Raw genomic sequence first — 246,484 nt, 5'->3', positions numbered from 1 at the left:
ATCACCAGGTATGACCCATGAACAAAAAATGCTACAAAGTCATATAATGACATGACTTACAAAGCCAAAAATAGGGCCAGAACCATAGTCTAGTAGGGAGGGCATTTGCCTTGCACATGGCTAACCTAGGTTGGATCACTGGTATTTCATCTGGTCCCCCAAGCACTGCAAGGAGTAATTCCTGAGTGCAGAACCAGGAATAACCTCTGTGCATTGCCAGGTGTGACCCAAAAGCCAAAGAGAGAAAGAGAAAGCCAAAAGTATATACTAAGTAAAGCATAATCTATGTTGCATATAATGAAACCAAGTAAAGGGGCAAAGCCAAATGAAAAACAGACCCTTGGACCATGGACCTCAGAACTGGGAATTCTAGAGAGATAGGAGCAGGACATCAATGGACTGGTAGATACTGATACTTTGGTAATGAGCAGGATCAGAATGAGCTTTTTTTTTTTTTTTTTTTGCTTTCTTGGGGTCACACCCGACGATGCACAGGGGTTACTCCTAGCAGTGCTCAGAGGAACATATGGGATGCTGGGAATCGAACCCGGGTTGGCTGCGTGCAAGGCAAATGCCCTACCCACTGTGCTATTGCTCCAGCCCCAGAATGAGCATTTTAAAGAGGTGAATTTGTACCCCGAGAAAGAAAAAAAGTGCCTGCCATAGACAGGCTGGGCGTGGTGGCAGGCAGAAAACTAGAGACATAGGTGGTGGGAGATGTGCACTGATGAAGGGATGGGTGTTTTAAACTCATGACTGAAACCCAATCAAACAACTTTGTGATTGTGTATCTCACGGTGATTTAATTTAAAAAATATTATATATATATATATATATATGTATATATGCAGCCTTGTAAACCAGTGTTACCTCAGTTATTTAGAGAAAATAGATGGGAGACATCTCATTCCCTGATTTTATATACTTTAAAGCTATAGTAATCGGACTGGGGTGATAGCACAGCAGGGAGGGTGTTTGCCTTGCACACGCCCATCCCAGGTTTGATTCCCAGCATCCCACATGGTCCCCCGAGCACCACCAGGAGTGATTCTTGAGTGTATGAACCAGGAGTAACTCCTGTGCATCGCCGGGTGTGACCCAAAAAAAGCAAAAAAAATAAAGCTATAGTAATCAAAATAGTGTCATATTGGAATAACTAGATATTAAAAGAATGGAATAGGATTGAAAACCTTTATCTTAGAAATAAACCATCATGTTTGTGGATAACTTATGATGGACTGGGAGCATTAAGTGGAGAAAGAGGAGTCTTGAAAAAAATAGGGAAAAGTGGTTAGCTACATGCGAAAGAATGAAATTGAAACACTCCCATACCATGCACAAAAGTTAAAATAGATTAAAGAATTAGATGTTATACTCAAATCCATGAAATACATTAAAATAAAACATGCTCAAAACATGCTATAGTTGGAACCAGAGCAGTAGTATAGTGGGTAAGGTGTTTGCCTTATACATGACCAACCTATGTTCAATTTTTGGAACTCCATATATTCCCTTGAAAATTCAGGGTCTGATCCCTGAGTGCAGACCCTGAAGTAAGCCCTGAGCTCGCTCAGGTGTGATTTTAAAAAAAAATTTAAAAAATATATATATACATGTATAACACTGTAGCACTGTCCTCCCATTGTTCATCGATTTGCTTGAGCGGGCACCAGCAACATCTCACAACAAATTGCTAGACGTCTTGTTACTGTTTATGGCATACCAAATACGCCATGGGAGTTTGCCAGGCTTTGCCATGCAGGCAAGATACTCTCAGTAGCTTGCCTGGCTCTCCAAGAGGGGCGGAGGAATCAGACCCATGAAAGGCAAACCCCCTACCTGCTGTGCTATCTCTCCAGCCCATATACATATATATACATGCATATATGTATATATGCATACATATATAATATATATGTATATACGCACACATATATACATATATATACACTCAATAATGGTTTTAGTGATCCTCATTGTCTTTGGTAATTTGACTCCATTGACAAGGATAGGAGTAGGCTAAATAAATGGGATTTCATCAAACTAAGAAGTTTGCAGTGGGAAGAAACTTATCAAAATAAAAAAAAAATAAAGGACATCCAAATGATAGGGAAAACATATTCAAATACCATCTGACAAAGGACTAATCAGGAAATGTTAAAAAAAAATAAACACAAAATTATGGGAGAAGACCTGAGCAGACTCATTTTCAACGATGATATGCAGACGGCTTACAATCACAGGGAAATGCTCTGATTACTGGGAAGTGCAAAATTATATGACAGATACTACTTAACACAGAATGACTTAAAAAAAAAAAAGAAAGAAAGAAAAATCCAGAAGCAACAAGTACTAGTTGCAATATGAAGCCAAAGGATCCATCATACAAATACAAACAGGGACTACAAACTGGTTTATCCTCTGTGGAACAGTATGAAGATTTTTCCAAAAATTTACAATTAAAGCATTTCATCCAGGGATTTTTACATCCAGCCTATCCCAAGAGCACAAAATTACTAATTCAAAAGAACATATACACATTTTTATTATGTTCATTGTGTGATATTTTCACACTAGCCAAGATAAGGAAGCAATCTAAGTACCCAAATGACAGATGGATAGGTAAAGAAGTCATAGCACAACATGAGGAGATAGCTCAAAGCTTTAATTCTTGGCACTGCATGGTTTGTTGACTACTGCTGGAAGTAAGCACCAAACAGGAGTAACTCCTGAGCACTGCCAGGTGTGTTCCAAAACAACAGGGGCCAGGAATACAGCTGAGGTCTCTGAGGACATGCCTAGCATGCACAGAGTTCTATCCCTGGCACCCTATCATTCTTTGAGCACCGATGGATGTAGCTCTGGGGACCACCAAGTACCGTCCCTTCAGGACCATGTCACTGGGTGTGGCCCTGAGTATCCTAAGTTCTGCTGGAGGAGGCCCCTATTTTGAAAGTTTGAGATAGATAGATAGATAGATAGATAGAGATATACATGCACAAGGAAATATTACTCACCACCAAGGGAAAATGAGGTCTTGCCTTTCACTGCAAAAAGGATTGAACATGCTTCATGGCATGCTAAATGCAGTCAGTCAGTCAAAGGGAGTCAGAAACACGAGATGATCTCACACAAAAGTGGCATACAAAGAAGAAACAAGAGAAAAAAATAGTTCTATTATAAACCAGATTTTGACAACAGACCCAAGATTATGAATGGTGGAGAAAGGTGCCTTTGAGAGGTATGGCTACCTTGGTATGGTGGATGTGGTGTGATAACATTGTACCCAAAACAAATATTTAACTAATATCTACTTTGCTTTTAATTATTTCCCCCTGCAAGACTAGGGCTTGAACCCAAGGCTTCACACGTAAGACAAGTGCTCTGCTGATGAACCGCACCCCTGGCCTAAATATTTATACTGTTGAACAAATGTTACATCAATAAGTAAATGAATAAATATCTGAGCCTGAATAAAAGGAAAAGTTTGCCAATCTCTAACATGAATTCTTTCTGGCTTTATGCCATTTTTTCTCTGAAATAAATGAAAATATAGAAAGAGAATCAGAAGAAATAACAAATGTAGGGGGTGCAATGCCACCAGCAGGTCAACCTGTACCCATGGGACAAGTGCATTAGCAGCCTGATGGTGCCTCAGGTTTACTGATATGCCAAAATTGCTGCTGTGCCTCTGGCTGAGCCCCAAAAATTCCAGACAAAGTTTCCCAAGAAATTAAAAGACCAAAAGTTAGTTATGTGGGAGTCATAACCACAAACCACCTCTGGCTCAGCTATACAAGCTCCTTTATTGGCCTTGCTTCAGAGACCCATAAATAAATCTTGAAAGAGATCAAAAATCGCAGTTAATCTTGGAACCACACAAGTCTGAGCAGACTGAGGTAAATTGAAGTGGAAGTAGTTTAGCCTGTTGCTCATCCGAGCAGAGCCCCTGGCAGCCACTTGCTTCCACAATCCAAAATTGCCACCATGCCCCCAGCTGGATTCCACCATCTCAGGATAGACTTCACTGGGATATTAATCTACTGAAACTTCAGGTGTGTGAGTTTTCTGACTGAAATCTCCAGACTTTCTCAGAGTTGGAATGGACTACCTCCCCTCACTTCCCTAAACTTCTGGAAGCTCCATCGGTCACCACCACAAACCAACTCCAGCGCCACCAGCCTAGCTTCAGAGACCCATACATAAGTCTTGAAAGAGACAAAAGGGGCAGTTAATTTTGGACACACGCATGGCTGAACAGACTGTGATAAATTGGAGGGGGGCAATTTAGCCTGGTGCCTGCCCAAGCAGAGCCCTCAACAGTCGCTTGTTTCCACAATTTGCCATGCCCCCAACCAGACTGCACCATCTCTGGATGAAACTCAATAAGATATAATCTGCTGAGAATTCTGTTATGTGGGTTTTGTTACTGAAATCTCCAAGTTTCTTGGGATCGGGTGGGCTTCCGTCTCTATCTCCAAAGGCTTGGTAGTCATGTCCACACCCCAAAACTGCCACCCACGTTAAAAAACTACTCCAACAACCTTACCTTTCCAATGAAAATACTAAAGACCTGAACAAACAGGATACTCTCTTAGTACTTGTACTGCAAACTATAATGCACAAAAGGAAAAGGAGAGAGAAAGAAAGAAGAAAAGTGCCTGTCGTAGAGGCAGACTGGTGGTGGGGGTGAGGAGTGTTGGGGGATGGTGGGAGGGATACGGAAGACATTTGTGGTGGAAAATGTACACTGTTGGAGGTGTGGGTTTTGGATCATTGTATGACTGAAACCCATTCAAGAACAGCTTTGTAATGGTCTATCTAACAGATACACGATTTTAAGAAAATTGTTTAAAAAAAGTAATGTGAGGGGGTATGGTGCTGCCAGCAGGTCAATCTATACCTGTGAGGCGAGTGCATCAGCAGTCTGATGGCACCTTCAGACTTCCAGATACCCCAAAATTGCTGCTGTGACTTTGGCCAGACCCCAAAAACTTGGGGCAAAGTTTACCAAGAAAGTAAATGGCCAAAAGTTAGTTATGTGGGAGACACACCCACAAACCACCTCGGGCTCAGCTATATAATTGGAGGCATGGCCTCTCTGGTTCCTGATCGAACTGCTTAACGTCCGTGATCCCAGAGACTCAGAAACAAATCTCTGAACGCAGTGGCTTTTGGCAGAAATACATCCTGTCCCTGCAGTAGATTACCGGTGCTGGACCAACCCAGGTGGGAATAGGTTTCATGCCTTGGCCTGTTCCCCTTGGCAGCCCGGTGGCCACCATCCTCCAGAGGCTACTGGACAGTCAGGTTTGGACCCTCAGTGACGAGACACACAGGGCCTCATGGGATGGGGATGGAGCCGGCCCTTTCCTCTCCACCCCGAGACCCTGAGTCGCCACCAATGAATGGCCTTTCTGGCTCCTGATCAAGCTGCTTAACGGCCATGATCCTAGAGACTCAGAAACAAATCTCAAAACCCAGAAGCTTTTGGCAGAAATGCATCCGGACCGAGCACTGGGTTACTGTTGCTGAGCCACCCCAGGGGGGAAAGGGTGCTGTCCCTCTGCCTACTCCCCCTTGGCAGCTCGGTGGCCTCCATCTTTCAGAGGCCATTAGACAGTCAGATTTGGGCCCTCAGTGACAGGACACGTGGCACCTCACGGGATGGCGGTGGAGCCGGCCCTTTCCTCCCCACCCCAACTAGACCCCGACTCTCTGCCCATGAACGGCGTTTCTGGATCGATCCTCATCAAGCTGCTTAACAGCCATGATCCCAGAGACTCGGAGCCCAGCAGGTTTTGGCAGAAATCCCTCCAGATTTAAGTGTTAAAATTTCGGAACTTCAAAATTGTGCGGTCACTACTGCAGCCATGTGACATCATATGTTATTCATAATCAGCAATAGAAACAAATTGTCTACTGTTGCCTTTTTGGCAGATCTGAATGTTGGGGTAAAATCCCAAATAATAATGTTGGGTCTGGTGTCAAAATATTGAATGTGATCAAAGTACAGAAAGAGTAATGTGGAAATCATCTGCCCCACAGGTAGGGGGAGGGTGTGGGATATGGGTATACTGGGGGTTTTGGTGGTGGAGAATGGGCACTGGTGAAGGTACAGGTGTTTCATTGTATGACCGAGACTTAAACTCGAAAGCTTTGTAACTGCTCTCACGGTGATTCAATAAATAAAATTATAAAAAATGAAAAAAAAAGTAAGGTGGAGTTCATTCCTGCTTTAGTCAGCTTGACCAGTGGCTGAACTCCTACATTTGGAAAGACAGAAAAACAGACGGACAGAAAGAAAGACAGACAGGAAGGAAGGAAGGAAGGAAGGAAGGAAGGAAGGAAGGAAGGGAGGAAGGAAGATTAAAAGTAATCAGAGATGAATTCTTAATTTTTTTTCTCCATCTCTTCCTTTTTGTTGATGCTATTTGGTCTGGGGTTTCTACACTTGGCTGTGGAGCGCTGGATGTGCCCTGGATCACAGCGGCAGAAGGGCAGGGGGGTGGGCTCCAGGCCTCATACAAGCACTGCAAGCACTGACATGCACTACTTTAAAAGATAAGTAGCTACTAATTCAATATTATCCAAGAGGAAATTTGCCAGGTGGAAACATGGCAGCAGATGAGCACTGTCATCCCACCGGGCTGAGGCAGGAAAGATGGTTTATTTCTCCAAGTTTCAGGAAAGAAGCACTTGAGTTGGTCCACTTGAGCTGGACCACCGTGGCAGTATCCAAGAGATCTCAAGATGACGATCTGGCAACAGACATTTAGTTTCCTGGTTCCAGGGACAGGGTTGGTCTGTGACAGAGGTTCAGTTAGCACTTGTCCCTACAAGGTAAACTGGGGGAGGAACAGGTTCAGATACAAAGTCTCTCATTTTCCCACTCTCTGGTGGGAATTCGAGTTTGAAATTTTTTGTTAGTTTTTCCTCCCTGAGACTTGACCAGACTCTGTGACTACAGGACAAGTTTGGCCCAACCAGACAAGGGCTTTTGCACTGGCTCTCAAAAAAATTGCAGTGGCACAGAGGCAGGATGGGATGGGGGAGGGGGGTTAGGAGGGATACTGGGAATTTTGGGGGTGGAGAATGGGCACTGGTGGTGGGATGGGTACTCAATCATTGTATAACTGAAACCCAAGCACAACAACTTGTAAGTCTACAACCGTACCTCATGGTGTTTCACTAATTAAAAAAAAAAAATGCAGTGGCAGACGGTATTAAAAAACAACAATCCTATGCAAGCCTGGCAACAGTATTTAATGGTGGCTATAGGAGTGATGGATATGAACCTGACACAATTCGGAAGGTGTTTGAGAGCCACAAAGTGATCAGGGCACTTTCTATTTCACATAGAAAGTTCTGCAAGTTCTCTTCAGGATTCCTTACACATTTAGGGTCATCCGCATTGGAGGAGACAGAGTTCCAGTCACAAATTCCAAGATTTTTTGAGTAGGAAAAGGATTTGGGTTTCATATCATTATCGTGATCAAGAAACAGCATATAGAAGTTACCTAGTCTTTGCTGAATACTTCCAGGCATAAGACTTCTTACTATCCAGGAGGAATCAATGAGAAATAATTAATTCCCCCTGACATTTTGGTAGATGGTTTCCTAACCACTATCTCAATACTTCCAGAGATAGGACTGCTTCCAAATTGCTCGATACTCTAAAGCACTTGATGGTTGAGCAACACTGCTTGCTGACAGGTCCTTTAATATTGGGCCAATTTCTGCCTCCCTGTAGCTTCACGTTTCTTGTATTTGTCCTAGAATGCTCCGGTTATCATAGTTTTCAGTTTCACTTAAGGACATTAATTGTATTTCTTTACTGTTTCATTTATCCTGAATTTTTTGGGTTTCCCCCAGTCTTTTAATTTTTTGTTGTTGTTGTTGTTGTTTTACTTGCTTTTAATGTTATCCTGGTCTTTTTTCCAATAGAAACAAACATTTTATATAAATTTTCCCTTTACATTTCCTTCTTTGTTGTCTTCTCTTGATGGCTGGTCTGGGAGTGGGATGCAGTCCACACACATGCCTGGCAGTGGGGTTCACACACAGAGCCACGATACTCACTGAGGGTCACGCTGTTTTAGCTGTCATGCTCAAACAAATTCTGTTACAGTGCTTACAGCAGTGCTTCTTGCACATATTTTCAGGGGGTCACACTTCCTGGTCCTGGTGCCTACACATTTGAAGGAGATTCCTAATTAGTGTTCAGGTGGCCTAAGGGCTCCAAAGGCAATTCTTGGACAGCAAGAACATGATGCTGCTTGAGTCTTGCAGTTCCAGGGATACATAAGCCCCCCAGTGGCACTGGTGGTCTCCAGGGCCATATCTGACCGTGTTTGGAGACTTCCAGGCCTGCACATGTTAATATTTGGGAGACATGTGGTACCAGGAATTGAGACCAGGTTGGGCACATGCCAGACATGTACCACCCTACCCCTGTCCTATCTCTCAGCCCTCATGCATCTTTCTTTGCAGTGCCTCTAGGGAATAGCCCTGTAAGAGGGTTGTTTACACATACCTGACAGCGACATGGCTGATAATCGTAGTACTGGGGATCATAAGAACAGAGCAGCCAGGATTATGCTCAAAGCATGTGGCAGCTCTGGGGAGTGGGTCCCTCGCCTCCTGGTTGCAATGCAAGAGCTCTGAGCCACTGACCTAGCGCCAGGCCCTGTGTTCACTTTTCAATTTACTAATAATTTTACTTAGAAAAAAAATAAAACAAGGACTGGAAAGATAATATAGCAGGCAAGGCGCTTGCCTTGCATGCGGCCAACACAGATTCAACCTCAGACACCACATTCCAGCACTACCAAACACCCAGAAAAGAAAACAAAGAGAACAAATACATTTTGTTATCACTCTCTCCTCCCTCCCTGTTTTATTCATTTATTTATCTTGACTCATTTGCAAGTTGTAGACATGACCTCTCAGTATGTATCAGGAAATATTGGTATACAATACCTGGTTTCTTAATTCTGTTAAATGTCCATGTTTGTCCTTTTAGTATTTCGTGTTTTGGGGTCACACCCTAGTGATGCTCAGAGATTACTGCTGGCTCTGTACTCTCCTGAGAGTCCAGGCAGTGTTCAGGGGATCGTATGGGGTTTCAGGGATGAAACCCAGATCTGCTGCATGCAAGGCAAGCGTTCTACCCTCTGTACTATCTCTCCAACACCCCAATTAAATCCTTTACTCTTATTTTTCCTCTGGTTCCAGAATCATGCATTCCTTTTCATTGACAGCTCTGTTTAATCTCAACACTAAAATAGTTCTTCAGCATGCTGCCTCTGACTTTGATAGCAGCATTTTTTTAATTTGAAAAAATGTTACTATAGTTTAGGTAATATGGTTACTATAATACTTATATTTATAGTACTGGGGTACAAAGTTACTGCACCACATCACCAACTTACTCATGACTCTACACCCCACACAAATGTCACCTCTGGCCCCTTTTGTTTTTTCAGCCCTGGTGGCCCGGAGGCCCCCTTTCCAGGCCCCTTCTTTATTCCCTCACCCTACCCCCATTGTTAATAAATTTAATAAACCAAGGCCAAAGTTTTGTCTTTGTTCAAGATTATGTTTCCCCGGAGTTTATCTCTCTATATCCCATAGATGAATGAGATTATCCAGAACTATTTCTTCTCCTGCTGACTATATTACTTAACATGATACTCTATACCCATTCGCTTTGTGGTAAACTCCATTATTGCATATTTTCTTATGCGGTAAAGTATTTCAGTGTGTGTGTGTGTGTGTGTGTGTGTGTGTGTATGAAAGTATTTCAGTATACACACACACACACACACACACACACATACACACACACACTGAAATACTTTAATATTTGGGAGACATGTGGTACCAGGAATTGAGCCCAGGTCAGGCATGTGCCAGACATGTACCGCCTGATACTCTCTACATCCATTCACTTTGTGGCAAACTCCATGATTGCATATTTTCTTATGCGGTAAAGTATTTATATATATATATATATATATATTACAATTTCTTTATTCACATATTGTTGGAATTTGGGTTGTTTTATATCCTGGCTATTATAATAAGCACTACATTTAACACAGGTGTGCTCATATATTTTTGAATTAATGTTTTTGTGCTTTGGAGGTAGATGCCAAAAATTGGAATTGCTAGGTATATGGGTGTTCTATTCTTAGTTTTTGGAGAAGTCCCATACTCTTTTCTATAGACTCTGAACAAAATGACCTTCTCACCAATAGTGAGTTAGGGTTTCTGTTTTCACCATATCCCTGGACACTGGAATTTTTTAAGTCTAGTAATTTAATTTATAGTCCCAAACTTTTCTAATGCATTTCCATAATTACATAATGCCTTCGTTTGTTTGAGACCACCCCTGGAAATGCTAGGAGCGACTCCAAATATACACCTGGGGGTCTCTCCTACCAGTACTTGGGGGACCATATAGGTTCTGGGCCTCCCACATACAAAACATGAGTTCAGTATATTTTGCTTTCTCTCCAGTCATGAGGACATATTTATCTTATAGAGCAGTACAAAATTTTTACCCTTCCCTTCAGTGCTGCAATGTGATGTTTCAGTGACTGGGAGTTACATGTGTTTGGTTGTGGTATTCACACACCTGTGAGTGGGTGGCACAAATTAACTATGATGCTTGCACACAGGCTCAGAAGAGGTCATGCTCCTGGCAGCAGTGCTCAGAACATCTTTAGTTCTGATCTTTGTCCACATCAGTGCCTGTGCCATAGAGTGTATGTTACATTTTGCTAGTGTATTGTGTCACATTTGTTTAGTGCATTGCATCAGAACATACTTGATATTTACTAGTCCCATTAATGTTAATTTTATTTGGGACTATAGCAATAGTCCAATGGGTAGCACTCTTGCCTTGCACATGGCCCACCCAGATTCGATCCCCAGCATCCCATACGTTGCCCTTGAGCCTACCAGGGAGTCACTCCTGAGTACAGAGCCAGGAGTAAGCCCTGAGCACCACTACGTAAGCCCGCCAAAAACAAAAACAAAAGGTTAACTTTATTTACTTTCTCTAGTGGCAATGTAATTTTGGTGGGGTGAGGGCAGAGGCTGGGAGTTGGACTAGGGGGCATAGTTAGTGGAATGTGAGCTACTCCTATCCTCCTGTCTCTATGCTTAGGGATCACTCCTGGCAGTGGTCAAGAGACCATATGTGGTGCGATGGATAAAATGGGAGTCATCCACATGCATGGTAAGCACTTTAACACTTATATTATATCTCTAGTCCCATTATTGTCCCCATTGCAACTAAGAATAGGAGGATACTTTGAAACTATAAATATGTTTCTCATGAAGTTTACCCCTCTTATTTCAAGGAACATCTATGTTCCTTGAGATAATTATTTACTATGATATTTGCCAAAATGCTTTTTTCTTTCCCTTTTTCCCTTTTTCCCTTTTTTAATTTCTAATTTTATTATTTCTTTTTTTCTATATTAACAAGTTGATATTCTACTGTAAGGAAGAACATTCTCTTTTAAACTATTTTTGTCAGTATGTGGATTCTTATTTTAAACATAGTTGTAATCTGTAACTAATTTTTTGATGTTTAAGTTGTTCCAGATCTGGCCAGTAGGAGCTCTTTCAAGCTGGCCCCCGTGTTCTTCTTTGAAGTCTAACAGTGCTCAAGTAGTTCCTACAACTTGACAAAATGTTCCAAATCTAGCCTGTACTTTCCCTGCCCCATCGCTGGGATCAGCCAGTTCTCCAAGAATCCCTGGTTCCAGACTAGACAGATAATGCCATGAACTGGAGCACATACAGGAGCATTCCTGGAGTCAGGGTTGATTTCTGGCACCACATAATCTCTAGCACTGCAGGAAGTGACCCCTGAGTACAGGAGCAGGAGAAGCTCCCAAACACTGCTCGGATGTGGTACCAAAACCAAATTGGAGAAAAAAACTTAACATTGTTTTCATTTCCTTTTTGTGAGCAATACCTTTTAGAAACCAAAATCTGACCGCAATACCACAATGTACATTTATTACTCCTTTGGCACCAATACCTCTAGGCCCTCTCCAATGACAGAGATAAAAATAAATAAATAAATAAAACTGTATATATGAGCCCCGGGTATGGGAGGATGTACCCAGCTGGAGAATAAGAAGGGGGGGGGGGGGTAAAGAATGTATATATGTACACACATCCGTATCTATATATCTACCTTCATAAATATATTTAAAATCATGAATTTATACCAATATCTCCCAGCCATAGATCATAATACAATACATATAGGATCCAGAATAAAAACATACGTAGGGGATTAGCGCACTAGTACAGAGAATAAAGCACTTGTCTTGCACATGGCCAACCCAATAAGGAACTTGCCTTGACACATACCACATTTGTTGCCTGACAACCACCAAGTGTAAAATGAAACAAAACAAAACAAAAAATTCGTGAAACTAAACAAGAAAAACTCACTGACTTAGAGACACTTCTTTTCAGAACATGAGATTCAGCATCCAGAAAGATCCCTAAAGAATGGCAAAAGGTGCTGAGGTGGCTCATAGGAGACCCAATAAATGACAGCTGACTCTCAGAAAAGTGGGATTGCCTAAGTCACCCTGGAAGACAGAAGTTAAAGGAGAAATATAAAGGCAGAGAGAAACGGGCGTTCTAGAAAGTATGATGTGAAACTAGAGGCCCTCTTCCTTTCACAGAAGAACACACAGACACAGACAGACACACACAAACACACACACACACAAACATACACACACATATGCATTCCTTCCATGAAGCTCTCTAGGACTTCTAAATTTGTGGGGGTGGTTAACAGAACCTGTGCTGGTGCTTTTAAGGGCAAAATAAACAAATAAATAAATAAAACAGAATTCTGCAATGACTCCCCTTCATAATATAGTTCAAAATTACCTGAATTACCCTTGGCATAATGACCCAACAAGGATGGGATGTCTTAGTCTCCTTTTTAAGTGAATAAACTAACTTTCGAGCAGGTTTTATGTTATCAAAGAAATTGAATAAGTATGCTTTTGTAGCATTATAATTAAAAAAACAAAGATAGTAAAGCAGAAACCTACAGGCGATTGCCCTAATAACAAGTAACAATCTTTGTTCACTTCTCAGATCTATGAATCTAGTTGACTGAAGAAGTAGCTGCATCTCTAAGGAGGGATCTAGCAATACCGTGGCAAATTGCATGCCCTGGGAATTCCCTAGTTCTCCCCAAAGAGAGTATAAATATTTACTTGAGTTATTGTGCACTGTAAAGAGAATGTTAGCCAGATAGTTTTAAGCTATTGATAAAGGATATAAGTTACATTGGCCAAAAGCGCCATCCCTGTGCCTCAATTAGAGGAGGGGTCTATGAGGACTAATTAATTCAAGGAATCCTGGCTAAAATCTGCCTCAGAATATTTCCAGTCAGGTCTCTCAACCGAATGTTCTATAAATGGCGTAGTAGTTTATCACGAAAATTGATATACTTGGGATTGATATACTTAGAATTCTCTTTTATTGAATAAAAACAATTTATAAAAGGAACATAAACATTATAGAAGGAAAGTCATATGAAAGCCACGAAAACTTCCTGCTAGACACAGGTAGTAAATAAAACTGTGCAGTGGGCCAGAGAGATAGTACAGGAGTTAAGGCACTTGACTTGCATCCTGCCTACCCTGGTTTGAATCCCCAAATCACACACGGCCTCCTGAGCACTCCCTGGTGCCAGCCCAGAAGAAAGAACCAGGAATCATCCTGGGTACCACCAAGTATACCCCAAACTTCCCTTCAATCCTTTGCCCCAAATGGTGTCATATGCCAAAAAGAATAGCAGAGATTAGTGCCACCATTAAAGACCTAAAGGGCTCAGGGACAGTGAATCCCATCAGAGCTCTATTAAATTTACTAGTATAGTTTTTGCAAAAATCAAATGGATCCAAGTAAGAAGATTTGGTATCATATGTTAACACCTATTGCAAACAAGGCATTAATACAACCATTTGACTAATTAAAGTTGGACAGAGTTTATGTGATGACCTGAAATGGTCAAAATGTCAGAGACAGGAACTCACTATAGGCTCAACAATGGGCATTCCCTCTTATCAAGACTCAACTGCTTATTGCAACCTCTGAACACTTATATTTTAGCAAGAGCCTAGCACTGAACCCATGACAAAGCACAATCCTTGGGGCAAACTAACTGGACACAGTTGGTAATTTGACTATCTCGGGCCAACACTTCATCCTCAGATAAGGATTTGCCTTTCCTGCCCCAATCATTACCTCTTATTGAGGCTTGTGGACACCTGCCTAGCAGCCCTGAAAAACCACATAATATCTGTTGAGTTAAATTCCCGGTTTATTTTTTCAGTAATATGTTCTAAACCAGGCAGAGTCTCCTGCCCCCACGCCTGGCTGTCCTCACCGGGGCCCCTTGGAGGGGAGCAGGTTGAGTTTCCCTCCCCGCCCCGACCAGGGCTCCGGCAGCCAAAGACCTCCAGAACCAGCCACCACCATGCTGAGACCACTCTCCACACGCATGAAGGTACCAGCAGAGGAACACAGGCATGCGGGTCCCGGGGCTGAGATCTCCAAGCCTGCTCGGATCGGGGCTGAGCATCCTCCACCCAGATTCTCCATATTCCAGTAGGCAGGGGTCACACCCACCAACTGGCCCCCTGGCGCTGTGTAATCCCATCAACAGCCAAGACCCAGACTATAAAACCCAGCTACCGGAAGTGACATCTTATTATCTCATTATTACTTTGGACAAACTGGCAGGCTACAGAATGTAACCTGCTCACACGGCAGATTCTGGCAAACTCCCTGTGGCATACCCAATATGACAAATACCAGTAACAATGATGGGTCTCATTCTCCTAATGCTGAAAGAGCCTTGAATATGGCACTTTTTAAAAAATCTCAGGGCTAGGATGAAGGAGACGTTACTGGGGCCTGCTCGAGGCAATCAGCGAACAACAGGATGGTCCTGATCGTGATCGTGATCGTTCTAGACCAGGGAGATTGTTCAAGTGAGTGGCTACTTAGCACTGAACTAGGGGTAGCCCTTGAGAACTGTTAGGTGGGATCCCCTCCTTTAATATTTCTACTGAAAGTGTATAAGGTTATGAATTTTCTCTTGGTTCTCCCTTTGCAGTAGTTCACAATTTGGGGAGAGTTTTGTATCTTTCACTGATTTTTCTTTGGAGGGGACATTGTTTTCTTGTGAATCACAGTTGGCTTGGTGCTCGGTGGTCACTCTTTTGTTTTGTTTTGGAGGCCACTCCTGGCAGTGTTCAGGACTTACTCCTGGCTCCTAGATCAGTCTCAGGGTACCACATAAGGTTAGAACTTGGGTCTGCTCATGCAAGACAAATGGCCTACCTGCTGTATTACTTCTTTGGTCCCCTTTGTGGTCACTCTTGTTTGAACTTGGTACAACCAAGTACAAAGGACTAAACCATTGCCTCCCGCATGCAAAGCATGCATACTTTGAGTTGTCTACAGCCTTGTTTAGTTTTCCCCCATTTACAATAGTATATGAATTAGCTTACACAGGGATATGCTGCTGGGCCTACTCTTCTCACCAGATAGGAAAAAACTAAAATTTGTTCTCATCTCTTACAGAATCAAGAATTACATTCAGGGGATGGAGTGATAGCACAGTGGGTAGGGCATTTGCCTCACATACAGCTGACCCGGGTTCAATTCCCAGTATCCCATATGGTCCCCTGAGCATGAGCCAGGAGTAACCCCTGTGTATCGCTGGGTGTGACCCAAAAACCAAAAAAATAAAAAATAAGACATGCAAAAATCTTATATAAATTTAAAGTGAGAATGAATTTGTATTTGTAAATGCAAACTGTTATTCAACTCAAGACAAATGTCAGTCCAAAGCATTTCAAGAAAACACCAGGTAAGAAAATAAACTGAATTTATAAGACTCATCAGACATAAATGAATTCTTGCCAGGGCTAGAGAGATAGTAAAGCAGGTAAGGTACTTGCATTGTATGCAACTGATTTAGGATAGATCCCTGGTACCCAATATGGCCGCCGAGCACAGTGATCCTGGAGTGGTCCTGAGCACAGAGCCAGGAGTAAGTACTGAGCACTGCTGGGTGTGGCCCAAAGTCAAAACAGGAAGAGGTCTTGCCAGCTTCAAAAAAAAAAAAATCCTGGCAAGGTCAGCTCTTCCACACTCATAACACACAAACCAAGAAATTGGTGGTCTCAGGGCCAGAGCAGTTAGGGTGTTTGCCTTGCATGCAGCCTGCCCAGGCTCGATCCCTGGCATCCCATATGGTCCCCCAAGTACCATCGGGAGTAATTTCTGAGGGCAGAGCCAGAAATAAACCCTGAGAATTTCTGGGGGTGCCCCCGCCTCAAAAAAAAATTGTTGGTTTTTCAGATACTCATCAAGCCCAAGGATTTCTTTTCCTTATATGTGTTATCTTACCTCCTGTCAGGAAGAGCTCAAGATACATATACTAAGTCAGGAACTCATTCTGATTATTTATTTGTCAGTACTGGGGATCAGATTCAGAACTTCACACATGTCAAACAATCATTCTACTCATGAGCTGTAATAACCCCATCCTCATTTTGACGTACATGATCTGAAAAGGGCAGAGAGAGAGAGAGAGAGAGAGAGAGAGAGAGAGAGAGAGAGAGAGAGAGAGAAGAGTAAGGCATCAAGATACATTCCTTGCAGGCTTGCCAGTAACTGACCTCAGTTTGGTCCTCAACACCGCATGCTCTCCTAAGCACCCTGGGTGTGGCCCTTGAGGCCCACGAATGGGTTTGCCCCAGGGGCCCCCAGCACTGCATCCTTAGACTTTAGTACTGAGCATTAAACTATCTGCACTATGGTGTGTTTTCAAAAGGCCAGTGGTGCTCTATCTTTATCTCTCTAGCCGACTGCCTTCGGTGGTCTCGGTGGTCTCGGGCGACTTCCCCCACCGGGGGGTGGGGGGAGTGGGGGGGGAGGTCAATGGCGATGGGTAGGCAAAGGAAGGAAACGAGGGCCAGGCTGTCGGTATCAATTGGAGTTTATTCCAATTTCCATTCCCCTTCTGCTTCTCTCTCTCGAACCCCTCTCACTTCTGACTGCCCCCTCCATTCTTACAGTCTTAGTTTATATAGCAATAGGGTGGTGATACAAAGTTGGGTTGAACATTAACAAATCAAAAAGGAGAGGTAAAACCATTCTTCCAGGAAATTAACTCAAGGATAAAATCTCATCTAAAGAGATTACTCCAGATTACTAGGAGATCCACTCAAGGGTGGGATCCCAATGAGGGTGTGTTCTTTCTTCTTTCCTCAGCTAGTAATCCACTTAAATAGCTGTATTAAATCTACTTCTAATGTTTCTAGTAATGTCATTCTGTATGAGCACAGTAAGAGATATAAACTTACAGTTTGGTTCTTCCTGAGGACATCTTACTATATATTCTGCAGTCCTCAAGCCAGGTTAGTCTTCCTAACCCTAGCAGGGTCCTAGTCTTATCTTTTGGATCATGACAGCATTTGTCCATGATCATGCACTCAACTTATAGTTGAGTATTGCAGTGCTTTGGCCTGGTCCATTTCGATGCCAGGGTAGCTCACAGCTTACCCTGGGTCCATTCAGCCCCTCATCGGGACCCTGCTTTTCAGGTGCTTGGAGCTAAGGGCAATTGAGTCAAGAAAGCAGGTGCCCAGGAGTAAATATTATTTGGAGTCAATCAACTCCCAAGTTACAAAGCATAATATTAACTGTCTTCCTGTGTCCATACAGAAAGGACTTTGCTTTAAGGTAAACTATGCAAAAGACCGTGAAAAGCAATATTTAACTTACAATACAAGTTCAATGTCCTAAAAGGATCTGATCTTACAGAATCTGATTAGGGGAAAAGGTGATTAACTGGCTGGGGAGGAGAGCACAGAGAAGAGTCTACAGATAAAGAGAGGAATGGGGGTGACTTGGAAGCACTGTGATGGGTGTAAACCGAAAAACTTAAGCTCCCTGTGACAAGGGAGAAAATACAAACCAATGTTATCCTACACACTATTGGCTAATAATCTCCAGATGGGGCCCAGAACCACCCCTCAGCATCGTACAATGTTCCACACCAATCCTTTCGCCAGTATCCACTTCCCTTCACATTGTCCCCAGTTTCCCTCTCACTCACCATGCACTTTTTATATAAAATTTTGGCACTGTGGTCCACAATTCTGCTACTGATAGGTTTTCATGCAGACTACTTTCAGCCTATTGACTTTGGCCATTTGTTGTTCCAATACTTTTCTTCCAAGCAAAGCTCTGCTTAGTCACAGTTCAACTTCATTTGTATGGGTAGTGACATTTTTAAAGAATTCTACTTTAGATAATTTTCTATGTACATCTATACATTTTTTTGTGGGGGATCTCAAGTGATACATGATGAAACTTCATATTTACCTACCTGTAGGATAACACTCTTTTGTCCTTCCTCAGGTAGCTTAGGTTTGTCAGGTCACACCCATCTAAGGACACTGAACTTGTATTGTAAGCAATGTCCTTTCTGTGTGGACACAGGAAGACAGTTAATATTCTGCTACTGATAGGTTTTCATGCAGACTACTTTCAGCCTATTGACTTTGGCCATTTGTTGTTCCAATACTTTTCTTTTCAACTTGGGAGTTGATTGACTCCGAATAATATTTACTCCTGGGCATCTGATTTCTTGACTCAGTTGCCCTTAGTTCCTAGCACCCCAAAAGCAGGGTCCCGACGAGGGACTGAATGGACCCAGGGCAAGCAGTGAGCTACCCTGGCATCGAAATGGGCCAGGTCAAAGAGCCACGATACTCAACTATAAGTTGAGGGCATGATCGTGGACAAATGCTGTCATGATCCAAAAGTAAGTAACTAGGACCCTGCTGGAGCTAGGAAGATTAACCTGGCCTGAGGACTGTGGAATGTATAGTGAGATGTTCTCAGGAAGAACCAAACTAAATTTTTATCTCTTACTGTGCTCATACAGAATGACATTGCTAGAAATATTAGAAGTAGATTTATTACAACTTTTTAAGTAGATTACTAACTGAGGGAAGAACACACCCTTGTTGGGATCCCACCCTTGAGCGGATCTCCTAGTAATCTGAAGTAATCTCTGTAGATGAGATTTTATCCTTGAGTTAATCTCCTGGAGGAGTGGTCTTACCTCTCTTTGTTGATTCATCAGTATTCAACCCACCTTTATGTCACCGCGTTATGTGACTGCTATATAAACTACGACGAAAGCTCAGAGAGGGGAGTCAGAAGCTAGAGAGCTCGGGCTCCGGAGATCCAGAGTCAGATCCAGGAGAGAGGTTCCAAGATCGGGGCCCAGGAGAGAAGGAGGCAGAGAAAGACAGGAGTGAAGAGGATTGGAATAAACTACTATTGATATAGACCGGCCTGGCCCTCGTTTCTTCTCCCATCTACCCTTGGCCAACAGCCGTTCCGATCCAGGCCACACACACAGAGCGGCTCAAGAGCACCGAACGCAGGCAGTGAGACAGTGCCATCCAATGAGCCCGTGAACACACAACCTTTGGCAAGATAAGATTTTACACCTACCCTCCTTAAAAAAAATATTCCAAACCATTATTCCATGTATCAAACAAAAACACCTTCTTCTCTTAGTGAATGCTTTTTAGATTATTAATCACTTATTTGCTAATTAGAAATCTGAAAGTGCCTCTCTATTCTGCTGTCCCCTAAATTTACACTAAGGGTTTAAACATGCTTGATGCAGACCAAACCCTCTTTATGTTACTTTACCATCCCTGGGGCATTCTAATCTATAGTCTGACTATTGGTTCTAGCAAAATCTAGGTAACCAAAATAATATGATCTAGGGTCAAAGTAATAGTACAGCAGGTAGGGCATTTTCCTTGCATGTGGCCAACCCAGGCTTGATAACAGGAATACCTTATGGTCCCCAGAGCACAGAACCAGGAGTAATCCCTGAGCATACTGGGTGTGGTGAAGAAAGGAAGGAAGGAAGGAAGGAAGGAAGGAGGGAGGGAGGGAGGGAGGGAGGGAGGAAAAAAAGAACCTGAGCTAGTCTTCATTTCTGCTGAGCTGAGTAACTAGAGCACTAACTTTGGAAGAGAGTTGAAGAAGGTCTGATTTCCAAGACTAAAACTATCACTTTTTTTCCTCCCAGTTACTGGGGTGAAGAAAATAAAAGAAACCCAAGATTAATTTCTTGTACAGAGAAAGTGTGAAAAAAAAAACTCCCTTTGCATTGAGCAGAGATACACCACTGGACTTTCTCTGGGTGATGTAGTCGAATTATATATATTCACATTTAAAATAAATTATTTTAGGCATGTGATTTACAATGCTGTTAATGATAGAGTTCCATGCTTAAAACATTCCAACACCACACACTGAAATAGAGTTTATCTGTTTTCCTGTCACCTTCCCCCACCCCATTTTATTTCACTCACCCGCCCTTCCCTCCAGCCTATGATAATCATCTTACTAGAGACAAATTCTCAGTTTCTGTTGCCTTTGGGAATTTGTTACTCCCCTACTATGTTTCTTTATATCCTACACAGGAGAGAGATCACTCTGTCTGTCCCTCTCTTTCTAACTTCTCTTAGTATGATACTCTCCAGATCCACCCATGTGCAACAAATTGCATGGTTTCATCTTTTTTTATTGCCAGTCATATTACACTGTATGTACTTTCTTTATCCAATTATCTGTTCTTTGACACTTGAATTGTTTTCTTATTTTGGTTATTGTGAATAGTACACAATAAAATACGTATGTGTGTGTTCAGGGGTCACTCCTGGCAATGCTCAGGGGTTACTCCTGGCTCTGCACTCACCCTTAGTGGTGCTCGGAGATCCTATGGGATGCCAGGGATTGAACCCATGTTGGCTGCAAGCAAGGCAAACACCCTACCCATCTACTATTGATCAGGCTCCCTAGGACTAAATTTTGATCAGTTCCATCAATGATGATTCTGAAAGTGGCATCTTCAAATTTGCTGAGGCCTTAACAAGTTGATCTAACACATAATCCCACACAGAAAACAAATCACAAAATATTTTACAGGTCTACCCTCTAAAACCTGGTATCTATCTCCATTGCCCCCGGTTAGATTTTCTCATACCAGAGTCCATATATGAGTGGATAAAAAATCTGGAACTACTTAGCTATGTGACAAGACCAAGTTTCATGATATCTAGTACCAGATTACAGATATCCTATATCAGTTAATCTGTGAAAGCTTTCACAGATTGAAAAAGTATAAAAAGTGGCATGATTACAAACATAAAATGTCCTGGAATAATCCAAACCCTCTAAATGACAGATTCTAATTTGATTTGTCTGCAAACCATATGGCCTTTTCCATCTATGTGGTAACAAAGACTTCCCACCTATAGGATCAGGATCAAGTAGACTGGCATATCTGGCTCCTTCTGTCACAAAACCATACCACCCTAAATGCCAGACAAGTGATAAGTTTGGGCTATTTTTTCCATCCAGTTCTACCACATAAATAGGCCAGGAAAGAAGTTAGGAAGAAATTTGTGATACAATCCATTCATATCACAACTCTGAATTCTTTTAATTGTTGATGATTGTATTAGGGGTATGGGAGACTTTGAGTTGGACAAGGCTATTCTAAATCTCTTCATGAAACACTGAACAAGAGTTCAATACCCCTAAGCAGAATTTGGAAACACTTCAAACAGAAGTGGATAGCTGAGTCTCTATGCTACTTCAGAATCAGTGGTTCTGGATTATATAGCAAGGAGGAGCTTCATAATAAGTGATATAAAAAAGCTGCCTGGCTGTACTCAAAACTTACTCCTGGTTCTGTACTCAGAGATCACTCTGGGAAGGACTCAGAAGACTAAGTGGCATGCCAGGGACTGAACCCCCGTTGGCTGCAATCAAGACCAGCACCTTAATCCTTGCACTTTATTTCCAGCCCTCTATAATTATTTTCTTTCCCTTCACTCCCTTTGGCATGGTTGTGGCCATGGGCCGGGGTTCACATATTTGGTATCAGTGCTTGCACACTTGGCTGTCATCAGCAGAGGTCATATTTAAAGTGATGCCAGGGGTCACCCCAGCATTGCTGGGGATTGGACTCCATATCACAGATGTGTATGGCACTCCTGGTATATAAACTTGTAGCCTGATGCATATGAGGCATTTACTCAACCAAAGAATCATATCTTCAGGCCTGAAATTTACTTAAAATTTTACTCCTTTGGAACTGGTGAAATAACTCAATATGCTGAAGCATGTGCTTTGTATGTGCTTTACATACAAAGGTTTATCCCTGGCACCACATGGTTCGGTTACCCACCACTTCCAGGTGTGCTCCCAAATAAAACAAAATAAAACTTTTATTTAGTTATTTGTTGTTGTTGTTGTTGTTGTTTTATTTGGAACACCCAAACTATGTTTGGGGATATTCTTGGCTTTGTCCTCATGGTTAACTCTGGTGGTACTCAGGGGACCATATGTAGTGCTGAAGATTTGACCCCTGGTTACAGCTCCTAGCTGCATCCAGTCAAATGCTCTTTCTCCCATACTATCACTCTGGCCCAAAATTTATTCAATTTTTAATTGCTTGATCTCTCATAAACTGAGAAACATAAAGGTCAAGTAATTTGAACAAGTTCTCAATGTTAAGTGGCAAAGTTTTTCAGTGAATACCAAAACTAAATTCAGGTTGTCTGACGAGAACCTCAACTCTTAGCATTTCTCCCAGGCTAGTGTTCCTGGATGTTCGCCATGTAATATCTCTCAAGTATCAAGCCAGTTCATAAGAGGAAGAGAGAACTCCCAGAGGAATGGTAGTTAAAGAAAAATTTCAAAAGGATTGTGAAGACTCAAGAGTTTGTGATGCAATTTAGCAAGGTATCCAGCACCAAAGAAACAGGCCCCAAACAGAGTCAAGCCCTATCAAGACATAAAATCTAGGAGCCAGAGAAGTATACAGTGCATAAGGTGCTTGCCACCGACCGTAGTTCAATCCCAGGCCCTGCATCTAGCACCAAGCACTGCCAGCACCAAACATTGCCAGAAGCAATTCCTGAGCACATCCTTGTGTCGCCCACTCCCCTTGCCCCAAATAAATACATACATACATACATACATACATACATCACTTGATCACTTGACTTCCAATTAATCATCGATTTGCTCTAGCAGGCGCCAGTAACATCTCCATTTGTCCCTGTTGCGTGCTAGTGTAGCCCAATGGCATCTGTTCGTTCTAGGAACACGAAGAGACTCAAACCGATCGTTCATGATCTTGATGAAGAAGTCTGACCATCTGGTAGGTGGGCGGACACGCGGTCTTTTGACATTCCGTGGAATCCAGTTGGTAACGGCTCTAGTCCAGCGGTCGTCTCTAAATCTCATTACGTGACCAACCCATCTGATTTTTGACGTCTTGGCAAACAAGACAGCTGATTCTTGATCGTCCACGGAGGTCTAAACTCCAGATTCTTTCTCTCATTTAAGTGAAACGTGATACTCCAAGCATAGCTCTTTCAATTCCTCTTTTTGAGACCTGAATAGCGTTCTTAACCTGTTTGCATAGGGCCCAGGTCTCTGAGGCATATGTTAATACAGGAAGAACAGTGGAATCAAAGAGATGTGCCTAGAGCCGGAGGTTCTTCGTCCTCTTAGCTATTTCTTCAACACTCTTAAAGGCGTTCCAAGCCACTCTCTTCCTCCTGCGAAGCTCGGGTGCCAGGTCATTTGTCATGTTGACTTCTCGACCTAGGTACACATAGCTGTTGCATTCGGAGATGGTCATTCCGTTGAGAGCGAATGGAGCGTCCATCAGGAACGAGGCTGTTTCTCATAAACATTGTCTTCATAAGATTCAGCTGTAGTTCGACCTTCCTACACTCACGGTCGAAGTCGGCCAGCATTTGTGCTTCCTGGCTAATGTTTGGTGTTATTAAAACAATGTCAGCAGCAAAGCGGGGTGGTATAGTTGCTGACCATGTATCTTCACTCCCATTCCTTCTCATTCCATTCGTCGCATGATGTTCTCAAGGGTGGCACTAAAGAGTTTCGGTGAAATGGTATCACCCTGCCGAACCCCTCTCTTGACATCAATGACTACTTCTTTGTAGAAGTAATACATACATACATACATACATACATTCATACATTTTAAAAGCCTTTAGTACCTAACCTAAGTGAAATTTCTTCCTCTTCTCAAAGTGAAATTTTAAACCAATGTACCTGGAATTTCTTGGTCTGTACTAGTGAGATAATCTATATGATAAGATCTTCTGTTTTCCACTAAGAGTAGGCAGTCTTCCCTGAAACAGTTTTTTTTTTCTTGTACTAGTAACTTTGCCCTGCCCTTTTTCTGACTATACAAATGATCCATTTCATAAAACTCCTATGGTGCCTTTCTATTTGTTACATGGAAGTCTCCCTGACTAGTGAGTCCTTTAATAAAGGCAATTTTATTAATGCCCTTAATAAAGCCAATTAGGTATCTGAAATTATTTGGGTGGATTCTCTGAGGAGTTGAAGCCAGGTGATTCTCCGAGGAGTTGAAGAATTGTGCAAAATAATGACCAAAGCATGACTAGAGCACAAAAAATTGTAAACTACATTGTGAGAGTGGCCAGTCTCAGTGGTGTGGGTAGGGAGTGCAACACAACAGGCAGGGAGAGTGGGGTTAGGGTTGGTGTGAGAAAGCGTTACTATTAAGCAACTGACTGACTGGCAGATGAATTCCACCAACATCCAGAAGAGGGCTGTGATAGTGAATAGCTTATCCCGTTGCAGACTGTCCCATGTCTAGCCAGTCTCAAGATAATAGCTCTGAAGTAGAAGACACCATCCGCTAGACAAGTGCATAGTTAAGATACAAGTGGAGAAGACCCCAAAGTTAGTTGTTCACCCGGGAAAGGAAAATGGTGGTTCCATAGCCATGAGTGAGCAATAAGACCTCAAAGAGCAGACGGGCAACTCTTGAGAGGTCAAAGAAGTCAGTGCTAAAGAAGCTAGTGTGTTCACTAGTAGAAATGAGTCTTTAACTTAGGGAAATCTTTGGGTGTTCTGTTTCTATGAGGATTCATATTAGATCATTGATATCAGATCTATGCAAGCCTTAAACTTCTCTTTCTTCCCTCCGCCTCTCTCTCTCTCTCTCTCTTTCTCTCTCTCGCTCTCTCTGTCTCTCTCGCTCTTGCTCTCTCTAATTTTGCAGGGAGGAGAGGAGGCACATCTGGAGGTGCTAAAGCTTTACTTCGGGCTCTCATTCAGGGAGAAGGTGAGCTGCATGCAAGTAACTTACTCACTGTGCTATCTCTCTAGCCTTTGATCTTGAACTTTGAATCAGACTTCATCGCATCTCTAACTGCTGCCTTGAGTCCTCTAGGTAAAATTAGACAGACTGACTCAGCTATGTAGGGAAAATGAAAAATAAAAGAATGGCTGGGGAGATAGTATAGAGATTAAGGCATTAGTCTTGCATGGGGCTGACCCTGGGTTCAATCCTTGGCATTGCATGTGCTCCCTGAGCACTGCCAGGAGTCATCCCTGGGCATAGAAGCAGGAGAACGCTATAGAGACACATATTATAACCTTATGTCTGCAGACTTTTGCCCATCAGTCACAGTCACAGTCACAGTCTTCCCGTTGTTCATCGATTTTCTCGAGCGGGCCCAGTAACGTCTCCATTGTGACACTTGTTACTGTGTGTGGCATATCGAATACGTCACGGGGAGCTTGCCAGGCTCTGCTGTGCGGGCGAGATACTCTCGGTAGCTTGCCGGGCTCTCCGAAAGGGGCGGAGTAATCGAACTCGGGTTGGCCATGTTGGCTGCGTGCAAGGCAAACGCCCTACTGCTGTGCTATTGCTCCAGCCCCACGTGTCATATTCAATATGCCAAATATCAGTGACAATGATGGGTCTCATTCTCCTAATCCTGAAATGGCTCTTTTAAAATCTCAGGGCTAGGAAGAAGGAGACGTTACTGGTGCCTGCTCGAGGCAATCGACGAACAACAGGATGATCATGATCGTGACAGTATTACTGAGAAAATATCTTTCACATGTTGATTTTCATAACTCTACCTAAAATTTTTCTAGTAACACCTTCGGCATAACTATACCAGTTTGGCTCAAATGGATTACTCACTATCCTGCAAGAGTTTTCCGTATTTATAAAATTCATAATAAAGAAGCAAGTTCATCAGTTATGGGCATATAAACGGACATAATACAATACTTATCCCTAGTTTTAGAACAAGTGGCCTAATTCTAAATGGCTTCCTTTCCTGATTCTTTATTAGTGTCTATTTTGGAGAGAAAGCTTAAGGGGCTGGTAACATGTTTTGCATGTGGGAGTTCCAGGTTTGAAGTCTGGCATTTATGATATTCCTGAGCACAGAGCCAGAAGTAACCCCCAAGCATCTCTCATTATGGCCTCAAATCTAAAAATAAGTAAGTACAAGTCCCCTATGGCCTGATTCTAATGATCCACACTTTGGACCTGCCCTTAAATGGGCACCAAGATGAGAATTTTTATTTTTTTAATAAATGCTCTAATGATCATATTATAGTCTGATTATTTTGCAGTTGATTGAAGAGGGGCTTGGGTGGAATTACTCTTCAGCCTCAAAAGTAGAAAACTTCTATCTCTATAAACCAGAAAACTATTTAGTTGCTGAGGTTCTGAAGAAAAGTTTCATATATACTTTGTTCACAAAGATGGAGAGTACTAAACCCCAGAGCCAAGGCCAGAGTGATAGCACTGCAGGTAAGGCACTTGCCTCGCAACTGACCACCAGGGTTTGATCCCTAGCACCCCATATGATTCTCCAAGCCCCACTGGGAGTGAGTGCAGAGTACACCTTCAGTGCAGAGCCAGGACTAAGTCCTGAGTACTGCCAGGTGTGTCCCCCAAATAAAAACAAACAAAACTGGTTAGTGCTTTGGCTAACTGAGTGTCATGGGAAAGTCTTGGCTTGTAGCTTTCAGGGACTACTGCACATGGAAATTATGTCTTGGGTACAGGTAGGAGGTTGCTCTAAAACTACTGAAATATCTAAGGTGAGTCTTTCCTGTAACACCAAAAGGTGTTCACAGACCTGCAAGCATGCTATTCTGTGAGAAGACTTAGGTCCATGCAGAGAGAGCAGCAAAATCATATTGAGTGTATGATATCTTGTACTTTCCATAACTGTTGCTATTGGCTTTAAACTAGAACATCTGTGGGATTTTGGCTTTGACTGACTCCTCTTCTTCTAGGCTAGCTAAGTTGGAGTCAGTACATATTTAGTGTAACTTTGCTTTATTCTGAAAAAGCAACAGGGGCAGATAAATTTAGCTTTACAAAATTAAGGCAAAAGCAACTACTAGTTCTAGGTTGAGAGCCCATGAATATAAAAATCTAAAATATTCAGTAGACCCCCGTAAAATAGTATGTGTGCATGTAGAGTGTGTGTGTGTGTGTGTGCGTGCGCGCGCTCGCGTGTGTGTGCGTGCACATGTGCTTGAAGTGTTTTTCTGTTTTTCTGAGAAACTTCTGTAGACTTATACCACCGGAACAAGAGTGGAGACACACCCAACAGCTGTAGAAGCAGGAAACATCTACCATAAGAATGAATAACAAAAAACTGAAAGTTGAAAGTATCTGTGTGTGTGTTTTGATCTAACAAACTTACTTGAAAAGGTCTACACAATTTCATGTATGTATGATTAGGTACCAAGGGACTTGGTTCTCTTTATGCAACATATCCAGCATGATTTATGTAGCTTTATCTCTGCAAACTTATTTCCTTTGGAGAATATGGTAATTCAATGCATAATCAATGTTGATTTTTTTTTTCACTTGGGGGCTTCCCCTGGAGGTGCTCAGGGCTTACTCGTGGCTCTGCACTCAGGGATCACTAGTGGCAGTACGGAGGGACCATATAAGGTACCGGGAATTGAATCTGCGTCTGCTACAAGCTAGGTATATACTGTATGTGCTATACTATCATTCCACCCCAACTACACACACACACACACACACACACTACACACACGCACATACACACAAACATATACATACATAACATATATTACTATACATATATATGTACATAGTGGTTTTTAAGTCACAGTCAGAGGCGTTCAGGACTTACCCTGGCTCTGCACTCAGAATAAACTCCTGGCAGCCCTTGGGGGGACTCTATGGGGAATTTAGGGATCTAACGCTGGTAGGCTATGCTATGTGCAAGACAGGAGCTCTACCTGCTGTATTTTCTCTCCAGCTCTTCAGTGCAGTTTTTGTGCCTTTTTTCTTGCAAAAAGTATGTGGCAACCATTATATGTAGCTTTAAAAAATTATATCAACATTACACCGTGTAATCCCATCAACAGCCAAGACCCAGAGACTATAAAACCCAGCTCCTGGAAGAGAACAGGGCAGAGTCTCCTGCCTCTGGCTGTCCTCACTGGGGCCCCTTGGAGGAGGGTGGATTGAGTTTCCCTCCCCATCCCAAGCAGAGCCCCAGCAGTTGAAGACCTCCGGTTCCAGCCACAGCCACAGCTTAAGACCACTCTCCACGCGTTCAGACGAGACTTAAGCATGAAGGAACCGGCAGAGGAACCCAGATGTGCGGGACCCGGGGCGTAGATCTTTAAGCCTCCTCAGATTGGGACTGGGGCCGCCTCCACCCAGATCCCCCATCTTCCAGTATGTAGGCGTTACACCCACCAACTTCCCCCCGACCCTCATCAATGGCCAAGACCCAAGGAATATAAAACCCTGCTCCTGGAAGCGCGACATCTTATTATCTAGTTCTTACTCTGGAGAACCTGGCAGGCTACCAAAAGTTTCCTGCCCACAGGGCAGAGTCTGGCAAACTCCCCGTGATGTATTCAATATGCCAAAAACCAGTAACAATGATGGGTCTCATTCTCCTGACCCTGAAAGAGCCTTGAATGTGGCACTTTTTAAAATCTCAGGGCTAGGATGAAGGAGACATTACTGGTGCCTGCTTGAGGCAATCGATGAACAACAGGATGACAGTGATACAGTGATGATCAATATTACTTAAAATTATTTCTTATTTAATTTTCTACAGTCACAAAAATAAAAAGTTTATGAGCCAATTTTTGTTCGGGGGTCACAAATGGTGGCACTGTGGAGCTACCCCCAGCTCTATGCTTTGTGTCTCAGTCCTGTTGGTCACTGGGGGACCATGAAGTGCCAGAGATCAGACACAGGCTTCTTGCCCTGCATGTACTAGTTCACTGAGCCGTTTTTTATAGCACCCAAACCAGTTTTTGGACTGAGGAGTGTGTAAGTATAATGTAATGGTTTATGAGGTATTATCTTGCTCATATTCTAGAAATGTTACATGCTAAGTTCCACAGAGATTAAGAAGGAGCTTATAGAAGTACTGTTTATCTTAAACTGGGTAAGGTCTCTGAAGAGGAATTGAATTCAACTTAGCAAAGGTCAGCTTAAACTATTGAAACTACTGATGGGACTACTTAGAACTAAAAAAATACAGAGATAAAAATATAAACTTTGGGGTATTTAGAGAGATAGCACAGTGCTAATTTGCTTTGCACACAGCCAACCCAGGTTTAATCATCACACCCTATATGATCCCTGATCCCCACAGGAATAATCCCTGAACGTAGAGCCAAGATAAGCACCCCCTGGGTATGACCTTAAAACCAAAACAAACCAAAAAACCTACCAAACAAAAATCCAGAGTTTAGGGTTGGAGAGTTAATTGAACAGGTTGAGCACATACTGGGGGCCTGGGTTCTACCCGGGTACCACTGTCTCCCCGACACTAAGGTGAGTACCTCGGGAGTGACCCCCTCCCCCACTCAAAACTGGGAGAAGCCTCCAGTACCACTGGAGATGCCCAACCCCAAAGTGTAAAATACGTACAATTTAAGAAAGAGAGTCTAAGGGATGCAAAATAACAAGCTGCCCTTGTTCTTTATAATTTATATGGCTATGTAAAAGTAAATGAGCAACACATTATACCTGTATATTTTACATATAAGAGTATATCTCTGTGACTCTTGTAGCTGCACTCTAACTCTCTAATAGCCAACTACCCTTCCTGGCAAAGGATGATGAGTAACATTTCTAATTTGGGGGAAAAGCTAGTTCCCGTTCAAGAAATCGAAACTTAAAGAGAAAATCAAAACTTAAGTGATGGGCAATCTGTGTTTCTTTCTGGAACTTGAGACTATATTTGAAATAGAGTATGTTTAATGAACCACTGAGAGAGGGGAAATTCTGCTCTTTTGAAGGCAAGAGTATAAGCTGCAAACAAGTTAGCTTTATTTTGTAAAACAGATTGCTTATTTATTATTTTCTGTTCCATTTGTGGGGTCACCTAGTGAAGCTTGGGGTCATAGGTGGCAGTGCTCAGGGCTTACTTCTGTCTCTGAGATCAGGGATCAGGCCCAGAGGTGTGACCACCCCCACCCCCGCAAACAAAAACAATTAAGAAGCCCAAGAAGAAATTCCAAAGGGCAAATTTGGGGGCCCAGAGAGAAAGTACAGTGGGTAAGGCACTTGCCTTGCATGTGGCTGATCCAGGTTTAATCTCCCGCACCCTATATTGTTCCCTGAAGTTTACCAGGAGTGACACCTGAGTGCAGAGCCAAAAGAAAGCCCCGTGCACCTGCTGATGTAGCTCAAAACAAACCAGAAAAAGAGTGAAAATCTGGAAAAGCATATGAATTTTATATAGTTTTACTCATCTTAGAGTTTTATGTTGTTTGTGTTTTTATTTTATTATAAAGTAGGAAACAAGCATATTTTTAGAGTTTGAAGACTTTTAAAGATGTGGTGGGTTAGGGCTATGAGAGATAACATAGGGCAGGAAATTCCTACTTGAGGAACAAGTTCTTTAAGTTAAAGTAAGGGTAGGGAGGTGGGTGGTACAGGTGGAAAGAGCTGGCTAAGAAGCCTGAAGTAAAGGGAGAGAGACATCTATTGGATAGAGGAGTGGCACTGAGGCTACTTACTCCTCAGGAGTGAGGCATGGGACTGATTTTTGTCTCCTAAGCTCCAGTGCTGGGTAAACAACATAATAGGCATATGATTAATATGGATGGATGGAATAATGAATAAAGAAATGAGTACTTCTATTAATCACACTTATTTCTACTTCAGGACTTGTTTTTTCCATCTCCATCTCACTGATTTTTGGTTTTGTATTTGAAAAAATTGCCTTCGATAGATAAAGATTAGGTTTGACACTTGTAATCGCATATTCTCACCCTTGGTCAGTTTTCTTGTCTCTAACACTCTGAGACTTCTTTGATGTTGTATGAATTAAAATGCTGCAAGATGCTTTTCCTCTAAGCATATCTCAGCAGCACACAAACCACAATTTTCCCCTTTATAATCAGTTTCATTTCTTTTTTAGCTACACCTCTTACTAGTATTCCAATTTCTTGTGGTTTTTTTGTTTGCTTGTTTATTTTTTGTTTTTATTTATTTATTTATTTATTTATTTATTTATTTGGCAGCCATGCTGGTTGTGCTCAGGGCTTACTTTTGGCTCTGAGCTCAGAGATTATTCCTAGCAAGCTCAGGGGACCATACAGGATTCTGGAAGTCAAACCTAGGTCAACTGGGTGCAAGGCAAGCACCCTATCTGCTATACTAGCTCTCTAGCCCACTAGTTCACCTTGGTCTAGGGGGTGGGAGTGTCTTCTGTTTATTTGTTTGTATTTGTTGGCCACACCCAGTAGTGCTCAGGAAGTACTCCTGGCTTTGTGCTCAGGAAACCATATGGGGTGCTGGGGATTGAGCCTGGGTTGGCTCTGTACAAGGTAAACATCCTGCCTGCTAAACTACCTCTCTGGCCCTAACATTTCTTCTTCTTCTTCTTCTTTTTTTTTTGGGGGGGTCACACCCAGTGATGCACAGGGGTTACTCCTGGTTCTGCACTCAAGAATTTCTCCTGGCAGCTCTCAGGGACCATATGGAATTCTGGGGATCGAACCTGGGTCGGCTGAGTGCAAGGCAAACGCTCTACCCACTGTGCTATCGCTCCAGCCCCAACATTTCTTTTTTAAGGAGTGAACTTTCATATATTCAAATGCTTCTCTCTGTATTTTAGATAACTATAAATGTTTTATCTAATTTATTTGAAAGAGAACAGAAAGTATGTACTTCAGAACCTATTAATGCACTAATGGCAACAAATGCTCTCTGGTGGAGTTGCCAGTAGTTCATTTGCTTTCAACTTCTTTTCCCAGTAGTTTAAAATTTTTATTGTGGTGACATCAAGGAACTGACAGAGTTATTCGGAACTAGGTACAGTACAGAAGTGATTACAAGAAAAAATGAAGACAATCTGAAGAACACTAGAGTTTTCTTACAACATTGGTTTTTTTTTGTAAATATCATGCTGTCCTGGTATACTGATTCTATGGTTCAACAAAATTTCCTCATTGACGGAAATGAAGCAATGGCTATTCTCTTTGTATTATTCATTTTAACGTGTTTTTGTTTGCTTGGTTGTTTTTCCTTAATTTATTGAAATACTATAATTTGCAATATTATTAGTGATGGTTTTCCATGTACATAATTCCAACACCATAGCCATCACAGTGTACCCACCTCCTTGCTTTCAAAAAATATTTTTTATTTTTTTTGCTTTTTGGGTCACACCTGGCGATGCACAGGGGTTACTCCTGGCTCTGCACTCAGGATTTATTCCTGGCAGTGCTCAGGGGACCATATGGGATACTGGGAATCAAACCCAGGTTGGTTGCGTGCAAGGCAAATACCCTAACTGCTGTGCTATCTCTCCAGCCCCCCAAAAAATATTTTTTAATTTTAATTTTTTTAATTTATTTATTGTTTTGCTTTTTGGGTCACACCCAGTGATGCTCAGGGGTTATTTCTGACTCTGTTCTCAAGAATTACTCCTGGCAGTGCTCGGGGGACCATATGGGATGCCAGGGTTCAAGCTTAGGTCAGCCCTACCTGCTGTACTATTGCTCTGGCCCTGCTTCCATCTTTTTTTTTTTAATTAGCAAAACAACAGGCTGTAGCGATAGCACAGCAGTAGGGTGTTTGCCTTGCATGCAGCCGCAGCCAACATGGCCGATCCGAGTTCCATTCCTCCGCCCCTCTTGGAGAGCCCAGCAAGCTACTGAGAGTATCTCGCTCACACGGCAAAACCTGGCAAGCTACCTGTGCATATTCAATATGCCAAACACAGTAACAAGTCTCACAATGTAACTGGGCCCGCTCGATAAAATCGATGAACAATGGGAGGATGTTGACAAGTGCAGTGAAACACCATGAGGTACAGTTGTAGACTTACAAATTTTTGTGCTTGGGTTTCAGTTATACAATGATTGAGTACCTATCCCTCCATCAGTGCCCATTCTCCAACCCCAGTGCTCCCAGTATCCCTCCCACTCCCCCTCCTCCCCATCCCACCCCACCCTTGTGGCAGGGCATTCCCTTTTGTTCTCTCTCTCCTTTTGGGTGCTGTGGTTTGCAAAAGAGGCATTGAGTGGCAATCATGTTCCGTCTACAGTCTACTTTCAGCATGCATCTCTCATCCTGGGAGAATCCTCCCAACATCCTTTGTTTGGAGTTCTCTTCTCTATCTGAGCTGCCTTTTCCCCTAGCATGTGTGGCCTCACACATGAAGGAACCAGCAGAGGAACCCAGGTGTGCGGGACCCGGGACGTAGATATCCAAGCCTGCTCAGATTGGAACTGGGGCCTCCTCCACCCAGATCCCCCATCTTCCAGTATGTAGGCGTTACACCCACTAACTGCCCCTGGCGCCGTGTAATCCCATCAACAGCCAAGACCCAGAGACTATAAAACCCTGCTCCTGGAAGCGACGTCTTATTATCTAGTTCTTACCCTGGAGAACCTGGCAGGCTACCAGAAGTATCCTGCCCACACAGTGGAGTCTGGCAAACTCCCCGTGATGTATTCAGTATGCCAAAAACCAGTAACAATAATGGGTCTCATTCTCCTGACCCTGATAGAGCCTCAAATGTGGCACTTTTTAAAATCTCAGGGCTAGGATGAAAGAGACAGTACTGGGGCCTGCTCCAGACAATTGACGAACAACAGGATGACAGTGATACAGTGATAAAGTGATGTGCGGCTGGCCTCCAAGCCATGGAGTGAACCTCCTGGTACTTATCTCGGCTATTCTTGGGAGTTAGTCTCTTATTTTGTTACTTTATATTCCCCAGATGAATGCAATCTTTCTATGTCTGGCCCCTCTTTTTTTGACTCATTTCACTTAACATGATACTTTCCATTTAGTAAGTACCACTTGTATGTGAGTTTCATGACTTCATCTTTTCTAACAGCTGCATAGTACTCCATTGTGTAGATGTACCAAAGTTTCTTTAACCAGTAATCTGTTCTCGGGCACTCAGGTTTTTTCCAGATTTTGGCTATTGTGAATAGTGTTGCAATGAACATAGAAGTGCAAATGTCATTTCGACTGTACTTTTTTGCCTCTCCGTGATATATTCCCAGGAGAGGTATTGCTGGGTCAAATGAGAGCACAATTTCTAATTTTTTGAGAATCGTCCATACTGTTTTCCAAAGGGGCTGAACCAGTCGGCATCCCCACCAACAGTGAAGAAGGGTCCCTTTCTCGCCACATCCGCGCCAACACCAGTTGTATTTGTTCTTTTGGATGTGGGCCAGTCTCTGTGGTGTGAGATGATATCTCATTGTTTTGATCTGCATCCCCCTGATAATTAGTGATGTAGACCATTTTCTCATGTGTCTTTTAACTGCTTTCATCTTTTAAGTGATGGAAAGTATAATAAAATTGAACCAAAAAAAATAAAACTACTAAATTTACCCAAATTTTAAACATTACAAGTACTCAAATTTGTTTCAAATTAGCTTCATGGTTCATTCCAGATTATAGAAAGTTTTCAAAAGAATGACATACAGTATTTATGCATGAGTTTATTATTTTTATACTCTTGCAAAGAAATTTGACACTTGTGAAAATATATAGAAGTTATGTAAAGCACTGAGTTAATACAAAAACAGCTCAGTTCATAATATTATTTGGATCCTAAATGAGCTTATCTATGGAATATAAGTGTTCCAGTTTTATTATTTTTATATTAATCTATTTTTAATTAATTAATTAATTTTTATTAGTGAAACACCAAGAGGTATAGTTGTAGACCTACAAACCTTCATGCTTGGGTTTCAGTTATACAATGATCGAATACCCATCCTTCCACTAGTGCCCATTCTCCACGACCAATGAACCCAGTAGTGTTCCAGTTTTAGAGTTTAATAAATTTAGATTTTAGTCTCAACTCTATCAATTTCTAGCCATGTAAACATGGACAAGTGAGAAGTTAATTATTTCTGTTTCCTCACTTCTAATATAAATAAATATATGTACATAGCAGAATTAATCAAAATTATTAGCCCCTCAATGAATGGCAGATATCATTCCAACAGCTTTAGAAATAACAACCCATAATGTATCAATCAGGATTAGACACAGGAAAATAAGCTACTTCTAGATTTTTCTTAAAGCAGATAAGTATTTTAGACTAGAAAACAGTATCATCTGCAAATTTTCCAGAAGTTTGGTGAAGCTGACTTGGAAGCTACAAAGCCAAAAACTGCTAAAATCAGGGACTGGTTCCACCACTGCCAAGTATCCCTTACATAGCAGGCACAGCTCCCCCCTGGCAAAGGACACTTTGTGTGTCCTATGTGTCTCTGTTGGTTTCCTGCCTCACTATCAGGAGGCCTGAAACAGAGTGTCAGACTTGGGCAGCTGAGAGAAGCTCTGTGTGACCAAGGGTTAGATGAGGGGAAATTTTCCAAGCAGAGGAAGGACTTGAGAGTCTGTGGTAGCCACAAACATGGAAGTATGCACTCTGGGGGCAGGGAGAGACATGTTTTGATGTTTTGTGTTTGTCCCTCTCCTTCTGACTAACTTCCTTCAGCATGATACTCTCCAGACCCATTCATGAAGCAGTAAACTTCATGATTTCAGCTTTCTTATAGCTGAGTAGTATTCCATTGTATATATATACAATGTCTTCTGTTTCCTCATTCTTGGATACTTATTTTTATTGTTTTTGTTTTTTTGTTTTTGGGTCACACCTGGTGCTGCACAGGGGTTACTCTTGGTTCATGCACTCAGGAATTACTCCTGGTGGTGTTCGGGGAACCATATGGGATGCTGAGAATTGAACCCAGGTTGGCCGTGTGTAAGACAAATGCCCTACCCACTGTGCTATCGCTCCAGCCCCCCTGTTCTTGGATACTTGGGTTATATCCAGGTTTTGGTTACTGCGAACAGTGCTGCAATGAACATAAGACATGCAAATGCAAATGTCTTTTCTCAATTAATTTTTTTTTTTACAGTGAAGTAGATGCCAAGAAGTTGATATGCTGGTTCATGGTGGTAGTTCAATTCCTAGTTTTTGTGAGGCATGTCCATATTGTTTTCCATAAAGGCCTGACCAGTCAACATTCCTGCCAGAAGTGAATGAGGGTATCTTTTCCCCAAATCCACACCCACACTGGTTGTTTTTGTCCATTGTGACGCGTGCCAGTCTCACCTGTGTAAGATACTAACTTATTGTTGTTATGATTTGCATTTCCCTGATGATAAGTCATATACAGCATTTTTTTCAGTTATTTTTCTGTCCAGTAGTACTAGTTGTAAATATTCTTCCTTTTTTGGGGAGCGGGTGTATCATACCCAGAGATGCACAGGGGATACTCCTGGCTCTACACTCAGGAATTACTCCTGGCAGTGCTCAGGGGACCATATGGGATCCTGGGGATTGAACTCAGGTCGGTTGCATGCAAGGCAAATGCCCTACCCACTGTGCTATCACTCCAGCCCCAATACAGCATTTAAAAATTCTTATTATTTGTTTGAATTCACTGTTTTAATATACAGCATTTTTCCCCCTATGCCTTTGACCATTTTATGTCTACTTTGAGGAAGTTTCTGTTCATCTCTCCCACCTCTACCACCCCAGTTTTCCTCAAATGTTTCTCATGTGGAAAAAAAACACTGAGTAAAAAGAGAAGAAAATTACTGTTCTTGGAAGTGACTTTTAATAACAATGATATTCTTTAAAGAATAATAAAATAATTTGGCTTGCTTAAAACATAATAAAGCAAGAGTGATTAAAGAAGTACATACTATATTGGAGTTAGAGAGATAGTACAGTGGGTAGGGCATTTGCCTTGCAAGTGGCCCACTCGGGTTCGATCCCTGGCATCCTATGTGGTCCCCTGAGCACCACTGGGAGTAATTCTTAAATGCAGAGACAGCAGGAACCCCTGATCATCACTGGGTGTGGCTCCTTCCCAAAAAAGGAAGTACAATATTAGCAGGGGCTGGGATGAGGGAGGATCAGATGAGAAAGTCAGTGGGTCAGACTAGAAAACCCAGAGACTGAAATTATGAATTTATAGAAATGATGTGGCAAAAGTTGCACAGATTATATTAGGGAAAAGATGGCTGTCTTTAATAAATGTTGCTCAGACAATTATTCATTTAAAATGAACTTTGTCCTTTCAAATCAGAATTTACTGCTGCTCTATGCTCAGGAATCACTCCTGGAAGTGCTCAGGGAACAGAATCAGGGTCAATAACATGCAAGGTCAATGCCTTAACTATTGCACTATCTCTCTGGTCCAACATTTGGGTTTTTTAAAATGAAAACAAAGAGATAACTAAAAATACTAGAAAGAATTAAAATATCATTGACCAGAGAATAGAAAATTTGCAGTGTATTCCTATAAAGAAATACTGTATTGTATAGGGAAAAAGAAACACAGCTACTTACATTGACACAAGTAAATGTTACAAATACATTGAGACAAAAATATTTGCAGAAGAATGTGTAATGTCATCATATTGTGATTTCTGTTTTTTTGTTTTTGATTTTTATTTGTGTGTGAGGAAGTGTGTGTGTGTGTGTGTGTGTGTGTGTGTGTGTGTGTGTGTGTGTGATTTCTATTTTGAAAAATGTATTTGGTCTTTGTCTCTTTGTTTTCTTGGTTTTTGGGTCACACTAGGCATTGCTCTGCATCCAGGGATTACTTTTGGCAGGCTCCAGGACCCTATGGCATGTAGAGAATCAAACCTAAGTCAGCCACTTGCAAGGCAAGTGCACTGCCCTCCGTACTAAAGCTCTGGCCCCACCTTTAAGATTTCTTAAACTTGAGTGGAAACGGAGTCTTCTGTTATTCATAACAAGCACCTATGAGCTACATTCATGTTTGTTAATGAAGGGATTTTCTGAAAGCCCCTCAGGATGAGAACTGGTTACCAAGAAACCAATTTATCGTATTGCTTAGGGTGGGAGAGAAGCTAGAAGTTGAATCAATCACTGTATCACTGTATCACTGTCATCCTGTTGTTCATCAATTGCCTCGAGCAGGCACCAGTAACGTCTCCTTCATCCTAGCCCTGAGATTTTAGAAAGTGTCACATTCGAGGTTCTTTCAGGGTTAGGAGAATGAGACCCATCATTGTTACTGGTTTTTGGCATATTGAATACGCCATGGGGAATTTGCCAGACTCTGTCATGTGGGCAAGATACTTTTGGTAGCCTGCCAGGTTCTCCAGAGTAAGAACTAGATAATAAGATGTCGCGCTTCCAGGAGCAGGGTTTTATATTCTTTGGGTCTTGGTCATTGATGGGATTACACGGCGCGGGGGTGGGGGTGTGGGGTGGGGGGGTGTGGGGGGCATTTGGTGGCTATAACGCCTACATACTGGAAGATGGGGGATCTGGGTGGAGGAGGTCCCAGTCCCAATCCGAGCAGGCTTGGAGATCTACGTCCCGGGTCCCACACACCTGGGTTCCTCTGCTGGTTCCTTCATGCGCGAGGCTCGTCCAAATGTGTGGAGAGTGGTCTTAAGCACGGCTGTGGCTGGAACCAGAGGTCTTCAGCTGCCGGAACTCTGCTCGGGGTGGGGAGGGAAACTCAATCCACCCTCTTCCAAGGGACCCCGGTGAGGACAGCCAGGAGTGGAGGCAGGAGACTCTGTGCTGTTCTCTTCCAGGAGCTGGGTTTTATAGTCTCTAGGTCTTGGCCTTTGATGGGATTACACGGCACGGGGTGGGGGGGGGGGGGGAGTGGGGCAGTTGGTGGTGGGTGTAACACTTACATACTGGAAGATGGGTGACCTGGGTGGAGGAGGCCCAGTCCCAATCTGAGCTGGCTTTGAGATCTATGCCCCGGGTCCCACACACCTGGGTTCCTCTGCCAGTTCCTTCATGCATGAGGCTTGTCCTAAAGTTGAATCAATCATTAAACTTTTATTCTTTAATTTGGGAGGGGGGCTTTTTGGGTCACACCCGGCGATGCTCAGGGGTTACTCTTGGCTCTGCACTCAAGAATCACTCCTGGGGCTGGAGCAATAGCACAGAGGGTAGGGCATTTGCTTTGCACGCAGTGGACCTGGGTTTGATTCCCAGCATTCCATATGGTCCCCTAAGCAACGCCAGGAGTAATTCCTAAGTGAAGAGCCAGGAGTAACCCCTGTGCATTGGTGTGACCGCCGGGTGTGACCCAAAAAGCAAAAAAAAAAGAGTCACTCCTGGTGGTGCTCAAGGATGCTCGGGAGTGCTATGGGATGCCAGAGATAGAGCCCTGGGTTGACTGCCTGCAAGGCAAACACTCTGCCCACTGTACTATCACCCCAGCCCCAAATCATCAAACTTTTTGTTTGTTTGTTTGTTTGGGGGTAACACACCTGGCATGCTCAGGGATTACTCCTGGCTCCGCACTCAGAGATTGCTCCTGGCAGTGCTCAGGGGACCATATGGGATGCTGGGGCTTGAATCTGGCAAGCATCTTGCCCAATGTATTATTTCTTTGGCCATCAATCACCAAATTTAATGATTAATTCCTTTTTCCATAATGTGAAAAATAGGAAAAAAAGGACAGGCTCAGAGAACTTCCACCGATTGGTGATGATAACGTGCTTGCTGGAAGGCACATTGATACCCTGCATCTGCTGAACTGTCTCTTGGGCTGTTGGCTCCCTGTCCTGTGTGGCTCCCTGTCTGGTTGATTGTTGCATCCCCGCCTCTGATCAGAAATTTATGAATAAGCTGGTACTGTAGCAAACTGGTTTTTATTTTTTTTCCTTTTGGGTCACACCCGGCGATGAACAGGCCTTACTCCTGGCTCTGCACTCAGGAATTACTCTTGACTGTGCTCAGGGGACCATACGGAATGCTGGGAGTTGAACCCAGGTCAACTGTGTGCAAGGCAAACGCCCTACCCACTGTGCTGTCACTCCAGCCCCTCTAGTAAGCTGTTTTAATGAGCTCTTGTAACTTGTTCTCCTAGCAAGTTGGTGTGGGGGTGAGAAGGGAGTCACCCAACCTCTGATTAACAGCACAAGCAGCAAACCAACGGAAGATTGGCAGCTGAAGTTGTGGTTGTCCTGATAGTTTTACAGGACTGAGCTTTAACCTGTGAAATCTGACACCATCTCGAAGTAGAGCATCAGAATCTAATTAAACTGTAGAATTCCCAGGGGTATGGTAGAATTGCTTGATGTGTGGATTGTGGAAAATCCACACATTTAGGATCAGAAGTGAAGTCGTACTTTAGTTAAAAATTGAGAGTAGTGAAGATACCCAGCAAAAGTGTGCTTTTTTAAAATAAAAACTAGAAAAAATTGGAACTTTTTCGAATATTAAATAATCAAGTTGTAAATAGAAAGGGAAAAATACCTACACATTTAAGAACACAGCTATGCCATTCTGGGAGGGGCATACCAAGGCCTCCAAAAATATTAATAGCATTCTTTATCTAGCCATTTAAATCATGGCCTCAATTGCATATGTGAACTATTTAAGATAAAAATATAAGAATAAAAACAGATTGGACCAAAAAATGTCTTCACACAGGTGTTAGCAATTTTAAAGTAATAAAAACTATCATTTCTAATATAAAGAAAAAAGTTCAACTACTTGGATTTTGAAGAAAAAATAATCAGTTTTATAGCCAAAAAGAGGTAACACAAATAAATCATTTTTAGGGCCAGAGAAACAATACAGAAATGAAGGCACTGACCCTGCATGTAACCAACATTGTTTCTATCCCATCACATGTGATCCCCCAATATAGAGCCAGCAGCAGCTCCTTAGCACTGCTTGGGTGTGACCCAAAACCCCAAACCCAGATTAGAACAACAAAAGCAAAAATAAATACCGTAAGGAGTCAGAGAGGTAGCATAGAGGCTACAGTGTTACTTGCATGTGGCCACCATCTGGCATACCTCCTCCCCTGAGCATCAATGGGGTACAGTCTTAGAGGGCCTGAGCATTGCCAGATGTGGTCATAGAGGTGTCCCAGATAATCCCTGCACTGCAGTGTTTGAAGACCACATCTTTGGACTCTCACATTGAGTCAGAAGCCCAGATAGCTGAGAATAGTGGCTTCTCTGGTCTACCAAGCACTGCTTGGGAGACCCCAACAAAAATAACAGAAAAAAAATTAAGAGCTAGATCCATAGTACAGGGGTGTGCATCCACCTTGGGTTCGAGTCTCAGCACTTTGTGGTCCCCTAGGCACTACAGAAGTGACTCCTGAGAACAGAGCCAGTGGCAGCCCCTGGCATCACTTGGTGGGCCCAACACCCTCCCTCAAGAGTCCAAAGCAAAATCATTTTAAGATGCTGTATTCAAAATTGTGATATGGATCTTAAAACTAGTGTATCAGTAACAAGTGGGTAAAGATATATATATACATAACTAAAGATATAGTATGATATTAACAGAATAACACTTCAACTTTCCCCCCTTCTTTGATTTTACTTTAACCAAATCCTATCAACTGCCTATCCGAACTCAGTAGGCAAGGGAGATATGTAGTGGGTAAGGCTCTTGCCTTGTACAGGGCTCACTCCGGTTTGGCTCAATCCCTTGTACCATATATGGTCCCCTGAACCTTGCCAAGATTAAGCCCTGAAGGCAGAACCAGGGGTAAGTCAATAGGAACTCCAAATGTGGCCACAAATGTGGCAGAATCTCATGCCCCTGCATCTGGCTGTCCTCACAGGGGCCCCTTGGAGGGGGTGGGGGAGCGGGTTGAGTTCCCTCCCCACCCAGAGCAGAGCCAGGGCAGCTGAAGACCTCTGAAATCCAGCCACAGCCATGCTTAAGACCACTCTCCACATGTTTGGACGAGCCTCACGCATGAAGGAACTGGCAGAGAAACCCAGGTGTGAGGGACCCTGGGCTAAGATCTCAAAGCCTGCTCAGATCAGGACAGGGCTCCTGCATCCAGATCTGCATTCGCGGCCACAGGACCTCTTATTGTCTACTTCTCGCTCTCTCGGAGAACTCAGCAGGCTACCGAGAATATCTTGCCTGCGTGGCAGAGTCTGGCAAGCTCCCCGTGGCATATTCAATATGCCAAAACCAAGTAACAATGAAGGGTATCATTCCCCTGATGCTGAAGGAGCCTTCAATGTGGAACTTGCTAAAATCTCCGGGCAAGGAGGAAATCGATGAACAACCGGATGACAGTGATAGAGTGATAAAGTGATGAGAACTTTGTCAAAGATTATTATTATTTTGAACTATAGTAAAAATTATCATAATTTTTTTGAGTGCTGTAGTCACTCACTCCTGGGATGGTCCAAATCTATTTGGACCAGTCATGTGTGGAAGAAGTAACACTTCATTATCAGGTTCAAACCCTTAAGAAGAAATGCAGACCACCCAGACCACCCTCTCTGTGAAGATGCAAACCTAGTGAAGAGGAAAGAGAGTTTGATAGGCACTTACTCTTTGGAGAGCTTTCTTTTTAAAATTCTGTTACAGTAAAGAAATCAAGCTACACCTTAGAGATGCCTAATACAATAGAAATGAGCTTCATCTCCCACTAACCTCAACTGCTAGTCATATAAAGGAGACAGCCATGGATCATCCAACCGTAAATTCAAGCTGCCAGGTAATTGTTTCTGTTTATATAATCTCAAATGAGACCAGCAGAACTGCCCAGGTAAACTCAGTCCAAATTAAAAAACCATAATCAAATAAAAGTTTCTGTTTGAAGCAACTAAGTTTTTTAAAATAAGCAATGTATAATTAGATAGCATTCTTATTACTATGAAGTCGCTTTCCTTCTTCTCCCCCAGTTATGCTGAACCAGTAACACTAATATTGAATAAACTTTGAGCTATGGGTTAAATAAAGATGTAGATCTCTAGTTAAGGTTGCCAGATTGCTCACCCAAATATGCTCATAGGTCCTAAATAGCAACACTTCTAATCATCTTATTAATTCCATGACCAAAGACATTCCATGAACCATATATTTTATTAACATAACACAAGCATTTCAAGTTGTATTCAAATGGATCTCTAGAAGCAACTCTAAATGCCTATTAAACTAAGCCTTGCTTAGTTTCATCATCTGCATGGAGAGGTTGTTGATAGTGATAAAATTTTTTTGTTCAGGAAGTTTTGCGAATAAATAGCTGCCTTTACATGATTATGGAGAGGAATTGTGGTAAGACTACTTGAAATTGTCCAATTTTAGTTAGTGACAATATTTAAATTATTTGACTTAAATTTGGTCTTAATTTCAATAGTCACAGATGATTTCAAAAAATTTTCAATTTAAAGTAAATTACTTCTTGGGTTGCTGAGAATAATGGCATCAGAGACTCAAAATAGATTCTCTCATGGCTGTGAGATGCATTTTAGGTGAATATTAAAAAAAAACAGGAGCACTGTTTACATATGTTTGTGTATACACACACACACACACACACAAACACCACTCAAAGTGGTATTCAAGCATTATAGATTAAACTAAATTCTCATTAATGAATTTGTAAATTTTGAAAGGATTTTCCTTAATGCAGATGAAATAATATACCATGATTTTAAAAAAGCTCTCTGTTGGTAAATGATTTTACTATAGCAAATTTTATTTGCTTAATGTAACAATGCTATCGATGCAAAACCCACCAGAATTCACAATTCCCCAATACTACTGAACACAAATATATGAAACATCTTCTGAACAAGAATGCTAAGTTTATCTCTGTTCAGAAAAAGCAGCTATCGCTTGAGGATGCTTCCAGGTTGCTTCTTTTGCCGGTACCAAAATGATTTCATTGGCTTCTTTTCAGTTGGTGAGAAACACTGATTTTCCACTACTATGTGATACAAATTAAGGTCAAGACTTTTAGTTGAGTTTCTTGTTCTGTCATCTTTATTTCACTTTATTTACTATCATCAGATTTCACTAGGGACAGTTTTTTTTGTGTTTTATTTATTTAAAAATAATTTTTTAATAAAGGAAGTATTTCAGTGGAATAAACAGGTAGAACAATAACATAAGGACTGTAGCAGTGGGTCTTGGGCGCTTTGGTGGTGGTGGTGGGTGTTAGGGACTTTGTACATCAAAATCATGAAAATTAACACCGTTGTAAATAATCATGTTACCTAAACTATAACAATAATAAAAATTGGGACGCAAAAATAAATCTCAGAGTTTGTCAATCCTTTATTTTTTTTCCTTTGGCAGGGCTCTGAGAACCAAAAGGGATGCCAGGGATTAAACCTGGCTCAGGTGATGAGCAAGGCCAGTGCCCTGCCCATGGTGACATCTCTCTTCAATCCCCAGAATTTACTAGTCTTAAAGCTCAAAGCCCTAGAAGACCCGAGTTTCTACTAAAGAAGCTTGTGGTTTGTTGTAATGATGCCTTAAATCATGTTACAATAAATATATGTTTCTGGCTTTAAAAAAAATAAGTGCTTTAGGTTTGTTCTCCCAAGCCTGTGTTACCTCTTGAACATGCATCAAGGCTTGAGCTTTCAAACTTGTGTTCTCCCTTGACACGAATCTCTTTCTGCTTTTATGCTCTGGAGAAGCTCCTGCTCTTTCTTGAACACATATTTCGCAGCCCAGCCCCCATCACCCTGCACGTCCTTCTGAATAAATTTTGTTCAATAAAAACTATCTGAACTTCACATTAAAAAAAAAAGTACTTCACTTAACCCTGAAAAATCTAAATTTTCTTCAGAGTTTGAAGTATTTAGTATCTCTTTCACATCTGGAAACACTCTAACTTCCTATTTATTCCACAAAGCTCTCCTATTTTTTTTTCCACTATTATTACAACTTCGCTATTTTTTTTTTTTTGGTTATATCCTGCAGTGCCCAGGTGTTAGCCCCTCCCAATGCTTGGGGAACCATTGCATGTGTGGGATCATCTGCCCCACACATGCCAAATGTGTGCTCCAGCCTTTTGAGTTTAAGTCTCCAGTCCTTAAGTTCTAGACTTAAAGACTGTGTATTAATTCACTCCAAGAGAATTCAGTCTGGCATCTCAGGCCAAGGGACCAGATCCCAAGGGGCTCAAGAGGTGATTAACGTTTGGGGCGGCTACGCAGCAAAATATAAACACTTAAGGGGCACTTTAATATTTATACTCATGATAAGATGGCTAGTAAGAGTAAAAACTGAGGTCACTTAAAGAGAATTCAAGGGCTGGGTCATTTGAACTTATTCGTTTGTGATTGAAGTGGAATCAGGAACAAATTTATCATCTCCCTTTGGTGAAAACATTGTGAGTTTCTGAGAACAGAGGTTACTGGTAAATGGTTTTGGAGTTATTTTAGATTGCCATATTGCCACAGAAGACATTGACTCAAAGGCTGGAGAGACAGAAGACTGGAAGTGTTGCTTTGTATATGGGAAACCCAGGTTGAATCAGATTCTTAAGATCCCTGAGATCACCTCTGGGTGTAGCTCACCACTTACTCCAAACAAGCAAACAAACAAACGACACTGACCCTGACTTGATGACAAAACAATACTCAACATCTAGCAATAGCTGCTCAGAGTACTCTAGTACATTCTCTGGCAAAATTTTGGATTCCTTTTGGTAATTATGCTGAATTTTCTTCTAAAACCACGAGAGGAGGAACCCTTGTCTTGCATGTGTAAGCTCCTGCTTTCAATTCTCAATACTTTCAATTCACGAAAATACATAAAAACAAAATTTTTGTATGGATGTATTTATGTAATTTGAGTTACAGAGAAATAAAAAATCTCCTTAATGATGAATCTTTGTTCCTAGTCCCAATTTGACCAATAGAAGAGCAATAGTTCACCTGCAGTTAAAAGGCAAAACATGCCAAAGAAATATTTTAAGAGGCTGGTGCAATTCTACAACAGGTAGGATGCCTGCCTTGTACGTGGGTGACCCAGGCTTGATTTCCTCTTCACTTATGGTCCCCCACCAGGAGTCATACCTAAGCGCACTATCTGGTGGTGGCGTCAGGGGGGAGTGGGGAGGTGGTAGATCCGTAGGAAATGGAGTTTATTTGCCTTCTACCTTCCCCAACTTCTGCAGAAACTTAAATGACTTTTGACTAAAACTTGCCTCTTTCCAGTCTTATCTTCCACCACTTAACTGCTCTGTTCTCTCCAGTTCCAGTCCCTTTACACTCCCCTTAGGTTTCAGTGGCAATATTCTAGTCTAAGTATCTAGCCAAATTGCATGCACACGCCTTACAATTTTAGAACATCTTCATGTGTGAAAGTCAAGGTCCCAAACATACTCAGAATGTGAGTCTACTCATATAATTATGAAGATTTTGGCAACCCAACAAAATCTACCAATTTCTACCCAAAGATTTTGAGAATTGAAAAAATTCTCCACTCTACTACCATGTGTAGCGATTTTCACGCCTTCACTTTCAACTTTCAACGACAAAACTGCCACTTTAGGAGGGGGAGAAGCCGTGAGATCTGGGATCTTCATGGGATCCCCTACCTCCACAAGCAAGGCTTGCGTTCCAGCACTTCGAACTGTCTTCTAGGAGATCCCATTTCTGTTTTGTTTTTGGCTCAGCGGAACTCAGGGGTTACACCTGGCTCTGGACTCGGGGCTCTCTCCCGGGGGAACATGTCGGGGTCCACATGTCGCAAATTCACCCTGGTTGGCTGCGTGCAAGCAAGAGCCCCACCCGCTGCACTATCGCTGCGGCCCGCATGTATTTTATTTAACAGATCTCTGGGATTCCATTTCCAGTTTCGAGGGGGCGTGGGCCGATGGGGTGATGGGGTGATGGGCCCTCCCCGGGGAGCTCCGGACGCCCGCCTGCAGTCCCCGGGAGCAGGGCGCCATAACGTCTCGGGGCTCGGTTCAGACGTCGGCAGCACCCCCACACCCGCTTTGTTTTCACGATCCAAAGAGAAACACGAGCGACGGAACGGGGTGGGGGGGCGCCCAGCCTCGGGCCGCCCGCGGTCTCCCCGCGAGCACCCACGTGTTCGCAGAGGGGCTGCTGCAGCTTCGACCGGCATCCCCACCCGGCGCCCCGGCAGGTGCGCGGGGCCGCACGCCGGACCCTTGGCGCAGGTCGGCGGGTCCCCGCCCCTCCCAGCCCCCGCCGCCCCCCACCCCGCGCCTCTCTCCCGGCGCGGCGGGCGGAGGGGCGGCCCCGAGCGCGCCCAAGCCCCGCCCGGCCGTGCGCGGCCTGCAGGTCTCGCTCCGCCCCTCGACGCCGGGGCTGCCTCTTCCTCCTGCGCCAGGGGCTCCGGCGGCTGCTCGCGCCGCGCTCCGCGCTTGCGAGGCTGCTGCAGGCGCTGGCAGCGCGGCCTGGGGGTGGGGGCCCGGGCGCCGCGGGCCGCGGAAGTGACGCGCGGCTGCTGCGGGAGCACGTAGGACTCGGGGTCCGGGCCCGGGAACGGCTGCAGCGCCGGCTCGAGGCCTCGCGCGCCGTCCTCGCGCGTCCCGGGCTCCCAGCCGGCTGCTTCCCCCTCCCTCCCCTCCAACATGGCAGCGGCGGGCGGCGGGCCCGCGGCCGAGCCTGGCGAAGGCGGTGGCGGCGGCGACGGCAGCAGGACCGTGTACTTGTTCGACCGGCGCGAGGAGGAGGCCGAGCTCGGGGACCGGCCGCTGCAGGTCGGGGAGCGCCAGGACTTCGCCGGCTTCCGCGCCGCCGTGTGTCAGGTAGGGCGCCGAGACTGGGCGCGGGGCGGCGGCGGCGGCGGCGGCGGGGGGTGGGGGGCAGTAAACCTGTCAGCCGGGCCCGGGACCGCTCGTGGGGGGTCCCCCGCCGCGGCCCGGTCTCGGGGCGCAGGGTGGGGGTGGGGGTGGGGGCGCCCGCCCGGCGGGGCAGAGGCGGCCGAGGGTCGGGTTGGCCTCCCGCGACCTCAGCGCTCTCCGGGCGCTGCAGCAGCTCCCCGAGTTGGGGAAACCGCTCGGGTCCTGCGGGCGCCGCTCTGAGGAATTCTCTGGAGAAAAGAGCGGGCTGAGCACACCCCCCCCCCCGCCCCCCCATCCCCGGTGCCTCTGGTGGCGCGAGTCGCGCTGGTCGTTGGAAGTGGTGGAATTCCTGGAGGCGGTTTGCAATTGTGTTCTGGAAACGTTGCGTTGATTTCTGGGGCTTTCTGTCAAGGTTGGCGCTGCCCGCCCCGGTGGGCTCGCGCGTGGCTGCGAACCCCCCGCAAACTGCCCCCCAGCCCCGAGCGTGGCGGGCGGGGCGCTGCCCCAGAGCTGACGGTACCGAGGGGGTCCACGGGTATAGCGGGGGGGGGGGGGGGCGGACATCGAAAGAGGTTTCTGCCCCATTCTTGTTAGTTGGCTTTAAAAATGAACGACCAGAGCAGAGAATCTACTTCGAAGCGGGAAGTATTTTGTAGAGAAGTGATGCTACGGAAAGACTTGTCGTGCTTAATCGCTGGTTCTCTTTAAACGCCAACGAACGCTTATAGCGTCAAAGAAAAAAAAAGAAACTTCTGAAGCAGTTTTTAACTTCTGATTCAGCTGCTGGTGAGGCTGATGCTTTAATGCCCACGGAGAGGCAGAACTGGAGTCGCGGCGCTAATTGAAAGCCCGGAATAATTAATAAAAAGCCTTTTGAGAACGAGGATTATTCACAGCTGTCTTCCCAGTGTCCAGCACTGTGCCCTCCACGTATGCCTGCCCAGATTCGAAGGAATATTTGCACGAAAACCGAAATTTATAACTTTGGAAGTTTTTCGGTGTGGGGATCCAGCTCACGCACTTGGGAAGTGAATGGAATGAAAGCGCCTCTCTTTTGGTTCTAGTTCAGAAGCATCCCACAAAAAGGAAACGCTTCACGTTTATCATTTTTTATTGTAAAATATCAGCATACTAGGAAAAACAGGGAACCTGGGGGAGGAAATAAACCTTTGCTCGTGGTAAATGTTTGAGCTACTTTAAGTGCTTGAAGTAGTTTCTTTAGCCTTGCTTCCTCTCAGGTCCTACTAACTATAATATGTTCTCTATCATTCTCACTTAACAATAGTTAGGTGTTATTTTTTTAATGAAATTTTCATAATCAGAGTTTGAAATGGTAGGTTCTGTAGGACTGGCCACATACCTGCTTTTATGGGTGCTTATATTGTTTTCAGTTTTTGTCATTTAAGGAATGCCACGATAAACAACACCTTGAAATTTCATCCCCCCCCCCCCCCCCCCCGCATTAGTATAGAAATTTAAAAATGCAATTACAGGAACAGATGTCAGGAAAATTTTAAAAATCCATGGCATGTATTTTAAAATCGCTTTCCAGAAAGGTAGTGCTCCTTCATTCTCCTTTGAGAAGTTTTCTCCCTGTGGTGATGTGGAAAGACTTGTGTGTGTGGGTGTGTGTGTATGTAGGGGGGAGGTGTGTGTGTGTGCGGGGGCTGGACTGCTGTATGCATGAAACCTTAAAATACTCTTCCTTATCAGTCTCTGGATCTCTCTTCTATGAGTAGGATAGAGGAAGTGTTGTTGGTTTTTTGTTGTTTGTTTTTGGTCCGCACTCAGCGATGCTCCAAGCTTATTATTGACTCTGCACTCAAGGATGACTCCTGGCCAGGCTCAGAGGACCTCATAGGCTCCCCCCCATCCCCCATCGAACCTACAGGCAAATCCTACCTGCTGTACTATCACTCTGACCCCAAACTTATTACAGAAGTGGAAACTCTTGCCTATGGTGACCCATGGCTTACTATTGACTGTCATTAGATCTGTGGGAAATCCACATTTTATATACATAAATTTTTTTTGTTTTGTTTTTGTGTCACACCCAGGAGTGCCCTGGGAGTTCTCAGGACATCATATGGAGTGCCAGGGATGAAGCCCTGGTAGGCTGCATGCAAGGCTAGCACCCTCCATACTGTACTGTCCTTCTGGCGCCTCACTTTTTAAATATTGCAACACTATAAGCATAACAAAATAAGATGCTAAAGTAAAAGTAAAGGCCCTCCCGTTGATCATCGATTTGCTCGAGGTGGCCCAGTAACGTCTCCATTGGAGACTTTGTTGTTACTGTGTCTGGCATATCGAATACGTCACGGGGAGCTTGCCAGGCCCTGCCGTGCGGGCGACATACTCTTGGTAGCTTGCCGGGCTCTCCAAGAGGGGCGGAGGAATCGAACTTGGGTCGGCCATGTTGGCTGCGTGCAAGGCAAACGCCCTACCGCTGTGCTATAGCACAGCGGCAGGGAATAAGATAGTAATATAGAAAATTAACTCAGTTCACCGAGACAACAATCTACAGCAAATCTAGCAACAGAAATGGTTATTATCGATTCAATTTCACATCACACTTTTTGTTGGGTGCTGTTGGACAATGGACAAAGTAGAGCATAATCAGTGAAGCAACCAGAGGGAGAGAAACAGAAATTGAAGCACAAACTTCAGTGTGTTAAGCAGTTCATTCAAATTAGGATTTGAACCCAAGACCCTATGAAGCATCCACTTTTTTTTTAAAGTGGAGAAGGCTCTTTTTGTTTGAAAATTTACCTTTTAAAGCATAGACTATGCTTTAAAGATAGAATGCCACCTAATTTCATAGCTTTGTGACCATTACATGCATGAAAGACAATTAAATTACTAAAATAAGTCCAACATATATATATAATATAATTGGAAATGAGACTGGATTAGAAACTGATTCTAAAAATTTTCTTGGTGTTGCTAATTTTTTTTTTTTAAAGAAAACAGTGTCCACATTGTGCACTAAAACTTAATTTTCCTAGTTAGGAGATGAGAAAAAATAATGTATTAAAATTTTTCATTAAAGCTTAAACCAGTGTTTATAGTGTCAGAAAAGTATGAATCCAAGGAAAGCTTAGCTTGTTGGGGAAAGGGAGCAATGCAGAGGAAGGGGTGGATCAGAAGCTCTTAGACCTTTGATAAGCAGTTAAAGTGCTTTGATAACTCACCTGAGCTTTCATGGCTTTACAGGATTGAAGATTAGAAAAATGACTCACTTCACTAGTTGTTAATGTCCAGTCATTAAATCCTAGTTATGCAAACCCTTCTCAGGTCCAATTTTGAGGAAATGTCTACTTTTTCTTGGTAGGCCTATGAATTTTTGTTACACTAGTGTAACTATAATTATCCCATCATATTGTTATGAAAGGAGCGTAACCTCTTTATAAACCTAAAGATAATTTGTAGTTAGTGTATCCTTTTTTTTCCTTCCTTCCTTCCTTCCTTCCTTCCTTCCTTCCTTCCTTCCTTCCTTCCTTCTTTCTTTCAAAGAACTTTTGTACATAGCATGCAGCTATTTTGAAAAGAAGGTAGGGTGTAATGAAATGTGTGAGACTTGTAGCTGCCTACGAGGTAGTTAAATGAGACTGTGTTTGATAAACCTTGCACCACTTACAGCAATGAAATCGATTTAGCGTTTCCTAACCTTACTCAGGATGCAAGGGTAATTGATAAAAACTCCATGATGTATATAAAATCAAACAGTCCAACTTTTAGGGAAGCAAAATTTTTTCTCACCTTCCTTCCCCTCCCCCTTCCTTTTTTTTCCTTTTCTCCCTTTTCTCCTTCTCCTTTTTTCCCCCTCCCTTTTTCTTTCCCCTCATCTTCCCCACAAAGCTTTGATTTGAGAAAAACTTCTCCCACATCTCACAAATTGCAGCTGCTTAGGGAAGCAAGAATTTTATTCCTTCCTCCTGCCTTCCTCCCTCCTTCCTCACTACATTTCTCATAAAACCCAAATGATAAAATGACAGTATCTTTACAGTAGGAAGAACTGCTCCTGGTATTGCCCTGTACTGTTAGGCTGTATGTTATTTGAGATAATGCGGACTGCTTTAATCTGTATTCACTCAAGTCCAACATGAGTGTTCTTTGTTGTGTTCACTTAGGGATAAAGTCGTTGACTATAGCGCCAAAGACCAAATCATTAAAGGCTGTTTTGCGGGCTCCTTGTGTGTTTTTGACTTGATTGGGTTGTTGGATGGGTTGCAGATAATTTGAGGATTGGGCCTGGAGAGTATAGTGTGTAGGACACTTGTCTCGCATGCGCTCTTATTGCCTCCTGAACCCTCCTGAGCAGTGATTCCTGAGTATAGAGCCAGAAGTAACCCCTAAGCCTCCCCAGGTGTGACCCCCCTCAAAAAAATTGTTTTTAGAATTTTCTGGACTGCCAAACTGTTAGCCATTCCTAAATATTTTGTAAAATTGACTAGAGAAGAATTGTGCAGCAGGGAGTTTGAAGATAGCTAAGAATGTGATGAAGGGGAGGTTCTCAGTGTGACCCATTCGAGGCAGAGACATGTTTGGTTAACCCAGGAAAAAGGTTGGTTTAATGCCCTCTTACTGGGGGTGAGGGTGGAGTGGGAGAGCTCTCCTAAGGAGTGCCCAGGGTTGCAAAGCTGCTCTGGCCCTAGAGTTGTGGACTACCCGGGTCACCCCAGCTTTAATGGGGTGGGGGTGGGGGTGCTTCCAGGCTGCACCTGATGATGCTGGGTATGAAATAGGTCACATGTAAAGCATGTACCTTAACCCCTGTACTGTCTTTCTGGCCCCTGAAATGCACTTATAAAAATGAAAAAAAAACTAAGTGAAACACTTGTTCCAATAGAATGTTACAGGAAGAATGAATAACTTTTATCAAGATTCAGGGCCTGGCTAGTTTGTCTAATAAGTTGATTTCAGATTAAAAAAAATATTCAGAGCTAGGGACTGGAGCCATTGTTCAGAAGGTAGGGCTCTTATCTTTCATGTGGTCAACTTAGGTTTGATCTCTGGCATCTCATATGGTCCCCTGGGCCCCTCCAAGGAGTGATTCCCTCAGCGCAAATCCTGAAGTAAGCCTTGAGCACTACTGGGTTTGACCACAAAAACAAAACAGAACAAAAAAAAAAACAAATTCTCTAAAATCAATATATTATAGAGCTATGATAAAGGATGACTTCTGTAACAGGTAATAGACTAAACTGAAGACAGTGAAAACTAGATCAATGATTAAAGAGTTTTTAATAAAAATCCTTATTGGTTAATCCTAAAGGAAGCACCAACTCCCACTCTGAATACTGAATTTGTGCTAAAGAAAAATGCTAAAGCCTTTATCCAACTTCTTATATTAACTATATTTCCAGATAACCAGGGAGCTCTATTAAATGAGGCAAAGCAGCTCTTTAAAAAATTATAGCTAATTTTACAGAAATAGAGTCATCAGAATACCACCATCAATGGATGAACTTTATCAGATAAAAATTTTATTATGGAGGGATTCCAGCTGAAGGTACTTAATTCTCTAACTTGATGTTAACATTGTTCTAAGTAATGCTATATCCATATATTTATTATTTGCCACCTCCTGAGGCATATACTGTGTACCAGGATCATTTTTGGAGTACTTTTTGTCCTAAAGAAATTGAACCTAAGGCTTAATTACAACCCCTTAAAAAAAAACCTTTCAAGACCAGGGAGATAGTACGGCAGGTAGGGTGCTTGCCTTGCACACACCTGCCAGGATTCGATCCCCTCCAGGAGTGATCCTCAAACACTGCTGGACACTGCTGAACACTGCCCCAAAACAAACCAAAAATTTTAAAATAAAGCATTAGCACAGCAGTAGGGCATTTGCCTTGCGAGCTGCCGGCCCAGCTGAGCCGGGTTCGATTCCTCCACCCCTCTTGGAGATCCCGGCAAGCTACAGAGAGTATCTCGCCTGCATGGCAGAGCCTGGCAAGCTCCCCGTGACGTATTCAGTATGCCAAATACAGTAACAAGTCTCACAACGGAGACGTTACTGGGCCCGCTCAAGCAACTCTATGAACAACGGGAGGACAGTGCTACAGCTAAACAAATACAAAAATAATTTCAATATTGTTTTTATTATATTTTATTATTAATATATTTTATTATAGGCTATGGGCTGGAGTGATAGCACAGCGGGTAGGGTGTTTGCCTTGCACACGACTGACCCGGGTTCAATTCCTCCGTCCCTCTTGGAGAGCCTGGCAAGCTACTGAGAGTATCCCGCTCGCATGGCAGAACCTGGCAAGCTCCATGTGGTGTATTTGATATGCCAAAAACAGTAACATATGTGCCAAAAACAGTAACAAGTCTCACAATGGAGACATTACTGTTGCCCGCTTGCGCAACTAGATGAACAGCGGGGCGACAGTGCTATTATATATAGGCTATAACATACAGAGCAAGAAGCAGCCAAACTCTATCACCAAGGAAACCAGGCAGGGGTCAGAGCAATAGCTCAAGGGACAGAGTGTAAGTTTTGCACATGGGATACCCAAGTTCAAGTCCTAGCACAGCATGGCTAAAAACACAAAGCAAAGAACAAGGGAGTACAGGTAAACACAGAATAGGGAGCATTAAAGAAAAACCTCCATCTGGTCCTGTGATCCCTGCCAGGAATAAACTCTGAACACAGCCAGGTGTGGCCCCAAGTACTAAACAATAGTAATAGATAAATTCAGTGGTTCAGGGAATCATAGGGGGTGCCAGGATTGAACCCTGCTTGGCTGCATGCAAGACTAGTGCTTTACCTGCTGTATTGTCTCTCCAGCCCTTGGATGCCTTAATTTAAAAGATATTTAATTAACATGTAACTTTTTTTTTTAAATCCTGGGATGCCAGGGATAGAACCCTGGTCAGCACCCTACCTGTTATACTATTGGCCTTGCCTGTGTAACTCTTTTTAAGAATTTTTTTTTTTGTGGTTTGAAATTGTTCTTTTTCCGTGTTTGTTGTTCATTTATTTGAATTTTTTGGTTTGATTTATGTATTATCTTTTTTGCTTTTTCTTGATTTTCATCTTGATTTGTGAAGACTATCTCCCAACGATACATTTGTCTGTTGTAATTATCTACATGATTTAGATAAATATAGATTCAAATATAGATTCTTTACTGTAGGATATTCTGTGGTGCCTAACTATCCCTACTCATAGTTGCATAATGACCTTTGTTTTCTTCAAGTACCTTACATTTAAAAAAAGGCTTGATCCCCAGCATCCCATAAGGGTCCCCGGAGCACCGCCAGAAGTAATTCCTGAGTGCAGAGCCAAGAGTAACCCTTGTGCATTGTGGGGTGTGACCCCAAAAGGCCCCCCCCAATTTTATTTTTTTGGTTGGCCTCTGCAAAGGTGTTCTACCCAGTGATGCCAGATGCAGTGCTGGGAATTGAACCTGGGCCCTGTAAACATCAGGCATTGCTGCAGCCTGAGCATAAATGTTGTATTAGTGCTTTGTACCAAGTGCATTTTCTTATTTATTGATGTGAAATAGTGTCTTTGTCTGGAAGGATCCTGCTGATTTTTTTTTTTAAAAAAACCCTTTGAAAATGTGTGTTCCTAGGTGGTAATAGAAAAAATAACTTTTGTTTAGCAATAGCTAATTTTTAGTTAGATTTGTGTTAAAAGGGAAAAAACAGGATTAAAAATTTTTGAATACTTAAACGTTACTTAAATGTAATTGCTAAATAATTATAATGTACACAGTATTTTCATATCCTAGTAAGCTTGAGAAGTATGCTTCTTTCCATTTTGTAATTATTGTACCTTCTTTTTTTTTTTTTTGGACAGACACTTGGCATTTCACCGGAAGAGAAATTTGTTATTACAACAACCAGTAGAAAAGAAATTACATGTGATAATTTTGGTAAGCAGTGTAAATTTATGTTATATTTACCGTGTTATAATGCATGGTAGGATTCTATTATTCCATATATGAACATCTATACAACTGCTGATGATTTTGGTTACTTTGCTGCTGGGGATGAGGGGTACGGAAAGAAACTGACTATAAATACAGTTTGTCCAGTGATTGTATTTTAAGCAAGATTAGGAAAAAGTCATTGATGACAGATAAGATCTCTCCCAAAACCTGGTCAGGAATGTCCTGTGTGGATTCACAAGAAGTTATATTCCCTTCTAACTTAGATGATCCTTCTCCTCTACCTCGTTCCCAGCTCCCCTGTATGCTCAGGGATCACTTCTGTTTGGGCTGGGGGAACTTTTCTGGGTTCTGGGATGACCTGGTTGGCCACGTGTAAGGCAAGCGCTGTGCTATCCGCTCCAGCCCCCAATTTGATTCATTTTTGTTTTTAAAAGAAATCTGGTTCATTTGCAATATCTACTTCGTTTTATAATTTCTGATGCCTTTTGAAAATAACCATTTGTTATGTAATTCCTCTTCTGATTTCCTACGATAGCGTAACTTAAGAAATGTTTTAGATGACTGAAATATTTGTTCCCCTTCCACTGACAGCTGTCAGAAAACAGCTGAATTTGTGGATTGATACTTTTTTTGCTTTTTCCATCTTTAAAGATAATTTTATAGCTATCATGTACATATTTAGAAGCATAAGTCCACTAGCATTCCTTGCTAACCTAACACTTCAAATACTCCCTTTTGATGACAGATGAAACTATTAAGGATGGAGTCACTTTATACCTGCTGCAGTCAGTCAACCAGTTGCTGCTCACGGCTACAAAAGAGCGAATTGACTTCCTACCTCACTATGACACTCTGGTTAAAAGTGGCATGTATGAATATTATGCAAGCGAAGGACAAAACCCTTTGCGTAAGTATTCACTATGCTAATCTGATAAGCTGCTAATCTCCTTTATCACTCACTTCATTCCTTCACTTAAAAAAATTCTCTCCTCTACAGTATAGACTATGACTAGTCATTGTGAATTTTCTTCAACTTTTTCATTGTATGTTTTTTTACACCAGTTATTTGAATTTAGAGTAAAGATACTTCTCCTTTAAAACTGATCTGGTATTAAAATTTATTCCTCATCGGAGACCCTGTATACAGATTTGTTGTTATTGTTTGGTTTTGGAGTCATATCTGGCAGTGCTCATGTTGTACTCTGGCTTTGTGCTCAGGGATCACTCCTGCCAGGCTTAGTCACCATATGTGGTGCCAAGGATCTAACTGGGTCCTGCCTTGCTGTACTGTCACTCAAATCACCCCTGTATATAAATTTTTATCTCCTGTATACTCTTCTACTCTTATGTCCCTGAATTGTACAAGTAAGTTATATATGTCCTGCTTTTCATTTCTCATGACTGCTTTCTACCATTATGGCTTTTTGGTTTTTATCCTATCTTTGAATTCTTTGATAATTATCTTTATGTATAGGTTGATTTAGAGAATCCCAATTGACTAAACACCACAGTGTTCAGGAATCCTGTGGGCTTCCCACAAGAAAACAGTCACTCATTCTAGCTGTTTCTCTGACCCCTCAACAGTCATTTCTCTCTGGATCCTGCCAAAGTGTGTACTACTAAGATTTTCTTCTAAATATTCTTTTATTTGTTTTTCTCATTACTGCTACACAATAATTTGTAGAAAATTAGAAAACATGGATAAACAAAAGGAATGTAACACCATGTCTCTTAACACCAGAAAGAATTACCACTCACATTTTGGCTTACTTCAGGCTCTGCTCAGGAATCATTTATGGTGGACCATATTGGGGTGCCAGGGATCAAAACCTGGTTGGCTTGGTGCAAAGCAAAGGCTCTACTCACTACATTATCTCTCTGACTTGAGCCCCTCCCCCCCGTTATCCCCCTTCAGCATTTTGATGTTTATAATTTTTTTCTTTTTTAATTGGTTTTATATGGTGTATACTACTTTTCTTACATATTTTAAAATAGGACTGGAGGAACTGGAGAGATAGTACAGTGGGTAAGCATGTACCTTGCATGTGGCTGACCTGGGTTTGATCAAATCTTGGTACCACATAAGGTCTCCTGAGCACTGTTAGGCATGATTCTTGAACATAGAGTCAGGAATAAGCCCTGAGCACAGCCAGGTGTGACGCCCCCCCCCCGCCCCCCCAAACTAAAATTGTCATGGTCACGGTCCTCCCGTTGTTCATCGATTTGCTCAAGTGGGCCCAGTAACGTCTCCATCATGAGACTTGTTACTGTGTTTGGCATATTGAATACATCACGGGTAGCTTGCCAGGCTTTGCCGTGAGGGCGAGATACTCTCGGTAGCTTGCCGGGCTCTCCGAGAGGGGCCAAGGAATCAAACTTGGGTTGGCCATGTTGGCTATGTGCAAGGCAAATGCCCTGCCTCTGTGCTATCGCTTCAGCCCGAATAAAAATGTAATAAAATTAAAAGAGGGCTGTAGAGATAGCTCAGTGGGCTGGAACACATGCTTTGTATGTAGAAGGTCCAGGTTTAATCCCCACCAATGCATGGTCACTGGCCCCAAACACTGAACTGCAAGTGGCTCTAAAACAAAGTAGTGGACTTCCTAGTAGATATGGCAATACATATTTGTTTTTGCTTGTTACACAGCATGTAATAGTTTATTTGAAGCATTCATTCTATTATTATGTCTTTGTTTTCATTTGTTAAAAGTTACTAAGTATTTCAGTAACAAAATTTTTGTGTCATTGCCTTGTATACTCTTAGTGTTGTTAGTTGCTGATTTTAGCCGCAGGTGCAAAGTACTCTGCCAAGTACTTTGTAAGCATTATTTCATTTAATTCTTAATCCTTTGTGCTAGCTGTGGTAGGTAAAGATCCTACCTTACAGGGTAGAAACAGAAGAAATGGAAGCTAAGATGTTAAAGGTAACTTGCCAAAGGCAGTTAATGTTGGAGGCACACTTTGAATCTAGCAGTGACCTCAGAGTTCAAACTCTTTTCTGTTTTACTTTTCTTGATTTGGGAGCCACTCCCAGCAGTGCTCAGTGGTTACTCCTAGCTCTGTGCTTAGGGATTTCTCTTGGCCATGATGGGAAAGCAAACATGCTACTGGGGATCGAGCCAGGGTGGCTATGTTCAAGACAAGTGCCCTACCTGCTGTACTATCTCTCATGTCCATAATTTGAATGTTAAAAGATACTACCTTAGACATGGTGTTTCTTTTCTTTCCCCCACACCTAGTACTAGGAACTAGTGCTGCTAACTCAGCACCTGTGGGACTCTTGGTGGTGCTCTGGGGAGCCGGTGCTGGGGATGAATGGACATCCATGCAGAGCGTGAGATCTAGCCCTTTGCCTTATTTCCCTGCCCCCGACATTGTGCTCTTCATCCAGAAAAGGTTATACTTGCCCCATTTTTAAAGCATCAGTCTTTTACCAGCTACTACTTAATTTTATTTGCTCCTGTTTACAAGATAACTCAAAAGTTAACTGTGTTCTCTGTTTACAGTGCTCCTCCTCCTCAGTCTCTTCTATTTCTTTTTATGTACATAATTTTTTTAAGTTTCAATTTCATAATTTTTTACTTTAGATACTGTTAATAGGAGGGTTTCATGCATAAAACAGTCCAGCATCACACTTTTTTTTTTTAAGGTCACACCTGATGATGCTCAGAGGTTATTCCTGACTCTGCACTCAGAAATTACTTCTGACGGGGCTTGGGAGGCCATCTGGGGTGCTGGGGATCTAACTCAGGCTGGTGGCATGTAAGGCAAACATCCTACCTTCTGTGCTCTGGCCCAGCACCACACTTTTTAAGTGACTTAGTCTAGTGAATAATGTTTATTTCCAGTTTTCTGTCCCAACTGTCCAAGATGCAACTTCATAGCTTATTAAGATAGAAATCCCGGTCTGTTCACTCAATTAACCCTCCTTTTAAAAATATTAAGCTTTATTCAGTATTCCCAGATACCTCAAAAAAAATCTGATTATTCTTTGTTTCATACCTTTCATTCACTTTATAAGAAGACCCTCCTGATATTATCTTCAGTTTTTATCCAGTAGTGACCATTCCTTTCCACTTTTTCCTAGCATCTGGTCTCAGGCATCATGTGATCTAGATTATGCAGTGTTCTTTCAATTTTCTCTTTTTCATGCCCATTCACATTGTTGTAAGTTTTTCAGAGTATGATGATGTTGCTCTTCTACTGAAAATATCCATGACGGTTGGACTTTAAGAGTAGTAGAAAAGCAGCATTACTAGCTGTCTGGTAATGCTGTTTTCTCCTATTGTTTGCATCTCTTCCCCCTGTCAACACCACTCGTTATGGGCTGTTTTCTCAGCTTACAGTCCTTTCTCCCTGATAGGCTCTTTCCTGATACCCCTGTTTCATTCCCACACTTCAAATCTTGTTTATCCATAATTGTCACAACCAAATTTACTTTGATCCCCCTCTTTAAAATGGCAATAGTGGGACTGGAGATAGCTCAGCTGGCTGAAGCATGTGCTTTGCATGTGGGCAGTCTGATCTCTCACCTGGCATGGTCTCCTGAGCACTTATGGATAACATTCTGTTCTCTACTCCTGCCAAAAATTACAAGAGTTTTGTATGTATCTTCAGGTTTTTTTTTTTGTTTTAAATATTTTTCTTTCTCTGTTCTCCTTTTTACCATCATGCACATCATCTTCCAACGTAATTAAAAACTTTCTTTGACTTGGTTTAGGCAGTGGGTCAGGGAAGCCATTGTTGGTTTTTTGGACTCACCCAACTATGCTTAGGGCTTACTCCTCTTGGCTTTTGTGCACAGGGACGGGTCCTGGTCGAGTTCTGCTAACCCTCTCTTTTAAACTGAGCTCAGTATAGTAAATGGGTAAGCATTTCTCTAATTTTTTTTGTTTTTATTTTTTTGTGTGTTTCCTGGGATCAAACCCAGAATCTCACATATGCAAGGCAAGTGATCTACTGCTGAGCTATATCCCAAGCCCTAATATTTCCCCTTTTGGAAAATAAGATCATATATTCAATTTTACATAGTTAGAGGCTTAAATTCATCTAGGATTTCCTTTATCCTTTTATTATCAAATATTTCAAATTTTATTCAGTTTTTCACCTTCAGACTTAAATCTTTTATCCCCATTGTATTCTCTGACAGTGACGGTGACAGTATTCTGTGTAATATTTTTTAAATTTTTTGTAGACATTATCCTTAGCCAAGTCCTTACACAAATCTATAATTTGTGGTATCCTCTTTCTAAAATCATCCTGTATAAATGTTTTATAGTGTGTAAATGTTTGTTGGAAAGTAGAACCCTTTAATAACAGATTTTGTTTGATTAAATTTCAGTGGGGGCAGGACAGAAGTTTTGTTGGTTAACAATGCAAAGTTGGTTTTGTATTAGGAAATCAGTATAGTTAAGTGAGCATGTTTTTCTATTTGACAAGTTACTAGTCATAAGAGCTCTATATAAAAATTAACTATCAGTAGACATGTTTATAGTTTCTTTGTATTTGCCCTTGGATCTCTAAATGTGATTACTTTTTACTTGTGCATACTGAAATTGGATACCACAGACTATTATTTGATTTTATGGTTATGGTCTTTTTTTGGTCTCTTATGTCTGTATGTCTGTCTTTAGATTGTAAACTTCAAGCCAGGAGTCATGACTGGCTTGACTTATAGTGCAAATACTGGTTGATGACTGCTTGTTTATGCTGGTGGTGATTGGTGATGATACCTTTTGTGTATTGTATCATTAGGATCAGGATAATACTTTAATTATAGCTCTTTGGGAGGAAAAAGTGGTGGCTTAAGGTACTTAAGAGTTTTTTCTATTTTGAACTTTTATATGACGTCTGGGAGGGAAGAGTTAAGCAATAATGATTTTTTTATTCTCTTTTAGCCTTTGCTCTTGCAGAATTAATTGACAATTCATTGTCTGCTACTTCTCGCAACACCGGTATTAGACGAATACAGATTAAGCTGGTAAGAAAGTATGTTATTAAGCCTTCATTTCCTCCTCTGCAAAATGGGGACAATCACCACCCCTCTAGTTCAGGGCAGCTATCAGATTTAATGTGATGATGCTTATGGTGGGACAGGGGTGAAACTTACTGGAAACTTATTGGAAACACTGAGCAAAAGTGAGTGCTCAGTAAGTTTCCAATAAATTTGATAAAAAAAAACCCATGTTGAATGCCCTGCCACAGAGGCAGGGTGGAATAAGGGGTATGGGGGGAGGGAGGGATACTGGGATCCGCGGTGGTGGGAAATGGGCACTGGTGGAGGGATGGGTATTCGAGATAATAACTAACTAAATAAATAAATAACCCATGTTTCTGCTTCCTTTCCAAAAAAAAGAAAGTATGTTAAAGCAGTTAGCATTAAAGAACAGTTTTAAAATGATAATAAGTTAAAAGTGAGTTACCTGATGTTGTCTTTTGTTGTTGTTTTTGGGCCACACTCAGCTCTTCTCAGGGCCTAATTGTGACTCTGTACTCAGGGATCACTTCCTTGCAGCGGCGGATTGAACCCAAATTGGCTGTGTGCATCCTTAGCCACTGTACCATCTCTCCTCTATCAAAAAAATTTTATGTATCTTCTTTCCATGCATGTGTATTTACATATTTTTGTGATCATATTTTAAGTTTTAAGTCTACTTTCCCTTATTTTCCCTTAACCAGTTACTTTGTAATCCTATCATGAATGTTCTAAGTATAATATTCCGCTGTTACAGTTAAATTGACTATCTTATAAATTATGTTATCAACCTACCATTGATCACTTAAGACTCCCCGTACACCTGCCCCCCCCCCCCCCCGCCCCCATGGCTCCTTCTATACTTTTACAATTGTATGCAATACTGGTACAATGAACATCCTGTTAGGTCTTTGGACCACACTAGTGATGCTTAGGTACTTACAGCTCAGTGCTTATGGGACACTCCAAGTAGGAAGGGCGTGTGGTGATAAGGATCAAATCCTGGGTTCTCACATGCGAAGCATATGTCCCAGCCCCTTACACTGTGTCCTTGACTCCCTTTTAGTTCCTTAAGCTAAATTCAGAAGTGAAGAATTTGTGAGTTAAAGGTTATGAAGATTTCTTGTCCTTTTGAGTCGCACCCAGCAATACTCGGGTCACTCCTGGCTCTGCACCCAGGAGTTACTCCTGGCAGTGGTCGTGAGACCATGTAGGATGCTAATGACTGAATCAGGTTCAGCTGCATGCAAGGCAAATGTCCTATTCATAGTACTGTTGCTGCGGGCCCCTGTTTTGAAGATTTCTAAGACCTTGATTTCTCCGAGTGCATTTTAGAAACTCCTAATAGCACGGGAAATTGGCTCAGTTGGTAACAGGACCTCGAGTTCCGTCTGTTACCTCATGTTCTATACTGACAACATAACTAGATTTAGTTCTGGAGACTTCTCAGCACTGTTAGGGTGGCCTTAGTGTCTCCAAGCACTGTGGCACCTGTGCATCTCTGTAGTCCTGGGCCCTGGTGTGACCCAGGAGTAGCCTGGCAGGAGTAGCCCCAGGCCCACTCAGACTACTTGGGAGATTCCCTGGCTTCGACTCCCTTGCCTCAAAAAAGAAAGTTGTGGGGATGGAGCCATAGTACAATGGGGAGGGCACTTACCTTTCATGTGGCCACCCTGGTTTCATCCCTGGCACCACATGGGTCCCTCAGTGTGAGGTGAGTCCTGAGCACAGAGCCAAAAGTACCATCAGGTTGGCCCCAAAACAAAAAACAACAAAACAAAAGTCGTAATGATTTATACTACTACTACCAATGTGTACAGGAGCCCATTGAATTACAGTTTTGAAATAGTACCTTTTCATGAATTTTAATGTTGACTCAACTTTTCTTTTTGAACTTATTTTATAGCTTTTTGATGAAACACAAGGAAAACCTGCTGTTGCAGTGATAGATAATGGAAGAGGAATGACCTCTAAACAACTTAACAACTGGGCTGTGTATAGGTTGTCAAAATTCACAAGGCAAGGTGACTTTGAAAGGTTAGTAAACCTAGTCTGTTTTATATGCTGCTGGGTACTTTAATAAGGTAGGAATTCTGATTATTTTTTTGTTATGATATTTTGATGTTATTAGCACATGATATGTTGATGTTATTAGGCTTTATATAGAATTTTTATGGCCAATATGTAAAAATAAGAAAACTACAGAGTATACCCTTTTATTGAAAATTTCTTATTTTTTTTTTTATTTCATTGACTTACTGATTTCCATGGGATTGTAGTTCAGTTTTCTGCCTCTGTATATGTGTATGTAATTGTCTCTACTCTGTGACCAAATATTAGTGCCGTCTCCAAAAAGGATCCTCTGTTCATTTTCTCACCCGTTCCCCTCCCCTTTCCTTCTAGTAACCACCTTAGTTTTCACTGAATCTCAGAAGTGACTGTTGATTCCCGAAGGTTTGTTTGTGTCACCATATAGATAATTATCTTTTACTTTTTTAGTGTAGTGTAATCACTCAAGTTTTATCATAATTTGTCCTAAAATGAACAGTCTTATAATTTTTAATGGTAAATAAGTATGACCTTGAGTACACACACACAGGCACACACACACACATGCGCGCGCACCCTTCTTTATTTTGTGATCTTTGGTAGACATTTTTGTTGATTCCATGTTTTGATTGCTGTGAATAATTCTGCTATGAATACAGGGGTACATATCTCCTTTGAAATGAGTGTTTTCATGTTTCTCAGATAAATTGCTGGGTAATAGAGAATTTTATATTTCTTTATGGGACTTTTATGTCATTTTCTATAGATGCTGCTGTTCTGTTTCCCAACTACAGAGTTCCCTTTTCTCACCTGATAGTCTGCTGCTCTGTCCCATTATTGCTCACTACATGCTAGTGGTTTTGGGGGTGGGGGTAGGCCAGTTCAAGGGCTTGAACTCTGGTATCATACAGGCTCTACCAACTTAGCTATTATAACTGTTTATTGTTCTAGTAATGTCATAGTTTGCCATATCTAGGTCTTTTGCCTCCTTTGTTATTTTTGCTAACAGACATTCATCTTTTTGATGAAATTGTAAATAGGATTATTTTCTTAACTTCCCCTTTCCCAAACTCATTGTATTTCATATTTGTTACATTGAAATGCACATTAAATATGTATTATGTGTTTCAATGCATATGGAATTTGCATGCATTAATTTTGTATCCTTCCAATTAATTGATCACTTGATCACTTGACTTCCCGTTAATCGTCGAATTGCTCGAGCAGGCGCCAGTAATGTCTCCATTTGTCCCTGTCGCATGCTAGTGTAGCCCAATGGCGTCTGTTCGCTCTAGGAACATGAACAGCCTCAAACTGATCGTTCATGATCTTGATGAAGAAGTCTGACCATTGGTCGGTGGGTGGCCACATGGTCTTTTGACATCCCGTGGAATCCAGTTGGTAACAGCTCTAGTCCAGCAGTCGTCTTTAAATCTCATTACATGACCAGCCCATCTGATTTTTGACACCTTGGCAAACGAGACAGCATCCCTGATTCTTGATCGTTGATGGAGGTCGAAACTCCGGATTCTTTCTCTCATTTGAGTGAAACGTGATATTCCAAGCATAGCTCTTTCAATTCCTCTTTGGGAGACCCGAATAGCGTTCTCATCCTGTTTGCGTAGGGCCCAGGTCTCTGAGGCATATGTTAATGCAGGAAGAACAGTGGAATCAAAGAGATGTGCCCAGAGCCGGAGGTTCTTCGTCCTCTTAGCTATTTCTTTGACACTCTTGAAGGCGTTCCAAGCCACTCTCTTCCTCCTGCGCAGCTTGGGTGCCAGGTCATTTGTCATGTTGACTTCTCGACCTAGGTACACATAGCTGTTGCATTCAGAGATGGTCGTTCCATTGAGAGTGAATGGAGCGTCCATCAGGAACGAGACTGTTTCTCATAAACATTGTCTTCGTAAGATTCAGCTGTAGTCCTACCTTTCCACACTCACGGTCAAAGTCGGCCAGCATTTGTGCCACTTGGCTGATGTTTGGTGTTATTAAAACAATGTCCTCAGCAAAGCGGAGGTGGTGTAGTTGCCGACCATCTATCTTCACTCCCATTCCTTCCCATTCCAGTCGTCGCATGATGTTCTCGAGGGTGGCACTGAAGAGTTTCGGTGAAATGGTATCACCCTGCCGAACCCCTCTCTTGACATCGATGATTATTTCTTTGTAGAATGGTGAGATCCTGGTAGTGAATCCGCAATACAGCTCACGGAGTATCTTGATGTATTGAGCTTGAATGCCCTGATTGGCTAGGGCTTCAATGACTGCGTCCGTCTCAACAGAATCAAAGGCCTTCTTTAAATCAGTGAACGTTAAACAGAGCGGCATCTTGAACTCCCGAGAAACCTCAATGAGCTTGGTTATCATGTGGATATGGTTAATGGTCCTGAATCCTTTCCGGAACCCGGCTTGCTCGCATGGTTGTCCTTCATCTAGTGTTCTGCCAATCCTATTCAGGATGACTCGAGTGAACAACTTGTAGATGACAGACAATAGGCAGATCAGGCGATAGTTGCCAATATCATGGATGTCTCCCTTCTTGAACAGTATTACAGTCCTGCTGGTTTTCCATTGGGACGGAATCTTGCATTCAGACAGGTAGTGTGTGAATAGCCGAGCCAGTGTATTGATGAGTACTGACGGCAGGTTCTTCAGGTGTTCAGGTCTGACCTTGTCTGGGCCGGGTGCTGTCCATTTCTTCACTGATGAAATGGCGTGTCAGATTTCGGAAGGGAGAACATTGGGAACGACATATCCATCCTGTGGAATTTGGTATGTCGGCAAGTGGACATGGCTATCGAAGAGATTTGAGTAGAAGTCATGGATAATCTTCTCCATTGCCATTCTGGAGGATGTGATAGATCCATCAGGACGTCAGAGGGCAGTCATCTTGGTCTTGTAGTTGGTGAAGGACAGGCGGGCGTTACGAATACTTTTCCCAGCTTTTGCCGCATCTACCAGCGCTTCTGCTCTTCTCTCTTTGAGGTCTTCCTTGATCGCATCTCTATACTGCTTTGCGAGCTCGGACGTTCGCTTGAGGTTGCCTGAGGCATGCGCCAAACCACGTTGGCGAATAAGCTCAAGAGTTTTCGAAGACAGGCGTTTTTTTTGTGGCTATCTCTCTCTTGGCGTTCTTCTCACAATCATGGAGGTGCTGAACCAGTCAGTCATATTCCTCGTCAATGTTGTCAACAATGGCATCTTCCCATATTGCCGCAATAGTGCCAAAGAGCTCCCAGTTGGCGGTCGTTCTGGGAGTTCTCTTTTTAAACTTTGCAGCCCTTTCTCCCTGTTCTGTGAAGTAGAATTTTGCACGAAGGAGATGGTGGTCCGATCCCGTTTGGAATTTTGGGACAACAGCAACATTGGTCAGGCAAAACCGTCAATTGAATATGATGTGGTCTATTTCATTGTGGAATCGTCCACCGGGAGACTCCCATGTCCAATGTTTAGATTCAGCCTTCTGAAACTGTGAGTTACCATGAATGGTCTTGGTCGACATGATGAACTCAGACAGTCTCTCACCCTGTTCGTTCCATTCTAGGCCATGGGTCCCGATGTGAAGTTCTTCAGCTGATCTTCTCGGTCCTATCTTGGCATTAAAATCACCCACAATGATCTTGTAGAAGGTGTGGTCTTCTTTATAGAACTTCTCTAGCTCCATGTAGAACTTCTCAATTTCTCCTTTATCATAATTAGATGTTGGGTGCGTAGACAACGAAGATAGAAACTGCCGGCAGTGAGCCACATCTATTCAAATGTAAACGTCCGATTCGGGTTGTTAGGCATTCGAATGAATCAATGCTCATGGCCAAGTTTGTGTTGACAAGGACACCGATGCCTCCAACACCTCTTTTATAACATGTTCTGAGGAACAGTTCTCCAGTGTCGAAAACGGCATGATGAGATTGGTGCCTTCTTGTCTTGGTCAGACCAATGATGTCGTACTTGATCTTTCTCGCTTGTACCATCAGGTCCTCGATGGATGCATCTGATGCTAGCGTACGTGCATTGAAAGTACAGATGATCATTTTTGTCTTCCTTTGTTGTGGCAGCCTAGTTCGGCCTTGAGATTTTATCGGCCTCTCCTTTCTTCTCCTTCTCAGTGCTGCCACGTTGTTGAAGCCTTCAGGGTCAGGTGAATGAGACCCACTGGAATTACTGGTTTTGGCATATCGAATACACAACGGATAGCTTGCCAGGCTCTGCCGTGCGGGCTGAATACTCTTGGTAGCTTGCCAGTCTTTCCGAGTGGGATAGAGGCTTTTGGGGCGACCTCTAATTGCCCTCTAGGTGTTACCATATTTGAACCCTATCAAATATGGTCCAATTAATTGAACTCATTTATTCCAGTCTTTTTAGGTGGGGTCTTTTTTTTTTCTTTTTGGGTCACACCCGGCAATGCATAGGGGTTACTCCTGGATCTGCACTCAGGAAATACTCCTGGTGGTGCTCGGGGGACCACATGGGATGCTGGGAATCGAACCCGGGTTGGCTGCGTGCAAGGCAAACGCCCTACCTGCTGTGCTATCGCTCTAGCTCCCAAGGTAGAGTATTTTTAGGATTTTCTTGCCCTTGCTGGTGCTGTTCTTGTCGTGTGACTAATTGGATCATCCAAGTATGACTTTTTAGAAATTCCATGGTACATAAACACTTATTTTGTATTGGGGGTGTCCAGCCGGGCAGTGCACATTATTTACTCATGACTCTGGATTGTTCCTTGTGGGGCCTTATGGGATGCCGGGGACCGAAACTGAGTGGGCTGCATGCAAGGCCAGCATCCTACCCACTCTGCTATTTCTGCAGTCCCAGTGTTTCCACCCTACACCTAGCAGTGCTCAGGGACTACTCCTGGCTCGGTGCACAGGAATCTCTCACAGTGGTGCCAGGGATTGAATGTGGGCTTCCTTTATGTAAATGTGCTCTAGCCCTTTGAGCTTTCTCCATGGCCCTTCATGCTATTTCTACAACACTTTGTTTTCTTTTTGTTTTGGGAGCTACATAGAGCTGTGCTCACAACTAAACTCTTGAGAATGCTTAGGGGATTATAGCAGTGTCAGAGATCAAATGAGAACTGACCACTTACCAGACAAGTGCCATACTATCTCTCTGCCCACCCCAGCACATTTTGTGAGGTTTGTTTTGGGGCCAAACCCAGCAGTGCTCAAGGATTATTCCTGTCTCTGCACTTAGGATTTACTCTTCGCAGTGCGAAGGGAGAGTACAGGATGCTGAGAGTCACACCTGGGTCTGCTACGTGCATGGCAAACACCCGACCTACTGTACTAACGCTCTGGCTCCTCAATATCACATCAAAAACATTTTAGAAACATATTCAGTGCATATCATGATGATATGGAGCTGATGATATGATATGGAGCTGATGATATGGGCTGGAGCGATAGCACAGCGGGTAGGGCGTTCGCCTTACACGCGGCCAACATTGCCGCCCCGAGTTCGATTCCTCCGCCCCTCTCGGAGAGCCCGGCAAGCTACCGAGAGTATTCGATATGCCAGACACAGTAACAACAAAGTCTCCAATGGAGACGTTACTGGGCCCGCTCGAGCAAATCGACGATCAACGGGAGGGCCTTTACCTTACCTTTTATCATGATGATAGAAGCATCTCTTTTCTGGGGGGAGGATGGAAGCGCACCTGGTTGATTGGTGTGGGGGAGCAGGCAGGCACTCCCACCCGGGAACATTCCTTAAAGGAAATTTCTTGGAGATAAATTTGCTTTTTAAAAAATAACTGGTTTATTTGTAAGTATTGGTGATGCTCAGGGGCTACTTCAGGCTTGATGCTTGAGGTTCCATCCCTGGAAGTACTGGTCTAGTCCCAGGGTGGAACCTTATCCCTGGGTTGGGAAGTCTGCACTCCAGCCTTAGCAGTAAGCCTTTTATTTAGCTGCAACTCACAGTTGTGGGCTGACAGATTTTTCTCTGTGCATTTTCTGGGGTTATACTCTTCTGTCTTTCACTGTTGCTATCAAAGCCTGCTGATAAACTGTTTTATCAGGAGTAAATTTTCGACCTGTTTTCTACATCTGTCTTACTTTTGGTGTTTACTGCATTGTAGATTTCCTTCCCTTCATCTTGTTTGAGCTCTTTTGGTTTGGATCTGGTGGGATCCTATCTTATGTTTGATCAATAAAAATTGTAGCTGTTATTCTTTCCTCCTCTTTCTAGAACATTTTAAACTTGTGTGAAGTATTTTTCTTTAGTTGTTCATGTCTTTTTACCCATTTTGATATTTTCTGATCCTTTCTTCAGTTATTGTGGGTAAGTTCTTTGAGTATAATTTGTATTCTTAAATTCTTCCATCTCTTCCAAACCTCTTTACCCTTTCCACTAAGTATAACACTAGTTCCAGCCTCATCCCAATGATTTATTTATGATGTTGGAAAATGGTGTCTCTGGAGACTTGAGAGACTACGGTGTGCCTGTTCTCTGTGTTGTTATGGCACAGTTGGAGATTCATTTGTTAATAATGCCTAGAAAAAGAAATTGGTTTCAATTATTATTATTCCGACACTATTTAAAATATTCAGGAGCATTAAATAATTTGGAAAGCTGGTTCTATCTAGGTGCTGAAGGATACATACGGATATATTTATTTAATCGAGAAAGCTCATTTCAAAATGTAGTGGGATGGGCCCACAAACCGTGCTTTCCTCCAGTTTCCAGGGAATGTTGATGTAGCTGGTTCTGGTAAACACTTTGAGGACCACTAGACTGGATGATATCTTGACTTTGGGTTCTGCCTTTTTAACATTTGAGTAACTTTTTGGGGTCCTTTTGTTTCATTATTGTAACTGAGGTAGCATTGTTAGAATATAGAATATTTTTTGTGTTTTTATTTGATGTATAAAATAATGTGTGGTATGCAAAATATGATACAGAAATATTGTTTTTATTCATGGAGTTAGAAAAAAATACTCTCTCTTCAGCACTAAGTGAGTCCAAGACTGTGCCCCAGTGTTTTTCATCTTTTCTGCCTTCTTTTCCCCCAGCCTGCTTTTGGTACAAAACACTCCCTTGAACTCTGAATACAGAATTGAGGTTGAGTTCTGTGTCCAAAGTTCAATGGAGTGTTTTCATCAGATACTATTCATTCTTGTACTTTCTATTTTTTTTTTAAATGTAATATATGAGTGGTATAATACAGTATTTTTCCTTCTCCATTGACTCACTTAACAAGACCCCTGGTAAAACATCTCCCCCCCACCCCCTGCCCGCTCAGCACCAAACAAGTTGTAGCAAAAGACCAGATCTAATTTTTTCCTGTATCTGAGTAGTATTCCACTGTGTCTGTATATATCACAACTTCGTTGTCTTCTCATGGTACTGGATAGTTGAATTGTTCCTGCATCTTTGCTTATGTAAGTAGACTGTGAAGGACATGGTATGTGAAAAGATGCCACAATACCAATGGTTACAGTCACACTGGGCTATACAGGAGTTTTCAGGGTTTTTTTTTTTTTAATGAAAAAAGTTCTATTTAGGGACCTATCAGTAAAAATAAAAGAAAGATGAATTTCAGAAAAGGTAGGCTTCTTCATACGAGATAGAGTCTGCGAGAGTTCTGCATGAAGTAATAGAAAGGAATTACACATCTCTGTTTAAAGATATGGGCTACTTTTGGAATGAGGATTGTGCCTATTTTTGATCTTTTGAGAGAGGGGTATCATTTTAGTAACACTTTTAAGTGCTATGCCAGTTTCTCTAGACAGCTAAATATTTTTGCAATGTTTTATTTCAGTGATCATTCAGGATATGTCCGTCCGGTACCAGTGCCACGCAGTTTAAATAGTGACATTTCCTATTTTGGTGTTGGGGGAAAGCAGGCAGTGTTTTTCGTTGGACAATCAGCCAGAGTAAGTAAAAAGTTTTCTTACAGATGAAAGCTCATCAGTTAATTTTAGGTTAATTCCATCTAATGTGTTAATAGTGTCTCTTAAGAACTTTTAAGAATCTTCTTTTTTAATATTTAATAGATGATAAGCAAACCTGCTGATTCTCAAGATGTTCATGAGCTTATGCTTTCTAAAGAAGATTTTGAGAAGAAGGAGAAAAATAAAGAGGCAATATACAGTGGATATATTAGGAACAGAAAGGTACAATGCATTTTATGTCATTAATGTGCATTTATTACAATCATTACTTTGGATAGAGAATAGAACCAGAATATCTTTCTATTTCTGTATGATATATTAAGATTGCAAACATTTTTTCTTGTTCAATTTGTAAATCTTGTTGTATAATAATCACACTGCTAGAATCAAAACTAGTGATACGAAATGACTTTGTAGAAAAATGACTGATTTATTAAAATTTCCTCTCAAATTCTAATTTCAATAAACTAGAATATAGCTTTGATTGCCTGGAAGCACATCTGGCCTGCTGAGCAGATCTGGGGTCTCTCCTGGATTCCGAACACTGAGAGTATGGGTCAAAATCTGGAATAACCACCAAAACCATTTAGAAAGTTTATCTAAATCTTGGTAGTGAGAATATGGCAGTACTTTGCTCTTCAGCTTTTCTTTCTTTGTTTCTCTCTCTCTTTTTTTTTTTTTTGCCGGGGGGGGGGAGGATGGGGGGGGTCACACCCGACAATGCTCAGGGGCTACTCCTGGCTAAGCACTCAGGAATTACTCCTAGAGGTGCTTGGGGAACCATATGGGATGCCACGGATTGAATCTGGGTCGGCCACATGCAAGGCAAATGCCCTACCTGCTGTACTATTGTTCCGGCCCCTGCTGTTCAGTTTTTTGTTATTTGAAACAACTTAGAACTTTTAAGTTTTACCCGCTGATTGTTAAAATTATTATTACTGTGTTGCTGGGGATTGAACCCAGGGTTCTCACATAGGCACAGAGAGCACCTTACCTTTGCTGTCTCTCTGGCCTGGCCCATTGCTGGCAGTTGAATGGATGATAGTAACATTTTCTTAAATTACTGGTAGACTTAGTAGCCAAAAGTTTTCCCATGCTTATCTTTCCATCTGCAAGCTGGGTTTTATAGTCCCTGGGTCTTGGCCGTTGGTGGGTGTAACGCCTAGCTACTGGAGGATGGGGGAATCTTCCCGGAAGAGAACAGCGCAGAGTCTCCCCCGTGCCTGGCTGTTCCTTGGAGGGGAGTGGGTTGAGTTTCCCTTCCCACCCCGAGCAGAGCCCCGGCAGCTGAAGACCTCCAGAACCAGCCACAGCCATGCTTAAGACCACTCTCCACACGTTCAGACGAGCCTCACGTATGAAGGAACCAGCAGAGGAACCCAGGTGTGCGGGACCCGGCGCTGAGATCTTCAAGCCTGCTCAGATTGGGACTGGGCCTCCTCCACCCAGATCCCCCATCTTCCAGTATATAGGTGTTACACCCTCCAGTTGCCCCCAGCGCCGTGTTATCCCATCAACAGCCAGATTACTATCTTTTGTCAGTAATTTTAAGACTTTAGACTTTAGACTTCTAACTTTAGACAAGTTAGACTTTATTGTTTAAAAAAAATAGACAAACCAGTATAGGCACTTTATTTATTGGTGGTGGTAGTGACTAAACCAAGAATGTTTGAGGAGAGGTCTTATGTTTTTTATTATTTATTTATTTATTTTATTTTGGGGTCGCACCCAGCGATGCTCAGGGGTTACTCCTGGCTCTGAACTCAGGAATTACTTTTGGTGGTGCTTGGGGGTCCATATGGGATGCTGGGGATCAAATCCAGGTCAGCCGCATTCAAGGCAAACGCCCTACCCCGCTGTACTATTGCTCCAGCCCTCGGTTTTTTGTTTTTGTTTTTTATTAAGAATTTAAATAGTATATGTTTATTATTATTTTTTTTAAAAAACTGGTGTTCTGCGACCAGTCCCATCACCTGTGTCAGCTTTCCTCCACCAGTGTCCCTCGTTTCCCTTCCAGTCTGGGGCATTTCTGAGTTTGGTCACTGTAGTTTGGATCTCCTGCTGTCAGTTTTATTGGCTCTGTGGTCCAGACACATAGGTGGACCACAGCTCTGTGTCACCATTATGTCACGGTCTTTGCCCCTGTTGCGTCTTGTCTACCTCTGTTTACTTCCCCCCTCAGTTCCCTGTCCTCAGTTCTTTAATCTAGGGACCAAGGTAATCTAAGTGTTCCCTCTTTGATACCTTGGGTACCCTTGTCCTGTTATTCTGTGCGTGTGTGTTTTAATTGAATCAGACACCTCACCCCCCACTTCCCTTTTGCAAGGTATGAACAGTCTCTGAAAAAGACCTGGAACCTAAAAAAATTTTTTTAACTGCCTTCTGAGCACTGTTTTGGGAGCAGCCAGCAGTGTTCAGGCTGTGTCCTCCTATTTTTCTTATGCACATAGGACTGGTTGTTGGTTAAGTGGTAGCTATCCAAACAAGGTTTCATCCCATTGTAGGGTGCTAAGTATCCTCATTTTTTTCCCTGGGATTTTCAGCTCAGTATTTTTCTTTTCCTAGCACAGCGGTAGGGCGTTTGCCTTGCACGCAGCCAACATGGCCGACCCAAGTTCAATTTCTCTGCCCCTCTCGGAGAGCCCGGCAAGCTACCGAGAGTATCTCGCCCGCACGGCAGAGCCTGGCAAGCTACCCATGACTTATTCAATATGCCAGACACAGTAACAACAAAGTCTCCAATGGAGACATTACTGGGCCCGCTCGAGCAAATCGATGATCAACGGGAGGGCCTTTACTTTTACTTTTTTATTCTAAAATCACTTGCAATTATGGTTAGGGTATCATTTATAATCACAGTCCAATAATCTATATAGAGTTCCCTTGTTGTCAGCATTGCCATATATTCATCTGACTTATATTTAGTCTCTTTCCACAAAAAGGTTTTTTTTAAAGCCTCTGATACTGTCTATCCAAGTGAATCATGAGAGGCAGAAGTAAATGTTATTTGCATATTTACAGAGCGTCTAATCTGTTGTGTCTGTATTCACTCTTGTAGCCTTCTGATTCTGTTCACATTACAAATGATGATGAGAGATTTCTGCATCATCTTATCTCAGAGGAGAAGGATAAAGAGAGCTTTACTGCTGTGATCATCACAGGGGTGCAGCCAGATCACATACTATACTTGAAAAATCATTTCCATCTTTGGACAAGACAGTTAACGTAAGTAATTCTATTTGATTCAGAGCATGTTATGTTTCTTAAGACAACATTCTGTAAATACATCACAGCCATGTTTGTCTGCTTTGCTCCTATAGTAACTGGTACCCTGATGGTTCCCTGGACACTGCCAGGAGTGACCTCCCAAGTGCACAGAACTGGGAGTAGCTCTTGAATACTGCTGGATATGGCTAAAAACAAAACATTGTCATAGAGGGGAGGAGAGATGCGAGTTACAGAATGATTTGCTGGTGTTAAGATAAGCATTTCTATACAGTTCTGGACATTTCAGTTCTTGTTAAATACCCTTGAAAGATAGAATTAAAATTTTGCCTTCCAGTTGGTTTTGTTGAAATTTTTTTTAACGTAAGAGTACTGCTATTTATTCAGCCACTGATTAGCTGATTGAATTGTGCATGACCTCCACCTTACTTTTTTTTTTTCCATTTTTTAATTTTATTTATTGAATCACTGTGAGAGCAGTTACAAAGCTTTGGTCAGACACTGAAACACCCGTACCTTCACCAGTGCCCATTCTCCACCCCCAACAACCCCAGTATACCCCCATCCCACACCCTCCCCTTACCTGTGGGGCAGATGATTGCCACATTACTCTCTACTTTGATCACATTCAATATTTTGACACCAGGCCCACCATTATTATTTGAGATTTTACCCCAACACTCAGATCTGCTGAAAAGGCAACAGTAGACAATTTGTTTTCTATTGCTGGTTATGAATAATACATGATGTCGCGTGGCTGCAGTAGTAGCTGCGCAATTTTGAAATTCAGAAATTTTAACTATTAAATCTGGAGGGATTTCTGCCCAAACCTGCTGGGTTCCGAGTCTCTGGGATCATGGCCATTAAGCAACTTGAGCAGGAGCCAGAAAGGCCATTCGTGGGCGATTACTTGGGGTCTTGTTGGGACGGGGAAGACAGGACTGGCTCCACCCCCATCCCGTGAGGCCCAACATGTCTCATCACTGCGGGCCCAAGCCTGACTGTCCAATGTCCTCTGGAGGATGGTAGCCACCGAGCCACCAAGGGGGAGCAGGTAGAGGGACAGCACCCTTTCCCCCCTGGGGTGGCCCGGCAACAGTAACGTACTGCGGGGTCGGACACATTTCTGCCAAAAGCCACTGGGTTTCAAGATTTGTTTCCGAGTCTCTGGGATCATGGCCGTTAAGCAGCTTGATCGGGAGCCAGAGAGGCCATTCGTGGGCAATAACTGCGGGGTCTCGTTGGGACAGCGAGGACAGGACCGGCCATCCCGTGAGGCCCTGCGTGTCTTGTCACTGTGGTTCCAAACCTGACTGTCCAGTTGCCTCTGGAGGATGGCGGCCACCGGGCCGCCAGGGGGAACAGACCAAGGCACGAAACCTATTCCCACCTGGGTTGGCCCAGCACCGGTAACCTACCGCAGGGACTGGACGCATTTCTGCCAAAGGCTGCTGGGTTTTGAGATTTGTTTCTGAGTCTCTGGGATCATGGCCATTAAGCAGTTCAATCAGGAACCATAGAGGCCATGCCTCCAATTATATAGCTGAGCCGGAGGTGGTTTGTGGGTGTGTTTCCCACATACCTAACTTTTTGCTGTTTTCTTTCTCGGTAAACTTTGCCCCAAGTTTTTGTGGTCTGACCAAAGTCACAGCAATTTTGGGGTATCTGGAAGTCTGAAGGCACCATCAGGCTGCTGATGCACTCACCTTACAGGTATAGATTGACCTGCTGGCTGCACCATTCCCCCTTGTTGATTTTTTTTTTTTTTTTTTTTTTGCTTTTTGGGTCACACCCAGCGATGCTCAGGGGTTACTCCTGGTTCATGCACTCAGGAATTACTCCTGGCGGTGCTCAGGGGACCATATGGGATGCTAGGAATCAAACCTGGGTTGGTCATGTTGGCTGCGTGCAAGGCAAACGCCCTACCCGCTGTGCTATTACTCCAGCCCCTTGTTGAATTTTTTGAGGTGCAAAGTTTGTGGACTTTGAATTTGGAAAGCCTTGAATTGAAGGCCACCTTTCTCAACTCTAGTTGAGAAAAAAGGAAAACTTAGTGTTTCAGGTTTTTTTTTCCTTTTTGGGAAAACTTAATGTTTCAGTTTTTTTTTTTTTTTCCTTTTTGGGTCATACCTGAAGATGCTCAGGACTTACTTCTGGGTCTGTATTTAAGAATTACTCCTGGCAGTGCTTGGGGGACCATGTGAAATGCCAGGAATTGAACCTGGATCAGCAGCTTGCAAAGCAAATTCCATACCCACTGTACTATAGCTCCAGTCCCCAAAACTTAAGGAAGTTTTTTAAGAAAGTGAAAAAACCTTAAGAAAACTGTGTAAACTACTTGCATCTAATTTCTCTATAAAATGAGGATTATCAATACCTGCATCTCAGAATTGTTCTTACCCATTAAATGAAATGCTGTGCTTCAAAAAGTTTAATAATAGACTGCCTTAGCATCTTTTTGATAATGCTAACACAAGCTTTTGATCGAAGAGTTTCTATATGGTAATTTTATGTGGATTAAATTTATAAAATATTCTGTGTTTAAGGCATATTTATCATTACTATATTCATGGCCCAAAAGGAAATGAAAAACGAACATCCCAAGAAGCCGGACCTTTCAACAATATTGAGATTGAAGTAAGATTTTATTATTCTCGTTCTAGTTTTTTGGTGACCAATTTAAAAAAAAAATGTTTAAAGAGAACATATATTTCTATGTGTTGTAATGTTTTTCTGGCAATATTTTTTATTGTAGTACTTTATCTTCCTTTTCTACAAAAGCTATTAGTTGTTGCTGAACATCATATTTCAAAGCAGGGAGGAAAAGAAACAAATAGCTTCTGTTTTGTTCATAGCAGCCTTACGATGCTGAAGCAAGATTTGGATGCATAAAACATTTGAGTGTTTGATTCTCAGTATCTTTGTCCATATATTAGTATTTCACATACATTATTTTTCTGCTTACCTCTACCAAAAAAGTTTGAATTAAATGTACTCATGACTTGCCAGCCTTTCATTTCTACTTTGCTCTTTCTTGCTTTCTATTTTTTAATATATTAACATGCTACTTAACTTTAAACCCGTAAATAAATATGTACATTTAATATCCTAAATGCTTCTATATATAAAAGTAGATTTTTATTTGTTGTTGGATCATAGCTGAGAAAGAAAGTAGTCATCACAGAATTTAATTATTTTTGTTCTATTTCTATTTTAGATTTCTCTGTTTGAAAAAGGGAAGACACCTAAAATTGTCAACTTAAGGGAAATACAAGATGACATGCAGACACTGTATATAAACACAGCATCTGATAGTTTTGAGTTCAAGGCTCATGTTGAAGGAGATGGTGTAGTAGAAGGGATTATTCGATATCACCCATTTTTATATGATAGAGAAACTTACCCTGATGATCCATGCTTTCCATCAAGTATGTTTATTTTATTTTTTTAAACTGTAAAGGTGTAATTTAGACTAGTGACTTATTTTTTGGGGGTGGGGGGGGAGGTTTCACACCGGTGATGCACAGGGGTCACTCCTGGTTCATGCACTCAGGTATTACTCCTGGCGGTGCTCAGGGGACTATATGGGATGCCGGGAATTGAACCCAGGTTGGCCGTGTGTAAGGCAAATGCCCTTCCCACCGTGCTATCAGTCCAGCTCCTAGACTAGTGACTTCTTTTGTTTGTTTTAAACTTATGATTTTTAGCTGGCCTGTTAGGATTAGGTGAATAATAATTTTTTTCCATATGTAAATCTTAAGATACAGAGGAATAAAGCACTGACTCTATGAAGTACTCTGTATTTTCTCATTTATCTATTAACTTTTTTTGCTGTGTACTAAGTATTAACCTATTATATATTCTTCATATTTTTCTTCCCATTTTCTTTGTAGATATCATGAAGTTTTTTGGTTTTGTTTATTTGGGGGCCCCAACTGGCAGTGACCAGAGGTCACTGCTGTTCTGGCTCTGTGCTCAGGGATTATTCCTAGTAGCGCTCGGGGGACGATCTGTGGTGCTGGGGATGGAGCCTGGGTCATCCACATACAAGGAAGTTGCCCTACCCCTCTATGCTATTGCTCTGGCCCCACGTTCATGTTTTTTTTTTTTTTTTTCTTTTTGGGTCACACCTGGCATTGCACAGGAGTTACTCCTGGCTCATGCACTCAGGAATTACTCCTGGCGGTGCTCGGGGGACCATATGGGATGCTGGGAATCGAACCCTGGTTGACCGTGTGCAAGGCAAATGCCCTACCCGCTGTGCTATTGCTCCAGCCCCTATGTTCATGATTTTTAACGTGTAGATTTTTTTTTTAGAACAAATTATGAAGAGGTTTTTTTGTTTTTTAAAGCATTTCTATGAAGCAGAATTTAACAGAAATTGACTTCGCAGTGATAGAAATTGTGTAAACTTTATATTAGCCATCTTATTCCACTTCCTCCTTTGTTCTAGAATTAAAGGATGAAGATGACGATGACGATTTTCTCGTACTTGATAAAGCAGCAAGAGGTAAAAGGCCTATTTTTGAATGTTTTTGGAATGGACGACTGATACCATATACATCTGTTGAAGAGTAAGTTTTCAGTTTCACTAAGATTATATATTCTAATAACCTGACCTTTCTATATACTAATGGATGTTTTGTTTTGTTCAAGCTTTGACTGGTGTACACCTCCTAAGAAGAGAGGGCTTGCACCCATTGAGTGCTATAATAGAATATCTGGCGCATTATTCACTAATGACAAATTCCAGGTCAGCACAAATAAGCTGACTTTTATGGATCTTGAACTAAAATTGAAAGATAAGAACACCCTTTTTACACGGATTTTAAATGGACAGGTAGGATTTTAAATATTACATTTCCAAGATATTTTCTAATCATGTATTTTAAGTAAAGAAAAATAATAATATAGATTTATGCTGACTTTTCCCTGTCTTAGTGAAAAACACGGTTTTTTCTTTAAGAACATTTATGGATTCCTGTCCTCCCGTTGTTCATCGATTTGCTCGAGCGGGCCCAGTAACATCTCCATTTTGAGACTTGTTGTTACTGTGTTTGGCATATTGAATACGTCATGGGTAGCTTGCCAGGCTTTGCCGCGCAGGCGAGATACTTTTGGTAGCTTACCGGGCGCTCCGAGAGGGGCGGAGCAATCAAACCCAGCTCGACTGGGCTGGCTGCACACAAGGCCCTACCGCTGTGGTATCACTCCAGTCCTTATGAATTCTTATAGGTGTCAAATGAAACCACTTAATTTCAAACTAATTGGGCCATGTTTGAGTAAAATTGATAGATCTTTGTTAAATCTGAATCTCAAGACCAGGATATAGGTATGGGAGCTATAGAAACATGCCCATTTTAGGGCTTTCTCTGATACTTGTTTGCATATTAGTGACCTAAGTCTAATTAATCCAATCTTGATTGTGAAATTGAGGTAAAAATAAAATGCTTTGAGAGTAAAAGGTGGTCTGTATAAAATACATGAGTTAATAGAAGAAAAATATTTTTAGATTGGATAGTGTATCAGAGCAGGCATCTTAGGCTTTGACTCTCTGTGAACCCTTTGTGTCCATGAAACGCTCAGGCAAGGACTGCCAGGAGCACCTTGGATTCTCATTACACATTTGATTTTGAATTTTTGTATGTTGTATGCTAAGAAACCCTTCTACTGTTTCAGTGTTTGGTTGTTGCCAAATTTTTTGCAGCCTCATGTGGAGTCTAACCCCACATTTTAATTTGGTTTTTGGTCAAGCCCAGCAGAAGTAGGGGATGGCGTAAACATTAGTGGTAAGAGTTAAATCTGATCCTCATGCTTATGAAGTATATTCTTAAGTATATTCTTAACCCATTGAATGATTTCTCCATCCTTGAGTCACAATTCTTCTCCTGTCGGGTGGGGGATATGCTCAGGAATCACTCCTGGCAGGGTTCAGAGGACATATGGGATTCCAGATTAGCCATACACAAGACAAGCAAACACCCCACCCGCTGAATTATCTTTTGGTTCTTTTATGATGCTCTTATTCAAAGTCATTATTTTAATGATCCTCTAATTGAATGTTGCAAAAAATTAACCTGAAGTCATTATTAATGTCTAAATTTCCTTTGGAAAGTGGCATATAATGGAATTAGGTGTGTTGGAAGAAATGAACTTGTGTAACTTTATACATGTTGTCTATTCTTTGAAAACACATACTATAGAGTTTTCAAAGAATAGACAACATGTATACTGTTGTCTTCCCTATTCAGTATCCCTAAATCGGGTATTAAACATAAAATATAGCCACTTGCAATTCTGTATAATTCAATGGGATGAAGAATGATAAGCAATCACACATTTTATTGTGAATCTTAGAAATCACATGCATTAAAAAAGTTCCAATTTTATGATTTAATTCCTCTGAATTTGTGAAAGGGAGTCAAGAGGTATTTTAGGTTGGTTTTTCCCTCTTCCCATTTTTTCTTTAGCATCTTAGCATCTTAGCTTTATTTTATTTTATTATTTTACTCCTCCCATAGCCCCTAGCGACATTTTAATATTATAAGTATACTATATGTTTATTCTGTGCATATATATCAATGCTTGTAAACTTTGCTACCCTGTTGAGAATGTTATTAGTTCATAGTGAGATGGCATCCACTTAACTTCTCTAGCACCAGCTAATTCTTCTTTTATAGGCAGTCACTGGTCTTTTTTTTTTTTTTTCCTTATGGGTCATGCCCGGCAATACACAGGGTTTACTCCTGGCTCTGCACTCAGGAATTACTCCTGGCAGTGCTCAGGGGACCATATGGGATACTGGGAATCGAACCCAGGTTGGCCGCATGCAAGGCAAACGCCCTACCCACTATGCTATCTATCTAACCCCGACAGTGGTCTTTTTTTTAAAATGCTTTTTGTTGTTGTTTTTAAGTGTATCCTAAGGTTTAAAGGGTGGGAAAATTTTGAGGTTCTCATTGTAGTTTGAGACCTTGATTTCAAAGATAATGATAGCAATGGTTTCTTTTTCTTTTAGCATTACTTTTGTTAGAAATATGAATTTCTAAGATAAAAAAATTCAGCAAAGTATTTTTGTTTTTAGGTATGTTGAACATAATAACAAGTTATCGATTGTTTTACTATTTCCTAGTTGCTATATTTCATAAACTTTTAAAATTTTTACAGGAACAGAGAATGAAAATTGACAGAGAATTTGCTTTATGGCTAAAGGATTGCCATGAAAAATACGACAAACAAATAAAATTTACACTTTTCAAAGGAATAATTACGCGTCCTGATCTACCTTCTAAAAAACAGGGTCCCTGGGCAACGTACTCTGCAATAGAGTGGGATGGAAAAATATACAAAGCAGGACAACTGGTAGGTTTAACGTCAGATCTGTTTTAGTAGCATTTGAAACTAAGTCAGATATGTTGGAATTTAATAGCGGCCAAAAATAATGTATATCGTTGACCCCTCAGGAGCCAGGAGAGAAAAGATCAAACTGATTGTTAGCATACATGATTTTAAATGGCTTTATATATATATATATTTAAAAATTTTTAAAAGTTTACTCATTGTGAAAATAAAGTTATTCATGATTGGGTTTCAGGCATACAGTGTTTAACACTTCCCTTCCCCAGTGACAACTTCCCTCCACCAGTGACGGCACTATAGTAAGCCTTGAGTACCACCAAATGTGACACCCCCCTCCCCTTTTTATAATGTAGTAATGAACATGTATATTTTTATTCAATATCTGCTGAATATTGAAATCTGGGAGTTGTACTTGTCCTTAGGGATGTTACAGTTGTCAAATGAGACAACCTAAAAACAAATAATAGAAGGGGAAAAGTGCAATGAAAAGAAGATGAATAATGCTGTAGCACTTTAAGAAAAGAAAGTATTATACTTTTAATGTTGGGAGAAGAGAGTAAATAGTATAATTTTTTAAATTAAAATTTAAATCACGAAATTCCACAAAAGGAGGTGGCATTTATATGTAACTTGGAAGAGGCCGAGACCTGACTTTACACACATAGTCACAAAGATAGTAGCCCATTTTTCTCAGAATGTCATAAATTTGAAGCCTTGGAATTAGAGTGGATCACCTAGAAGTTATGACATTAGCTATAGTTTGACTTTCTAAGGAAGAGTTAGTGAAGGAGATTGAAGGCTGTAAGCTAGTGAGGCAGAGGGAACCTAGGAAAATATGGTGTCCCTGAACTCAGAAAAAGAGTTATAAGAAGTAGGAAGTAATTGGTCTTTCAAATAAATACTATTTGATACTTTCTCAGAGAAGATCATCTAAATTACAAAGATCCAAGGCTGTAGAGGGAAATGGGAGGCAGCAGAGTCCGCTTCTCCTGCCAGGTAGAGTGTACATGTGAGGAGAAATTGTTTAGGATCAAAACCAGTAAGGTAAGTTGGATATAAACTCTGGAATTCTCAGGAATTTGAGTGTAATGAAAGGGAATTATGGTAGGTTTTTTCAAGTCAAGTACAGGAAATTATCTTAGGGAAAAATTAGTCTGTTTGAAAGAAATAAGCTGAACAGAACTTATGTTACTCTAGTCTGAAAGCAGAACTTTATGGGGACAAAAACGATTGAGGAGCTTGAGCATTCCTAATGTATTTTGATGGTGCTGTGTATCTAAATTTGTCCACCACCATGACATTTTTGTATGAAGACTTAGCTGTCTTTACGAAGATTGAGTTGCACTTGAGGAAGACATAGGCAGAACTTTCTGGGATATGGACTTTATAATAGTGTCATCAATGTTTTTCTCCATTGGCAAAAACAAATGGGCTATATCAAACTAAAGCAGTTTTGCCTGACATGGAAAAAAAACCCAGGCTAAAATGAAAAGACACCCCACTGAACGGGATCAAACTCTTTTGCACATCATTCATCTGATAAGGGGCAATATCCATGATAAAAAGAAAAAAAAAGTTTAGCAACAATAAAACAAGTACCCTTATTAAAAGACAGGGAAAGGAAATGATCAAATACTTCTCCAAAAAGGGCTTACAAATAGTCAGTAGGCATATGAGACAATCTTTATACCTTGATATCTGGGCACTGAAGATCAAAATGATGAGATAGAATTTCATGCAAGTGAAAATTGGCATCTGTCAACAAGTTCAAGATCATAAAATTTGAGTGTTGGGGGGCGGGAGCAATAGCAGTGGGTAGGACGTTTGCCTTGTACGCAGCCGACCTGGGTTCGATTCCCAGCATCCCATATGGTTCCCCGAGTATCACCAGGAGTAATTCCTGAGTGTATGAGCCAGGAGTAACCCCTGTGCGTCGCCAGGTGTGATCCAAAAAGTGTGGGGGGATGAGTGTTGGCAGGGATCAGGTGAAAAAGGAACCTATACCTACTGTTGGTCTGCTTCAGCCTTTATGGAAAACAGTGTGCAGCCTTCTCAAAAAAAATGTAGGAATAGTGCTTCTATACAACCAGTGATTTTATGTTTTGATCTGCTTCAAAAACAAAAACATAATTCAGAGTCTGGAGAGGTGGCACAGTGGGTAAGGTGCTTCCTTGCATGAATCCAACCCCTGTTTAATCCCTGACATCTGTATGGTCTCCGGTGCAATGCAATTAATAGACATTTTTTTAAATTACTGGACTTTGCACACTTAACTATTAGAATATACTAGGATGCTATCTTCAGTAATTTTTTTAATACAGAAATAGTTCTGTGATTATGATAATATCAGGTGTTTCTTTTGGTAAATATTGACTCTAAGGTCTTTTTAAAAACTAAATACTAGGTCAAGACAATCAAGACACTTCCTCTTTTTTATGGGAGCATAGTCAAATTTTTTCTTTATGGTGACCACGATGGTGAAGTGTATGCTACAGGAGGAGAAGTTCAAATTGCAATGGTAAGGCAGAAATTTTTTTTTTACATATTGAGAGTCTCATGGTACAACTTTTGCTTAAGTGTTGAAATATGAAGTGTTTTATGTTTTGGTTCCACTGGACTTTTCTATTGGATAAAGTTGTCTTAGAATTAGTCTTTTGTTTCATATATGTTAATAATCTATAGACTATCATCAGTGGCCAGAATTTTACATACATACATTATTCCAAATTATCACAGTAATTTTGTAAAGTGCATATTTTCTTCTAGGGCCATAATGTAGCTAGACCCTTATCTTTAGAAAAAATTAACCCCAAAGCCATTTTTTTATCCTTATGCTGTGCTTTTGTTAATATTTACATGTTCTTGAATTAGTCTTTAAAAGGTTACATGAAAATAGAAATATTGCAGTTAATAGCTATTAGAATTTATATGCTCGGGTAATATGTATTGGAATAAGTGGATGCTTCCTTTACAGCTAAATTTGAGTAGTTTTGAAATGTTCTTATAAATTTATTCAGGAGCCTCAGGCACTATATGATGAAATAAAAACTATTCCAATTGCAAAGCTGGATAGAACAGTTGCTGAGAAAACTGTGAAAAAATATGTAGAAGATGAAATGGCAAGGTAAGTCACATTTTCAAGATGCAGGACAGAAATAAGAAATCAAAAGAAATCTTCATGCTTTCAACTTCTTTAGCACACCATTACTCTTCTCATAAGGAATTTGTATCCTAGAGTATGAATTGTAACAAATTTCGTGTTATTAATAAAATAGACAGTTCTAGTTAGGAAATCCTGTATTAGAATGAAAAATTTATTATTATTATTTTTGGGGGGGCCTACACCCAGTAATGTTCAAGGGTACGTCCTGGCTCTGCACTCGGGAATTACTCCTGGTTGTGCTTGGGAGACCATACAGGGTGCTTGAAATTACACCCAGTTGGCTGTGTATAGGGGCAAGGTCCCTCACCACTGTACTATCTCTCCGACCCTGAAAATTATCGATTCTTAAATGTAACTGTTTCAGGAACTAAATTTCAGAAAGATTTAAAAATAGTTCTTTGTCCTGTAAAAGAAAATTGGAGAAACTTCCTAAGAGGTAGATTAGTACTTAAAGACACAAAAAGAAAGCAGAACAACAACACTTTGGTTTATATTGCTAGTAATGCACTTACTTTAATTGTCACCAAATCTCACTGAAGGTATTTCTTTTGTTTTTGTTTTGTTTTGGGGCCACACCCTACAGTACTCAAGGGTTACTCCTGGCTCTGCAGTCAGGAATTACACCTGGAAGGGTTTAGGGACCATATAGGATGCCATGGATTGAACCCAGGTCATCCACATTCAAGGCAGATGCCCTATCAATTGAATTATCTTCAGCCTCACATCTGTTCTTGAACAACAATCCTGTTTCTTAACATATTACTTGTGCTTTTTTTATTGTTGGTTTGTTTTTGGTTTTGGATTTTGGCCATACCCTGCAGTACTCAGGGCTTACTCCTGGCTCTGCACTCAGGGATCACTCCTAGTGAGCTTGGCCAACCACAGGTAGTGCCAGGAATTGAACCCAGGTTGACTGTGTGCATGGCACTCACCCTATCTTCTACTGTCTTTCTGGCCCCACTTGTGCTATTCATAGAAAAATCACACAAACTTGGATAATTCATGGTTCATAATATCAAAGGTCTTGTTTGACTTTCTGAAGAGTTATGACAGTCATTATGTAGGAAACCTTTTTATGTTACTACATAGAATTTCAGGTTTCATTAAAAATACATAAAATACTAAAGTTTCTTGTATGTTGTAACATGCGTTGAAGAGACATGAAAGTATACTCTCAAATATGTAAGCTAATGTTAACTCAGTTTTTAAAAGTTCTCATAACTTTTGTTTTTAATTAAGTTTGTAATTAATACAGTTTGTGAAACATTAATGTGGTGTCATAATAGGCTCCCTGATAGATTGTCTGTAACTTGGCCTGAGGGAGATGAATTACTGCCAAATGAAACAAGACCTGCTGGAACCCCTATTGGTATGTTTTTTTCCTTAATTCCAAAAAGAAACATTTTCCTTTGTCTTACATTTTCACACTTAAGACTGTGAGAAATTAAAATGCAATGTGAAAACCCAGCAGATTCCTCATATTCTTTGTAACTAAGAGACTTTTAAATTCTGACATAATAGGTGCATTAAGAATTGAAATACTGAATAAAAAAGGGGAAACAATGCAAAAGCTTCCAGGAACAAGTCATGGAGGGTCAAAGAAACTCCTTGTTGAGCTTAAAGTTATATTACACTGTAAGTATACAAACTAATTTGGAATTTTCATGTTGTTCTTTACTCCTGTAATTATTGGTGACCAATCTTGTAGACACAATGGATTTGATTAGTGAGAATTTCAAGAGTATTTTACAATTGGGCCTTTTGTGGGCTCCCTCCAAGTGGGGCTCAGAAGACTTAGGCCTGAGGAAGTGATATGGATCAGGCCTTTGGTTCTGGGTCTCCTTGGGCCACACCTGGTGCTTTGGAGCCTCACAAGCAGCAGTGGTGATACTCAGGAAAACATGTGTACTTGGAATCTTACTGAGTTTGGCTGAGTGCAAGGCATGAGCCTAGTCTGATCTCTCTGAACCCAGATTTTTCAAATAAATTTTTAATTAAAAAAATTTAAATACTTGAATGAAATTCAAAATTTTCCCATAATGTAAGTAGGTAAGTGGGTGGGCGAAAATCAATTACATACCTATGTATAGGATTTTGTGCTAGATAGAAATTTAGATTACTTGATATTTGAGATTTCAAAATATATTGTGGTTTTGAGCCTTTGGGCTTAGAAGTACTTGGTTAAAGTAATAAACCTAGCATCCTTTTTTTTTTTTAAATGGAGGGACAACTGTATATTAGTGTTAACTCTGTATTTCTTGAACTTAAAATTTTAGCTTTGTTAGCTTTCCCTGGTCATTATCTTTGCCTTAACTACCTAAAAGTCAAAAGGTTTTTGGGTTTTTTGTTTTGTTTGTTTTTTGGGTCACACCAGTGATGCTCAGGGGTTACTTCTAGTTCTGCACTCAGGAATTACTCCTGGTGGTGCTCAGGGGACCATATGGGATGCTGGTTCAAGGCACATGCCCTGCCTGTTGTACTATCTTTCCAGCACCTCATTCTACATTTTTAATAAAGCTATTTCACTGTGTACTTCTGATTCAAGGATTTTAGTCATTATATGCCTATTTCCAGCATTTTAACAACATTAATTGTATAGTTTGTGACAGTTTATACTTTTTTCCCCATGAATGAAATTAATGGACTCTTAAGTAGCATTAAACTGTTTGTTTTATGAAAATGTCCTTATTTCTTGATATGACTGTTTGTGTGTGTGAGAGAGAGTGTGACAGTTTATAATTTCCATGAATGAAATTAATGAACTCTAAGTAGCATTAAGCTGTTTGTTTTATTAAAATGTCCTTTTTTTGATATGGGTGTGTCTGTGTGTGTGTGTGTGTGTGTTGTTTCTCCAGCTATTTTGGTGCCTTAAAACCAAGTTCATTATTTTAGACTTTTCTGGGGAGATATCCTAGATGTTCACTGGCAGGGTTGGCTTTCTTTAGAGGGCATCTTTTCCAATTCTAGAAGCTGTCCACCTTGGCTTTCAGCTTCTTCTTAATCATCAAAGCCATTCATGACATCTTCCAGTCTTTGACTCTGCATTTCCTTGCCTGCCTTTCACTTGAAATATATGTATATGACCAGGCTCCTTTTCAGAGGGGGAAAAAAAGGCTCATCAAGTCTTGGCAGTCTACCTTCTTTAAGTCTCAATGTCATCTTCATTCAAGCCTACTAGTTATGCCTTCACCCTCATTCCAGCATTGTTCTTCCCCTTCTCGTATCCCTCTTGGGGGAAAACACTGCTTTAGATGATAGAAATTCAGTGGAAGGAAAAATATTTTTTGTGTTCTTCACTTTTTTATGACACATAGTATATTTATCAGGTAATCTATAAACATATTGCAAATTATAATTGGAACTTTTTATAAAAGACACTAAGATAATTGCTTAACATGTCTCAGTGTATATCAACTAACCTATTTCATTACCTAATACACTTGCTTCCTGTCTCTTTACTTGTGATTGTTGAATCTCAAGTTTATCTATCTCTAAAATACATACTTATTTTCAATTAATTAAGTTACTTTAGTTGATTGTACTGTATGTGTCAGTTGCACAGTCTCACACCTTCCTTGACAAAATTCCACCAGAGGTCTTGTTACCATCTACCAGTCTCTGCCGGCTTTATTCATCATTTGCATTCTCTTTCCTCCCAGACTGATAACCACAAGCCTGTGGTCAAAGTAAAAGAATATGTTTTGTTTTGTCTGGAAAGTTCTTTAAAAATGTATGCTCTTACGTTTGTGCCAGCTTTGCTTATGGACACACGAATCTTTAAATAAGTAAAATAAGGAGTTTTTATGAGCCTAGTGAGGGGCCGGAGCAGTAGTACAGCATCTGGGAACTTTGTCTTTCACATGTCCTACCCAAACTCAGTCCTCAGCATCCCGTCTGCTCCCCTGAGCATCTGGGAGTGATCCTTGACCTTAGATTGAGGAGTAAGCCCTGAGCACCACCACGTGTGACCCCAAAAAGGACAGAATTATGAGTCCAACAAGTTTATTTTTTATCATGCTGTTCACTTGTATAGAATAACATTAGTGTTTTAAAAATTTTTTCATAGTGATCAGTCTCAGAAACATCTAGGGCCATACCTGGTTGTACTCAGTAGGCCATGTGGTCAAGAATTGAACATAGGCCCTCAGACATGCTAATAAGCATTTGTTTTACAATTTCCCTGGCATTGACTTTAGATTTTTGGAAGTGTCTAAACATTTTAAAAATATACAGGAAGTGCTTATTTGATGCTGGTGTGACGTTTCATACATATGATATATAATTAGTTTCTCAAGATATGTTTCTTGTTTCTTAAGCTCCAAATGGAAATAAAGAAATAATTTCACATATTAGTCAGCATGGAGGAAAATGGCCATACTGGTTTAAAAAAATGGGTAAGTCATCACTATCCTGTTAAAATTATTAAGTTGTATCAGTGTTTTGTAGACTGGCTTTTTAATTTCTTTTTTAATTTTTCTAGAAAATATTCAAAAGTTGGGGAACTATACATTGAAATTACAAGTTGTATTGAATGAAAGTAATGCAGACACTTACGCAGGAAGACCATTACCTTCTAAAGCAATTAAGTTTTCTGTTAAAGGTAAGCAAATTACTAATGTACAACTGTGCTAAGGAGGTGTTTTAAGTGAAGAAAGTAGATAGTATAGTGGTGTAATGTCCAGCAGTGTAACCATCTTGATCTTAAAATGGCTTTTTAATTTTTTTATCTTTATCTCTAATTTAAATATCCCTACAGAATCGATGATAAAAACATGCTTGCTTGTTTCTTTAATTGATGCAGCACTGGGTGTAAGAGGGGAAATGTCCATGTGTTTTAAGGGTCCAGTATTCCCTCACTATGCCCTCCATTAAAATGCCAGTGTCCTTCCATCTCTGATCATAGGATTCTTCCTGTTGCTTTCCCCTTTTGACTTTTTAGATATTTCTCTTCCTCAGTCCCTGCCCCAGTTAGTAACATTAGTTCTCTGGTCAGTGTCCAAGGGTGTCCTGTTGTGTATATTCTGTATCTTGGCTATATAGGAAATAGTACCACAGTTAACATAAGTTTGTAAATACATGCGTTTTTGGATTTGTGTTTTTGTATAGTGGGAAATATATATCTAGGAGTGGAAATGCTGGGTTATTTGCAAATTCTACTTTTAATTTTTGTTTTGGGGCCATACCTGGCAGTGCTTGGGGCTTTTTTTCCCTTGCTTTGCACCAGGAATCACTTTAGCGGGCTTGGGGGACCATATGAGGTATTGTGGATCAAACTTATGTTGGCCGTGTACAAGAAAAGTAGTACACTCTACTAACTCTAGCCTGTATTTTTAATTTTTTGAGAAGTCTCTATATACTGTATTCCATAGAGATGGAACTCAGTATACATTTCCATGTGAGTGCGAGGGTTCCTTTGTTTCCATATTCTGAACATTTTTATTATTTCTTGCCGTTTTGATAGGGGCCATTCTCACAGGCACGAGATAATATCATATTGTTTTGATTTACATTTCTTTGATAATCAGTGATTATGAGCAGTTTTTATGTACTTGCTGGCCATATATATATTTTCTTTGGGAAGTATCTATTCAGCTCTTTTCCTCATTTTTAAAATGAGTTTTGTGATTACTGAATTTTGTGAGTTCTTTATATATCTTAAAAATTAGGTGTGTGTAGTGTGCAAATGCTCTACCGCTGTGCTATTGCTCCAGCCCAAAGGTAAAGGCCCTCCCGTTGATCGTCGATTTGCTCGAGCGGTCCCAGTAACGTCTCCATTGGAGACTTTGTTGTTACTGTGTCTGGCATATGGAACGATAGCACAGCGGGTAGGGCGTTCGCCTTACAAGCGGCCAACATGGCCGACCCGAGTTCGATTCCTCCGTCCCTCTCGGAGAGCCTGGCAAGCTACCGAGAGTATTCGATATGCCAGACACAGTAACAACAAAGTCTCCAATGGAGACGTTACTGGGCCCGCTCGAGCAAATCGACGATCAACGGGAGGGCCTTTACTTTACTTACTAGTGTGCAAATATTCTCTCCTATTTCATATGATTTATTCATTTAATGTTGGAAAACGTTGTACTTAGGATTAGCCAGCTTTGATTGTCTAGATGATCCCCATTTTACTAGCAACATCCAAAATATCAGTCAGGAGCCACCTGAGCATATGCCTCGTTCTCCCATCTGGGCTAGACTGTGGCTAGAACTTCAGTGTTCGAGAGCTTCTTCATGGCCTGTTTTATCTGGTGCCTGATGGCCTTGAGAGTTGCTACCTCCTGTCTTCTCCATGTCTGACTCAGTGGTCAAGCTTGTTTCTTCTGAGGGTTCTTTTGAGGGTATTTGTGCTGCCTTCTCAGCCGCAGCGTTTTGGGTCTTTGGAAGGTGGGTGATGTGCGGATCTTCTGTGGCTGTGGACACCTTTCAGCATTGCTTTCTTGGCCTTCAGGGCTTTGGCTTCAGCTTTGAGGGGACCAGGAACTTCCATTCTTTCTGACTTTTGGTGCCATCTTCATAAAAAGCCGATTTCATTATTTTTTTAATTAGTTTCTTTGATGGTGCAGACGCCCTATAGCTTGGTGTAGTTCCATTTATTTAGTTTTGCTTTTGTTTCTTTATAGCTGATGGTGTAAAAAATCACTGAACACATCTCTGTAGCGAGAATTTGCTGGTATTTTCTACTTTATATTTTAACATTTCCAGTCTGTCATTTTGAGTGAACTTTTGTGTATGATGTGAGAAAGTGACCCAGTTTCAGACTTTTTCGAGTGACTTCCGTATCACTCTTTCCAGCGTAGTTTCTTGAAGAGGCTTTCCTTTCTTTATGCTCCTAGCTCTATTGTTTTAGTTAACTGTTACAGTTGGTTCTGGGCGGTTCATACTATTTCAACTTTTTTTCTAGTGTCTCACTGGCTTTGAGGATTTCAGCTTTATAATTCCTAAAGTTGGGAATGTGATGCCAATCCTTTCCTTTTTCCTTTTTTTTTTTAAATTTTTTTTTCTCATGAAGCAAGATAGTTTTTATTGAATGAATTCTCTTTAGAAAGATGTGGAGAGAGAAGATACATGTTCAAGAAAGGACACAGACAAAGGAGCAATCCCAGCAACATAAAGGCAAGCAAGATACTTGCATGTTCAAGGTAGAACATGGGCACGAGGAGAAAGCCCCATTTTTTTTTCAAAGGATTATTTTGTCTTTTGGGGGGTATTTCATGATTTTACAAATTTTGGTAGTACTTGTTTTCTGTCAGATGAAAAATTCCATTGGACTTTTGATTTGAGATTACATTGAATCTGTATAAATGAATAGAATATTTATTTTAATGCTAAATCTCTGATCCATGAATTTAGGATATTTTTCCATTTCTGTGTGTCTTCTTTCAGTAATGACAGAATTTTCTGTGTATGCCTTTTCCACCTCCTGTGTTGATTTCTAGGTACTTTGGGGTTTTTATTTTTTCCATGAAATTGTACTTGAAATTTTATATTTTCTGGTGAATTATTTACATATAGAAATGGCAGCAGAATTTCATATTTTGATACCGTAGCCTACCACTTGTAGTTGCTTTATTCTTTATAATTAGCTTACAATTAGGCTTTTCTATGTGTATCATCTGCAAAGAGGTGATAGTTTATTTTCCAGTTTGAGTCCCTTCATTTTTGGCTTTCTTACGCAAACTATGACTTCCAGTAGTTCGTTAAATGGTAGTGGCGAGCTTCCCATCCTCCTCAGTTTTTAAGACATGTTCTCTGGTTCCTATTGTTGGTGAGTCTGCAGCTGCTCTGACTCCGTGGTCTGCATCTCTGCCCTCTTCCAAGTTTTCCCTCTTTCCTTGGTAGTATCCAGTTGTTTGAAATAAATTTTTTGCCTAGCTTCTGGTACTTCCAGTTTATTTTCTCTAATGTTCTATACAAAATTTTATTGAAGTTCTCCATTTTGTGGTCATTGTTTTAGTTTTCAGTGCTTTTTTTTTTTATTCTCCAGTTATCAGCCTTGTTTTTAATGATCTGAGTCTTTTTTAATGGTTATGTTTTTTATCTTTTTTAGCTTCATTCAGATGGTTTTCTCTATCCTTTTTTGCCCCCATTTATTTCCTATTAAATACTTTGACATGAGGAGTGATTTGTTTAGTTAATAGTACCACTTTCCTCCCATTGTTGATCAGTTTGCTCGAGTGGACACCAGTAATGCGGTAATGTCTCCATTGTGAGACTTGTTACTGTTTTTGGCACATCGAATGTGCCACGGGGGATCTTGCCAGACTCTGCCATGGGGGTGGGATTCTCTGGTAGCTTGCCTGGCTCTCCAAGAGGAACGGAGGAATCAAACCCGGGTTGGCTGCATGCAAGGCAAATGCCCTACCCACTGTGCTATCGCTCCAGCCCAGTTAATAGTACATTTGAAAACTTTTCTTTTACTTGGTGAGATTATGATAAAACAATTTGCTATTAAGATTCCCTGGATTGGAAGCTTCCTGTCTCCTGAGTAGTAGGGTAATTTATCTGGCTGCCAGGATTCAGGGATCCAAGTTGAACAAACAAATATTCATAGATAGTCTTGCCCCAGGATATCCCCTTCTTACCAACCATGTCACTGTGTGCTGCTTGTTCCCTACTCCTCACACCTGCTCCTTTACTATTCCCAGAGAGTAGAACTGAAATCTGTTTGCTGTGGTGAGGAAGGCAATTGTTAGGCTCTGTGTGTTGAATTGAGGAATCTTGGAAACTGTTTCTTAAACAAATCTTACCAGTTTTTTTTTTCTTCCAACTGACTCCAGTTTCATCTATTTATTCTTAAGACTTTAGAATATTAGTAATGTTAATTAGATTGTTCTCTGCTCTGATGGTGAGATTTAAGATTCTTGTTATCATTCTTTCCTTCACATATTTTATTCCATAATTCAAATTCTGTTACTATTCTACTATTGTTGTCCTTTATTCTTTTAACATTTTAAATCTATTTGTTATCAAATCATCCTCCAAGAGATATGACAAGTACACACTCACCAGCATATTAGAGTAGTTTGAGTTTCATGTTCAATCCATTATGTTTATTTAGCCTTATTGGAAATTAAATTATGCTTTTAATTATTAGGTTGTTCAAAATTTATTGGACATTGTATGCCGTCTGTGAAAACCTGTTCACTTACCATGCCCATTTTAATAGTTCTCAATAGCTTGTATCTGAGTCACCTTGAAGCCTTAGTGTGGGCCTTTCAGTATTGACTCTCTAGGTTTAAGGTGAGCCATAGTTAATATTTCCATTTTTTTTAAGTTTCCTAAGGATTTTTGAAGCTATTAGGCTAAAGACTGTGCTTTGAGAAAAGATGCTGTATAAAAAAATTTTTTTAGTAGTCTTAACTTTAATCTTTTGTCCCATATGTTTCAGATTTTTCTCACCTATACCTTCTCTTTTGATTTTGTTCACTGAATTTCATAAATCTTTTTTGTTGTTTTGGGGTGCACCCAATACTCAGGGGCTATACCCAGCTCAGCGTTTAGGGGCTGCTCTGGGCAGTGCTGGGGGATCATGTGGTGTCCGAGTATTTGAGCCAGGATTCCCCTGCACAAGACATGCTCTACAGCCCTTTGAGCTATCGCTCCAGCCTCTTAAAAATTAAACATATCGTTTTATACATACTGGATGTTGTATTTTACTGGAGTTTTATTTTTCTCTGAGAGTATAAGCATACTACTTATGTTCTAATAATAATCATTGTTTAACACGTTGATGCCGTTTCTGCAATTTGTTTCAATTATACCACATTCAAGAGTGAGCCACTGGTGGTACATACTGGCATCAGCGTGCTAAAAGCACAGGTATCTCAACCTTTGAAATTTTATAAACGTCGTGAGATAAAAATAAATTTAATTATTTTCCCAAGTGAATTATAGACTTTTTGCATACATTTTAAAATGCTACCTTTATTGTAGTCAAGTGTCCCATATATATATATAACCTACAGTGGAAAAATTTTTTTTTTTTTTTTTAAAGAGGGTAAGCCAGAGAAATTTTCATTTGGTCTTCTGGATTCTCCTTTTCGTGTTGGAGTCCCATTCAATATCCCTCTGGAGTTTCAGGATGAATTTGGTCATACTAGTCAACTAGTAAATGATATTCAGCCAATTCTTGAAGCAAGGTAATTTGAAGGATTAACTTGTATTTTACTTTTCTTATTTACTAAGCATTTATTCTTTTCTTTTTCTCGCTTAAATTATTTAATCAGTATTTTAGAATGTTTTGTGGATTTTATTGTATACCTAGGGTTTATTTAGCCTTATGCTGTTCTGTGATTAAAGTCATAAATCACTTAATTCAAGTTTATGTTTTGACAGAAATTGTTGTCAATTTATTTAGGTTAGACTGAGAGTTCTAAATTCCATATTTGTCTATAAATATTACATGTTTCCAAGAAGTTCTGTTAGTAATAATGTTTGTTTTATTGTTTGCTTATAAGATTGTATAAACTTTGTGATACTGTCTACTAGTAGGTTTAAACCTGCTAATACATTGTGTTTTGTTTAAAAACTGTGAGAATTGAAGGTCTGTTTTCCATTAACATTTGGATTCTTCCTTAGAATTTTGCCTTTATTGAATACCTCTTAGAGAAGTGTTTGACTGATTTTAAGAAGTAACTTTCAGGAGCTGTCTTTTAGTCCCTAAAGAAATGGTACAGCAGGTAGGGCATTTGCCTTGCACACTGCCAACTGGCACTACATATGGACCCCTGAGCATCACCATGTGTACCCCCCCAAAAAAAAAATTCTAGCATTTAGGAATGTAACAGTATGTCCAGTGATAATAGTCACTGTTGCTTAACAATGCTTTGGATAATAGCATTATTATCTACACTAATTGTGTATGCAGTTGTGATCCCAATGGCCTGTAGCAAATATTTCGCTTCTGTAGCAGACTATACCATGTAGATTTGTATGATCACGTGAACTCATGATGTTTATGTGATGAGAGACATCTCCTAAGATATCTTGCTGAATATAGGATATTCCTGTTGTTACGTGAGTATATGCTATAAACGAGGATGTTTTATACACACACACACACACACACACGTATATTTATTTATTTGCCTTTTGGGTTATACCCGGTGATGCTCATGCTGGGGATAGAACATGCAAGGCAAAAGCCCAACCTTCTGTACTATTACTCCGATTCCAAGAAAGTTACTTTTTTTTTTTTAAACATCTTTTGCAGGTTCCTATAGAGGATTTTTGATTGGTGTATAGCATATAGTAAAGACTGTTTTGCACTGGTTGTCTAATTTGTCTTTATGAACCCATTTCACTCAACATGTACTTTAGTCAAGGAATAGTAATAGAAGAGTTGAATACTTCAAACATATTCATTAAAAAAACACTAAACAGGGGGCTGGAGCAATAGCACAGCGGGTAGGGCGTTGGCCTTGCTTGTGGTCAACCCGGGTTTGATTCCCAGCATCCCATATGGTCCTCCGAGCACCGCCAGGAGTAATTCCTGAGTGCAGAGCCAGGAGTAACCCCTGAGCATTGCTGGGTGTGACCCAAAAAGCAAAAAAAAAAAAAAAAGCCACTAAACAGTTGCTCATTTGTCACATATTTGTCATAAATTAATTCCTAACATTAATGATAACCTCCATCTCATCATTATATAGGAATTGTTACACTCTGCGTTTTCTGTCACATAAACATTAATAGTCTTAAGTTTTTTTTATTAAAACAGTTTGTTTTAGCAGATCAATTTTTTACTATCTAAAAATTTGCTTAGGAAGAATCCATGATACCAGTTTTGTTTTGCTTTGTTTTTTATTTCAAGAGCAATTCCTTCCCTCTGTTGGCTTCATCAAACTCATAGTCCAAATCACTTTCATGTTTATTCTTGGATCTTTTGTTGACTATTGTCATATTTCTAAGTAGTTTTTATATTGCTTCTTCTTGATTTTTCAGTTTTAGGCATTGGTTCTTGATGTGCAAGATGAGTAGGATAGGCTGGAGCAATAGCACAGCAGGTAGGGCATTTGCCTTGCATGTGTCCGACCCAGGTTCAATTCCCAGCATCCCATATGGTTCTCTGAGCACCGCCGTGGGTAATTCCTGAGTGCAGAGCCAAGAGTAGGCCCTGTGCATTGCAGGTGTGATCCAAAAAGAAAAAAAAAAGATGAGTAGGATATATTCTCTCATTCTTTAATAAAGTTGGAATTTGATTCTTTAGGCTTGATCAGTCTTTAGTACCTTTTCTTCATTAGCACAGCGGTAGGGCGTTTGCCTTGTGCAGCCAGCCTGGCCGAGCCAGGTTCAATTCCTCTGCACCTCTCAGAGAGCCCAGCAAGCTACCAAGAGTATCTCGCCTGCACGGCAAAGCCTGGCATGCTACCTGTGACATATTCAATATGCCAAACACAGTAACAAGTTTCAAAATGGAGACATTACTGGGCCTGCTCAAGCAAATTGATGAACAACGGGAGGACAGTGAGAGTGACAGTGACTTCATTATAATGGGCTGGAGCAATAGCACAGCGGGTAAGGCATTTGCCTTGCACGCGGGCAACCCAGGTTCGACTCCGTCACCGCTCTCGGAGAGCCTGGCAAGCTACGAAGAGTATCTTGCCCGCATGGCAAAGCCTGGCTAGCTACCCGTGATGTGTTAAATATGCCAAAACTGGTGCGTGCTCGAGGAAATCGATGAACGGGAGGACAGTGCTACAGTGCTACTTCATTATAATTATATAATTCTAGTCACTTGATTACACAACTTTGTGGTTACTATACTTTTTTCCTTTGGAAATTATTACAAATTAGATCCTAAGCTCTGCCGGTTGTTCTGATATCTAGATATTTAAATTATAATCTGTCAGGGTTTTTTTTGTTTGTTTGTTTTGTTTTGTTTTTTGGGTCACACCTGGCGATGCACAGGGGTTACTCCTGGCTCTGCACTCAGGAGTTACTCCTGGCGGTGCTCAGGGGACCATAGAGGATGCTGGTAATCGAACCCGGGTCGGCCGTGTGCAAGGCAAACGTCCTACTCGCTGTGCTATCTCTCCAGCCCCTGTCAGGTTTTTTTTTTTTTTTTTTTTTGGTTTGAGAGCTCCTGGAAGCATAGGATATATTCTAATATGGGCTAATTATATGTATTAACAATTGGTCTGTGACTATTCTTCATTCATCCTTGGAATTTCTACTGTTAACTGTGTTAGCAAAATATTATTAAGAACAGGATTATTTCCAGCCTTGAAGTTTTCTTTACGAAGATAGAATGAAAGAAAATAATTTAGAGAAATCTTACTCTTTCTTATGTTAAGTGGATATAACCTTTGACATGCATTTTTTTTTTAAATTGTTAAGTATCTTCATGTTTGGAAGTATGGTCTGTGAATTGGGCACAATTAACTATTAAATAGGCTCAGGAAACTGCAAGACCGATTTTTGCCTTTTTCAGTGATTCTTCAGAAGATAACTCTCAGGTCCCTGACAATTCCTGAATTGTGAAACTTATTTCCTTTAGCATCAATTTTTCATGCTTCTCCAGTTTTTTCCCCCCAAACTCAAGAGGGGATCCCAGATTGTGTTTGGCTCAGGCTCATCTGAGGACATTCAGCAGCACTATTGAGCCTATGACCTCACCATTGCCCGAAGTGCTTTTTTAAACACCATTGAACTATCTTCCTGATCCTTTTTTTATTTTAATCCTTCCTGACCTTTTCTTGTTGTAATACTAGGTAGTGGAGCAGGTGCCAGTTGTCTGGGTTTGAGATTAAACCTGCTTAGGTCTCTCAGCTATCTTCTGGACCCCTGTTGTATTTTTTTATATTTAAGATATCTCATGCCCCCCTCCTTTTGCTGAAACACATCCTTCAGTGGTTTCTTAAGATGCAGTGTAAGGGGAAAAATTATTACTGTGAAAAATATCTCTGTTTGAATAGTTTTTGCCTTTTGGTTCACACCCGGTGATGCTCAGGGGTTACCCCTGGCCTCACTCAGGAATTAGTCCTGGTGGTGCTCCAGGGACCATATGTGATGCTGGGAATGAACCCGGCTTAGCCGCGTGCAAGGCAAACTCTCTACCCCTGTTCTATCCCTCCAGCCCATAATACTAATTCTTGACTGAATGAATTGGAAGTTGAACACTATTTTCTGTCAGATTTCTACAAGTTAATAAATTAGAACTCACATTGGTTAGTTTCCCATTTTATATTTTATAGGTTTTGTCTCAGAGGTATATAGAATCTACTTTCTTGTTCTTAACAGCATAGTATCATGGTTATAGATTTATTTTTATTTTTTGAGATACACAGTTACAAGGATTTTGTATGGAATCTCAATAATTTGAATTTTTTTATTTTATGCCTGTCATTGTCTTCTCATCTAGGGACTCTTACTGAACCTTCTGGACAGGGTTTCTAATTTCAATAATTTTTTATTCTTATTTTTTTCTGCTTTAATTTTGGCACATTTTTCTCTACCTTTACTTATTAATCAGTTTTTCCTTTTTGCTGTATTTTTGAGTTTTAAGAATTATTTTTTTCTCTATGCTTTTAGAGAGCTACTTTGTTTTATGAATGTGATACTTTTAAAATTTGTTTATCAGATAAATGTCACTTTAAAAAACAACTTTATATATTCACAATCTGTTGTCCCACGTGAGTTGCATTTGGTGTGTTTTTGACCTATTTGATTCCTACTATTATTGGTCATCAGCTTGTACCTGACTGGAGAACTAAAATGGCTAAGAGGAGATTGACAATGTGAGCAAAGCCGTTGACTATGAAATTCTCTCTAGAATACGTTTTTGTGCTTTCTAGGAGGATATCCTGTTGCACGTATCTTTATATCCTTTCTCTTACAGAAAATTCTTGGCTCTCCTGTTCCTAGTCAGTCCTGAAACAGGCTGGAATGGAACTATCTCAGCATCTGTATGCCTTCATTCAGGGCCGCTTTGTACTCCTCGTAGATTTTGGAAGACTGGTGCCAGGGTCCCTCAGTTGCTAAGGAACCATGTTATACTGAGGTTTGAGCCCTTTGGGTCATTTCCCCAGCCCCCTACTTTTAGTATTTTGTCCTTTCAGCATATCTTCTGTCCTCTGGTTTAGGGAACCTCTGATTTAACCATTCCAAGAATAATAATCTAGTCATCCAATAAAGCATTTTCTTCTGCCTCCATTTTGCCCTCACTTCCAGAGCACTTAGTACTACCAGTTTCTGGAGAGTGTATGGTTCATTTGGTTCTCAGCTTTTTGTTCTTGTAGAGTTCAGGTATTGTTCAGACTGCTAAATGATTTTGGAGCTTATCTCTCTTCTTGTAACAGATGAATTTCGTTACCTTGTCTTTTCCTTGTTTCCCTTTTCTTGTCTTTTTGTAGCAAACAAAGAAAATTCCTGGTCAACTTTATGACTTAAAAGAGAGAAAGAAGATAAGTAGATACTTTTTGAGGGGGTATATTTATGTCGCTCTCCCCTTTTTGGGAGGGGGCAGGATAGTTTGTGGGCCACACCTGAGTATACTCAGAGGGCACATGTGTTGTGCCATTGGTCCAACCCACATCAGCTGCAGGCAAGGCAAGCAAGCAGCTGCAGGCAAACAAGCACTTTACCCACTACACACGTCAACAGTCTTCTATTTTGTCTAAAATACAACTTTACAGCCTGTCTAAACCAGAAATGTTCTTTTAAATTTTAAATTTATTAGATAATACTTGTAAATATTTAAATTTGTCTTTTTAGAAAAATTAGGTTTGATATGTGTTTGCCTCTTTTTTCCCTTTTAAAGTTTGTATTCTTTTTTTTTTTTTAATTTTTAATTTATTGAATCACCGTGAGAACAGTCACAAAGCCTTTCAGTTTAAGTCTCTGTCGGTCATACAATGATCGAACACCCATCCCTTCACCAGTGCACATTTTCCACCACCAAGAACCCTGGTATTCCACCGCCCACCCCCTACACACACACCTCCCCCTGCCTGTGTGGCTGAGTTCCACTTAACTCTCTATGTTGATCACATTCAGTATTACAACATAAGATGTACCATTATTATTTGGAATTTTCCCCAACAATCAGACCTACCAAAAAGACATTATTAGATAATTTGTTTTCTATTGCTGGTTATGAAGAGCATATGATGTCGCACAGCCACTATTGCAGCCACGCAATTTTGGATTTCTGATATTCTAGTAATAATTCTGGAGGGATTACTGCCAAAAGCTGCTGGGTTCTGAGATGGATTTGTGTGCCTCTAGGATCATGGTCGTTCAGGAGCCAGAGGAGAGGTGTTCGTGGGTGGCAGCTCGGGGCCTTGTCAGGTGGGGAGAAGGCCCATTCCACCCCCCATCCCATGAGGTCCCGCGTGCCTCGTCACTGCAGTTTTATACCTGGCTGTCATTAGGCTTTGAAAGGTGGCAGCCACCATACCACCACCACCAGGGGAAAATGGCGGAGGGACAAGTACCCTTCCCCTCCTGGGATGTTATGGCACCGCAGTTTAATGCACAGTCTAGATGCATTTCTGTTGGGCATTATATTTTGCTTGAGTTTTCCTAAAACCATTCAAGCCTGCCTTCCAGGGACAGACACTAGATCATTTATTGCTTTCACTGCTCACTTTGCATATCAGGAAAGGTCGCATGGCCACTTATGTGGCTGCCTGGTTTAGAAAATAGTCCTAGTGCCTATGTACCGAAGCCTTGATTGTAGAAGCTCATGGTCGCCAGAATTCCATCTAGAGAAGGCGGGGAGACTGTACCTGCCCCATCTGGGACCTCCCAGCAATATCGCTTGGTATGGGGCCCGGAGAATTCTCCGGGTGTTGTGGTGCCCACCAGCCAGGTTTCTTCACTGCTGTCTGTGGCAAGATGACACTGGCCATGGGTTGAGGGCATAACTTCCAGGATCAGGGGCTGACTGGGAGCTGGGATGGAACTGCCTGGTCCAGCGCCCCCATGCAGTTCGGAAGAATAGTCCTACATACCAGAGCCAGGCTTGTAGAAGCTCATGGTCCCCGGGATTCCATCTGGAGAAAGCAGGGAGACTACACCTGCCCCATCTGGGACCTCCCGGCGATATCGGCTTGGTATGGGGCCTGAAGAATTCTCCAGGTGTTGTGGTGCCTACCAGCCAGGTTTCTTCACTTTTGTGTTTTATGTATACATTCTGACAAGGTTTTATCTCAAGATTATACCTGGTTACTTACATTTAATATAAAATGACCAATTTAATAGATATTCAGAGTTCTCTACTAAGTTGAAGATTTGAAAGTTTCTCTATGACAAGTTAGAAAATATCCTTTAGACTGTTCTATTTGAACAAGTATTTTCCTTTTTATACTTATATATCTGATTATTTTTTACCATTTATCTTTAGTGATTCAGTATAGGAATTTCCACTTATATTTAATGATTGTCCCACCATTATCATTTAACAATATTTGTTGGACCATTTTTCTTTGTAAATGAAATGCATCAGGATTTGCTTCTGTTCCATTATTTTTTATTTCAGTTATCTGAATGGCATAACAAAATTCATTTACAGCTTTTGTTTGTGGTTAATGAAAGGGAATTTTAAATATAATTTTTTTTTTTTAGTGGTCTATCTTTACATTATGAAGAGATAACCAAAGGACCAAATTGTATGATTCGAGGCGTTACAGCTAAAGGCCCTGTAAACTCCTGTCAAGGCAAGGTAAACATCATACATAGGCATTTATTTTTTATATGGCAAAATAATGATAGAAATTCAGAATAATTTTGTAGCAAGATGACAGTGTTGAGTTCTTAGGAATCAATTAGGATCATGTCACCCATTTACATTTTTTAAGGACAATCAGGGCTGATGTTGTACAGTGGATAGTGCATTTGCCTTATACACTGACAAATTGGTTTAACTCCTGGCACTACATATGGACCCTTGAGCCCTGACCCCCCACCCTTCTGGAATGATCCCTGAGCACAGAGCCAGGAGTAAGCCCTGAGCATTGCTGGGTATGTCCTAAAAACCAAGAGAATGAAGAGAAAAATCAACATTAAGTGTTTATTAAATATTTTTCAATTGTAGTCCATTCTAAATTTAATTTTTCACCTTCAGTGTTACTTACTTTTTCAACAGTTATTCAGCACTATACTGTTCTTTAAATCCAATTTTTAATTAATTTTTTTTTTAGGTGGGACCAGCGAGGTAAAACAGCAGGGTAGAGCAAATTGCCTTGCATGCCAGCTGACTGGAGTTTGATTTTGCCAGGAGTAAACTCTGAGAACAGCTGGTTATGACACCAAGACAAAGTTTTTCAGAAGGAAAATGAAAATTTGAGCTTCCTGTCACTTTATGAATATTCTATTTGAGTAAAGTGTTTTGGGAAGTATTTTAAGTGTAGGGAACATAAAGATGTAAACTCTAATTTTTTCCCCCTTCCTTTCCCTTTCCTTTCTTTTTTTCCTTTTCCTTCCCCTTCTCTTCTGCTCCCCCTTCTTTTTAACTTCTCCTTTCTTTCTCTCCTCTCTCTTTCCCTCCCCCTTCCTGCCTTTCTTCCTCTGTACCTTTCTTCCTTTTGAGGGCTACACCCAGCTGTGCTCAGGATTGTTTCTGGCTCCAGAGACGTACATGGCTCTCCTTTTTTTTTTTTTTTTTGACATACGTGGTTCTGAGTATCAGTCAGGGTTGGTTTTGTGCAAGGCAAGTGCATTAATCCTTGTATTGTCTCTCTCTGGCCACATAAACTCCATTTTTTAATTAGATGATGTAAGAAGCACGTAATTGATATTGAGTGTTGGGGAAAGTCCCCTTAGCCAGATCACCCTTACGAGATAGTCAGCTAGGCCAGGTAGTTCAATGCTAGGGCCCGAAACTGCATTACTTCTGGGCCCTGTAGTGCTCGGAACATCTCAGGCCTCCATAGCTGTCTACCAAGTGATGTTCTAGGGCCCATGCTGTACTGGGGATCAAAACATGTATAAAATATATGCCATCTCATTCCTCTCCAGCCCAGCAAATACATGTTATGGCTAAATACAATCTTAGAGCTAATAGGTAAATATGTTACTAGCCTTTTTGTTTCATTAGGCTTCCATATATTTTTCCTATCCTATCAAGGTGTTTATTTCCTAATCAAGGTATTTTTAAAGTCACATATGAATTTCTCTAGGTGCTGCACACTATGTAATTAATAAAATAATAAGTGTACGTATCAGAATTCATATTTTCCTGGAAAAAAGACTTAAAATTCATGGCAAATTAAACTTTAGAAGATTTCTTAGTTTTCTTAATTTTAGAATAACTTTACATTTGATTTGTGAACAACTCTGAACTGTGTGGGTCCACTTACGTTTGAATTTTGTTATAGACCTTGTAAACTTAAGGTGTTGATAATAGAGTACTGTAAGTATGTTTTCTTTCCCTTTTTTTGTATTAGGGTCAGTTGAACTCTTAAATCATCACATACTTTTTTATTGTTTCAGGAGGACAGTTGTGAAGCCAGTACACTCCCCACCCCCTTCCTTTCATTTTGGGTGGTATATTGGAGTATTGGGAATCAGACACTTGGTTGAGGATTGCCAAGGATTACATTCTTTTCTTTTTTTTTTTTTTTTTTTTTTTTTTTTACTTTTTGGGTCACACCCAGCGATGCTCAGGGGTTACTCCTAGCTCATGCACCCAGGAATTGCTCCTGCTCCTGGCAGTGCTCGGGGATGCTGGGAATCGAATCTGTGTCGGCCATGTTGGCTGCGTGCAAGGCAAACACCCTACCTGCTGTGCTATCGCACCAGTCCCATGGGATTACATTCTTAATAGTGCACCAGGGGTAGCATGTTGGTTGTGGTATTGAGAATCACATGAGAGTCAGGGACTGCATTCATTGTTGTGTTTGGGTGGTGTTGGGTATCAAACTTGAAAACTCATGCATGCAAGATGGGTGTTCTGCCACCGAGTCACAGCCTCTGACCCTTCTTTATGACTATTTTTACCAAAATTTTCTTCACGTCTTTCCCTCTCTTTATTGTAAGAAAGATTATAGTATAGATGATCCTTGAACAAAGCAGGAATTAAAGACACCAGCCTCCTGTATAGTACAAAAAGTTCTTATAATTTACGAGTTGGGTACATGTCTGTGTACATGTTGGTACGGGATCTATGGTTGGTTGAGCCTGTGAATACAGAATAACTGGGGTTAGAACAAAATCTATATATAAACAGAGTGGCACCCTTCAGACTCATGTTCAAGTGTCAACTGTACATAATGCATATGTCATTAAATAAATTGCTATTGATAAGGCTCCAGTAAAGCAGGTTATTGGTAAAGTTTTGGGGAATCAAAAGCTACAAAGAGTTCAACAGTTTTCAGGGACACCAGATCTCCTAAGTCCTGTGGTCAATTATATATTTATGGAAGAGCTTAAGAGACAGTTTAGCTCAAATATAACTCTTTATCTATTTTCTCTCATAACATCTATAATGTTTATCTAAGCTAAGAAATTAATATTGGTACAATATTACTACAAAAACTATTGACTTAATTTTTTATGTTTCCCATTAAGGTTAGTTTTCCATTCTCATTCAGAATTATTTAGAGGTTTTTAGATTTTTAGGTTTATTTTTTAACTTCACTACATTTTCACATTTTTTTTAATAATGTCCTTATTCCAACCATTATTTGGGTTATAGCATTTAATTTTGAGAGGTTGTCTTTATTTGAAAGCAAAAAATTAGATCAGTATTTGATTTGCATCTTTTAAATACATGCGATAGTTTTTATCAGTGAAACGTGCTGAATACATTTCTCTAACATGAAAAGGAGAAAAATTAGAATTAAGGTGGTAAATTGCTTAAGTATTTTGGTCTTGAGTTAAACTTTCAAAACTTTTTCAACAGAATTTTAATCTGAAGGTTACTCTGCCAGGGTTAAAAGAAGACTCGCAGATTTTGAAAATTAAGTTGTTACCAGGTAATAACATTTTGTATATCCCTAATATTTATCTTTTAAATAATTTACTTGTGATGTAATGGTACTTAAAAGGGTCAGGTAAATTTTGGTTTGATTATGGTATAAGCCCTGAATGTTTGAATGTCAAACATAAAACATGACACTGGTAGAAATGACCAAAAACATTGAAAAACAGAAAACAAGTGAATTTTTTTCTTTTTGGGTCACACCTAGTGATAGCAGAGGTTACTTCTAGCGCTGCACTCAGGAGTTACTCCTGGCGGTGCTCAAGGAACCATATGGGATACTGGGAATCAAACCCGGGTCGGCTGCGTACAAGGCAGATGCCGTACCAGCTGTGCTATCTCTCCAGCCCCAACAAGTGAAATTTAAAGTAGTATTTTGGGAGAAAAAATAAATACTGAAAATATATGAAGAAATTTTTTAGGGATATAATTAATTAGACTTAGAACTGGATCAATCATGTACATTTTCTGGGAGTTTTTCTGTTTATATTGTCAATTTGATAGTGCTTTATCAATTTTAAAGTTATTTGGAGTTATATATGATAGAAAAACTGGCTATTTTGAGAGGCAGTATGTTATAGAGATTTAAAGAACATGCAGCATAGGTATCACGGATGTTTAATTATGACAGATACTTGTTGCTGTCATATATATAAGTATGTAAAATGTAAAAAGCCAAGCTTAAGTAAAAGATTTATTTTTTTTTTATGGGTTACTTTTGTTAGTCTGATCCCAGGACCCTGAGACATCTCCCTGGCCCAGAATTTTTCTAAAGACAAATTAGCCCCCCAAATGTTTAATGATGACATTTTTCATATGCTTCTATGTTAAGCTCTAAAGATACAAATGTGAATGCAGTAATCTTTATGAAAGTTCAAAATATTGAGAGATTTCAGTCATATAAAATAATAAAACATTTACTTTTCCAAATGGGAAAATAAAATATTTTCTCTTTTCAGCCCTTTTGGGTTTGAATCTAACCTCTGGCACTAAGAAATCTAAGTAAACATATTTTGTGCCTTAGTTTCCTCATGTTTTAAAAAGATACTTTGGGGACCATAGAAATTGTACACTGAATAAGGTGCTTGACTTAAATTCAATCCCCAGCACAACATACTGACCCCTGAGCCCTGCCAGGAGTAATCTCTGAGCACAGAGCCAGGCATAAGCCCTGAACACAAGCATGTGTGGCCCAAAACCTCAAAATAGAATGAATAGAGAAGTAAAAATATATTTCCTTTCACAGGATTGTTTTGAGGCTTAAATGAGTTTGTGTAGCACTCCTCACTTTGAAGTTCTGTGGCAACTGAATTCAAAGACACAGTCTGGATAGTAAATAAATTATCACTAACAGATACATATGATGTTACCTTTAATGAGTAAGGTGAGAACAGTTGTAAAACTTAGAATTGTGTTTAGGGCCAGAGAGAGAAAAAGAGAGAATATAGTGTGTAAGGCACTTAACCATGAGCACTGCTAGAAATGATTCCTGAGTAACCCCTAAGCATATCCAGCTGTGGCCCAAAAGCAGAAAACAAAAACAAAACAAAACCCTCACAAAAAAATTCAAGTGGTTTGAGATTTTTCCTAAAACTTAACATGACTTAACATGTTTTTATTTTAGAACTTTGCTACAAGTATGAATTTGAGTAGTGAAACATCTAGTAACCAGTGATTTTGGACATCAGGGCTTAGGGGGCAGTAATGTAGCTCATGAGGCCTTGAGCACCTGGCTTGCATGGGCAGGCCTTGGGCATAAGCTCTGGCCACACTGAAAACTAAACATAAAACAATTTGAGAGAGAGAATGTAGGAAGTAACTCAGTGTAATTTATAATCGTTAAGAGGTTTCAAGTTGAAAACTAGAACTTGGAGCCAGAGATAGTACAAGGGATAAGACTCTTCCCTTCCATGTGGCTAATTTGGGATGATCCCCAGCATTCCTTATGCAAGTCCCTCCAGGAGTGATCCCTGAGAGAAGAGCCAGGAGCAAGCCTGGGTACACTAGTTTGTAGCCCCCCCCATCCCCAACTCTCCCCTCCTCCTCCTCCTAAAAAAAGGTAAAACTAGAATCTAAGCTGTTTGCTACTTAATAATCATGTGACTAGGACAAGATACTTTATTTCCCTCCTTTCCTCTCTCCCTTGCCCCACAACTGGAGTGATCTGGCAAAAACAGTCCCTTCCTTGTTCAATCCCTGTTCTTCTAATTCCATCCATTTCATTATTCATCCTTCAGATACTGAAGAATCAGGCCATTCAAGGAGTAAATTTCAGAGGCTGGGCATTTGCCTTGCATGCAGCCAACCTAAGTTCGGTACCTGGCACCACACATGGGCCCCTGAGCTCACCAGGAGTGACTTGGAGTGCCCAGCCAGGAGTAGTACACCCTGAGCATGCCAATGGAGCCCCCAAACACCTCCCCCCAAAAAAGGAATTTCTGGCTATGTCTCATCCCTTGAGAATTACTTCTCTTGGGGTATGGTGCCGCCAGCAGGTCAATCTGTACCTGTGAGGAGAGTGCATCAGCAGCCTGATGGCGCCTTCAGACTTCCAGATACTCCAAAATTGCTGCTATGCTTTTGGCCAGACCCAAAAAACTTGGGGCAAAGTTTACCAAGAAAGTAAACGGCCAAAAGTTAGGTATGTGGGAGACACACCCACAAACCACCTCCTACTTAGCTATGTAGTTGGAGGCATGGCCTTTCTGGTTCCTGATCGAACTGCTTAATGGCCATGATCCCAGAGACTCAACACAAATCTCGAAACCCAACGGCTTTTGGCAGAAATGCGTCCGGTCTCTACAGTAAGCTACTGATGCTGGGCCACCCCAGTTGGGAATGGGTTTTGTGCCTTGGCCTTTTCCCGCTGGTGGCCCGGTGGCCATCATCCTCCAGAGGCCACTGGACAGTCAGTTTTGAGCCCGCAGTGACAGGACACGTGGGACCTCACGGGATGGGGGTGGAGCCGGCCCTTTCCTCCACGTCTCAACAATAACCCGAGTTGCCGCCCACGAACAGCCTCTCTGACTTCTGATCAAGTTGCTTAATGGCCATTATCCCAGAGACCCAGGAACAAATCTTGGGACACAGCAGGTTTTAGCAAGAAATCCCTCCAGATTTAATTGTTAAAATTTCAGAATTTCAAAATCATGCGGCCACTACTGCAGTCACGCGACATCATATGTTATTCATAACCAGCAATAGAAAACAAATTGTCTACTGTCGCCTTTTCGGCAGATCTGAGTGTTGGGGTAAAATCCCAAATAATAATAATGGTAGGTTTGGTGTCGAAATATTGAATGTAATCAAAGTAGAGAGAGTGATTTAGAAATCATCTTTCCCACAGGTAAGGGGAGGGTGTGGGGTAGGGGTATACTGGGGACTTTGGTGATGGATAATGGGCACTGGTGTTTCATTGTATGACCGAGACTTCAACCTGAAAGCATTGTAACTGCTCTCATGGTGATTCAATAAATAAAATTATTTTTAAAAAATTATTTCTTAGAATAGGTAAGAAGTTCTGTGTCACTGTCACTGTCCTCCCATTGATCATCGATTTTATCGAGTGGGCCCAGTAATGTCTCCATCATGAGACTTTGTTGTTACTGTGTTTGGAATATCGAATATGTCACGGGTAGCTTGTCAGGCTTTGCCATGCGGGCGAGATACTCTCGGTAGCTTGCCGGGCTCTCCGAGAGGGGCGGAGAAATTGAACTTGGGTTGGCCATGTTGGCTGCGTGCAAGGCAAGAGCCTTACCCGCTGTGCTATCGCTCCAGCCCAAGGACATTTGTGTAAAGTTAAAGTTAGTAAATACATCATTAGTTTAGTCAAGTTTTGCCTTCTTGAATACCTTTTTTTTAGGATTTTCTTAAAGCCCATGTAGCTGTGCTTTAGCAGGAGCTGTTGTTGTAGGGAAGCAGTCCTGTGAAAGGCATAAAGCATTTGAAGCAACTCTGGCTATGTATAGATTCTGCATTTGGAGAATATAAATGATTAAAATATTTTCTTGTACTTAGTTGTTAGCTTGAAGTGTTAAAATTTCTTTTGCTATTTCACTATTTGTCTCTGAAACTTAAATCCAAAATTTTTATAGGTCTCCCTCATCGACTGAAAGTGAAACCTGATTCTGAAATTTTAGTTATAGAAAATGGAACCGCTTTCCCATTTCAGGTTGAAGTGTTGGATGAATCAGACAATATAACATCACAACCAAAACTGATTGTTCATTGTAAGGTAAGCTTATTTTGTTATTAGAAGTACAGAAATCTCTGAGATTAGAGATGGACTTATGAAGATGAAGAAAAAATGCAAAATGGAAAGGAAAACCTAACTAGGTAAAGTTTAAAAAAAAGTGCTTGAAGACTATTCTTTTGAGATAAGAATCACACAAAATTACTCTCCATACAGAAATTCTCTAAGATAGCAGGGAATTATTTTCAGTATTTCCCAATTTATAGCCAAAAATAATAGCTATCATGACATATTTGAAGTTCTTTGTAAAATCAAATACTAGTGACCAATTACATATGTGTGTTTGTAATAGTTTTCAGGTGCTCCAAATCTGCCCATCTACGTTGTGGATTGCAGTAGTTCTGGAACCAGTATTTTATCAGGATCTGCAATTCAGGTTCAGAATATTAAGAAAGACCAGATGCTTAAAGCAAAAATCGAAATACCTGTAAGTAATTCATTGATACTATTTTTAGTCATCATGTAAATAATCTTTGGCAGTTTCATGGTTTTTAAGCATTATACAACTTAGTTTTTAAAATGAAGTGTTTGGAGTTCATTTAGCCAGATGAGAAACAACATAAATGTGAAAATTTTTTCTTTTTGGGTCACACCTGGCGATGCACAGGGGTTACTCCTGGCAGTGCTCAGAGAAACATATGGGATGCTGGGACTCAAACCTGGTCAGCCCCATGCAAGGCAAATGCCCTACCCACTGTGCTATCACTCCGGCCCCATGTTAGTAATTTTCTTGATCACACTTTCTACTGTAGCTTAGATATTTATTTACATATTTTTAAAATTTATTTTTCTTATATTAAAACGGTTCCACAATGAAATTGACAACATCATATTCAGTCGATGGTTTTGCTTGACCGATGTTGCTGTTATCCCAAAATTCCAAATGGGATCGGACCACCATCTCCTTCGTGCAAAATTCTACTTCACAGAGCAGGGAGAAAGGATTGCAGAGTTTCACAATGACCACCAACTGGAAGCTGTTTGGCTCTGTTGAGGCAACATGGGAAGATGCCGTCATTGACAGCATTGATAAGGAATGCGATCGACTGGTTCAGCACCTCCACGATTGTGTGAGGAACGCCAAGAAAGAGATAACTAAAAAAAAAAACGCCTGTCGGTAAAGAAACAAAGAGCACTTGGCCCAGACAAGGTCAGACCCGAACACCTGAAGAACCTGCCGTCAGTACTCATCAATACACTGGCTCGGCTCTTCACAAGCTACCTGTCTGAATGCAAGGTTCCGTCCCAATGGAAAACCAGCAAGACTGTACTACTATACCAGAAGGGAGACATCCACGACATTGGCAACTATCGCCCAATCTGCCTATTGTCTTTCATCTACAAACTGTTCACTCGAGTCATCCTGAATAGGATTGGCAGAACACTAGATGAAGGACAACCATGCGAGCAAGCCGGGTTCTGAAAAGGATTCAGCACGATTGACCATTTCCACTCAATAACCAAGCTCATTGAGGTTTCTCGGGAGTTCAAGATGCCGCTCTGTCTAACGTTTATTGATTTAAAGAAGGTCTTTGATTCTTTTGAGACGTAAGCAGTCATCGAAGCCCTAGCCAATCAGGGCATTCAAACTCAATACATCAGGATCCTCCGTGAGCTGTATTATGGATTCACTACCAGAATTTCACCATTCTACAAAGAAGTGATCATCGATGTTAGGAGAAGGGTTTGGCAGGGTGATAGTATTTCACTGAAACTCTTCAGTACCACCCTCGAGAACGTCATGCGATGACTGGAATGGGAAGAAATGGGAGTGAAGATAGATGGTCAGGAAGTACACCACCTCCGCTTTGCTGGTGACATCGTTCTAATAACACCAAACATCAGCTAAGCAGCACAACTGCTGACCGACTTCAACCGTGAGTGTGGAAAGGTCAGATTACAGTTGAATCTCACAAAGACAATGTTCATGAGAAACAGTCTTGTTCCTGATGTTCCATTCACTCTCAACGGAACGATCATCTCCGAATGCAACAGTTACATGTACCTAGGTCGAGAAGTCAGCATGACAAATGACCTGGCACCTGAATTGCGCAGGAGGAAAAGAGCAGCTTGGAATGCCTTCAAGAGCGTCGAAGAAATAACTAAGAGGACGAAGAACCTTCAGCTGCGAGCACATCTCTTCGATTCCACTGTTCTTCCTGCATTAACATACGCCTCAGAGACCTGGGCCCTACAAAAACAGAATGAGAACGCTATTCGGGTTTCTCAAAGAGGAATTGAAAGAGCTATGCTTTGAGTATCACGCTTCACTCACATGAGAGAAAGAATCCAGAGTTCCGACCTCTGTCATCGCTCAAGAATCAGGGACGCTGTCTCGTTTGCCAAGCCATCGAAAATCAGATGGGCTGGACACGTAATGAGATTTGGAGATGACTGCTGGACTAGAGCCATTACTTACTGGATTCCACGGGACGTCAAAAGATCACATAGCCGCCCACCTACGAGATGGTCAGACTTCTTCATCAAGACCCTGAATGATTGTTTGAGGCTCTTTGTGTTCCTAGAACAAGCAGATGCCATTGGGCTACCCTAGCACGCAACAGGGATGAATGGAGACGTTACTGGTGCCCGCTCGAGCAAATCGATGAGTAATGGGATATCAAGTGATCAAGTGATATTAAAATATGGCATTTGACCTTCAAGCCGGTGTGCTCCCTTGAGTATATTTATGTCTTTGCTTTTTATTCTCTGGAGAATCCAGTGTTCTCTCTCGAACATTTTCTCTCTTTCTTTCATTTCATCTTTTTACATAAATTTTGTTCTATAAAAACTGTCTTGCTGCACAAAACAAAAATAATGATAAAACGAAATGTGACATTTATATTTACTTTCCATTGATCACTTTGCATACAAGGAAAGGTCGCGCGGCCTTGTAAGCGGCTGCGTAGTTCGGAAAAAGTGTCCTGGTAGCCGCATGCCAGAGCCATGCTTGTAGAAACACATGGTCACCAGGATTCCATCTGGAGAAGGTGGGACGGCAGCACCTACCCCATCTGGGACCTCCCAGTGATATCGGCTCTGTTTGGGGCCCGGAGCATTCTCCGGGAGCTGTGGGGCCCTCCAGCTGGTTTTCTTCCTTGTTGCTGTGTGCTGTAAGATGGCCCTGGGTGGGCGAGTTGTGGGCGTGACTTCCGGAATCAGAGGTTGCCTGGGAGCCGGGGTGGCCCCATTGCAGTTCGGAAAAAATGTTCTGGTACCCGAATGCCAGAGCCATGCTTGTAGAAGCTCATGGTCACCGGGATTCCATCTGGAGAAGGTGGGACGGCGGTACCTACCCCATCTGGGACCTCCTGGTGATAATCGGCTCTGTTTGGGGCCCAGAGCATTCTTCGGGAGCTGTGGGGCCCTCCAGCCGGTTTTCTTCGTTTGTATTTCTAATTCTTAATATGTGATTTGTTTTTAGTTTGACTTTAGGCCACACCCCAGCTATGCTCAGGACTTACTCCTAACTCTGCACTCAGAGATTACTCCTTGTGGGCTTGGGGAACCATATGTGGTGCCAGAGATCAAACTCAAATTCGCCACATACAAGGCAAGAGCACTACCTGCTGTACTATCCTTCTGGCTCCAGTACATTATTTTTTAATTAATACTTTTATATGAGTTGAATTTTGTAGGTACTTGTATTGAATATACATCATAATTAAGAGTGAGGAGGGCATGAATTTTATATAAGCAATTAATTCATCTAAGATGACTATTGAATAACAAGTACTTAATGAAATACTTAAATGTGATTTCTTCATAATTAACAATAGATTGTGAGTAGCTTTATCAGCTGCTTAATGAATGCTCTTCTAGGAATTTTATGTCCGTTATATTGGACCTCCGAAGACAGGCTGTAATTTTAGTTAGAAAGAGATGATGCTTGACTTCATTATAGAATTTTTCTTTCACACCAGTTATATTTGGTAATTTCATTTTTTTTGGACATGTTTCATTTAAGAATTTGGGTAATATTTATGAGCATGCTACCTTGCAAGAAGATCAGGAAGATTGAGAACAAATACTGGGAGTTAAGGAGGAATCTAGACTCGGAAGAAAGAGTAACTTGCAAGATCAAATACTATTAAACCAAACAGGCAGAAGATAAAATCAAAGCTAGTTCAGACAGAGATCAAGGTGTATACTATAATATACATCTACAAAATCCAAAAACAGTGTATCTTGAGTTAGACTTGGACAGATAGCATATACCTATTATAGTGGATGGGTTATTTCCCTAATATTTTGTAGAGAGGCACTTAAAACCTATCGTTATTCATGTGGAGGGGCTTCAGTTGAAGGATTACAACTGAGTAAAGAAAAAGATGAGGTCTGGAAAAAGTGCAGTAGGTAGAGCGCTGGCCTTATGTGTGGCCAAGACAGGTTCAATCCTTGGCATCCCATATGCTTGCGAGGAGCAGTTCCTAAGTGTGGAGCTGGGTGGAGTATTGCTGGGTGTGGCCTAAAAACAAACAAACAAAACACATATACTAGCATTTTGGTTTTAAGAATCTGGTCATTGTGGGATTTTTTCCCCTATTAACTTGATATTAGTATGCATATATGGAATTGTTAATAGTACAATATCTTTATGGCAAGACACATGCATGCTAATAATGTGTAAGCTTATCTTCAGTAATATTGGAAATAAATTTTTAGCAGTGCAGAGTATCTCTATTAAAATAAAAAATGTATGTTTTCAGTCCAAATGTTATTCAGAGTGTATTTGTGTTTTCCCTCTCCATAGAGTTGTAAAAATGTGGCACCTGTTGAAAAGACTATTAAATTGCTTCCTAGTAGCCATGTTGCAAGATTGCAAATATTCAGTGTGGAAGGGCAGAAGGCTATTCAAATCAAACACCAGGATGAGATTAATTGGATAGCAGGTGATGTTATGCATAATCTTATTTTTCAAATGTATGATGAAGGAGAGAGAGAAATCCATATAACATCAGCTTTGGCAGAGAAAATTAAGGTGAGTATTTTAAGCAAGGTTGTTGTTTGTTTGTTTTTGGCAAGAGTTTTGTTAATTTTCTGCTTAGATGACTAAGGAAGTTTCATGGCATAGTTTCTAATAAAAAGTCTATCATTGGGGGGGCTGGAGCAATAGCACAGCGGGTAGGTCATTTGTCATGCACGCGGCCGACCCAGGTTCAATTCCCCGCATCCCATATGGTTCCCTGAGCACTGCCAGGGGTAATTCCTGAGCGCAGAGCCAGGAGTAACCCCTGTGCATTGCCGGGTGTGACCCAAAAAGGAAAAAAAACAACAACAAAAAAAGTCTATCATCCGGGCCTTCGAGATAGCACAGGGATTAAGATTTGCACAGGCTGTCCCTGCTTTGATCTCTGCCGCCATTGATGGTCCCATGAGCACAGCATCAGGAGTGACCCCTGAGCACAGAACAGCGAATGAGCTCAATGCACTGCCAGGTGTTTCTCCCCTCTTCTAAAAAAAAGAAAAAGATAGCTTACCATAGAAAAATAATAGTATTTGAAATTACAGACTAAACAATTTGGGGTGTTTTTTTTTTTGCACTAGATAAAGATGCATAGGATTTGTGCATGATAAACTTGTACTTAGAAAAATACTTTTATACTGAAACAATTTCCCAGTCTTTAGCATTTTGTTTACTTCTGCACTTGAGACCACTGTATGTCTGTGGTCTCAGTCATTCTGATGAAATTAAATAAAAGCTCTAATTAAAGACAAGTAATGAAACATTGTTATATTAACTACAGAGCTCTGACTTGGCCATTTGAAATTGGTATACCACTTTTTAGTATGAATAAAATACTGTCTATCATTAATAGTATTGTAAATCATGGCCCTTCAAATAAAAAAACAAAATATATTTTTTTAGTAATTATTGCTCCAGTGAATTAATTTTCTTCATTGTGAGAGAAGGGAGGTCCAGAGAGAAATGATCCTTAGCTTTGTAGGAATTGAGAGAAGTCAATTTTGTCTGTACTAGCAGTCTTGAAAATGAGTGGTACATAGTGGTGCTAGGAATCTGATTTCTGAAGATCTTCTGTGCCTTAAAGTTTATTCTGTTTGTTTATAAAGGCACAGAAGAAATACTGAGAGCCTCTGCATGTGTGGAACCTCTTTGCCCTTCTCCATATCTGCATTTAAGGCATTTTACCTCAGTTCTAGTAATGTGTGAGTGTTAGGTTCCCAAGATTTTAAATTGTACACCTCTGTTGGCTACAAACTATATTAAATACTATGGTGGTATTTAATATAGGTGGTAGTGTCAGTATTACAAGTTTAAAATGATAATACAGGAAATTTGGTAAACCGCATTGCCTCAGTTAAAAAACAAAACTTGGGGACACAAGGGCAACAAAGCAAAACCTATATTCTTTTTTCAAATATTGAATATTGCCTATAAGAACTGCTCACATGATTTGGTATGTGTTACTGTTAAACTGTAAGGATTAGGGTGATAATTTTGTGGCCTACCTCTAAAGAAATTACTTAATTTTTATTTTACTCTGTTGAATGAAATACATAGTTTTAATAGTATTTTAAAATTTCCATGGAGATGAGAATGATGAATTACAATTTAATCAAGCATCTTCAGTAAGATAAGTTTGCGGTAGACTTTACTTACAATGACCTTTATTTTATTCTTAAATATATACTTTTTCTGGGGTATGGTGCCGCCAGCAGGTCAATCTGTACCTGTGAGGCGAGTGCATCAGCAGCCTCATGGCGCCTTCAGACTTCCAGATACCCCAAAATTGCTGCTGTGCCTTTGGCCAGACCCCAAAAACTTGGGGCAAAGTTTACCAAAGTAAACGGCCAAAAGTTAGGTATGTGGGAAACACACCCACAAACCACCTCCGGCTCAGCTATATAATTGGAGGCAAGGCCTCTTTGGTTCCTGATTGAACTGCTTAATGGACATGTTCCCAGAGACTCAGAAATGAATCTCAGAACCCAGTGGTTTTAGGTAGAAATGCGTCTGGTCTCTGCAGTAGGCTACCGGTGCTGGGCCAACCCAGGTGGGAATAGGTTTTGTGCCTTGGCCTGTTCCCCCTGGTGGCCCAGTGGCCACCATCCGTCTGAGGCCACTGGATAGTCACATTTGGGCCCCCAGTGACGGTGCACACAGGGCCTCACGGGATGGGGGTGGAGCCGGGCTTGTCCTCCCCACCCCAACGAGACCCCAAGTCATCGCCCACGAATGGCCTCTCTGGCTCCTGATCAAGCTGATTAACGACCATGATCCCAGAGACTCAGGAGCAGATCTCTTAACCCAGTGGCTTTTGGCAGAAATCCCTCCAGATTTAAGTGTTAAAATTTCGGAATTTCAAAACCACATGGCCCTACTGCAGCCACACGATATCATATGCTATTCATAACCAAAATAGAACACAAATTGTCTATTGTTGCCTTTTCAGCAGATCTGAGTGTTGGGGTAAAATCTCAAATAATGGTGGGTCTGGTGTAGAAATAGTGAATGTGATCAAAGTAGAGAAAGAGAGTAATGTGGAAATCATCTGCCCCACAGGTAGGGGGAGGGTGTGGGATGGGGGTCTACTGGGGTTTTTGGTGGTGAAGAATGGGCACTGGTGAAGGTACGGGTGTTTCATTGTATGACTGAGACTTAGACCCAAAAGCTTTGTAACTGCTCTCACTGTGATTCAATAAATAAAATTATAAAAAATGAAAAAATATATATATATATATACTTTTTCTCCTAGGTTAATTGGACTCCTGAGATTAATAAAGAACACTTGCTACAGGGTCTGCTTCCTGATGTCCAAGTCCCAGCATCAGTCAAAGATATGCGCTACTGCCAGGTTTCATTCCAAGATGACCATGTGTCTTTGGAAAGTGCATTTACAGTAAGGTTTGTGTGGTCATACTGTATTTTGAGGTATTTTGAAATTAGCATTTGGCAATAGAAATACTTTGCTCTATGGCACATATATGAAAGTTCTTATTTTTTATATTAAAAAAAATTACAAGCCCACAACTCTTAAAAAATTGCTTTGGCTGGAGGGGGTGGAGGGAGGTTGAGCCACACCTGTCAGTGCTCAGGAGTCAGTTCCATTAGTGCTTGGGGGATTAAATTTGAGTCAGCACATGTAAGACAAATTTCTTACCCCCTGCACTCTCTTTCTCCAACCTTCTTATGAGTTTTTTATGTAGAAACTGTTATTTTCATGACAAATTTTAGGGTTGTTGTTTTTTGTTTTGGGGGAGTTTTGTTTTTTCTTTCCCCTAGGGATAATGAGTAATTTTTTATAAAAAGAATGAGAACTGAGGCCAGAGTGGGAGTACAGTGGGTAGGACATTTGCCTTGCACGCATCCAGTCGGGGATCAGTCCCCAGCACCCCATGTGGTCTCTCAAGACTTGCAGGAGTACATCCTGAGCACAGCTGAGTATGGTCCCAAAGCAATTTCCTCCCCCCCCCCTCCCCCCCCCCGCCCAACATCTTTTTTTTTCTTTTTGGGTCACACCCAGCAATGCACAGGGGTTATTCCTGACTCGTGCACTCAGGATTTACTCCTGATGGTGCTCAGGGGACTGTGTGGGATGCTGGGAATTGAATCTGGGTCAGCCATGTGCAAGGCAAACGCCCTACCCACTGTGCTATTGCTCCAGCCCCATGATGAGCTTTTTATATTAATATAATGCTACACTAATTAACTGTATAAGAATTAGAACTTTCATTTCAAGTAACAATGAAAACACCCAATGACCCAGATATGAAAAATGCAAGGCATAGAGTGATCAGTATGTTGTTTAGAAAGAAAAATTTTTCTTGTTTAGTACTGATTTTCAAAACTGAGGATCCTACTAGACCATATACATACAGTTTGTACTATGATTTAACTCGTCTATACATTTTGGAGGGCAATATTCTTTACTGTCTTTGCAAGATGTCTTTTCTCTATTCCTTTTGTGTTAATATCTGTTCTATGAATTTTAAGTTATTTGAAGAGGGATGTTATTAAAGTTGTAGGAAGTTTTGTATATGTGGATATGAAGGTTATTCTTTTAACATACTAATTTAGGGGGGTGGTTTTTTTTTTAACAAGAAATAGTGTAATCAGCACCTCTTGTTAATCAATTCCAGACCACTTCCTGATGAACCTAAACATCTAAAATGTGAGTTAAAAGGTGGAAAAACGGTACGGATGGGTCAGGAGCTTGAAGGTGAAATCGGTTAGTATGGCCTGCTTTCTGTCTTTAAAACTAAACTATAATATATTCTTGTATTCATGTTTTGACATGATCTGATAAGGGAAGCTTTGTTTGTATTTAGATATGAGTAGTTTTTAATCCATTATCAGATGAAATTGAGGTATTTTTGCTTTATTTTCCTAGGTTGTCCTAAACTATGAAATTAGTTTGGCAAAAATAGTTCATTGGAAAATGTTGGCTTTGCTAAAAGTAGTAATAGTTAAGACTGTAAAATAACTCAGTAAATTCTTGATGGTATACAGTGAGTCCTAACAACATTTTTTATAATAAAAGTTCATAATAAAAAAAATCACTGTCTGTTATAAATGTAACAAACTAAAACTTTCCCTTTCTTTTCTAGTTGTAATAGTTACTGATCAGTATGGGAATCAGATCCAAGCATTTTCAGAGAGTTCTTTATCTGCCTTGACGATAGCTGGGGTTGGACTTGATAGCTCATATTTGAAAACTACTTTTCAGGTATGTCTGCATTTTGTAATAGTTGGTTTTACCATTAGTTTACATGTAACAATATTTCAAATAAGAGAAGTGTGATTGTAGTGTTTCTATGAAGACTTATAAAAGACATTAAAAACATGAATAATATTATAATGAAAAAAATTGTATACACATAAATGTGGCTGGAGCGATAACACAGCGGTAGGGCGTTTGCCTTGCACGCAGCCAACATGGCCGACCCGAGTTCGATTCCTCCTCCCCTCTCGGAGAGCCTGGCATGCTACCGAGAGTATCTCGCCTGCACCGCATAGCCTGGCAAGCTACCCATGACATATATTCGATAAGCCAAACACAGTAACAATAAAGTCTCCAATGGAGACGTTACTGGGCCCGCTCGAGCAAATTGATGAACAATGGGAGGACAGTGACAGTGACACATAAAAAAATCTAGTATGTCATTCCTTGTTCCCTGCACAACCTGAACCATCATCACATTTCCTCCTTACTATATAATCTGGAAAGAAGTTTTTCGTGTCTTATTCTTTCGTTCATGCATATAAAGGTACTTTTTTTTTTCTCTTCTTCTCCCCCTTTCCTTCCATGTACTTTGTAACTGGGCATGCACACAAGCGTGTCAGGTTCAGTTGGGATGCTCCCAGACACTGCCAGAGTGCTCACAGGAATTAGCACTGCTGTAGCATTGGTGCTTGTTCCTGTGCTCGCAGGAGCAGGGAGAGATCAAAGTGATACTCCTGTTCTTTAGTTCAGCGCTGCAATTAGTGGCTGTAGTGCTTGCTGGGGGTCACATTTCCTTGCTCTGACACTCTTAAGTTTGGTGACCCATCTTTTACGTTGCAGTGCCCTCAGGTGTTTGCACACTTTACACCCACAAAATCAAAGTTCAGGAACTCTCCAGTCCATGAGGGTGCTTTTTATTTTCTTAACAGAAAATACCTAAATAATTGCTTCAGAATATAGGACATGAAACTTTATCTCTGCTATTAAAAATACAGTGCAGCATTTCCCAGAGTGGGTGATGGCTTTCTACCCCACTGGCAGAGAAGTGCTGGAAACAGCAGGTTGTAATCTCAGGTGCATTGGGGGCACTTTCTTTTGGTTCAAGAAGGCAGATTTTGAGGGGATGCTGGGTGAGGTTTTTTTTTTAAAAGTGGAAAGTAGACCGATTCCACTATCCACGAGAGGGGATAGCAAGAACAAAGTTTAGGAACGTCTGCTTTAATATAAGATAGTTTTGTACATCAAATATTTTATTTGAATTCTACGGGTCACTATTAAAATGCAAATGCTGCTGTATTCATGCCTTTCTAGAATTATTGCTTTTTCTTTTTTACTTTAATTAAAGTGCCATGATATACAAAGCTACTGATTGTTGAGTTTCAGGCATACAGTAATTCAACACCAAACCCTCTACCATTGTTCTAGAATTAATTTCTGGTGTTCAGTATCATGAATTTATAGATTATAGGCATAATTTTATAGATACGCTTAACATAGTGTTAGGCATCCTATGTACCAGATATGGAAATAATACCTGCCATCTCTTGGGAATGACCCTTTAATGATTGAATATGGACTAGATTAGGAAAACATGGTAATAGAGTAGTAGTAGATAGGTGACAAGTTGACAGGAACTCTTGAACTACGGAAGCCTAAAGAAAAGTGTGGCGATAACCTGGTAAATAGTGTTGCATCCTGAGAGAAAAGGAATTGCAGAATATTCTGATCCTCGGCTATTCAGGAAGTAGAAGCAGTGTAAAGTTAGATAAAAAGATAATTAGGAATGGTGAGGTAAAAAGACAGCCAATACTTTTTAGATCTCTCCCTTGAAAAGGCTTTCTTATGTGAGAAAATGAAGTGTAGCAGTAAGCCAGTGTTGGCATGTGTGCATGACACTAGACCTGACTTCATCTCAAAGCATCTGTATGCGCATGGAAACATGTTTTTTTCTTTCATTTTCCCAAAAATCTAAACATTGTCTCATCTTTTCTCACTGACTTTTCTTCACCAGGAAAACACACAAAGTATAAGTGTCAGAGGCATCAAGTTTATTCCAGGTCCTCCTGGAAATAAGGATCTTTGTTTCACTTGGCGTGAATTTTCAGACTTTATTCGAGTACAGCTAGTTTCTGGACCACCCTCTAAACTTCTCCTTGTAGACTGGCCAGAATTAAAGGAGGTAAGAAACTTCCTACCTTAATTGAAAATTTTATGATCACATGGCTTTCCGCTTTCAAATTGTCTTTTAACCAAACTGATAGATTTTGTGAAAGTAACAAGAGCTATTGTTAACTATTAACCAGTTAGCGAACTGTTGTTAGTAACAATAACAAAAAGGACAATAACATTATTCTAATATTTCTTTTTCTTCATTATTTAGTCCATGTGTGTAATTTATTAAAAAAAAACTCAGTATAGTAACATGAACCCTAAAATACATTATTTATGGAAACTTTCAAACTTGTGTAAAGACTTCCCTCCACCCCAGTTTTAGTAGTTACCTACTTTGCGTATTTGTTCCATTGTTTATGTCATTGATTTTTTTTTTTTAAGGTTTTTGCTTAGTGGAGGCACACCTAGCAGTGCATGGAGAGCTGTTGTCACCTCCATGCTTCATGGTTACTCCCAGAAGTGCTTTAGGGGACCATGTGGTACCAGGAATTGAACATGTGGCTCCATGTTAGCAGGCAGGATGTTTACCTTGTATAGAACTAACCCAGGCTCAATCCCCAGCACCCCATATGGTTTCCCGAGCACAAAGCCAGGAATTTTCCTGAGCACTACTGGGTGTAGCCACCAAACACAGATAAACAGAAGACACCCTCACCCCCTCGACCAAGGTGAACTAGTGGGGCTAGAGAGCTAGTACAGCAGGTAGGGTGCTTGCCTTGGACCCAGTTGACCTAAGTTTGACTTCCAGAACCCTGTATGGTCCCCTGAGCTTGCTAGGAATAATCTCTGAGCTCAGAGCCAAAAGTAAGCCCTGAGCACAGCCAGCATGGCTGCCAAAAAAAAAAACAAAACAAAACAAAACAAAAAAAAACAAACAAGCAAAAAAAACCACAAGAAATTGGAATACTAGTAAGAGGTGTAGCTAAAAAAGAAATGAAACTGATTATAAAGGGGAAAATTGTGGTTTGTGTGCTGCTGAGATATGCTTAGAGGAAAAGCATCTTGCAGCATTTTAATTCGTACAACATTAAAGTCTCACAGTGTTAGAAAAACTGACCAAGAGTGAGAACATGTGATTTCAAGTGTCAAACCTAATCTTTATCTATTGAAGGCATTGTGAAACCAGAACAAAAACTCAAGAGCTACATTAAATGATTTAGTATCACGGTACTATAACATGCCCTCCAAGGTAATATCAAATATTATGGCCGACCCGAGTTCGATTCCTCCACCCCTCTCAGAGAGCCCGGCAAGCTGCCGAGAGTATCTCACCCACACGGCAAAGCCTGGCAAGATACCCGTGACGTATTCGATATACCAAACACCATAACAATAAGTCTCACAATGGAGACGTTACTGGGCCCGCTCGAGCAAATTGGTCAACAACGGGAGGACAGTGACAATGACCTAATTTATAATTCATGAGTTGTTTTTGCCCTGAAGATTGGGTAGAAAAGAGCTCAGTTAACACCTAAGCATGATAAATAGATGGTAAATAGAAATACCTACATTTAAATCATCAACATTATGATTATTATTATATTCCTACTATTATTAATTAGGGCTGGAGTGATAGCACAGCGGGTAGGGCGTTCGCCTTACAAGCGGCCAACATGGCCGACCCGAGTTCAATTCCTCCGCCCCTCTCGGAGAGCCCGGCAAGCTACCAAGAGTATTCGATATGCCAGACACAGTAACAACAAAGTCTCCAATGGAGACGTTACTGGGCCCGCTCGAGCAAATCAACGATCAACGGGAGGGCCTTTAAAATTTAAATTTTTAAAAAAATTATTAATTAGGAGATAAATCTGAAAATGTTAAATCAGAAGTATTAGGGGCATCTTTTTACTCATGAACATTTGATTCAGAATTTTTTTTTTAATTCTATTTGTCAGAAAAATGTTTTTTTAATTTCTCACTTATCACTGGAGCAATAGCACAACAGGTAGGGTGTTTGCCTTGCACGCAGCCAATCCGGGTTCGATTTCTCTGTCTCTCTCGCAGAGCCTGGCAAGCCTCCCTACCGAGAGAGTATCCTGCCCACACAGCAGAGCCTGGCAAGCACCCAATGGCATATTTGATATGCCAAAAACAGTATCAGTAAGTCTCACAATGAAGACTACTGGTGCTGGCTCTAGCAAATGGGTGAACAGTGGGAGAACAGTGCTACAGTGCAGTGCTCTCATCCTTACCAGAAAAGTTTTGAGTTCTTTGCAGTGCCATTTAGGAAAGAATGACCTTTAAAAGTGGCTGTGTAGTAATTATACAACACAATATATCTACATTTGCAAACTACTTGTGGGGGGGAGGAGAAGAGTATGGTCACACCCAATGGAGTGTTCCCTAGCAATGCTCAAGGGACCATATGGTTAGGGACCAGGGTCGGCAGGATGCAAGGCAAACTTTAACCCCTGTACTATCTCTACAGTCCTGAAACTGTCTTCAAAATAACCTTTGAGAAATAGTAGTATCAACTACAGCCATATAAATTTCTTATTAAGCATTTTACCTATACCCTGAGGTTTTTTTCTTGTTTTGAGCCACACCATGCACTGCCCAGGGGTCAGTGCCACAACCTTGATCAGTGCCAGGGTTGCAGCTGTGGTGGTGGGAACCATGCAGTGCTGGGAATCGAATCAAGCCTCCTGTGTGTTAAGCATGTGTTCAGCCCACTGAGCCATCCAGGCCAAGAGCATCTTGGAGGTAAAAACTTTCATCTGTATGCAGTATTTTGGCTGTATACTATTCAGTTCTGTAGTACAGTATATTTTAGCCACTCTTAGTGACCTATAATGATTTGGTAGCTTCAGAGTAGGAAGCAGAATAGTTAGGGGGGGTAGTAGGAGAGAGGTAATAAAATTTTTCATCTTGGTTCTCATGCATTTTGTTAAACTTTTAAAATTTGACATTGAGGATTAAACTTTTATCAACATTCTTGCTTGATTTTTTGTATTTTTTGTATATTTGTTACTATACCAGTATAATTTGTTATTTTGGTGACTACATCGGTTATATTCTGAAAGTTACACAGAGCTGCATGAAGTAGGAAAAAATCTAGAAGCATTTTAATTAATGGATTACTTTTGGCTTTGGGACCACATCTGGCAATGCTCAGGATTTACTTCTGCACTTAGATATTAATCCTGGCGGTGCTTGGGGGACAATATGGGATGCTGGGGATCAAACCAAGGTTAGCCTCATTAAACAGCCCCATTAAGAAACATTTTAGACCAATCAGAAGACAGTGTGGTGTGTATTTTCAAAAGGCCGGCAGTACTCTATCTCTCCTGCCGCCTGTATTCGGTAGTATCACGCCACTTCCCTCACTCCTAGGAGGTCGATGGCAATGGGCAGGTGAAGGAAGGAACAAGGGCCAGGCTGGTCGGTATCAATTGTAGTTTATTCCAATCTTCACTCCCCTTCTGCTTCTCTGTCTCATGCCTGAGCCCCTCTCACTTCTGACTCTGCCCTCTGGAGCCCGAACCCAGCCAGAGCCCGCAGTCTTAGTTTATATAGCAATCATGTAGGGTGGTAACACAAAGGTGGGTTGAACATTAACAAATCAACAAAGAGAGGTAAGACCACTTCTGGAGGAAATTAACTCAAGGATAAAATCTCATCTAAAGAAGTCATTCCAGATTACTAGAAGATCCACTCAAGGGTGGGATCCCAACAAGGGTGTGTTCTTTCCTCAGCTAGTAATCTGCTTAAATAGTTGTAGTAAATCTACTAACAATATTTCTAGTGATGTCATTCTGTCTGAGCACAGTAAGAGAGATAACCTTAGTTTGGTTCTTCCTGAGGACTTCTCACTATATATTCCGCAGTCCTCAGGCCGGGTTAGTCTTCCTAGCCCCAGCAGGGTCCTAGTCTCATCCTTACTTACTTTTGGATCATGATAGCCTTTGTCCATGGTCATGACCTTAACTTATAGTTGAGTATCGTGACACTTTGGCCTGGCCCATTTCAATGCCAGGGTAACTCACAGCTTGTCCTGGGTCCATTCAGTTCCTCGTTGGGATCCTGATTTGGGGGTACTAGGAACTAAGAGCAACAGAGTCAAGAAAGCAGATGCCCAGGAGTAAATATTATTCGGAGTCAATCAACTCCCAAGTTACAAAGCATAATATTAATTGTCTTTCTGTGTCCATACAGAAAGGACATTGCTTTAAGGGAAACTATGCAATTTTCCACAATTCTCTACCCAAGACCAGTAAGTGTGGCCTGATAGCTCCTGAGACTACCAGGTTTGGGCCCTATAAAAATAAGCTTCAAAGACATTGTTGACTGTCAGAGACTAATTCTGTTTATTCATTGACTGGATGTGTTTCATGTGGAGTGGTAAGAATGCTAAAACTCCGATGACATAGCTAGTTCTAAATCTGAAACCTAAGATCAACTTGTTTCCTTTGAAATTATTTTATTATGTCAAATTTAAGAATCTGTTAGAAACTAGGTATGTCAAAATCTCTTTCTCTTTAGCATATTTTTAATCATTTCTATAAGAAGTGGTCATTTGTGACAATATAACTTCCAAGTTCCTTGATAAAAGCCCACTTGTGAATAGACAAGACAAATTTGTTTCATAACCGTGCAGCTGGTAATTATATTGTTTGACTAATGTTTTAGTGTTTTCTAAGATATTTTCATCTGTTTTAGTCCATTCCAGTTATTAACGGAAGAGAACTACAGAATCCTCTCATTGTTCAACTTTGTGATCAGTGGGATAACCCAGCACCTGTACCTCAGGTTAAAATAAGCCTCACAAAAGATAGCTGTTTAAAGGTAGGTTTTAAACAAGTAAATTTTTCCTAAAATTCTGGCTTTCATTTTCATGATAATGTCTAAGTATTATATTTCTCCTTAATAATATTTATTTCTTAATTATTGCCTAATTTAAATTGTTCTAAGATTTAAAATTTTTTTTTTGTTTTTCATTTTTTTGTGGAAGTAAAGTGTATATTTTGAAATCATGTTAACACAGAACAACATTGTACAATTTGGCTATTTTGAGTGTGTTCTAATATTTGCTACAGAAGATTATTTTCTATCCCCCAAAAAGTATCTAATTCCAATTTATAGAGAAACATCTACAAAAGGCTGAGTTTTGAAGCAGAGGTGTAAACACATGAGTAAATACAAAGAGAAAATTGAAATATAACAATAGACACAGTAACATAATTTCAGTGTATATTTTTTTACTTTTCCTCTGTCATTACACCCCACTTATCTCCTCCCACATCAGTTTTGAAATAATACCGTCAGTCTTTGTATAACCAAAACTTTGCTTGATACATCAGTGTTGGCAAATAGTGAAGCCGCTAAATCGATGTACACTAAATTCTAGTTTAATTTATCAAGATGAATGATGGTTATCCTTTGTATAGTGTGATTACATTTACTCCCGTAGTTCAAATTAGAAAATTTTAGGTTTTAGATGTGTACAAATGAATGTTTAGTACTAGAGGAAAAGAACATTGTAATAGAGGAAAGGAATTTGATTGCTAGAGTTTTCTTTTTTTTTGTTTGTTTTATTTTCTAAGTTAGTTCCCGGTATTTGATTATATTCAAACACCAATCCCACCACCATTACACCTTCCCACCACCAAATTCGGGATGTTTCCATCCCAAGCCCTGTCCCAAAACACAACCAAAAGAATATATTTTGTATTGTGTGTTATGAAGAACTGCTGAACATGCTTACAAAAAAAGTGTTCATATAGGAAACAGTGAAGATTGTTCGGTTTTGGCAGGAGGCATTAAGACATTCTATAGGATATCACTAACATGTCGTTGTTTGGGTGATGTGAGCTTTGGCATATATGTCTGAAAATACGTATATATGCATATATATACATATATATATTTCCCTCTATGATTTGTTGCCTACTGTCTGAACTCCATCAAATATGGTATGATGATTATGGTAATTATGAAGAATGGGTAGGAAGTGTCTTATGATATGTCCAGGAATATGTTCATTCATAGGTGAGTCTCGGCCCAAGTGTGTGGGGACCAGCGTGGAGCATGGGGGTGGTTGGAGTGTGGAGGTCGACTGCCAGGACTGGGTCTTTTGGGTCGGGAAGGGCTCTTACCAGCCCCCCTCTGGGGCGCCTTGAGTGAAAACAGCCTGGCGCGGTGTCCAGTGGCATGGCTATGGGGGCCTCATGTTATGCTCCTTTCCGGGAGAAGCAGCCATGTGATCTGGAGGGTGGCCGATGACGAGATTATCTGGTGCCTGCAGGAGGTGGCTTATGGGAGTGACCCTTGGGTTGCCAGAGATTGTGGAAACTGCAGTGGATCTCTGATTGCTAGAGTTTTCTGATTATTTTGTTTTGTTTTGTTTCTAGCTCACTCCTTCAAATCAACAGCATAAAACAGATGAAAAGGGCAGGGCTAATTTGGGAGTATTCAGTGTTTGTGCCCCTAGGTAAGAGCCAAAAAGTCTGAAAGCTGTTGGTGTCATAGATAATGATTTTTCTATCACTTTAAAAGTGTAAAGACTAGTGTTCTATTTACTGTTACATAGAAGTTAAAACTTAATGGGAAGAGGGTTCTTAAATGAGTTGATCTTTGTATAAATCATCTCAGAATATTTAGCTTACAACTTAACGTGTCTCCTTCCCCACCCCAACCCCCCCTTTTTAAATTTTATTTCTGTCAGAGGAGAACATACACTGCAGGTGAAAGCCATCTATAACAAGATTACCATAGATGGACCAAAAATTAAGTTAATGATCCTTCCAGATCCTGAAAAACCTATCCGCATCAATGTGAAATATGATAAAGATGCTTCCTTTTTAGCAGGAGGTATTTTCACTGGTGAGTAATTCACATTTAAAAATTAAATTTGTGGGGCAGGAGTGATAGCACAGCAGGTAGGGTGTTTGCCTTGCATGCAGCCAACCCAGGTTCGATTCCAGCATATGGTCCCTCACGGGGGACCATATGCTCCCCTGAGCACCACCAGGAGTAATTCCTGAGTGCAAAGCCAGGAGTAACCCCTGAGCATAGCCGGGTGTGACCTAAAAAACAAAAAAAAAATTTAAAAAAAGAGTAAAAAATAAAAATTAAATGTTATTTATATTTAACACGACTAAAAAGCAAACATGCCTTTAAAATGGCAGTGAAAGTACATTTGACTTACTTATGTTCTCTCACTGCTATATCCTACCTTCCTTGGTGAAGAATGAAATGAAAGTTCATGTGTAATTTTGATAGTTCAGTTTATGTGTATAGACCGATTATTCGAAGATGCTGAATAAAGAGCAGTTATGTTTTCCTCATCAGAATTTTTTTAGCTTTTAAACAAGATAACTTGTTTTAAGACATAAAATTATTCAGCCAAATCCACCATTGAATTTAGGAGACAATAACTTTTTCATTGTTCGCCTGACAGATTTTATAATTACTGTCATTTCTGAAGATGAAAGTACCATTAAGAATATTAATCCTGCACGTATTTCTATGAAATTGTGGAAGCTATCTAACAGTGGAAGCCGACCTCCACCAAATGTGAGTCATTGAGAGTATTTCTGCAGTTAAAAATAGCTCATATTTTAATCAAACGTAATAGAAAAGTGCAGGGTGCAGATGGGCAAGGGGGGCGGTGGGGGGGAGTTGCAGAAGAGAGATCAGTGGCTAGCGCACATTGCTTTGCATGCAGGAGTATAGGGCTTTATCCTTGTAAATGACACTTGATGTTTGGGGTTTTTTTTTCTTTTCGGATCATACCCAGCAATGCTCAGGGGTTATTCCTAGCTCTGCACACAGAAATTATTCCTGGCGGTGCTCAGGGGACCATATGGGATGTTGTAATTGAATCCAGTGTACTATTGCTCAGTCCCCTATCAGTTGACACTTGAGAACAAAGTCAGTAGTAGCCCCTGAACACTGATTGGTATACACACACACACACACACACACACACACACACACACACACACGGTCAGAGAGAGAGTACATGGATGAGGTACTTGGCTTTAGTCCCCAGCACCACATACATATGGTCCCTGAAGCACCTCCAGGAGTAATCCCTGAGCTCAGCCACACAAAAACCCCTACTTTAAAAGAATCATTATGTATGTGGGAGGCCAAAGAGGGAAGTGGACATTGAGGGGATTGGTATAGAAACATTTTATGCCTGAAACCCAATCATGAGTAACTTTGTAATTTCATGGTGACTAAATTTTTTAAAAAATCATCATATGTTTGAAAAGTATTCATACTACTGAAAAGAGCATAACTGTGTACATACATTGTAACTTTCTTTAAACATTTTAAGGTACACTTGAGAATTATTTTGCCCAAAGAGATGAGTAACAAAGCAAAAGACATTGACAGTCCCTAATGAAACAGAAAATAAGATGGTGAAATGGGATCTGAAGCAGTGCAGTTCAGTGAAAGACCCAAGTTCTGTGTGATCTTTAAATTTTTTAGTATCCACATTAAAAATGTAAATATAAAGGCTCTATCTGGATGTGACTTGGTAGTAATAAAACACGTGCCTTACATGTATTTGGCCTTAAGTTCATTTGACCTTAACCTCTAACTGCAAACAAACTACTTTAATGTTTAATAAGTTGACCTAATATTTAATTAGGCTAATAGTTTTAACCTAACATTTCAGAAATTACCATTTCATCAAACGTTGCATCAATATTCCTTTATTACAGTGTTTTGCATTCTTTTCAAAATTCTTTGAAAATTGGCCTTTATTTGTCCTAGACTACATCTCACTTTGTATTTTCTGCTGTTTTGCTTTTTAAGTGTTGGTGGCCACAGGTTTTTTGACTTCCCTACCAAATTGTGCAAAACTAAAATCACCGTCAATTCAGAAAATAAACCTTAAACTTCATCCGTGGATTTCCATTTAATAATGTCTTCATTGCTTAGGGCTCACTTTAATCATCTGGGCTTTTTTATATGTATCTTTGTTTTCTGGCCACACGAGCTTATTAGCACAGGGATTATTCCTGGTGGTACTTGCTACCAGGAATTGAACCTGGGGTTCCTGTGTGCAGAGCATGCTCTGGGGAATATTTCTTCAGTCCATTATGTTTTTAAAAAAAACACCTTAAATTATAACATCAGTTTCATCTCAATCTTACTGTAAAATTATGTCACCCCATTAAGTGCCCTTTGATTGTCTACCTGTTAATATAATGGCATGTCTTTCTCCTGTAATCTCACTGTTCTGTCATATATGCATTGTAAGGACACAGACATACAGTTGAGTGGTTTGTGTTTATGAATCTATATGTTATCTGAATTTACATTTAATGAGAACATTACTTTTTTTTTTCTACAAACATGCTATGTTGAATGTAACTTCTTCTTCCCTCCTTTTTTCCTACTCCTTTTGTAGGCAGAAACATTTAGTTGTAATAAAATAAAAGACGACAAGGAAGATGGTTGCTTTTACTTCAGGTATTGTGCATATTTTGTTACAAAGTGAATCATTCTTGAGCCAAGTAATCTTGGTAATAAGAAAAGCTAAAAAAAATAAATTATTGATTGAATAAAAAATGTTGGCACCTTAATTATTTTGTCAGAAATTTTGAGAAAGTGTGTTTTGTTTAATTGTAAGTTTTGTGAAATGGAAAACTCATTATACTGGTTTTCAAAATTGTTGAAGCCAAGATGATTATGTAACATAATCAGCCATTTTATAATAATATATAGGAAACTTCAATCATTCTAAATTTTCATATCTTATAAAGTTTATTTTAAAGGCTGAATTACTTTTTTACAGTTTAACTTTATATAATGTTGCATTTAGAACTTTTGTATTTACTTTTGTTAATCCTTTTTATTCTCTGAGTAATTCTGAGTTACTTGTCTGCTGTTATCTTTTGTTGTTGTTGTTGAACTCTGAAATATTTCTTCTAGGTAAGGTCTTAACTTTTGTTTATCTATGAATGTCTTAATTTTTTCCTTCTGCCTGGTGGAAGCTTTTTGCTGGATACAAGATTCTTGGTTGACTGTATTTTGGTTTTGTTTTGGGGAGGCTGGGCACACCCAGTAGTGCTCAGGGCTTCTTTCTACCTGGTTATGTGCTTAGGGGTCACTCTTGATGATGCTCAGAGAATCCTTTTTATTTTTATTTCAATTTCTAATACTTGGATTACAATGGTCCACTGCCCCTTAGAAACTTGTCTTCTTTTGGTTCACTTCTACTCATAGCATGTGTTCCCAGGGATATCTTAGATGAGATACTTATCTGCTAAGGATCTCCATTCCCATGTTCTTCTGACATTCCTTCTTCTTATCAGTCAGACATATTCAAAGACTTGTCTTTTTAATATCACTGTCTTTGTCATTGTTAACTATAACTTTTTGAAGACTTACCCTATTGAAATGCGGATGTGGCTCAGTGTTAAAATCCCTACATTGCCTGTATCAGATTGGGGATTGAATTCCTTGCACCACACACACACACACACACACACACACACACACACACACACACCATTATCTAATTGGAAAACAGATAGTTTAGAGAAAGTTTAGATCATTGTTTCCAGAGTTGTATATATGTTACAGTACTGGAATGTCAGTTTAGTTACATATTCAAAGATATGCACTTTAATATCTTTCTGCCAATATTTTGCACCAGTATTTTGATGCCCCCTTTAGCAATTACAACCCATTTTGCACATATCGGATGTAAAGGGGCAAAGTGCAAACATTATTGTGTACGGACTCATCAGCAATTGAGTCAGCAAATGCCTGTATCTATATAATATTGAAAGGTAAGCAAAACAATATCAGTATAATCCTGTTTACTATGAAATATAAAACTCAATTTTCCAACCAAATTTGTAATTTGAGTTGGAAATTTATAATGTAGAAATGAAGCAACATTCACTGACCTGTATTCTGGGGTTTAGTTGTTGTTGTTGTTCACTATTTTGTCACCTCTATGTTCCTCTAAAAACTTTTGCCATATTCAGAACCTGGTTTTATGAAAGAATATCCATATAAGAGGGACCTGGGATTAAGCCTAATATTAATATTTCAGAAACATTTGTTGAGTGAAGATGAAGGTTAATAATAGTAATTCTCATATTTACTATATCTGGAAGGAATCAAGTTGTTGGTTATTTGACTTTCTTCTTTATTTAAAAATTTTCAGTAACCTTTTATGTCTTTTAGGGATAAAGCCATGCCTAATAAAGTGGGAACCTATTGTATCCAGTTTAGTTTTATGATGGATAAAGCCAATATTCTTAACAGTGAACAGGTTTGCTTATTTTACTCTCTTATAACAACTTACCTCTATCTTATTTGGTTTGGAAATCAAATGTTTTGTTTAAAAGTGAATTAGTTATTGGGTGCCAAGTATAAACTATAATTTTTAGCAATGCTAGAAAATATTTAAGTTAGGCTAATGACCTGATACTGAAGTTACTTTTTCATCTTTTTTTGTCAAACTTGCAACCAGAATTTTAGTGTAAATCATGGTGAGATTGTTCCTGTTACCCATACATACGTACATACATACATACATGAAAATTTTCAGTAGCATAGAAGGTAGTAGAATTCTACATAATAAAATTGAAAGTTTTAACATATATCACCTCCATTTATTATTGTTTATGTGCAAAATTACTATTTCATGGGTGGAGGGGGCCAGACTGACTGAAGGTATTCAGAGGTTACTGCTGGCTCTACATTCAGAAATAGCATCTGGTGGACTGGGGGAACCATCTGGGGCACCAGGGGTTAACCTAGGTCAGCCATGTGCAAGGCAAGCGCCCTGCTCTCTTTCCTATCTCTCCAGCTCTCTACTGTTTTTTTTATTTTTTACTTTTTTTCATAATTTTTTTATTACTTTTTATTATATTTATTTATTGAATCACTGTGGGAAAAGTTACTAAGCTTTCAGGTTTAAGTCTCAGTCACACAATGATCAAACACCTTTCCCTTCACCAGTACTCATTTTTCACCACCAAGAACCCCAGTATACTCCCCCTACCACCCCTCCAAATGCCTGTGAGGCAGATGATTTCTACTTAACTCTTCTCTACATTGATTACATTCTTCATTTCGACAAAAGATGCACCATTATTGTTTAGAATTTCCCCCCAAACAATCAGAATTGCTGAAAAGGCATTGTGAAATACTTTGTTTTCTATAGCTGGTTATGAGAATCATATAATCTCGCGTGGCCGCAATAGCAGCCTCGTGATTTTGGATTTCTGCAATGAGCCAGATAATTACAAGGTTGGTTTCTGTGTGTCTGGTGTTATGGCTATGCTGGAGAGCCACTCATGAGGGGCAACTCATGACCTCGGTAGGGAATAAAGGAGGAGCTGGTACCGCCCCCCTTCCCATGAGACTGCAGTTACCCCATCACTTCCGGCTCATACCTGGCTTTCCTATAAGCTCTGAGGCGGCGGCCACCTTGCTGGCAGGGGGGGAAAAGGCAGAAGGGAGCAACACCCTTTCCCTCCCAGGGAGGCATGGCACCATAGTTTAACGCATGGTCCATTTGCTTTTCTGCCGCAAGCTGCCGGGCTCTGGATTAAGTTATTTTGCCTCTGGAGCCATGGCCGTGCCAGAGAGCCACTTGTGGGAGGCAACTCGTGACCTTGGTAGGTTGTGAAGGACGAGCCAGTACCGTCCCCCGTCCCATAAGACTGCAGTTGCCCCGTCACTTCCGTCTCATACCTAGCTTTCCAGTATGCTCCAAGGCGGCGGCCACCTTGCTGCCAGGGGGGAAAAGGTGTAAGGGAGTGACACCCTTTCCCTCCGGGGAGGCATGGCACCGTAGTTTAACGCATGGTCCATTCACTTTTCTGCCGCAAGCTGCCGGACTCTGGATTAAGTCCTTTTGCCTCTGGAGCCATGACCGTGCTGGAGAGCCACTCGTGGGGGGCAACTCATGACCTCGGGCATGAAGGACGAGCTAGTACCGCCCCCCTTCACATGAGACTATAGTTGTCTTGTCGCTGCCAGCTCATACCTGGCTTTCCAATAAGCTCTGAGGCGGCGGCCACCTTGTATGTGGTCCAGATGCATTTCTGCCAAAAGCTGCTGGGTTTTGAGATTTGTTTCTGACTGGGATCATGGCCATTAATTAGTTTGACCAGGAGCCAAAGAGGCCGTTTGTAGGCGGCAACTCAGGGTCTTGCTGGGGTGGTGAGGAAAGGGCTGGTTCCACCCCCATCTGGTGAGGCCCTGTGTGTCTCATCACTGCAGGTCAAGACCTGACTGTCCAGTGTTCTCTGGAGGATGGTGGTCACCAGGCCGCCAAGGGGAATAGACCAAGACACGGAACCTATTCCCACCTGGAGTGGCCCAGCACCAGTAACCTACTGCAGGAACAGAATGCATTTCTGCCAAAAGCCTTTGGGTTCCGAGACTCGTTTCTGAGTCTCTGGGATCATGGCTGTTAAGCCATTCAATCAGGAACCAGAGAGGCCATGCCTCCAATTATATAGCTGAGCTCATGGTGGTTTGTGGGTATGTGTCCCATATACCTAACTTTTGGCTGTTTACTTTCTTGGTAAACTTTGCCCCAAGTTTTTCGGGTCTGGCCAAAGGCACAGCAATAATTTTGGGATATCTGAAAGCCTGATGGTGCCATCAGGCTGCTGATACACTAGCCTCACAGGTACAAATTGACCTGCTGGCGGCACCATACCCCCTCTCTACTGTTTTTTAAAGCCTTAAATTTGTTTTCAGATTAAAGTAGATTTTATGAAATTAATTTCATAGCTTTTACCCTGAATTTTGTAAAATTAGTTGTTTGGTTTTGAGAGTATTGAAATATATTTTCTCATTTCTTCATACTCTTAAATACTAAACCTTAATTATTAATCAGCATGCCCCTTTTATTTTATAAGGTTATAGTTGATGTTCTCCCTAATCAGCCTGTGAAGTTAGTTCCTGAAATACAGCCAGCTACACCTGCTGTTTCAAATGTTCGCTCTGTTGCCAGCAGAACCTTGGTCCGAGACTTACACCTTAATATCACGGTATGTTTAGTCACTTAAAATGACAAAGGGAGAAAGATTGTTTCTAGTTATAGAATGCAAAGTAGTTACTATGAAATCAAATCTTGATTATTCAGTTTGACATTCTCGAGAAATACATGCATGTGAAATATTTATAAATACTTGAATACAAAGATCTATGAGGTCATACTATACTTAAAATCAAATATTCTAAGTAGGTTGCCCCAGATATCTGCTTACATTTTCTAATACCTTTAATCCCCTTTCTCATGTGTTACTAATTTTTTTTTTAATTTTTGTGGGGGGTGGGGGGCGGCACACCTGGTGGTGCTTAGGGCATACTCCTGGCTCTGTATTGAGGAATCACTTCGGGAACCACATGTGGTGCCAGGTATGGGGATCCGTTTGGACTCAGCTGTGTGCAAGGCAGCAAGCATTCTGTCCCCTATACTATCCTTCAGTCCCAGTACATTTTTTAATATCTGTTTCACTGAGGGACAGAAGGAAGTAATAAAATATTGGGAGTGGTGATGCCCACACCCAGTGGTGCTCAGGGATCACTCCTGGTGAGCTTGAGGTACTATATGGAGATGCCTGAGATTGAATCCATTCGGCCATTGCAAGTGAGCATCTTGCCCTCTGTGCTGTTTCTCTACCCTTAATTATTTTTGAGAGGGAGCCATTCATTCTTCTCTCCATAAGTCAATATGTGCTAAATGTATAAGAAGGTGAAAACTTGGGGGCTCGAGAAATAGTACAGCAGGTAGGGCACTTGCCTTGCGTGTTCAATCCCTGCATCCCATAGGATCACTCAGGCACAGCCAGGGGTAAATCCTGATCATTGCTGTCCCACCTCACTCCCCAAGAAAGGGTGGAAATTTTAACCTGGGAGTCTTTTTAATAAAGTTTGAAACTACCATGTTAGATGAAAGGAAGTTTCTGGTTCTTTTATTACCCTGGCATGTTTGTGCAGCACTTGCTGTGAGAACTGAGTTAATGTGCTTTGAGAAGGAAGGACTGGATATTTTCTTTACTTTTTTTTTTTTTTTTAAATTTTTACTAGTGAACACCATGAGGTACAGTTGTCGACTTACAAAGTTTTGTGCTTGGGTTTCAGTTATACAACGATCAAGTACCCATCCCTCCACCAGTGCCCATTATCCACCACCAATGATCCCAGTATCCCTTCACCCCCCCATCCCACTGCTCCTCTTTGACAGGGCTTTCTCTTTTGTTCTCTCTCTCCTCTTGGGTGCTGAGGTTTGCAAAAGAGACATTGAGTGGCAATCATGTTTGGTCTATGGTTTACTTTCAGCATGCATCTTCCATCCAGGGAGGATCCTCCCAATACCCTTTACTTGGTGCTCCCTTCGCTATCTGAGGTGCCTTTTCCCCTACCATGTGTGGCTGTCCTCCAAGCCATGGGGTAAACCTCCTGGGCCCTTATTTTGGGTATTCTTGGGTGTTAAGTCTTCTATTTTGTTACTTTAAACAATGCTGCAATGAACAAACAAGTGCAGATGTCACTTCGACTATACTTTTTTGCTTCTCTGGAATATATTCCCAGGAGTGGTATTGCTGGGTCAAATGGGAGCTCAATTTCTAATTTTTTGAGAATCATCCATACTGTTTTCCAAAAGGGTTGAACCAGTCGGCATTCCCACCATTAGTGAAGGAGGGTCCCTTTCTCGCCACATCTGCGCCAGCACCAGTTGCTTTTGTTCTTTTGGATGTGGGCCAGTCTGTGTGGTGTGAGATGATATCTCATGGTTTTGATCTGCATCTCCCGGACTGAATATTTTAATAGTTGGGGCTTTATAAATACATTTGTATTTTTCAGGATTTATATGCTCCTAGGTTCAGTCATCTTACTCATTCTTCTAATTACTTTCTGTTGTTTAAGGATGACTACAATAATCGAACTGGAATGAATTTAGTTGGCACCATCATAGCTACCATCAGGGGTTCTAACGCAGAAGATATTGACACACCACTCTTCAATGGCAAAGTTAGGACGCTTGAATTTCCCTTTGTGAAAGGTTCAGCAGAAATCACGGTAATTTTTTTTTTTTTTGGTGGAAAAGATTTCTTTAATAGAATCACTGTCACTTTCACTGTCCTCTGATTGTTCACCGATTTGCTCAAGATATGCACAGTGCAACGACTTTCAGAAATACTGTCTCACATTCGTGATTATCCATTTAGTGATAATATCCTAAGCCCTTTGTTTTCAGGCCACATCCTGTAGTTTTCTGGGACTGTTCCCAGCTTTCCGCTATACAGTCGTTCCAGCAGGTGAGACTTGGGTCTCCTCCATTTAGAGCATGTGCCCAGTCCCACTGAGCCATGTCTTAGGCCCCCCCAATCTTGTTTTTGGTAGTGCTCAGGGTGGACCCCAGAGCCTGACATGAGAAGTTCTGCTAAACTGCATCCCCTGTCCCCAGACTTCTCTGATCACACTATTTGGCTACTCTGGGAGTATCTGATTCACATTCAGAGCAGTGTTGAGGGGAGGGAGGAGTGTCAAATTTCGTGTATTTCCTTGAATTCTGCCTTTGTAAAAACAGCATTTTAGGGCCAGGGATTTGATTCTGTGGGGGAATACATGTCTTACATGGGGTATACCTGGGCTCGATCCCCAGAACCACAAGAAAAGAAAGTATTTTTAAATTTTGAGACAGTTCTAATGCATTTCCTCCTCAGTAAGTATAAACCTACATCATATTTAAGGTTGTAATTGATTGGCTCAATCCTAAAAGAAAATTGTGTTTCTTTCCAAAACTTGTTTTCATCATCTGTACTCCCCTTGTCCTTTTTCTGTGTATATTCCTTTCAGTATAGCTGATTATTTCCTTAAGACAAGGATAGACATAACAGTCTTTTAAAGCTGCCAGACTTTCTGTTCTGCTGTGTCCTTATCTCTTTTCAATTCTTGGCATTTAGGGGAAATGTTACTTGCCACTTAAATTCACACTTTTAATTTTTATTATAGTGAAAGGTAAAGTGAAACATTTTGTCGTAATAAAATTTGATAATGAAAGTCGCATGTTGGAAAACAAAGGCTTAGCATGTTGAACATCAGAGTGTAAAATAAACCCCTAGCTCACTTTATCCTTTTCCTGTTTACCTGTGTCCTATTTGCCTGTCTCCCCACTTCCTGGGCATTTGAGGATTCTAGTGCTCTACACTGTTCCGAGGTTAAGACAGGAACTTAATTTGTTTCTCTAAAACTCCAAATAGTTCCTAAACTTCATGTCTTGCATTTGAATTTAAACTGGCAGTTTCTAATACAACTGAATAAGCAGAGAACTCGAAAGTCGTACCTGATTATCTCCATAAAATCCTGAAACAACAAGGGAGGCTCTGGAATCTGATTAGTAGCAAGAAGACATTTTTGTCACGGAAGTTGTTAAACAAATATACAACCTGTAATTTTAAATGTTCAACGTTAGCTTTATAGTAACATGAATATTTTAAATTATGTTTACAACAGGTTAAATATATTGTTAAAATTCTCTGTTGGTTTGACAGTTTCTGAAAGAAGTATCTAAATTTCATTCTGATGTTCATTTCTCATATTACAGATTCCTGTTTATATTTGGGTTTTATTTTTAGACTTCATTTTCTTCATTTCTCGTATTCTGTGTTTTTGTTTTGTTTTGTTTTGTGCTATACATTAGACATTACAAATTCTAAAACTTAATTTAGGAATGTCTGACTTAAGTGACAAAAAGGAAAATATTTTATATTTAACTAGACAAGAAATACAAACTACATACTGTAAGTGCACATAAGCAGAATTTTAAGAAGTTGATAATTAATGATGAGTATTAGGAAAAGAATCTTAAAAGAAAATTTGAGTAGAGACATTATGGTATATATCATTATGGATATGGATATGCACACATAGTGAAAGAATTTTTATAACCTAAAGAACGTTCTTAAAATTGATAAATAATAATCTAGAAGAAAAATTAACAGTCAGAAAATTTGTGAAGGCAATTAATGGAAGTGAGAGCATAAATGTCCAATAATAAGAAATATGACCTCAGTACTAATAAAGGAAATGCTAGTTAAAATAATAATCATTGTTTGTTTTTAATCCATCATCTAGGAAAAGAAATATTAAGTGTTGGCCAGTACCAAGGGAGCTGGATCTACGTACACTAATGGGAGAAGGATAAATTGATACAGCTGTGTGAAGGGAAATTTGATACTGCCTATTAAACTGTTTTAACTAGAATCTATTCTATGAGAGATAGAATGACTAGTTTAGAGAACAACAAATAAGTACTAAAAGATATTTTATTTGCTGAAATACAGTAGCTGTAAATTGTTGAAAATAAGTGGTCATCACTAGGAGGGGTTCTAGATAGCACATCTACACTTCGTGTAAATTTAAAAAACTGGTATCTCTGCATTCACCTGCATTGATCAAGACTGTCAAGAGCAAATTGCTAAAGTTTTAAGGTTTTCTTTTTCTTCCTTCTTAATACAGAAAGTACTTTATTTTTGTATGTTTATATTTATGTAACAGCTTTCAGAAATTTAATTGGAATTGGGGGGGCGTTTACCTGATAGTTTGTTGATTTTTGGGGAGGAAGAACTGTCAGCTGTAATTTATATATTGGGGGTGGGAGAAGGGGTGGTTTTTGGTGGAGTTGGTTATGGTATTCTATTTTAGACTTTAAAATTTGATTTCTCCAGCTGAAAGTCAAAACAGGTAGCAACTACTTCCTGCAAGATTCTTTTTAAAAATTCAGGTTATAAATTTATTTGCATTCTTAGTTAATTAAATGGTTTGATTTCAAATCAGAAGTTCTATCTGTGCTGAAAAAAGAAAATACAACTTAAGTACACAAATCTTTAGAGCTTTTGAAGACCTTTTGTTCTGTCACCTGGGAGAAGTGGGTCTAATCCCATGGTAACGGCTGTAACATAAACGCAGCATTGGGCTTTGGGTATTTCTGCCCGATTGTTTTTATAAGTTTGACACCATCCTTTTCATACTGCTTCAACTTAGAATGTTGGGATCAAGGTGATATCTCAGGTCAAGAGCAGTGGCCATTGGTGATTTCTGATTTGAAGAAGTGACTTGTAATTTTCTAGGTAAAAATTTTCTGTCTCTGGTAATGGTGGTGCTCTCTCGAGTGTCTAATGAATCTTAAGGTTAATCAGTACCTTTAACTTTAAATTTTACTAACTTATTTGAGAACAGTGCAATGAGATATATAACATTTATGCTTTGACAAATAACATCTCCTCTTTTTCTGTTTCTTAATGTCTTTTTCTTTATTTTAGAGTCTAGTTCTATCAGAAAACAGTCCCGGGAAAGACAGTACTGAATACTTTATTGTATTTGAGCCACAAATACCAGCTTTATCAAGAACATTAGAATCGTATATACTACCATTTATGTTTTACAATGGTAAGTTTCTGGGAAAGTAGAACATTTAGCTCGTTTGTGTATGTTAGGAGGCTTTGTGTTGCTCCTCATTAACTTGGTGCTTGTTAGTTTCTGATACAACTTTTTACTGAAGTGATAATTTTATTTTTGAAGTGATAATTTTTAACGCAATAAATTATCTGACTTTTTCTCCTAGACGTTAAGAAACAGCAGCAAATGGCAGCACTTACAAAAGAGAAGGACCAATTATCTAAATCTATTGTTATGTATAGAAGTTTATTTGAAGCCAGCAAACAGCTTGTTGATGAAATGAAGTGTAAGTCATTTTTTATTTAAAGGAAATTAAAAACTGTGCTTTGGACAGTGGTGAGGCAGAAGGTTGAAATGAGGTACAGACATTGGACTGCAGCTGAACGGTGACACTGCTGAAAAGGAATGGTGGTTTATATTCTTTATTTAATCTGAAGATGAAGTATACCTTCATTTTTCAATAAGTTGATATGCTTTTTCCCTATCAAAATTTGAGGCTTGGTTAAAAATCTGAATCTGAAGTGCATTTTTAACATAGCCTATCTAACTCCAGCTTCTGAAAGATAATAGATGACAGTGTCAGTGAGTGATGTGTAATTTAATTTTTAATTTGGATTGTGTTGCTCACATGCATGTTTGAATTTATTTAGAATATCTGCTATATGTCACATCTTTGAAATAAATAACATGTACTAATCCTGAAGCAAGTGCAAAATGCTGCAATTTTTAATAATGTTTGCATACTTCAAGATATTTATTAATTCTTTATCATCTCTTCATTTGTCACTTTTTGCTGTAGCTTTTAGCATAGTTACTAATTTGATCTATTATCAGTAAATATGTTCTGCCAGCATCCAAATGCTCTCTTGTGTGTATCCAAGGCCAAGAATATTTAATAGGTGATAGAAGCTAAAAGCAATGAGATAATACATCATTTGTAAACTAAAAACTTTCTATAAAGTTATGTATAAGTGTTATACGAATTGGGTTAAGAAAATTACCCAGGATAATTTGCAGTTTGAAATCCAGTATTTTTTCTCTCTCTACTTTACTTTTCTTTTTTTTGTATATTAAATATGAACCTTAGATATTTTTAGTTTGGTTGTACGTCTTTAAAGGCCAGTAATTTTAGCAGCAATTGTTTAAACGGAGGTATGGTGAAAATAGTTTAAAAAAACTATTTTGGGAACTGTCACAAATTAAGGCAGTTGACTTTTGTTCATGATTTCAGGCCAAGTTGAAGAAGCAAAATTAAAAGAGGCTCAATTGCGAGGTGAATTGAAAACACATAATATTGACATTCCTGCAACACAACAGGTACCATTTCCAAGTATATGCTGAAGGACTTTTTTCTTTTTAATATAGATCATGCTTTTATCTTTAATAATTTAGTAGGAATGTTACAAGTACTCTTGTTTCAGAGTACATAAGACATGATTTCAATGCCTCGTTGAATAGTAGTAGGCATTGAAAGGAGCTAACAGAATCATAGTGCTCCTTATAAAGGAATTAACTTGTATTTCTGTTACTATATTAGTAAATGCCACTAATAATACTCTGATTTGAGAATTAGGTTGAAGAGGTCATGTAAAAATGTATGTGATCACAAAGAAAATGATGTAAAATAATAAGAAAATAGATTTGTTGTTGTTGTTGTTATATTTATTGAACCACTGTGGTAAAAGTTACAAAGCTTTCAGGTTTAAGTCTCAGTCATACAACGGTCAAACACCTTTCCCTTCGCCAGTACTTATTCTTCACCACCAAGAACCCTAATATACCCCCCACCCCTCCCAATGCCTGTGAGGCAGATGATTTCTACTTATCTCTCTCTCTACTTTGATTACATTATTTCGACAAAAGATGCACCATTATTGTTGAGAGTTTCTGCCCAACAATCAGAACTGCTGAAAAGGGAAAACAATAAATTTTTATGACTAAATTCTCTTGTGTGTATCTAGTTTTAAAGAGAAGTTGTCTTACGAGTTGGATATTAATGAAGTTATGTAAAAGTAGTGCTTTGTATTCCTATAGCCATATTCTTAAAGTTACATTATTCTAACTTTATGCCTTGAGTTACCTAAATGGTGTTTTTTTTTTTTTTCCCCTGTGATCATGACCAGCTGTCGGGTTATGAGAGTACTTTCTCTTTATAAATTACAGGTGCCACACATTGAAGCACTTTTGAAGAGAAAACTGTCAGAACAGGAAGAACTAAAGAAGAGACCTAGAAGATCATGCACTCTCCCGAACTATACTAAAGGCAGTGGAGATGTTTTGGGAAAGGTTTGTCAGACTTTTAAGGGGCAATAGTTTTATTACCTTGTTTCCTTTGCAGTGTACTTTAAAATGATACTGTAATAGAAGTGTCCATTTCTTTGCTACTTTTTCACTTCTACCAAAACTTACTATAAAGTAAAGTAAAGGCCCTCCCGTTGATCATCGATTTGGGCCCAGTAACGTCTCCATTGGAGACTTTGTTGTTACTGTGTCTGGCATATCGAATACTCTTGGTAGCTTGCCAGGCTCTCCGAGAGGGGCGGAGGAATCGAACTCGGGTCGGCCATGTTGGCTGCGTGCAAGGCAGACGCCCTACCCACTGTGCTATTGCTCCAGCCCAAACTTACAATAATAACTTACTATATAACTATAATAACTATAATAACTTACTATAATAGGCAGAATTTAAATTGGAAGCACTGTCCTCCCATTGTTCATCGATTTGCTCTCGCGGGGCCCAGTAACGTCTCCGTTGTGAGACTTGTTGTTACTGTGTTTGGCATATGGGATACATCACGGGGAGCTTGCAAAGCAGGAGCTTGCCAGGCTTTGCCGTGTGGGCAAGATCCTATCAGTAGCTGGCCGGGCTCTTCGAGAGATGTGGAGGAATCGAACCCGGCTTGGTAAGGCTGACTGCGCACAAGGCAAACACCCTACCACTGTGCTATCGCTCCAGCCCTTAAATTGGAAATGTCTAATAAATTTCCTTGGGTTGTGGCAGAAACTTTTAGATATTTCAGTTCAAATCTTACTGTCTCCTTAGAGGTGCTTTCAATGTCAGATAACTCTATTAGGCATCCAAGACCCTTACAGATTTCAGATTTCAGGGAGAGAGTAAAGTGTTAACGATCAGATTTCTCTGTGTTAGGAGTTAGGTGGATATTGTGAGAGCAGTCTCTGGATGCAGCCAAAATTTTAAGTTGGTGTGGGAGTTAGGGAGAGGGAACCAGTTAAAAAGGGCAATTTTTTGCCAAGATAAAGAGTCCTATTCTTCTTTTTCTTATATTTTCTCCCTATTTGGTTTTGCTTCATATCTGATAATTAAATTTTCATTGTTATCCTTTCTGAACATTTTTAACCTTACTTTTTTTCTGGATCAGAAATTGTGTACCATTCCCTTATTTTTCAGTCAACACCATCAGGTTTTAATGGTGCTAAGGTCTGTGGTACATGTATGTGTGTTTTAATTCTTAAAGGTTTCTATTTATCATGCTTATCTACCTTTGTTTTAAATTGTTGTCTACCTTTGTTTTAAATTGAGGAAACTACCAAGGTTGTGTTGCAAGCAAGTAGCACCATTCCTTAGCAACAGGGGTATTGGACTCCAGCTTTGTTCATCATTCCTCACTGCCTGGGTGTAGCATTCTGCTTTCACAAATACTGTTAACTTTATGTAGTATTTTGATCTTCACATTTTAGCACAGTCCTCCCGTTGTTCATTGATTTGCTTGAGTGGGCAAAGTCTCCATCATGAGATTTGTTGCTACTGTGTTTGGCATATTGAATATGTCACGGGCAGCTTCCCAGCTTTGCCGTGTGGGCAAGATACTCTCAGCAGCTTGCCAGACTCTGAGAGGGGCAAAGGAATCAGACCTGGCTCTGCCGAGCCAGCTGCGTGCAAGGCAAACACCATACTGCTGTGCTATTGCTCCAGCATTTACCTTGCACGAGGCTGACCTAGATTTGATCCCCAGCATCTCATATGGTCCCCCGAGCATGACCAGGAGTAACCCCAGGGCATCACTGAGTGTGACCCAAAAAGCCAAAAATTAATTCTTTTTTAAAAAAAGAAATTGAAGTTAATGGGCTGGAGAGATAGAACTGCAGTGACCTTGCATGTGGCTGACTCAGATATGGTTCCAGGCACCACATAGGGTACACACACCCTGCCAAGGAGTGATCCCTGAGTGCAGAGTCAGGAGTGAGTCCTGAGCATTGCTGGGTATGGTCCCAAAACAAGCAGCCAGACAAAAAATTTAAAATTAGGGGCTGGAGCCATAGAGTTAGTACAGTGCGTCGGGCAACTTGCTTTGCTCGTAGCTGATCCCAGCACCTATCATGGTCCCCTAGGCCTGCCAGGAGGAAGCCCTGCGCCATGCTGGTTGAGGCTCAAAAAACAAAAATAAATAAAATTTAGGGTCAGAAGATTAGAGGACATGTTGTGCACATAGGAGCTCCGGATTGGGATTCTATGCCACACCTGCAATGCTCAGGGCTACTTCTGGCTCTGTGCTTGAGGGTGGTGAGGAGACTGCGCATTGGCAGTTACTAGTGTGTAGCAGCAATGCAAGCACCTTACTTAACCTCTGTGCTATCTCTCTGGCCTGAGCCTCAGATTCAACCCCCAGCAGAAATGGACCATGTGTTTTAAGTACTATTCATCTCCCTTTCATGAGGAAGAGTTAGTAATCTCTGAGAATGCCTAAAGTAAACTCGAGAAAAAAGCTGGAAAAGTAAGTCAAACTCAATATGGCGTAGTATATGTGGAAAAAATACCTGCGCTGCATGGTGTCTCGGGCACTGGAGGTGTGGCTCAAAAAGGGAGTGAAGAAATTAAAGTTATAAAAACAACTTGTTGATAAATCAGGAGCCAGAAGTTAGATGCAAGTCAAGGTTTCTGACTTCTGTAGTAGTTTCTTTAGAAGATGCTACCTAACATAGCAGGCAAGCTGTTCCTGGGCGCAGGGAGTGAGTAATGGCACCTCGCACCTCTGAACATTAAACAAGTGTGGCCATGTTTCCGCCGAGCCACATTGCATTATGATCTATATCCGAAATATGAACATTGAAAAATTTATTACAAACTACATTGATGTATTCAAATTTATATATTGGACAACAGTGCTAATATTTTTTAGAAATTCATTCCTTAAGACCAGTTCATAGATGTAGTCGTGATTCTGAGTTTCTGGATATCTACAGTTATCCTGGTTTCAGGAGCTATTACATTTTCAGTTTTTCACTTGATAATAAATTCTTGCTCAATAAATACTGTAATTAGAGATAAAATATATCAGTCTTCTATTCAGTTGTTCTTTATTCTATAACTTTGAAAATCTATAGGGATTTTCTGGTCTCATTTTATAGTTTCTTTTCTGTCCTCGCAAAGTCTTAAATCTTCACAGGAAGAAGATTCACTCTTTCCAAATCTGATTAATCTAATCTGTGTTTATTTCTTAAGTCTTCATACTTACCTATAAAAACAAAATAATCAATGTTGTAGAGGATGAGGGGGATTTTCTTTCAACCTCTATGGTGTGTTTATTTTTAATAACAAAGCTACCTCAATTTCTTTGTCTTTTTAATACTAGGTATCTTGAAATAACATGTATAGTTCTTATGTTTATATATGTTCAGCTCCCTTCCCTGAGGAAGAATAATATCTATGAAAGTGCCTTAATCAAAAAAAAAAAAACCTGAAAAAGTAGGTAAAACTTAATATGATGTAGTACATGCAGAAAAAATAAGGCTATATATGTCTTAGAAATAGTAGATTTGGGGGAGAAAACAAGCCGGTACCATATACTATCAAAAGTTTTAACAAAGTATGATATTAATTTGCCAAGTAGAGATTCTAGTCATGTCTTCACTTAAGTTATTGCCAGGGTAAGGGTGGTAGTACAGCGTGTAGGGCACTTGCCTTGCAAACAGCCAATCCGGGCTCAATCCCTGTCAGCTCATGTGGTCTCCTAAGTCCTCCAAGAGTGATTTCTGAACACAGAACCTGGGTGAAACCTACTGAGCATATGTGATGCCAAAACAAAATCTCACAACAGAACAGATAATTTCCTGTATTCAAGCCAGTGAGTTTTTGTTTTGAGGATATTTGTTTATTCATGTGTTTTTGAGAAAATTAATTTGCTTGGACTCTTTAAATAATTGGTGTCAGGCTGGGGCTGGGACTCTGGTAGAGTGCTTACCTTGCATGGGGGAGACCCTGGGTTTGATCCCTGGCACTGCCCTTCACCCCCAATTTATATGTATATGTATGTATCCATGTCTTGTGTAAATACAAGTATTTGTCTTGATTTTTGTTTTTTTAAACTGGGTTGTAGATTGCACACCTTGCACAAATTGAGGATGATAGAGCTGCAGTGGTCATTTCTTGGCATCTGGCAAGTGACATGGACTGCGTGGTCACCCTGACCACCGATGCTGCACGCCGCATCTACAATGAGACCCAGGGTCGCCAGCAGGTGCTGCCCCTTGATTCTATCTATAAGAAGAATCTTCCAGATTGGAAAAGGTCAGGAAAATAGATGTTTTTTCCTAAAATGTTTTCTTTTTTTTTTTTTCTAATCTGTGTGCTTAATTTAAATTTGAGTGTTTTCTCTAAAAGTTACATAAACTTTAAAGTAACTGAGAGTACATGTTATTTTTTGCTTAACAGAAATGTGCTTTTTTTTTTTTTCATTAAGTTCAGTATTACAATATATTTGATTGTGTGTGCTTGCCACCATGTGTGTCTGTTAAATGTTTATATATGTGCACACTCGAACCCAAAGCAAATGTTTGTCCTTTGTAGTAGGAAAGATGTCATTATCATTAGCAGGGTGTGGAACTTTATTTGCAGAAAGGGTATATTTGACTTTAATTTTTCTTATGCCCCGTGGAAATGGATCAGGCATCAGTAGGTAGAGAAAGTCCCTATTGAAACTGTCATTGACAAAGTCGAAATGTAAGGAACTTCCATTTTAACTTCAATGCAAAGCCTGGCAAGCTACCCGTGACATATTCGATATGCCAAACACAGTAACAACAAGTCTCACAATGGAGACATTACTGGGCCCGCTCGAGCAAATAGGTGAACAACGGGAGGGCAGTGATAGTAAATCTGATCTCATTCAGAATTGTTTTCTCATTTACTTTTTAAAAGGATTTTAGGGATTAACCGTGGAAACAGGCATTTTTCGTCTAAATTTTAAACTGGTATAAGTAGTTTAAAATATTTTGCTCTCTCATTTTCAAATTCTGAAAGAAAGCTTTGCACTGCCATCATTTGTCAAGAAAGGGGACTCTTATTAACGACTAGGCTAGAGGGATAGTACAGCAGATAGAAGGGCTGTGCTATTGATCCCCAGTGTTCCCACTAGGAGCGATCCCTGAGCACATAGCCAGGAGTAAGCCCTGAGCACCTCTGGGAATAACCCCCCAAGAAATTTAAGAAAAAATAAAAAAGGGCTAGAAAGGGCTAGTGCCTCAATAATCTTACATTTCCTTCTTTGTTTTCTGGACTATATACTGCAGGGATTGAGCCTGGGCTGTCTGCATGTAGAGAATTGCTCTGTAGCCCGCAGAACCATCTCCCTGGCCCCTAACATTTCATTTTGTAGTTTAAAAATAGATTGAGGTAATAGCTAAAATTTTAACTCAAGATTTGTTTCTAGTGGAGTTCATGCCCAATTCAATCAGCCTAATCAATGGCTGAATAAATAGTCATACTCCTACACTAAAATTAAAAAATTCTAAAATCTCTTATCAGCTGCAAGGACAAAATCTATTTTAAATAACCTTGGAACTCTTATTAGATAATAATTATTGTGATGATACGGGTAATACATTCCGTGAGAAGAATTTTTCTTTCCAGAGGGCCTTTCTTACCTCCACACCACCTGAAGACCAACTTAAGAGTTGCTGGTTTAAGGAGAGTGTGAGGTTTCCTTTTTGAGCTTCTGTTTGCTCTAGTATCCAGTGTCCTCTCTCTGTTTCTGGCATTGCTACCTGGATCCCAGAGCTCTAACCCCACCCCAGCACCCTTCCTTTGAGATTCAGGAAAACCACTCACAGGAAAAGCCTTTGGCACCTCCGTCCACTTTCATTTCTTGAAACCCTGTTACTCCATTTGCCCCCTGTGCTAAGGACAGGCAGACAGAGTGCTGAGTTTACCTGTTGCTTATGTCAGTCTTGTATGTAACATGTAATCCACCCTTTTCCTCTTCCATTCTAGGCCCACCTCCACATCAGTTAGCACCCTTGATTAGGACCAGCCCTAAAAAAATGCTTTTCTCCTTCTTTGGCAAACAAAGCAGCAGTTAGTGTATATTTTACAAAGTAATTGAAGAAAAAGCAGATATTTTTATGTGCTGAACATTGGTTTCTAAGGACATAAAAGTTGATCACTTAATAGCATCATTTGTGGGCCAGAGAGAGCCCCGAAAGGGCTAGTGCACACGCTTTGCATGTGCAAGTTTCCCACCCATCAGCCCCATTGGCGTCTGAGTGCTGCCAGATGTGGCCAAAAACAAAATATAAAATGATCACTTGGTTAGGAAGTTGATTAGTAATATGTTGTATATTTGTGCTTCTTATATCTTAAAAGGTATTTCTTATAATTTTTGTTTTAAATCTTACATGTTTTGCTTGAAGACCGCTACCTCATTATCGAAACGGAAAATTACATTTTAAACCCATCGGAGATCCAGTCTTTGCCCGAACTTTGTTAACGTTTCCAGATAATGTAGAGCATTGTGAAACAGGTAAAGGAACTTTATGGTTTTATTTTATATAGCTGTTAGGTTTAAGATATTGATAGCTTATTGTTACAGAAGCTTATGTGCTTATTTAGGTTGTGATGGCTCAATACAAATTTTTCCTGTTAGATAAAAAATTTGGAGATAAAATATTCAGTAAAATTTTAATGTTAGCATTATTTCTAAGACATCTTTGCAGTGTACAATAATTTTTTTAATTATTTATTGAATTTTTCAGTATTTGGTATGCTGTTAGGAGACACCATTCTTTTGGATAATTTGGATGCTGCCAATCATTATAGAAAAGAGGTATGTGTTTGAATGAACTTTTTTTTTAATGTTATGTAAGAAACCGGCCCAGAAATGATATCAGAGCCAGGGAGATGACTTGAGATCTGGATGCATGCAGGCATCCCAGGTTCAACCCGTCATCACGGCACCCCCAAACACTGCCAAGCAACACAGCTACCAGCTACTCACTAGCCTTAACAGAATCAGTTTAATTCCTATGAATTGATAAGCAGCATAAAATTGGGCAAAGTATATGACTGACATGGCCAAAATGCAAATTTAAATGAGATCTGTTATGAGCTATGAAAGTATCTGACTCACAACTGATAATTATTGGTGACAGTACAGGGAGAAACGTACATAATCTCTAGATATTATGTTACATGAGATAAGTGTAATTTGCTGTGGTCTTCTTTAGTTGCTAGAGCTGCTGTGTGACACACTAGCATAGATTGGATCATTTGGCAGAGGGGAGGAGGGCAGGAGGCGGGGGAGGGAGATTTGGGCCACACCCAGCAGTGCTCAGGGCTTACTCCTGGCTCTGCACTCACAGTTCACCCTTTGGGATGCCGGAGGTCAAACCCAAGTTGGTCATGTGCACGGCAAGCATCCTACCTGCTTTGCTATCAGTCCCGTCCCCAGTCGAGTAATTTAAACAGTAGAAATTGTCATCAGTTGTCACCTAGAAACTGTCATAGTTGCAGAAGTTTGAAATCGAAAAGTGAAGGTGTGTGCCGGGTAGGTTTCTCTATGAAGCCTATGTTAGAGGGTCTATTTGTAACTTTTCCCCAGGCTTTATCTTCCTGCATTTGTTCATGTCTGTATCTCCCAAATTTCACCATAAGAAGGTGACAACATTCTGGATAAGAACCCATTTGATCCTCAAAATGAGATCCCATTTGAGTAACAAATTTGAACTTCAGTATATGAATTTAGAGGATCGTAGACTTGAACTCAAACTATTTAAAGGAGGACAGTTTGGCCACTTTAGTTTCATCTGCTATTGCCGTGTAATAACATTCAATGAGAACATTCAGTGAGAATGTTGTCTCTTTGAAATTGCTTTTTGTTTTTGTTTTGACTTTTTTGGGTCACACACGGTGATGTTCAGGGGTTTTTCCTGGTTCTGCACTCAGAAATTACTACTGGCAGTACTTGGGGGACCATATGGAATGCCAGGGATTTAACCCAGGTCAGCTGCATGCAAGGTAAACGCTCTGCTTGCTGTACTACTTTTACTGACATGGTAGTGAACTTGATCAGACAGTACAATTAGGGGAAACGCCAGTGCACTTGAACGGAAAGATTAATTCATGGGCCTGAGTGATAGTACAATGGGTAAGGTGTGGGCATCCCCTGTGGTTCCCCGAGCACCGCCAGGAGTAATTACTGGGATCAGAGCCGGGAGTAACCCCTGAGCATTGCGGAGGGGGGGAGGGGAGAGGGACATGCCAGGAGTAACCCCTCAGCATTGCCAAGTGTGACCCAACGAAGGAAAAATATGTATGTGTGTTACGGGTGCTGGGTTGGCTCCAGCCTCCTTCCGGCCTGTGCCCCATACCGGGGCCCTATCCCCAGAGCTGATACGCTCATCTTTAAGGTAGTAACCCAAGACTGAGCACTAAACATGTTGTCGTGAGAACATTTGTCAAGTTTATTGATCTTCAGTATCAGTTTCCATTCCCCCGAACAGATCAGGTCAGGAGATGGACTCAGGCCCTTTCCTGGGAGCCTGCCGCACCCCGACACAGTGGCTCGGTCAGTGTCAGAGGCGCTCCTTGCCGCCTGCAGTCACCTATGTGAGCTGTCATATGTAGGAGTCATTACTAGCTGGGTAGAATTCTTAAGTTCTGGCCAGGGTATTATTATATATAAATTCAGCTCGTGGCTTAGAAAACAGAAGTCTAGAGCAAATCTGTGAAAGATGAGATTATTTTACTAAGAAAACAGCTTACTAAGTAAACTACAGACTTTCTTCAAAGAGTATCTTAGCATGTTTTACAGTTTAGGTAGCCAGTATGTTGGTGGGCGAGAGGGGGAGGAAGTCTGTCAAGTTTAATTCCTAGTATTTTACATTTTATGGACTGGACTCTGCACCAGGCTGAGGGGCAGGTGAGAGCCCTTCCCACCCCAAGGGACCCAATGCCGGCAGCTGACCTCCACTACCCAGCCACTACTACGCTCCAGACCGCTTTGTGGACCGCTCGACCGCTTCCTACCCATTTTTCACAGTTACTACAATATATCTGATGGGGTACAGACAGTAGGCAACAAATCATAGAGAGAAATATATAAATATATGCCTCTCAGAGAGCCTGGCAAGATACCACAAGTATCAACGCCTGCACGGGCAGAGCCTGGCAAGCTCCCTGTGGCATATTTGATATGCCAAATACAGTAAACGCAACAGGTGTCATTCCCCTGACCCTGATAAAGCCTCCAATCGTTGGGGAAAATCGAGTAAGAAGAGGCTGCTAAAATCTCGGGGCTGGGAGGAATAGAGTCGTTACTGGCGCCTGCTCGAGTAATTCGACGAACAATGGGATGACAGTGATACTCTTTCTTTGAAAGGTTGAAGTACATTTTAATGACAGTAATTACTATTCTTTTACTTGTAACAGGTTGTTAAAATCACACACTGTCCTACACTGTTAACCAGAGATGGAGATCGCATTCGAAGTAATGGGAAGTTTGGGGGCCTTCAGAATAAAGCTCCTCCAATGGATAAACTTCGAGGGATGGTATTTGGAGCTCCAGTACCCAAACAGTGCCTCGTCTTAGGGGACCAAATAGGTATGTTATTTACATACATAATAATCTCTAATTTGGTTTTAATTCTTTACATGGGACTTGTGAATTGAAATTCTACATAAAAACTAACCAAGAATGGGTCGGAGTAGGTAGAGCGTTGGTTGGCCTTGATTGTAACTGACCTGGTTCAGTTCCCGGAATCCCATGTGGCCACCTCAAGCACTGCTGGGTGTGGTCCAAACAAAGGAAAAAAGCAAAGTACTTATCCAGTACTTTATTTTTATCTTGTATTTCAGCTTTCTTATATTAGGTAGTTCAACTTATATAAAAGTAGGGGTTTCACTCTCTTTGTCCTTGAAATAAAATACTATCATTGTTGAATAAATGATATTTTGTCAAACAGTTATACTGCTCTTTTATATGAGGATTGGTAACTGGAATACATAGTTTTTTTTTTTTTTAAAAAAAGTCTTGCTCTGAACAATAGCACAGCAGGTAGGGTGCTTGCCTTACACGCAGCTGACCCAGTTCAGTTGTGTGTGATCCCCCAGACATTGCCAGGAGTGATCCCTGAGCACCACCCAGTTGGCCCCCAAACCACCAATCAGCCAGATCTTGCCTGCGCTGTCCTTCCATCTTCCCTTCACCAGCCATGCCCCCAGTCTCGTTAGTTAGCCATTATCACATCTCTCTGTGCTCTGACATATTTTAGACCATTACCTTAGAATCTATTTGCCCTCAATTTTAGAGTTCCAGTATACTTGCATATTGACTTTTCCGGCAAAAAAATAGTTTGTTGTCAGCCTTTGTTTAAAAGAAAAAAAAAAACTAGTGATAAAATACATAGTTTGCACACTTCAGCATTTTTAAGTGTGCAAGGCTTATGATCTTAAATTACATTGTTAGTGGTTTCCCACACACAGTTTCAACACCACACCCATCACCACCACACCCTTCTCAGGTAGGTTTTCTGCTTTGTCTGGGTCTTCACAGAGCTTCTCCGGCAGTACCGCACTGCTGTGTGCAGATTGGGCACCGTGAACAAGGATCTTAGTGGCCAGCTTGAGTACCTTCACACTCCGGATATGAAGAAGAAAAAGCAGGAACTGGATGAACAGGAGAAAAGTCTGAAACTTATAGAACAAAAGCTAGGTATGTGCTTGCTTTTTGTTAATGTCTACTTTCATTGCCTGAAGAAAAATGAAAGAAACCAGCCACAAGAAGAAAGGATATAAGTGTTCCAGGTCTTTGTCAGTTGAAAGATAACTCTTGATCTCAGGTCATCTAGTAATTGTTTAATATTCTCAGCAGAATATTCTCAGTAAGAAGCATTCTCATAGAAAGAAGCATTCTTACTTTTCTTGAAGTTGACATATTTTTCTTGTAATAACCTTGGTCTTCTAAGTTAGCTTTATATATCTTCTGTATTTATAGGTATGACTCCCACAAATAAAAGTAATGATACACGTCATCAAACAAAAGTTGAAATGACTGAATGTCTGATTCCTCCTAAGAGAATGAGAAGAGAATCTACAAGACAAAGTAGGTGAGTCTGTGTGTTCTGAGAGTTACTGGCTAGTTCATCAACTTAGCTTTGTAATAGTGTGTGTGTCTGGTTGCCCTCTGGTGAGAATTAGTTTGAAAAAAAAAGATACTGTAGATAAGACCTAATTATTTTCTCCTACATTTTTTCTTTCGGATTTTTTTTCCACACCTGGCTATGCGCTCAGGGTTCACTCCTGGCAGGCTTGGGACCATATGGGATCAAACAGGGGATCAAACCCAGGTTGGCTGCGTGCAAGGCAAGTGCCCTACCCACTTATTATTGCTCCAGCCCCAATTCTCTAAATAATTTTTCCTAATTTTTTAGAAATATTGGTAGTTGACTTTTAGATTATTAAAAGATTGGGTGGTAAGATTTAAATTGCTTTGATATTTGTCTTTCAAGTACAGTGCATTTTCTTAGACTCAGCATCTTGTAGGCATCAGACTGCCAAGCTATTTGTTTATTGCTTATTTAAAAATGACTTGCTGTGGGGTTAATTTGGGAAAATTATACCACTGAGATCCATGTTCTGCAGCCACTGGTCTGAGCGGCTATGCAAAGCAGACACTGGTCCATAGGTATAAAAAAGTTCAATGATGCTGACTTAGGTAGGTCACCAAACAAAGAGAAAACTGCCGTTTTTAGTCTTAAGACCATTTCATAGACATGAAATCAAAGCTTATTTTGGACTGTGGTGTTTGATCTTATTTTGCGTCTATTCCATACCTATTAAAATGCTCATTTTGTGTGTGGAAATAAAAGTGGCATAGTAGGAGCTGGAGATAGTGCAGTAAGGGAAGGTGCTTGCCTTGTACGGTCAGCCCAGGTTCAATACCAAGCACTTCATATGGTTTCCTGACCATAGCCAGGTGTAGTCCACCCCAAATCCCCTCCAAAAACAGAAAAGAAAAAAAAGTGACACTTAATCCTCAAAAAATTCTACAGTCTTTTGCAGAAGAAGAGTTTAAAAGTAACTGTATATAAATATACAGGATAATGTTAAGGTCTATGAAAAAAAAGACTGCATTGATCTAAAATAATAGGAAACATTTTATTGGTCATCAGGAAAGATGCACTTGAGAAAAAGTCTGACGGATGAAGTCAGCCATCTAGAGATTGGTTTCAGTAGAGGGGGATGGAGAGCAGTGAAAGAATGAGTGTGGTGTGTTTGAAAACCTGTGCTGTATAGCTAGAGTGGGCAGGAGGGAGAAGTTCTAAGGAGTGGTCACAGAGGGTAGGCAGTGACAGCACCAAGTCATGTGTCACAAAATATTGAGATGAAATTCTTTATATTCTCAATAAATTGAGTACTTGTGCTAGTAGGATTTAAAAAAAATGGTATCTTAGATTAATTGACTTTAAGGTAAATGAGGAAAAAGAATTAATGAAATAGGGTTTTTTGTTTTTAACAATTTGGTTATTCATCTATATGAGACAAATTTCTACACAACAGGTTGTGAATGAAATGTTTTATCATATGCCTGTTAAGAAAAACCAAAACTGATCACAGAAAGTATATTTGTTGATAAACATTTAAAAAAGATCAACAAAGGATGTAGACAATTTTTATAAATCATGGATTCAAATTATGGCAAAATCCCCTATTTACAATGAAAATTAATCGATACTTATGGAAGACATGAACATTATTATGGAAATAAATCTGTTTTATGGAAAAGACGTGTTAGCTATCTTTCATGGTAATTGCATAATTGGAGAAATTTCCTTTACATGAAAATTAAGCATAGAAACACAAAAACACATTTTTTTGGTCATAGCTGGTGATGCTCAGAGGTTATTCCTGCTTCTACACTTAGGAGTAACTCCTGGCAGTAGTCAGGTGACCACATCGGTGCCTGGAATTGAATCCTGATAATCAGCTGCATGCAAGGCAAATACCCTACCTACTATCTGTCCAACTCAGATCTTTGGATTTTTATTTGCTCAGGACTTACTTTTGACTCTATGCTTAGGGATCAAACCTGGGTTAACCTTGTACAAAGCAAATGCCCTACCTGCTGTACTATCTTTCCAATCCCTGGTGATACGTTTAAAACCATGGAAAAATAAACAGATTGTTCACCTCAGCTATTAATATAAAATATCTAGGAAATGAGAATCAGTAGTCAAATGAATAAGTGAAAAATTGGAGGTACTAGAGAAAGGTAAAATTGACAAACCTCTGGTCTTGGCAGCACCTCAAGGACATTTGCTGTTTGTGGTGGAGTAGGGATAATTTCTATTTCATGAAACCTCTAACTGAGCTTTCTTTTTGAACAAGGAGTATTATATTTATTTATTTATTTATTTATTGGGGGAAATTAGGGGGTGTTGGATCTGTACGGAATAGATGCAAAATAAGATCAAACACCACAGTCTGAAAGAAACTTAGATTTCATTTCTACAAAATGGTATTAGTCCAAGGGGGGGTTGTTAAGCCACACCTGGCAGTACTCCAGGCTTCCTTATGGCTCTGCTCAGAAATCACTCCTTGTGGGCTTGTTCCCCACAGAAAGTGAACAAAGAAATGTGGAAGGAGGAGGTTTAGTTGATTACATATGGTAGAAGCCTTAAAGGCGTTTAGAATTAATTTCTCAACAAATCAAAGAAGGCTCAGTTTTTGCAAGTATACATGAAATAAGGAGGAGTTGGAAACAATTAATGTCACCAGGAAATAAGCCTACATCTTTGAGGCTGTGCAAATAATGATAACTGGTTCCAGAGAATGAACTTAGAGCAGCCAGCCAGTGGTTTAAGACATGGGTTTATTGTTTACTTGAAAAGCAGACCAGACTAGACCAGTTGCCTGCAGGTTTGTCAGGAAAGATTATATGATACGAATCAAAGGCAAAAATCAGACAGCTGTGTGCAGCAGCATCTTAAAAGGATGGTAGCCAGGGGAGGTTAGAGTCATAGGACAGTGAATGGGTTGGGCATTTGCCTTGCACGCGGTCATCCCAGGTTCAATCCCCAGCATCCCATATGGTCCCCTGTGCCCTGCCAGGACTAGTTCCTGAGGGCAGAGCCAGGAGTAAACCCTAAGCATTGCCGGGTATGACCCAAAAAGTAAAAAATAAAAGGGGTGAGGGAGTAGGAGGGATAAATATGCTATCCTATGTCTAAACATTTATGGAAACTCCTGTACATAAAGCTGCCTTTTCCGTAGAATGTAACTCTCCAGGGTATGACCCAGGGATATTCTCAGCTCCATGCCCAAAAGGCTGTAAGTGGAAAGGGTGTCTCCTGGACCATGGTGCAGAATGTATGGTATTGTTACCTCATTGATGCAAGAGGGTAGAAGAAGGAACTACTGGATATAAAAATAAAGTGAAAGAAAACACCGAATGCAACATGTTGATCAAATGCAAGTTGTATGTCTATAAATCAAATAATATACATTTAGTATTATACTCCATAATGTCATATATATACTTTACATTTGGGGGGGGGGGGCTGGGGAGAGAGAAAAGTGGGTAGCACAGGGGTAGCTTGTGTTACATGCAGTCGACCTGGATATGATCACCATCATCCCATATGGTCTCCCAAGCCAACCAGGAGTAACCCGAGGACTACCAGGTGTGGCCGCCCCCCAAAAATTAAATTTTGTTGGAGTTTTTAAAAGAAATGGGGTTTGTTTTAGGGATGAATTTTATTGAAACTGGTATGGGAAATATTGCAACATATAAGCAGTATTTTTATTTTTGTTTTATTTTATTGAATCACCATGAGATAGTTGCAAGCTTTCATGTTTGGGTTACAATCACACAATGATCAAACACCCATCTCTCCACCAGTTCTCCACCAATGCACATTCCCCACCACCAATATCCCCTTTTCCATCCTCTTTCTGCCTCCATGGCAGACAATATTCCCCATTATCTGCTTTTGGGCATTATGGTTTGCAATACAGACACTGAGAAGTTACTATGTTTTGTCCTTTATCTGTTTTCTGCACACATCTCCCATCCCAACCAATTCCTCCAGCCATCTTTTTCTGAGAGATCCCTTCTCTATACCAGCTGTCCTCTCCAGCTGTCTTCTCCCTTTTTCTCATGAGGCAGGCTTCCAGCTATGGAGCAATTTTCCTGTCCCGTGTGTCTACTGTCCTTAGGTGTCAGCCTCATGTTATGTTGTTTTATACTCCAAAAATGAGTCCTTCTATGTCTGTCCCTCTCTTTCTGACTCATTTCACTCAGCATGATACTTTCCATGTCTATCCATTTATAAGCAAAGTTCACGACTTTATCTCTTCTGACAACTGCATAGTATTCCATTGTGTAGATGTACCAAGGTTTCTTTAACCAGTCATCTGTTCTAGGGCACTTTCGCTGTTTCCAGATTTTGGCTATTGTGAACAGTGCTGCAATGAACATATAGGTACAGATGTCGTTTCTACTGTGCTTTTTTGGGATATATTCCCAGAAATGGTATTGTGGGGTCATATGGAAGCTCAATTTCTAGTTTTTGAAGGACTATCCATATTGTTTTCCAGAAAGGCTGGACTAGTGGGCATTCCCACCAGCAGTGAAAGAGCATCCCTTTTTCCCCACATCCACGCCAGCACTGGTTCTTTTGTTCTTTTGAATGTGTGCCAGTCTCTGTGGTGTGAGATGATATCTTTTGATTTGCATCTCCCTGATGGCTAGTGATGTGGAACATTTTTTCATGTGCCTTTTGACCATTTGTATTTCTTTTTTGGGGAAACTTCTCTTCATTTCTTCTCCCCATTTTTTGATGGCATTGGAGGTTTTTTTCCTTGAACAATTCTACTAGTGTCTTGTATATCCTGGATATTAATCCCTTATCAGATGGGTATTGGGTAAATATTCTTTCCCATTCTGTGGGCTTTCTGTATTTTGGTCACTGTTTCTTTTGAAGTGCAGAAGCTTCTTAGTTTCATGTAGTCCCATTTGTTTTTGTTTGCTTCCACTTACATGGTCAGTATATGCAGTAGTTTTAAAGGGGGATCTGGACTTGGTCAGTCCTGAGTGGTGCTTGGGACTGCTCCTAGCTCTGTGCTCATTGATTGCTCCCAGAGTGCTCAGGTGTCAGATTGAGCTGGGCTCAGCATCATGCAAGCCTCAATCTTTGTACTGTCTCCAGCCCTCCAAATTTTAATATTTAAAAAATTCTTTTTTCCATACAAAATCTTCAAAATTTAGAACACAGCAAACCTCAGTCATAACTAGCTACAGTGCAAGTGCTTTGGAACCATACGTCAGTAGTGGCTACTGTTTTAAAAAAGAACTTAGGATAGAAATCTATCCTGTGCATCCTTACCTCATCTTATTTCCCAGAGGCAGTTTTTGTGTAACTGTTTATCCTGTTGTCCCTTTTCTTTCTTTGGCCATGAAGCACCTTTCAGGAAGAACAGTGCAGCCAGGCTGCTGAGCTGAGTGCTGTTATGTGCTGGCCAACCTGACTTTTGGACTGAATTGTTCTGCATCATTTTAGATTTTTCCAATCATGATTTGTTATATTCTGAATATAGTGGCCAAATAATCTAGATATGTGGGAGACAGTCAACCCCATGGAACCCCTAAGAGTCTGTGGGGGGGGCAGGTGGAGATGGGGGGATCCACACCTGACATTTCTCCAGGATTACTCCTTGCTCCATGCTCACGGACCACTCCTAGCTGGGCGCAGGGGACCCATATGGGGTACCAGGCATCCAACCCAGTGTCAGCTGTGTGCAAGGCAAACTCCCTACCTGCTTTCTGGTCCCCTCCTGTTAATACTTCAAATTGTTTCATTTAAGGAATAAAGAAGTAATCCTTAGAATGTGGGGCTGAGGTGACCCTTCATGACACAGATCCTTGCCTTTTGATGTGGATGGCACCCTTTGTTTTTTGAGCTCCCCCAGTGCCTTGCACTAGGGTTGGTCCTAATAGTGCTCAAGGCACCTTGTCGCCTGGGTCCCCCAGGGAGAGAGCATATGTACTCCAGTCCTTGGAACCGCCTACTTTGGAGGCTTTGGGGTGTTTTTGTGTACCTCTGAGTTACTGTATTCAAGGGTTCAATGAATCTAAGAATTCTCATAGCTCCATTGAATACTTTAACATCTGGGTCAGGAAAGGAAAACTTTGATACTTAAAATGTTTCTCTTTTTCTCCACTTTGAGCAGGATTATAACCAAAGCGGATGTGTGAAAGTCTCTGAGGAGAGTGGCCCTTGAGTCTCACTGAGAGCACTGACTTCTGCAAGTGATTTTTGGAAGACCACGAGTGCAATTTATCAGACTGGATAATCTGGGGACAATGCAAGAATCTGGGCACACAGTGCCATGTCAGGCCAGCTGAGAAGAATCAGGCATCTCTTCAGTTCCACAGCTCATGGGACAGTACGAATTTACTGGGATTGTTCCAGGCACTGGTGCCCTTGCTTTTCATTTCTTGCAGTGTGTCAGAGGAAATGCACAAGTATGGCAGTGGCTAAAATTGACATGTAGCATTTATAATTCTGAAAGAAAGTTAACGTACTTTTTTTCCAGTATGATGATCATGGGTATGCTAGAACTGTTTATTGGAAGCAAACTTTTTTAATTCCTTTTTTAGTGGATTTATTTAACAAAACTTTTGTTGTGTCAGAAGAACACTTTAAAGGTTAGATATTTAAGTGTAAATATGCGAAGAAACTCTTAATGAAGAATTTAGAATAAAAAAATAGAAAAAAGTACAGAGAATCAGGTGCTGATACTTCAAAAATATTGATGTGCTTGCGATATTAGCATTATGACTTTCTAAAGACACCTGTGTATATATGCAGCTCCATCCGTTTTTATAAGTACTGTTTAACTTTACTAATCCTAGATTATATACTGTAGGCCTTAATTCTACATTTACATTATTTTATAATTTTTTATTACTATTTTTAACAGCTTAAAGTTGGTCAGACTCGTTACTGCAATAAGGATATGTTAGAAACTGCTGCAAAAATACTTGAGTTGGTGTATTCAAGCTAACATGTCAATATTCATGTCTGTGTAAGTCCAGGACTGTATGTCTGTGAAATTGTTTTGTAAGAAGATACTTTTGGTATACAGTTTTGTGTCCCAGGAAATGTGTATTTTTTAATCCTTTCTAAATATACAGTGAGGTGAATATAAGAGTGTTCCTTCGCCCGTTTCTTTCTTTAAAATAAAAACTCTATAAAAGTCACATTGATTAAAAACAGTCATCATGTTGACCTGTCTCTGTAATGGAAGGCACTTGCTGTATTGAAGAATGGCTCTCTCGCCTCCCCCGTGCTCTCCTGCTTAGCTGACAACAGTGCTCTGCAGCAGCTCTGTGTTGATCAGGCCTGCATGTGCCCACTGCATGTCACCATTGCCTCAGGGGTCTGACTTTCTTTTCAGATGTGATGCTCTTAACATTTAGTAGGCTGCAGTATGGTGTAAACCTGGCTTTTGTATCAACTAAACACAAAATTGGATGACTCAATTGCAAGAGTTGTAGCAGTGCTGCAGTTACCTAAAGAAAATCCTGAAATCCTTCTGGGGCTGTAACGTCTACACCTCACTGTATATGTTAGCTTGAATACACCAGCTAGAGGGGCTGAGCCTCCTGAGACTGACACCCCCACATACAAAGTGAGGATTTCAGCTTGCTGGTGATCTCCCCTTGTGTAAACCCCTTTTACCCTGGTGACGCTAGGAGTGATCACACATTAACTGATGTTCATGGGCTCTCCGGACAGCTCTCTCACGCCACTCAGTGCTCTTAAACTGCTTCCCCACTTGGGATGGGCATTGCCTTGGGCCAATGAGGGAGGATTGAGGGCCAAGCTGGTTGGTGATTGGTTGCCGTTTATTCCATTCTCATCTCTCCCAAACTCTCCACACCTCTCTCCACCTCTGGCCACAACTCTCTCCCCACCTCGCAACTCTCGCAGCTCTCTCCAACCCTCACTAAACATACTCCACAATGCGCTCTCCAACTCTCACTATCTCTGTCTCTTGCTCTGCCCACAGCTCCCACTCTGCCTCTCTCCAACTCTTTGCCTTCTTTTACTCTGTTCCCCTAGTCTCCTCAGGCACCACTTTTACCACCTCTTCCCTAACTATGCCTCCCAAACCACGCCTTCCCCTGGGAAGCGCAAACAACATGTTTTTCAAGCCTTCCTGACCACCTGCAACCCACGAGGGCAAGACAGCTCTTAAGGTGTGTTTCTCCTCTCCTTAGATCAGAAACTTAATTAACATCTTAATTCTACTTCCTAATATTTGCCATTCTCTATGTTATCCTACATCCCCTGCCCTTATTTTAATTTTCATTGCCCAGCCATCTTTTTATGCATGTTTTTCACCCGTGAATGCAGAGGGGCAGGATTCCAGCAGCTAAGACTTCACTGAGATTCAGAAAGCTTACTGTTCTACACGGAGCAGGTGGGCCAAATTGCCTCTGCTTTTGAGACCCCTTAAAGAAGTTAAACTGTGACCACCACTACTTGGTAGGGCTTTATAACAAAAATAGTAGTATATCCCACCCATGGTTAAAGCGTTGACACCAAATGGTCCCCAGATTATCCCCAACACCGCCACCATGTAACTTCAATGTCCTTGGGCTCGCATTTGGGGAAAGAACATGGAGCAGAAAACACTGGAGTGGGCTAGAGTGCATGCTCTGTATGCATGGCCCTGGTCAGCGCATGGTTTCCCCAAGAATCATCAGGAGTAGCCCCTGAGTACAGCTGGTGTGGCCTGAGCACGCAAAATAGAGCTTGATATGACATGAGGTCCATAGGTCCCACTCGGCTGAAACTGGGCCACCGTGGTTGTGGCACACTGAACACAGAAACCCGGAAGCAGCACAGAGGATGTCAAGCCACAGCCTGCTGTTCAGAACTAGCTCCTAAGTGTGCTGTCACCCCCAGATCCAGCACCCTGGCTTGGGCAGGGCAGGGAGGAGGGCGTGCAGTTTTCTGACGGTAATAGACGGAATATATGTACCTATCACAAAAATGGATTTATATAGGAGAAACAGTTTTACATTACTGAATGAAACTACTATGAATCTGTTGCCAGTTGATATTTATACAGAAAATTGAGCAACCATTTTAGTTTTCAAGTCAGCCTGGCAGGGCTCAGGGACTATCCAGGCTCAGCTGGGGATCACTTCTGTCAGTGCTCGGGGACCATTTGTGATGCTGGAAATTGAATCTTAAACACATACTCAGCCTTTTGAACCATGTGTCCAGCCCAGTCATTTTAAAACCTGAGGTCAGGGGTTGGAGTTACAGCAACCCAGTTCTAGTCAAACCAGCTTTGATCCCTAGCATCTCATATAGCCCCCTGAGCCCAGTCAGGAGTGATTCCTAAGCACGGAGCCAGGAGTAATCCCTTAGCATTGCCAAGTGTGGCTCAAAAACCAAAAAGTTCAACAATGTCAATCTATAAAATCCCTTTCCCAGCATTTAACACATTAACACTTAACTGATTTTATTCTTCTAGTATCAGTGATCCTCTTGAAATTTAAGAAATTTCTATATATTATGCCTTGAATTTTTTTTTCCCTTTGGCTTTTTTACCCCCTTAGGCTCAAGAATTAATCGTGGCTATGCTCGGGGACCATATGGGATGCCTGGAATCAAATCTGGTTAACCATGTACAAGGCAAACGCCCTACCCACTGTACTGCCCCATTTGTTGAATTTTTTGTTGTTGTTGTTTGGAATGCACTGTAGCACTGTCTGTAGCACTGTCCTCCCATTGTTCATCAATTTGCTCGAGCGGGCCCAGTAACGTCTCTTTTGTGAGACTTACTACTGTGCTTGTCAGATCGAATACGTCATGGGTAGCTTGCCAGGCTTTGCCATACGGGTGAGATACTCTCGGTAGCTTGCCAGGCTCTTCGAGAGGGATGGAGGAATTGAACCTGGTTAGACTGGGCCGGCTGCACGCAAGACAGACACCCTACCGCTGTGCTATAGCTCTGGCATGCTCTGTGTATTTAATTTTATTGTGTTATTATAGAACCTTACATTTTTAATGAAATAAAATCATACAGAAAATTAGCAGGCCAGGCACTGGCCTCTGAGCAATACCAACAAATGCCTCCACACAACTCCTATATATATGATTAAAATATTAGGGCACTGACTATGCATCTACCATCATAATCATATGGGGTCCCCAAGTACCACGAGGGTACTGTCAGGTGTGGCCCCAGAACAAAAAGAGGAGAACCCAGAGTGATGGTACAGCAAGTGGGGTATTTGCACTGTACTATCTCTTCCACCCATGGTGTGTTTGTGTGTTGGGGGGGGGGGTGAGTTTTTTTATAAAGGTAGGAGAATCAAACCAGCACGAAGATATAGCAGTTATACACAAATAGGTACCAAATAATATCCCAGAATATATGAAACAAAAACTGACAGTTGAACTAACAGCAACAATAATTGGAGATGACCCTACTTTTAATAATGGGTAGGACTATACATTATACATTACTATTCTATGCTAAAATAGAATACTCAACAATACAAACTTCGTGGACTTAACAGACATAGAACGTTCCACTCAATAATCATTGTAAGTGCACTTCTCAGGATAAACCAGGAACTAAGAAACCTTGGCAAATTTCAGTGAACCTCGTCTCCTTGGCCGCAGTGTCCCCAAGGGCTTGCACAGTGCAGTTTTGGATCCTGCACACACATGGTTGCTGTGCAACAAGAGATGTCAAACAACAGGGTCACTGTGGTCTCAAACATGAGGGTAGGAGGAATCTGTAGCAAATCCACCATCTTACTCATGCAAGGATAGGCCTTGACCACTAAGACATCCCTGGGCCTCCAACCTCAGCAGTTGTAAAAGGACAAACAGTATGAAGAAAATTCTTCGACCATAATACCATTGATTTTTGCAATAAACTCCGGAATATATAGAAATGAACGACACGCTCAGGTTGCCTTGACACCACAGGACCCAAATGGCACTGCACATGTGGGTGCAGTTGGCCAGATATCTCCGGGAGTAGCATTGGAGCCCACTAGAATCCTTGGAAGCTCCCTCCCCACCAAAATGAAACAATCCAGGAATATATAAAAAAAAATTATAGGCCCTGACCAAGTAGGATTTATTTCAGGAATGTAAGCTTGGGTTACATCTGAAAATTGATTCATGGAATAAATTTATCAATGGATTTAACACAATCTAATCCCATGTCTATAGGTGCAGGGGGAAAAAAAAATATACAACACCCAAACACCTAATAGGAGGGCACTCTGCCAGATAAAGTTCATCTAGAGAAAGCTAGATCATTGTACTTTGTGGTAGGACTAGATGCTTCTAGATGCTATTCTTCAGTCAGGAGTAAGATCAGGATAGCCTGTGCTTGCAATTCCTAGTCAATATTATATAAGGATTTCTATCGAGAACAGTGAAGAAAAAATCAAGGGGACCAAGATTGGAAAAGGGAAAAAATACAAAATTTTTTAAAGACTGGAAAAAGTGCCACTGTCTTTTATATATATCACATGCTTTTGTGGAAAACTAAGCCACCTAAGCTTAAGAACAACGGAGTTTACAAGAGTTGTGGGATACAAAACCAGTATGCAAAAATTAGTCTATTTGCAATGAACAATGCAAAAATGAAATTAGACAATTCTGTCCAGAATAGCATTAAAAATATGACACAAAGGAAATTTGTAGAGGCTGTAGAAATCCACAGATACTCCCTATGATTAACTGTGTCTTTTGGTCCCCCAGTTTTCTTCTGCCTACAAAGTAGGCTCAAAAAAATACAAAACAAGTTTTCTTCTGCCTACTTCTCCCCCAGTTTTCTTCTGCCTACTAAGTAGGCTTAAAAAATACAAAACAAAAGAACAACAAAAAGATTTCTCCTGAAGTATAGAATACAGAACGTGCATTCTGGGCTTCAGATGGAATACAAATATTTTTTCCCCATGACAAAGTAATTAGAAATACTTTAAATCCTGGGACCAGCGAGATAGTGCAGTGGACAGGTTGCTTGCTTTGCACATAATAAGCCAGGTTCTATCCCCTGTACTACATATGGTCCTTGAGTTCCACCAGGAGAGATGCCTGAGCACAAAACCAGGAGTAAGCATTGAGCAATGAAGATATCACTACAGGATGAACCTCTCAAGCCCATGCTATCTTTTCATCTCCTATGTTCTTTCAAGCTCCTGTTCTGTCTTGAACATGCATTCCTTCCTTCACCCCCCTACTTTCCTACTTTTGTCCTATCTTTCTAAGTTTTGTTTATAATAAAAACTGTCTTGTTCCACAATTATCACTATAGTTTTAGGATTTCCAGCTCACTGAATTCCAGTTCATAATGATTGCTACTAATGATTATACTGCTTTTTGTATTTTATCCTTCACTTCTAAAAAGGTGTTTTTCTAGATCGTTATCCCTTTTGGTCTTCTAATACCATTTTTTTCTCTTTTGTCCTGGTCTTCATATTTTCCCTACTGTTCTGCATCTTCCCTCCCGTAAAACCAAGATTCATGAGCTAAAAAAAAAAATATGTTAAAATTAAGTTCAGCAGCTGAAATGACACTTCTTGCTGAAGGCCAGGTGACCAGCACCCCTTGGTTTCTTAAGTACCCACGGTAGTGACTCATGAGAACAGAGCCAGGAATAGCCCTAAGCACTGCCAGATGTAACCCCCCAGCCAAAAATAAAATACCAAAAGAAGTGGGGGGGGGGGCACTAGAGAATACAGTGGGTATGGTGCTTGCCTTGCACCTGGCAGATCTGGGTTCAGTCCCTGAGCACAGCCAGGAGTGATCCCTGAACACAAAGCCAGAATTAAGCCTCGGGTGTGACCCAAAATATAACAACAACAACAGAAAGGTCAAAAAGATGAAAAAGCTCTTCTTTCATTATGTTGTCATGCGCTGGCTTCGGTGGACGGTGTGCCCACTGGACTCGTGGCTATCACAGCTCAGGTTGGTCTATCTGCTGAGTAGAATGACCACAAAGGCAAGTAGTTCTACTCTGGACAGTTCCTCATCTCTGCCTTGTACACCCCCTTCCTCTGTTGTGCACCCCCAGAGCGCAAAGACCTGGTTTATATATACTCCGGCTCCCTGCCCCTTGTTCTTGTTTCTGCTCTCTGATTGGTTGACCACGGTCACTTACTGCCCAATCGGATTGTGTACATATGTAATGGGCTAACGGAAATTCCTAACGGCTGTAACTGTCACTTTTCCTCCGCAGTGGCCTGGGATCTGCACTCTCTAATTATTTATATATTATTGGTTTATAGGACAGGTCAGTTAAATCACGTCTGAGGAACTGAGACGGGTTATCCGGCCTGTCCCTCTTTTTGTCTTTATTTGGAAATTTTGTATTTTTACGCCATTCCAGCTGTGCCCAGAACTTAACTCCTGACTCTACGTTTATGAACCACTGCTAGCAGGACCCAAGGGACCATATGCGGTGCCGGGTTGTCGAACCCGTGTCAGTAACACGTGACCCAGCAGAGCCACTGTACTTACTGTTCCCACCACTAAATTGCAATAATTTAGTGTAATAAAATAGGGGACTGGAACCATAGTCCAGCGAATAAGGTGTTTGCCTTGCACGTATCTTCCCCCAGATCCTCCAGATTCGATCACATATGGTCCCTATCAGGCCCACCAGAAGTTACCCCTAAGCTTTGTAGGGTGTGACCCAAATACCAAAAGAAAAAGGTTTATAAAGAAATTAGAACTAGTAAATTATCCAAGAAAAAAAATAGAGCAAAATGAAATGGCAACCTACTAAATGGAAGAAAATATGTCTTAAATTCATGCAACTTAATAGCAAAATATTTCAGGTGAGCAAAGATTTTGAATAGACATTTTCCCAAAGAAGATATGCAGAGGACTGGGGGGCACAGGAGAAAGTAAAACATAATCAATCTTCAGGGAAATACAAATCTAAACCACAATGAGATATCACTTCATGGTTGCTATTATTGTTAACCTTTTTTTGTTTGTTTTGGGCCATACTCAGCAATGCTGAGGGCACCTGCACTCAGTTGTCTATCACTCTAGTCAGTTATCAAGGAAGCATATGGGATGCTGGGGATAGAACCCAGGTGCAAGGCAAGTGCCTTACCCACTGTACTATCCAGTCCATTATCAATTTGTTTTAGAAACAGTGGTTTAGAGAGAAACTGCTAGTGAGGCTGTGGATAAAAAGAAAGTCTGCATTATTGCTGGTAGTATAAATTGGTGCATTCACTGTGAAAAACAAGATGAATATTCCTAAAAAATTAAATAAAAACTATGATGTAAACCAACATTTCCCTGTTAGGTATTTATCATTTTGTTTGCTTGTTTGAGGGCCACACCCAGCGATACTCAGGGCTTACTCCTGGCTCTGCACACTAGGATCATTTCTGAGCAACCTGCGGACCATATGGGATGCTGGGAATTGATCCCTAGTCAGCCATGTCCAAGGCAAGTGCCCTGTTCACTGTCACTCCACTCCCCAGGTATTTGGAATTGCAGATAGAAATGAGTGTGCGTACAGTAAACTGCAGAGACAGAGTTGCTGGCTGACAGGACTTCCTAACAAAGGGACTTAGGCATCTCAAGGAGACACTTCTGAGCTGAAAGCCTAAATACCATCCTCACCCCACCCTGCCCCACAAAGTTGATTGAATCTGGTATCTAGGGAACCACCCATGGACTACACCTGGCAGTGATCAGGGGGCTACTCTGAACTCAGTATTGGGGGAGGGGTATCTCTGGTAGAACTCAAAGACCATATGGTGCTGGGGATAGACCCTGGATCTCATGCATGCAAAGCTTGGGCTCAGCCTTTGAGCTTCCATTTACTTGTTTCCCATATTTTATGTTGGAATCAATGAAGCTAAAATATTTTATGTAAATCTTCCAGTGCCTATGTGCAAGACTTTCTAGGGGTTATGGATCTAGGGACATCTTTGATGTGCTCAGGGCAGGATATTTGATGGCTCAAATATAAAAAGGAATGCAGAATTGCTTCCGAAAGCATTTGCACTAGTTTGTCCTCTCCCAACAGTGTAAGCGAGTTTCTCTCTGCATCCATAAACATAGCATTGTCGGTTTTTTAATGTTGGTTGGTTATAGTATGTGGAGGTATATGTCTTATAGATTAATTAGGTATTAATCAGATTTTTCAATGTCATCTGTAATATATGAAGGTATCTATTTCATACATAATAGGTATTAAAATGCACTCACATAATTATTAATAAAGTAGAGTATATTTTATTTTATTTACTCTTTTGTGGGGTTTGGACCACACCTAGCAGTGCTCAGGCTTCTCTGGGCTCTGTCAGGGATCACTTCTGGGGGTGCTTTGGCATCATATGCAGTACCAGAGATTGCACTGAGCTCAGCATGTGCAGGCAAGTGCCTTACTGCACTATCTCTCCTGTCCCAGGTTTTAATTTTTCTATTGATTTTTTTCTTTTTTCTTTTACCTTTTTGTAGCTGTGGTGATGAGATTGCACAGGTGTTTGGCTCGGGTGCTTACTGGGGTTGCAGACTTTCCCGTTGGTGCTCACCTATGTCCTCTCCAGGGACTGCTTGGCCAAGGTGCTCACACATTTTCAGTCATGGTGCTCACTTAGGTCAGGGTTGCACCTTTTGTTGAGGAGCCGGCACACACATGGCTGTGGTATGTCAGGGATCCCACTCCTGTTGCAAGAGCAGAACCTGTAGGCCCTTACTTGGCACATGTGGTGGGAGCAAGGCCAGAATTCATTGCTTTGAGCTTGCATGGGTGTCGCCTGTTGCTGCGCTATTCCAATGCCCCTACTTCTCTCTTTCTTATGAATTTAAGATTGTTTTTCATTAAGGCCTCTCTCAATTTCTAAACTCTTATATGTGAAAGGATCTGAAGTTAAAAAAAAAAATAAACACACGTCCTTTTCATGCCCTACCGAGGTCATGAGTTGACCCCCACAAGCGGCTCTCTGGCATGGCCATGGCTCCAGAGGCAAAAGGACTTAATCCAGAAACCGGCCGCTTGCGGTAGAGAAGTGAATGGACCATGCGTTAAACTACAGTGCCATGCCTCCCTGGGAGGGAAAGGGTGTTGCTCCTTTCTCCCTTTTTCTCTCCTGGCAGCAAGGTGGCCGCCGCCTCAGAGCTTATAGGAAAGCCAGGTATGAGCCGGTGGTGATGGAGCAACTGCAGCCTAATGGGAAGGGGGATGGTACCGGCTCATCCTTCACGCCCTACCGAGGTCATGAGTTGCCCCCCACAAGCAGTTCTCTGGCACGGCCATGGCTCCAGAGGCAAAAGGGCTTAGTCCAGAGCCCAGCAGCTTGCAGAAGAAAAGTGAATGAACCATGCGTTAAACTACGTCACCATGCCTCCCCAGGAGGGAAAGGGTGTTGCTCCCTTCTGCCTTTTTCCCCCCTGGCAGCAAGGTGGCCGCTGCCTCAGAGCTTATAGGAAAGATAGGTACTAGCTGGTGGTGACAGGGCAACTGCAGTCTCATGGGAAGGGGGGGGCGGTACCGGCACGTCCTTCATTCCCTACCGAGGTCACGAGTTACTCCCCCTGAGCGGCTCTCTGGCATGGCCATAACACCAGACACACAGAAACCAACCTTGTAATTATCTGGCTCTTTGCAGAAATCCAAAATCATGGCCGCACAACATTACATGATTCTCAAAACCAGCTATAGAAAACAAAATATTTCACAATGCCATTTCAGCAATTCTGATTGTTTGGGGGGAAATTCTAAACAATAATGGTGCATCTTTTGTCGAAATGAAGAATGTAATCAATGTAGAGAAGAGTTAAGTAGAAATCATCTGCCTCACAGTCATTTGATGGGGTGGGAGGGGGGATATACTGGGGTTCTTGGTAGTGAAAAATGAGTACTGGTGAAGGGAAAGGTGTTTGATCATTGTATGACCGAGACTTAAACCTGAAAGCCTAGTAACTTCCCACAGTGATTCAAAAAATAAATACCAAAACAAAAAAAATTTTTTTTTACTTTTAAGGTGGAATTCATGCCCAATTCAATCAGCTAATCAGTGGCTGAATAAATAGCAGTACTCCTACAAAAAAAATAATAAACAAACTTCAGAAAATGAACAAAGACTGCTGGGTCCTATAGGTGGAGTTGGAGTTCTCCTGGTTTGGAAGTAAAAATGCATACAGAGAGAGCAATTAGTGGAAAGATTAGAATTGCTGTAGGCCCTCAGATCAACTCTAATAAGAAGAAAGATCAAAAGGAAACATTTTCCCTCTCTAACCCTTGTCATGCAAATTAGATTTATTTCTAGATTTACTATTCCTAATTTTTGAAGACAGAGTTTTTTTGAGTTATATTATTTTTATTTAAACCTCATATTTTTCTCTATCCATGTAGTCTTTTTTTTCTTTTTGGGTCAGACCCAGCGATGCTCAGAGGTTACTCCTGGCACTTGCACTCAGAAATTACTCCTGGCGGTGCTTGGGGAACCATATGGGATGCTGGGAATCAAACCCAGGCTGGCCACGTGCAAAGCAAATGCCCTACCTGCTGTTCTATTGCTCTAGCCCCTATCCATGTAGTTCTTAATCTCTCTTTTTTCGACATTCTTAGTTTGTTTCGTTATGTCCTGGGAAGGGAGTTTCACTTGCACATTGACCAAACCAGACGTGAGGATGCAAATGCAAGACCCATTTATCGCTAGCTTGAGCTAGGGTCCAAGTCTCATCCAATGCAGTGGAGTCTTGACAAGGACTCTGACTCTAAATTCTAAGCAGCTTATATAGGATTTGATTACATAATAGCATTTTTTTCTAGGAACTGGCAATATGCTTCCAATTCTGGTCCCTGTCTGTCCCATTACTTCAGGGACCAACATTATGTTTCCAATTCTTGGTCCCTGTCCAGTCCATGACTCCACTCCCTAGACCTTCTCTACTAGGCTGGGTGCCACTGCCCATGCCCCCCTACTCTGATAGGCTGTTGCTATGGGGTGGTTTATTTGCCCAGGGTGATACTGTTTTCTGAGAAGGAGGAACTTCCTGATGGGGGAAATCGAGACAGGCCTGCTGAGTTTCAGTCTTAAAGTGGAGCCTGTCATGGCTCCACTTCAGCCTCACAGTTCTCGTTTGTTGTTTGGGGGATGGTTTGGGAACCACACTTGGCAAAGCTCAGGGGCTACTCCTGACTGAGCTCAAGGTCACTTCAGACAGTGTTCAGGGGATCGTGTGGTCCCAGGAAGCAAATTAGGGTCTGCCCAACATGCAAGGTAAGTGCTTTGACCCATACTATCTCTCCAGCTCCTTGAAGAGTAGTTGTAATCTGAGGGGATGAATTTGTGTTTTCACAGTTTGTGTTAACTATGCACTCTGCCTTTGAAGACTCATCTCTGATAAAACACAACATATTTAGGCAAGGAGGAGGAAGCCATTCTTTCAATAAACAGTCCTCATTCTCAAAGCTCTCTCCGATTAAAATATTGAAGTATCTTAAAGAAGTATTCAAAACCCCGATCTAATGACCTTATTTTATCATGAATATGTCTTTTAGAAGACATGATTTATTTGTATTTCTCTTGGAATCATTTAGAGACAGCACTTCAAAGCTTGAAATGGGTTTTACTTATATTTGTTATCTCTAGAGTTGACAGATCTTTCTGGCCAAGCAGTGTTTTGGCAATATTTGGTTCTAAATGCCAACTTTTTGAAAGTACAGTCAGGGAAAACCATCATCATTCTGAGGCGACATTTATCAGCCTCACTTGGCCCCTATTACCTCATTTCTGAGGGTGGGAAGCGTTCTGGCTGGAGATCACATGCTTTGGCCTAGGGAGAGGGTGACTTATTTTGTTCTTCAGCTGACCTGGCTTCAGAGTCTGGTGGAGAAGGGCTGAGAATACTCATTTCTTGGCAGTATGGCCAGGGGGCAGCACTCTCTGAGTTGTGCCCATTTACAAATGGCGGGGGGGGGGGAAATAGAGTCACTGGAAGTTTGTCTCACAGGAGCAGTGGCTGTGATGTGAGCAGAGTTGGTAGAGGCCCGAGGAAAACTTCATAGGGTTTGAGATTTATTCAAGTTGTTTACATTTGTTAAAAGATAAAAACTGAAGTGTACTCTTCTTCAAAGTTTGGTTTTCAACTTGCTTCCAAGGGAGCACCCCAAGATACCCGTTCTCACCCAGATTTAATGTCTCCCCTGTTTGCTGTTTATGTTCATTGTCTTAGAAAAATCTAATACCTGTCTGCTTTCTTTCACTCGTCCACCAACTGTTGGATAACATTGTCCTTGCTTCCCCCATGCCCCCCCGCCCACCACCCATTGCCCCACCCGCCGAAGAAGCTTAGGTTTATTGAAATATTCCCACAACAGTGCCCCTGAGTCACACCAAATTTCATAAAGCACTAATAATCCTTTTAATAATAATAATGCTTTTCTGTTTTCTTTATGTCACTTGCATTGTCCTTTTTGTAAAGACACAGGAATACAGTTGACACTATGCTTTTGTAACATGGGAGTTAATTGACTCCAAATAATATTTACTCCTGAGCATCAATCTTTACTCAACTTAAGCCTCATTACCCTTAGCTAGCACTCCAAAAGCAGGGTCCCAATGAAGGAACTGGATGAACCCAGGTCAAGCTACCCTGGCATCAAAAGGAGACAAGTTAAGTGCCATAAGTATAATAGGTTAAGAGCATGGTCATGGAACAAGCTGTCATGACCCAAAAAGAAGTAACTGAATAAGGACCCTCCTGGGGTTAGGAAAGAGTAAACTGGCCTGAGAACTGTAGTCTGGGATATATAGCAAGATGTCCCTAGGAAGAGCCAACTTTTAAGTTTATTATATCTCTTACTGTATTCATACTAAATGACTAGAAAGATGATAAGTAAATTTTCTATGATTTGTTAAATGGATTACTAGCTGAGGAAAGAAGAAAGCAATATACCCTAGATGGAATCCCGCCCTTGAGTGAATCTCCTAGTAATCTAGTGCTAACCCCTCAGATGAGATTTTGTCCTTGAATTAATCTCCTAGAAATTCCCCTGAAGAAGTGGCTTTACATCTATTTGTTATTATGACAATGTTTAACCCCACCTATGTGTACCCCCACCCTTCATGATTTCTGTATAACTATACTGTAAGGGGAAAGAGAAGACTAGAAAGGAGAGGACTTTGAGGTCTCTGAGGAGAGTAGGATGATGGAACTATGATGTCAGGGACTACAACCAAAACTACAACTCTGGCTGTGCTGTAAGGGGAGAGATCAGACTATGCTGGGGAGGAGAGAAATAAACTGACTACTGACCAGCATGGGGCCCAGGCCCTGTTTCTCTGTTCCCCTTGTCCTTTGTCTGTCCATCGCCATGGGCTGGCCAGGGAATGGTTCTTGGCCACCAAACGCTCAAGTCCCGAGGGTGCCCCCACATCTCCTTTGGTAACTCACAACCAACCTTACTAATACTATGTGTTGGGCACTGCTCCAAGTTGAGGGATAAAATATAGATGAGTAGTTTTCACTCATCAAAACTATACCCAGAGTTGACAGCACAACAGGTCAAAATAAATGTGACTTTGGGGGAAAATTAATGATTGGAGGAAAACAAGACAAACATAGGGGTATTAATCTTGTTTTGCTTCACAATCTGGGTGCCGCTTATAGGCCTGTATACACTTTGTGAAAATCCATTGAGGTGATTATTGATGACTTAGATGGGCTCAAAATGTTAATAATCATAATACACAATAAAATTTAGCTCAGAGAACTACAACCTGTAATTAAAAGAAAAATATTATGAAACTGGAATCCACAGTAATCAAAGTTGAAACACAGTGGAAGTGAATTCAGCAACTTTTTAAATAATATTATTCTGATTTGTCCCAGGAATTCTGGCACCACTTTGCCCCCAAACGGCCCTTTGGAAAACATAAGCCTAGAATAATCAGGGAACAAAATGTTTTGTTTTTATGTTTTTAAATGTTAGGGGAAAAAAACATGTAGAGTGTACTAGGAACAAAGATATTTTCATGGGTATCCTTCAGCATTTTCTGAATATGAAATTCTTGTCTTACCTGTTTCCATTCAACAAAAGGTTTTAGCAATGTTGATTTGCCCATAATTTATTACTTAGATTGTTTTAGCATTTTTTTAGTATTTGTGTTTGTTTTGGACTACACCTTCCAGTGCTCAGGGGCTACTCCTGCCTCAGTACTCAGTGCCCTGGTGTTTGGATAACCACATGTAGTGCTGGAGACCTTCTGCACGTAGGCAAATGCTTGAACTATCTCTCCAGTCCCCATTTTAGTCTTTTTTTAAAATTTGTGATGGTGTGGTTGAGCCACATCTGGCAGTACTCAGGGGGTCATTCCTGGTAGTGCTCAGGGAACCATATGTGATGCCAGGCGGTGGAGCAAAACTTAACTCCTGTACTCCCTCTCCAGTCCTCTTTTAGATTTTTTCAAATAGTTTTATTTATCTATTATAAAATGTATGCCATTTTATAGAAGTTGTTTTATGAGTGTGGGTGGGGGGTTGACCATACCTGGTACTGTTAAAGGACTATTTCTGGTTCTACACAGAGTACCAAACCAGGGTCAGTCATGTGCAAGGCAGACACCTAGCCTCCTGCACCATCTCTCTTTTACCTATTTTAGTCTTTTTTTTTTTTGTTTTCGCTTTTTGGGTCACATCCGGCAATGTACAGGAGTTGCTCCTGGCTCTGCACTCAGGAATTACTCCTGGTGGTGCTCAGGGGACCATATGGGATGCTGGGAATTGAACCCGGGTCAGCCGCGTGCAAGGCAAACACCCTACCCGCTGTGCTATCACTCCAGCCCCTTATTTTAGTCTTTTAAACCAATAAATCAAAGATGTTAGTGGGGCTTTGATTGTGAGCTACATTTGAGTAGATGCGTGCTTTCCCTGCTTTGCACTATTTAAACATGGTATGGCATGGTCATGGCCCTTTTTTCCCTTTCTGTTTATGTGTTTGTTTGTTAATTTAGAACAAGTTTATAAAAACTTATAAACTTTGGGGGGATATAGTGTTACCATACCACAATCACAATTGAAGTTCCACTGTCATTTCCACCACCATTCATAGAACCTTTTCCATACATCCATATACATCCATATACAACTGATAACCTCAGTTCTGACTGGAATTAGCAGGGGTCATGATTGGCAATATAAGAATGAAAGTTCTGCATAATCTCACTCATATGAGAAATATAAAGCAATAAAGCGAGAGAATAAGCCACACCCAATGCAAACAAACCCTTCAAAAAGATGGCAGCAATGATAGCCAGAGCATTGAAACACAATGCAGTGCCATGATGCTGTTTTTCTTACTTAGTTTCTAAAGATGAGTTAAAGTAAGTCTGAGAAGACACAAACCCAAGTTTGTTCATGCAAATATGCAGCTTCATCAACAACTAACTAAACAACCAAATCTTTCAGTTAGTCTCCTATTTTTTTAATAATATAAACTTCAAAATATTACCAGTAAGAAACAGTAAAAAAAAAATTGCCCTAAGTAAAGTTATAATGTATAGCAGTACAATTGCTTCTCATTTTCTGATTTTATTATTTGCACGGACACTTTAGCCTTTATAAACAATGTTTATACAAACATAGTGTGGCTTTTCATTTATTTGAGGTGTCTTAGAGTGACCATATAATTTATTGTTCAAGCCCAGACACTTTTGAAGATGAAAGGAGACACTAAAAATAATTAACAGTGTTAACTGAGCCAACAAAAGAGTAACCTGGGATTGGCCCAGGGCAAATCAGGACATCTGGTCACCCTACTTCCCTTCAGATTGGGGGGAAGCATGAGGTTCTTTTTCTCTACCAGCCTGTTTTGTACAGATCCTGCAACTTATTCCTCGCGTTCATCACTCCTCGACTTTAACTGACGCCTGTGCATTATCTGTGAATACTTTTAAAACATATCTAGCTAAATAAATCTAGTAGTTGGACCCTCCTTTGGAAAAGAAAAATTAAATACAATGTATTTTTGGAAGAGGGGGGAATTTGTGCCATACTGTTCAGTGCTGACTCCTGACTCTGTGCTTAAGGATCACTCCTAGAGGGGCTTGGGGAACCATATGGAGTGTCAGGGATTGAACCTGCATTAGCCATGTGCAAGGCAAGTGCCTTACCCACTGTATGTCACTCTGGCCCACAATGTATTATTTTTAGAAATACAACGTACTGGGCCAAGAATGTACAAGAATGGCCTGCACCACCTGCTACTGCGGCCTCAACATTGGTTTGAGTTCAAGTCCCGCCTATGCTCCCCCAAGCACCACTGGGTGTGCCCCTCACCCAAACACAATGGACAAAGCTCCACAAACTAGTTGGTTCTCTAGTCACAGTCTTTAGGGTGGGATGAGTTGAGCTATGTCTGGCAGTGCTCAGGGGGGATTCTCAGTTTAGTGCTTGGGACTCACTCCTGGTGCCCCACATTTCAATTTTTTACATATAAAAGAGAAAATGAAGCCATTCAGTTCAAACCTATACATCTCCAGTACTTTTTAATTAATATTTTAATTCTCAGGTTGCCTTAACTCTAGTCTTTCATTATCACCTCAGTATACTGTTTATTCCATGTGTGTGTATGTGTGTATGTGCGTGTGTGTGTGTGTGTGTGTGTGTGTGTGTGTGTGTGTGTTGTGCACTGCCAGGATTTAAACCAAGGTCTCACACATGCAAGAGCTCTACCACTGAGTTACATTTCCAGCCCCCCCCGTCATAGTTTATTTATTAAACATATTTGTAAGTGTTCTAAAGTCTTTTCGTAAATCTGTATCCTGACTCCTAGTTAATTCAGATGATACGGAAGTAATTCTAGTTTTCTCTGACTCACACCTTGCCTAGTATAGTTTTCCATCTGAAAACTTACTCAAGCTTACAATGAAACAGATTTTGTTTTCTGATGCTCACAAAAGTTTTACGAACTTTTCCTTAATTGAGTCTCATTATTTATAGATTGTGTGTTGATGAACTTGCCTACTCATTGCATTGTTATGGTAATTCCAGAAGCAATCCCTGCAGAAGTTTGAAGATTGCCCGTGGCCTTTGCAGAGCGGTAAGGCAGCCAACAGGACTTAACCACTTTGCCTGATTCCCACTGAAGCCCAGCAAGATAAGACTCTAGCTCCTAATCTAGAGCTAAGGCTGTACACAAGTGTCATTTTCAGAGTAAATTTTACATCCTATTTTTACAGTGTGTGCATGGGTGTGGGGTGCGCGTGCAATTTAACTGTTAAGTTGATGCAAAGTGATGAAGTGTTAGCTTATGTTCTTAAGTGCAAGCAGCTTTTATGTGCCTGAGGTTGGACATATGTTGGTTAAGCTTAACTGAGGCAAGATTTAGAATAGTGGAACACAAGACTAATATTAATGGATCAATAAAATACGTGAAATGAGGTGTCTCTAAGAAGAAACATATAATGTTATTTATTCATTGGTTGGCAAAAAAAATGTGAACAGAATCTTGTAGGACTCAAGTCTTATGCTCCTTTTGGGAAAAATCATTCAGTATTTACAAATTCAGTGTTTATAGCAAGTTTATAGACACACTAAATCAAATAATAAGAATGGGTTGTACTTAAACACTTAAAATATTATTTAGAATTGGATAATCCAAAATACTAAAATTAGATAATATGCTCATGAATATAACTCTAATCAATATAGTACTAACATTTAAAAACTGATTTTATGAGCATTAAACATTCTCCTTCTTCTAAACACTTTGTTGATTCCAGAATAATTAATATCCTGTAAATGAAAGAACTATTATAGTTTGATGTAGCTAATACATATGAAGATGTTATTTTCTAAGTTCTTTTGAAAACATATTTCTAAAGGCCCATTTTTATCAATTACTACTTATTAAGATAAAAAAGTGTTCAATGTCACACAATAATCAAGAAGATGGAACAAGTCTGAGTCTCTGCAGTCACTGTGCATTGACTAAAAAGTGCACCCCTAGCACAGGAAACCTTGTTCTGGACAGGAAGCTTCTTCTCTGAGAGGAGCTTTGAAAAGCTCAGACTGGCCACCCATTTTTCAGGAATGATTGAGCCTCAAGGAATTGGATGCAAAAAAAAGAAAGCCAGAGAACTTCAGGTTCTTCAATCTGGCCTGAGTCTCGAAGGCAGCTGAGACTCATGGCAGGTGGTTCAAAAGGACCCAGGAAGTTGCTGAGAAAAAAAAAGTGCCATTTGCAACTTGACACAAACACATAGCATTAAAAATGTGACACTGAATTAACCTGAGCAGTATTTGGCCTCCAGTGAGGTGTAAGAAATGTTCTTTTTCAAAAAAAATTTTTTTTCACTGAATCATAGATGCACAGTTAGAAGGTGTGTGAAGGGTTTCAGTCATATAATATTCCAACACCCATCCCTTCACCAGTCTACGTTTCCCACAACCAATGTCCAAGTTTCCCTCCCGTTCTTCTCCTCCCCCAGCCTCTGTGACAGGCACTTTTTCTTCTGCTTTCTCACTTTCTCTCTCTTACCCCCTTTCTTAGTCTGTCTACTTTTGGCCGTTATGGATTGCAATACAGATGCTGAAAGGTTATCGTGTGTATCCCTTTACCTACTTTCAACACAGTTCTTGTCCAGAGTGATCATTTCTGTTTTTGTAATAATACTATTATTTTTTATGGGCTGGAGCGATAGATAGCACAGCAGGTAGGGCATTTGCCTTGCACGAGGTCGACCTGGGTTTGATTCCTCTGTCCCTCTCAGAAAGTTTGGCAATGGGGGTATGGTGCCGCCAGCAGGTCAGTGTTGGATCACACCCCGCAGTGCTCAGGGTTTACTCTTGGCTCTGCATTCAGGGATCATTCCCGGAGGGCTCCTGGGACCATATGGGGTGCAGAGGGTGGATTGCAAGCTCCCGAGAGTATCCCGCTCGCACAGCAAGCTACTGTGGTGTATTCAATATGCCAAAAGCAGCAACAAGTTTCACAATGGAGACGTTACTGGTGCCCACTTAAGCACATCAATGAACAACAGGAGGACAGTGCTACAGTGCTATTGTCATAATGGTAGGGAATATTCTTTTTTTTTCCATTTTTTATAATTTTATTTATTGGATGACCGTGAGAGCAGTTACAAAGCTTTTGGTTTTAAGTCTCCGTCATACAATGAAACACCTGTACCTTCACCAATGCCCATTCTCCACCCCCAAAACCCCCAATAACCCCCATCTCACACCCTCCCCCTACCTGTAGGGCAGATGATTTCCACATTATTCTCTCTACTTTGATTACATTCATATTTTGACACCAGACCCACCATATCATTTGGGATTTTACCCCAACATTCAGATCTGCTGAAAAGGCAACAGTAGACAATTTGTTTTCTATTGCTGGTTATGAATATAATATGATGTTGCGTGGCTGCAAGTAGTGGCCGCGCAATTTTGGAATTCCGAAGTTTTAACAATTAAATCTAGAGGGATTTCTGCCATAACCTGCTGGGTTTTGAGATTTGTTCCTGGGTCTCTGGGATCATGGCCATTAAGCAGCTTGACCAGGAGCCAGAGAGGCTGTTTGTGGACTGAGACCTGAGGTCTCGTTGGGATGGGGAGGAAAGGGCCGGCTCCACCCCCATCCCATGAGGCCTCACGTGTCTCATCACTGCGGGCCCAAACCTGACTGTCCAATGGCCTATGGCAGATGGCAGCCACCTAACTGCCAAGGGGGAGCAAGCGGAGGGACAGCACTCTCTCCTCCCCTGGGGTGGCCCGGCAACAGTAACCTACTGCAGGGTCCGGACGCATTTCTGCCAAAGCCGCTGGGTTTCAAGATTTGTTTCTGAGTCTCTGGGATCACGGCCATTAAGCAGCTTGATCAGGAGCCAGAGAGGCTGTTTGTGGACGGCGACTCTGGGTCTCGTTAGGGTTGGGAGGAAAGGGCCAGCTCAACCCCCATCCCGTGAGGCCCCACATGTTTTGTCACTGTGGGCCCAAACCTGACTGTCCAGAGGCCTCTGGAAGATGGCGACCATTGGACTGCCAGGGGGAACAGGCCAAGGCATGAAACGTATTTCCACCTGGGCTGGCCCAGTTTCTGCAATCCACTGCAGGGATTGGACACATTTCTGCCAAAAGCCTTTGGATTTCGAGATTTGTTTCTGAGTCTCTGGGACTGTGGCCGTTAAGCAGTTCTATCAGGAACCAGAGAGGACAAGCCTCCATTTACATAGCTGAGTCGGAGATGGTTTATGGGTGTGTCTCCCACATACCTAACTTTTGACCGTTTACTTTCTTGGTAAACTTTGCCCCAATTTTGGGGTCTGGCCACAGGCACAGCAGCAATTTTGGGGTATCTGGAAGTCTGAAGGTGCCATCAGGCTCCTGATGTACTCACCTCACAGGTACAGATTGACATGCTGGTGGCATCATACCCCCAAGGAATATTCTTAAAGCTAAGAAACAGCAGGGGGGAAAAAGGAATTTAAAATGAGTAACTAATTTTCTTTGGTGGAATGGGAGAAGAAATTAGTGATCAAATTGCTGATTATTTAAATTTATTTATTCAATTTTTTTCTTCTTTAGGGGTCATATGTGATGGCACTCAGGGATTACGTCTGGCAGTGCCTGGAGAGTTTGAATGTTGGTACTGAAAGAGAAGGTCTCAGTTTCCCTCGCTAGTTGCTGTGAGCAGTACAAATTTAAACTGCATCAATCCTACATTTTTAATATTCCTTCAAATTCCTGGGCTCTTTTTTGATAAACAGAAAGTTAACAAATCCCAGAGATCATAGGTTCTGCCCCAGACTTTAAGCTCACCTAGATTAAGAGATGATAAAGGGTGTTAGGAGGGTCCTCCCAGGATGGGAGAAGCATGCTGAAAGTAGACTATAGACCAAACATGATTGCCACTCAATGCCTCTTTTGCAAACCACAACAGCCAAAAGGAGAGAGAGAACAAAAGGGAATACCCTGCCACAGGGTGGGATGGGGGGATGGGGGGGTGGGAGGGATACTGGGACCGTGGTGGTGGAAAATGGGCACTGGTGAAGGAATGGGTGTTTGATCATTGTATAATTGAAACCCAAGCACAAAAATTTGTAAATCTACAACTGTACCTCATGGTGTTTCACTAATAAATATATATATAAAAAGAGACGATGGATAATACCTAAGGCCAATGGCCAAAAGGCCTGAAGCTAGCCAGCATCCTGTATAATCTTTACATCTCTATAAACATTCTTGTCACTTATCAGTAACATAACGACTCAGTTTTCTCATTAAAAAACCAACCACAAAGATAAATCATATTTAACTTAGTCCTATACAAAATTCTTCCTCAGCTGAAAATTTTCTTTTCTTTTCCAATAAATCTTTCTATTTCCAACTCTGAGTATGAGCATATTTTTTATTCAATGTTTTTTTTCTTGAAAATATTGAAGACTCAGGAATCATGGATCAACAGAGAGACCCACTGTCGCCACTCCTGTATTAGTACCGGGGATTGAACCAGTCAACCAAGGGCAAAGCAAGTGCCTTAACTCCTGTACTACCTTGCTGGCCCTGTATTTATTTTGTATGGTTATTAATCCTCCCAAAGATCTTATTGAAGATTTCTAAAATAAATCTTTGCAATGTAGAACATTGAATCTTCAAAACAGTAAGCTGAGCTATGTGCTTTCTCTTGAAGATCAGTGAGAAAGGAAACCGGTCTGGAAATCACGACTTCAAAATTCTATTCCCAACGCTCACATTTAGAGCCATTGTGACTACATCACACTCGTGCCTCTTGGTAGCTATTTCTTTGTCTTCTTTGGAAAGAGGAACTGCAGTAGATGCTTATCGTCCCAAGTCATTTGGCTCCAGAAAGAAAGATAAAGCCAGATTGCAAATTTCTTATAATGTAGCTAAAATAAGTGGCAAAATAAATTGTGAGCCATGCACTGTGCTAATGAATCCTCCCAAGAGTTACCAAAGGCATTTCCAGGGGAGAAAATAAAGAAGAGAATATTGACTCATCCAAGATCAAGATTATTCTATTAAAGAATGGGAGACTACACCCAAGAATAGTAGAGCTAAGTACCAGAAGGATCACTCCACAGCTTAGAAGCCGGCCTCACGTGATAGGGGAAAAGGCAGCTCAGATAGAGAAGGGAACACCAAGTAAAGGGTTCTAGGAAGACCCACTCGGGATGGAAGATGCAGGCCGAAAGTAAACTATAGACCAAACATGATGGCCACCTCTATTACAAACCACAACATGAGAGGGAGGGAGAGAGAGAGAGAGAGAGAGAGAGAGAGAGAGAGAGAGAGAGAGAGAGAGAATGCCCTGCCACAGAGGCGGGGTAGGGTGGAGATGAGGTGGTAGTGGTGGGAGGGATGCTGGAACCATTGGTGGTGGTAATTGGGCACTGGTGGAGGGATAGATACTCGATCATTGTATGATTGAAACGCAAGCACGAAAGTTTGTAAGCCTGTAACTGTATCTCACAGTGATTCACTAATAAAATTTTTAAAAAATTATTCTGTTAAAAAGGTAAGGGTACCCAGCTTTGAAGAAATCACTACTATTGTTATATGATTTCTTATTAATATTACATGATTTCATATTATTATATGATCTCTTCTTCTCTTCCTTCTCATATTATAGGACTTCTTTTTGTTCTCCTCCCTCCACCTCCTCCTCTCCTTCTCCTCCTTCTCCTCATTCTCCTTCTTTTTGGTAATAAATAATGTATTTTAAAGCAAATGTCTTATGACCCCCACATTCAGTTCTATCACCCTATAAGTTCATGAGTCACAGTTTAAGAAGCTAGGGTCTAATGGTGTACAAATGTCCCTTTCAACTTTAAGGGACTAATATGTCACAAAAGTTTACTTCTTTTCAGTGGACCTCTGCTTTGAATCTTGAGTAAACTCTGTACTAGAATAGCAGACGCCTCTCAGGTACAGCTGTCTTCAGATGAGGCCTTCAACCACATTCCAATGTCCTAGCATCTATAATCAATGTTATAATTATGATTCCTAGTTGTTGAACCACACTTGCTGTCAGGGTGTACTCCTGACTGTACTCAGGGGTCACTCCTGGTAGTACTCAAGAGACCATATGCAATAAAGGGGATCAAACCAAGTCCCCAGAATAAAGATTATTAATGAATAAACTTTATGGAATTTTGTTAAGTATTCAGACCACAATATTCAGGGACTTTAGGAAATTTTCTTCCCAACCAAGTAGTCTACACATCTTTCAAGGGTTATCGTAAAGATTCTCCATATGGTGAAATTCACTCCAAAGCCCTAATTCCTAGCCATGAGTCCAATTTTGGTTTTGTATAAAAGTAGTGTGTTAATCAACAGGATTGGTTTTGTTACATATTTTAACTCTAAAATGGTTTATCTTCGATGTGATTTTTTTTATGTTTTATGTTTTTTTATGTTTTATGCCTTTAACATTTTGCTTGTATTCATCTTCCATCTCTGCCACTGGACTTTGAATTCTTGTAGGCCTAAAAAGCTGGTGATTTATCTCAGAATCCTTCAACAGGCTTTTCAGAGCCTGGGCCTCAAGTGAGTTGATCATCATCAGCACTCATCAGAGAGCTTAGAATCTAACAACAAAAACGTACACAGTCAACGATGAGCAGAACCATAGAAAGGACAGCCAACATAAAGCTATCTTCACGAGTACTTCCACAAACAATTCTGGATAGTTACCAAACTGTGAATGTTCTTGAAAAAGGATTTATGCTTCACTCACTCCTGGATTTGAAATGCCTAAGCATAGCACCTGTTCATTGTTGTTACTTTTCTTTGTTATTTTTGTTTTGGGGCCATACCTGGTTGTGCACAGAGCTTATTTCTGGCTCTGTGCTCAGTGATCACACCTGGAAATTCTCAGTGGACCATATGTGGTGTCAAGTAGGCTATGTGCAAGGCAAGTATCTTAAGCCTGGGCTCGCTCAAGTTCCAGTGCTTGAAACATTATATGGTCCAGAGTGGTTTTAAGAATTCAATATTCAATTCTAAATATATTTGAGGGAATCAAGCACTAATTTTTTAATTTGTGAGTTCAGGTATAGTATCAACTTTTCAGAGTTTTGAAATTCTCAGGCAATCAATATATTTAAAAGGGACACATTGAAGAAAGGTGCCTGCCATAGAGGCAGATGTGCGGGGTGGGAGAGGGGGTGATGGGAGTGAAATTGAGGAAGTTGGGGACACTGGTGATGGGAAATGTACACTGGTGGAGGAATGGGTGTTGAAACTATATAACTGAAACCTAACCATGAACAACTTTGTAAGGGTCTATCTCACAGTGATTCTATAAAAATAAATAAATAAATTTTAAAATATATAAAATAAAAAGGCACATACTCTGATAGAGGAAGCTTTTACTTCATGTTTCTCTCAAGAAAGATGTTAAATCATTAATAAAGTCATTGAATCAATTCATCAATAAATTAAATCATTGCTGGGTTCTGAAACTATTGAGGTTTTTAAATCTTAAATTAATGTAGTGAATGCGATATTGTCAAGAAAGTTAAAATTAGAGACCACAGTTTGTTTTGGGTTTATTTTTGTTGTTGTTGTTGTTGTTGTTTTAGTTTTGACGTATTTGAGCAGAATAATTGACAAGACAGGAAAATAGATGTTGCTTGACAATACTGAAGTTTGGGACTCTTTGAATTTGTTATTGTGTAGGTGCATGTTTCATGCAATGCCTAAGTCAGACAGCTCTAAACAAAATGATATCAACCAAATTGGTATTTCAAAATAGGACCAAGGTAGATGGTGCAGTCAGTTAATTTTTCTAAGAGACATTTTTTCTCTCTTCCTCTATCAATTTATACTTTAAAAAATTAATGGAAGATGTCTCACAACAAAGTTATGAAAGAAAGGAAGAAAGGAAGGAAGAAAAAAAGGAAGAACAAAAGAAAGAAGGAAAGAGAAAGAAAGAAAGAAAGAAAGAAAGAAAGAAAGAAAGAAAGAAAGAAAGAAAGAAAGAAACTTGACAAAGAAAGATGGGGCTGGAGCAATAGTACAGCGGGTAGGGCATTTGCCTTGCACACGGCCGACCCAGGTTTGATTCCCAGCATCCCATATGGTCCCCTGAGCACCACCAGGAGTAATTCCTGAGTGCATGAGCCAGTTGTAACTCCTGTGCATTGCTGGGTGTGACCGAAAAAGCAAAGAGAGAGAGAGAGAGAGATAGAGAGAGAAAGAAGAAAGAAAGAAAGAAAGAAAGAAAGAAAGAAAGAAAGAAAGAAAGAAAGAAAGAAAGAAAGAAAGAGGAAGAGAAAGAGGGAGACAGGGAGGGAAAGAGAAAGGGAGGGAGGGAGGGAGGGAGGAAGGAAGGAAGGAAGGAAGGAAGGAAGGGAGGGAGGGAGGGAGGGAGGGAGGGAGGGAGGGAGGGAGAGAAGAGAGAAATAACTGCAATAAAATAAATGCTTTGGGTTTTTTGGAGGGTGAAGCAATAAAGTTTTTATTGAAACTTATTTAGAACAATGTAAGAGGAGAGAAAGGGAGGATCCATGTTTGAGAGAGAACACAGGCTTTTCTACCATGGAAAAAGGCACCCAAAGAAAAAAACAAGCAAGTGAGATCCATGTTCAAGGAAGAACATGGGCTTGAAGAACAAGCTTCAATAAAAATATTTTGAAGATACCAAGTCTTCAAGAACTTTCTTTTTTCACCACTAAGTAAATAATGAAATGAGTTTGTAAAGACACCTAAAGGCACACATAGAGGATCAGGGAGATGGCACAGGGCTAGAACACCTGTCTTGCACAGAGGCTTCTCAGAGTTTGACACCCAACCCTGCATGGTTTCTGGCACTGCCCAGAGAAACCACACACCAAAAGCAAGCAGAAGTACATGTAGAAAGTTGGAGGCAATTGTTTTTCAATATTTGAAATCAGCTGTTCTTCTGATGCTTGAACACATCCTCGATGCACATCTTGATCCAGTGTCTCGTGCCCAGATGACTAAACAGGACTTTAGGTGGAAAGTGTTCTTCTGCTTTCTCTGTAGTGATCACTCACCCTTCTCCACTGGGTAACTGAAGTGGAGGGCATCAGGGCTCAATGGGGGGTGAGCAGGTTCTCTGCTTCACAAGCAGGGTTCTCACACCAGAGCCTGATGAGCATCTTCTATAAGGACCAAGATCACTTGTATCACTTATCATCCCGTTGTTCATCGATTTGCTCGAGTGGGCACCAGTAACATCTCCATTCGTCCCTGTCACATGCTAGCATTGCCCAATGGCATTTTGGGGGCTCTTTCAGGGTCAAGGGAATGATGCCCGCTATTGTTACTGTTTTTGGCATATCAAATACACCACAGGGAGCTTGCCAGTCTCTGCCATTCAGGCAAGATACTCTAGGTAGCTTGCTGGGCTCTCCAAGAATAAGCTAATAAATTTTTATTAAGGAAAATTTGTATTTTTACATTAGGTAAGTTGGTCACATGTTCAAGTGTGGAAGTTCCATTACCACTTTCATTTTCAAATTAGAAGGAATTTCTTTACTTATAGGAAACTTATGGCTTTCTCTTTTATTTGACCCTTTGTTTTTTACTGTGCTTTTTTTGCTTTAGTCTATACAGACAGAACAGAGTTCAGAATGTACCATCAAGCTCATATTCCATGAGTTTAAATCAGATTAAATATAGAAAGAGTAGCAAAAACATTAAAAATGATAATTTTCGTATGCTTGTTTAGGCAACTGGAGAATTACAGAGTATTCATAATTGATCTCCTCTCTCAGTTATGTCCACATTACTGTTTGTGGCTAGGATCAGATGGCCTGCCCCCTCAGTCTGTTTCCTAAGAAACTTTTGACCTTCAGGAGGCTTCCCTCTGCTTTCTGGAGGGCTCCCTGTTTCCTGAGTTTGCTGGTTCTGTTCCTCTGGATAGAGAAGAGAAAATTACAAGGTCTCTTGGATCTTGTTCTTCAGCCTTCCTGAGAACCATGAGTCTTCTTGTATTGTCCAGGGCAGCTCATGCCAGGCACACACAGGTATTTGTCCAGAGAAGCACATGTGGCAAATATTGTCTAACTGAACTGACTGTGCACAAGAGACTTCGCACTCCCAAGCTCTGTGTACACAGAACCCATGGTAGCTCTAACTCATTTGTGAGTCTTCAGTATCTTTGCACAGCACAAACATGTAGCAGATAGGGGGTGGGGGTGTAGCTTGGCAGTAATGCCTTGTGTGTGTGAGGTCCTGGAATTTATCCCTGGCATCACAAGTAATAATTAAAAACATGCAACAGATGCTCAGATTTAAACTATTTACTGATGGATGCTACTGATAGCTGGTTAAATATATAGTCTTTCATGGTCTTAATGAAAAGGTAGACTTTGAATTCTTGGACGAACGTACAGCTTCTTAGGATAACTTTGATTCAAAGGGGGAAAGATTTTATTTGATCAGTTTAATCAATGATCAAAAAAATTTTGTTGTTGTTGTCTTTGGGCCACATCTAGGGATGTTTGGGGCTTACTCTTGGTTTGGGTTCAGGGAACACTCCTGGTGGGTTTTGGGCGGGGGGATATGCAGTGCCATGGCAAGCACCTTACCAAAGCTGTACTGTCTCTCCCGTCCCTGAATGCTCAAATTTGAGAATTACTTGTATTGGAAAGTTGTGACTGATGTTAGTTATAGACATACATAATTTGGGTGTTTCCCACTTTTTTCTTCTGTCACTCTCCATTTATGTGTTCTTTCTTTCTTCTAACCTCCTGCCCCAGTTGGGCTTAAGATGAGGAAGACAGCGAAGCCACATAGAAAAGATACAGACTAGGTTTTACAGAACCAGTTTTGCCTCTCATCCCTTTCTATTATTTTCCCTTCAGGGTGATTCTTTTGAAGGCTCAGGATGACTTCAACCCATTATTTGCACGATCTTCCATTTAGAGAGTTTATGGACTATGTCCTTACATGGCATCATAATTTTCTGCTTATCCTCCCCTCCCCCCCCCATGAAGAAGTTTTTACTGAGATAAGTTTCTTTCCTTTATTTGCAAGCCCAAAGACTTGACAACATCATCAAAGTTTATTAGTAATAAAATGAACTGATGAATAGAAAATAGTAGAATAGAAAACATAGCATTCTATTCTACATAACAACAGCCAACAGCATCCAGTTAGCTCACAGATGCTGCAGAGATCAGCTCTGGATTTTGTGGCTTATCTATGCAATCTGCAAATGACCTCACTGTAGAGATCTGATATATATCACATCAAGCCCAGTGGGAGGAAAGTCTCTCCAACGCCAACTCTGCTGGGGGTGTTACTTTGTTTTGTGCAATTTCTTTACCCACTGAAGAAATTAGTAGAAATTATTAGTATAGCTCAAGAATAGGAAGAAGAAGAGTGGGAGAGAGAACTTAAACGACTGGAGCAGGGAGTCCCTCACTCAGGATGTAGTTAATTCCCCAGCGTGGTTCTGTCTCAAGGTCTCCTGAAAACCATGGGATGTAGGCCACGTGACAATTCCCACACACATCCAGGACGATTTGAAAGGGCCCTTCCCCTCACAAATAACCCCCCGCCCCCAGCAACTGCACAATTGAAAAAGACACTTGTAGCCGTTTTAAAATATTAAGAGCAGATACATGTTTTTTAATATTAATATTAAAAAAAATTAAAAGGACCATTCCAGGGGCTTAAGAGATAGTACAGCAGGGAAGGCGCTTGCCGTGCACGAAGATGATTCAGGTTCGATTCCCGGCAACACGTGGGATGATCTGAGCCAGCCAGGAGTGATTCCTGAGCGCAGAACCAGGAGTAACCTCTGAACATCACCGGATGTGGACCCAAAAGCAAAACACCAAGAAACAAACGAAAAAGTATTCAGAATAGGACCTCCGGTGCAAAAGCAATCGATTATCTTCCCCCAATCAGTGCGAGGGGGATCTTGGAGGCTGCTATTGTACTTCGGCAGCTGTAGGGAAGTGGTGGGACTGTCGCTTCTCCTATGCCCCTGTTCGAAGGACGCAGAAAGCAAAGATGGGTAAAGGCGTTCACTTACTTCCCCTTAAACTTGGCTCAGTCCAACAAAAGTGGAGCGATGGCCACGGCCTGACTGGGGAAGAAAGCCAAGGCGCGCCCCCTTATCGCTCCCGGGGCCGGGGAAGGACGCCCCTGGCTCCCCACGGGGGACCGGCACCCAGGCCAGACCCGCCGACGGCGCCGGCGCGCCCGCTGGACGGTGGGGGCGGCAGAATCGCTGCCCTCCAGGGACCAGACCAAAGGACCCCGTCCTGGGACACAGTGGAAAACAGATCCTGCCCCGAGACCCCGGCCCCCCAACCCCCCCGCGGCGCTCCCGGGAACCCGAGCCGGGGCCACGCGGCGGCCGAGGGTCGCGTTTCTTCGGAGAGGGAAGTGAAATAGAGAGGGCGGGCCCGGGGGGACCCGTGCGTCATCGAGGGACCCGGGCGAGGCGCGGGCGCACGGGCTGGAAAGGAGAAGTGGCCGCGGCCGAGCCGGCCGGGGGGGCCCCAGCGCCGCGCCTCCCGCCCACCCGCCCGCCCGCCGGCCGCGCCCTGCCTGCCCGCCCGCAGCCCGCGAGGCCGCACGTCGCGCGGACCATGAGGCAGGGGACGCGCTCGCGGCCCCGCACGCCCTGGCGCTGGGCACTGGCACTGCTGGCCCTGGGCGGCGCGGGGCTGTGCCACGCCGGTCCGCAGCCCCGGTCCCCCGCGCGCCCCAGCGCCAGGAGCAGGTCAGTGGCCGGTCGCCGGCTCCCCGGGAGTGGGGGGCTCTTGGGCGGCCTCTGCGTCACCCCCTTTACCGGGCAGGATCGCGCGACTCTGCCCACACCCCACCCGCGTCCGGGGTCCCATTCCGGCCGGGAAGCGGGGTACTCGCGGCTTCGGGGGCCGCGGGCGTGCGGGGAACGTCCCTCCGGCCGGAGCGCCCTGGAAAATCTCGTCCCGGGCGCCCCCGCGTCCAGGGGATGTCTGCTGGGTCGGGTCGTGGGGAGCTTCACCCCGCGCCAACCCGGTGCCCTCGTCCCGCAGGAACTGGTGCGCCTACATCGTGCCCAGGAACGTGAGCTGCTCGGTGCGGGAGGGCAGCGAGAGCTTCATTCAGGCGCAGTACAACTGTCCCTGGAGTCAGATGCCCTGTCCGTCGGCGCTGGTGTAAGTTGGGGAGCCGAGGAGCGGGGTGGGGGACGCGGGGCCCTGGGTTGGATGGGCTGGGGTGGGCGAGACGGTGAGTCTCTGGGGCCCCTGAAACCTCGGCCACTGCCAAGCCCCGGCGCGGAGCGGGGTCGGGCGCGAGTTGCTCTGAGCTGGCCTGGGCGATGCGCACATCCTGCCAGTCAGTGGGACCAAGCAAGCCCCTACCCCCGCTTCTCTGTCTCTGTCTCTGTCTCTCTCTCTCTCTCTCTCTCTCTCTCTCTCTCTCTCTCTCTCTCTCTCTCTCCTTCGCAAAGTTATTACTAACATAAGGCAGCTGGACCTAATTAGATCCATATTGTGTCTTCTGGGGCACATAGCGGATTCCAAAATGTATACTGCTAGAAACGTTTACAGGAAGGATTAGCTGACTAAAAGGTCTCCTCCAGCAAAGCCTTCTCACTTCTCACACAAGCTAGTTTGGCTCCACTGCGTTGGAGTTGCTAAAATAAACTTCCCCAGGATTAATTCTTATAAGTGTGTGTCTCCCCTCACCCCCAAGTTAAATGGGGTGGAGGAGAGGTCGGGATACCTCCACTATAATAGGTCCGGAGAGAGTGGAACTTAAGGACAAATGGGAAGAATTAAGCACCTATTTTGCTTACAACGATTTCATCCTTTAAAACAACAAAGTGGAAGCAATGCAGTCAGGGACAAATTCCATTCACCCCTCCACTCCACACGCTGTTCAGTTGTCACCCAGCAGGTCAGTGTTGCTCTCAGAGGATGCACCGCTGAATCAATGACTGCGCAGAACACACATAATAATTGTTCCCCTAAGAATACGCTGTTTGTCCTAGAGCACAGTGGCCATTCTAGAGAAGAATAGCCAGTAGGCGGATCTGTCTTTGGCACAGCTGAGGACAAACTGACACTGAGACCCCCGGAAACCTTGTTCCAGAGGCAGCAGATGGGCCTGCGGCTTGAAAACTGGAAGTGGTCCTCGCATCACCCCCACATGCACCGCTGTGGGAGCTGTTAACAGGAAACAGATCATGCTGTTAGATCCACAGCATCCTAAGATTCCTTTTTTCTTCTTTTTCTTTCATTTGGTGTATGTGGGGGGTGGGAGGTATGGTAGATGGGTGTTGGGTCACACCCCGCAGTGCTCAGGGTTCACTCCTGGCTCTGCATTCAGGGATCATTCCCGGAGGGCTCCTGGGACCACATGGGGTGCAGAGGGTGAGTTGCATGCAAAAAAAGCGTTCTACCTGCTGTACTAGCACTCTAGTCCCAAAGATTCCCACTTTGTGATGAATAACAGGTCAGAGGCTGAAATTGAATCTGTCATTTTGGAAGAATTTTCTGGGGGAGACAGTATTGCCTGGGTCTCTAGCCAGTAAGTTGTGACCAGAGTTTACAGCCGGTAGCCAAAGGAAAGCAACCAAGAGTTTGACACTGTGTGTAGTGCAACAACAAACTGTGTGTTCAGCACAACTGGTTGAACTTCTTTATGATTAAAATGATGATTAAATACATAATTTTACCCAAGAATTTCATTTTATGGTTTGTTGTGTTACTACTTATGACTATTCAGAGGAAATTATCATTTTTTCTTTAGTAAGATAACTTATTTAATAATTTCCCCCAGAAATATTTTAGTGCAATCAGGTGATAACTCTTTAACTTGACCAAAATTCAGTGAAACAGGTCAGATTCTCTGCTGGCTCAGGGAACAAATTATATCCAGACCACCAGGTTAATGAAAGGTGTTTGGAATGTATTTTTTCCAGCCAGGGGGGAAGACAAAAAAAAAACTGCTATAAAAAATGACAGATGTGGGGTTAAAGAGATAGTATAGGGGATAAGGTGATTTACTTAAATACAGCTGACCCTCGTTCAACCCCTGGCACCCCGTATGCCAGGGATATGACATATGCCAGTTCAGACTGACCCCTGAACACTGAACCAGGAGTAGCCCCTGAGTACCACAGGGTGTATCTTACCACCCCCACCAAAAGGACAATAGATGTTCTGTTGTGTTATTAAATGAAACCAAATTATGTGACATGGGTTATTTCTCTTGAGTAGTAATCACCCTATAAACAATTGAAGTAATTTTTTTGCATTTTTAAGTTTAACATTGTATAAAATTTAAAAGACAGTTTTAGATTGTCAAGTTAAAATCTTGAAATTAATAAGTAGTTTATTCAGCCTGTGCTCTTTTCATTCTGTTTCTTTTGAAATTGCAAAGGAGTGGTTTGTCTTATTTTTCTTTAGTTTTTTTTTTTTTTTCGTAGGGAGGGTAGGGCAACTCCCAGTGGTGCCAGGGCTTATTCCTGGTTCTGTGCTCAGGGATCATTCCTGACAGGGCTCAGGAGACCATATGAGGTGCCAGGAATCAAACCTAAGTTGAATGCATGCAAGGTAAATGCCTCACCCACTGTACTATTGTTTGGATCCCAGACTTAATCTTTCAACTACTAAATATTCTCAATTTTAAGATTAGTGAGCGATAGCACAGCGGTAGGGTGTTCGCCTTACAAGCGGCCAACATGGCCGACCCGAGTTCGATTCCTCCGCCCCTCTCGGAGAGCCTGGCAAGCTACCGAGAGTATTCGATATGCCAGACACAGTAACAACAAAGTCTCCAATGGAGACGTTACTGGGCCCGCTCGAGCAAATCGACGATCAACGGGAGGGCCTTTACCTTACCTTAAGGTTAGTGAATGAATGAAGTCAAATAGAGGAATATTCTTTTTAGTTCTATATATATTTATTTTAGGTTTTGGGCCATACCTACCTGGAAGTGCCTGAGGGCTACTTCTAGCTTAGTGCTCAGGGGACCATATAATTATAGGGATGGAGGTAGAGACTTTTCACATGTAGAGCATATGCACCACCAGCCCTTCAGAATCCTGATTTTTTTTTCTTTTTGGGTCACACCTGGCAATGCACAGGGGTTACTCCTGGCTCATGCACTCAGGAATTACTCCTGGTGGTGCTCAGAGGACCATTTGGGATGCTGGGAATCAAACCCGGGTCGGCCGTGTGCAAGGCAAATGCCCTACCCGCTGTGCTATCACTCCAACCCCAGGATCCTTATTTTTGTTTTTGGAAATTCTCCTTCATGCTTAAATCAGGAGTGGGGGTTGGCTCACAGACCACAAAGTCCTCTGGTATTTTGAATGAATGAAGCCTGAGTTGCTTCTCACAGTGCCCAGGTGTTGTCTAGTGAGAAGTTGATTATTTGATCCAAAGATCCTGAGACCTACGGGCATAAAGGTTCTTTGGAAACTCACCCTGAAGTTCCTGGGAGTTGTAGGACCTCAACTGCTTCTTTCCCAGTAATGGTAGAAGTTCAGAACTGGAAGTTGGCAGAGATGCTGAAACTAGAAAAACACTTTCACAGCTGGTTACAGTTGAACATCTGGAGCAGCACGTACAAGCCAGTGAGGCTGTGATGTAGCTGGAACTGAATTGGGTTCTCAAGGGCTTGGCTGGAGAGGAGGGAAATAAAAAATGCTGAGGAGAGAGACTGAACCAAGATTCTGGAGGAGCAAGCTTGAGCTTTGAGACTCGGGAGGAGTAGAATACCAGGATGAAAGGTCCAGAAAAGCCAGGCAAGGACTTTAGCTAGAAGAGGGAATTTGTTTATGCAGCAGGAGACAATTTCAGGTCAGTGGAATTCAAGAAACCTAGTTACCCAGAAATCAAATTTATTCCAAAGAATTTACTGGAAAAGAGAGAATGTTATCCAAACAGGTGTGTGTGTGTGTGTGTGTGTGTGTGTGTGTGAGAGAGAGAGAGAGAGAGAGAGAGGGAGAGAGACAGACAGACAGACAGACAGGCAGACAGGCAGGCAGAGACAGAGACAGAAAGAGACAGAGAGAGACAGAGAGAGAGAAAGAGAGAGAGCACAAGTGCAAATTTCAGGAAAGGGGTGAAAAGTTAAAGACAGACCAACTCTGCTCTGAGGCAGAGGGGGCATTAGCTGGGAACTGGGAATCCAGGCACCTCAGAGCAGAACATTTGTGCATGGCCAAGTCATTCAGCACTAAACTTCTACAGCTGTAGAGACAGAGCACATGTGCATTTCCAGAAAGTTCCAGGGGCAAGAAACCTTTCTGCCAAGGGCCATTTGGATATTTATAACTTCATTCCGTGAGCCATGCAGTACAGGCGGATAGGCCAGGAAAGCCGCAAGCACATGTGCTGTTCCATCAGGTACCATCAGGTCAGACCATATGACCTTGTGGGCCCTGTGCGGCCTGCAGGATGGGCGATTCCCATACATGGAAGTAAACAGTTCATGTAATGTTCCTTTACATTCACAAAGAACCCTGTATTCCAGATCACAAATGTGAGTATCATTATATGAAACTAGGAACAGAAAAGAGTTTATATGCCACATGGGCATGTTGAGTATACTGATTTCTGTAAAACTTCAGAAACTTCTGTAAAACTTCAGTGGAATAGACACTGAGCTAAGGTTTTCATGACCATATATCAGTCTAGTTAATTCCTGGAATCACACAAGATGAGTACAGTTGCTCCCATGGAAACCTTTTTTCCCAGGGACAAATATCATTGTTCCCAGGAAACAGAAGAGGAATGTCACATGGAAGTAAGTGGTTGCTTCCAGGTCTGGACCTGTTGACCTTTGTGGACTAATCCCTGTCCCTGTCCCTGTAGTCATGGAGAATACATATGCATCTCTCTTTTCAGGTGCACCTTCCATGGATTGCACATATTTATTTAGCTACTGGGAACCCTCTTTCAGTTCCCATAGAAAAGTGGCTGGGAACAGTGTATACACGTTTGTGCATGTTCAAGTCAGTCCCTTTATTATGGGTCATTCACCACAAAGCAATGGACTGTCTAATTTTCCACACTGTTCACTGTGTATGTTAGTCTCTTATTGTGATAAAGCATGGGTAGATTTGATTTGATGTTACTGGGCCAGTTATTCAAAAGGTGAGCCATAAGGTCAGAGCTGCTGCATATCATTATATACCGGTAGGTGTCACCACTTTTTTTTTCTTTTTTTTTTTCTTTTTTTTTAGTTTTTGAGCCAGGGATTACTCCTGGCTCTGTGCTCAGGGATTATTGCTGGAGTGCTCATGAGACTATATGGGGCTGCAGGGGTCGAACTTTCATTAGTTCATGCAAGACAAAGGCCTTACCTTCTGTGCTATGACTCCAGTCCCAAACATGAACACTTTACAATACAAGGGGGCTGGAGCAATAGCACAGCAGGTAGGGCATTTGCCTTGCACACAGCTGACCTGGGTTCGATTCCCAGCATCCCATATGGTTCCCCAAGCACCACTGGGAGTAATTTCTGAATGCATGAGCCAGAAGTAACCCCTATGCATGAGCCAGGAGTAACTGAGTGTGACACATATGTATTCCTGAGCTCGCCATCACACCGAAACTTGTCACAAGCATGGTTTTAAAACGTTATTCCAGAAAAGCATTTTGAAGTATCTACTTTCATGCTTATGAGTTAATGATACCTGTCTTCTGTGTAAAGAATTGTCCTTTAATAATTCTGCATCCCTATGAAGGTTTTCCAGTACTTACAAGTTTTGAATCAAAGATCTCTCTGCTGCCTGTCCTTTTGTGCTGTTGTCTTTCTTGCCGGCTCTCCCCACCTCACTCTTCCTATCTATGTGTCCCCCTCCCACCTCTGAGCAAAGCAGGATGGAATTTATCATTCGGATTTATTTATTTTTTTTTCTGGGGGGGGTGGTCACATATGGCAATGCTCAGGGGTTATTCCTGGGTTGCACTCAGGAATCATTCCTGACAGTGCTCAGGGTACAAAATGGAATGCTGGGAATTGAACCTGGGTCGGCTGCATGCAAGGCCTTACCCATTGAACTATCACTGCAGTTCATCATTCTGATTTCTTAAAGTAAGTCTAAGAATTGTTTTCCTCTTCCTCTGGGATTTTTTTTTCCATTTTATACACCCGTACTAAGAAAGCCAAGTTTCTTAAAATTCCTGCTTTGATTTTTTTTTCTTTCTGATAAACCATATAACCAGTGGAAATCCATCCAGTTGGGTGCTCTGCACTGGGACTCTACCACCCATCTCGCTCTTAGAATGTTGCTGGTGGATCAGGATCATCACCTCTAAGTCTGGGGATCTCCAGCATGACCCATAAGTGTGGAAGTGGGACTATGTGGGTTGTCAGCTGCTTTGTGTGTGTGGAGTGGAGGGCATATGGGAATCTGAGAGGCCTAGAATTATTTCTATTGGATGCTGGGCAGGTTGGCCTTCTTAGAAGGGGCAGTACAGTATGTAGGATTAGCCTGGGTGAGACAGTCTCCTAGAATTTACCTGTTAGATGATGTAGTCCTTAGTCTCGTGAACTTTTTTTTTTCTTTTCTTTTTTTGGGGGGGTCACACCCGGCGATGCACAGGGGTTACTCCTGGCTCTGCACTAAGGAGTTGCTCCTGGCAGTACTCAGGGGACTATATAGGATGCTGGGAATTGAATCCTGGTCGGCAGCATGCAAGGCAAACGCCCTACAAACTGTGCTATCTCTCCAGCTCCTTTTTTTTCTTTCTTTCTTTTTCTTTCTTTTATTAGTGAATCGCCGTGAGGTACAGTTACAGGCTTACAAACTTTCATGCTTGCATTTGAGTCATATAATAATCGAGTACCCATTCCTCCCCCAGTGCCCATTTTCCTCCACCAATTGTCCCAGCATTCCTTCCACTATGCCCATGCCATCCCCTCCACCTTATCCCGCCTCTTTGGCAGGGCATTCCCTTTTGGTCTCTCTCTCCTTTTGGGTGTTGTGGTTTGCAATAGAGGTATTGAGCAGCCTTCATGTTTGGTCTATATCTACTTTCAGCACGCATCTTTCAACCCGAATGGGTCCTCCCAACATCCTTTACTTGGTGTTTCCTTCTCTGTCTGAGCTGCCTTTTCCTCTAGTATGTGAGACAGGTTTCAAAGCCATTGAGCAGAACTCCTGGTCCTTATGGCTACTACTCTTGTGTGTTAGTCTCTCATTCTGTTACTTTATATTTCACAGATGAATGCAATCTTTCTGTGTCTGTCCCTCTCTTTCTGCCTCATTTCACTTAGCATGATACGTTCCATGTTGATCCACTTATATGCAAATTTCATGACTTCATCTTTTATAACAGCTGCATAGTATTCCATAGTGTAGATGTACCAAAGTTTCTTTAACCAGTCATCTGATCTTGGGCACTCGTTTTTTTCCCAGATTTTGGCTATTGTAAACAGTTCAGCAATGAACATACAAGTGCAGATGTCATTTCAACTATACTTTTTTTGCCTCCCTGGGATATATTCTCAAGAGTGATATTTCTGGGTCAAATGGGACCTCAATTTCTAATTTTTTGAGAATCATCCATACTGTTTTTCTGAAGGGTTGAACCAGTCGGCATTCCCACCAGCAGTATAGGAGGGTCCCTTTCTCCCCACATACGTGCCAACACTGGTTGCTTTTGTTCTTTTGGATGTGGGCCAGTCTCTGTGGTTTGAGATGATATCTCATTGTTGTCATGATGTGCATCTCCCTGATGATTAGTAATGTAGAGCATTTTCTTATGTGTTTTTTAGCCATTCAGATTTCTTCTTTGAGAAATTTTCTGTTTATTCCACCACCCCATTTTTTGATGGGGCTGAATGTTTTCTTCTTGTGGAGTTCAACCAGTGCCTTGTATATCCTTGATATCAACCCCTTATCGAATGAGTATTGGGTAAATACCCTTTCCCATTCCACAGACTGTCCTTGTATTTTGGTCACTGATTCTTTTGAGGTGCAGAAGCTTCTTAGTTTAAGATAGTTCCATTTGTTTATCTTTATTTTCACTTGTTTGGCCAGTGGTGTGTCATCTTTGAAGATACTGTTAGCTTCAATGTTGTGGAGGGTTTTGCCCACCTTGTCTTCAGTGTACCTTACGGATTCTGGTCTGATATTGAGGTCTTTATTTCATTTTGATCTGACTTTTGTACATGGTGTTAGGTAGAAATATGAGTCCTTTTTTTTTTTTGCATGTAGCTGTCCAGTTTTGCCAACACAATTTGTTAAAGAGGCTTTCCTTGCTCCACTTCATATCTCTTGCTCTCTCTCTTTTTTTTGTAGGAGTACTGCTATTTATTCAGCCACTGATTAGCTGATTGAATTGGGCATGAACTCCACCTTAATTTTTTAAAATTTTTTTCTTTTTATATTTATTTATTGAATCACTATGGGAAAAGTTACTAAGCTTTCAGGTTTAAGTCTTGGTCATACAATGATCAAACACCTTTCCCTTCACCAGTACTCATTTTTCCCCACCAAGAACCCCAGTATATCCCCCTCCCACCCCTCCAAATGCCTGTGAGGCAGATGATTCCTACTTAACTCTTCTCTACATTGATTACATTCATTATTTCGAGAAAAGATGCACCATTATTGTTTAGAATTTCCCCCCAAACAATCAGAATTGCTGAAATGGCAGTGTGAAATACTTTGTTTTCTATAGCTGGTTATGAGAATCATGTAATGTCGTGCGGCCACGATTTTGGATCTCTGCAAAGAGCCAGATAATTGTGAGGTTGGTTTCTGTGTGTCTGGTGTTATGGCCGTGCCGGAGAGCCGCTCGTGGGGAGTGACTCGTGACCTTGGTAGGGCATGAAGGACGTGCTGGTATCGCCCCCCTTCCCATGAGACTGCAGTTGCCCCGTCACCGCCGGCTCGTACCTGGCTTTTCAGTAAGCTCTGAGGTGGCAGCTACCTTGCTGCCAGGAGAGAAAAAGGCTGAAGGGAGCAACATCCTTTCCCTCCCGGGGAGGCATGGCGCCCGCCGTAGTTTAACGCATGGTCCATTCACTTTTCTGCCGCAAGCTGCCGGGTTCTGGATTAAGTCCTTTTTCCTCTGGAGCCATGGTCATGCCAGAGAGCCGCTTGTGGGGGGCAACTCGTAACCTTGGTAGGGCGTGAAGGACAAGCTGGTGCCACCCTCCTTCCCATGAGACTGCAGTTACCCCATCACCACCAGCTCATACCTGGCTTTCCAATACACTCTGAGGTGGTGGCCACCTTGCTGCCAGGGGTGTGTGGGGGGGGAGGTGGAAGGGAGCAACACCCTTTCCCTCCTGGGGAGGCATGGCGCCGTAGTTTAACGCATGGTCCATTCACTTTTCTGCCGCAAGCTTCCGGGCTCTGGATTAAGTCCTTTTGCCTCTGGAGCCATGGCCATGCCAGAGAGCCACTTGTGGGGGGCAACTCGTGACCTCAGTAGGGCGTGAAGGACGAGCCGGTACTGCCCCTCTTCCCATGAGACTGCAGTTGCCCCGTCAGCTCATATCATTTCCAATAAGCTCTGAGCTGGCGGCCACCTTGTATGCAGTCCAGATGCATTTTGCCAAAAGCCGCTGGATTTCAAGGTTTGTTTCTGAGTCTCTGGTATCATGGCTATTAATCAGCTTGATCAGGAGCCAGAGAAGCCGTTTGTAGGCAGCGACTCGGGGTCTTGTTGGGATGGGGAGAGTCAGCTCCATCCCCATGTGGTGAGGCCCCGTGTGTCTTGTCACTGTAGGCCCAAACCTGACTGTCCAGTGGCTTCTGGAGGATGGCAGTCACCAGGCCATCAGGGCGAATAGGCCAAGGCACGAAACCTATTCCCACCTGGAGTGGCCCAGCACCAGTAACCTACTGCAGGAACAGGACGCATTTCTGCCAAAAGCCTTTGGGTTCCGAGATTCGTTTCTGAGACTGGGATCATGGCCATTAAGCAGTTTGATCAGGAACCAGAGAGGCCATGCCTCCAGTTATATAGCTGAGCCAGAGGTGGTTGGTGGGTGTGTCTCCCACATACCTAACTTTTTGCTGTTTACTTTCTTGGTAAACTTTGCCCCAAGTTTTTGGGGTCTGGCCAAAGATACAGCAGCAATTTTGGGGTATCTGAAAGTCTGACGTTGCTATCAGGCTGCTGATGCACTCACCTCACAGGTACAGATTGACCTGCTGGCGACACCATACCCCCGTCTCTTGCTCTCTTATCAAAGATTAGATGATCATATATTTGGGGGGCAGTGTCGGTATATTCAACCTTTTTCCATTGATCTGTGGCTGTGCCTTTGATCCAGTACCTTGCTGTTTTAATTATTATCGCTTTGTAGTAGAGTTTGAGGTTGGGGAGGTTGATTCCTCCCATTTTCTTTTTCCCCAAGAATTGTTTTAGCTATTTGTGGGGGCTTATTGTTCCATATGAATTTCAGGAGTGTTTGCTCTATTTCTTTGAAGAAAGTCATGGGTATCCTTATAGGGATCGCACTGAATTTGTACAATGCTTTGAGAAGTATTGCCATTTTGACAATATTAATTCTCCCAATCCATGGGGAGAGGATATCTTTCCATTTCCTCGTGTCCTCTTTTATTTCTTGAAGTAGCATTTTGTAGTTTTCCTTGTACAGGTTATTTACCTCCTTAGTTAAGCCGATTCCACATTTTCTGGGGCACAATTGTGACCGGAATTGTTTTTTCATGTCACTTTCTTCTCTGTCATTATTTGCGTATAGGAAAGCCATGGACTTTTGGGTATTGATTTTATAGCCTTCAGCTTTACTATACAAATCTATTGTTTCTAGGAGTTTCTTGGTAGAGGTTTTAGGGTTCTCTAAGTATAGTATCTTATCATCTGTGAATAATGAGAATTTGATTTCTTCCTTTTCTATATGAATGCCCTTAATACCTTTTTCTTGCCTAACCACTATTGTAAGTACTTCCAGTACTATATTGAACAGAAGTGGAGAGAGTGGTCATCCTTGTCTTGTCCCTGATCTTAAAGGGAAGGCTCTTAGTTTTTCCCCATCAAGGATGATGCTTGCCATAGGCTTGCAGTAGATGCCTTTGAATATATTGAAGAAAGTCCCTTAAATACCCATTTTGGCAAGAGTTTTCATCATAAACGGGTATTGAATCTTGTCAAATGATTTCTCTGCATCTATTGATCTTATTATATGGTTTTTATCTTTTCTTTTGTTTATATGATGAATTATGTTGATTGATTTCCAAATGTTAAACCATCCTTACATCTCCAGGATGAATTCCACTTGGTCGTGGTGTATGATCTTTTTGATGAGTTGTTGAATTCTATTTGCCAATATTTTGTTGAGGATCTTTTTAAAAAGAATCTTTTTAGCAACCTCATTGGGGTTTTATCTTAATTTCTTAGCAGTCAGGTAGATGACATTAGCAAAGTCTGGAATCACTTCCAGCTCTATTTATTTATTTATTTATTTAGATGTTGGACCACACTCAGCTGTGTTCAGGACTTACTCCTGGGTCTGTGCTCAGTACTCACTTCTAGTAGGGCTTGTGGGATCAAGCTCAGATCAGCCTCTTGGAAGGCAAATGCCCTTTCCACTATACTATTTCTCAGGCCTCTTGCTCTGCCATTTATTTCCCAGCTATGTAGCTCCTTGCTGCCTAAATCCGCCCAGGCAGGAGCTCTGGGGGGCGGGGGGGGGGGGGGGGGGTTGTACGTGGCTGGGGTGGGAGAGCCTGCGGTTTCTCAGTGCCCCGTGGGACCAGCCTGGCTGTGCTTGACAACAAATCTCTTCCCTGCCTCTTGACCGGTCCATTGTTTCCTTCCGTGCAGCTCTCATGCTTCGGGCAGTGATTCCATAGAGACCCATAACCTCCCACTCAGCTAGCATGAGCCCAGCTGATGCCGTTAGCTCAGAGGCACCCTGCCTTGTCGGTGAGGGTGTCCAAGGTGCCTGCTGCCAGGAAAACACTTCACTTTCCCTCTCAGCACATGACTCTGGGCTTCCCTATTCCCTATTCTCACACACCAGCGGGGCTTCCCAGCATCTGCACCCCTCACCCTGCTTGGGTGTGTTGTGTCTTGGGAGAAGTTCTCCAGTTAGCACTTAAAAAAAAGCCCAGACTCATCTGAAGGGGGATGGGTGGAGCCTGGGTGGGGCCATTCCAAGGAGGAGTCTGTGCTCCTGTGATAACACAGAGGAAGGAGTGTTGGAGTTAGCAACAGGTGTCATTTCTAAGTGCTTAGTTCCAGGACTCCTTACTCCTCAGTGTCCAAGGAACAGATGATCATTCCATTCAAAGAAATTATCTATTAGGGAGAAGCTCAGCCAAGAAAAGAAGCTTCCCCCCCTCCCCCCACAGAACTCTTATAACTGCGAGGGGAGAAATGTTCTAGAGACACGTTTATGTTTTCTACTTTCCCAGGAACAAAGTTCCTTTCAAAGCAGAAAGGTCCTCTTGTGTGGGATTCTCTTTCTCTTCCATTTTAAACTAACATTTGCAGTTTGTTGGCATACAAGGTCCTTGCTTCTCGAACTGCAGGAAATGCGAATCAGTTGGTAGGTGGGTGGGTAACTGTCCCCTGAGGCTGGCTGCTGTGGCAGTGTGTTCTGGAAGATGAGCTGTAAAATGTGGCATCTGGCCTGAACTCCACCTCTACCAAGTCGTGACTCCAGGAAAAGCACACAACAGCCCTGAGGCCCAGGCCCACATCTCCCTGCTGTCAGGAGGGGCCCTCACTAGGGCAATTCTCCGAGTGCGGCTGTGCTCATGGCCATGTGCACTCCGAGTGGGTGACTCATGGGACATGTCTTGTTCTTGTTTGACTGAAATGTTGTTGCTTTCAAGTGGGCCTTTCTTGGAGGGATATTTTGGAGGGGGACTTCCCAAAATCTGCTTAGGGGACCTAGGCCCACTCCCAGTGACGTTCTGCCAGTGGACCAAATGATTAAATGCTCAGGTGCATAAATGCCAACGGGGTGGTGTTTCTTGGGTCTCATGGTGGTTGGGACCACCAGGGCCACAACATGCAATGTTGAAGGTGAGCATGTGTTACCAGGGAATCAAACCAGGATCTGCACATGCACCCCTGACCTCTGTGTGCTGTCCTGGACCCTTCTTGCAGCCTCTGACTTTGCAGTTAAGCTTCCTGATATTAAAAAAAAATAAAAGAGGTCAGATTGCTAAAGAATGAAGTTCACTGAACTAAGATATCAATTAAGAAAGTGAAATGACTAAAACATTTACATTTGAAGCAAAATGTAATAATTGCTTAGGAGCAGAGTGAGAGGTGGCAGGGACTTACCTTGCATGTGACTGAGCCAGGTTCAATCTCCAGCACCCCATGTGGTCCCCTGAGAACTGCCAAGAGTGATCCTAGAGCACAGAGGCAGAAGTAAGCCCTTAGCACTGCTGGATGTGACTTCAACCCCCTCATGCCTCAAAAAATTAAAGGGGAGAAAAAGTTCTCTTCTTCCTGTTGGCAATACTGTATTAAGACGTTTCTAATCTTACTGAGTGTGAATCATGTGACAGTTACTGCACACCTCAGTTACACAGTGCTTTATATACCAATTTTAAAAACATGAAACTGACTCACTGCCAGTGTCTAGATAAGTTCCTGTTACCCAAATGTTTGTATTTGTGGTTGGTATGACCTCTTTTTTTTTGTTCTCAGAATTAATTGCTTCTGTCTTTGGCTGATGCTGCTTTCTGGATTTCAGAAGAATGAAGAGGGTGGGAGAGACAGTATAGGACTTAAGTCACTGACCTTGTGTGAGGTGACTCCAATCCAATACTCAGAACCACATGGTCCCCCTCAAGGGCTGCCAGGAGTAGCTCTAAAGCACTAGTGGGTGTGGTTCAGCCTCTAGTACCCACCCCGACTCCAAAGAACAATGATATAATGAGGTGAGCATGACTTCTTACAAAGCATGATTCCCCCCCACCCCCGACCCCCGCCCCGCGCCCCTGGGAGAATAGAGGATTTCATAGTAATTTTCAGTGTGACAGCAGCTTACATTGAAGGGAAGATAATAACACAATTAAAACTACAATCACCTAAAAACTTTCTTCTTTCTTTCTTTCTTTCTTTCTTTCTTTCTTTCTTTCTTGTGTTAGGGTGCTGGGGAAATGTAGGGAAGCTTCACATGAACAGAATTTCTGGCTTGAAAATGCTGTAAAAGGCAAACTTCTGGGTGTGTCGGGACCTATTTTATTTTTCCAATTTGAGAAGAATGTTAAAGATCTAGGAATATGCCTAAAACCAATTCTCTGCAGTTCAGTGTTCTCTCCCAGTGTGTTTCACTGTGCATTTGGTTTCGAAAATTCTAAAGAGACAAATGACTTAGACAAAACCTACTCAAATTGACAATTTCAATGAGAGAAAATTTTTGCTAGGAAACTTCTCTCTCTCTCCTTTTCTTTCTCTCTCAGTTGTTAGGCCACATCTGGAGATGTTGGGGGATTACTCCTGGCTCTGACTCAGAAATTACTCTTGGGGATGTTCTGGGGACCATATAGGATGCTGAGAATCAAATCTAGGTCACCTGCATACAAAGCAAGTGCCTTAGCTGCTGTTAGTATCTCTCTAGCCTGAAACTTACTTTTTTCATATCTTTCCCATCATTACAAACATTTGTGATTGTACAGGTTCTGCCCAAAGTGTAGGTTGAACTGTTATTGTTTATGAATTTTCTCATGTTCTGTATCAAACCAATCTTTCCTTTTCACCCCTCTCCCCTGCCCCCTACGTATGCTTGGCTGGGAAGCCATTAAGGAATAAGGAGATAAGGACAAACGTTTTTTCCTAAACCAAAGTGGTGAAAATGCTATTTGTTTTTCTGCTAACTGAGGCTTTTCCACAAACTTGAAAATGGAGCTGTGGCCGTGGTTGCGACAGGGCTCAGGGTGGGGCCCGTTTCACAATCAAACCATTCGTGGAGAGATCTTCACCAGGAAAGCACTGCTCTGGCTTGTGTCAGCCTCATCCCAAGGGCACTCCATCGCGTGAAGGGAGGGCGTGCAGGAGCATCACCTAGGCTTTCTTTTTCTTTTGGGGAGTTCCACCTGGCAGTGTTTAAGGCCTATTCCTGGCTCTGTACTCAGGAATAACTCCTAGTGGGCTCACGGAACCAGATGGAATGTTGAGGATCGAATCCAGATGGTCTCTGTGCGAGGCAAGCCCCATACTGGCTGTACTATGGTTCTGCCTTTCTGAATACTGTGCCCAAGTTACCTCTCCTGCCCCAACTGCTGGACTCACAATGTTCAGGTTTCTGCAGCGGGTCCCCTACTTTGGAGATTCTTCGGCTGCTTTCTGCTGGGGCAGCAACTTTCCAGAATGACAATGCAAGCCCATACACACACACACCCTTTCCCCAGCCCAACACATTGCATCATCTTTTGGACACTCAAGAGATTTGGGAGTCATCCTGTTTCACCATCGCAAAAAAAACCACTCACAAGATAAAACAGATTTCCTTGTTACCAGGGGTACGGCGGGAGAAAAGGAGAAATACCATTTAAGGCTCGTTTCCTGAACCAAAGATCAATGTAGCCTCTAAACACTCCTTGTCAGAATCGTTGCTGGGGAAATAAAATTTCCAGTGAGTAGCTGCTCTTTGTCTTATTTTCCAAATGCTAATTTCTGGGGCCCTGGAAGGTGGCCCAGTGGCTTAACAGGCGCTCGCTCACTGCTCACTCGGCCTCCATGAGGCTGCCCCAACAGCTCAGCTGTCTGCTGCCTTCACTGAGGGAAAACAGAAACGAAAGGCTCGTTTCTGGCTTTGACATTTTGTGTTATTTTATACAAAATGGCCATTTGACAGGGGTCATAAAATTTTTTGTTTCACAGTCCTTAGTTACTGATTCCCTTAAAAGTGCAAAAATCAGTATTGGGCCTATGTTCCCAGAAGTTAAAATAATCAGTTATGTTTCCCAAGAATTAGAAAACAAAACAAAACAAAACAAAAACTCAGTTAAATTTTCATGTTTGAAACTTAGAAAAAGGGTTCCCAGAGCTGGGTGTGAGTGCTGTCGGGAGGAGTGCCTTTGATAGTCAAGAACTGTCTCTCCAGCCCTTTCGTTTCAAAGTCTCTAAGGGATTTTAAATTTTATTTCCTAGGTGATTGTAGTTGATTTTTTACTTTGATTTATTTTTAAAAAACAATTTAGGTCCGGGAGATAGCTCAAAGGTCTAATTTGCTAGCTTTGCCTGGGGGAGGGGGCCCAGGTTTGGTCCCCAGCATCATGTCTTCCTTGAATACCACAGGGGGGGGTCCCCAAGCATTGACACAGGAGTCTCCCCTAAATACTGCCAGATGGTACCCACCCTCCCCACTGAATTTGATTCATGTAAAGTATATTTCCCAACCATAATAGAATTAAGCTGTAAAGCAAGATCAGAAAAAAAAAACCCACAAAATTATCTGAATATGTAGGAATTAAACCTTATGTTTCTAGTCCATGAGTAAAAGAGGAAAATAAGTTTCCCATAGACCAAAAAATATTCTGAGATAATTTTGCAAAGTTTCTAGGGAGAAATTCATAGCATTTAATGCTTTACTTAGGGACTGGGGCGATAGTACAGCAGGCAGGGCGCTTGCCTTGTACGTGACCTACCTGGGTTCAATCCCAGCATCCCATATGGTCCCCTGAGCACCAACAGGAGTAATTCTCGAGAGCAGAGCCAGGAGTAATCTCCAAGCATTGCCAGGTGTGGCCCCAAACCACTTCAGCCTCCCAAAATAAATACTTTATTTAATAAATGTTATTTTAGGAACTGTGGTTTACAAAGCTGTTATTGGTAAGGTTTCATATTTAAATGAATATGAATTCCAGCACCACACTATCTACCAGTATTCTTTTCCCTCTACCCTGTCACCTAGATTATTATTTTTTTAGTTCTCTTGTTTTTTATTAAATAAAACAATGATTACAAATGATAGCATTTATGTAAGCAATAGTAATTGGACAGATAATTTTATTTTTCAGAATAGATTTCAAAGCTTAGATTTATTATTTTTTAAAGGGGAGAGAAGAGAGAGCGCAGGCAGGGGTTAAGCATTTGCCTTGCATGTGGGCAACTCCTATTTCATTCCCATAACCTCAGATTCCCCTGAGCACTGCTGGGTGTGCCCCCATACTTCACCAAAGGAGCATACTTGAGTCAGTAATTAAATTTTCCACCCTAGAATCTAGAAAAAGTATGCCTCACATGAGCAGAAAAATTAAAGAGAAAGTAAAAGAGAAAAATTATAAAAATATCAATAAAGCCAATGGCTTTTTTTTTTTTGGCTTTTTGGGTCACACTGGCAATACTCAGGGTTTACTTCTGGCTCTACACTCAGAAATTACTCCTGGCAGTGCTGCACGGGGCAGTGGGGACCATATGGAAAACTGGGGATTGAACTCGGATTGGCCGCCAGAGAGGCAAATACCCTCCCTGCTGTACTATTGCTCTGTCCCCAAAGCCAAGTAATTTTTTTCTTTCTTTCTTTTTTTCTAATTAGCGAATCACTGTGAGGTACAGTTACATACTTACAAACTTTCGTACTTGTGTTTCAGTCATACAATGATCGAGTACCCATCACTCCACCAGTGCCCATTCTCCACCACTAATGATCCCAGTTCCCTCCCACCACCCTCACCCTATCCCCCCTCCCCCACGCCTCTGTGCTCTGTGGCAGGGCGTTCCCTTTTGTTCTTTCTTTCCTTTTGGGTGTTGTAGTTTGCAGTAGAGGCATTGTGTTCCATCCATAGTCTATATTTAGCACTAATCTCCCAACCTGAGCAGGTCCTCCAAACACCCTTTAAGGACAAAATTTTTTTTTTAACGTCTTTGAATGATAAGTGACATTTGGGTTGTTTTTATGTCTTTTTAAATTTATTTATTGAATCACCATGAGAACAAAGTACAAAACTTTCAGGTTTAAGTCTCGGTCATACAATGATCAAACACCCATCCCTTCACTGGTGCATATTTTTCACCACCTAGAACCCCAATATGCCCCCCATCCCACCCCTCCCCATGCCTGTGATTTACACTTAACTCTCTCTCTACTTTGATTACATTCATTATTTCGACAAAAGTTACACCTTTTTTATCTTGAATTTTCTCCCAACGACCAAACCTGCTGAAAAGGCATCATGAGATAATTTGTTTTCTATTGCCAGTTATGAAGACCATATGATTTTGGATTTCTGATATTTTACTAATTAAGTCTGGAGGGATTTCTGCCAAAAGCCAGCCACATAGTTCCGAGATTGGTTTGTGTGCCTCTGGGTCCATGGCCATACTGGAGAGCCACTCATGGGAGGCAAATCGTGGTCTTGGCAGGGCAAGAAGGATGTGCCGGTTTCACACCCCCATCCTGTGAGGCCGCAGTTGCCTCGTCACCGCCAGTTCATACCTAGCTGTCCAATAAGCTCTGAGGCAGAGGCCACCATACCGCGGTGGGGGGAGAGGGGGCAGGCAGAAGAGACAGATACCCTTTCCCTCCTGGTGGGGCATGCCACCATAGCTTAATTCATAGTTCATTCACATCTCTGCCCAAAGCCGCTGGGTTCCAAATTAGGTCTGTTTGCCTCTGGGGCCATGGCTGTGTCCAAGGCCAAGTAATTTTTAAATGGCCAATAAAATAGCTAAATCTCTAATATAACTGAAAAGGAAATAAGAGAAGCAACATGTTTCCAATGTCAGGAATGAATGGAATATCTCAACATAACTTCATAAACTTAAATGAAATGAATCCATTCCCTGAAAACCACAAGCTATCAAATCTTACCTCAAATAAAATAGATAACCTGAAGAGTCCGAAAAAAGTTGCTGTGTTATATGTTTGGGTTTTGGCTCACATCTAGCAGTTCTGGGCTTACTCTTGGCTCTGCACTCAGGATCACTCTTGGCAGTGCTCAGAGAACCTTATGGGGTTCTGGGGATTGAATCCAAGTCAGCTTTTTGCAAGGCAAATGCCCTACCCACTGTACTGTTATTCCAACCCCCACACCCCTTTCCTTAGGCAAGCACTGATATGCTTTCTATTTACTAGATGAATTTGATTTTCTAGTTTTATGAAGTGTACAGTATATACCTATTTTTGTTAGACTTTTTTCATTTAGCATGAGTATTTTGAGATTTACCTATGTTGTACTATGTATCAATAGTTGATTATTATTATTATTACTATTATTATTTTTTGGCTTTTTGGGTTACATCCAGCGATGCTCAGGGTTTACTCCTGGCTCTGCACTCAGGAGTTACTCCTGGGGAAGCTTGGGGACCATATGAGATGCCGGGGATCAAACCCAGGTCAGAGATGTGCAAGGCAAATAACCTCCCCACTGTACTATCTCTCCAGCCCCGATTATTTTTTTATTGTTGAATAATATTTATTTGTACATGTTTCAACATTTTTATATAGTTGTTTTGTGCTAAAGACATGCGATGAAATAGAGTGCAGAAAATTGCTTTATCGTCAGTAAAATTACTACTCTGATTTTTCCAAAGAACATTGGAGATAGTAAATACGAACAGAACAATAGAATTGTAACTGAGTCCAAAACACATTTCTCATTGATTTCTCACAATCCAACTCTAGAAAATGTTGGATTAAGGCTATGTAATTAGCATAAGCTATTTCAAATTGGAAGTTATACAAGAGTTTAAAGACATTATTTGAGGCTCGCTGACTTCTTGATTCCATTAAACAAATATTTTGATGATAAGTTATGTCTGGCCCATGACTAGTACCCATGGAGACACAGCAAGGGACTCAACTTCTCATTGCCCTCCAGAAGTTTCATATGCTGTAATGGGAATGAGACCCAAGCAGAAATTGTTTCAAAAGAGAAGGTAGAAATGAGGTATAAAGTAGGATAAGCATAAATAGCTGAGGATGTTCAGAGGTGGAAGAAAGTATTTGCAATCACTAGAAACTTCCTTGTATGTTGTAGAGCTTCAAAGGAAGGTTCTAGTTGGATGCAGATGAGAGAAAGTTGGCACAGGCCAAGAAAGAACCTAGGCAAGGACCTACAGGTGAGAAGTGCAGGACAGTGCAGGGAAGAGTAGCTGCTTCGTTTGAGGGCTGGAGCAAGGGTGTTCCAGCCTCTCCCCTTGACTTGTCCAAGGTCACCTTATCTGACTTTCCAGAGGCAATTCAATTCAACTTCTAACCCTAGCCTGGGAGTCTTGTCTTGGCAGAGTGGAATCATAGAGCTTTCTAACTAGGATGCCATCAGAGCTGTGTTTCTGAGTATTAATCTGGCAACTTGTGCAAAATGGATTTGAGAACTGAGAAGTAGGAGATGGATGAAGTGTGTGTAGTGGGGGGAGGGAAGGAGGGACCATGAAGGTTCTGTCAGTCAAGTGGTAAGAATTCACAGGAGAGTTTTTTCTTGCGAGAGATGTTTTTAGCTTGTCCTTCCTTTCACTGTTAAGGATCATATATGCTATGTTTGGTTTTCAGTTTTTAGTCATGGAGACTGTAAGTTTGAACAAATGTCTATGACTAATGCTCTTAAGCAAAAATTTTGACCCATATATGCATATATATGTTCTTTAAAAAGAAGTGTTAGTACTAAATAAAATGGACTGGAGTGATAGCACAGCGGGTAGGGCATTTGCCTTGCTCGCACTGACCAGAGTTCAACTCCTCCTTCCCTCTAAGAGAACCCTGCAAGGTACCAAGAGTATCCCGCCCTCATGGCAGAGCCTGGAAAGCTCTCTGCGGCATATTTGATATGCCAGAAACAGTAACAACAGGTCTCACAATGGAGACGTTACTGGTGCTTGCTCGGGCAAATTGAAGAACAACAGGAGGACAGTGCTACAGTGCTACTAAATAAAATCAAAATATAGCATCTTGCTGTTGGAATCAGGATCTGTAATGTGTTTGTCTTACATGCAGCAGACCTGGGATTGATCCCCACATATGGTTCCCCTAAACCCCACCACAAGTGATTCCTGAGCCCAGACCCAGGAGTAAGTCCTGCGTACAGCCAAGTGTGACCCCCGAACAAACCTACAAAGGTTATAGTCCTTTACTTTTCCTGTGGAAAAGCAACACTGAGAACTTGGGGCTGTGTGACTCAGGGATGCAGCTGAGGCAGAAGAGAGGACACAATGGCTGAGGTGCTTCAGAGAGAAGGAGAGATGTTTCCCCCAAAAAAGTCTAAAGAAACAGGAAGAAATGATTTTGAAATGGTTGTGACCAATAAAGATTACTGTAGGTGGGGGATGGAGTGATAGCACAGTGGGTAGGGCATTTACTTTGCACGTGGCCAACCCGGGTTCAATTCCCAGGAGTAATTCCTGAGCGCAGAGCCAGGAGTAACCCCTGTGCATCGCTGGGTGTGACTCAAAATGAAAAAAAAAAAAAAAGATTAATCTAGGAGAATTTGAGGAAATAATTTCTCCTCTAGGGGTAAAAAAAAAAAAAGAGGAAGCAAGCTCAATAGAGTTATTTGGTGGCGGTGGAAAGAAAGAATGGGATCCCCAAACCACAGAGAGTCTTCTTGGTAGATGATCCCACAGGCGGGGGCTGGCAGATGTTCTCAGGGCTGCCTGTGGGAAGATGGAGCATGAGTGCACTGAGGAGCAGCTGGGAGGAGTGTGCTGTGATTCTGGCTCCAGGAATGAGCGAACATGATGTCAGCGTAGGAGATGGAACAGTATAGAATTTACTGGGGCAAATAGCTCTGTCCCAGCCTCTGGCCTGTCCCTGAAGAATTCTTCAGGGTAATGCCAGGCTCCTGGCCCTGAGAGTCACAGACAGAATGACTTAGCTTAAGCCCTTGGGGGGTGGCTCACTCTCTCTCCTCCCCATTATTATTAGTGCAAAAACTCAAAATTTGTCAATGCGAGGAAGTTAGAGCTGTGACTGTGGCCTCACTGGAACGCATGCATCAGCTGTGTTCACTGGGCTGGACGCACCCTGCCCCTGGAGATGATGTCGTTTTTAGCAGTGCGAGTTTGCTCGGAAGGAACGTGCTGATGGCGCATATAGACAGTCTAAGAATAGCAGCTCTCTCTGCTGGGGCAGCGTCAGGCCCGCAGGCAGCTGGGGCTTTCTGGAATCACCTTGTCAGACACAGGGAATGGCTATCCTGTGTGATAAATTTTGGGGGCTGATGGAAAACATGTACTTATACAATATGATGGGCCAAACTACTGAGAAGTGAAGAGGAATTTAAATTTTGAAATGTAATTTGCCATTTTTAAGTATAAAAAAATTTTTAAGTACAAAAAATTAAGAGGAAACAAACAGCTCACAGTTGTGGTTTCTCCAGAAGTGAGTCCTTTTGTTTCCGGAATCAGCCTCCTCCTATAAATACATTTTCCCTTTGAACTTATTGCTTTGGTCTAGTATTCTATTTTATTTTTAAAAAACATGTGAAGATTTATTTTAAGTCATTTTAATTCACTTCATCAATCTGAATTTTAGATACATTTTCATACATTTTATTATTTTTGTATATATTTGCCCAACATCTCTGCCTTTTGAAGCTTAGATAAAGTTTCCTAAACACTTTTTTCCTTTCTTTCTATTAATTTCACCATACAGGGATCTAATTCAAAATATTTAATGACAATAAAATACTACTCAGTTAAACAAAAGATGAAATCTTTTTTTTTAACTGCATGATTCACACTGATTTAATTAAAAAAATAAAAACAAGGAAATACAAAAGTACTTCATGCTCATGGATTAGAATACTTAACATTGTTAAAGTAATCACAATACCCAGAACATTATACTGATTCAATACAATATTTACCAAAACATGAATTCCAAAAAGATAAAATCTTATATGTAGATGCTGCAACCTGGGTGGAACTAGAGGGTATTATGTTAGATGAGATAAGTCTAAGGGACAACAAATACCAGATGATCCCACACAATGGTGGTATCCTAGAGAAAGAAAACAAAGAAACAGACCATACTGATGACAGACCCTTGGTTTAAATGATGACACTGAGATTACTAAGCAGTTCTGAGAGTGGTAGGGGAGAATGAGGAATGGGCTAGAGGAGACATAGGGGTACTGGTGCATGGTCATGGGCACTTTGGTGGTGGTTTATGCAGTAACTTTGTACATTACTGCCATAAATATTACTATTGTTGTAATCGTGCTACCTAAGCCATAACATGAGAATAAAATGTACATTTAAAAAATGTGTAAATAAATCAGAGAAAGATAAGATGACAATTATGATTTTGTGTAAGATGTGCTTTAACCCTAAGGAAGCCCCTTTGGTTCTTTCTCTTCAGCTCTGGTAGGTCGTGCAGCCAGCTTTGGAGGGGACTGCGGGGATCAGTCACCAAGGCTGTATTGGTTCAGAGCGTCTGTGTAGACACTCAGTGTAGCTGATCCGTGTTCTGTTGCATGAGGGCCAAGTAGGCTCACAGGCTGGTGCTGGTGTAGAGCTACACCCACTTCCTTCTATGTTGTTCTAAATCACTGTTAATTTTGAACATTAGAATCCCAAAGTTAGAACCTTTGGCCAAATTTGGCTGAGTATTCCTTCAGTGAAAACACTTAATGAGTCATTGATGGGTAGAAAAGTAAACCATTTTATTTCATGTACAATTGATCCTTGAACAGCAGGGAGTCAGGTTAGGGGAGGCCCCCTACTGCATTGGGAAATGTGTGTGTGTGTGTGTGTGTGTGTGTGTGTGTGTGTGTGTGTGTGTGTGTGTTTCAGTCTTTCAGCTACCCACGAACTTCCCCACACACAAGTCTTGTTGTCCTCGGATGGTTAGTCTCAGGGTCCCTCCACAGATACTAGAATCCAGGGGTGCTCAGATCCCCTGAACTTGACTATTTCTTCCCTATCCTTGCATCCGGCCAACCAACTTCGGGGGTTTTTGAAACTGTATGAGCCCTAAATAGATAAATAACAGTGCATGGTGGATCTAAGCGGTAGGTACCAACCTATGGAAGGGCCAACTTTATTGTTTAAAAAAGGGAAAAAAATTGACACATGCTGCAATATGAATGAACCTTGAGAATGCCGGGGATCAGGATATTCTGCCCTACACATGCCACTTGGCCACAAAATACTTGCTGAGTGCTTTGACTTGAGGACAGTTGAGTGACAGCAGCCCAAAGAAGAGTTCTCTGCCCTTGGATGAAGAGGGTGGCCCTTTGCACTGGGATGGAGAGTGACAACAAGATGAATCTTCACACACAGGACTAAAACAGTCCCCCTGCCCTGTTTCTTTCATGCAACTCTTGATCACATTCTCAAGCTTGTCACTCCTAGAAGTCCAAACATAGAAGCCCCCAAACTTCTTTTGCCTAATTACTGCTCTACAATTTCTGGACTCTCAATCTGCTTTCTGAGATTTTACATCTCTTCTGGAACACCCTCATGCAATAAGTTAAAACACCAATATCAATTAAGTTTGTATGTTTTAACTTGCATTTGTCATTTCAACTCACAGGTCCCAGAACACAAACAAGAGTGTCAAGTTTTTCCTGTGCTCTAAGGACACTATGTTAAAGTGAAATATCAAAGGGACACACTGCACAGTTCCTCTTATATGAGGTTCCTAAAATGATCAGATTCATAGGAGCAGAAATGTACAAGGTGGTTGCAAGGGCGTGAAGGAAGGAAAGAGGAGGAGTTAGCATTTTATGGGTACAGTTTTTATTTGGAAAACAGAGCTATAGAGAAGGCAGTGGTGGTGGTTGCACAGAAATGTGAATATATTTAACTGGATGTCAAGGATCCAATACTGTGTGTGGGGGCAAGGGGGTAGGGGCAGGGTCACATCTGACAATGCTCGGGGAATCACTCCTGGTCATGCTGGAGATCAGATGGGGTGCCAGATGTTGAACCACGGCTGTCTGTATGCAAGGCAAGCACCTTAACCTTCTACTATGTCTCCTGCCAAAGACCCAATACTTAATGCCATTGAACTGTGCTCTTCAAAATGGTTAAGATGGTAAATTTTACATAATAAGATTTATTTTTCATGAACTAAATGACTGCAGTTGACATTATCAGCTGCACTATAGGACACTTGTAGCAGTGGCTGCTCTGGTTGTGACTGACATTTGCTGACGTGGCTTCTTGTCTTCACGGGTGGATTTGCTTTGCCCCTGGATCTGTGTCCATTTCTCTAGGCCCATAGTACTCTCCCCAAAGAGAGGAAGCACCTCTGTCTGGTTTCCTTCTCTGTTGTCATGGGCCCATTCCAATCTGTGGGAGCCACGCAGGTGGAAGTAAGAAGCTGGCCCTGGGCTTGGGGGCAGGCTGGAAGGAGAGGAGTTCACTAAGAAGTCTGTTCTTGTGCGATGTCCCAGTCAAGTGAGTGGCCTCCAAGGGGAACTTGGCTTTAGATTTGTACCATGTGTTAGTGGCATGCGTTAGAATCAGCGATGGGTGAGCTAAATGAGAGGAATAGCCCCATAGCTGTGGAACAGCTGTGTAGCGGTTCCTCTGCCATGTCAGTTATTTTCAGAGACATGTTCTATGGGCAGTTCTAGACATGAGAGGGAGAATTAGGAGATCTGGAGATGTGGGAGTGAAGTCAGGAGAGGAGCTCAGAGAATCTTAGGGATTTCTTTTCTTTTACCTTTCTTTCTTTCTTTCTTTCTTTCTTTCTTTCTTTCTTTCTCTCTCTCTCTCTCTTTCTTTCTTCCTCCCTCCCTCCCTCCCTCCCTCCCTCCCTCCCTCCCTCCCTCCCTCCCTTCCTTTCTTTCTTGTTCATGGAGATTTCACAGCTCTGCAGCCTGATTTGCTTCTGGGGGGCTCAGAATCACAGGGCCTAAGGATAACTTGGAGTGGTTTTATTTTATAAGGAGGGCGGTTGGGTCATACCCCCAAAGTCAGAGGCTATTCCTGGCTCTGTGTTCAGGGTCATTCCTAGTGGTGCTCGGGGGGACCATAGTGGTTGCTCAAAATTGAACCAGAACTGGCTGCATGAAAAAAAAAGTGCCTTCATCCTTTGCTATTTTTTAACGTATGTTTTTAAATATAATCTTTGATCCTGCCCCCCAAACCTTGTTAATAAAGTAGATCTGAGGCCTGGAGGAATAGTGCAGTGACACGGGGTTCATAGTTTTCAAGCGTTTGGTCACAAGTTCAACCCTCTGTTGTCCCGCATAAACCACGCAGCTCTGCTGAGTGTAATTCCATCATCATAAGCAATTTCTGACGCCACACCACAGTCAGGTGTGTGTGATCTTGTCATCTCAGTAGCATCAACGAAGGGAAGCAGGAGGAAAGGAAGCTTTTTGTTAGTTTGGGAACCACATCCAATGATGCTCAGGACTTACTCCTGACTCTGCGCTCAGGGATCACTGCTGGTGGACTCAGGGGACCATATGGGGTGCTAGAGACTGAACACTGCTTGGCTGCATGCAAGGCCAGCACCCTACCTCCTGTACTGTGTCTTCAGCCCCAAGAATTTTTTAAATTAATTTTAAGAGCAGATCTGGCATTATTATTTGTTGATTTATTGATAGGATTGATGATTAGCTGTTGCTTTCTAAGCACTACAGCAGGCCAGTCACTGAGCTACAGAGCAGAGATGTTGTAGAGAACAAGATAACAGGAATTATTGCCTACGGGGATAAGGTTTGCAGAGAGGATGGGACTGAAGCAAATACAGTAAATTAAAACATGTTAGAAAGTTTCACATGGCGTTGCTGTGAGAGAGACACTCTCTCTCTCTCTCTCTCTCTCTCTCTCTCTCTCTCTGTGTGTGGTTACAGCTAAGGGACACTTCCTGTCACTGGTTGCTGACCTCTCCAGTCCTTTTCCTTGTCACCTTCCTTCTTCGTAAAATCTCCCAGGTTGATCCACCATCTGCTGTTGGTGGTTGAACTCATAAAAACGGTGAATCTCTGATTCATTTTACCAAAGGGCCTTAGAGGAAGAAAGGAGTTTGGGGAATACAATATCCCTTTGGGGGGTGTTTCAGTGGGGCAGGCTCAGGCTGTGGCCCTCAGGGTCCCAGGGTATGCTAATGGCAATGCTCTGCTCCAGCTCACCCACGGTGGGGTAATGTCAGGGGGCTGACTCGGTGCTCCTGAGTATCTCAGCACCCCTGGAACACCCAGGCCCCCGTCCTGGGTGTCCAGTTTCTGGTCACAGAGGCTCTCCACTGGGTCTGGGGACTTGCTTCTGTGGCTGTGCATGGCGATTGTCTGGGGAGTTTTGAAAGGGTCCTACTCCCTGGGGATCCCACTTGTCCCCAGGCCAAATCAACTCAAATGTTGAGAGTCCCAGTCTGGGCCTTAGTGTGAAGCTTCCAGATCAGAATGTTCTGGAGGATCGCTGGGAGTGGGAACTGGTGACCCCAGGAGACTGGGGCCTGACTCCTTGCTTCTCTGGCACCCTCCAAATCGGGTCACTGTGCCCAAGAGAGGCCAACACGGATTGACTTTCCCAGGCTCAAGGTGGCCTCTGGTGGGTTCCCGCTGTCCCCATCCCCCAGACTTGAAAAAGGCAGAAACTCTGTTAAGCTGAAGGCAGCTGGGGGCAGCACAGGAGGGGCCCTTTGGGGGAGGGGCTTCCCAGGCCTCTCTGCCCTCAAGGACAGGACGGAGCCTGGAAAAGCAGTTTCCTTGATCTTGGCAGTGTGTGCAGGGGGCGGGGGCGCAGGGGGGGGGGGGCTCCCTTTCCTCCATAGGCCATGGCAGTGAACCTCCTGTTTTGCTCAGCCACGTCCAGAGGGCTGAATGTAGCCTGTCATCTCCTGGCGCCTAGACAGAACCCAAGCGCAAACACATTTCACATTCGTTCTTAAATGCTCAGAGGAGCAGCGTTTTTCTGAGATTACACATTTTTCCAGCATTATGTTATACTTGAGCCTGCAAAACAATGAAGTGTAAGATTTTCTTTCTTTTTTCTTTTTTTTGTAGTGGTTTCTAGGACCGCGCAGAGGATGCCTGCAGTGGGTGCGGTGGGCGTGCTGGGGGGCTGGGGGGGTTCCTGGGCCAGGTTATATACTCATGAGTGTGTCTGCAGAGTAGGAACCGTGCTACTGCTCACCCAGCTGAGGCTCTTTTCTGGGAGTGACTGCCTCTATGTGCTGGGAGGGCCATGGTGGGGTACAGGGGTGTGCACCAAAGTTTAAATCCTGGTGTTGGTGCTGGGGAGAGGATGCACAGTCCTGGGGTACGAGCTCTGCATGCGGAAGTCCTGGGCCCAATTTGGGGCACACAGAGATCCTGCAGTGACAGGACACAGTCTCCGAGGGCCGAGCTGGAGAAACTCCTCACCACACACACAGCCAGGTGTGAGCCCCAACCCCCAAAAATTATATTGAAAAAAAATCTGAGCCTGACCCTTTCTCCCTTGGACAAAATGATGTTTCATCTGTAGCAGGAGTTTATCTAAGTGCTGCACCCAGGGAGGTGTTTGCAGGGGAAAGAGAGGAGCCCCGGTGGGTGCATCTCAGATCTGGCTCACCCAGGGAGATGAACCCCCTGAGGGGAACTCCCAGGCTGGGTCAGTTTTCACCATTCTCTGGGGACCCTCAACCAGCCATGGGGAGGGAACCGCAGCCCTTGAAAGCCAAGTGAAGTGAAGTGGGGACAGGGGAAGACGTTAGCATGTGGGTTCCTCCACAGCGCTGGCCTCGGGGTCCTTCCTGGAATGCACTCCCCCCCAGCCCCCACAACCGCTAAGCAGCAGGCTGGGGGGCGCACACCTGCTCCGTGCTTGGGGCCAGGCCGTGCTGGCACTGTGAGCAGCCCTTGAGCCATCCTCCCTCCCTCGAGGCTTCTCCTGGAATTCTGTCCGGGACAAGTGCCTCAGGCGCTGTGCTTGCCCTCGGTTGGTAGCGTGTGCCTTCCTCACAGGCAGGGCAGGTGTCTGCCCAGGGCCCCACAGGCGGAGGCAGCTGGCTGGCCGGCACACCGCAGCCCCTGGGAATTGACACAAAACCTATTTTCTTTCTGGGAATTGGCCCAAAACCAGAAAATCAGCTACTAGTACTGGGGTGAGAAATGAAGAGAAAGTGAAGCGGCTTGAGAGAGTCAGGATTCCAGCCCAGAAACAGAGATGGGGAAAGGCAGGCGCAGTGCTCGCACTCATGCTGTGACCAGGCCGCCCAGGCCTGTCCCCTTGATCCAACCCCAGGCCCCTGCCCAGGCTCAGCCCAGCCACATCCTGCAGGACTTTACCTCAGGGCACCCAGGGCTGTGAGCTTGAAAGGCGGGTGTGAAAGGTTTCGATCCTGCTTCCTTTATTTCCGACACTAACAACGTGACGTGACGTGGTGCATCTTTTTTAAGAGTTTAGAACAAATGTGGGAATGAAGGAAGCATAGTAAAAGAATAACAAATGTTCAAAGGCACAGAACTGAATTTACTGTGGGGGGCTGGGGGCCAGTAAGTTGAGGTGGGACACTGGGGGGGGGGGGTGTTGGGACATTGTATACAGGAAAGCCCATCACTAATGGGTAAAGCACAGGGCCTAAAATGAAAAAAAAAAAACCAGTATCTAAATTTTATAATGATATGATCAGGATTTATGTCACTGAAACAAAAATTGGAGTTGGAGACATTAAGTTTAAAAAATAATAGATACATTAATAACAAGTCGGGTGCTCGTTCGAGCAAATCTATGAACAACAGGAGGACAGTGCTACAGTGCTACATTAATAAAATTTTAAAAAGTTTAGAACAGGGCCAGCAACAGTACTTGGGCACTGTCCCGAGTGCAGCTGACTAACCCTCAGGCTGGATGTCCCCAATCACCTCTGGGAGTAACTTCTGAGTATAGAGCCAGAGGGAGTCCCTGAGCACCACCATGTGTGGCCTCAAACCCTTCTCCCCTACCCTGCCCCACATGCACAACAGAAAAAGAAAAACAGTTGTTCAGGACACCAAGAGCTCAAGGTGGGGCCTCAGGGAGAGCAGCTACCCCCACAGACAGGCTGATGCTCGGGGAGGTGAGGGTGCGCGGGGCAGGGAGTAGGGAGCTTCTTCAAAAGAAGGCCTGGGCCATAGTGCAGCGATGAGGGGCTTTCCTGGCAGGCGCTGACCTGGCTTTGATCCCTGGCAGCACCCCGGAATGATTCCTGAGAGTAGAACCTGAGCATAGGTGGGCGTGGTCCCCAAACCAAAACCCAAACAAAAACAACACAAAATAAAAATCACCTGAAAACATCTTTATAGGCCAATGAATTTTAGAATAGAACCTTGCCCATGAAACAAAAGCTCAATTTTTATGGAAAAAAGTCTCCACACCCAATAGAATCAGAGGGTTGGGGAGAACTATTCCCAAGGGTGCATCTTGCTGGGCCTTCTGCAGGAGGGATGGGGTGCAGGTGGATCTGGCAGGGGGGAGGGGGCAGCACCTGGGTTTCACGGAGGCCCTGCCTCCAGGATGTTGATCTGAATCCTAGGGTGTCAGGATAGACAAGGAGTCTCGAGAGTTCTTGAATGACCCGTGGGTCCAGCTCTGGCAGAGGCTTGCAAGCACAGTTCTTAAAAAGACGCCACTGTTTTAGGATAGGATGGAGAAGGGAGCAGTATGACAATCATAGAATTGATCACTTTGGACAAGAATACAGATACCGTATTGCAAACCATAATGCCCAAAAGGAAAGAGAAAGGGGGAGAAAGGAAGGGAAAGACAGAGAGAGAGAGAGACAGAGACAGAGAGACAGAGAGACAGAGAGAGAGAGACAGACAGACAGACAGAGACAGAGACAAAGACAGAGACAGACAGAGGCAGAGAGACAGAAAAGAGAGAGAGACAGAGAGGAGACAAAAAAAGTGCCTTCCCATAGAGGCAGGTAGGGGGAGGGGGCAGGGATGATACTGAGGACATTAGTGCATTGATGGTGGGCAATGTATACTGATGAAAGGATGGGTATAGGAACATTATATGACTAAAACACAATCATGAATAATTTTGTAACTGTGTTTCTCACTGTGATTCAGTTTTAAAAACTTAGAACAAAAGAAAAAAAAAGACAAAAAGACACCACCTTTTCTTCTGCAGGTACCGTGTGAATTTCAGGCCCAGATATGTCACCAAGTTCAAGACGGTGACACAGCTGGAATGGAGGTGCTGCCCCGGCTTCAGAGGGGGAGATTGCCAAGAAGGTCCCAGAGAGCCGGGGAAGTCTCCGCACCCCACCTCTGCTCCACGCAGCAACATGAAGAAAGCCTCAGGTGACACATTATTTGCACTTTAACCTTTTCCTCAAACAGTCACATTCAGGGCTCAAGTATGTACTTATATACCTGCAGCAGACACTATCAGGAAATCTATTTGCAGGAACAATAGCAGTTGGAAGACAAACCTTTTGCAATTTAATTGCTTTATTAGGGCAAACTTATGAAATCAGTACAAGGTATGCTGAAGATTTCAGACTCAGTCTGATGACAAGAGATTTGTGGGGGGGGGAGAGAAGGGGCTTTTGTTTAATGCCTTACTGTACTGTTCATCCACCCCCTGAAAAAAGGTTCAAACACCATAATGCTTTGTATGTTTTTATTTATTTATTTTTTTGCTTTTTGGGTCACTCTCTACAGTGCTCAGAAAGCACTCCTCGCAGGTTTGGGGGACCATGTTGAGGAGCAAACCTAGATCAATTGTGTGCATGCCTTACCTGTTGTTCTATCACTACAGCTCCACTTTAAGCTCTTTCCGTGATTGTTTATTTTTTTGAATTTATCTTGGTACTGACTCCTCTTGGGCTGGAGTGATAGCACAGCGGTAGGGTGTTTGCCTTGCATGCGGCCGACCCGACGGGTCTGGGTTCAATTCCTCTGCCCCTCTTGGAGAGACTGGCAAGCTACTGAGAGTATCTCACCAAAGATACTGAGAGTATCACGGCAAAGCCTGGCAAGCTACCCATGAGGTATTCGATATGCCAAACACAGTAACAACAAGTCTCACAATGGTTACGTTACTGGGCCTGCTCTAGCAAATCGATGGACAACAGGAGGACAGTGACTGACTACTCTTACAGGAAGTGAGGATTTCATTACCTCCAACCCCCAGCACCCTACTCCTATCCTCCCTAAGAATTAAACCATGTATTTATTCACTCTGGTGTGTGACTAAGTAGATGGCATTTACAGCTGAGTTGTGTAGGCTACTAGAAATGTACGTACTTGCTATCAGCCTTTTATTTTTCTGGAGTTAATAGTTTCTTTGCTTGGTTTTCTATGTTTTTATCTGTATTGCAACCCAAACTCTCCTCTAGTTTTCTAAATGTCCTTCAGTCTTCTGGAGGACCAAAGGCCTTGGTCTTCTGGAAGCTCTCTCCAAGCTCGCTCAGCTGCCCCCACCAGGCCTGGGTTTCCTCTTGTCCAGCTCACAGCTGCCAGTTTGTCTCCTCAACTTCCTCCCTGCAGATGATTCCCTGATTCCCATGCCCCTGCCTACTCTTCTTCCATTTACCTCCTTGTTTTGGTAAAGCGTGTCTTGTTGTAATTTCATGAGAAGATTGCATGGGAGATGAAGTTTTGATATTTTATAGTCTGCAAACATTTTACTCTAGCTTTAGAATTGGAAATAAATTTCCTTCAGAATTTGGAAAACATTGCATACTGCTTTTTAGCTTCAAGAGTTGCTATTGAAAGATAATCTTTGGATCCTCCCTCTACCCCGTTTTTTGGATTTTGGGAGAGGACGAAAGAAAATGTTTATCTTTAATCATTATATCGTTATTGTTGAAGATTAAATTGTGTGTGTATGAAGTAAAGACATTTTACTAAAAGTGAGAAAAAAGAAATGATCCTCAAGAAAACACGAGAGAGGAGAGAGCCCCATAAAATAAAAGAAAGGAATTATTCTGTCCAAGTTGGGGTGAGAGCAATCCAGAATGGAATGCCCACAAAGCAATTTTGAACTTAACAGTCTGTTACAAAGGAAAAAGAAGGTCCCAAATAAAATTCTTACTTAGTAATGCCAGTAACTTGTCCACCTCTTTCTGATAATAAGAATCTTCCATTTTGTACAACTCCTTAAACTGCCTTTCTGCTTGCAAGATTGTGGCCTGATTCATCATCTTTATTCATTACATCTCTAAAACCATTTGTTTGTTTTGGATTCAGGACCACACCCTATGGTTCCTGGGATCGCTGCTGGCTCTGTGCTCAGGACCACACCTGGCAGAGCTCAAGGGACCATATACAGTGCTGAAATTTGAACCAGAGTAGCAATTGCAACTGCATGCTAGGCAAACACCTTAATCTTTGTATTAACCCCTAAAGCTATTCAGATGAATTTTATTCTTAAAAGAATATATCACAAATGTCCATGTCTTTAAATCATCTACAGTATCATTTAATGACTTCAAGGTTATTTGACTTCAAACCCTACCTCTAGTCTTGTTTTAAAATTGTCATTATTGTAGATGATATTTATTAAGCAAATTTCTTGTTAAAAATTATCTGATTATTTATTAGATTACATTTCTAGATGTTTCATTGCCTGTTTAAAGGATTCTGATCATTTTGACACATATTGCCAAATTTTTTTTTCTAAAAAATTCTAGCAATTCACTCTTTATTACACCCTGATCTTGATCTTCTCCTAGTCTCCTACCCTTCATTTTATTTCTTTTGAAATAACATTTTATCTGTATGTGATGTTGTTCCTTGTTTTCTTCTATATCTTGGGATAAAATTCAGTTGTCAGTATGTTCTGTATAGTTCTCAATTTGGGAGTTTGGCCATCTGAATTCCAGACTTTCTTTTGTCATTGAATTCCTTTTAATAATAGCTTATTACGATCATGTGTAAAAGTTTAGAGAGGGAAGAGTAATGATTGTGAAATTCAAATATTCACAACCTTTTAAATATACTGCTAATGTTCACCACCACATATGGATGCATTTTATTTCATTGGGATCAATATTGTCTGACTTTTTCCACTTTACATGATTTCTCAGTATAGTGTGCAGGCTTCCTAATGTGGACCCACCCTAGCATTTTTTGTATCCTACTGCATTGAATGGGTATAACTTGCCTCTTATTCTTTATTACACAGTTCTGATAGGCCTTTTTTGTTTATTCATGTCTATATCAGTTTATTTTCATTTAATGACTCATCATAATTATTTTTATAATATTGTTTGTCTTCTAGGGTATTTATTTGGTCTGTTTTTCAAAGTCAATTATTTAAAATTCAGTGTCTGTATCCTTTGGCTTAGCAAATACTATATAAGGCCATATAACTCTAGTGTCAGAAGACAGCAATAGAATCAAATGCTTTCTCTTTTTGGTCTTTTATTTCCCCCAACTGCATAATATGTTTTAATAATGCCTTAGGTTCTTTTCACCACAGATATTCTAATAAAGTTTTTTAAAAAAACACTTAATAGCTGCTTGGAGAATAACTTGATGCTCATATGATATCATCCCGTCCAACAGCTAAGGGGTGACTCCCACTAAAGTGTTTTTTTCATGGTTTTACAGTGCACAGTCCTCCACTGGACTGTGGCGGGGCTGCCTCTCACTAGTGTGAAATGCTGTGTTCACAAAACGAAAGAAAAAAGGAATGTTCCCCAGGGTCAGAGAGACCATGGAGTATCTCTATCATTTGTCACGTACATAGTCTCTTAATCACTGTATGAGGAAAGCAAGAACCACCAATTCATAGATGAAGGAATCATAGTGCAAATGTTATTTAATTTTCTCAAGAGCAGACAGTAAACAGCAGAACTAATATGCAGTGAAGGACAATTTGATAGCAAAGGGCATTCTCTTTTCTACTGTAGCACTGTAATTGCCAGTGGTGAGAGACAGAATCTGTTCTTAAAGACTTAAAAAGTATTCTGTAAGCACCCTGTTTATCAATCTTTTTTGCAGAAACTGGGTAAAGGTAGACTATATTAAGTCATGTCCAACTCTCTCTTCATAACAGACATTGAGCCAAGTCCAATCTCAGAGCCCAAGAAGACTTTGTCATCAAGTGGTACAACAGAGCCAAGTCAAACAGTAGATCCAAAACAGGGACCCCAAGAACTTCAGGACAAGAAAATCCAGGTACTTGAGGAGAAGGTTCTCAGACTCACAAGGACAGTTCTGGATCTCCAGTCTTCCATTGCTGGAGTGAACGAAAACCTCAAACACACAGTTCAAGATGATCCCAGCAAAACGCCCTCATGGCTCAGTAGCCTTCACCACCAACCAGGAACTGTGTCCATCAGTGGAGACACAGACACGACTCCTCTTCCTGAGATCCCCAGTAAGGAATCTGGCATGAGTGACATTAAGTCTGAATTGGCTGAAGTCAAGGATGCTCTAAAGACCAAGAGTGATAAGCTGGAGGAGCTGGATGGGAAAGTAAAAGGTTACGAAGGGCAGCTCAAACAGCTCCAGGAGGCGGCCCAGGGCCCTACAGTGACCATGACAACCAGTGAACTCTACCAATCCTATGTAGACAGCAAGATCAATGCCTTGAGAGAAGAGCTCATAGAGGGAATGGACAGGAAGCTGGCAGATCTGAAAAACTCCTGTGAGTACAAGATGATCGGTCTCCAACAGCAGTGTGACGACTATGGGAGCAGTTACCTGGGAGTCATCGAGCTTATAGGAGAGAAGGAAGCAAACCTGAAAAAAGAAATCAGTGAACTTCGAGCCCAGCTGCAGAATCCTCCAGCCCAGCCAAATTGCTGTGACAGCAAAAAAAGTACTGATTTCGCACAACAGATCCAGATGTTAGATCAAAAAATTGAAAGAGTTGCTGAGGCCACCAGAATGTTGAATGGACGACTGGACAATGAGTTTGACCGCCTCACAGTTCCAGAGCAAGATGTGGATTTAGATGCCAGGTGGAATGAGCTAGATGCACGGATCAACGTGACAGAGAAGAATGCAGAGGAACACTGCTTTTACATAGAAGAAACCCTGCGGGACACCATTAATGGAGAAGTCGATGTCTTGAAGCAGCTTCTGGATGAGAAGATACAGTCTCTGGAGGCGCGTTTGGGGAATGTGCTGGAGCTGGCCAACAGCACTGACGAAGCCTTCCCTCTGCCGGCCCCTGCCGGCCCGGGTGTGTCAGAAGCTGGGAATGAGCAGGTTATAGTGGAATTGAATCATCTGAAGAACAAAGTGCAAGTGGTCGAGGATATTTGCCTGCAGAACTTCCCTGGGATAGATACTTGGCTAACTGGAGAAGACCATACAACAAATGACCACTCAGGCCTTTTGAAATCACTGAACGACACCATGTATGGGAAGTTTCGAGAAACAGAACTCAGTATCCAGAAACTCCAGCGTGATTTTCATTTTCTTTATTCTCTACTAAACCACACAGAAGATGGTCTGCCTCCTCTTCAGGTGGGAGCCGGCACAGAAAGTTCCAACACTGGAATGGGTGGGTCTTCTAAGGCAGGCAAGCCAGGAAGGACGATGGCACCCCTCCCGTCTCCCCAGGACTCCACAGCTCATTGTTGTGACCAGTGGGAGGAGAGGTGGCAGCAGCTGCAGAGCCACGTCCTCTCTGAGCTGGACACTTGTAAGGAAAATGCGCATGGCGCCCAAAGGGAGGTCTCTGTGGTTGAGGGCAAGCTTTCTCAGCTGGAGAAAACCTGCAGCAAATTGGACAACATCTCGGGAAGTCTCCAGAGGATCAAGGAAGGCCTCAACAAGCATGTTAGTAGCCTGTGGAGCTGTGTCAGGCAAATGAATGGGACATTGCGGGCCCATAACAGAGATATTTCTGGCCTGAAGAATTCTGTCCAGCAATTCTATAGCCATGTTTTCCAAATTTCTACTGATCTGCAAGATCTGATCAGATTTCAACCATCATCAAGTAAGTTGACCTTGACAACTCCCTCCTTCCTTCCCTCCCTCCCTCCCTCCCTCCCTCCCTCCCTCCCTCCCTTCCTTCCTTCCTTCCTTCCTTCCTTCCTTCCTTCCTTGTCATGGAAGTCAAATATTCAGTGCTCAGGGGCCATATAGTGTTGGGCATTGAACTCAGGACCATTTTTAAAAAATGCATTTCTATGTCTTTTTATTATTTATTTCTTTTTTGTTTGAGAGGCCACACCTGGCAGTGCTTAGGAGTTACTCCTGGCTCTGCACCCAGGAATCACACCTGGTGGTCTTAGGAGCTATTGCTCTGGCCGCTATTTTATTATTTTCTTGAAAACAGGTCCTAGAACATGCAAGATATGTGCTAGACTTTGGGTATTTGTGGAATTAACTAAACTATTCTGGGCTAGCCTAAATGTGACTTATAGATGGACCAGTATATGAATCGCTTGGTGCTAGGGTGCTCTGAGATTAATGCCAACATAGGGAGTGAGTATTTAGAAACATTTAAAATAGTTCAATGTCTTCACAGAATTCAGGTACAGCTGTGTATTTTCTAAAAGTCTCTGTCTGCAACATGATGCAAATGCAAAAGAAATTCATAGTCATATGGCAAAATATTGGTTTGGATGATCCCACTTGAATCGTACTTGGATCCAAGTGGGAGTTGGAGCAAGATTTAACAACTGGGCTGTGGATATCGGGGTGCCCTTGGAGACTTCGGGGATGTCCTATGGACTTATCTGTGCAACTCTGTAGACAGTGCTTTTGTTTGCTGGTGTCTTTATCATCTTTGCCACCATCATCTTTGGGGCACTTCCGAGTCCCCAAGGTACTTAGACTTAACATAATGGCAGACAGGCAACTGTCATATTTGTTCCCAAAGACTGAGGACTGTGAACAAAAGCAGATAAGGGCAGTTACTATTTATTTACTTTTAATTTTTTGTATCATGCCCAGTGGTACTCAGGGGATACTCCTGACTTGGTGCTGTGGGAACCATGTGGTGTGATCTAGGGCTTCAGAGCATGCATATCAGCTATTCAGTCAGCTCCTCTAAAGCCTCAAGAAGCTCTTCGATTGTATTTAGAACAATGCTTGCACCACTAGACACTCAGTGAGTGTGTGGAACGAGTGAATGAATAAATGAATGAATAGTCCCTCCCTTACTAGTTTTGATCACTATATTCAACAAAGTCCCAATCTTTGTTACTAAGGGAGTGAAGTGCGCAATCTGCAAAGCACATAATTCTTCCATTCAGGGTGCCTCCATAAATGAGCTCCCCCTTTCCAAGTCAGATACAAGGTGGTAAAAGGGAATGAGATGGAACCTCTCCTCTTTTGAGCACTGACTGCTGACCCCGGGGCCCCATTCCCTCTCCTGGACTCCCCTGGCTGCTTTTTCCTACCCACCCCAGCCTTTGTCATCTTGCCCTGGTGACCCTTAATCATGAGCTTAGATTTCATGACCTGGTATGAACCTATAAAATTTTATGACCAGGTTTTAGATAGGACTTTAAACTCCATGAAGAAAAGGCTGAGGAATGAGACACGTGGAGGCAGGCCTGGCGTGGGATGGGGAGGTCAGATCCTGGAGGACATCCAGGGAAGGGCGCAAGGTGGGAAATCAGCTCGGGAAGTATCTGGGTTCCCAAAGATAAGGAGTTTGTAGATAAGGAGCCTTATCGTCAGGCGAGCAGAACCAGGAAGCTGACTTGCACCCTGTCAACCCACGACATCACACTATTTTTATAATTTGCCCCTTCTTCACAGACTCATGTCACTCCTATATCTCTGGAATGCTGAGTAAGTGTCACTAGACTCTGCATGTATTCCTAGAAGGACTGTGCTCAAGTGACCGTGCTGTTGGACTGTGCTTTATCATAACACATGGATATTTTCAGATATTTCCAGCTGATTTGCTACTCCCAGCAGTGCAGGAAACTGTGTTAACTCTTTCAAATTTGTCTACTGAACTAGGAGTTGGAGGCAAATGCTTTTAAAAAGGATATGGCTTCTAAGAGATGATCCTTTCGGGCTGAACTCATTGCTGTGAACATAGAACACGTGGATTTTTGTGGATGTCAGTGATCAAAACAGCCAAAAGTAAACAAGCAGGGCCATAACTATCCTGGTGTAGCAACGATCAGGGATCCGGGGGGGGGGGGGGGTCTCTGGATCTGAGTGTGCAAGACCAAGGGTAAATCTGGAGCTAAGGTTGCAGAACAAGTCAATCAGCGATCAGTTGAAAAGTAGCAGAACATCCATTGAGCACCTACTATGTGTGAGACTCCAGCAGGGAGTGTAGAGATGATGAGCTTGATCCTCACCCCAAGGCATTCTCCACTTTGGTGGTAGTGAGACCATATATGGCATGAAGGCTGATGAGCAGCTCAGGCAGCAGTGATTCTTTCAGGCCCAAGGGTTTGATGCAGCATGCCCTGAGCTCTGTGTGAAGTCCATGAATGACAGTGGAGGTGATAATGTCAGTTGAGGGGAAGTGTCAATGAGCCGGTCAGGGAGGGGTGTGTGCACAGAGATGATCATTGGGGTGTATTGGGGCTGGGCAGAGTCAACACAGCTGCAGTATGAGTCAGGCAGGGAAGAGAGGCAGGGAAGAGAAGAAGGCCCAACCTTAGAGGGTGAAGGAGAGGATGAGAGAAACTTCTGAAAGGAGGGGTAACTGCAACCAGTAATTCAGGGTTGTAGATGGTTCCCAGAAGCAGGCAGGGAGTGTGTACCTGGTGAGACCTTGGTCTGGTGGAGTGGTTCTTTTTTTATAATTGTTCTTTGGACCACACGTGGCAGTGCTCAGCACTTACTACTTCTCTGCACTCAGGGATCAGCCCTAGTGGTGTTGGCAGACCATATGTGATTCCCGATATCATACCTGAGTTGGCCACATGCAAGGCCACATGCAAGGCCTTACCCATGGCACCAATGCTTAGACCATGGACCAGTTATTCATGTCCTTAAACAAACTACCCCAAGTCTTGGTGAGCTGTTTCCATTGCTTGTGATCACGGCTAGACTTTTCGGAGATGCTGTGTGCAGAGAAGGTCCAGTGGCACCTCCCAGGAGCTCTTTGCTCACATGCCTGTGGCTCAGTGCATGGGCTCGAGGATGCAGGGTTGCTCAGGTCTTTGAGGCTGGGGGTTACCCAGCCCACCTGGTGGTTAGGATCCTTCAGGACCACACTTGGCAGAGCTGAGAGACCAGGTGATGTTAGGGATGGAATGTGGGTCTGCTGGCGTGTGCCTTACCCCTGTACCATCTCCCCTGCTGCTTGGGCCTGGCGTTGCAGCCCTTCTTATCTCTTAGGTGTCAGTAATGATTCCCTGCTTGGGAGTTTTTCACAGCTGGGCTGTGGACAGTCCTCCATGGCACCCTTACCCACCTCTGGTTCCAGAGCTGCTTTCTGCCCCCAACTCCAGTCTGCTGCCTGTGTCTATGTTCTCCCTGGCCTCCAGTATGGCCCACAACCAAGGGGCCACCACCTGTGACAGCTGGTGTGTGCAGCCTGTTGCACCAGTGTGAACAGGGACCCCACAGACTCCACTCTTCGTCATACTGGGGGAGAGGAATGGTGGGCTAGGAAATGGGGGTGGTGGGCAGAGGAATATTCTCTTCAGGAAAGTTCTCTCTATTGTATTTTTGTTTGGGGGCTGCATCTAGTGGGTGCTCAGAAGCTTCTTTTGACTCTGTACTCGGGGTTCTTTCCCGTTGATGTCCGGGAGACCGTGCGCTGCCCTGGATGAACATAGGCCTGTTCCCTCAGCCCATTGTGTCTCACTGGCCCCTGGAAAGTTCCATTTCATTCCTTGGTCCCCAGATGCCCCAGAACCATATCAACAGCATCAGCCTTCCCACTCTTTCTTGTGTCTAGTCTTTGAAAAAAATTATTATACTTTTAGGCTTCTCCGAAAGGGGAGAAGCCTCTGTTCTCTCCTCAATGCGTACTACTCTTTCTCTCCCCTCAGATTTCTCTGAATAAAATTCTTTTAATGAAACTATAATAAGGTACTTTTGAGAAAAATTGTTGTGTTTTTTAAATGGCCACACCCAGTGACACTGGGGGTTGTACGGGGGCCCGGTGTACACGGGCGTGTCTCCAGCAGAGCGGGACCTCCAGCCCCTCTGCTCACATCTTAGGGTAATTTTTTTAGCGCATGAATTCTTGCACATGAATTCATACTAATTATAGTAGTAGAAACGTTTTGTTTTAGGAGTATTATAGGAATAAGCGTCTTGTTGTTTTCAAGTTGTTTTTTGTTTTGCATTTGGGCCACACCCAGCAGAACGGGGTGGGGTGGGAGCTGCTCCCAGCTGTTGCTTGCAAGGGGCTGCAGAAAGGTTATCATGGACCAGGGGCCCTTGCTGTATGGGGATCAAACTGACATCTCCAGCAGGTGAAGCCTGAGCGCTAGACCTTTAGAATCTCTCCCTGACTGACCTCACTGAATTTAAGCCGTGCTGTGAGAATAAAGAAGCACTGGTCATTCCATAAGTATCTGGCCACAAAGCCCGGTCAAGGGAGGAGCAGAAGGAGGCTAGCATGATGACAGCTTTGGCCCTTGACCTGAAATTGGCTGGGTTTGGGTCCAAGATAGCTTGACTAAGCAGCAAAAAGCAGACACAACTAAGTCCTGACAGTGCGCATGTGGGCAGCTGCTTCCACCGTGGCCCTGGCCAGGCTGAGGATCTTGGCCTCTCCTCCATGTCACCTTGAATCTGGAGTCTGGAAAAGGGCGCTCTCTCAGGACTGTGTGCAGACAGCCCCCGAGAGGGACAGAAATAGCAGCTCCTCACTCTGCAGATCCCGCTCAGCGGTGAGCGAGACCCAGGAGTTTGTTATTAAGACCGAAGAAGCTTCTAAAGCAGGTCATCAGTGCAGTCAGGTACAAGACCAGAGCTGTGCCCAAAGTCTGGGCAGCCCCCTCACCCCCAGAAACTCGGGCAAGGGCGAGAAGAGAGAAATGCAATGATGATGCAGCCACCAACAATGGGTGAGCATTGTGTGCACATGCCCTCATGCACACACACACACACGCAAGCACTCACATATGCACACACATACCCACATCTGTACACATCGCATCTACACACACCCACATGCTCACATCTGCATGTATAAACTCACATTTGCACACACACATACACACATCTGCACACACACCCACATCCACATGCATGCAAACACACCCACATCCGTACACATCACACCTGCACACCAACGTACCTATATCTGCACGTACACATGCACGTCTGTACACATGTATGTACACGTGTCTCTCTAGGTTCCCCTTCTAATCAGTGCTGATGCCTCATACCTCGGTCACTGTAGCTTTAGCAAGCCTGACACAGGTGGTGTAATTCCTCTGCCTTTCCATAGAGATTATAGGGCAGACCCCACAGACCTCTCTGGGATTCAGTGCCAAGAGTTCCCACTTGAAATGTGATCAAAACAAGTCTCCCTTATTGTTGCTTGGCTCTGATGGTCTCCACATTGTGCTTTTCTAAGCATATGTTTTGGTGAGGCTGTTTTGTGGGGTTCTGGGTGGTCCTGTAAGGCCTCCGCCTCCTGGCAGGGTTCTCACCTACCTCACTGTCTCTAGGATGTACCTGACAGGTGTCCCCTCACACAATCTAGTTTTTCTCTTTATTCTGCCTAAGCCCCAGGTAGTATTTTGGCTGCCCTTTAAACAGAGCAGCCCTGTGCCTATGTAATACCACTTTCCCTCCATTATCTCAGGGCATCCCCTGCTTTGGGGGTTACCTCCTGTCCTGCAGGGAAGGCTGGCAGATATCCCCCCTCTTTTATAGCTTCCCCGGGCTTGTCCTTGCCAGGGGTCGTGCTTGCTCTGCCCATCCTGATGGTGATGCTGTGGGGCCATTGCTGACTATGAGTTGTGTCTTCGCCAAGGCCATTAGCTGTGATGCATCTCCACCCTCCACTTAGCAGCTGGACATCAGCACCTTTTTTTTTCATTTAAATTTGGCACCATCAGTGATGGAATCCAGGTCTTGTGCTTGCAAGGTTATCATGTTTGTTTTTTTTTTTTTTAAGTCAAGGGCCTTGATTGGCACCTTTTAAACATGTGCATAGTGGCTGCATTTGGTCTCCTGTGTGTCCTCTGACAGTCCCTCTCTAACATTCCACCTTGGTGGCCCTGGTAAGGCTGCAGGTCACGGTCAGGGGAGTGCCTCTTCTCATCACTTCAGTGACACTCACTTTTGCCTCATGCCAGGAAGCCAGGGTCAGGGGGGTAGTGGACAGGGCTGAGAACATGAGACCTTTCAATGGCCTTCTCCAAGCTGGGCCTCCCCCTGCCTCTGACACCTAGTGCCAGTGTGTGTCCCTCACAGCCTGCTGTTCTGTGACAGAGGGACTAGGCACCCACTGAGGGATGGTTTTTGGGTGAGTGGCGAGGGCACACTCACTGGTACTCAGGGGCCACACCTGGCTCTTGTGCCCAGGGACCAACACCTGACAGTGCTTGGGAGCTGTATGTGGCAGGGTTTAAGCCAGTTCTAGCTGCAGCCACATACAAGTCAAGCACCTTGACCTCTGCACTCTCTCTGGTTCAGGGGGCAATTTACTTATTTATTTGATTGTAGGGCCACGGCCAAAAAACCACACCAAAGCTCAGGGGTTACTCCTGGCTTTGCACTCAGTGATCACGCCTGGAGGGGCTTGGGCTACCATGTGGGATGCCGGGGATCGGACCTGGGTTGACTGAGTACAAGGCAAGCACCCTCCCCTGCTGTACCCCCTTCTCTTCCACCCTCTTTCTGCACTTTATATTGTCCTGGGGTTCCCCCTTTCCTTCAGGGTCCCTTGGTGGTTGTGGGGAGCGAAGCTGGGCTCCTGTGACAGGGAAGGGGGCCAGATGCTGCCCTCAAAGGGAATCACATCCACCTTGAGGATTGTTGTGGGTCCCCTGAGGCAGCTCTTTTAGTCAGGATAAAATGGACTTTTAATCAGAACTTTATGAGAGGAAATGCTCTTGCCCGCCCGCGCGGGGTCAGCCATGCAAGGCTGTGGGGCCGCCTGATCTACCCACCGTGGCTGGAGGCCGAGCTGGCTCCAGGACAGTCACGAAGGGGCGGGTTCCCGCCCTCGGGTGAGCACATGTGTCCTGGTCCAGCCCGTTACCCAAGCAGGCGGCACCAGACAGCTGCAATGGTCGGTGTGGATTAGAAACACGTGTCCTGGCAGGAGGGGGTGGGCTGCCAGAGCTCTCTCCAGAAATGAACAAACAGCGGAGCAGCTTGTTAGTATGAGTGTAACATAGGTGTGTGTGTGTGTGTGTGTGTGTGTGAGAGAGAGAGAGAGAGAGAGAGAGAGGAGAGAGAGAGAGAGAGAACACAGGTATGTGTGTGTGTGTGAGAGAGAGAGAACACAGGTATATGTGTATGTGAGAGAGAGAGAGAGAGAGAGAGGGAGAGAGAGAACACAAGTGTGTGTGTCTGTGTCTGTGCGTATGAATGTGTGTGGGGTTACAGTGTTCTGAGGAAGAGAGAGACGAGAGAATGTATTAAAAAAACCTCAAGCATGTTGGCATTGGAAAGTGCTGAAAGTATCCACAAGGCCTAGAATTTGACCTTTAAAGCAGTTTCTAATGAAAACCAGCAGCAGCCCCCTGTCCTCTCTGCAGACAGGCATGAGCAGCTCTAGCAATTTGCCCCTCCAGAGCCCTAAATGAATGTCGTAGCCTCAGACACTCATAATGAATCTTATATCTAGTTTTCACACTTTATGTGATTGACTCTAGACTATAACCTATCTATTTGATTTCCATATCCCCTATCTCCTGTTCTCCTGGCTCTGAACATGGTTACATGGCAATGAAACAGTGGCAGTGTTTAAACTAATATGAGCTAAATGGATTTCTATGATTATTGTCATTCTTGGCAGTAGTCGTCATGTTTGTGGCATCTATTTGTAAATTTTTGGTATCTATTGTGACTTTGCCATCTCCACTACCTGCTCGATACAATTTTCTTTATCATTTGTTATTTTCGGGTCGGCCATCTTGGCCACTTGTAAGGCGAACTCCCTACCACTGTGCTATGGCTCCAGGGACTGGCTGGAGCGATAGCACAGCGGCTAGGGCGTCTGCCTTGCACGCAGCCAAACATGGCTGACCCGAGTTTGATTCCTCCGCCCCTCTCGGAGATGTTACTGGGCCCGCTCGAGCAAATCGATGATCAATGGGAGGGCCTTTACTTTACTTGTTATTTTCATTGTGTGAGTAGGGTTGAGTCTCACTTGGGGGTGCTCAGTGATTACTCCTGGCTCTATGCTCAGGGATCATTCCTGAAGGTGCTCAATGTGGTGCTGAGATCAAATCAAGACCGTAATCCCTGCGCTATCTCTCCAGTCTCTACTTTTTTTTTTTTGGGGGGGGGGGGTAAAGAAGAAGCACTTTATTTTTTTTCTCTTGATATCCTGATTTTTAAAATTTATTTATTTATTTATTTATTTTTTATTAGTGAGACACCATGAGGTACAGTTGTAGACTTACAAATTTTGTGCTTGGGTTTCAATTATACAGTGATCAAATGCCCATCCCTCCAGTCTCTACTTTCGTTTTTAACAATGAGTGCACTTCCTTCTGGAGTTCTCTTTCCTTCTAATCCATCTTGACTTTTGTTGCTGGTCTTGCTGCAGAATTTCCACTCTGAAATGTTTTCACTGTCATCCTAGAAGTTCCACAGTACTTCTTATCTGAGATGTCTCTCTCTCTCTCTCTCTCTCTCTCTCTCTCTCTCGCTCTTGGTCTCTTCCTCTCCCTCTCCACCCCACTCTCTTTCAACTCCATGTTTCTTTCTTTCATGGTTTACTCCCTTTTCTCAGTGGAATACTTTTTATAGAATATTTTTAATAAGAATGGCTGAGAGGTCATTGTATTTGAAATAAACAGATGGCAGGGTGATGATTTGCCTTGCAATCAGCCGACTCTGGTTTGATCCCAGGTGTCCCATATCTGGGCTGGAGCTATAGCACAGCGGGTAGGGCGTTAGCCTTGCACGCAGCCAACATGGCCGACCCGAGTTCAGTTCCTCCGCCCCCCTCTCAGAGAGCCCGACAAGCTAACGAGAGTATCTCGCCCGCATGGCAAAGCCTGGCAAGCTACGCATAACAACAAAGTCTCACAATGGAGATGTTACTGGTCCCGCTCGAGAAAATCAATGAACAACAGAAGGACAGTGGACAGTGACAGTCCCATATCCTCCCAGAGCACTTCTAGGAGTAACTTTGGAGTGCAAAGTCAGGAGTAACCCCTGAATACCCCAATATTTATTTATTTATTTATTTTGGTATGGCCCCACAACCAAAATAAATAAACACATAAATATAATTTAAAAACCAAGTGGCAGGGCAAGATGTGGCTCTGTGGTAGAACGCATGGCTTGCATGCCTTGTATGCAGAGGAACTGGATTTAATTCCTGTGTTGCAAGCAAGCGAACACCACATGTTTGAGAATGACCTTATTCTAGGCCCCTATTAGGGAGGCTTTGATGGGGAATAGAATTCAAGGTGTTGCTCTTCTGACTCACAATGGAGACGTTCCTGGGCTCGCTGGAGCAAATCGATGAACAACAGAAAGACAGTGCTACAGTGCTCCTCTGACTCAGGAACCCTTATAACTTTTTTTCCTGGTAGGCCCTTTACATGTAGTGTTCTTAATATGCCTTTGTTTGGACCTTTTATTTAACAATTGTACTGGGATTTACCTTTCCCTCAATTCTGAGAAGTGTGTGTGTGTGTGTGTGTGTGTGTGTGTGTGTGTGTGTACGCAATTCTCTGTCACCTCACCATGCCAATGCCCAATTTTTCTTTTTTTTTTTTTTCTGTGAAGATTTCTGGATTCACCTTCCACTTTTCTTCTGGTCTCTCTCTTACTTTCCATAATGTTACCTTTGGTTCTACCTCTGCAAAGATTTCTTTTATTTTTATCTACCAACTCTTACAATAAGTTTTCATATTTTGACAAACATTTTTCAATCACCACATCTCATCCTTAGTCTCTGAATCTCCCCTTTTCCTTGGGGTGGGAGCAGACCTCGTGGCTCCTGCAGTGTTCAGGGAGCCTGTGGTACTGCTTGAAGGTGCTTCAATCCTGTGCTTCAATCCTTTGCCCAGAACTACCCTTAAACAGCGACCTAGTTTCTCGCCCTGGATGCAGTGTCTTTTATTTCTCTGTGGTATTGTGTGTTTCTTTTCTTACATTGCGTTCATTTATTTAAGTTCCTGGATGTTTGTTTTTGTGGGCTCCATCTTATCTTATCTTATCTTATCTGCCAGGTGGTCCTGATTGTGGATTTTATCAGGGTTTCAGGGCTTGTGGGCTTCATGAAAAATGCTTTTGACTCCAACTTGAGAACTTTCTATTGAAAGGGGTGGCCCTCACCTGACAGTGCTCATGGATCACTCCTGGCCACACTCAGGGAACGATATGGGATACCGGGGATTGAACCCAGGCCCGCTGCATGCAAGGCAAGTGCCTTACCTGCTGTACTGTGGCTCTGGCCTCTCCAATTTCAGTGTTTTTTGGGGCCTCACCCTGGTGCTCAGGGCTGACTCCTGGCTCTGCATTCAGAAATCTCTCCTGCAGGCTTGGAGGACTCTATGAGATGCCGAGGATTGATCCAGGGCTGGCCACTTACAAGCCCTACCGGCTGTTCTATGGCTCCAGCCCCTCCAACTTGAGGTTTAAGGAAGCACCTTCGGGGAGGCAGCTAGGGCTCCTTATGCGACCTCCCCAGACTCGACTGCAGTTTTCCCAGACTGAGCATTTCAGACTCACTCCCACCCACTGCTGGGTCTGCTATTCTCTTTGCCTCAGTTTCTCTATCAAATTCCCTTTCCAATGAGGGAATTTAGTCCTGATGCTGTCCTGTCGTACAGACTGAGTTAACTTCTGCATGGAGGATACCGTTCACACTCTGCCACCCTCAGGGGCCTGGGAAGCCATCACCTGCATCATTCTCCATGAGGCTAATTGTCCCAAGGGTCAGTGGGTAGCCCACTGAGGCCTGGCCCCAGCTCCCTGGGAGGTGGTGAGTGAGTCCTGGACCCACTGTCATAACCTGAATGAGTTATGATGAGTCATCCAGTCTGGATTTGCCTGGTTACCCGTTGGTATCTCTGGAAGCTGGGCCTGGCAGGGCGAGGAGGAGGGTGGCCATGTGGGCCCTCAGGAAGGACTCCTGGGGTTCCTGTCCCAGGAGAAAAGTCCCAGGGAAAGGTAGCCACTGTGTCCTGGGAGGACAGGGAAGCCTGGGCATCAGAAGCTGCCCTGTGGACAGCTCAGTGGTCCAAGGCCGTAGCAAGAGGGGTATCACAGCTGTTTATTGGGACTGTCTGGACGTGTTGAACTTAGCCAGCAGGCGCCTGGAGTGAGGCCGACCCCGGTGGCCGGTGGCCAGATGAGTTTTTTTGACCACAGCCCTGTGGCCACGTGCGACCGGCTGGGTCATCAGCTGGAAGTTTCAGGGGCTGGAGCCAGACTGCTCCTGTCTGGGCAGCTAGCGGAATCTTTGGGAAACCCCGTGGAGTGGCCCCTGGCACTTGATGGGACAGGAATAGGTGCTGGACCTGTGGGCTTGTGTCAGTGTGGCCAGCGAGTGGTGTTATAAATATTCCGGCAGGAAAAAGCTTCCACTCCTGCTGCAGAAAGAGGCTGAAAGGGGCAAGAGAGATCTTACAGTGGGAAGGGTGCTGGCCTTATGTGCAGCTGACCTGGCATTCTATATGTTCCCCCATGTACTGTCAAGAATGATCCCTGAGCACAGAGTCAGGAGTAACCCCTGAGTATCACCAGATGTGAACTAAAAAGCCAAAGAGAGAGAGAGAGAGAGAGAGAGAGAGAGAGAGAGAGAGAGAGAGAGAGAGAGAGGCAGGCAGACAGAGAGACAGAGACAGAGACAGAGAGACAGAGACAGACAGAGACAGAGAGACAGAGAGACAGAGACAGACAGACAGACAGACAGGCAGACAGACAGGCAGACAGGCAGACAGAGACAAAGACAGAGAGACAGAGAGTCAGACAGACAGAGACAGAGAGACAGAGACAGACAGGCAGAGAGAGAGAGAGAGAGAGAGAGAGAGAGAGAAACTGAAAAGTTTGTGTCCTGGGCCTGGTTGACCTTCCCTGTAATCCTGGGGGCGGTCTGAGGGTCACTTCCCTGTGGACTGTGCCCCCAGCTGGGCCACCTTATTTTGTGGTGGCTTCCATGCCCCTCCTGGGGCTTTGAGAGGGGTTGAACCCGGGGTCCCCCGCCCAGGGAGCTCTGGGGGAACCTGTGGCCCAGTGGACACAACTGGGCACTCTAACTCTCTCTTCTTTCTCACTTTCCAAATGTGCAGCAGATGAGCCCTCAGAAGACCCCGAGATGCCGCCTTCAGGGAAGTCTCCACCAGGCTCCAAGAGGCCCCCGGACCCGGCGCTGCCCGAGACTTCCACGACACCAGCCCACCCAAACCTGAGCCCGTCTGCTGAGGACCCTGAGGAACAGCTACCCCCTGGGCAGCAGCCGGCCCAGCCCGGGAGGCCCCCGCGACCACTGCCCCCACCAGTCTGGCCTGGCTGGACTGGGCTGGCCTTCCTGCCTGGCTCCTCGGGGGACACCCTGGAGACGGGAGAGGCCGGTCCCCCGGGGAGGATGGGCATGTCGGGGAAGGGCCTGCCGCAGGGCACTGGTGGCCAGACGGGCCAGGGGACTGTCCCCAGCGCAGAGGGCTATGCTGGAGCCCCAGGTAAGTCCCAGCACCTGCCTGCACCCAGGTGTGGGGGACAGTGCTCGGGCTGAGACAGTGGTCGCGGGGAGGGGCAGCAGGGCTCCAGGGAGATGTCTCGGCCAGGCCAGTCTCCTGGGCTCCGCGTGAGACAGGCCGAAGGGGTGGAGGGGGTCCTACTGTGCCAGACGGGCCCAGGCGCTCCTCGTCATTCCTGGCAGCAGGAACGCTGGGAATAGCTCCGCTTTACAGGTGAGGAGACTGAGGCTCAGGGCTGAGTCATATAAACCCGTGGACGCCAGAGGCAGTGCAGTGGGTTGCACACTGGCTTTGCTCACAGAGCCCTGCCCCCGTAGATGGTCCCTGGGCGTGCCAGGAGCAAAGTGCTGAGCACCATCAAGCAAGGGCCAGAAAAACCCAAACCCAGCAGCCAAGTGGCATAAAAGCCAAGTGGCACTGCCCAGCGCCTGCGATGCCAGCTACCCACTGCCAGGGAGCCAGTGCCCAGACTCATGTGGGCGGTGCTCAAGCACCTGGCACATCCCTCATGCCAGCCTCCAAACAGCAGGTAGCTAGGTTCTCTGCCCGCTCCCCCTCTCTCTGAGGCTGTCTGAGGATGCTGAGGGTCCTGCCACTCCTCTGCGGGCCTGTGTATGCCCGGGCCCCCCAGACAGGCCTCCTCCCCTCCCAGTGCCACGCAGCTTACCACCTCCCGAGTGGCTGCACGCACAGCCTGAAGCGCACAGCACGGAGAGGGGCTCAGCCCTCCCACCCAGATCCCTGTCTCTCTCCTCTTTCCTGGCCTGAACTGGCACCTGGGCATCCACCCTTGTTCAGGGAAGGGGCTCTGTGGAGGCAGGCAGAGGAGGGCAGCCCAGTGCCAAGCCTGTGCTTCTGAGTTTGCTTTCTGGTTTGTTTTTATTGGGCGGGGGTGGGGGAGGGTGCAGACACTGTGGTGCTTGGGCATCAAACCCAGGACTCCGGTGTGCAAAACCTGTGCAGTTACCCAGCGTGAGCTTCCGGCCCTCGCCGAGTCTTCGTCAGAGCAGGGAGAAATGAGGACTCAGCAGTACGCTGACATCTGCCCTCCTTTCATCTTTCAGGGTACCCCAAGTCGCCACCCATGGCCTCACCAGGTATGTGAGGTGGGACCAGGTGGGACCTCACCAGGTGGGACCCCTCCACCATCCTGTGCGTGGGAGGAGATGGGCCCTGGGACCCAGCCTCTGCAGTGGACAAAGCCCAAGAAGTCCCCCCTCGGGGCCAGTGTCATTCTCTGCCTGTCATCCCCGCGCATGGGGAATTCCCTCGGGACTCTGCCCAGTGCAGCCTCGCCAGCTTCTTGGGGGCGCCCCAACCCCCCACTGTCCCCGCACTGACCGAGACCCGCCCCAGTCTGCTCACACCCCAGCTTGGGCCGCACGGCATGAAGGAGGCTGAAAGCGTGAGGCTGCCAGGCCTGGCGCTTGTGGCCACTCTGCTTTTCTCTTCACTCCAGGCCTTCCAGAACCTTCTGCAGTCGCCTTCTCAGCTGGCCTGACCCAGAAGCCCTTCCCCAGTGAGGCAGGCGTCGTTCTCTTTAACAAGGTGCTTGTGAACGACGGCGACATGTACAACCCTGACACAGGTGAGCTGGGGGCCGAGCTCACTCCTGCCTGGCGAGGCGGTGCTCAGGGCTCACTCCAGGCAGGTCGGGGCCTTGTGTAGTGCCGGGGGTGGGACCGGGCAGTGCCTTCCCATCTCCCTGGCCGCTGTCCCTCCCGGGAGCTCTGGCCTGGGCGTGCTCCTTTTCGGGGGCTCAGGAAGCAGCTTCCAGCTGGAAGGCGGTGGTGACACGGGCTCGCTCTGACGTGTCAGGTCACTGTCAAAAGCAGGGAGGCCTGTGCTACCTTGGGGGTGGGGGTCATGAAAGCTTCCGGCTGTCACTGCCTGTTCCCATGGAGGCTGTTAGGCTCTGCAGCGCCCACTTGGCCTCCCCCCCCTCCCCCCGCCCATTCCCCGGCCACTCAGCACCTCTGTTTCTCAGCGTTTGTCATCCTGATGCCAGGTCAGGCCACCCCTACCCTGTCTCCTTCAGTATCCTGGGGTTCAGGGGAGCAGCATGCAGGGAAAGGGAGAGCCCCATGGGCTGCGGCCCGCTTTCTCCCCCCAACCACATGGTGGGGGATGGTGGTGATGGAAAGCGCGTCCTTCCCGGCAGCCCGTGCAGACCAGGGGTCCCCACGTGCCACAGGGCTGGGCATCTAACCCGGACTCCTGTGTGCAGAGTCCCGAGGGTCAGGCCCATGAACATGGCGGGGGAAAGGGGGGGCTGCTTTGGCAGTCTGGGACTGAGTAAGAGGGCCCGGGCAGGTGCGCTCCTGAGGAGTGGAGACCCCCAGGGAAGACTGACAAGATACTCCAGTCATGCACAGGTCTTGATCTTGGGGAGCCTGGCCCCCACCCTCAGTGCTTCCCTGCTGAGCCCTTGCCTGGCTGAATCCCATTCCTGCTCAGTACAGCCGTGCGTGCTGACCGCAGCTTGGCCTCCATCCTGGCTCCTGCAGCTTCAGGGGTCTCTTGTTCTTGGGTTTCTGCTCCAGGACGGCCCTTATTTACTTCCCTTCCGCTCTTGGGGTCGGGGCCACCATCAAGAGCAGGGTGGCCTGGTGTTCTGTTTCGGAGACCCCTCCTTGCCCCCTGACACTCACTCTAGTTCCGGGGCTGTGCTCAGTGCCCAGCTCCCCCTCCATGCACTCATGGGCAGTGTCTGCCTGTGCTGAGCTAGAATGGGGATGAACCCTGGGCTTTCCACAGTGAGCAGGAACTCTCTTCCACTCCCAGCTGGGGGCCACTGACTGCTGCTTTGCAAAAGGCACATCTCAGAGCTAACATCTCCCTGCCCTGGAACTCCATTCACTGGTTAAATGAGACTCAGTTGGCTTCTGGTGATGCCTCCTATAGGACAGGTCCAGGGCTGGGGCTTGTGAGCGCTGGCCAGGAGCTCCAGTCTCCTGTCACCTGGCGACCGACACACTCCCTGGCCCTGGGGCAGCTCCATAGCTCCTGGGGATTGTGTTCTGTAGCCCCGAGGCTGATTCCCAAGTGGCTGAGAGATGCTTCGATGCTACTCAGGGTGGGGAACGTTCCCCCCCCCCCCCCCCCCCCCCCCCCCGCAAGGCAGGCTTTATTTTACCTGCAGCAGGTGGTGTGGGAGCAGGTCTAGGCAGGGCCTGGGGTCCACGTGCTGTCCCTGTGCAGAGGACCCAAAGGGCTCAGCGTTTCTGGAGTGGTGTTGTGTGCTGAGTTGCTGGTGACACAGGGGTCCTGCGGCTTTGCCCAGCCTAAGGCAGTGCAGCTTAGAGTAGGTAAGCTCTTGGCCATGAGCAGGGCAAGCAAATATAGTATGCAAGAGGCTGCCAGGGGCGAAGGCTCATGCCTGGCATGTGGCCAACCCTGGCTTGATCCCTGGCTCTGCATATGGTTCTCAAACATTGCTGGCGCAGCCTGGGTGCCCTGAGCATTCCACTCTGGAGAGTCCCCAGGACCCCATGTGCAGACTCATGCACTGACCAACTGGCCTGTTTGGCTTCCTGAGCTGCTGGGAGGTTCAAACCACCCAATTAAATACAAAGTGACAAAGAACTGCTGCCCGCCCCTGTGTGCCTCTCAAGGCACTGATGCCCCTCTTCACCCCCTCCACCCCACCTCGAACTCCCCCCCTCCCACCCCCATCTCTTCTGGGCAAGGTGTGGCCCTCTGGACCAAACGCTGAGGGCTCACATCGGGGGGCCCGGTTCTTGCTCCCTCTCCAGGGGTCTTCACAGCTCCGTTTGACGGACGCTACCTGATCACGGCCACCCTCACGCCCGAGAGGGACACCTATGTGGAGGCCGTGCTGTCTGTCTCCAATGCCAGCGTGGCCCAGCTGCACACGGCCGGCTACAGGAGAGAGTTCCTGGAGTACCACCGCCCTCCTGGGGCTCCGCACACTTGTGGGGGCCCTGGGGCCTTCCACCTGATCGTGCACTTGAAGGCAGGAGATGGCGTCAACATCGTGGTGACCGGGGGCAGGCTGGCCCACACAGACTTCGATGAAATGTATTCCACGTTCAGCGGGGTCTTCCTGTACCCTTCCCTTCCCCACCTCTAGGCAGCTGGCAGAATGCAGAAGCTTTAATATATTCCCATCATGGAGATAACTGGAGCACTGGTCTAGCTTCGGGCAGACAACCCAGCCCGCCCCTAAGACGGAAAGGCCTGAGCTGACCGCTGAGCCCCAGCCGGCCACACAGAAGAGCCAGAGTGGCCCTGGCCTGGGAGCTGGCCTGGGGGCCAGGGCCGGGGAAGGGAGGGGACACTGGCCTAGTGGGCTGGGGGGCGGGGGGGGGGTCACATCCGTTCCTGCCTATAGTCTACCGGAGGGCACAGCCATGGCAAGGGTCTGTTCCACTTACACTGCACGCAGGGGACAAGTTTAAACACTGAAGTGCCACCGCACCCACAAGGACAAGCCCAGGCTGTCCTGGGTGGGTGACCCCAGGCCGGCTCTGAGGGGATTGTGAGACGGCTGCTGGTTGGGCTCCTTGAATGACATGCGCAAATCAAGTGCAAAGACGGGGAGTGTCAATAAAGATATAAAACCACTTTGTGTGGCTATGTCTGCTGCCTCATGGATCGAGACTGCCCTCAAAAAGCTCACTGAAGGCTGCAGTGCTTGCCTTGCACACGCGGTCAACCTAGGTT

At 42.4% G+C, this 246,484-nt stretch overlaps 2 protein-coding genes across 3 annotated transcripts; both read left to right on the top strand.

Annotated features, from left to right (window-relative positions):
• Positions 1 to 47,845: 47,845 nt before the first annotated feature.
• On the top strand, positions 47,846 to 162,517 carry SMCHD1 (structural maintenance of chromosomes flexible hinge domain containing 1). Of its 2 annotated transcripts, none has more exons than XM_056138102.1 (48): positions 47,846 to 48,027; positions 55,883 to 55,958; positions 56,722 to 56,883; positions 61,874 to 61,956; positions 63,857 to 63,987; positions 71,762 to 71,876; positions 71,997 to 72,116; positions 74,953 to 75,119; positions 77,666 to 77,756; positions 78,337 to 78,547; positions 79,573 to 79,693; positions 79,776 to 79,959; positions 82,287 to 82,481; positions 84,883 to 84,996; positions 85,496 to 85,602; positions 86,928 to 87,010; positions 87,163 to 87,276; positions 89,958 to 90,035; positions 90,122 to 90,241; positions 95,633 to 95,777; positions 103,204 to 103,300; positions 106,481 to 106,553; positions 110,653 to 110,792; positions 111,103 to 111,237; positions 115,564 to 115,791; positions 118,529 to 118,677; positions 119,913 to 120,001; positions 120,381 to 120,499; positions 122,508 to 122,675; positions 127,328 to 127,453; positions 129,019 to 129,098; positions 129,333 to 129,490; positions 130,068 to 130,183; positions 132,036 to 132,097; positions 133,826 to 133,913; positions 136,522 to 136,653; positions 138,536 to 138,688; positions 141,934 to 142,060; positions 142,236 to 142,355; positions 143,301 to 143,386; positions 144,233 to 144,355; positions 148,405 to 148,595; positions 150,716 to 150,825; positions 151,058 to 151,128; positions 153,732 to 153,903; positions 154,855 to 155,013; positions 155,296 to 155,403; positions 161,532 to 162,517. In XM_056138102.1, exons 1-48 carry the CDS (start codon positions 47,851 to 47,853, stop codon positions 161,537 to 161,539), a joined length of 5,982 nt encoding a protein of 1,993 aa, XP_055994077.1. In that variant the 5' UTR covers positions 47,846 to 47,850; the 3' UTR covers positions 161,540 to 162,517. The 2 variants fall into 2 exon arrangements, with proteins under 2 accessions (XP_055994077.1, XP_055994076.1); XM_056138101.1 differs by having other exon boundaries at positions 155,296 to 155,407.
• A 29,383-nt stretch (positions 162,518 to 191,900) lies between these two features.
• EMILIN2 (elastin microfibril interfacer 2) lies at positions 191,901 to 246,098 on the top strand. The gene is made up of 8 exons (XM_056138276.1): positions 191,901 to 192,062; positions 192,361 to 192,483; positions 223,237 to 223,409; positions 227,116 to 229,011; positions 241,391 to 241,780; positions 242,863 to 242,895; positions 243,258 to 243,386; positions 245,554 to 246,098. The coding sequence occupies exons 1-8, from the start codon at positions 191,929 to 191,931 to the stop codon at positions 245,889 to 245,891; spliced, it is 3,216 nt and encodes a 1,071-aa protein (XP_055994251.1). The 5' UTR covers positions 191,901 to 191,928; the 3' UTR covers positions 245,892 to 246,098.
• Positions 246,099 to 246,484: the final 386 nt, after the last annotated feature.

The sequence above is a fragment of the Sorex fumeus genome, unplaced genomic scaffold (assembly GCF_029834395.1).
Source record: "Sorex fumeus unplaced genomic scaffold, SorFum_2.1 ptg000128l, whole genome shotgun sequence".
Taxonomy (NCBI): Eukaryota; Metazoa; Chordata; class Mammalia; order Eulipotyphla; family Soricidae; genus Sorex; species Sorex fumeus.
The sequence above is the reverse complement of the archived record's forward strand: the minus strand, read 5'-3'. Positions and strand labels throughout refer to the sequence as shown.

What these genes read in the sequence shown, in the direction of transcription:
- EMILIN2 (XM_056138276.1), top strand. Translation starts at nt 191,929, where the DNA reads ATGAGGCAGGGGACGCGCTCGCGGCCCCGCACGCCCTGGCGCTGGGCA. An exon ending in CAACATGAAGAAAGCCTCAG is followed by an intron (nt 223,410 to 227,115) that starts GTGACACATTAT and finishes TCTTCATAACAG; the next exon opens with ACATTGAGCCAAGTCCAATC. An exon ending in GGGCTATGCTGGAGCCCCAG is followed by an intron (nt 241,781 to 242,862) that starts GTAAGTCCCAGC and finishes TTCATCTTTCAG; the next exon opens with GGTACCCCAAGTCGCCACCC.
- SMCHD1 (XM_056138101.1), top strand. Translation starts at nt 47,851, where the DNA reads ATGGCAGCGGCGGGCGGCGGGCCCGCGGCCGAGCCTGGCGAAGGCGGT. An exon ending in AAGCAAAAATCGAAATACCT is followed by an intron (nt 111,238 to 115,563) that starts GTAAGTAATTCA and finishes CCCTCTCCATAG; the next exon opens with AGTTGTAAAAATGTGGCACC. An exon ending in GAAGCCGACCTCCACCAAAT is followed by an intron (nt 130,184 to 132,035) that starts GTGAGTCATTGA and finishes CTCCTTTTGTAG; the next exon opens with GCAGAAACATTTAGTTGTAA.